A 288358-nucleotide genomic window follows, 5' to 3' on the forward strand; every position below is an offset into this window, starting at 1 on the left:
ACTTACAGGCCACTGAAGAATACAAATGTGTAAGCAAACAATTAAAGTACACTGTGGAAATTGCTGCAAACAAGTGATATGGAAGTACCATATGAGCAGAAGAGAGGAATACCTAAGACTATTTAAGGAAGTAGCAATGGAATCTAATGAAAACAATCATATCAAAATAATATTAGTAAGTAACACGAAGTGCCATGATAGACATTTTAGGTACCATACAATTCCTTCAAATACAATTATTCTCACCACTTTCAGATAAAGGAACTGAGGCTCAGAGAAAAGTTACCAGCCTACATAGCTGGTAATTAGCATATCCAGGATAACACCTAGCTCTGTAGGAGAGAAAAGGGTCAGGAGTCAAAACCACATAGGATGGCTGAGTTGCCCTGGGGTGGAAAACAAAACGAGGGGCAGGATGGTTTACGTCTCAAAGGGACATGGGTGGGACTGCCTGGAATCAGTCCCATACAGACAGTCTTTAATAACAGATTTCTTCTGGGGAATAGCTGAATTTGTGGTTTTGCTTCAGCAAGATGTGAAAAAGAGGCTATGGAAACTCCTGTGATTCCAGACATGCTGATGGAAGAGGGCCCACCAGGAAATCCTCCCAGAAGAACAGGTCAGATTAATTATCTTTGTGGCTCTAGTCCTCCTCCAATGGCTGGTGGATGAGAAGGTCAATGTCTACTCTGAGCAGGAGACAACTGGACATGTACATTCATAGCAGAAGGAAACCATCAAGAAGCAGAGGGCTGACCATGCTGGACAAGTCATTGAATGTGTGCACCTGAACATGGATTGCTCTGTGTCTACACAGACAAATGAGGTCATTCTGGGAATTGCCTCCCCAGGGATCTGGCATGACTAACACGCAGTTCTACAAATGCACATGTTCTTCTCATTGTCTTTTTTGAGTAGTTTATGAAAGTATTAATATAGTTTTAATAAGTAAAATATTTTTAGGTTACAAAACTTGACTTCTTATTTTGTATGATTAAAAACTGCAAATTTGAAGAAAAGTAAGAGGTGTGTATCCAGTGAAACAAACAAACAAGCAAACAAAGCCAGATAAGGTGAAGGAGTGCTGAAGTGGCAGGAGAGATTCTGCCCTCCAGTAGAGAGCAAGTTAGTTGATTTGACATGCCAGGTCTTATCAAGTTTTCCTTCTCATCTGTTGCTTACATAGTTGTAGCCACACACTGAAGAAAAAGTTCTCACTTAGACTGAGCGGACACACAGGGTGGCCTCTGCCAGCGAAACAGAAGCAGCGGCAAACTGTATGGTCTTTATTTCATGTTCACCAGGTATAAACATCAAAGCATGGGAGGAAAACACAAGGAGCCTCCAGACATAGACCAAACACACATCTGATGTTTACATGAAAACATGCAGGGAAGATGTACAGTTTTAAGGACTGCTAGGCAATTACAGTGGGCCTGCCCCTTAACTGGCTCCTGGGAGATCACGGGGCCCTGTTCTCATAGTGCTATCGTGTTCGACAGCCTCAAGACCAGAATATTGCTGATGTTCCAGCCATTACCCCAATCGCTTCCCTAGCGCTTGCAATACATTCTCTGGAAATAACTCCACATACAGTAGTGTCTTTAACTTGTTTATATGAATATTACTGAGTGTAGGCTGCAAGAAAATGTAGACTCTGCCAGGTTAAAGTCATTGGAATTTTAGGCAACTTAGTAAAAAAATCCCCTCTTCCCATGCAGATTTGAAATAAATTGGAGCTACAGAGGAGGTCAAGAGATGGATGTGAAATCATCCTTTTAAAAAATATTTATTCATTTTGAGAGAGAGAGAAAGAGAGAGAGAGAGAGTGATCACCAGCATGAGCAGGGGAGGAGCACAGAGAGAATCCCAAGCAGCCTCTGCACGGTCAGCAAGGAGCCCAACCTCATGAACAGTGAGATCATGGCTTGAGCTGAGACCTGAGCTGAAATCAAGAGTCAGATGCTTAAGCGACTGAACCACCGAGGTACCCCTAGCGGTGAATTTATCTTAGTGTTAAAGGCTTGGTTGGAAGCCAGTGAACCAAATGGCCTGAAAGAAACTTGCCTGTCTTGTTGCAGGCAGGTATAAAACACAGCAGACCTCACTGCAGAGGCCCAGCTGTCCCCACTGGGCATGCCTCACCTGAGCACACACAGGCTCTCAAAGGAGAGGGAAGGGGAAGGGCCAAGACAATGCCAGTCACTCCTGCTCCCAGTTGTACCAATCCTTAGATGCTCATCCTCCTCTGGGAATGAGGACCAAGAAGAAAAAAGCAAGGCATGTTGCCCAAATGGACTCTCCACATGGAAACACATAAAAAGGGCAAAAGATTTTTACCCCCAGAGAAAGTTGCTTGCTATTAGTTATGGTTTTTCTTATGCAAGGCTATCCAATTGGAAATAAAAGTACAGTAAAAGGAGATTAAACTAAAAGTTAGAAAATGTGACTTCCGGGGCGCCTGGGTGGCGCAGTCGGTTAAGCGTCCGACTTCAGCCAGGTCACGATCTCGCGGTCCGTGAGTTCGAGCCCCGCGTCAGGCTCTGGGCTGATGGCTCAGAGCCTGGAGCCTGTTTCCGATTCTGTCTCCCTCTCTCTCTGCCCCTCCCCCATTCATGCTCTGTCTCTCTCTGTCCCAAAAAATAAATAAACGTTGAAAAAAAAATTAAAAAAAAAAAAAAAAAAAGAAAATGTGACTTCCAGTAAAAACTATGTCACCAATTGGTTTTGTGGCCTTGAAAAAAAACCGCCTGGGGTATTTCGTCATCTCCTCATTAGAGCTTTGGACTAGATCATTTCCTTTCCACTCTAAAATTCTAAAATCCAGTCATCTAGGAGACTGCTCTCTTCAACTCTACTGCTCTATGTGTGGAATGAAAAACGTGGACAATCATTCAATGTTTAACTTTCTCTTAAAGCTTTTACTGGCATTTTCTGAGGCCTGTGGTTTGGATTCAAGGCCGAAATGGAACTTAAAGAAGATTTCTAGCTATAAAGTATAGTAGGACACTGCAACAAAGTCACTAAATTCTGAAGCTACCCAGGATCTCTGTGGACTTTGAATCACCAAGAGATTTGTTGTGAAGTTTCAGGATAGAACTTCCTAAATGCACACACTTTGGTTTGGTTTTGTTCAAAAACCTTGCCAAAATATGGTTAGATTTCTTTACATGGTTATTACTTAGACTCAAGTTCTGCTTTATTTTGTATATGCCTGGACTCCAGAATTAAACTCAAAAGGTAGCTTCAAAAATATTCTATACTTCTTGACATATGGTGGATAAAATGGGAAAAACTATTCAAGTGTGTAAATAAATCATGGGACTTTAGGACTATAGTGTATTAGTGAACATATATTGAAATGATTCTGGAAGACCAGATCCCTTGTAGAGAGGTAGCGTAAACACCGCTTTACACATGTGCTGAAATAAGCAAAGTGGTGAATTTGTTGATTATGATACATACATAAAATACCGTTAGTTACTTTATTGTATAGTCAGGGATTTTTCAGTATGTGTTTAGCCCAATTCTCCAATTCTTGGCTTTTCCCAAAATAATGCAAATCTCTGAAATAATGAATAGAAATTGAAGTGAAAGAGAATGACATTATTCAATTAGAATGAATACATTTAAGGACTAAGAAAATGGGAAAAAATAAAGGCAGTGAGGTTATAAAGCTTATGGAGTTTTCTAAGCACAATCAGGTAAGAACTGCTTAATATTCACAAATTTCTCCCTGCTCTTTCCCGTTATTTAAAAAAAAAACTCCAAATTTCAGTACCTCTAATGAAATTGAATTTAAAATTTAAATTTGGGAAGGTGGAAGTGACCTCTAGCCCAAAGCTCTCCTCTTAGAGATGAGGAGACAGATTCTCAGAGTGGTTCATTAAATTGCCAAGGCCATAGAGACCATAAACAGTGGAGCCAAGAGGAGTTTCAGGTTTCTAATTCATTGTTCTTTTTGATAGTTGGTGCTACTTCCCTGTCTTTAATGAATTAACAGAAGAAAGGCCTCCACTTCTCCTTGAATGTGCTGTGGTGTCATAAATTCAATTCTGGTCTCCCAATTAATCATGTCGGAAAGGCCTCCCCGCCCCCTCACCTCTTTTGAAATTCAAAAAAAGAGTAATCCAGTGAATAGAGACCTTTTACTTTGCTTCTTTGTGCTTTCTCACCTTTTGACCTTTCCTCTGACTTCCTGGTATTGCTTGGGCTGGCTGCACAGTGTTTTTCTACCTGGGGAAAGATCATTCTCCCCATCCTGCTGATGCTCAAACAAAACCATGCTATGCTTTCCTTGTCTTCCTCCTTTTATGATTCTTGCCTTTTCTTCCTCCTTTGCTTTCTCCTTCTTAATTAGGTTCAAGGCAAGGTGGATGTCTGCTTCCAGTCCATTGTCCTGGAAATGAAATCTATGGCAAGGCCATCAGAGTTCTTTTTAAAACACAGACCTAGCTGTAGACACTGAATGCATTGAGAAATAACCCCCAAAGTTTTGTGTTTCTCATTAACTTTTAAAACCTTTGCTGACTACACATGCTCATTACATCGAGTTGTAAATGATGTTTGAAGAGAATGATTCCAGCCCACTCAGTGCACAAAGAGAATACAAACAAGCATTTGCAATTGCTTTTTCAAGGTGATACATGCTATAATATTGAGCTGAGTTACTGCTATAAAGTCTGAAGTCCCAGAAGTCTCAAACCACTGGAAAACAAATATGAAATGAAAATATATAATTTGTTTCATGTTAACTCTCTCACCTCCCACTGACTTATTAAATACAGGTGAAAGCTTTCTTCTCTAAGAAAAAGGGCCACATGAGGAACTCTGACTTCATGTTCCCTCTTCCAAATACCTTTGCTTTCTTCTCTGACTTGTTATTAATAATTCTGACAATGCTGGAAGCTATAGCTATAAAGTGACAAATGCTGGCTGTTGAATAAACAGGACAGATGTCACCAAGAGCCACTTGTTTTCCTAAGAACACGGAATTTGTTTTATGTTGCCATTTGTAATAAATATTATTATAGTTTTATCTTTTATCTGAACATTGCAGTGGTCCTTGGGTGACTGCAAAGGTGACAGTCTTGATGGTCATAGTTATGTCTATCCTTACAGTCCTCTGAGCAGCGAATCTGTCCTATCAAAAAGCCCTTAATCCGCGACCAGAAACTCCACTGAAGATCATCTTTTGAAAACCTATTTCCATCATGAGGCAAGTGTTTTAATGAGGGGAAAATGGGTCCAAGTGTCATATGCAGCCTTTATGCTTAACTTGATACAATGGTATGAGCAACGTAGATACTACCCTAAAAATATTAACTCTATAGCATTAAGTACAAAATTATAGGGCATTATAAGGAAACAAATAGCTCCAGGGAAAACACTTTAATATTGAATACCTGGAAATAATAGGCCTTCACACACAAATCATGCTTTTGTTGAGTAAATGATTCATTTTTGCAATAGTAAATCCCACCCAAATTCTTGAACAGATCTCTATAGGCTACCAGACTGAGAAAGAAAAAAGAACCTAAGAGCAACAAAAACAGTGATGTCTAGCCAGGCCTCCCCTAGTGTGAATTCTGGAAGCCAAGTTTGCTCACTAGAGACTTCCCTTGCTGCCTCACATGTCACTGTCTCTCCTGGAATCACTGCCAAGCTCTTCTAGGTTTTCCTTGATCAACAGAATGGGATGAGATGGTGGTATCCGAGTGTGCTATGCCTCACTTGGACTTTTCTTCCATTACTAAGATCACTGTCATTTCTTTGCTGCCATGGCCACTGTGCAGCTGTCTGCCATTTTCACAGTCATAGCTCTGGCTCATGTGCCCTATGCAGAGTGCTCAACACAGGACTGCTGCTCACTGTCCCTGGGACATTGGGACAAACACCCTTTTATTGATACCTCTTCTTCCAACAACCAGCTCTGAACCCTCCAGGTTTCAGGGTGTTCCTGCTTTTCTCCTAACCTCTATTTTCCTAAGATTAAGCAGCACCTGGGAAATGTATCCGATTGAAAAATGCGCTGTGTTCCCCCATGACCAGACAATTGAGGTCTTTATTCTGTGACCTTCTGTGACCTTCTTTTTTTTTTTCTTTCTTTCTTTCTTTCTTTTTTTTTTTTTTTTTTTTTTTTTTTTAGAGCTGGAGATAGAAGCGGAGGTGTATTAATTCTTTTTAAATTTTTTAATTTGTTTACGTATTTATTTATGAGAGAGCGAGAGAGAGAGCACAAGCAGTGGAGAGACAGAGAGAGAGGGAAGGGAGACACAGAATCTGAAGCAGGCTCCAGGCTCTGAGCTGTCATCACAGAGGCCAACATGGGGCTTGAACCCATGAACTGTGAGATTACGACCTGAGCCCTAGTCAGATGCTCAAATGACTGAGCCATCCAGGCGCCCCTGTATTAATTCTTGATTTCTCCTCATGAGAAAACAAACTGATGTTCTATCTGCTTATGTTATCCCCTCTCCTTTGAGGTTAAATTGCTAGATATTGTCAAAATTCTTCCGATAAAACTTGCAGAAGATTTGACCCTTTGCTTTTGGGAGTCTCTTTGAGCTTTGAAATTATATTGGATTTTTGCCATGGATTTTAGATAATTAACTCCTGAACAAATCATTAGTGGGAAGTACAAAGTGTAGTACACTGAAATCTGAATGCCTGCTTTAAAACCATTGTCTTGTCATCTACTATTAGCTGTGTGACTTTGACAAGTACTTCGTATATTAGCTGTGGGGATTAAATAAGATATGGAAAGTACTGATAAAAATGTTCAAAACAATATCCAGTTAGAGGACATTATGGGAGAGAAAACCCCATTTATAATAGTAAAAAAGATTAAATACCTAGAAATAAACTCAACAAGAAATGTACATACGAGTAAAACTTTAAAATTCTTCTGAAAGACCAAAAATTAGACTTGAACAAAAGGAAAGACAATTTGTTCTTGAATATCAAGATCAAGACTCAATGTCCTAAAGCAGACCATTCTCCCTAATTTATAAATTATTCAAAATCACAATAAAAATACCAACAACCTTTATTTAGAGAAGTTTATACTAAAATCCATAATGAAAACAAACATGTAAGAATAACCAGGATAAAACTAAAAATAAAAAAAAAACTCCAGTGGAGACGTGCCTGCGTGGGTCAGTGAATTAAGCATCCAACTCATGATTTTGGCTCAGGTTATAATCTCAGGGTTTGTGGGTTTAAGCTCTGCATGGAGCTCTGTCCTGACAGCGTGAGGATTGCTTGGGATTGGGATGGTCTCTCTCTCTCTCTCTGCCCCTACCCTGTTTGTGCTCTCTCTCTAGGTCTCTCAAAATAAATAAATAAACTTGGGAAAAAAAAGCCTACAACAGAGAGACTAACCCTATCATTCAAATACCCTATAAAGAAAGCCTCTGTAACTGCAACAGTTTGGCATTGTCACATGAATAGACGGACACATCAGTGAAACAGAATGGAAAGCTCAGAAATATACCTAAGTAGATATGCAAATTTTATATATTGTAAATGTAGCTTCTTGAATCACGGGGACAAAAATGGACTTTTTAATAATCAGTATTGGATTGTAACCACTGGGTAGCCATTTGGAAAAAAAACACCACAAAACTAGAACTATACCTCACACCTTTCACAAGACTCAATTCCAAATGAATTAGAGAGCTAAATGTAAGAAAATGAGGCAGATATTAAAAGAAAACATGGGTGAATTCTTCTTTAATGTCAGGGTAAAAAAAAAGACTTTGTGACTAAAACTCAGAAACAGTAAAAGACTGATAAATATAACTACATAAAAATAAAAACTTGTACCATGACAAATACATCATAAATGAAGTCAAGAAAGAACTGATAATCAGGGAGAAACCATTTACAGCGTGTACCATAGACCCAAGGTTAATATCCCCAATACATTTAAAAAAAACACCCTTAAAATTGAGCAAAAGACTAAAAACCTATAATCAGAGGGGCGCCTGGGTGGCTCAGTCAGTTAAGTGCTAGACTTCAGCTCATGTCATCATCATGGTCTCACAATTTGTGGGTTCAAGCCCTATGTCAGGCTCTGTGCTCACAGCTCAGAGCCTGGAGCCTGCTTCGGTTTCTGTGTCTCCCTATCTCTCTCTCTGCCCTTCCCCTGCTCATATTCTGTCTGTCTCTCTCTCTCTCTCTCTCTCTCTCTCAAAAATAAACATTAAAAAAAATTAAAAACGTATAATCAAAAAACTCACAAATACTTATTTTTTAAATGGTCTTTAAACACATGAAAAGATACTCACCCTCAGTGTAATACAAATCAACACAACACTGAGGTACCACTTACCATTTATAAAACTAGCAAGAATTGAAAACAACTCAGTTTATTAGCAAGACTTTAGGAAAATTGGCACACTCATAAATTGCTGCAGAGAATGCAAACTGGTGCAAGTCATCTGCAGAAAAATTTGTCAATAAGAAATCTACACATGCCCTTATTTTTTTTTTTTTCAACGTTTATTTATTTTTGGGACAGAGAGAGACAGAGCATGAACGGGGGAGGGGCAGAGAGAGAGGGAGACATAGAATCGGAAACAGGCTCCAGGCTCTGAACCATCAGCCCAGAGCCCGACGCGGGGCTCGAACTCACTGACCGCGAGATCGTGACCTGGCTGAAGTCGGACGCTTAACCGACTGCGCCACCCAGGTGCCCCTGCCCTTATTTTTTAAAGTATAATTAATATACAATGTTATATCAGTTTCAGGTGTACAACATATTAGTTCAACAATTCTACACTTTACTCAATGCTTCCCATAAGTAAACCTATGCATGCACATTTTGACTTAACAATCCCATTTCTTTTTTTTTTTTTAATTTTTTTTTCAACGTTTTTTATTTATTTTTGGGACAGAGAGAAACACAGAATGAACGGGGGAGGGGCAGAGAGAGAGGGAGACACAGCATCGGAAACAGGCTCCAGGCTCCGAGCCATCAGCCCAGAGCCCGACGCGGGGCTCGAACTCACGGACCGCGAGATCGTGACCTGGCTGAAGTCGGACGCTTAACCGACTGCGCCACCCAGGCACCCCAACAATCCCATTTCTAAGGAATTATTCTAAGATACATTTTAAATGTAATGAAAATACCTATGCATAAGGTGATTCATTGCAGCATTGTTTATAATTCCAAAATATTGTAAGGAATCTAAATATCCAAACACTGAAGAGTGGCTGAATACATTATGGTACATCCAAAGCATGGAGTACAACACATTTGTAAAAAGGAATGAAAAATATCTCTATGAAATTGTAAGGAGTGTTTTCTACCATATTCTGCCCAGTAAAAAAATATAAGTTTCTAAAGCAGTATTTATAACAGGCAGAGTAAGTTTTGAATGAATGAATGAATGAAAGAAAGAAAGAAAGAAAGAAAGAAAGAAAGAAAGAAAGAAAAGCAAAAAAAGCTATATGAAGTATACAAGGATCTGTTCATTTGTGCAGCATGAAATATATGAAATATAAGAATACACTAAAAACTAATGAGATTGGTTTCCTAGAGGGTATGGATAGGAATGTGGTGAAAAGATCGGAGAAGAGATAGGGAGGATGGTCACTTCTCCATGGATTCCTTGTCAACAGTTTTGAGTTTTAGATGTCATCATTTCACATGCTCAAAAATAAAATAAAATTAACCTCAATGTTGGGGGACTCTCAAATCAACTACAAACAGTAAAAAATGAACTAACTGTATCACAAGTAAGATAACCAAATGGAAGCAGGTGAGGAAGAATGAATCTAAGTAGTTCTTAGATTTGAACTAATCTAAGTCAAAATACTATTTTGACTGTATATATTAAGGCTAAGGACAAGAATTTTATACAAATATCATACTCTAGGTAGTGAACTGTTTTTCATGGCAGATGGGTTAGCAAATTTGAAACTACTTCATGTGTATTCTAGAACTGAGAAAATAAGTGAATGTATTCTAGATAATGACAGCCGGATTTGCTACCTCTTGAGGAAAAGGAATTACAAGTGGAGAAGTGGGCAAGCCTAAGATGGATATTGTGGTGGTGGAAGAGTCAGAACTCAGGATTTTCAATGTTTATACATATAAAGAAACACAAAAATAGGTGAAGATGTGAACATATAAATACATGTATTTCCTAGCTCTATTCTCTGCAAAGGCCGAGAAGCAATGACACTGCAGTAGCCATAAGTACACCTCACTTCCACATCTTGGTCTCAAACACGATTCTCCAATACAACCAATCAGTACCCCTTAGAGAAATGGCTGGGTCTAAGACTGGGGCAGGGAAAGTACAAGTCGAATCCAGAATGCCATGTGGTTTCAGAAATTAAAGAAACACTTAAAAATCAACATGCGCAGGATGAAAAGACACAGAAGCCAAGCTGAAGAAGTCCCCATGACCAAATCTAGAATAATATAACCAAAAAATAATTAGAATACTGGATTATAAGTTCATGGGATGGAAAAATGGCTGTAAGTTCATACTGAAGTCAATGAATGAATGAATGAATGAATGAATGAATGAATGAAAAGGGAAAGTTCTTATAGTAGAATTCCAACTTAAAAATGAAGAAGGGGCACCTGAGTGACTCAGTTGGTTAAATGTCTGACTCTAGATTTTGGCTCAGGTCATGATCTCATGGTTGTGATATCAAGCCACATGTTGAGCTCTGCACTGAGGATGGAGCCTGCTTATGATTCACTCCTTCTCTTTCCCTGTACCCCTCCCCCACCTCTAAAATAATAATAATAATAATAATAATAATAATAATAAAACTGAGAAAGAAATGATGGAAATAAAACATCACCTTTTGCGCATTTAATCCATTTACATTCAGTGTTATTATAGAAAGATATGGGTTTAGAGTCATTGTGATGTCTGTAGGTTTTATGCTTGTAGTGATGTCTCTGGTACTTTGTCTCACAGGGTCCCCCTTAGGATCTCTTGTAGGGCTGGTTTAGTGGTGACAAATTCCTTCAGATTTTGTTTGTTTGGGAAGACCTTTATCTCTCCTTCTATTCTAAATGACAGACTTGCTGGATAAAGGATTCTCGGCTGCATATGTTTTCTGTCTAGCACACTGAAAATCTCGTGCCAATTCTTTCTGGCCTGCCAAGTTTCAAAAGAGAGATCAGTCACGAGTCTTATAGGTCTCCCTTTATATGTGAGGGCACGTTTACCCCTTGCTGCTTTCAGAATTTTCTCTTTATCCTTGTATTTTGCCAGTTTCACTATGATATGTCGTGCAGAAGATCGATTCAAGTTACGTCTGAAGGGAGTTCTCTGTACCTCTTGGATTTCAATGCCTTTTTCCTTCCCCAGTTCAGGGAAGTTCTCAGCTATTATTTCTTCAAGTACCCCTTCAGCACCTTTCCCTCTCTCTTCCTCCTCTGGGATACCTATTATGCGTATATTATCTCTTTTTAGTGTATCACTTAGTTCTCTAATTTTCCCCTCATACTCCTGGATTTTTTTATCTCTCTTTTTCTCAGCTTCCTCTTTTTGCATAACTTTATCTTCTAGTTCACCTATTCTCTCCTCTGCCTCTTCAATCCAAGCCGTGGTGGTTTCCATTTTGTTATGCATTTCGTTTAAAGCGTTTTTCAGCTCCTCGTGACTGTTCCTTAGTCCCTTGATCTCTGTAGCAAGAGATTCTCTGCTGTCAGCTATACTGTTTTCAAGCCCAGCGATTAATTTTATGACTATTATTCTAAATTCACTTTCTGTTATATTATTTAAATCCTTTTTGATCAGCTCATTAGCTGTTGTTATTTCCTGGAGATTCTTCTGAGGGGAATTCTTCCGCTTGGTCATTTTGGATAGTCCCTGGCGTGGTGAGGACCTGCAGGGCACTTCCCCTGTGCTGTGGTGTATAACTGGAGTTGGTGGGCGGAGCCGCAGTCAGACCTGATGTCTGCCCCCAGCCCACCGCTGTGTCCACAGTCAGACTGGTGTGTGCCTTCTTTTCCCCTCTCCTAGGGGTGGGATTCACTGTGGGGTGGGGTGGCCTGTCTGGGCTACTTGCACACTGCCAGGCTTGTGATGCTGGGGATCTGGTGTCTTAGCTGGGGTGGGTAGGCAAGGTGCACAGGGGCAGGAGGGGCAGGCTTAGCTTGCTTCTCCTTAGGTGATCCACTTCAGGAGGGGCCCTGTGGCAGCAGGAGGGAGTCAGATCCACTGCCTGAGGTTTGGCTCCGCAGAAGCGCAGAGTTGGGTGTTTGCGCGGAGCGAGCAAGTTCCCTGGCAGGAACTGGTTCTCTTTGGGATTTTGGCTGGGGGATGGGCGGGGGAGATGGCGCTGGCGAGCGCCTTTGTTCCCCACCAAACTGAGCTCTGTCGTCAGGGGGCTCAGCAGCTCTCCTTCCCTTTGTCCTCCAGCCTTCCCGCTTTCTGAGCAGAGCTGTTAACTTACGACCTCCCAGACGCTAAGTCGCGCTTGCTGTCGGAACACAGTCCGTCAGGCCCCTCCGCTTTTTGCAAGCCAGACTCGGGGGCTCTGCTTGGCCGGCGAGCCGCCCCTCCGCCCCGGCTCCCTCCCGCCAGTCCGTGGAGCGCGCACCGCCTCGCCGCCCTTCCTACCCTCTTCCGTGGGCCTCTCGTCTGCGCTTGGCTCCGGCGACTCCGTTCTGCTAATCCTCTGGCGGTTTTCTGGGTTATTTAGGCAGGTGTAAGTGGAATCTAAGTGATCAGCAGGACGCGCGGTGAGCCCAGCGTCCTCCTACGCCGCCATCTTCTCATTGTCTCTAAAACATCACCTTTCGGATAATACCACAGAGGAGAGACCTGGTAGACACTATCTTAACCAAGTAGTCAAACTTGACATCACTGGTAATAGAACATATCAAAATTATGTGCCTCTGGATTCATAAGAAGAGAACATGACTACTGTAGTATTCTTGTCATATATACACAACCTGAATATAATCATTAAGAAATATTAGAAAACTCAGATTGAGGGACATTTTACAAATAACTGGCAGGTATTCTTCAAAAGTATCAAGGTATCAAATAAGGAAGACAGAAGAACAATCAGAGATTGAAAGAGATTAAGGAAAGATAACAACTAAACACAATGTGTGATCCTTCATTGACTTCTAGATCAGAAAAATGACATGAGATAATTATTGATATTTGCATGAGTATATTATTTGAGGATTCTGTGTTGTTAATTTACTATCTTTAATTGTACTATGAGGATTCAATATATTAACATTTGAAGAAATTCAAGAAAGGGTATAAGGGAACTCCCTTTGTAGTACTTGGGCAGTTCTATGGTAAGCCTGAAATTATTTCACAATGAGAAAGTTTAAAACAAAGTCTTAAAAGTATTGGAAAGGGAAAAAGTGCTCAAAGATTAACAAGTATTACTTATTATGAGTTTAGCAGTCTTTCTAATGTATGAAAGCTTAATTCCAAGTTGAAAGGATTCACAAAGATTTTCCTTTAATTAAGCTCTTTTCAATGGGAGCATTTTGAATCACCTATGAACTGTCTGCAGCACAATCACCTATTTTCCAAATGCATATCAGAGCCATTCCAGACCACTTGACTTACAATATGATTCTCTGCAACTTAACAAACTCAACACCCAAAAAGCAAATAGTCCAGTGAAGAAATGGGCAGAAAACATGAATAGACATTTCTCCAAAGAAGACATCCAGATGGTTAACAGACACATGAAAAGATGCTCAACATCACTCATCATCAGGGAAATACCAACCAAAACCACAGTGAGATATCACCTTACACCTGTCAGAATGGCTAACATGAACAACTCAGGCAACAACAGATGTTGGCAAGGATGCAGGGAAAGAAGATCTCTTTTGCACTGCTGGTGGGAATGCAAGCTGGTGCAGCCACTCTGGAAAACAGTATGGAGGTTCCTCAAAAAGTTAAAAACAGAACTACTCTATGACCCAGCAATTGCACTATTAGGTATTTACTCCAAGGGATACAGGTATGCTGTTTCATAGGGACATATGCACCCCAATGTTTATAGCAGCACTACCAACAATAGCCAAAGTATGGAAAGAGGTCAATATCCATTGACTGATGAATGTATAAAGAAGATTTAATATATATATTGGGGCGCCTGGGTGGCGCAGTTGGTTAAGCGTCCGACTTCAGCCAGGTCACGATCTCGCGGTCCGGGAGTTCGAGCCCCGCGTCAGGCTCTGGGCTGATGGCTCAGAGCCTGGAGCCTGTTTCCGATTCTGTGTCTCCCTCTCTCTCTGCCCCTCCCCCGTTCATGCTCTGTCTCTCTCTGTCCCAAAAATAAATAAACGTTGAAAAAAAATTAAAAAAAAAGATTTAATATATATATGTGTGTATATATATATATACACACACACACACACACACAGTGATCAAAAAGAATGAAATTTTGCCATGTGCAACAATGCGGATGGAACTAGAGTGTATTATGCTAAGTGAAATAAATCAGTCAGAAAAAGACAAATATCATATGATTTCATTCATATGTGGAATTTAAGAAAACAGATGAACATAATAGAATAAAAGCAAAAATAATATAAAAACAAAGAGGGGGACAAACCATAAGAGATTCTTAAATAGAAGGAACTGAGGGTTGCGGGTGGGGTGTTGGGTAGATAGATGGGCTAAATGGGCAATGGGCATAAAGGGGGGATGAGCTAAACTGATGAGCACTGGGTATTATATGTATGTGATCAATTACTAAAATATATTCCTGAAATGATTATTACACTGTATATTGGCTAACTTGGATTTAAATTTTAAACAAAGAAAAAAAATGAAAAACAAAAAATGTGGTTCTTTGCACAGTAAGAACTTTTTGATTTGTGTGGCTGAGAAAAAATACTTTTACTTGTCCTTACCTTTAAGCAACAGGTTAAAATTTAATATTTCCCTCTCAAATATGATTCAGTGTTGTTGGAGAGGAGTCTGAGGTCAGTCTAAATTTTTTTTAAATGATCTTTTTTCTCTCCAAAAGTGTATAGGACTTAGTCTTGGTGTTCTTAAATTTCACTAGTGTTTCATGTTATGGGTTTTTCAGTAACTATTTTGTTCTTTACTCTGTCCTTTTATCTGAGAGTTTATATCATTCTGGGTATAAATCTGGAAGATTACATTTTTTCCCAAATATTTCCTCTGTCTTGTTTACTTTTATATCCTGTTCTGAGGAGGCCCTTTTTATATGGGTCTTAACATGTCTCCTTCCTTTATTCTTTCCTGAGGACTTTGGGAATGTTCCTTGACCATTATAATCTAGATCAAAAATTTATTTTTTAGCTTTCTAAATTCTGCTATTCAACCCATCTACTGAATTACTTCAACAATTATTTTTGTTTAATTTTTTTTGTTAGAGAAAGAGAGAGTACATGTGTGTGAGTGGGGGAGAGGGGCAGAGGGAAAGAAAGAGAGAACCTCGAGCAGTCTCCATGTTCAGTACTGAGCCTGACATGGGGCTTGATCCCACGAACCATGAGATCATGGCATGAGCTGAAATCAAGAGTCAGACATTTAACCAACTAAGCCATCCAGGCACCCCAACAATTATGTGTTTTTAATACTGAGTATCTTCAATTGGGTGCCAAAATCTTTATGCCCCTTAGGAAATTATTGTCTATATGTTATATTCTTTTCATATCATTACCTCTACTAACTCTGTATCAGCTATTCTATTTGTTATCTGTCTTTCATCGTACTTTAAGTCCTCAGAAGTCATGCTGATTTTCTCTGTAAGTTCATCTTTCATTGCTTTGGCATTATTAACTGTTCTGTCTGGTAGTATTGAAACCTTTGGTTCTCAAAGTGGTGTCTAAAGACAGGACCAGCAGCACTGGCATCATCTAGGAGCATATTAGAAAGACAGTATTTCAGGGAATTCCCAAGTTATTAAATCAGAATCTGCATACTAATAAGACCAGCCACGTGATTTATTTGCACTCTAAAGTTTGGAGAACACTGATGTATACCTTAGCTCGGGTTCCTTCAAGTGACCTGGGGAGGGGTGCCTCTTTTACAGTCTGCGTTTAATTATCCCTTTTTCTCTCTCTCCTGCAACAGATTTCCCTTGTCCTCAGGTACCACCAAACTTGTCTTTCTCAGGCATTGTTTCTATTCAGGGACAAATACTGTCTGATATAAATTGCTAGCCCAGTAAGTAAGAGAGAGACAGAAGAGAGAATGCTGGGTACTAACCAGATTGCTTGTCCCCACCCTATCGAGGCTCCTACTCTGTTCTGATTTTAGTGGCCAATGCCAGTGGCTGCTTTCCTGTTCCTCAAAGGAACAGCAGTGTGGAGAAGAAAGGTAAAACTAGAACGCTCACTCATTGCCCTTCTGGGGGACGCTTCTCTCTACACGAGGACTAAAACATCCTCTTTCTTCCTATGTACTTTTAGTTTTGTGCAAATTGGCTAAATAGCCTTCTGACATCCATCAAACACCTGATCAACCTGGGGCCAGATTGTGCTAGAGAAAGGGAGCCAGCAATGAAGGCAAATTCAACTACTTTTCTAGAAGCTGACTCAGGTAATTCTGAGGTACACTAAAATTTGAAAACTACCATTCTAGTCTTTTTCCCCCCTCTTTTTATTATACATGGAGAACTTTGCATTTATGTCATTAGGAGACTTTTTCAAAGTATGGTGATATTTCAGTTCATCTTGAGGTTAAAGTTATTCGCATTTGGGCTGAACTGATAGACTCATTCAGGGGGGTTATGTCAATCTAGAAAAGTTGTTTATTATAAGGGTCTAGGATATGTATCTGTAGATTCTATGGCTGAAGTAATTATTTTAGAAAAGATAAATGAAGGCATTTACTAGGATTGAGGGAAGAGTTGATTTTATGTATATTCTAAACCAGTTTACCTCTGTAGCTAAAAGGTATTGTGCAAATACTTACAAGGTTTTTAATTTTGCATATCCTGATTTTTTTTCAAACTAGCTCAATGTAGGAAATTCTCTAGGAATGAGCTAAGGCTACAAAACACTAAGTCCCCATGAACACACAGAGCACCACTTGATAATGAACAATGGGGAATAAAACTCTTAGTCCACTGGTTTGTCATCAATGATGTTTTTTTTGTCTTTCCTTCCTTTTTCCCTCCCTCCCTCCTTTCTTTCTCTTTCCTTTACTTCCCCACTTTTGAGGTTCTGCTAACTAATTTTGATATGTTTTGCCAAAAAATACAGAAAATGTTGGTTAACTGCAGGGTCAATGCTGTGCATGCAACTACAAAGAAGGCACATTTTCAATTTCCACTTGCCCAGATTGAATTTCATCTAAGCCTTGTGCTTCCATAACGAAATTCTCTTTTGTCTTCCACAAAATAGCTAACCACAGTAAGACATCTCACGTTCCAAAATAGTATCCACTTCAATCTTTCCTCAGTGACTTGGATGAGATCTAACTCCACCTTCTCAAAATTCTCATAAGACTTGGATGACTTCCTGGTCTACCTGCCTCCTTTAAGCCCCTGGTCCCCTTCTTTTCTTATAGATTTTTCTCATTAATGAACATTCACCTTCTCCTTATTACAAACTCTAGGTAAAATCATTGTCTTAAGCAGTGTGGTGCATTTTTGGTCCTTTACACCCATTACAATATTGCTTTAAAACTGTGTATTCTTCACCAGGGTGGCTAAAATGAACAAATCAGGAGACTATAGATGCTGGAGAGGATGTGGAGAAACTGGAACCCTCTTGCACTGTTGGTGGGAATGCAAACTGGTGCAGCCGCTCTGGAAAATAGTGTGGAGGATCCTCAAAAATTTAAAAATAGATCTACCCTATGACCCAGGAATAGCACTGCAAGGAATTTACCCAAGGGATACAGGAGTGCTGATGTATAGGGGCACTTGTATCCCAATGTTTATAGCAGCACTCTCAACAATAGCCAAATTATGGAAAGAGTCTAAATGTCATCAACTGATGAATGGATAAAGAAATTGTGGTGTATATACACAATGGAATACTACTTAGCAATGAGAAAGAATGAAATATGGCCTTTTGTAGCAACATGGATGGAACTGGAGAGTGTTATGCTAAGTGAAATAAGTCATACAGAGAAAGACAGATACCATATGTTTTCACCTTATGTGGATCCTGAGAAACTTAACAGAAGACCATGGGGGAGGGGAAGGGGAAAAAAAGGTTAGAGAGGGAGGGAGCCAAAGCATAAGAGACTCTTAAAAACTGAGAACAAACTGAGGGTTGATGGGGGGTGGGAGGGAGGGGAGGGTGAGTGATGGGTATTGATGAGGGCACCTGTTGGGATGAGCACTGGGTGTTGTATGGAAACCAATTTGACAATAAATTTCATATTTTAAAAAAACCTGTATTTTTTAGCATATATTTTCCATCCATAAGGAGTTCTCTATGTGGGATGAGTTCAGCGAGTAGCTATATACACAAATAGTTCAAAGTTTTAATTCACTGACATATTTGACTCTTTCTGTACCAATGTGCTTTTTATTAACAATGAGAAGTATTTTTTTTGTAACGTCACCAATACTGATGTTCATTCTCCATTACATAATTCACTCTGACATCATATAAAGGTTAGAGAACTTAGCAACAGGAGAAGATTCATTTTTCCTGATTGGCTTTCACTCATCAGCTAATGGGATGCTATAACCAATTGTGTTTTCATTTCTGCTTTGACTGACCAGGAGCTCAGAGATAAATGTAATGATAAATTTTAGCTACTATATTTGCCTAGGACTTTTTAAAATTAATTTTTATATGCATGTAGTCAACACACAGTGTTACATTAGTTTCAGGTGTACAATATAGTGATTCCACAATTCTATATGTTATGCTATGGTCACCACAAGTGTAGCTATATCTGTCACCACACTACACTATTACAATACTGTTGACTATATTCCTTGTACTGTGACTTTTATTCCTATGACTTACTCATTCCATAACTGGAAGGCTGTAACAATGAGAAGTATTTTAATGTTCAATTTCTAGTATTCTTTTTTGCTGGTTAGAATTTTAATTTCCTTCAGGCTAAGAGAAATTCTCTGACATGTAGGCCATATATTGCACAAAATTTAAACTTCTGGTGTATAATTTCCTCTAAACCAAAATGAAAATATTTTATATTTTCTTGCAGCCTTTTTTTTAAGGAACAGTGATCTTCAATTGCTCATAGGCTTTAACTAAAGTTGCATCTGTCTTATGTCAAGTCCAGCCTTTTTGTCAAAAACTAACATTTTTCTAACACCAGTGGAAACACAACCCTCTCCTGTTTGAAGAATTAGAGCTCTATAAAGGCTGCCATGTAAAACCAACTAAACAGCCTAATCAGTTCAAGCTCTGGTGTCTGACTAGAATGTGCTTGTAGTGTCAGGCTCTCTTTTTACTTTGAGTGTTGTTCCCTGTCATCACCTCCTACACAGTCTCTGCCCTTCTAGTCTTATCTCTCATAAGAGGTTAAGAAAAATTGGAAGGAGTTGCTGATCAGCCAGCAGGAACTGTCAAAGCATCAGTCATTCTGGCCTTCCTCCCAAGAAACAAAACAAATTATTCTCCCAGCCAGCCTCCTCACTGCCCTCTGGGCTCAGGTCTAAAACTGTTTGAACTCTCCCATATGGCTCTCAACATGTGATTGTGTCATTCCATCAGGAAGCCACTCAAAGGGCATTTTCTCAGTTTGATTTATATTTTCCTTTTATCTTTAATATGCTCCCAGGAACACAAAGTCTTTCTTTGTCCTGCTTTGTCTTCCTTGCTCGCCTAGTTTCCTTTTTTTTTTTATGTTCCATAGTCCATTCATTTATTACATTTAAGGGCAAGAAACACACTAAACATTTTTGCTTGTTCTAGATTTGATATTTTCATATCAAGCATTCTATTTTAATTTGCATTTGTGTAGTGTCTGTGTGTGTGTGTGTGTGTGTAAAGAAATCTCATACAATTTAAAGACTCTCCATTAAACAATCACATCTTTGGACATTAAAAAAGAAGGAACATGGGGCACCTGGGTGGCTCAGTCGGGTGAGTGTCTGACTTCAGCTTAGGTCATGATCTCAGGATTCATGGGTTCGAGCCCCACATTGAGCTCTGTGCTGACAGCTCAGAGCCTGGAGCCTGCTTCCGATTCTGTGTCTCCCTCTCTCTGGCCCTCCCCCGCTCACGTTCTGTCTCACTCTCTCTCTCTAAAAAATAAATAAACATTAAAAATTAAAAAAAAATAAGGAACATTTCCCTACAAATATCTTAAGCAAGAGGTCATATTTCAATATTTGAAAACATCAGGGAGCAATGGCATGTGGAACCATGGTTATGTTTTGTCTCATCTATTCTAATAGTGGTATATCTTATCTTAAAATACAGAATGCCATAAAACAGTTGCTGCTGTTTTGAATCCCACCATGTTGGCAAATGAACAGGACTTAAAGACAGACCTTAGAGAACATAGACCTCAGAATTTTATTCTCAAAATGTCTAGGGATAGATTTCAGCAGTCTTAGAAAATGAAGAAATTTTTATAATTCACAATAAAAAACTATGTGGAGAACTAAAAAAGGATAAGACTTAATCAGAGGAGAAAATGGATTTGTACTCATTCTATGTTTCTGGTTTTCCATATCATGTTCATTTTATTCTACCAATATTCCAACAATTAATGGATTCAGTTTAAGATTGAGTAACTCTTCCACTTGGTATTTGGATTTCCTAAGAAAGATCCCTGATGACCTGTGGGAGACAATTTATTTTCAAAGGAGGGAAGGCTCTCTTACTTCTCACCAGTTATTAATCCCAACTCAGAATATCTCCAACTTTTCTTAATCTAACAAATGTACTTCACAGTAATTAATTCTGCTTAGTTTCACATGGACTCATAGCTCCCATGGGTTAGGTTTCATCTTTGTAAATGATGCTGAAATCCAGAAGGCAATAAAACACATTTGGTCCAGGGAACAGTGTGGGGAGAGATTCACTGAAAACATGTGGAGCATGTCCTGGTCTGTAATGCTACTATATATCATCTACACACACATGCATATATAATAGTATTCAATTGTTACCACCCTTGTCTTATTCAATAGGAGATTTCCAACTGAAATAAGGTAAAAGTCCTTTTACTTTCTTTCAAAGGTACTGAAAGCTTTAAAAGGCACAGAAGTGATGAACATCAGTCTATTAATATCATTAATTATACAAATTAAGTGCTTTAATCCTCTTCAAATTCCTAAGTAAAGCCAATTATTTTACTTGCTACATGTTTCTCATCCTTAGTCAGATTCACTTAACTGCTAGTTAAATTTAAATGCACTACTGAGCATGCCTTGACTCCATGTACTTTAGATTGGTTTACTAGTTCACTCCTGGGTAGTTGAATAGTTACTATGCTCTCACCACATTAAGCTTTGAGGAAATAAGAGTGGAAAAAGTAAATGCAGTTCCTACTTTCATAAACATTATATTTTCATCTGAAATAGCCAGTTAAATCTTGATAAACTAACAGGAATATCTTTTGATTTTCATCAAAGAAGTCAAATTAAAAAAAAAAAAAGTATTTTAAAAGTAATACCTATTGGCGCCCCTGGCTGGCTCTGTCAGAGAAGCATGCAGCTCGATCTCGGGATGGTGAGTTGAGCCTCACGTTGGGTATAGAGATGATAAATAAACAAACTTAAAAAAATACCTACTGTGTGCTGGGTACAAGAGATTTAGGTATCGGTATGTCAGGGAGATAATCCTGTCTTTCACAATCCTTAATGTCTTCATTGATTGTTTAATTGCTTTTTAGTTGAGGGTTTGTTCAGAGTATTGGCACATAAAGCAAAAATAGAAGAAGCCATAATACCTTGAATTTTCCTTAGGAAGGTGCCATATTAGAGATCAACATACCATTGCTGCGTAAATCCAACAGACACAATGCCACTGCCCTCCAGTCCTAGAATTGCAACAGACTGCTGTTTGAGGTTGAAACCAGATGAATTGTTAGGGTCTGTCATACACCCTGTCCTCCAAAAGTATATGGTTAAAAGTTAGTATCCTACTCAGCTTGGATGATCCTTCTGTGGTGACAGAATTGTATGAACCGAGACCCTTTGTGGAAAGAATGGATTCACGTTTGCCAACTCACTCATTCCAGGGCATGAGGTCAATGAGCAGAACATTGAATAGAAACACCTACACTACTGAAGTTCTCAGTCTCTCTCTCTTCACTCTATGCTCATCCAAACTATACAGATAATCTCAGAAAAGGTTAAATTAGACTCAAATAATTCTGTCTCAGCTATCTACACTTCTTGGGTACTGAATCGTTATGGATACTACCAGATCAGTTTGCAAGTAAATATTTCTACAATGTTCCCTGTGCTTCCCCTAACCACTTGATCAGAGCTCACTGAACATAATTTAACCTTTTCTTAGTCAACATAAATTGTGAGTCGATAACTATGCTTGGTTATAACACAGTGATCCTCTAAGTACAAGATGCAAAATAGATTTGGCAAAATGGCCGTATATAAATTTTTTTGCCCTCTTTAATTATTAGTACTTATTTCCAGTTGATCTCAATGTGCCTATCTACTTGTCTGTACTATCCAATCTCTTCCCTTTATAGTCTTCTGGGAAACCAGAGAGCCAAATTCGACGAGATTTGTATAAAATAAGATTAAGTACACTTAAGCAAAGTCCTGATAAGTTTTTGTGACTGAAATGCCTCAAGATATAAACATGGTGAGCTCCCATTTAGGAACTCTGAATATGTCCACCATAACACTGTCAGGCGAAAGTGCTATATAACGAAAGTGGAACTGTAAATGACTGACTCAATTGAAATGTCTAAACCAGTTTTAAGTGGAGACCAGCCCACTGTGAATAAAACAGCTACAGCAAAGGGATCCATGTTTTGATTCTCAGATGTACACAAGCTTCTCTACATTTATGAACATTTACTCAGAGAATAAGTGTAATTGGAATGCAAGGACTGACTTACCCCTCTTTGGCCTTTACTCAATGTGGTTTCAATGTAACTTGTAGCTACATAGCTGCATTAATTAAAACCATTGGTTTCAGGAAAAGGGGAAAATTTATGCATTTATTTATTCAATAAAGTATTTATTTTGTCTTAGGTATTTAGTACTGTTTTAGTTGAAAATATTAAGATGGCAAGATAATGTGTATACTTTCAAGGGACCAGCACAAGGCAGAAAAGCCAGGGTAAATCCCTTTTCAAGAAGACATCATAAGTCTGCACTTGAAGGCATCCCTTCTGTTCTTTTGTTTTTGATGTAATGATTTATATCTTACTCCATATGATCTACACACATAAATACCAATACCCACTGCCATCCCTCCCCTGGAGCATGCCAGGGCTGGGGACACTGCTTTTATTTTAAAAAATATATAATAAAGAAAACATTCTCATTTTCTGTGTTTCTATGTTTTCTCTATTATATTTGTGTCTTATGGACTAGAAATTGGACAGAAATAAATAACCAGAAGAAGGACAGAAGTTATGGTGTCTTTTTTTAAATTTTTTTAATGTTTATTTATTTTTGAGAGAGAAAGAGAGAGAGAGAGAGAGAGAGAGAGAGAGAGAGAGAGAGAGAGAGAGCTTGAGTTGGGAGGGGCAGAGAGAGCCAGAGACACAGAATTGGAAGCAGACTCCAGGCTCAGAGCCGGACACACAGAGCCCAATGAGGGATTTGAACTCATGAACCATGAGACCATAACCTGAGCCAAAGTCAGATGTTCTACTGACTGAGCCACCAGGGTGTCCCAGAAGAAGTTATGGTCTTGATGGACTTCTGGTCCAGAAGCAAGTAGAGGTCACTGGTAGTTTGGCCCCCTGTACAGTAAAAGACTAAAAGTGTTCCATGTGAAGGGAGATTGGACCTGTGTCAATGGAAAGGTAAGTTAACCCTGCACAAGAAAGGAGTATGAAACAAATCTGTTGGAAAGATTGACCTGGATCTATAGCTTAAACAGCATTTCAGCTTAGAGAGGTAGGAGGATGCAGACATAACTTGTAGAGGTAAACTAAACCCAGTATGGGAGTATGGGAGGCATACTAGTATGAGAGGCATACTAGTATGGGAGGCATACTAGCCATGGTATCTAACATATTGCGTGGAGAGAAACCCCATGTATCATTATATCACTGAGCAGAGTTTATGGTCCTCAGGGCTCTGGGTGGAGTCAACCACAGGGTTCAGTAGGGTGAGAAAGAAGATTTCCCATTCACATGAGGTTGCAATCCAAAAGTTCAAAGAACAATACTCTATCAGTATCAAAATAAAGATTTGAGGGGCACCTGGGTGGCTCAGTCAGTTGGGTGACCAACTTCAGCTCAGGTCATGATCTCGCGGTCTGTGAGTTTGAGCCCCGTGTTGGCCTCTGTGCTGGCGGCTCAGAGCCTGGAGCCTGTTTCAGATTCTGTGTCTCTCTCTGACCCTCCCCTATTCATGCTCTGTCTCTCCCTGTCTCAAAAATAAATAAAACGTTAAAAAAATAAAAAAAAAAATAAAGATTTGATTCTAATGACATTAGTTAACATGGGAATCTGAAAAACATATTAAAATAAGTATGTTGAAAAATATCGAGGAGATTAATAAAAGAATAAAAGAAAAATAAAGGAATAATAATATGTTGAGAATATCAAGGAGATAAATAAAAGAATAAGAAATTATGGACAAGGCTCATTTGGCATAGTCTAAGAGCAAATTAGTCAAGTGGTTGAGGACTTCACCAGAATCCACCTAGTTTACTAGTTTGCTAGTCAGATAAAGAGATGAGAGGAAGAGGCATGGAAGATAAAGTGAGACTTGTAAAACTTCCAGAAAGGAATAGAGAAAGTGATGGAGAATCCATACTTGCAGATATAATAGTTGAATGGTTTCCACAATTGAGAATAGATACAGGTCCGCAAGTTGAAAGTACCCTTCAAATGCCAAGAAAAATAACCTTAAGTTCTCACCAAGACTCATAATAACAAAGCTGTAAAATATGAAGAATAAACAAAACACTACTAGAGAGACAGAGAGAAAAATAAGTCAAATACACTCCAGCTAACTGTTTATCAGCAACAATAGCTGCCAGAACATAATGGAACAACAGCTTGAAAATGCTAGGGAAAAATAACTGTCAGCATAAAATTTTCTATCAGCCAAATGACTACACAAGAATGTGAGCAAATTAGGGTATTTCTGACATAAGAAGACAAAGAACTTACCACGCACAGACCCTCACTGAAAGAACCAGCCAAGCATTCATTCGACAAGAAGGAAAAAAACAAAAACAAAACAAAACAAAAAATAATAAGAAAAGTGTCAGATGTAAGAAAAAAGAATAGGCTAAAACCACACTGAGAGACAACCTATTTGTTTTTCAAAGGAAATTGAACTTTCTAACAGAGTAGCCCCTAGTTACTCTATTTTGGCTTAAGTTAAAATTAAATAAAATAAAAAATCATGTGTGCATCTAGCCACATTTTAAGTGCTCAATAGCCATGTGTGGCTAATGGTTACTATATTGGATAATGGGGGTACAGAACATTTCCATCATTTCAGAAAGTTCTATTAGATAGTAATAGTGATAATTTAGGGAACTCTGGAAAGCTATGCAATTTACATTCTTAAAGTACCAGAAAGAGAATAAATGGGTAATATACCTACTGACTTGAAGTCTATCAAGCTTAGGTGTGTGGGTATTTTATATATATACATATATCACATTGTTTAATGAACAGTTTAATCAGTCTATCATTTTTCCAGTTCTTTATTTTGTGTGCCCATCAGTAGATCGAGTAAACCAGCTATTTTCATACAGAAATCACCACACTGGGTACGGTTTTGCTAATCTTAGCAAATCTGCTTCAGTTAAAAAATCTTTAAGGGCACACCTTAGAAACAATCAACTTGTAAAGTCATCTTTTTGCTTGTTCATGTTAAAAGAAGTTATATGTGTTTGAACTACATACAACCAAACAGAGACAGAGAAAGAGAGAGAGACTGTGTGTGCACATGAGCGGGGGAGGAGCAAACAGAGAAGGAGAGAATCTTAAGCAGGCTCCAAGCCTAACACAGAGTCCTCAGCAGGTTCAATCACACCACCATGAGATCATAACCTGAACCGAAATCAAGAGTTGGACACTTAACTGTTTAACTGACTGAGCCACCCCGGAGTTCCTAGGCTTCATTTTTCAATAGGAAAAGTTACACAAAACTGAAGTAGTCTCTGTGTCTCAAAAATGAATAAGTAAACAAATAAAAAAGTAAAACAAATACACAAATGCAGAAATAAAATATATCCGGGTGCAATTGTATATGATGTGTGGAGTTGAAAGTACACTTCTAAATTTTTACTTAAAACTTTGGGTTTTCAAGTTTTAAATCTCAAAAACTACAAATGGGTATGCAGTGAAAGATTTTCCACCTTTCTTCCCTTCATCCACAAAGTCTCACCTCTTTACCTCCTCCCAAAGCAGGTAGCCACTCTTGATGCTTCTTTATCCTTTCATGGATGTTTTAAATAATAAAGTAAATATACAATATGAATATTTTATCTCTATTTTGCTTAAATGGCAGCATGCTGTACACAGAGTCCTACGAATCTTTTTTTAAGTTAATATATACTAGATATCCTTATGTATTGTATATAGAGGCTCTCTCCTCATTCTTGTACACCGGAGTATTTCCAATGTATAGATGTAATAAAATTTAACAGGTTGAACAATATGAAATCGCTGCTAATTGTTTTAACAACAGTTTCGTGTATTTTATCATATATTCAATGCCCTAGTGAAAGACACTTTATGTTTCATGAATTAAGTTTTACCAGAACTCAGCCATATCCATTCATCACATGTCATCCATGCAGTTTTGTGCAGCAGAGCAGTTACAACACAGAACACATGTCCTGGACAGTCCAATTTACTCCCTGGATAAAAACTGAAATCCTTATTATAAATAACTTAATTATTTTCTATTTGAAGAACCTGAAGACCCCATATAAAATTGGACTATGTTACCGTAAAGTTAATTTTCTGTTAATGGAGATCATTCTTAACAGCTCTAGCTTCATTTTTTATATACTCCCGTAAAAACTTGGAATTAAAATAAAAAAATAATTTAGAAAAAGAGTCATTGATGTCAATGAACACTTGTCAATGTTTTGACTTTGGGTATAGTCTTCTTAAGTAACTAGTAACTGAAGAACACAGGTTTTCAGTAGATTTCTGTCTTCCGGTTCTCATATGTTCAGCAATATTATGATTTCTCCCCTGATACATAGTAAATACAAAAAATATTTCCTGCATACTAATTTTTCTGCATCTACTTTGCATAAAACGAAAATTCTGCACTTAGTTTTTTTATTTAACATATACTTTCTCTTTCATAGTTCATTGTTAACAGTTTATTGGAAAAACTTTTAAGTTTTACTCTCAATAACAAATGGTTTGAGATTGACACCATACATGAAGTGACCAAATATACAACAAGTCATTTAGAATATTCTTCTGCTCTCTATGGCATGACTGTTCCGCTTCTATTTCACACACACACACACACACACACACACACACATTTCACTTACACCTGTCCTTTAATTTCCCTGGTTGCCCATCTAACTTGCTATTGGGCAGCCTTGTAACTCATGCATCTCCCAGGTTTCTGCAGAGGACTCAGCACAAATGGTTAGATGCCAAAATGTAGGCAGGGGCAGTGGTTTCCAACACTCCCCTCAAGATTGAGACATGAAGGAGTTAGCTGTCCCTGGCTGCTCCTAAACGTTGTCTTCTAAATGGGCAGCCAGCATGCTGTCCTGGAAAGGAAGGTGTTAGTTACTTTGGGCCTCAAAGAGCTTGAGACACAACAAAGAGAGTCTCGCATATTTTAGCGAGAGTTAAGTTCACTGCATAGCTGTTGATGTCCAGATTCTCCCCCAAACATGCTACAAGGATGGACTTGACGGATTTGCTGTGAGGGTCCTGGCATTTCTTCCGCCGTGTATTGACTGCACTAGTGTTGAGGCAGCTGAGTTCTGTGTGCCTCAGCTAGCACTGCAGGCTCAGAAAGGCAGGGAGCTAGGGGAAGACATGTAACAGCTCGGAGCTCTGCGGCCCCGCTTCACCACCTACACTCTGCGGATCTATACAGCTCTTGGAGAATGTGGCTCAAGTGGAGGAATCCTTTATACCCAGTCACCAAATGTATCTTGACAAATGAAGAGGAGTGAAGAGAGCAGGTTGAAGAAGTTAATGCAATGAGTAGGATGGAGAAGAATTCAGAATAGGATGGAGAAGACTTTGCTTCTCTCCAGGCTGAGAAAGGCAACTGCAATAACAGCAAACTCAAAGTAGGATCAAAACTATCATTCGCATTCACAATTCTTTAAAACACGGAGCTGAACAAATATATCTATATTGGTCAAATTCTACTTAGGGGCCTGAAGTCAGTGACCTGTGAATTCAACCCTTTATTCCATAAATGAGGAAAGAGATGCCAATAAAATTTAAGTGACACATCCATGGGACATGATTAATCAGTGACTATATGAGGATCAGAAGGTATGTATTCTTCCTATAATTGACTGCAAATTTAATACTAACTTCTTTTAACAACCATGCATAGCCCTGACATTCATAAATGCTTCCAACTATGTTTTAATGCATTTATACTTGCTGAATGGAGCCGCTCTTAGAGTAATGTGTTTGATAAATTAATCCCCCTTCTAGTAAAATACTGCATTAATCCCGAGTTGGCAAGAAATCGCAGCCCCTCCTGAGTAGTACATCTCACGGATGTTTAAAAGAAAGGCCATGTGGGTTTTTTTCAAAAGCATCTCAATCCCATTCTTGCAAACGTGGCCCTTCTAAATATACTTCCACAAGGACAGTGCACTGATTATGCAAATGAATTCACTGTTTTTCTAGGTCACAGCAGGCCTACTTCTACATAGAATGTGCCAACAGGAATATCAGGGGGTTCCTGCTGTCAGAATGTAAATGCCTTCTACTGATAAAACTTGACCAGAGAGGAAAGATGTCATGTAATTCTTTAACTTCCCACTCACTTAAGAGCCACAGTCTGAGGCAGTATTCAGCCCTCTTCCCCCACTTCCCCCTCCATGGAAATGTTGGTCACGTAGGCTTCCCAACTAAAGGAGTAAGAGTTATTGGTTAAAATGCATTCCTCCTATTCTGTCATTAATTCTGCACAGTCTTATAAACTAGGTCTCAGATACCTCATCTGAATAATTGTGTTTATTTTGGAATGGGGATAAGGAGCAGGTATTTAACTCTGGTAGCTAACACCTTGTTAACATATCTGGAGAGAACTTGATCAAATAATGCTGGCTGTTTGGTTTCCTCAGATGCAAAACAATCACCAGCATTGCTATTATTTAAGATTGCTGGGAGGGTTCATTATATATCGTAAAATGCTTTAAAAATGTCACTAATGTTCTAATACAAAGCACTTCATTATTCCATAATTTCTCTTCCACAGGGGTCAAAACACAGCCTTTTTATATATAGATTTCCAGGTGTATTGAATTTCTCACCATAATAGGAATTCTCATTGCCATAATTATCTTCAATAATTGGAAATGAATGTGCCCTTTGGGGAGGGCAGCATAAACACTAGGTGCGGACTAGGAAGGAGCTAGTAGGGACCAGCTCTGGTTCTGCTCCTTATACCTGTGGGACCCCCGACTTGCTTCCAACCCCAGTGAGCTTCAGTTATTTCCATAAGAAATAAACCTAATTCCATTAAAAAAGTTTATAAATCAAAAAAGCTTTGGGGGGAAAAAAAGCCAAGCACTGAATGTTGTTATGCTGTTAGTACAACAGTTTAAGAGCACTGAGGTTAACATTAACATATTTTGTTGCTCTTTCCTTCCTTCCTGGCCTTTACCTCTAGTCTTTCCTTGGGAAAATTTTAGGAAAAAAACAAACAATGGTTCCCTTTCTGGAGAAACTTGCATTTAAAAATTTTTTTTTCAACGTTTTTTATTTATTTTTGGGACAGAGAGAAACAGAGCATGAACGGGGGGAGGGGCAGAGAGAGAGGGAGACACAGCATCGGAAACAGGCTCCAGGCTCCGAGCCATCAGCCCAGAGCCTGACGCGGGGCTCGAACTCACGGACGTGAGATCGTGACCTGGCTGAAGTCGGACGCTTAACCGACTGTGCCACCCAGGCGCCCTGAGAAACTTGCATTTAAAGCACAATCAAGATATTTTATTTCCTGGAGGTAACCTCACCTTTCATTTTTTGTGGCACTCTAGAATTTACTCTCTACTTTCAGATATTAGATTTGATATTAAATACTCGACAGTGCTGTTTATTATTTTACTACTTCTCTGTGCATGAGGCTGGACAACAATGACTGTACAACTCTTCCCTATATACTCTCCATGGAGGTTAACATCCAGTCTGTCTGTCAGCTGTGCTCAGCTATACCTGAAATCTTTGTGTGAACGTTACAGAATATTCTCTAGATGTTTAGAGACCTGCCCTTTGACCTTTCAGGTCATACAATTTATGTTTAGCAAAATGAATACAGACTTTGGAGATAGACTGATCTCAAATCTCAGTTCAGCAAAGCTGTGACGCTAGGCACAACAGGTGGCTTCTTGGAACCTCAGATTCCTGACTGTAAGGAAGGATTACTTAGTTTACTGCATCAGGCTGGTATAGGGGTGGAATGAGATCCTAGTGGAAGAGGTCTTGGCATAGAGTAGGAATTGAGAAACTGTTCACTTTCTTTTTTCCTTTCTCTTTACCTCTCTTTTAGCTGACTTCTCATTTTCTTGATCCTCTTACCATTATTGCTTCCAGAAATGACCATCTGTCCTCTGGCAAACTTTTTAGTCTTTAGCCTTTTGACTTCCACATTTACCCAGTGGGAAGATTCAGACTGCAACTATGATGGCAAGTTCAGGGTAAGAGCCCTGGCCTAACAATCAGGAGAACACTGTCCTGTCCTGGATCTGTGGGGGAAGTGTATGGTCTTGGGCAAGTCACTTTGGTGTTACCTCCCTTGTAAAATAAGGATGCTTAATATTTATCCTACTGCTGCAGAGGTAGTTTGTTACCTCAGATAACAAAATTATTTGAAAACATTGTGAAAAGTTTACAATAAAATTAAAAAGGAAAAAGAATATGATCACAATCATAATTTTGTTAATCTGAAACCTGTCCTAGAAAATTAAAGGAGGTTTCTCTTTAAAATAACAATGCAAGAGGGCAGCTGTGTGTTCCCTTTTCCAATCCAAGAATGTGGAGATTTTTCTCCTTCAGTGTCACAAAAGCCTGCAAAGTCCCTTGGCAGTGCAAACTGTTGGTAGCAGTAATGATAAAGTGGTCCAGAATGCTTCAGGATTTCTATGAAAGGGATGTTAATGATTAGATTCAGGAATTCATTCTCAAAGTTTGTTAGAGCTATGGAATAGTGGGTAAAAAAAACTTTTTTTTATCTTCAGAGTTGGCAAATAAATGAAACTCTATCAAGAAAGTTTGATTTCATTTCCTTTTTCTTTTGAGAGAGAGAGAGAGAGAGAGAGAGAGAGAGCGAGGAGGAGTGGGTGAGAGTGGCAGAGGGAGAGAGACAGAGAATCCCAAGCAGGCTCCACGCTCAGCGTGGAACCCAACAAGGGTCCCAATCCACAACCCTGGGATCATGACCTGAGCCAAAATGAAGAGCTGGACACTCAACCCAGGCACCTCAGGAAAGTCTGGTTTCTACCTACAGAAGTGATGTGTTACCTCGGAAACAAATTACTAGAACCAAAATCAAAACCAAAGAATTCACATCTCCAACTCTGATGTGCAGACCTCAGGACCCCCTCACACAGAGTTAATCTCCAGACTCTCCCTAGTTTAGTGGTAATAACAATTTTGACCTCTGCCTGAAATATATGAAGTTTGACATTAGCTGCAAATCAAAGATGTGAGGAAAACAAGAGACTTTTTTTTTTTTTTTTTTTTTTTTTTTTTTTAGCTAGGATGTAACAATTTTCCATTCAAGGTGAATCATTGACATCTCTCTACAGGAGAGAAATTCTGCAAAGTATTGTTTGAGGCTGAGCCCATCACCATTCAACAATGATGGTACTTTGGTTTATTTTTCATTTCAAAGTGTGTGTATGTTATTTCTCCTTCTATCCACTCATTTCCTGTCTATGAACTCCTTTTTACCAGAAGGGGTTTGGGCAGAACAAAGGCATCAAAAGAAATTCAGGCAGGCGTACACAATGTTAGCTGAACACATAATGGGAGTTAGCAGCATGACTCAGGGAGAGAGATTTTATTCTATCACAGAAACTTTCTTCAGTTCAGAAAAATTAGGATAGGATAAAATCAAAGAATGAAAACAGGATTACAAAGTTAATGAATTTTTAAGATTCTCTCAATTAGAGACACTTTTAATTGTCACTTGGGACTTGAGTTCATTGAAGATGCTTATATTCACAAGCAATCTCTAAACCAAGGACATAGAATAAGAGTATAGCCGGTACCTTTGTATCTTGAGGCTTAATGACGCCATTTAAGAAACTATTTTTATTCACTCATTCAATAGATGTTAACTGAGTACTTGTCATGGGTCAAGTACCACTAAAGAAGAGACCATATTAGTGATCATGGTGGAATACATATGTTCACATCTCCACTGGATTTAGTTCTTTTGAGGTGGGGTTGGTTACCTTTGCAGATAGATCTACTCCATTAATCCCTAATAACCTTGGTTTTTGCCATCTATTATAGACAGAGGGGGGAAAAACCCGAATTAGGCTGGAGTGGTGGACAAGAGCTGCTTATCGTTGTACTAAGGGGGGAAAGCTTTAGAATGTGAGCCAGGATATATGTGGGGTGGGGGAAATGGCAAGGGGAATGCACTTTTAGCACAGTCAGGTCAAAGATATGTTAAAAGGAGGAATAGAAATCTCATATAGCCCTGGTTAAGTTTTCTGGGCAAATTATTTAAACTTTACAGTGCTTTTTGTTGTTGTTGTTGTTTGTTTGTTTTTCCTCTATCTTTAGAAAGACCAAGTAATGGCCAAACTTAGGCAATTTCCAACGTGATTTTTTCCTCTACCCATCAGGCCAAAAATCATCCTTCCCTTCAGCCAGTAGCAGAGATTAGGCTACACAATTTACAAGATGTAAAAGAGACATTGGTGCAAGAGAATTTCCAAGGCAAGGGAGTTGTGATTTTATAAAGGAATAGGGTTGTGGAGAACAAAAATATGGGAGTGTTGTGGATACTGTTTTTTTTTTTTTTTTTTTCAAGTGATGGACTTTGGAAGAAAAAATGAGTAGAATTAGGAAAGAAGGCAGTATTCATGTGAGACACTCTAGATGCTACAGAATGTCTGATCAACCCCAAAGATCCTGGTAATGAAGCTCCGTTTTGGTAAGGTACAGAGACACAGAATGGTAAAGAATACTTTTTGAAAAAATAAAATTCCTTTTCTGCAAAGAAAAAATGAATATGCATTGAAGATGTTAAGTAATTTATAAATGAGGAAAGCAATAACTTTCAAAAGAAAATTTATATATATGTGGTATGTGTATATTTTTAAATATATATATACATATATATGTACATACATATATATGTGTGTGTATATATATATATATATACACACACACACACACACACACACACACATATATATATATATATATAGTCAGGAACGCTGAAATGAATTTGTTAATAGTAGCAAAACTGCCTAATATCCTATTGGACAACAAATTGTAAAGTTTACATTATCATTTCAACCAGGAGGAATTCAATTTTATTTCTACTGGATAAAATTCATTTACATAATTATGAATAGGAAGCATTTGCATTGCTATGAAGAGGAATTCACCTGCCACTTAACTTCTACCATGTGATCTCTAGACCTACAGAACATGCAATAGCCTAGTCAAAAGGAAATTAGTTAAAATTACACTTTCCTAGAGAATCGGATTATCCTTGGAGGATCCATTGGACAAAAGCACACTACTGAAAGGTAACTTAGTGACATCTTTTGTCCATTTCTAAGCTTAGACTTTTTCTTAATCTTAGACTGGGGTGAGGGGACAACTGTTTTTTTCAGACCCCTATGTCTACATAGTTTGGACATTCATAAGTTACTTAGGTCATCATGAAGGTTCAGAACCTATGTTCACTTTAAGAAAAGTAGGCAGGGCGCCTGGGTGGCGCAGTCGGTTGAGCGTCCGACTTCAGCCAGGTCACGATCTCACGTCCGTGAGTTCGAGCCCCGCGTCAGGCTCTGGGCTGATGGCTCGGAGCCTGGAGCCTGTTTCCGATTCTGTGTCTCCCTCTCTCTCTGCCCCTCCCCTGTTCATGCTCTGTCTCTGTCTGTCCCATAAATAAATAAAAAAAAAACGTTGAAAAAAAAAATTAAAAAAAAAAAAAAGAAAAGTAGGCAATGAGTTGTCCAGAATAGGAAAGAGAATGACCTCTATTCTCTAGTCACCAGATAACATCTCGAACAAGGTTTATTTCCTTGACTTTCTCCCCTCCCTTATGGGACAAAATAAATTATCTTTTTGCACAGGGAACAAATTTTCTAGATGATCTAATAGAGCATTTCTTAAATGTACTACTCATTGTTATCTGAATACTGTATTCCAAGATGTTTTTTATATTTAAGTATCCTGACTGCTATTATTTTTGTAAAATTTTTATTGAAGTATAATTGACATACAATGTTGTATTACTTACAGGTGTCCTACATAGTGATTTCCTAACTCTATAGTTACTCTCTCACCACAATATATGTTGTTACTACCTGTCACCATGCAATGTTACTACAATATTATTGACTATCTTCCCTGTGCTGAGTATCCTGACTGCTTTTTAAAAAAAAATTTTTTTTTCAACGTTTATTTATTTTTGGGACAGAGAGAGACAGAGCATGAACGGGGGAGGGGCAGAGAGAGAGGGAGACACAGAATCGGAAACAGGCTCCAGGCTCCGAGCCATCAGCCCAGAGCCTGACGCGGGGCTCGAACTCACGGACCGCGAGATCGTGACCTGGCTGAAGTCAGACGCTTAACCGACTGCGCCACCCAGGCGCCTCCTGACTGCTTTTTTAATGAGACACTTGGGTCCTATGGATTTATAATTTTCCATGAATTTTCCATCTGCCCACCTGAAAACAGAGTGTTCTTATGGGTTTAGGTATGGTATAATGTGGATTAGGCCCCTGGCTATAGGTCCACCTGGGGGATATAAAGATCTTGAGCAGTATTATAGGAAGATAAGAATACACCAAGACATATAGCTGGGCCAGACCTAAATGAAAGTTATTCAGTACAGCAGGCATCCACAGAGAATTAGGCAGTTCAAAACCTCGAGGGAAAAAAATAGGTTTAACTATGATGAAATTTAGAAAATAATCCATGGTAGGAGGTGAGTTCAATAACCAGCAACTACTTGAAAAGTTTCCATCCACGAATCATGCCAAGAGTGGTTAGAAATCTGTGGATCAAGGGAACAGAACCCAGCTTACTGATTCTAGGGAGAGCACTAAACAGTAACCAAGGCTAAAATCATAGAAAAATAAATTTGGTGAAGTCTAGACTTTAGATAGTTAGCTTTTTGGGAGTCAGTTTTTCTTTGGCACAGTCTACAGTGTACAGGCTGGCTTAAGACAATTTGGTGAGATGCACACACAGGAGATCAAGAAGATTCATGTGAGAGCCCAATAGACAAGACTGCATTCCTTGAACTAGCTAAGAAAGTCTGCTGGACTTACCAATAGTACCAAGAAGGGCTGAGACTTGGATTAAGAAAGTTTTATAAAAACAGGAGTAGGAATGATCCTGGGATGGAAGTAGGGGTGGACTCATGACTGGGAAACTCTGAAGGCAATGGCACAGACACAAAGCTGGAACTAGGTAACAACTACCTGATGATTCTATCCTCTTTTCACCTTGAGCAAAACTTAATACAGTAGGTCTTGCTGAGCATCCTACCTAATGTCCCAGGCTGCCTGTCTGGGCAATGGCTGTCGGTACATAAAAACTAGTCTATGTAAACTTGCCTTCGTGCTGCAGTGTCTATAACTATTTTTTTGGTATATCAACTTTTAATAAGCGATCATACCACTTTTATAAAACTCTGCCCCTTACAGACTTGTTAACTCAATTGACATATTTCATATATTTCCCCTCCATCTGTTTTCCAGGTTTCAATCTTCCAAGCATTACAATTTTATAGATCTTTTCCACCTATCATTATAAGTATTTACTGCATAGCTTTTGAAGTTAATGATCTTATTTGTGGACTTCCTTGTTGATTTCAACCTGATCTCAATCTGTATTTAAGTTATTATTTCTACTCTGCAACCCTTACTTCCTAAAACTTCCTAAATCTATTCCCCTCTACCACTATATGTTAGATTCAATCCATATTGATTCTACTTACCCTCTACAGTTGATTGTCAAATATTCAAGAATTTTCTAAGTGGGTTGATAAGTTGGCCATAGTGGGAATATTTATATCAGGGAAATGTATAGTTCCTGCAGCTGAAATGCCCACTTTATAGAAGAGGGCATTGTGGTACAGAAAGATTCATTCACTTCTCCAAGCTCAAAACGCTGAGTCTTGGTGGTAAACTAGAATATGTGTCTTTTCTGTTCTAATCCACACCATGGGCATTTTGTGATTCTTAGTTTAAGAGAATGTTGAAATGGAATTGAGTAATTTAGTTCCTCTTGTTTCATCTAATCTAATGTTGGTAGCTAAAAAGAAGGAATGATATGTATTTTAGTAAAAGATGATAATTCTAAGGATTTAGGTCCTTCTATTCACAAAATAAAGTTAAAATTATAAAGTTCACTATGAAGATTGCTTTCTCCTAGGCATTACAAGTGAATTTTGTATAGTTGGTACAAACTGAATTATGCTTATGAAACTTGATGAGTTAGTACCTCCCAATAAGTAAAAATGATAAAGTTAACATTACATTTCTATAGATTTCTATATTTAAAATGGTGGTAGATATGATGGTCACACTAAATGTCCAAAATATAAGCCATGAACTAAAGACTTAAAAATATACAATACAGGGTGCCTGGATGGCCCAGTTGGTTGAGCATCCAACTCGGGCTTCTCACTGGGCACAAAGCCTGCTTAAGATTCTCTCTCTCCTTCTCTCTCTGCCCCTTCCCCACTCACACTCTCACTCTCTCAAAAAACATAAAAATAAAAAATATGTATTATATACATATATATATATACACACAATACAAACTTGGGGTGACTATTAATTGATATCTATCACTGGTAAATTGAACCAATTAATTACTTATCATTAACAAATTCACTATCTTTGCCCCTAAGCTACAGCCCATCCTACCACTACCCCTTGCTTTACAGAGTCATGTGTTTCCTTCATTTAAGTTATTGGTTCTTTTTAGAGAAAGTTGTCACCATCTTTCCTGCAGAGCCAGCTCTTGGCAGCATTTTTTCTGTAAAAGATCTCAACAGGAAGCCCTGTTATCTCCTCTGACTGCATGACTCAAACTGACCAGAAGTCCCTGCAGATAAGAGCTCACATATCAGGTTTCTGTTCCCTGATGACTTTATAACCTTTCTTTTTGTCAGAACCATCTATGTAGCCAATTCCGTCAGCTAACTTTTGCATCACTTAACTACTACCTCTTAGCATTGAAGGCAACAGCTTATTTATCAGTCAGGTTATGAACAGTCTTTTACTATTAAAAGATCCTCTCGCTCCCTCAGTCACCTCACTGAATTGTTGATCAAAACTCATTGATAAAGATTTGAACTTTCCTCTCCTCCTACTGGTACAATCTTAATTCAAACCTTTATTGTATTATTTATCAACAGTAACAAGTGTCCTCTTCACATCAAGTTTTTATCTTCTGCGCTGTATTTTTAAATTGCCTTTAGTGTTACTGTTTCAAAATGTAAATCTTGTCACCTTCAATCTGTGCAGGGTAACTTTTTGTATTCTCAGATTCCAGCACTATCGACATCAAAATTTCTATCTTTATAATCACCCATCAAAGATAATCCATTGTTAAAATTCTTCCCTTATTAATAATGTTTATCTAGCTATAAATGCTATATATTCTTTAGAAATGCAGAAATAAGAAACAATATTAAAATTACCTCAAATGGTCTACTTCAGAAATAGCCAGTATTAACATTGTTATATCTTCCTTCAGTGTACACACAACTTTCTTGGTTATGAAGTTTGGTAATATAAAATAGCTGAGCCCAGCATGAGGCTAGTTTGGATAAGGTTGTTTGCCAGTCAGATGAGGCAAATGCTACTGACTTTATTTAGAATGAAGTAACATTTAGTTTGCTTTCTCTATTTTGGTAAGAACAGTGACATCTTTAAATGGCCAAGTCTAAGTTCACTCAAATTCAAGTAAAACAAATTTTAAAATTAATCTTTATCACTTTATTCATTCATAAATATTTATTCAAACTTTGCATATGTAGCACCTAATAGTTTACATAACAGCTGAATAGGCTGGATTCTTACTCTCAGGAAGTGTACAATGCAACAAGGAGGAGTTGTGACCAAGTCTGTAAACTCTTTTAAAGCAAATTAGGATGGCATCAGGGTAGTTAAAAATACAGGGACCAAGTGTTTCTGAAAAAGAGATTGCCTTCTAGGGTCATGGAAACTTCATGGACGAGAACCAGCTGAGCTGAATTTTGAAGTGTAGGCACATATGTGGAGAAACTTCTAAAACAAACGACTAGAAAAGGAAAGCTTAGACTATGTTTGGAAAGTGCTGTACCCTGGAGTATGGGGGAGATGCAAGATAAAGCTGGAGGATGAATCATGTTGAAGCAAAGGAGAAGCTTGAATTCAAGGAGTAGCTATTCTCTCATTGCTTAGTAGAGTGGAGACATCCTTGAGTATTTCTTATCCGGAAATAACAACATTACAGCTAAGCGATTGGAAGACACATCCCCCGTCAGGCGAGAAGATTCTTGAGGGAAAGAAGAGCTTGGAGTTGAAGAGCAACTGCTCTCCTGGGTGCAGATTAGAAGGAAGTGGGGCCTCAATTAGGGTGGTGGCCATGGAGATGGGAAGAAAAGGGAGAATTGAGTGAATCATGAAGATGAAAGTGACTGTCTTACTGGCTCAATGTGAAGAACGTGAGGAAAAAAAGTAGAGAAGACATTAAAAACATCACCAGCCCTATAATCCAGGGGAAGCAGGAGAATGGCAGGTCATGAAGACTTGGTAGGAAGGAAGGAAAGAAGATGAAAGGGGGAGGGGGAGGGGATTTAGGTAGAAGATGACTTTCATTTTCGTTTTTGATATGAGGATTTTAAATATTAATCAACTCTGAATATGGAGACATTTTTCAGTATCAGGTTCAACTACTTTTACTCTCAGAACTTGTTTTAATTATTATTATTACTTTGGCTCAGCTGTTCCTCCTTGAAAAGGAAATTTGGGCCATTTGTCACTGTCATGCTAATTTCCTTTTTTCCACTTTATGCTCTTACCTCTAAGATATTTGTATCCTGTAATTATGTTCTCCCTCTTAAGGGTGCACATCGTTGTCGCAATCCCTTCCCTTGTGTCCTACCCTGTAATCTCTGTATTGTTTTCACTGCCCTCATAGGTCTGGCTAACCTTGTATCACCCTGTAACCATGATCTTACTGGGACTATACTATCTGTGTCTGTCAGAAGGGCAGGATATTCACCTTGACATCATCAACAATTACTGAAAGAGCCTTGTTGCAGGGAATGATGGAAACTGGCTCTGATGTACCTTGATTTGATCATTAAATCAAAGCTTATTAAAAAAAACATGACTGAGGAGCACGGTGACATTCCAAATTTATAGACTTGCTGTACAGAATTCTGGACTTTCCATTCTAAAGTGCTTCATCCCTCAAACCAGTGATTTCTTAATAAAGTGCTCTTGATTACATTCTCTCTCTTTTTGATAGTAATGCTTAACTATCTGTCTCTTTACTGTGTCATACCCTCTAATCCATGTGCTGTTTTTAATGCTTGGCTAGTAACGCAACCCCACAGAGACAAGGCTGTCTGTACCACACAAGAAGGGCAGGACTCGTGCTGCACAGAGAAGTCTGTGTCAGATCAAAGGGCAGGGAGACTGCATCATGCTTGCGGGAGTTTCTCAGCAAGTAATTCTAAAACACTTGGATGCTGTAATCAAGAGAGCTTTTGCTAGTTTCTGGTGCCAACAAAGTCCCTCTTTATCAGTGGGGAAAAAAGCAAAGAGATAAAGGATTAAGAAACCACTATTGGGTTTCCTTACTTTTTTGCAGTCATTCCTATGGGGCTGGGGGAGGGAACTTTGAGGGGGGATTTTAAAGAAACATAAAACTTCTTTGTGTGTATGACCTGCTTTGACTCCAGCTTTGGACTGTTTACTTTATGTTATTATTCATGATTCATAGATCCTGAGTGCCGAACTCAGTCCAGGATTTCTTGACTGGTCTACTATTCTTTCACTGACTTGGTATTCATAAAATGAAGGAAATTTCCCACTGATGGGTAAAGTAAGGCTTAAAATGGTCTGCAGCCAAACATCAACACATAATTCTAAGTGACACACACTTTTGCAGACTAAAATATTGGAAAAAAATGTTTTCCTTTTTAAGAACTATGGAACCTGCAACACAAGTTGTATGTATTGCTATTCTTCTAAGTACTGTACTATTTACTTGCTAAGGTTTTCCACTTATAAAATATCCATTTTCAGTGGATAGGAAAATAAATGATATATAGAGATTTTACAAATTTAAGATAGAAGTTTTTCTCAATTTGTAAGCCAGATTAGTCGATTTACCAATTGCTTATTCAATATTTAAATCCATTTTCACCATGATTGATAATTCCTATCAGAGGTACAAAATTAGGTATGATGTTCTCTAAAGGAGAATATAAAAATATGCATCAGAAGAAACTATAGCTTCCACAGGGCACCGCACTACATTGTGAAATTTGGTTCTGTTCCATTCTCTGCATCAGCTGCCAGAAATGACGCAGGCAATTTTGTGTTCAGTGCATAAACGTTCAAGATGTATTTCTCCTTATATTTTTTAAAGCTTATTTAAAATGGAGTTTAATTGGCTCAGTCAGTTAAGCGTCCAATTCTTGATTTTGACTCAGGTCATGCCCTCGTGCGTGGTTCGTGGGATTGAGCCCCTGTCGGGCTCTGTGCTGACAGCACAGAGCCTGCTTGCGATTCTCTCTGTCCTCTCTCTCTCCCTCTTCCTGTGTGTGCTCTCTCTCTCTCTCAAAATAAACAAACATTTAAATAAATGAAATTGAGTTTAACTTATATTGCTTGTAATTGTTTAAAACCTAGTTTGGAACTAGATGTGAATTCATAGCTAAAATGTACTTACTTACAAAAACAAATTTTTCATAATGCACCTTTCAGCAATTTTTAAACAATACCTTACAAATAGCTTAAAATCAATATGATATGTGTAAATTTATGAATAGTTCTCAGCTTTTCTGTGAAGTTTCAATAGAAGATTCTAAGTCTGAGTTCCAAGATGGCATCAGGATTTAATTACAGGCCTGACCAAAGACCCAGGAGAATTTTCCTACCTCTCATAACCAGGCATTGGACCTTCCTAGCCAAAAGGAAAATCAGCTAAACCAAGGGAGTCAGCGCAAGAATTATGCTTCATGGAATATTGTAGAACTTGAGGCAATTTATGTTTTTTATAGATGAGTTACTTTTTTCTTCATCTCTTTAGGATTTTCCCAGTCAGTTCAGTAACACTTACTGAGCATCCCAAAACTGTATTGTATGTACAACTGGGTCTTAATATGTGCCTGAAAAAGTCCATTTCTGTCACAGCTTGTGTAAAATAGTTTGGAGCATAGGGTTGAGGTATTTCAGCTAAAAGTGGTAGCTATCTCCAGAAATTTTAGACACTTCTATAACCTTCTGTTATAAAAGCTGTACTTTTCTCTAGGAGGTCGGTGGAGGACATATTATCCTCCTTGAACATACTGTTTGTTGTAGAAACTGCCACAGTTCTTTGCAGTTCTTCTTATCAAGAGATGGAGTCTATTTCTTCACTTTCTTGTATTTAGACCAGTCTTGCAACTTGCTTTTACCAAGAGAATGCAACATAAGCCAAGGTGTGGAGGTATGAACATGACCTTCAGGAAGCTTTGCACATTTCTGTTCATTCTCTTGGTCCTCATTAACCACCATGCCAGCAACCCTCATCCTGCTGAAAGCGAAAAGATCAATAGAGCAGAGAAAAACCATCCCAGCTGAGACTAACGGACAACCAGCTTCTAGGTGATTGTCACCAATCTGCAGGTCATGAACAAACACAGCCAAAATGAGCCTGGTCAGGCCTAGATCAGCAGTAAGGTATCATAAGCAATAATAGACGATTGTTAAGTCATTCATTTAGGAGTGGTTTATACATGGCTATAGGTAACCATTCACATTACTTTCAGATCCTCTCAAAGTGGCCTGTTTTCAGGTCCACTCCTCCCTCTTTGCCATAATGATAATTGTGTCTGAGTGCTTATGACCTTGAGTGCTTATGATTGTTTATATGAAAGTGAAGTCTCTAGGCCTGAGAGGACATCTAGTATAGGCACTGGATCTTGCCTTTCAGTGTCGCTCAAAATTCAACTTAGTGTTTCTGATTTCTCAAAATACATTGGCTATAAATTTTAGCACTGGCAATCAATACACAAATAGGAAGAAACAGGAACTTCATTCCTTGGCTTTTTTAATCTGTTCTTGTTAATGAAATTTGCCTTCAAAAAGTTTGATTTTATGTCTTGGACAAAATATTCTTTTTGGATTTTAGGTTCATGCTCTTAAGTTTTCTTCCAGGAGTGAAACTCCTTGTTTTTAACAGCCTAAAAATCTGCCACTTGCTTTGGATATAAAATCAGCAATAACGAGGGCATGGTTTTAAGTTTCCCTATTGCTTATTAAATTTCTTTTTTGTGCTTCCTTAGGAAAAGAAAAGTAGGAAAAGAAAAGAAAATAAGAAAAGAAAATACTATGATGAGCCTTAAGTTTTTAATACCGTGGCATTTGTCTCCATTGCTAAAATATACTGAAGAATATCAGAGACAACGCATCTCATGAGTCTAAGGGACAGACGTCTACAGCCATCAGTAAATACACTAAGAAAAGCACTCTGGTTTTTAACTGAATATTTGCCTAGATTTCCCACTTCATTTGGAAGGCCACTAGAAATTTGCTTGCCTGTTTCATAGGAAAGAGAAATATCAACTGTTTTTGAGTAAATGAATATAACGTATTTCAAGGTTCATTTCAATATTCTTCTTCAGTCCCCACTCAGGATCAGTCTCAGTTATCCATGTGCTTTTCTTGGTTCAAGGTTTAAATTGTGTACCCTACCTATTACTTGGCAATCAAAAGAATAAAATCTTGCCACTTGCAACTACGTGGGTGGAACTGGAGGGTATTATGCTAAGCGAAATTAGTCAGAGAAAGACAAATATATTATTTCACTCATATGAGAAATTTAAGATAAAAAACAGATGAACATGAAGGAAGGGAAGCAGAAATAATATAAAAACAGGGAGGAGGAAAAACATAAGAGAGTCAAATATGCAGAACAAACAAAGGATTCATGGAGTGGTTGTGGGGGGGGATGGGCTAAATGGGTAAGAGGATTAAGGAATCTACTCTTGAAATCATTGTTGCACCATATGCTAAGTAGCTTGGATATAAATTTAAAAATTAAAAAGAATAACTACACATAAAAATGTAGCATACATTAATAAAGAATGTTAACATGAAATAATAAAATTAACAAAATTATAAAAAACATAAATTGTATACTCTACCTATAGCTACTCTACAGAAGACCTTTACAGATTATTTTACCCCTTTTATTACCTCATGGCCTTTGTTGGAATCTATTCTCTAATAATCTTGTGTATTCATTCATACCAGTTATATTAAATGTGATCACATTTATTTTACTTTCTTTCCAGAAAGACAGTGACCTGAAATCTTCAATCCCTAAATCTGAAGGAAGGGCTAATCAATGTTAACAATATCTGGCACTGTGTATTTGCTCAGGAACTCCAGCCATGCCTGTCATATGTGTCAGCTATCTGCCATCTCCATTTTTAGACAAGACCCCTTTTGGAGAAAGAGCTCCCTTTTTCTCCTGCTATATTCCAACCAGATTAGTGTCTCAGTCCTAATTGTAAGCCATTCAGGTCCTCAACATACTCTTTATATACTTTGTATAGGTCCCTGTTTAGTGAATAAGGAAGAAGAGGTGTGTGTGTGTATGTGTGTGTGTGTGTGTGTGTGCATGTGCACTTCATGTGTGCGTGTGTGTGCATGTGCACTTCATGTGTGCACATGCAGTATTCACCCCCAGGGTGAATTATCAATTATGTTCCACTTGGCTCTTTACCCTAACAAGACATTGATATTTTGTGGTTTGATCCTCTGAAATTTCTGAAGGAGGAGTAATTCTGTTTGCAGCTGCTTGAACCATTCAGATTCAACAAAGCACCATTTTGTAGATGATGACATCTGTTCAGTGTATGATTCTATAATGTAGGCACCTGCCATCTTTTTGGTTGCTATGGCAATTTGGATAGGGGGACTACTTGGCAAACGGATATAGCTTTTGCCCAAATAGTAATCTTGAATTTCCTGTCAACATAGTCCTGCCAATGCCATAGAAGCTAACTAAATAGGGAGTCAAAGAGTAAAATAACACGTGGAATCTTAGGTCAGTAGCACTAAGCCCAAAGCAAGAGCAGGGAAAAGAGAATGGCCCTGAATGTACGTGAAGAATTGCTAACCTTGGTCCTGGTGACTTTGAAAAGTTAATAAAAATGCCAAAATGCTTAAACTGTTGGTTACCTAACAAAAAGTAGGCTACATTCTGGGAAGATGACTCCCAGCATGATATTATATATGCACAATTAATTTAAATAAAAAATTTGAAATGCTGGTGCCAAAGCCAATTCCAGCTGATGTAATTTTCTCAGATTAAGTCTCAATGAATATAACATTTCAAAGAAAATTATATTGTGATATTAAAGGAAAAGCTTTATTGCAAAGGCTGACCATAGCTCCTTTTGTAATAAAAGGAATAAAAAGGAATACTGATTAGTACAAATGAGTAAAGTCCCCCCTGTGCTAAAGCATAAGATACAGAAGGTTAATTTTTACCCACCAGGTTATAAAATTGCTCACATAAATTTTCCCATTTATTCATGTAAACTAGGCTACCTGTTGTGTGAAGAAAAATTAAGGATTCAGCAAGGAAAAAGGCACATTAAATTTATGGTTGTGGTTTTAGAGTTTGAATCAAAGTTGTCTGAACATTTGGCCTTGGGGCTGCTCTCCAGTGATTTTAAACATGAAAAAGCCAGAGAAGAGTCTAAAGTGAACTGTAATATTGACATTCACTTGGTGTGTACCTGACATTCGGCCTGGACAAACCCCCCAATTTCTACATGTTTCTCATTGTTGGGCTTTTTCCATTTGTGAGTTGGAAACTCATAGGATCACTGTAATAGCATCATCTGAGTGCCTCCCCCAAAATGCAGACTGCAGACCTTACCTCAAATACTCTGGGTCAAAATCCCTTGTGATTGGAGCTTGAGAAAATGCACTTCAAATCAGCTGGCAGTGTGATTCTGGTGCTCACTCAAGTTTGAATACCACTCCTTTGTGGAACATTAGTGAAGAAACAGTCTACTGTATGCAGTTTTATAAAATACAGTCTCTTAGAAATAATAAATGCAATAATAATGGTAAGTAAGCAATAGGAATTATATCATTTGGAAGCAAGTTGCCTCAGCTGTTAGAGCTGTCAACATGCATGAGGTCTCCATCTCACACATTCTCCTTCCTTAGCCTTAATAGAACTTTCCATTGGTCCAGCTTCTGCTTGCCATTCCAGGTTTGACAACCAAATCTGTGAAACTCAATGGCACCATCAGAAGGGCCTAAGGATTTCTAAATTGTTAAATTCATCACTACCATGTTTTCCTGCCTTTTTTTGTATTCAATCACTATAAAGTTGGAACTTGTTTCATATTTGATGTCTTTATTTTATGAGTCAAGCCTATTTGCTCATGTACCTCTCTGAAAAGATAATCTAAGGCTTCTTCTTGGGGCTCTTTCTGAGAATTGGATGATTGGGAGATGCTTTATACTTATAAAATGTTATAGTGCATATTGTCCATTCTATATACTAAACAAATTAATTTTTAAAGTATAATAAAAATTAACTCTATATTTATGTCCCACAGAATATTAAACTCCTTAATGACTTACCCTTTGAATTTTCTTTCTAATTCCAGTAAGCCTGTCCACAAAATTTAAGTTCCATAAATGTTAAATGAGAATTTTGAAGCAGACGAGAGTAACTTTAAATCACACGTTTGTACTTTAAAAAAAATGTACTATTTTGAGACTTAACTGATGTGTTTCCTTCAAAGTGCTGCATTGCTTTTTTCAGCTGGTATCATTAGACTGGACTTCCTCCAGGACCAATAAAAGGATTCACCTTAAATATGCTTCCAAGGAGATAAAGTCTTTGAAAGATGGATTGCTGAAGTTACTTTAAAATATAAATGCTATTTAATAAATACTACAGCTGGCTGCAATATTGGCAAAGGGTTCAGTCACAAACTCTCCCCTACTAGCCCTGACGCTTCACAAAGCTTCTGTTTTGCTACTGCTCTTAAAATGGCACCTCCAAAGAACAAACCTAAATAAACAAACATTTGCAAAGCTCCCTTGTTGGTTCAATAAACTTGTCCTTATTCATCCACCTAAGCCATTATGCTGGCAGGATGTTTTGTTCTTTAGGGTGATATTTATTTATTTATTTATTTATTTATTTATTTATTTATTTATTTATTTATTCATTCATTCATTCATTCATTCGTTCATTCGTTCATTCATTTTCTAAAATATTTAGAAAGTATTTAGAAAAATTTAATATTTTTTAGTATTTATTTTTGAGAGAGAGAAAGATAGACAGAGCATGAGCAGGGGAAGGGCAGGGAGAGAGGGAGACACAGAATCCAAAGGAGGCTCGAGGCGCTAGGCTCTGAGCAGTCAGCACAGAGCCCCATGCGGGGCTTGAACTCAGGAACTGCGAGATCATGACCTGAGCTGAAGTCAGACACTAAACCAACTGAGCCACTCAAACACCCCGGAAGTAATTTTTTTTTTTTTTTTTAAGTTTCACAATACTTGATTTTTAAAACTTAGTCATGGTGAATAATGAGTTATTACAAGCATTAAATGCGGGGAAAACCCAACCTATGGTAAGCATCAGGCCATCTATTATCAAACCCAAGATGTACTAACTTAAAGTGTTTAAAATATTGGAGAGGATCAGCCCAGGTTGTTAAGTCCTGAATTAAGTTTGATTTTTTTAGTCCCTGCTGGTATTTCCTTCCCTGAAATTTTACAGTGAACTTGTATCTAAATGATGCAATTTAGTGCCTAATCATTCTTAATTCCTAAAATGTTTTACATAAATACATAGAGACATATCAACTTATAAAGTGTAAATATATAGATGTGTATTTCTAATATGTTTACGCACATATGTGTGCATTAATAAATATACATGTTTTAACTGTTTTGTCCCATTTCTACTAATAAATGTTAGAGTTCCTAAAGGCAGGAACCATACATCATACTTCTTTGCCCTTCTCCACGGTATGAGCACACATGGGGACGGCAAAAGGGAACATGAAAAACACATTGCCCAGTAGAAAGTGCCATTAAATATTTTGATGGTCAATTGCTTTCCCAACTCCACATTACAAATAGAGATTAGTAAATCAATGGAATATAAACCCAATAATCTCTCTCTGCATCCCTATTTTCCTCTACCCATCAATTTCCTGAAAAAAACCTTCTCCAGTTCTTTAATAGTTGTTCATCTTTAAGTGGCTGATTGCCTTGACACTGTTTTTTTTAAAAATGTGCCATTCTTAAGGCAGACCAAATCTTTAGATTGAATAACGTATTTTAAGAAGTTTTAAGTTAAATATGCTCATCATCTTTTTCAAGCAATAAAAATATTGCACTCTTATGTGTATTTAAACAATGACTTAGATGGGGCGCCATGGTGGCTCAGTCGGTTGAGCGTCTGACTTTGGCTCAGGTCATGATCTCATAGCTCGTGAGTTCGAGCCCTGTGTCAGGGTCTGTGCTGACAGCTCAGAGCCTGAAGCCTGCTTCTGCTTCTGTGTCTCCCTCTCTCTCTGCCCCTAACCCACTCGTATTCTGTCTCTGTCTCTGTCAAAAATAAATAAACATTAAAAAAAAAAAAATTAAACAATGACTTAGAGACAATGTGAAGACTTAAATTGAAGAAACAAAAATTTGCTCATGTTTCAATCACTTAACTCCAAATGCACTGTTCAGGCTGACCAATTCTAATCGTATTGCAGAGATGGTACTCTTTTTCTTTTTTTTATGAGAGAACAAAAATATGCAAAGACTGTCTTACAGAAATAGGTTGCTATCAAACGTTAATAATGTAGAAACAGAAGCATGCAGAATTCAGGTATGTTGTACCAAATCACTAACAACTTGAGGACTGTTCTCAAAATCATGGAGAGTAATGGGAAAATCACTAAGAATGCTATTATTTAGGCCTCATCTCAAAGTGATGGGGAGTGCTCAGAAATCTGCATTTTATTTTTTAAAGTTTATTTATTTAAGAGAGAGAGAATGTTGGGGTGCCTGGGTGGCTAAGTCGGTTAAGCGTCTGACTTTGGCTCAGGTCATGATCTCACAGTTTGTGAGTTCGAGCCGCGCGTCAGTCAGTTTCCGTCCTGACAGCTCAGAGCCTGGAGCCTTCTTCGGATTCTGTGTCTCCCTTATCTCTCTGCCTCTCCCTTACCTGTGCTCTCTCTCTCTCTTTTTCTCTCTCTCTCTCTCAAAAATAAATAAAATGTAAAAAAGAAAAAAAAAGAAAGAGAGAGAGAGAATCTGTGATCATGACCTGAGCTGAAATCAAGAGTTAGATGCTTAACTGAGCCAACTAGGCGCCCCAGGAATCTGCATTTTAAACAGCTCCAAAATAATTCTACTTTAGGCCCTAAAAACAGACTGGGAAATGTTACTTTATGCAGCATATCCTCTGTAGAAGAGATTTAAACATAACTGAAATAAATCATAAGAATTCCAAATCCCTTATGTTTCTATCATATAGCTAAGGCTTTGGTGATAAAACTGATAATAATGCAGACATTCCCCTAATTATCTAATGTTTCCCTTACTCCATAATGTTTTTTTTTTCCTGTGGTAGATAATAAAATACAAGTTTTAAACTGGTATGTGTTTACACATCACATCTTAGTGATGTTATCTTGTTTCATGACTGCTCCTTTATCTTCAGAGAGAAGCAAATGCAGAGCTTTTTAGGCAAATGGAAATAAAGATGGCTAGAATTCATTCAACATTCCAAAAATTCGAAGCACTTTACGTGTATTAACTCACAACAACCCTTTGGATTGGTGGCTACTACCACCTTTTTACTTATGGAAAGAAGGGAAGCCAAAAAAAAAAAAAAAATGTACCTTGCCATTATATAAGAGAGTGATGGTACAACGCTTGGAATACGGAATTGGCGTGCACAATTCAGACCTTTTATCATTGTGCTGCTATAAGCCCAGCAAGCTGTTTGTATGTTTGTTTGTTTATTTGTTTTAATGTAGGGAAACTATGACAATTGGAGACAGCACCTCTTTGGTACCCGAAAAAGAAGTCCCTGCTTTAGGTCAGGTTTTCTAAAAGTTGAGCATGAAATGGGTAACTTGCATTAGTTTCCTATTGCCACTGTAACAAATTACCATAAACTTGGTGGCTTAAAATTACACTAATTATCTCACAGCTGTGGAGGTCAAAAGTCTGACACTGGTCTCCCTAAGGTAAAATCAAGATTTTGGACTGGGTGGTGTTCCTTTCTTGAGGGTCTGGACGAGAAGGTTTTGTTTTTGTTTTTTCCATTCCCAGCTCATAGACTGCATTCCTTGGCTCATAGTACATTTATTCCATCTTTAAAGTCAGCAACAAGCCATCTCTCTAAATATTCTTCTGTAATTACAGCTCCCTCTGACTTCTGTTTCTCTCTTCTACTTTTAGGGACTCCTGTGATTACACTGGGTCCACTGAGAGCTGACTAGCATTCTTAATTCCATTTGCAACTTTCCCCCTTTGCCACATATCCTAACGTATTCACAGATTCTGGGGGCTAGAATCTGGATGTCTTTGAGGGCCATCATTCTGCCTATCATAAGATTCTTATGTGATTTATTAAGAGATGCTCTCAGTAGAACAAGGAGGAGACAAGCAGGATAGGGCTGGAAAACAAAGCTAAGTGAGCATGTGATCTCAGCTGGAGACTAGCATCAGTCTGAACCCAATTTGGACAATTGTCCAAAGATAATTACCAGGAGAGGGGCAGTTTGAGTCATCATGAGGCAACACTCATAGCAAATGGAGATTGGGTGCCATTTGAACTAAAGAGGCTCTGTGCAGAGTGACAATGGTATCTACCATAGACCCCATTATGGGTCAAACTGTCTTAAGGACAATGTCACATTGCATTGGGGCCCACACTAACGACCCCATCTTAACTTCATTATTCCTGTTGAATTGTGTCTACCCATACATTCTCTTCCCAAAAATGTTGAAGTCTTAACCCTTAGACTGTGACCTTTCCTAACCAATGTGGGTGGTGTCCTTTTAAGAAGGGAAACACAGACACACATATGGGCATGCACCAGAGGAAGATGACACGAAGACACATAGAGGAGATGCCATGTGAAGATGGAAGACTGGAATGATACATCTGTAAACTGAGGGACACCTGAGGTTACTAGAACTATGCATGAGGCAAGGTACAGCTCCTTCAGAGAGAGCATAGCCCTGCCAACATCTTCATACTTCTAGCCTCCAGAACCATGAGACAATGAATTTCTATCATTTTAAGCCACTCGGTTTGTGGCACATTGCTATAACAGCCCTTGGAAAATAATATAAGCCCTATATCACAAAACCTGGGAAAGAGAAAGGGGTCACTTTCCTCAGAATTTATTCTAAGCAGTTTTCTTCCACATTGTCAAGTAGCAATATTTAGGACTTTGTTTAGCTGAGAAGTCATTAACTTGAGCTCTTCCTTTGGACTTGAGAGAATAAAGTAGTGCCTTTCTTGACCCTATGACTTAGAGGCAAATTCTGTGAATTCTACTTCTGGAATCTCACTCTTCCCTGCAAGTGCTCTGATAATAGCACCATAGAGCTTTATTTAATCAGTTGCAAAGTGTTCTTGCCTTCGAACCAGTAAGTTCTTTGTAGACTGGTATTATCCATATTCATATCTATGAAACCTAGCATGTAGTTTAATGTAACAGAAACTTTGAAGGAATTATTGAATCCCTTTTCTACCCTTGAGAATGCCCAATGGACATTAGTAGTAGTTTTTTTGTGCTCAAAGAGCCTAAGACAACATAGTAAGCCAGGAGATAATGGATTGGGTCAGCAGTAGAATGACATGAGTTCTATAGAGCCAGCTCTTTGCTCTGTGAGCAATCTCTTGGCATTATAATTGAAGAATTATGAAATGGAAGCATGATTAGAAGTAACTTTGGTCCAAAAAATTCAGGACTACTATAAAATTTTAACATAGTTTGAAGGAAAAAATTCAGCCAAATAAACTACTTGGCATTTGTTAGAGAAAACAAATTTCTCCAAAGCTGTGAAATTACATGATTATATGGTGCTAGGAGATACTGAATTCTACCACTCTTGACCCAGGCCTTGCAGGATAAACAAAGTCTATGTTTTATGCTGACCTAATACTACTTTAAAATTATAATTGAATTACTTAAATGTCTTCTACCACTGTGCCAAAAGTAGAACCATGGGACTCGTAAGAAAAAAGCCCTTGTAATGAAAAGACTGAGGTGCCATAATTTCTATTCCAATCCAGGCAGCCAACAAAATGCACCATTGCCAAGGCCAGCTTTTTTCTACTGACCTTTAAATAGATTTCATTTATATAAGAGGAATGTGTAACAATATTAGTGTGGAGAAACTGAAATACATATATTCAGCTCTATAATCCAATGATGTGCTTTCAGGCCCATCAGGTCAATTTCACCTAAGCCTTCCACACTCATTTTATTGCCTTTCATCATAGATCAAAATACAAAGGATACACATTAGAATTATCTTAGAGAACACTTACATATTCAGGGGAAAAAACACGAGCAAGGTTAAAAGGGAACAACATTATTATTGAAATATTACAGTCAGAAAACAAATTTCACTGCCGCTCTTCAAATAAAGAAACATAGCGTTCACCTATTCACTCATCCATTTTTTGCTTCAGAGTCACAGCCCAGATATACAGAAGGGGACCTATCCTCTCCTCCTCCAGGGCAGGACCTTGTTTTCCTTTCAGCCTATACCTTTTTTTAAAAAAAAAATTAATCTTTATTTATTTTTGAGAGAGAGAGAGAATGTGAGCAAGGGAGGAACAGAGAGAAAGAGTGAGACACAGAATCCGAAGCACGCTCCAGGCCCTGAGCTTTCAGCAAAGAGCCCAATGTGGGGCTTGAACTCACGAACCATGAGATCATGACCTGAGCCAAAGTCAGAAGCTTACCCGGCTGGCCCACCCAGACGCCCCTCAGCCTATCCCTTCTGTCTTGCCTCAGGACTCACAGCTGCACCATACCCTTCTGCACCCTGTGTTTTGTTTAAACAAACATTTCTTCAAGTGTCGTATCACCATCAACCTCTCAGAGCTGAAGTTCTTAAGATTTCTTATATAAAGCGGCTAAGCACTACAGATAATTATTTGATGCATGTTTATGTGTGTTTAAAAACACGTAAATATTTTGCATTGTTCTAAAAACTCTTTCAACTCCAATTATCACCTATAAAAATATCTTCAAGTACCTGGCATTTGATGATCAGGGTTTCTTTCCACTAAATTTTTAAGTGTAAGTATAAGCAAGGATTTTTAGTTATTGACATTGGTGCTAACTCCTTCCTTCAGTGACATTTTGATTGAACAAAGGTAGAAAACTTTATAAGCCTATTACCTCTGAGGTTTATAAGGACTGGTAACTCTCAAGTGCATAGTAAAACTATAATAATCTGTCAAATAATTCAGACCTAGACCAGTTTCTAATATTAACTTGACATTGAGCACCCCTTTGGAGTTACAAAATAGCATATCACAACGAACTCTGTGGTTACCTTTCTGAGTAATATGGGTTCAATTGTTATGTTTAATTATAAAGGTGGATAGTGACCTATTTTTTTTTTAATTTAAGAATTGATTTCCTTACTGGTTTCCTAGTCTTGTCAATGTGGGGATCTTGAGGATTTTCTGAAAGCAAATCTGCACTAGATGATGAGGCATAGAATGATTCCAAAGAAACAAGCCCTACAGAGGGCAATCTGGCAATAACATCAGAATTATAAACGTATAACCCTTTGATGCCGTAATCCCTTGATCAAAAAGTTCCGAAAATCTATGTCACAGGAATACTAGCACATGTGACAAATGACACAGACACACCTGCAAACTTATACACTTCCGTAGTGTTTAGTAATTTTAATGATGGGAATTCATATAAACGTACAGCGTTATTGGAGTGACCGCATTATGAGAGATCGGTAAAATGGAGTAAGACACAACTTTTAAAAAGAAAATTATCTATATACTGACATGGGAATATCACCAAAATATATTGTTAAATTAAACAAAGGTACAGAACAGTATGTATAGAAGGCTATCCTCTGGGTTTAAGATAATATATTTGTATTTGCTACAGATACATCAAGAACATCAAGAAAGCAGTAACAGTTGTTACCCACGTGTTGGGAGGAAGGGTTGCTTGAAACTGGATGATGGAGGATGTGAGATAGGGACATTTTAACCATATTTGGTTTTATGTTTTGTCATTTCTGAATCAAACATTATCTATTCATAAATTTAAGAAATCTGAGTGAAAATAGTTTTTAAATCAGCAAATTAAAATAACTTCCATCTAACAGGACCCACTAGGGTGATTGGATGTGTTATTTTACTGCCTAGCACCTGAGCCCTCAGGCTACGTTAGTTCCTACTGTCTAGTGTGCCTGGAAAGCCTCCAGTGAGATTTTCTGGAGAAATCATGCTGCCATGATCCAGAAGATAATTTTCCCCAACATGAATCGTCCTTTGAGGGGACTTTCCTCCACCCTACTAGTGATTTCTCCTTTTCTCTCAATCTACGACAGCTACAATCTGCTAAAGGCAGACATACTCACCTTCCCCCTTTCTTCAAATCACTGTTAAAATCTTGACAGTTGACTTGTTTAAACCTTCATGAATACCAATAAATCTCTTTCTGAAGAAATATCCATATATTGTCTTATTCTCCTACTCCAGTGTCACCAATAGGATACTTACTTTCCTCAGTTATGGGTATTTAAACAACTATTTATGAAGTAAAAACAAGTCCAACACTGCTAGGTGTTATGAGGAACCCAAGACTAAAGTGTGTTCCTGCCATAATAAAGTTACAATCCAGCCACCTTGAGCCCTTTAACTTACTAAGTTTTTTCCTTTCATATTGAATCAGACCCTGTGCCAAGCAGAAACTTTAGTTTTATTTCTTAAACTTTAAATTCCTTCTACCTCTACAAGTTCTCCAACTTGATAATAACCCCAGCTGTCTTTTATAGATCTAATTCTCTGTGCCAGTCATGGGGCTCATTCTTTTTAAATATAGAAAGTACAAATTTCACTGACTGCAAGTTTAGTGAACCCAAAATGTAACTTTTTTTCCCCATGACTGAACTTCTATTTCAAAACCCATTCCACTAGCAGCAGAGATGGAATCCTAATTTCCAAATGAACTAAGTCCATTCACAATTTTTTTTTCGATCACATCTTCAGAGTTATATCGCTGTTGGGGTGGCGGGCAGTCGGAAATAAACTCATGTAGTGTCCAGTCTCTTGTAGGAGGAAGTATTTTGTCCTCAGCCATTTCCCATTCAGGAAGACCCCTCCTGAGCTCTTTATTGTCTCATCTGACCAGTGATCATCACCCTTCTTCACTGATGTGTCTTGGTCCTACTTGATTCCCTGGCACCTGCTGTTTTATCCCCCACCCCCCATGGAGTTCAACAGCCCCCCAGATTCAGTGCTGCCAAAGTACCATCTGCTCCAATTCTGATCACAAAGGAAAACAGCTCCACACTGTGCAGGAGTGGATGTTGACTAGTCCCAGAGTCCTCTATCTAGAAATAGCACATAACCATGTCTATTCTGTCACTCTCCCACCATGTCAATGTCCCCTATAAATCTGGTATCACCAAATGTATCTGAGGGAACCATCTTTCTTTGAAGAGCAAGACTGGTCATGCCCTCCCTCATAAGTAGTCTTAGAATTTCCTTCTCACTTATGTCACTACTCCCCTTTCCAATCCAGGGTTTGCTTGGGACTCTGTAAAAGAAAAATCCGATTCAACAGATATCCCTTCATATCTCTTTGGTGCTTAAATAACAAGAGCTACCTCTTTTGTTTTGACATTGTGCTACATTCTCCCTGAAAAGAAAAACACATCAGCTAATTCATCACAATTTTATCCCTGATGCACAAATAGTAACTCATTTACTGTTCTCAGCAGCTCTATAATGAATGTTTGATGAATTTTATCTTACAGAAAGTGAGGCTTGTTGAGGCACCTGGGTGGTTCAGTCAGGCGACTGACTTCAACTCAGGTCATTATCTCATGGTTCGTGAGTTCAAGCCCCGAGTCTGGCTCTGTGCTGGCAGCTCAGAGCCTGGAGCCTGTTTCAGATTCTGTGTCTCCCTCTCTCTCTGTCCCTCCCCTGTTAGCACTCAGTCTGTCTCTGTCTCTCTCTCTTAAAAATAAATAAACGTTTAAAAAAAATTAAAGAAAGTGAGGCTTGTTTTCCCAAGGTCATGAAGTGAGCAAATGAGCAGAGTAGGAATTGAACCAAGAACTTTTTGTTCCCAAAGTTTATACTTTGATTTTTTTTTTTAAAGGAGGCTTCATGCCCAGTGCAGAGCCCAACACAGAATGCAACATGTGGGGCTTGAACTCATGACCTTAAGATCAAGACGTGAGCTGATATTAAGAGTCAGATGTTTCACCAATTGAGCCACCCAGGTGTGCCCCCCACCCAAGTTTATACTTTTAACCATCATCGTTTCTAGAAAAAAGGTTTTAACTTCTTCTGGAAAGTCATACTTTTCTAGTTTAAATGATTCTACACTTGGGTAGTGGGAACAAAGTAGCTCAACTTGTTGGCATATTTGGCCACCTAACGACCTCTTTTTTTGGTTTCTGTAGTGTATAGATGTTATAGTTTTTCACTTTAGTCAGATCCAATCAGTGCTATTACTTTTCAAATTTTGTTAGTTTTGCTTCTTTTACATTCAGTGTTTTTTAAATTATTTATATTTAAGACATTCAGTGTTTTATTTATAGATTCTGCTTTGCGGAATCTAGTTTTACTCTCTCCTCAAATAGCTTACCTCCTCCTTAGGTTCGCTCTCCCCTGAGGCATTGACATGAGCTTTATTATCTTTTCCCTTTTGTCAATAGTGTCCCTGACTCAAGTTGCTGCCCAATGCTTCAGCACATTTTGGTGATTTTCTACTGCTCATTCTGGTCCTTCCAATTCTAAGGAGTTTCCTTTCTTCAAGGAACTTCCAAGGAAAATGTGCAGGCAGAAATCGTATATGGGCACCATTGCACCTGCACAGTCCAGTGAATATCTCTAGTGCCTTTGATCCCCATGCCCATAGATTAGGCAAATGAATCACCCAAAGGAGTATGGTTTACTTTTACCTACTTTGCACCCCACCATGACTTTGGAAGGGAAAGAAGATTTAAAAAATGAAAAAAAATTCTGGGGGAAAATCTGGCAGGGGATTGAGAAGAGGTAAAGGAAACAGGAAGGAAACAAAGACGCAAACAAAGAGGGGAAAACTGCTTGGAAAGCAGATGACTGGGGTACAGTTTCACAACAAGGGGAATGTAATCAAATCTCTGTGAGAGCATGGATTTTAGAACACTATAGAGTAGTCAAGACAGATGTATTTCTTAGGCCCATCAACAGAAATATTGCACCACACAAATTCCCAATAGGTACATAGGGTAATATCCAGATGATTGATAAATGCTTCTGGAGGTGTTGGGTCAAAGGATATCATGGCTCTAGGTTCAGGGTTGTTCTTCAGGAGCAAAGCACAGTTAATTTCTGGGGACTTGGAAAGTAGACCCAGTCAGCCTGGGTTGAAGAAAACCCTAGGTGGAAGCATTTTAGGTGATTGCCTCAGTCCTCTTTACTATCAAACCAGGCATCATCTAAGTTACACGCTGGGATGGAGTTCAAGGCAACAAATATTTATGTGCACCTACTAGGTATCACTTGCTGTTCTGCATCCTAGGGATAGATTAGTGTATTAGACATGATCTTGGACCTCGTGAAAACTAAGGATTTACTTATGAATTTTAACCTGGATAAAATAGGACTTTAGATGGTGGCACAGACAATAGAAGTCTTAAATTTTGAGGTTAACTAGTGCATTCTGTTTATAGTTGCACAAATGGCAATTTACCACTCACATGACAGATTTTGATCATTCTTCTTTCTTTTAGTCAATAAACAGTAAGTCTTGTGTACTAAACACTGTGTGAAATGTAATTTACCTCAATTTCTTCAACTATTAGAATCATCTTTATGGGAAAAAATATGGATTCTCTTGAAACATTTTTTATAGTGAGGCTAGAGAGTGCCTTTGAAATACAGAATCTCAGCACACACTGGAGATTCTTACAAACAAAGAAATCTGGGAAATCGTTGTGTAAAAATACAAAGATAAATTATATTATAGAGCTTACTCTCAGAGATTTTACATTCTCTCAATGCTCTTTGATTAGATCTTCCTCTAACATTTTAAGGGGTAAAATGTGAAATGTCATTTTTTTTAGGTGACTCTGAAATTGACACTGCAGGAAAATCCATAAGCGTAGTTGCTAAAAATATTCAGAGTAATGGATTTCCAAGAGGACTAACTGCAAAGGCAGTATTTATTTTTTAATGAAAATTCAGTATTCTTATTAGAAAAAAAAATTATTACATTAGAGTCACATGGTTTAGTTATATGCATATAATTTTGAAGCTGGAAGGGACCAGGAAGATAATCCTCTCACTTAAAAATTCATAGGAAAATTGGACCCAGAGAGGCTTAGTGAGCTTCCCAAATTCATAAAAGCAGTAAAAAGAAGAAAACTTGAGTCTGCCATCTAATTATAAAAAAACACGATTTCTACTTTATCATACTCCTCCTTCCTCAACTGCTGAGAGAAAAAACAAAGGGGTGTCCACAAACTTTAAGCCCTACAAATGTGGAGCTAGGCTGGCAACTTTAGCTCATCACCGTATCCCCAAAAAGTAGTATAGTGCCTGGAATGCTGCAGGTGAGGGGGATCATCTCCTTTCACTCCATTAAACTGAGGTTAGGAGTTCAATATAACAGTATTATAAATGGTATCTGGTTACCTTTCCTTCACAGCTTTTCAGCATAATGAAGCCTAGCACCAACTTCTTTCCCCTCTTCCCTGCCCCTTCTTGAAGCCCAAGTACCCAAGTATTTCTACTGGGTTCTGTGGAAGAGGTCTGGGTAACTACTGCCCAAGTGTTCCCCTAGGCAGCACCAACATCAGCTGGGAACTCATTAGAAATGGAGAATATCTGGACACCCCAGACCTACTGAATCAGAATCTACATTTAACAAGATCCCAGGGTGACTGATACGCTCATTAAAGTTTGAGAAGCACTAGCATAGGGTCCATATAAAATGCATATTAGATATACATTTTACTTCCTGTAAAGATGTAATAGCAAGGGAGTAAATTATATCTTAGGAGAGAAATAGAAGATTGCTAACCTCTTTTTGGGGAGACAGATAGAATTTTGTTTCCAAGCTGCAATTACATTTTTCTTAGAAATGGTTTTTGTCCTGTATTTAATTTGTTCAGTAATAATAAGAACTTTAAGTCCTAGAAAGATTTTATTATATTGTTACTTTGAACTGACATGATTTTGGCAGAAACAAAGGCAGTACAGGGCATTTCTTGAGGACTAACGACAAGTTAAAAGAAATGGCTGGTTTGAGAGAAGACTGAAAGCAATTAATCCAACTGGTTATTAATTCTTAAGACATAGTTCATATTGAAGTCACTATTGTTTCATCCACAGAGCACTGGGAAGAGAAAGAAACAAAGGAACAGTTCTATAGATCTTGCCTCTTGCTCTAGGCAGTTTCATTTGTTGTTTGCTAATGTTTTCAGGAGGCCCTCATAAGAGAACCACTGCTTTGTTCATTAACCTTTCAAATTGCTTAATGTTTGCAGCACATTGTGCAGTAAGATCTATTGCTGTTACCTCAACATTTCATTTAGTTCCTCTGTCACCCCTACCACGGGTAGGAAACGTACTGTCAGTTCCAAACTCATTATGTAAATACTACACCTAGGCACTATTACTCTGACTTCCTTTAGCTCTACTCCACCATTATCCTGGCCTCCTGTGAATCAGAAGTGTCAAATTACATATGTAGATTTGTGGGAGTTTGAATTTTGGTGCGAGACTGAGTGGTCTCCCACAGACTCAGCAGAAAATCAATTGGATTTGAATCAAACACTGCATTCTGCATTTTCAAATATTACTGTTCAAATACATTCTCTCAAGAAAAATCTTATAGCATATGAGCCTTAAGAATTAGCTTAGGAAATCTTTTTATGTTTACAAAGCCAGGAAACAGCTCCCCTCAAAACACCTGCAGACCTATTTATCTGTTGAAACTTCTCTCTGAAGATGGTTACTTCCAGGCTAAACAATGGATAAGACACTGGACTAAAGAAAAAATGTTAAGACAAAACCAAGCAATCTCAAGGCTACCTTCTATGCACCAGACTTCATGTGCATACATCAGGTTCTACTTTATACTTCATGCAGCATGCCCTAAAAGCTATCTGCCTCCTTGTGCAATGAAAAATTACTTGAATTTCCTCACAATTTTCATTTTCACATCCTTTTTAAATTGAGAAAATATCCTGTCTGTAAGTTCATGTTAAATCACTCTTTTATTCAAAACACAAGGTCTTAAAATACAAAAGATCATTTTTCATAATGAAAATATAAGTAGGACTTACTTACTGCATTCACCAGTCTTCCCAAATGATTTGGTTTAGTCATAGGAGTACTGCAGAGATGATCTCAGAGTGCTTGGTGAAGTACTTTTCCCGTTCCCCAACTCCTCATGCTGAAACCCACTCATGCCATCTGCAGCTGGTTCTAACACTTTTATTAATGTTGGCTAAAATCTAAACATTGTCCATCAATGAATAACCATGGTCTGAATGGAAGTTAATCTTTTGAGAACTCCCTCCTCATCAACATGACTATTTCAATCATTGCCTGTGCACTGAGTAAATACATCTAGCAAGTAGGTTTATCTTTAAATATATACAGATGTAATTTTGATTAATAGGATGACAATGCACTTAGGTGTTCTGTAATTTTGTCATTACCTTTTAATCTAAGTTAATGGATACTTAGTTCAACTCTTAAGGATAGAAATTGTTCATTTAAAAAAAAATTAAACTGATTTCATGATTTAAACTGTGGGTAAAAATACTCCAGGGAATGAATAAATATTATGTTTAAATGTATGTGTGTCTTCTTTTGCTGCACATTAAACCCTCAAGCACCACTGACTACCCAGGGGTTGGCTGCATCAACCTGTTTATGACTCCCTCTTTGACCTGAAATAGGTCATAGTAAGGCAGATGTGTGAACTAGGGGATGAGTCTTAATTTTTAAAATTTTCACATGATTCGTCAATTTTCAGGCAATAAGGTGAAGGGCAATAAATAAAACAGAACTCATTATAGATTATATTAATACCTTATAGAAAGTATATGTATTGTTCACATAGGAAATTTGTGGGAATTAACTTTACATCCACGTTTAAGAAAGATGATGAATAGTGAAAGGCAATACCTATATATATATAGAGAGAGAGAGACCACAGCAACGTCAGGTACACAACATCTAACACACATTTAAAACACTGTCCCGAACTACCTTAAAAAGCCTTTGATTTGTGGGTACTTTTTACCAGCTCAAGAGATTTCTCTAACATTTATTATATTCTGACATCCAGAGCTATTGATCCAAACATATTTTATCACTAAAACCAGCAGATATATTTAAGCATCTGAAGATTTTTTTTAGTGCATTTTTTACCTATGAGGTCTCTCCCAAGACCCGTGACTGTAAGTGCTATATAAGGCAGCAATTTCTTGACGTTCATTTAAAGCATGGAGTTAGAATATCATATTCTGATTTAATTGACTCTTATTTCACAGTCATAAACTCTTATGGACTCCTACAAATCCTGGTATTGGAACTGACCTAAGGTGATAAGTGTATTAGAGAAAATATTTGAGGTGATGTGTATTTTCACCAAACTGACTTTGGTTTGAATAAATGACCTGGTCAAATTAGGTTAATTGTTTCACTAATGAACTCATCGATTTGTTTGGTTAAATGAACAGTAAATTTACACATGGTCATCAGTTTAAGTCTCATGACACTTTTTATACTTTTCTTCCAAATACTCATTCAGACTCCTATGGTTTAAAATGTAAAGCAGGGGTGGGGAGGGGCCGGGGACCTGGGTGGCTCAGGACCTGGGTGACTCCTGATGTCAGTTCAGGTCATGATCTTGCAGTTCATGGGTTTCAGCCCCACATCAGACTCTGAGTTGACAAAGCAGAGCCTGCTTGGGAGTCTCTCTATCCCTTTCTCTCTCCCCTTCCCCACTCCCCTGCTCACACACACACACACTCCCTCAAATAAACTTTAAAATATAAAAAATAAAATAAAGTAAAATCTAACTGGGATTTGAGAGCCATAAGGACCTGAGGAAAGAATGCCAAGAATGGCATTCTGAAGTTTTGGGTTAACCAACACTTTAACATAGCAATCCTCATAATATGGATGAATTAACAATATCATTTAGGGCATCACTAGTGACTATTGGTCATTTAAGCTGAATATGTTAACTATTAAACAAGAGAGTAAAACAAAGAAACCAAGTCAAAAGCTCAAAAAATTTTTAAAAGGGTAAATCAACCAATTACTTTATTCATGTCAGTTTCCAAATCGCTAATGGGGATATTTTGATGTGTTGTTTATTACCAATATAACTTATCAAATTGCAGTTTGGAGAAAGAGATGGTGGCAACCAAGCAGAAAAGAGGACGGGTGAGAAGGTAAGTGATTTGTGAATTTGTGCATATATCTCTCTTCAGGATGCATCTAGGTAATACTCCTGACTGATTAGGAAGAAAAATCACACGAAAAAATTTTGATTTACCATTATTGATCAAAAGGAGATTCCCTGGTGGAGAAAGACTAAACTGAAAATCTCTTGCCTCCTTTTAATTTGCTCAGCTTTGTAATCAGTAACCAGACATGTCCACAAAACTGTATGGGACATTTGACTACACTAAGAATAAATGGATTGAAATAACTACTCAGTCTTCTTTCTGTGTTATCCTCAACCACTACTGAAAGTACTAAAACAAACTTCTTTGGTGTATGATACAGTAGAAAAATAGAAAACATTCGATTTCAACCTAGTGTTTGGACATTATATATAACACATTGAGTTTCTAGTATATCAGGCACTCCTTTAAGATAGGTCTAGTCTAGGTCTTTGTTCTCAGTTGCCAATTAATGAGGCTTCAGGAACAGAATTATTTCTACAATAAGGACAAAAAATCCAAACCAAAGTGCATTATTTGGAATATGATGTGTCTAGCTGGGAGGCCTTCAGTGATCCATCCATTCAACAGTTATTACTCTTCATCTATTTGCTGATTACTTTGTTAATGCTTGACCCAGTAGAGAATGAGAGCACCTGCTCTTATGTAACTTGTTTCCTAGTGAGGCATAAAGAGAAAATAGAAGTGCCTGGGTGGCTCAGTAGGTTAAGCGTCCAACTTCGGCTCAGGTCATGATCTCATAGTCTGTGAGTTCCAGCCCCACATCGGGCTTTGCACTCTGTCTCTCTCTCTTTCTGCCCCTCCTTTGCTCCTTTCTTTCTGCCCTTCCTTGCTCACACACACACACACACACTTCTCTCTCTCAAAAATAAACATTAAAAAAAATTAAACTGAAAAATTAAAAGAGAAAATACATAACCACAATTATAAAAAAAAAAAAAACTGTTAATTCACGCTATGAGGGGAATAAACCAAGAAAAATATATATATATAAAGTCACCTATATTGGTATCAGGTGGATACTACTAGAAGTCTGTGACCTAGTTTATAGAGGAAACACAGTGCTTATAATGAGTTTGAACTCTGACAAGGAATATGCAAGCCAAGGAGTCACAAAGTTACTTTTGACACATAAGGTAAATCTACAAACAAATGTAGATGGTGAAATTTAATAGCTCTGTAGAGGATGTTGCAGGGGTCACAACTCTCCTTTAATGAACCATTAACACTTACAGATCTGCATTAAAATGATGTTGAGATTAGGGCATAGCAAGAGGAGTAAGAATTTTAATGATCTGGGTGATGTTCTAGTTCTGCTACAGGCTTCACTATTTTATGAACCTCTGATCCATATGTAATGAATAGGTTACAGTGATAGCAGAAGAGAAGAAGAGCCTCTTGGGACACACACACACACAAACTCAAACAGTGGTATGTGGATAGATACTGCATGGTATTTCTCTGACACTTCTGTCATCTTCACTTACTGATTTATAATAAAAAGACAAGGGATACTTTATTCGAAGCATTCATTTGTTCATTTAACCACTTATGGGGCTAACATTTATCAAGCATGTATTTAGTTCTTCCCAAACCTAACTTGGTATGCACTAAGCAGGCTGTCACTTGATTAGTCCAAGGAATTATAACACTTCCAAGCTATCCATGTGTATTCCTCATGACAGGCCTGCTATGGATTCCTACAGGGTGGAGGGGTACATGGTACAAGACTTCAGGTAATTTACTGACAACTTCCTTAGGGGACCACACAGTTATGATGAGTAGTTTGCTGCATTATTATATTTTATAGACATGAGCTAAGACCATTTGCATATTTAGGAAAAATGCCCATCATGAATGTTAATTAGGGATTGTGTACATTCAGCCTAAGATCACTTTATTCATTGTACATGCAATATTGAAAACCAGTATTCGGATAAGACTTAACACAGAGACACCAGAAAGAAGTCGCCTATTATAGTTAGCATTGGTTAGACCCTTATCTTAAGACTATGTCCAGGTTTTATTTATTTATTTTTTTTAACTAAGGAGAATGTAGATTGGGGACAGGATAGCACAAAAATTAAGTTTAAAAATTAGATATAAGAGGAAGTATTATCAAATTAGAGTCACTTATACTAAAGATTAAAAAGGTATAATTCAGTATGTAAATGGGTACAAAGCCACCAGATAAGGGATACTGGACAAATGTGCTCTATATGCCCAGAATGAGTGGTGTAGGGAGGAATGAGGAAGAAAGAAACAAATGAACAAAAACAAATTGAATTTACTTGTACTTAAGCATTGGGTTAGATGTTTCTAAAACAATTTTCTTCCAAATGAACAAATCTAAGAAACTTATAGAATGCTTTTTCCCAAAACATTTACTAATGTTTTAGCATCACAGAAGGAGCTACTTCTAGTAGTCATTCCAAAGTATTTCTACTTGAGGCCCAGAGCTGTAACTTAATGATCTTAAAATAGCAATTGCTGTACCTCTATTGGATTTGAACGATGTGCCATGCATTGTTCTAAAGCTTTACATTCTACATCATATCGCCACTATGAATTAACTATTGTTAAACCTGTTTACTGGTCAAATAATTTGGACATGAACATTCAAGCCTCTTACCCAAGGCCACTCAGATACGGAAGGGCCCAAACTGAAAGCCACTGAACACCACACCTTTCCAATGATTTCTGCAGAACATGAGGCTTGTAGAAGTGCCTTTGCCTGGGAGCTACATCAGGAAGGCAGGCAGTGCATAACACACTTTGTCATGTTATATATACAGCTCATTAGAATGCAGGAATCCCGTTGTTTTTGAAACTTTAACACCTAAAAAATAAAGTTGCACTGACCAGCTAAAGTTTGAGTCACTATTCAAAATCTAGGAATAACTTTATCCAAAGCAAAGCCTTTATTTAGGATGAGTAGGCAGTGAAATATGTATGCTGATAAAGTTACTTGCAAATGCTAAATCACTAGGTGCAGAGAATTTAAATTACTCTGGCCCAAAAGGGGCTAACAATAGTTGAATCATTAAGAAAGGGTTTATGTACCTGCAAGTAATAAAATACTGTTTTCTCTCTGAGATTGAGGTCTCTGAGGCAAATTCCAACTTACTCATATAAAATAAATGTGGTAAATAAGATAGAACTTATTAAAGGTATTGTCTATTGTTCCAAATATTTAAGAACTTGAAATATCTAAAAAAATAAATTTGAAATTAATGGTGCATGAGGATGGGACTTTTAAATGTCAGCCTTGCAACAAAGGTGAGTGGGATGAGATAATCGAAGTTTATTCAACTTTAGGAATGTACTACCTTAAAATGCTTTTGTTCTTGCTAAATCATCTTTTACCTTCACGGAAAATATTAAGTCAATTGTTCATTGATAGAAAACTTTCTGTGTATGGATAAGTGAGGTGGAGGCCTGCGGAAAGTATTAAAAACTAGATTAGCTGCAGCAAATATTCACTATATTGCCTCATTGTCCATTAATGTTGTCTAAAGAAGTGTCCTAAAACCTGACCTCTCCACAAATGCTCCCCTACGCTAATAAAGAAAGAAAGAAAGAAAGAAAGAAAGAAAGAAAGAAAGAAAGAAAGAAAGAAAGAAAGAAAGAAAGAAAGAAAGAAAAAGAAAATAAAGTAAAATTAAATTAAATTAAATTTACATTTATTTATTATTGAGAGAGAGAGATTATGAGCAGGGGAGGGGCAGAGAGAGGGAGAATCCAAAGTAGGTTTCAGGGTTTGAGCTGTCAGCACAGAGCCGGATGAGGGACTTAAACTCACCAGCCATGAGATCATGACCTGAGCCGATGTCTGATACTTAACCGACTGAGCCACCCAGGCACCCTGCTCTCTTACATTTTAATAGACTCACATCTTGCATTTTCTTTCCATGTCTTCATAAATACACTCTCTCATGATGTTCCTTCCCTTCCCAGATATATTTAGGTTGCTTTACTCTCTTTTATCTCTACTATGCCGAGAGGTTCTTTCTGATAACGGGTCAGAATCATTCAAGTGACTCCAATACAAATGTCTCACCTCAGGGGGGAGAATAGTAGCCCTCCACAGTGTGACACCTGAGTCTCACACAGCAACTGTGGGTTAGTGACACTGCGCTTGAAGAAAGTGCCATCCACTGCCACCTCCAGGGGGTCATTGGCATGTGGAATTCTGCAAAGTTCTTGAATAACTGTTTTGTTTTGTTTTGTTTTGTTTTTTCCTTTAGGTCCTTACTCTATTAAGTCACCTTTTGACTTCTGGTGCCTGACCTATGTTATGTAATCGGAGATACTGTCACTGGCATTGATTTAGGGGTGTTACCAGAAGTGCTCTGCCCTCTATTATGTCCATGCTCATGTTTGCATTTGTGTGTTTTTGTATAGGTCATAGAATTAAGGCTTTGATTTATAGGCATAGAATTATGGATTCTATATGTATAGGCATAGAATTAAGGACATTTTTGAACTGGGAAAAAATGTAGAATTCAGAGTATTTCACATGGCAACAAGTAGACTATGTGAATCTATAATTGCTGTATATCCGTGTTGCTACCTTCTCTGCTCCCCACCCCCCAACTATCATGCTAACAATTATGGAGATCCTTTCATACTCTTCTCCCTACACTCTCAAAGTACCTAGGTGTCTAGCAAATACACTGCCTTTAGGAGACCCATAGCTCTCCACTCTGTTTTTCTCCATGCCCTAATCCTCTCCCCAACATTCACCATAATGACCATTACTGCTACCACAGTCACACACATACAGGTATACACAAACACCCACACCATAACTTCCTATTGGAGATAGGCCCCTTTGCTCTGAAATGATGTCTCACACATCTCCACAATGACATTTCACTTCCTTACAGCCTTTCTTAGGTCAGCAACCCAATTAAACGAAATAATTCTTACATACTGAGGAGTTATTTTAAAAGGAATATTGGCATTTTAAAAGCAGCTTTTGTATAGCTATATTATGTTTTAAGGAGTGCATGTTCACTTATAGAATCTCAGGCAAAAGGACACATTATACAGCAGGTATTTGGGAGACAAGGGATCCTCATATCCTAGAATATCTTCCAAGGACACATGTTAAAATAATCCCTTTTATGGACTGGCACTTTATTTTTATTTATTTATTTATTCTTGGTTGCCTGGCCTAAGGAAGATAATACAGTGAGATGGAAAAATCCACTGGACCTAGGGCATTCAAAGGACTGGGATCCAAATTCAGTGTTGCCACTAAGTGATATAGTAGAAATGTCAAATTAAACTCATGAGGAAATAGAGTTGGTTGGCATTAAATAGGATTCTATAATGTTATGTTCTTAGAATGGAGTTCACCCAGTATTTGTAATGTGAAACCAGGGAATGGAGGAAAAAATGCATATTGGAGGGGAGCAATTTCAGTAAGAGAATGGAGAACACAGCTACCTTTACAAATGGAAGACAAATCAAAATCTATGTACTTTCACAGTATCTGTAAATTTCAAATGCGTATGTTTATTATTTGTCAAATGAGTTCTCAAGAAAACAAGCTAGAAGAAGCCATTAATGAATTAATAGAATTAATAGCCATTAATAGAAGCTTTAAGAATCAAGTTCAGAGTAACTCAATCTTTACTGTTTCTCAGTCTAAGTTGATATTGCCCACAAGTGAATCCATTTTCTAAATGGATGGGCCTTAAAAAACTGCCAATTAATCTTCAAAGGCCAATAGCTCTGCAGCTCACAAAAATAAGTGTCTTATTTAAGGACACTTAGTTATGTTTACATGTAGACCACAGATATAATGCTTTACAACAATATGTCAGCATTCCTATGCTGTGTCCTCAGTCAAAATTTTGAAGCAAGGGAATGATTAAATGAACATTTAATGAGAATTCAAGTTCATCAAGATAAAGTCACTGTGAGCATACAAAGCATCCTTCTGCCATTCATCACCTATACACAGTCTCCCAACCTTTAAGATAATAAAAATAAATAAAAGATGTGCTGTAATCTAAGCAAAATTTTTCATTTTTCATTTCAAAAGTAAGATGTTAGATAAGAAATGACTTGGTCCAGATACCACATGGCAAAAAAAGAAAAAATAGAGAGAGAGATTTTAATCTACTGCTATGGAAAAGACATAAAGGGGAAAATACGATGAATAAGTGATTATTTATTTGCTACCTTCAGAGTCTTTCCAGACCAGAGAAAATTTTGATGACAAAATCTTCTATAGGAGGGTGAGGAACAAGTTCTAATCTTCTTTAGTCCAAAGGGACAATGCAGTGAGACTGTACTCAAACTAATGAGAAAATTAAATTTTCAGGATCATCAATATGACAACTTCTAGCAGAGAATTCAATTGCAAAGATGGATTTTTGACTTGAATGAACTAAAAATTTCAGATAAGGAGAAAAAATTGATAATACCTCATTTCCCAGTCCTAACTTTTTTCAAGGTTCCTCCAAGGCCAACTTAGCAATCAATCTCCTCTGACCTTCTTCAACTGTTCCCTTCCATGATTTTTATGTGATTATTTATCTTGTATAGCCTGTTCTTTGTGATGTGTTACTCTAAATACTAGTGTAGTCTTAGCCTATCCAAAAATATACTCATTCTAATAGATAAGACTTCCAGCAAGCCTGAGAAAGAGATGCATGGAAAGGAGGCCAACTATTATTATAGTCAGGGTTCACATATGCTCGATTCCAGGCACCAGCAGCTGGCTTTGCTCAGGTCATGATCTCATAGTTCATGGGTTCAAGCCTTGCATCAGGCTCTGTGCTGACAGCTCAGAGCCTAGAGCCTGCTTCAGATTCTGTGTGTCTCTCTCTTTCTGCCCCTCCCCTGCTCATGCTCTCTCAAAAATAAACATTAAAAAAATTTTTAAGAGTATTAAAAATTATGCAAGACACCCATTATAGTCTAAGAGTTATTTCCAATTTAAAGAGAACTGAGATAAGAAAATTTAGTCTCCCTTTCCCCAGTACACAAGTAGAAAATGTTAAAATCAGAATAGTAACCAATTTCTGTCTTCAACCCTATCTCTTATACTGCACTTCCTCCCCTTCTTGTGCTCTACATCAGAACATGCTACCTCCTCTGCTTACTAGGTTAAATCTATTTTTTTTAATGTTTATTCATTTTTGAGACAGAGAGAGACAAACCATGAATGGGGGAAGGTCAGAGAGGGAGGGAGACACAGAATCTGAAACAGGCTCCAGGCTCTGAGCTGTCAGCACAGAGCCTGACACAGGGCTCGAACTCACAGACCGTGAGATCATGACCTGAGCTGAAGTCGGATGCCCAACCGACTGAGCCACCCAGGCACCCCTAAAGCTGACTATCTTTAACACAAGACTGATTGTCTGCTCCTCCCATCTACTGTTTGGAGTTAGGAGAGATGATAAAAGCCCAAGGAAAAAAGTAGAGGGTGTTATTCTATAGCTCAAGGATCTCCAATAATTTCTACCACTTACAGAGCCAACTCTAAATTCTGGAACCATTCCAAGCCTCAAGACTTCCCACCTTCCTCCACTTTATTCATCCAATCTACCTGGGGACTCTCCAGTTTCTTCATGCTCCTCAAAACTCTTGTGTCATGTTTATTTGTACTCAAAACTCTTCTTTCTCTCTTTAAAATTCTCTTTCCTCTGTTCCCACTTTTCCATTGATTCCAATTCTACTTTACCTTTAAGGCCAACTCCAGCTTTAATCTTTCTTAAATCATTGTCCATTCTTCTAGATTACCCTGACCTGCTTTTTCCTTGTCCTTCTGAAAAAGACTTGGAAACTATGATATTTTTCATCATTCTCTAAATTGCTTTGTGTATTTTATCTTCCCAATGAAATAACAAGAAGTGAATAAAATGGTAGACTAATTGTTCTCAATGAATGCTATTTCAATGGTTTAATGTAAATGGTTGCATTATTTAAAAGTTAGATATATCTGAGACATCATGCTTAAAAAAATCACTCTCCAGCCAACAGTCTTATACTAGGTGTCAGGACCAGGGGTGTTTTTCAGTAAAAGCCTTTCCTGGCCACATTATAGAACCTCCTGTTTGCATGGGGTGAGTTCCATACAAAATTCTGGGATTTATTTTCAAAAAGAGACCAACCTTCTGTATTTTCACAGTATTACCCCCAGCTACTATTAGAAGTTATTGCAAACTTCTTGATTATACATAAAACCTGCATTTCCACTTCTTACCTTTAGAAACCTCAATTTGAGAAAGAAGCAAGAAACTTTTTTTAATGTAACGTATAAATGGAGAGAAACCTTGATCTTTTTATTGTGCTCCTCTATGTACTTGATGAATACACCACTTCAGAAGATACTCCAAAGAGCAACCTCGTTACTATCAGCCTAGACCTTCCACAGATACAAGCAGAGAGTCTAGAGCCAACTAACCTTCTTTAGAAGAGAGCCTAATTGAAGAGCCACAGTGAGTCATTATGTCACATCTAGCCTAGATTCATATAATGAGTACAAACTCATAGACAAAGATACTTCTAACCTGTTGGCAAGACTCTCTTTACATTTTAATTTCACTTCAGTTAACTAACAGAAGCTTCAAGACCAGTACTTCTCTTTCCCTTCTTTTTCTTTCCACCCAGCCAGTAGATCTTGGGCCTGCTCTCCAATGCACTACGTGAGCACTTTGGGCTGGCTCAAATGTTATCTCCTCTTTCACTTCTAACCTTTTCCACTTTGCCACAAAGACACAATAGAAAGCATAAATCAACTTGGGTTTTACAACCAGAGTTCTCTTAACCCTTTACCGACAGAAGCTCTAGTTCCTATAGGCCAACCTCTTAACCATCCCAACAAAGATGCCACTGTGCATGAAGCATCTTGCAAAACGCCTGGCCCCAGCAGAGCGTGTAGGTGCTTTAACAGGGAGCAGTTACGCTCATTTTCAATTATTTTGGATCTGCTTCAGTGATAATAACAAAGCCTGTTACATAATAGATACTTGGCCCAGGCTGGTTAAATTGACATTATGGCTAGTATTCTGGAAGAAAAGTTCTCTTCAAGGTGTCACTTAAGATGAAACATCTTGTGGGGCACCTGTGTTGCTCAGTAGGCTAATCGCCTGACTTCGGCTCAGGTCACAATCTGACAGTTCCTGGGTTCGAGACCCATGTAGGTCTCTGTACTGACAGCTCAGAGCCTGGAACCTGCTTCAGATTCTGGGTCTCCCTCTCTCTCTGCCCCTCCCCTGCTTATGCTCTGTCTCTATCTCTCTCAAAAATAAACATTAAAAAATATTTTTTAAAGGAAACATCATGTATTTACGTAACTTTTGATAGAACTCTGAAATGGCTGCTAAAACGATGTCATAGGTCTATCAACCTGAGTTTCTTTGGGCTGCAATACTTGTTCATACTTAAATGGTGGCGATGATTTAATCAATGTGTCTAAAATATATTAGAGCAGCAATATACCCTCAGGGATCTGGTTAACATTCTTATAGTCATTTAATTCATGCCACAGGAGTTCAGTGGAGAGGTCTTTGGCAGTAAGTTATCCAAATGCCAGGAATCGTTGAGCTAAGACATTAAGATCAAACTTGGAATGCTGTGCTACTTCTCCCAGCCTATATTTTGTTAACCAAGATTTTTTTTCCCCATAAAAATCTAGTATTTGTTATCAAAAGAAAAGAATGCAATATGGCTACTCAGTATTAATGAGATACTAGATTAAATGGTGATATTTAAGTAAATATGGATACCAGTCTTCTTAGAGCTGGCTTTTCCATTCTACCTCCTAAAATAACAGCAATATTGAAGCAGTTCTGATATAGAACAGTTTGTTAGGATGATATGTTCACACACACAGGCTCTAGTGTCCTGCAGTAAGTTATAACCGGGTGAGACCTGGCAGGTATGAAAATTGAGGGCCATCAGAGCCTGCTGGCACTCTCTCAACAGCTCTGTCTTTTTCATTTTCTCTTTGTATCAAAGGTGTTTCACCTCCTGCCCTGTTCCACAAAAAGAAAACTGCCACAAGTCACTTAAAAAGTTGTTACTCTCTCAAAGGCCTTTAGGTCTTTCTGTTTGTACCCACAACAATGACACAACATTACCTCAACCCCAAGCTGAGACATGCTTTCAAACTTGAATTGAACATCACAGTGAGGCTACTGGGGTGGGAAGAAGAGAATTAAATTTTTGACTTGAGTCTTAAACTATGAAAAGCTGATCCATAAATCAGCTTTCAAATGTACAAGTTTTATTTCAAAATTCTTGTATAATTCTCTCCATAACCCTAAGAACCTCATTCAGAAAGAAAATCAAAAGCCAGCTTGCTCTTCCAGCATTTACCTAGTGAATTTCTAACAGCCACCTCCAAATTGGGTATGAATCACCATGTCATCTTGAGACAACATTTATTTGTGTTCTACACATTAAAGATACTGCTTCATGCTGCAAGAAAATATTGGGTAGTTTAAAACTGGAGTATATTATAAACACAGGATTTTTCTTTTAGTGTTCTGAAGAAAAAAGTTGCTTATTTACATCAAAACATAAAATTATTTTCAAAGATTTTTCTCAGACTATTTTAAAATCAAAGTCAGGAGACGTCTGGGGGGCTCAATCGATTAAGCTTCAGACTCTTGGTTTCAGCTCTGGTCATGATCTCAATATTCAGGAGATCTCAAGTTTCCTGAGATAGAGCCCCCTGTTGGACTCTGCACTGGCAGCATGGAGCCTGCTTGGGATTCTCTCTGCCCCTTCCCCACTCGCATTCTCTCTCTCTCTCTCTCTCTCTCTCTCTCTCAAAATAAATGAACATTTAAAAAAAGGAAAGTCAGGCATTTAGTTCTAGTTTGCAAAGATATGTATCACTTTTATCAGTCTGAAGTCATTGATAACATAGGAGATATCACTGAATGGATTCAAATTTTCCTATTTCCTATTGCTAGAAAATGTGCTTCTTATTCTCTCAGCTTGAAGAGGAGAGTAACATATCTTTCACTCTTATCTTCAAGACACAGGTCACAGGAGGATTAGATTAAATTTGAAGCTGTAAGTTTTGTCAAACTTTATTTTCAAATACGCACCAAGCAGAACATCTAAAATTAAATTCTAAGTGGCATTTATGAAGAAGGAGTAAATTTTCTCTCTTCCTTGGCATAATCAAAGTATGGGAATCGTTTTTTATAGTACTTTTCCAAAGCACTAAATGAACATGTCCACTCTTTGGATCTTCCCTTTAGCTAAATATATGACTGTTATTAAAAACAGATTCTAATCCTTATACCTTTATTACTTATATGTCCATATGAGGCGATTGATAGATGAGTCCGTATACAGTCTTCATAAAATCCTTCCTGAGAACATTTTTATTGAATTCCCAAATGTTATAACACTAGAAAAGACTATTAAATCAAAAATTTATTAATATAACAGAATTTTCTGTATCCTAGAAAAAGGGTTCGTTTGATCCAATTTATTCCAAATTAATATAAATGTGTGAAAGTGTCAAGTGAAAGTATTTGGGAGAAGTACCCAAGATTTAGTTAAATATTATATAATCTGTTGTAGTTCATGCAAAATGCTACTTATAGTCTTGTTTATTTTTTAGATTTTTCCACTTAGGCCTTTTGATTTCGTCTTTTTTTCTGTAGTAGTCTAAATATAACGTCTAAATAATTGCTTATTATTAGAGGTTCATATTAAAATTAGATCACATTCCTATCACTGGAGTCTCACTATGTAACTTTTTGATGGTATAAGACACTGGCTAGAAACCAGTGTTAAATTGGATCACACATAAAAGGTTGCTCAGTTACTAAAATATATTGAAGACCTCATTATAAGCCTATTTCCCTTGAAAGCAATCCTCTGTCACCTATCTTTGGTAACACGGCTACATAGCAAGATCCTCTTTTTTATACAATGTCTTCCAGAGCCTAATGACCAAGATTATCAGATTTAATACTTAAAAACTGAATAAAGAGTCAACAGTGAGTGATGAGAAAACCATCTAGTATGGATAAACATCACAATGCTCAGCATGCTTGTGTGGGGCAAAGGAAGCCTCAGAAGGTACTTTAATGAAGTTCAGGTATAAGGGCGATATGGGCTGGTAACCTCTAATAAAATGACTAAAGTTGTATTTTCATGAACGATTGAAATCCTTTTATATATGTATTGACTCTCTAAAGACAGAGCTAATAAGTGCTAACTTCCCCCAGGGTTACTTTTCAGTAACTGAAAGTGTATTTTACCACCGATGTCTAAATTGGTGTGACCTTTTATTGCTATTAAAATGTTATTATTATAGAGCTAGAAGAGAAAAGTCTTCCAAAGTCTCTTCTCCAAGTTCATGACCACATGTCACCTGCACATTATAGGTAGAAGAACCAAATGCATAACATCAGGATTGACTTCAACTGTTGATATCCCCACATCTGTTCATGGCATGTCTTTGCCCATTTGAACTGCTCTAACAAAGTTACCATAGACCAGGTAGCTTATTAGTAACTAACATTTCTCATGATTCTAGGAAATCCAAGATCAAGGCACTAGCAGACTTGGCCTCTGGTAGGGATGAACATCTTGGTTCTTAGAGGACTGTGTCCTCACATGCCAGAAGGGGCAAATCGACTCTCTAGGGTCTGTTTTTTAAGGACACTTACCACATTAATGAGGGTTTTTCCCTTATGACCCAAACACCTTCTAGAGACCCCACCTATTTATACCATCACCCTTGGGAGTTAAAATTTAATGTGAATGGAGAGAGTGCAAAAACATTCAGCCTAGAGCATGGTCTAACTCTAAAACTCAGGAATTTATCCTTTACCTAATCCGTATTTTCTTGCTCTGTTAGCATTATGATCGATTTTTGACTAAATACATAATTCTTTAATTTTGTCAATAAAGCTATGTAAAGCAGATACCTCTGAAAAAGCAAATACATTGATCTATAGCCATACTAAAGTGAAAATGGCTGAAAGTACATTCCTTCTAGAAGGTAGGTTTTGCAATGGACAGAGTTTGAGGGTAGTATATGCTTAAAGTGAAGCTGTGATCCTGTAAATAGGAGGCAGGAGCCACAGAAGAAGGACAATATTTACATGGCACAAATATTTTTAGGCACAACATATTCATAAATGCTATACTCCATGCCTTTAGCCTTTCAGGAACTGGCATACCACTATGTTCTAAGGTGCACATAAGGAGTAAGGAATGTCCTGAATTAGTAAATACCTTTGAAGAACTCTTCAAGTTAGGTACCATTGAGGACACAGAAACAAAAGGATACTTTCTGTTCTGCCCTCTGATCTTGAGGATTTGAAAATCTTGTTAGAGAAGACCTGAATGATTCACATTATTCTAAGTAAGTAACAATAGAAGATAACATTAGGTCACTCTGCTCTATTCGGGGAACAGTGTTACTAGCTTTCTGCCTCCATGAATTCCTAACTGCCTCTGAAACAGCGATCAAACAGTGGCCCCCAAATGCTAACTATATACAATATATTTGAGAGGAACAATTGTTGGTGAAATGGTGAAACTCAAGCGCCCCTCTATTTTCTCTTTTAGTAGCACTGCTGTTTTAGATTTCTCACTCTTCTCGATGACTGCTATTTCAGCTTATGATTTTTCACCACTTTCTTAGGGCTCCTATGATTCATTAATTTGCTTTACTTTATATACCTTGTGTCTTAGGTAGCCCGTCATGCCAGGTCTGTATTTCCAGTTGCCTCTGCAGTATCTCTAATGGCAGCTTTGTCATATGAAACACAATGGGAATATATAGACCACACTAAACCCAGCTAGATCCAGAGTCAGGGATTGTAGATCCTGATTCTGTATTCATTATCAAGTATCTGCACGTAAAAATTTAACTTCAAGTTTCTAGATTTCTTTCTTTATAAGGGGTATTATTTAACTTGACGACTTAAGGTATTTCTAATTTTAGAACTTCACGTTTTTCTGCATCAAATTTAACATCTTTCTTCTAAAACGTACTTGACTTTCTAATTATTCCCTTTCTCCTATGACGATTCCATTCACTTCTCTAGCATCATCTTGGACCTGGATCCATTCCCTTATCCTTTAATTCCTATAGAGAATCATAAGGTTTCCTATTTCTCTGTTCACATGTGTTGATTTTACCTCACAGTATATAACCCCATTTCTAGTTTTACAGCCTACCTGGGGCATTTGGTCAAAAAAATTAACACACAAATAACTGAACCCAAATCCATGACACCATGATGTACTAGGAAATCCAGTTTTCCAGGAATGTGAATTTAACAAAAAGATCAAAATTGAGCAGAACTGGATTGGGATAAATATGCTGTATGTCTATGTATTAGTATAACTGAAGATTAATTTTTAAGATTTAAAGACAGAAACAGATGGGGATTTTCCCCTGTAAATTCACAGACCTTTATACAGTAACAACAGAGAAAGAAAAAACAAAACAAAAAAATCAAATGCTGATGTAGGTCCTCCTGAAGCCCAATGGCAAGAAAAGAGAGGCTCCCTTATCAAGAAAATTAGTTTTCTGAATCTACTGTGTTATGAATCTAACTAGAAGATATATATGTTATGACTCCAAATAGAGTTTGATAGTACGAGGGGGATGAAATATTTCTAATACCTTGTGGGTATCCAGCCTGCATGTTTATGGGGTCCCGCCAGGTAAAATCTTAATTCTTGTTGTGGGTAGCATGTATTCAGCCACCTGGCAACTGAGATACATGTAACTCAATCCTTGTAACAGATACCATGAAAACCTGTTAGACACTTCTATTTCAAATATAGCATTTCCAACAAAATTTTTATTTTTTTCAACTTTCAAGAACAGAATAAGAGTTTTCAGCTACAGTCATCACTTGTATATTAGTCTACCAAAATTTAAATTGCTGTATTATAATCAAGCTGCATCAGTAAACTTTATATCTAGTGACTACAGACTACCAATTCAAGTTAAGTCTGGAGACCAAATAAAGTCTAATTATAAAGGTACATTTACTTAACAAGTTTCTGACACCATTAAGGATATTATTAGAAGCTCTTACCAAATTTTTTTCATTTTAGATTCAGAAACATTTGCCCTCATAATTTCAAACTTATCAAGTCATTTGAGTCACTTGCATAACTGGAATCACTGTTAGGAACAGTTTGAAAAGATTGCCAAAAAGGAAAAAAAGAAAAGAAAAAGAACAGCTATGGCTAAATGTCCCAAATGATCATCTCACTGGTGATACATACACATACCTAAGCCATGTGAACCTTAGGCTCAAATCAATTGAGAGACTTAATTAAAAAAATTCAAAACCATGTGTCCCAAAAGATTTAAATGAAATTAAAAATAAGTGAGTTTTTGCTTAAACAATTACCATATAATCCTTTCCCCACCAGGAAAAAAAAAAGATAAACAAGTCCATTTATTTGTTCACAAAATGGAAATTACTTGGTTCAAAGAATAAAAACTCCCAACTACATTCAGCTATCATTCCAATGAAAGAAAATTAAAACCTAACGTACTATCCCTATTACTTAGTAATCAAGGAACAAACTTCCTTGGCATTAGTGAATTACTACTACACAGCATTAATTTCATGCTTGTCTACTCTTGTAAGCTGTGAATGGTTACACTGAGTTTGGGAGCAGAAAAGAGTTAGAATAGGGTCAGGAAGCTCCTTGAAAAAACTGAGAAAATAATAAATAATTCAGAGCATTTAATGCAATTAAGCAAGACTTTTAATGCCAACAGGGTTTGTAAACATCATGATTATGTCTGGGGTCTCATCTTTATGGGCACAAGACTGTTAAAGTCTACAGCACTTTCATAACCCTTCTTTAAAACATTTTTTAATGTTTATTTTTGAGAGAGAGAGCGAGCACGTGCAAGCAAGAGAGGCACAGGGAGGGAGGGAGACACAGAATCCAAAGCAGGCTCCAGGCTCCAAGGGGTCAGCACAGGGCCCAATGCAGGACTCAAATCCACAAACTGTGAGATCATGACCTGAGCCAAAGTCGGATGCTTAACTGACTGAGTCACCCGGGCACCCTTGCATAACCCTTCTTTAAAAAAAACTATTGAAAAGTGACTGGATGAGATGTCTCAAGTTCAATTTGAAAGGCTTAGGGATTTATCAAAGGCAATTTATTTCTGATCATGTTAACTCCCCCAGCCAAAGCTTTTAAAATTTATTTTACACCCAACTAGTTAAAACTGAGGAACATGGACAAGTGGAGAAAGATACAAACCTGTAAAGAAATCTTGGGTGTTCCTTAAAATTTTTTTTTTTTGTTTCCCTCTGATTTCACTTCATCTATAATGACCTTCCCTAAGTTTTTATTTACATTCATTGGCTTCATCCATAATGTAGCACTGATGATCCAGGAAGGTTTTATGCTCTAATAAACTGCTTGCAGAGGTGCCAGCACTTACTGAAATCATTTTAACTTTGTGTCTGTATGCCCCTGAGGATTTTGCCATTTGTGTTGATGTCCCATATGTGATTGGAAAAACTAGCAGAACCGCATCTCTGTGCAGGGGAGTGTTCAGCAGGTCGTTATCCTGATTTTGCTGTTGACTACTTGTACACCATTCTTAAAATCTGTTCTTCATTCTCTACGAAAATGACCTTGTCCTCAGCTCCTGATGGGACTCCAAAACACACCATCATCTTTACATTTGATGATCTTTATGGGCGCACTTGAAACCACCCGAAAATAGAACACCATGAGATTCTATGTGTTTGTGCGTCCATGCGTCCGTCTCTTCTTAACTTTCCACCTCCCTAAATTCAAGAAGGAAAGGAGAGGGATCTGGACATGAGTTCAATCAAACATGATGACCGATTCTGGTGTGACAAGGATGTGTGTTTACATATAAAGTACAATTCTGTCCGTTGCATACTCCATGCACGTACATACCTCAGACATGTTGTGGGCTTGGTTCTCGACTACAATGAAGTAAAGGGCATAACAAATTTAGTCAAGTGAATTTTTTGGCTTCCCAGTGCATGTCCAAAAGCTACGCTTATGATATACTGTAGTCTGTTAAGTACACAATAACATTAGATCTAAAAAATGTACATACTTCAATTAAATATCTCAATACAAAATACTTTTGCCTAAAAAGTGCTCATCACCTTCGCTTTCAGCAAGCCATAGTCGTCTTGCTGTTGGTGGAGGGTCTTGCCTCCATGTTGATAGCTGCTGACTGATCAAGGTGGTGTTTGCTGACAGCTGGAGTGGCAGTGGCAATTTCTTAAAATGAGGTTTGTCCCATCAATTAGCTCTTCCTTTCACAAAGGGTTTCTTTGTAGCATGTCATGCTGATGGCATTTTACTCACAGGATTTCTTTCAACATTGGAGTCCATCCTCTCCACACTGCTGATGATTTATCCTCTAAGTTCACCAGGAGCAGATTCCATCTCAGGAAATCACTTTCTTTGTCTACAACTAGCAAATCCTCATCCATTAAACTTTTATCATGGGATCACAGCAATTCAATCACATCTTCAGGACCCACTTATTATTCTAGTTCTCTCATTATTTCCACCACATCTGCATTTATTTCCTACACGCAAGTCTGGAACCCCTCAATGTCACCCGTGACAGTTGAAACCAACTTCTTCCAAACTCCTGGTCATGCAGATATTTTGACTTCTTCCCATAAATCAATGAATTATAAATGTTCTTATGGCATCTAGAATGGTGAACCCTTACCAGAATGTTTTTGATTTACTTTGGTCGGATCACAGAGATCATGTTTCACGGCAGCTGTGTCCTTATGAAAAGTATTTCTTTTTTTTTTTTTTTTTAATTTTTTTTTCAACGTTTATTTATTTTTGGGACAGAGAGAGACAGAGCATGAACGGGGGAGGGGCAGAGAGAGAGGGAGACACAGAATCAGAAACAGGCTCCAGGCTCTGAGCCATCAGCCCAGAGCCCGATGCGGGGCTCGAACTCACAGACGGTGAGATCGTGACCTGGCTGAAGTCGGACGCTTAACCGACTGCGCCACCCAGGCGCCCCGAAAAGTATTTCTTAAATAACAAGACATCAAAGTTGAAATTACCCCCTGATCCATAGGCTGCAGAATGACCGTTATGTTAGCAGGCATGAAAACATTCATCTCTTTGTACATCTCCATCAGAGCTCTTGGGTGATGAGGTGCATTGTCAATAAGCAGCAGCAGTATTTTTTCAAGGAATCTTTTTCTGAGCAGGTCTCAAGAGTGGGCTTAAAATAACCAGTGAACTATGTGACAAACAGATGTGTTATCATTCTCATGCTTTGCTGTTCCGTTTGTAAGCACAGGAAGAGTAGATGTAGCATAATTTTTAGGGGCCCTGGGATTTTCAGGATGTTAAGTGAACACTGGCTTCTACTTAAAGCACCAGTTACATGAGCCCCTCAACAGACAGTCACCCTACCCTCTGAAGCTTTGAAACCAGGCATTGACTTCTGCCTAGTTAATAAAGCTCTAGAAGACATCTTCTTCCAATGTACGGCAGTTTCTATTGCTTGGTGTAGCCACCTTCATTATTTATCTGGGATAACTTTCTATTTCACATTTTACCTTTGTTACAAAAACGACATCTTTCTTTAAACGTCATGAACAACTTCTGGTAGCTTCAAACTTGCCTTCTGCAGCTTCCTCACCTCTCTCAGCCTTCATAGAGTTGAATGGAGTTAGGGCCTTGCTCTGGAATTAGGGCCTTGCTTTCCTTTAAGAGAATGTCATGTCTGGTTTGATCTTCCATCCAAATCACTACCATAGCAACATATAAGAAGATTGTTTAGCTTTCTTATTCACATGTTTTCTGGAGTAACAGTTTATTTCAACAACTTCTTTGCACTCACAACTTGGGTATTTGGTCCAAGAGGCCTAGGTTTCAGTCTGTCTTGCCTTTCAACATGCCTTCCTCCCAAAGCTTAATCACTTCTAGCTTTTGATTTAGAGTGAGATATGTGGGACTCTTCCTTTCACTTGAACACCCTTAGATGCCATTTTAGGGTATTAATTGGCCTCATTACAATATTATTTTGTCTCAGGGAATAGGGAGGCCCAGGGAGAGGGAAAGAGATGGGGAAGACAGCTAGTGAGTGGAACCATCAGAACATACACTACAGTTAAGTTCATTATCTTTTTAATTTCTTTAATGTTCATTTATTATTGAGAGACAGAGAGAGACCATGAGCATGGGAGGAGCAGAGAGAGAGGGATACACAGAATCCAAAGCAGGCTCCAGATTGAGAGCTATCAACACAGAGCCCGACACAGAGCTCCAACCCACAAACCACAAGATACTGACCTGAGCCAAAGTCAGACACTTAACAGACTGAGCCACCCAGGTACCCCTTAAGTTCATTATCTTATAGAGACATGTCTCATTGCACCCTAGAGAAATTAAAGTATTAACAAACATCACTAACCACACATCACCTTAACAAATATAATAAAAAAGTTTCAAATACTATAAACATTACCAAAATGTGACAGAGATGAGAAAATACTTTTGGAAAGAGCACACCGTTAAACTATGCTCGATGTTTAACTTGCTCGATGCAGAGGACACTTGCTCGATGCAGAGTCGCCACAAACCGTCGATGTGGAAAAACAAACAAAACCAGTATTTGCAAAGTGTAATAAAATGAAGTATGCTTGTGTATATATTATATTTAGGAAAAAAGTCAATGTAAGCTATTTTGTTTGCTTCTGTAGATCAGGTAGAGACGGCGGGGAGAGAGTTGGGATTACAGAGCTGTCAGCCTTGTTCAAGACCATAGGTTTGCCAAATGCCTGGCATTGAACCGAGCTGCATAGGGGTCAAAACCTGTGTTTGGCAAACAAAGTTTTTAACTATACTTAAAAAAAACATGAAATACATAAAAGTCTGGCAGTCAGTAAAATATATTTTTGTTTATTAATGCTTTCTATAGAATGCTGAAAATTTTACACTAATTCAATAATTTGTTGAAACAATCTGGTAACCCTTTCAGTTCCAAACAAGTGCCTCACATAAAGTTCCTGTGCTTCTGTAAGCTAGAATTTATACAGAACAGAATGGAACACAAGGCCAGGTCAGGATTGCTAGGGAACCTAGCAAAAAGGGAAGCCTGAGAAAGTCTTCTGCCAGGAGCAGAGAAGGGTGATCAATGCAGAGACTGACAGTCAGGTTAGGGCTAAGCAGGGATGCTGGTCAGAGGGCAGGTGATTTACAGTGAATACCAAGACTGTTACTCACAGTTAGATCTCCTATGTCACTTATGAAGGGGTACAGAAGGCCTGGCCAGGTGGAAATGCCCAGGGTAAGGTTGAAAACTGAACTGATTTAGTCATACACAATGGTTCTTAAGCTTGGCAACTTTGCCCTGAAGAAGTTTGTATGAAAATTAACTATTCTCCCTATCTCTCAAGTGAAAAACTGTCATATGTCCATGTATTCATTAAATTTAATTGGCAAATGAGCTTAAATATAGCCTCTTTTGAGCTCTCTAGGAACTCCCAGCTCCTGCTTTTTAGGTATTTCAATCATCACCTTGCATAAAAAGGTGACTTGAAGAAAATTACAAGACCCTAGATACAGAATTCTCTCAGCCTTAAAGCCAGCCTCGGGCAAACAAAGTCCTCCAATGTTCTTGATGTAACACAGAACAATTTAGAGATTTAACCTACGCCTTCAAATCTAAAGCAAAAAATGTATAACTTTCCTGGATTCTTATACCTTACACATGCATGGGTTGGAGAAGATGTCTAAAAATATATTCTTAGCCATATGCTTCAGATGCTTTTAATTTTAAGAAAAAAAAAACCCCACATTTTAATATTTCATGCTAGTTAAAAGGCACTATGTTCTCCAATACAAACCCCATATCTAACAGCATGCTAATTACCAAAGCCTTGATTATTAATTAAAGTTATGAAAACAAAAGCATTTGTAGTATGTACCCCTAGAGTATAAGCTTCCTACTTATAATTCCAACAAACCATTTCATCCTTAGCTTAAGCTTCACTATCACACACATCACAGTGTATATGTGGATGCATTTTATCATTCCCATTTTAGTATATATGCTGTCAAAGTGAGCCCTATACTGATGCATTTTAAAGAATGTTATAGACCTATCAGTTAAGCTGGAAAAAAATCACCTAAAAATCAGCTAACCTTTCCCACATGTATTTTTTAAATGTTTTTTCTGTAATTCTTCTGTAGAAACATGTCATATTATTTAATACTTCTATTTAAAGTAGTAGTTGCTTTTTACAGCACAACACTTCACAATCTCAGATTCCAGAATTTCTACAAAGTTCAGATGTATGCTTTTTTTTATAATCTTAGAACATTAAAAACTTCTCTTTCATTTAACTACCCAAAATAAAGTTCTGCAATCATTTCTCATGTGAAAAGTTCTAAGTTCTGAACTAAGTTCAGAGAAGTTAGTTTATTACACATTTCCATACTCCATCTCCAGAGATTCACCATCAATTGATTTTGGGGTAAGATACAGATATTGTTTTCCAAGTTCCCCAGAAGGATCTATTCTGCAGCCAAGGTTGAGAAACTCAGTGTTGTTTAGAAACCTGGTGGAGGGAATTATATTCTAAGCTTTTAAATTTTAATAGGTAAAAATCGAATTGCCTTCTTGCTAAAAATTCAGGGCAAAGCCACAAAAATTCTTAGTAAATAGCTCTCAGTTATCACCAATGAAGCTGTATTTTTAACCACAACCCCTATTCTGACTCAGGAGGTTGGAACACTCACAACTGAAAAAGCAATATTGCATAATATTTGGCAAAGAATATTGTGAGCCACAGTGGCTCGGTATAGATTTATTAAATTGAATATTGAAGGAGAGAGCCAAATTCTGTTAAGTGATCCCACAAGTAGTAACAATCTCAAGAGTTTGGCTAGGGTACTGACTAAATGCTCTTTAGGGGTGAAGCAAAGTTCTATGAGATTAAGGGCAAAGGCACAAGCTCTTACTGGAGGTGGCAGAGTAAGACAAAACCATAGGAACACATCAACGCGAACAGTGGACAGCTGATGTTTTATACAACTAGTCTCTATTCCTACTCTAGCACTTCTGCAATTATGGTCCATGGACCACATCAAGCCAAACACTCAAGAACTTGTTAAAATACAAATTAATGGAACTTCTTGCAAACCCGTTACACATCAGAAACTATGACAATGGGGCCCAGCAATGTTTTAACAAGCTTTCCTATTCATCCTGACATACACACAGGTTGGAGAATCATTGCCCTATTCTTTTCATAAGAATTCTTTTAATATAAGCTCCCCAGTTTTCTTGTAGGAAACCATCCTTCTTGCAAATTAAGTCTACATCTTCTGAAAGTGGGGATCCCACCTCAATCCTTACCTCAGGACTGTATGGGTAAACCAGCAGCCCCAAAGTTGCTTTATTCTAGGTCTCAACATTGAAACAACAATCAGCAACACCTATCAGTAAGGAGGCTGAAAAGGAAGACCAACTCTTAAAGCAGAAGCAAGGGATGGAGAAGTTCCTGGAACATCATTTGAGCCTCAGGACTAAGTTAGTCTACCCTTCTCAATAGGAGGTAATAAATTCCCTTTTATTAAAAAAGTTTAAACTGGAATCCTGTCACTTGCAGTTAGAGTAATTGTGACTAACACACAGAAGCCAATATAGAAAGCAGATTAATGATTGACCCAGAAAATACAAGTCACAGAAGGGTATCAGTACAGCCTTTATGTGCTAAGGGTTCAGGCCAAACAGATGGAGAGTCAGAAACTGGTTCCAGGTCAGTGCAGGGTTTGGGGCTACAGTTGCAGTCTGAATATATAAGTATTTAGGTATTTGGTGCATGTGTGTGTCAGTCTGGCTTAAATGGTTCCAAGTAGGAAGCAGTAACTATTGTGCCTTCCCATATAGCTTGCCTGTGTTTTCCTGGGATGCTATACCAAGGAAATGGAGTCCTGGCCTGATCAAGAACGTGGTTTCTTTTTTTTCTTTTTTTTTAATGACTAACTCCTTATGTGGTAGGAACATCATTTCTGTGTATCCCTTGCTTGTGAGAACCTTTACACTAAATACAAAATAACTGACATTTTTGGTACACTGCAATTGCATTCAATCCAATCACACACAATCAGGATACCCTTCACATTCACAAGACTATGGCTTTCAATTCTTTGATCAAAACATGATTCAGCCTGTGTCAGGTGGTTACCATAGGACTGCTGAAATCACAGAAGCATTTTTTTTTAGTCCTCAAAATTGCAGTTGTCTGTAAAAAAGTTTCTGAAGAATTATTGGCTTCAGCGATGCTCACCAAGAAGTGCTATTTTGAGTCCTTCAGGAGCATCCACCATTTTCACTGGGCTGTTTTCACCACATCCCAGCAGTGCCACCTTCTGCAATCACTGAGGTCATCGTTACACAGGGTCATTACCAAGCGTTTTTTTTTTTTTTTTTTTTCCGAGAAATGTGCTTTCCACTTAGAGATTGACAAGGGTTTTATGTAGTTATTGTTAATATTTTAGCCCCCTGTTATTGTTATTTGGATAGATTCCAGATACGCTGTATAGCTGACTCTTGAAAAACACTAAGGTTAGAGACACTGAACCCACACTTAGTTGAAAAATCTGTGTGTTGGGACTCCTGGGTGGCTTACTTAGTTAAGTGGCTGACTTTGGCTCAGGTCATGATCTTATGGTTTGGGAGTTTGAGCCCCGTGTTAGTCTCTCTCCTCTCAGCACAGGGCCCATCTCAGATGTTCTGTACCCTTCTCTCTGCCCCTCCCCCACTTGCACACCCACTCGCTTTCTCTCAAAAATAAACTTTAAAAAAAATTAGGGAAAAAAAGAAAAATCTGTGTATAACATTTGACTCCCCCAAAACTCAACTACCAACAGCCTGCTGTTGATTGGAAGACTTACTGATAATAGTTAATATTTTGTATATTATACACTATATTCTTACAGTAAAGCTACAAAAGATGTTAAGATAATCATAAGGAAAATAAAATACATTTATAGTACTGTATTTGAGAAAAATCTGTGCTTAAGTGGGTCTGCATAGTTCAAACTTGTGTTATTCAAGGTCAACTATATTTTTAAGGAAGAATAGGCCAGATTTAGAAATACAGAAGCTTCCCTTTTGGCCCCTTCTGTTTTAACAGCTTACCACTTTTACAGACTCTTAACTACACACAGCACTGAAGAGACTGCTGTGGACGCCATATACTTGTGATTGTTAATATTTGCAGATAATTTATATGTGCCAGATACTCTCACTTTTGTACACATTACCTCATTTCTGTTCATGGTAATCCCATAAGCTAGGTACTATCTTCATTTCACAGACAAAGAAACAGAAATGTAGAGAGGCTAACTAACTTGTTCATGCATATAGTGAGTTAGGATTTGAACTCTGGCTGTCTGACTTGAGAACTCATGCTTTTGACATTATTACTTAATAGAATTACATAGACTACAGAGGCTTTTCTCAATATATAAACTTTTTATGCATAGAAATGTAACTTAACTGTAAACCACATGAGGCAAGAGACCATGACCTGTTTCTCTTTTCTGGAACATGGTAAGTCCAATCAGTATTTATCACATAGAAGGCAATCGGTAATTATTTATGAGCAAATGTTATGAACAGGGTTTACGTTACTACCAAGTACAGAGTTGATGTCGGAGGATAGGCCCAAATGTGATTGGATAATTCTAAGGCATACAACTTTATAATTTCTGAAAGATGATTCAATACATATGGAAGATTCTACAATATTCCATTTTGAAATTTGCTTAATAAGCTACTTTGACAATACATTGAAGGCTTATTGTTTTTTCTGATAATCTAACCTCTTGGGAACATTGAGAAGGTGCTGAATTCTAACTTGGGAGTTCTTTACCCTGAACATCTATTCATTGTAGAAATCTTATCTAATGCACTCCTCTTGACAGGTAATCATTCAGCTTCTATAGAACATTTTGAGTGACAGAGAACCCATTACAACCTAAGGCAATTCACTCCATGTTTGAGCAACCTTAATTGTTTACAAAGTTCTTTCTTGTAGTTGGCTGAAATCTCCTTTCTTGCAACTTCTTCCCATTGTTCTTAGTTTTGTCCTCTAGAGCTACTCTGAGTGACTGTCAAGACAGGTCTATATGACAGTCCTTCAAATATTTAAAGGCAGCAATAATGTCCCCCTAGATCTTTTGTGCTCCAGGCTAAAAATCCCCAATTCCATCAAACATTTCTCATGATGCATGCATAGTTTTAGCATTCTCCTAGCTGGTTTCTAAAAACCATCCTCTGACAGGGGAGGATTTACCACGATGCTCAGGGCTTTAGGCTACACCTGTACAGGCTGCTTCCACAGTCTTGGGGGATCACTGAGCAGTGTGTTTACATAGGATTATGTTTTCTAAAACTAGCTAAGGTAAGATATTTAAATCCTAGTTGGTTAAGACTAACTTCTCCTACTTTAGGTGAAAATGTCCGGTGGCTTTGGAAAATGCCACAGGTGTTTTTGGATTTTGCTAGTTGGAGATATCTTTCAGAGGTTTAGTGGGATATACATGTGTGTTTTTCTATGCCAACTCCTGGCATCCTAACTTGAGAAAACTGAAGACAACCTGGTTCATGAATATCATCAGTTCAGAGGGTATTTAAAATTAGTGAGTGTTTAATAAAACTTGAAATGACCTGGAATCTTGCAGCTCATATATGAATGAGACTTAAGAATAGATTATCTAAAGTTGCCAATAATCCTAAACATTTAGACCACATTACCACTGACTTGTGAAACTGATAACAAAAAAAACAAAACAAAACAAAAAAAACTTCCTAAGTAATCAATAATAACATTTCAATAAACCATGCTAGAAGGCTGAATTAATTCATCTACAAACTGCTTTTTATATAGAGAGGTGAGCTAGGCTGTATGGTCAACACATTGTAGAAATGTGTCAGGTAGTTAATGCAATTTTATTTTTTAAACTTACTTTAGAGAGAGCATGTGAGCAGGGTAGAAGGAGGGGGGCAAGAGAGAGATATAAGGAGGGAGGGAGGGAGGGGAGGGAGAGAGAGAGAGAAGGAGAGAATGAATCTTAACCAAGCTCCACACTCAGCACAGAGCCCAATGTGGGATTCAGTATCATGACTCTGAGATCATGACCTGAACTGAAATCTAATGTCAGATGCTCAACTGGTTGAGCCACCCAGGTGCCCTTGAAATTTTATTTTTAAGTTTTGTTAAATTTGCGGCATGTGTCAGCTTACCATTTGGGATTTCTCCTCTTTATATTTAGTTTGAATTTTTAATCTGTAATTTTTAAAAGGCTCAAAATTGTCAAAATAAAAGTTTTATTCTCTACAGAACCTGGATCCACTCTACTCTCAGAAGTCTGAACAGAAATACTGCAATGGGACTTGTACTGATTCAATCTGGGTTCCATCAGCTTTTCTGGCAGTCTTGCCACACTGATCACAAAATTGCTGAATCAGAATTTTGGAGTTGAGTATAACCTCAAAGATCATCTAAACCCAATGGTCATTCTATGTTCAAATCCCTGTTGATTCCCCTGCCAGGCAGGCCATAGTCTAATGCTTCCTGCGACAGCAAAGTCATTAGGTCCTGTGGAATCCATTATATCTTTGAACACCTCTAAATTTCAGAAACTTTGAACAATGCCTCTTGTTGAACATGGTGTAAAGTTAAATCTCTCTACATTTTATCCAAACCTCATTTTTTCAAATTTTATTTAATTTGAGAGAGAGAGTGCACACGCATTTCCTGCAGGGGCTAAGGAAGAGGGAGAGAGACATTCCAAGCAAGGTCAGCACTGCCAGCATGATGCAGGGCTCACCCACAAACTGTGAAACCGCGACGTGAGCCAAAATCCAGAGCTGGGGACTTAACTGACTGAGTCATTCAGGAGCCTCTCAATCTTATTTTTAAAATAATTTTATTGAGACATAATGCACTCACCAAAGTTAGCACTTCAAGTATACAATTCATTTTTTAAGCAAAGTTACGGGGTTGTGTAACCATGACTACTGTATTATTCTGTAACATGTCTGTACCCCATGAAAGAAACTGTGTTCCCATCAGTAGTGAATCCTATTTCCTCTACCTGCATCCTAACTAAGCCCTAAGCCATCACTGAACTCCTTTCTGTTTGTATTAATTTGCCTATTCCAGAAAATTCATACAAATAGAGTCACAGAATATGTAGTCTTTTCTGACTAGCTCCTTTCAGTTAGCATCATGTTTGCAAGGTTCATCTTCTCATTTTGTATTTTTAACCTTTTTTCTTAAACTTGTATCAAGGACTTTACATTCATCTCCATTTAATTTTATCTTTTTAGTTACGGATAGTGCTCCAACGTATCAAAAATAATTTTAACTTGCCAACATACCCTTCAAATAATTATTCTTTTACTAATGATGGTTTATCCTGTGTCAGCCTTATTACTGGTGGAAGAGAAAATTACAGTAACTGTCACTTATACAGCCCTTACTTTACATCAAACAAGGTACCTACCCTCTTGTTTATATTGTAACCATATTGTAAGGTATTATTATTCCCATCTCATAAATAAAATTAAAAAACAGACTCACCTACCTAAGTCACTTGCCAAAGTTCATGCAGCCAGGAAGGTGCTGATCTGAGGTTCAAACCCAGGTCTGTCTGACCCTGGAGCCCATACTTTAAACCCATAGACTTCATGATCTCCCATGACTCTCTTTAATTCTCAGTAACAATATGCACAAGTATTACTATATACCATTCTCTGTCAATCTATTATTTCATGCTGTGTGGTCCTCTGAAAACCAATAAAATAGGTAATGTGATCTCCGTTATACAGTTAAAGTACCATAAGTTCAAAGGGGTTAGACAATCTAAGTTTACTTAGCTCGTGAGTCATGAAGTTATTGCAGGCATCCAAGTGTACTAATGCCAAAGCCTTTGCCATTTCCCTAAAATTACTCCACCATTTGGGTTTTATAATAGGTCAATTCTCTAGTAATGTCCCAGGAAAGATCATTAGTTGGTCAGTCATCTGGAGCACTCATTCTGGTGCTACATTTGAGTTCTTGAAGCTTACTGTTAAAAATAGCTATCAGCATTGCCATGTGTTTATACCTATGTACATATAAATATGACTCGTGTATGTATGTATACATATATGTATGTACCTATTCCATATTCAGATACATTCAGATACCTTAATACATGTTTGGGTATATAGTATAAATTAACCTAGTTATTTGGTCTATAACTGAGTGAATAAATAAAATCTCACTGCTGACAGATTTCTGTTCCAAAGATGCCAGTACTTGGATGAAAAATTCAGCATATCATATTCAATCTGTTTGTTTGCTTCAGTCTGGGAAATTTTTCATTTTTAAAAGTACATCTCTAGGAAATCCTTTTGATGGTAAGGTGGGACTCGGAGTGGATCATGGTGTTCCATGTTGACATCATGTGTTCATATACCCATTTTATTATAAAGTTTAATATGAACAAAGTCCAATATGAAAAAGGAAAGTTGTATCATATAAAAGCAACATGAAGTCCAAGGCGGGTAGATAGGAGATAGGACTTGGCTCAAGCTATCAGTCAGCCCCATAAAGCCTAGTGTATTTGTGGATTTATTTAGGCCATCTTTTAAGGGTTACAGAACATTACTTTTCAAATGTTACAACCACAAATTATATAGTTACAGTACAGAAAAATGCTCAAAGTCTACAAACTTCTAGCTATTAGGATTAAAAATAGTGATAGCTATACCCACAACGGTTCATTTTAAGAGATTGTTAAATTATGTTAGCATCATTATCAATTATTTCTGGAATGAGTCTTAGAGGAAAAATTCTTCTATGCAAGTTATTTTTTTAAATCTCACACTTCACAAAATTGACACCATTGTTTTGTCAAGTTACTACCCGGCACCTTTGGCTTTTTTGAAATATGGTAATTGTCCCCCACATGGCCATATTGGCTTTAAGCCCTTTGTTTTGTGAGATATCCCGAAGTAAGTGTACAGATACAAATGATACACAATTTTTTTTTGTAGTTTTCCATTATAGATTATAAAACCCTACAAACACTGATGGAATGATACAAATTCAGCAGGAGTGGATAAAATATTTATCTTTGATCACTGTGCCAAAGACAATCAAGTTATCAAAATTTAGAAAGGGCATTAGAGACCAAAGCAATTTAACATGTTCCTTTCATCTTCTATCTGTATCTCTTGTGAAAAATAAAAGCTGTCTTTTTTATCTTCCATTATATAAAACATGCTGTCTATAGTGTTGGCCTCATGTCTTTGAAAGTCTGTTTTCGAAAATTCCAGAATTAAATGTAGAGCTAGGTTTAAATTTTATTAGTCTGTTGAAACTTAATACAGTATGAAGAAGCCAACAAAATACTTATGCAATAGAGTGTTGCCTAGTGACAACTTTATATGTGTGCCTTTTGCCTTCTGGAAGCTATTTTCAAGGTTGTTCTAAATCTGTGGAATGTTTTATGAAATCGCTAATTTCCTAGACCTACAAGGAGTAGTTCAAAATGTCTACCATTATATTTGTTGTTGTTAAAAATGATTAATAAAAGTCATTTTTAAATATCATGTTATATCATCTTTGTAAAAATACTGGTTTCTTCTCAATTCTCTCAGAAGTTCTCCTAAGCCTTACTACAAAACAAAAAACAAGGAGTCTTTTATGTAATACCCTGGCCTTCTTGATACATAGAATACTGTGGAGATAACTGAATGGCTGAAGATACTAAACCAGTAATGAAGGTTGGATAAACTTAATGCCCTCCAGCTTATATTTCTCTCTGCCCCTAGAGCAATAGGATTCTCATAATTTTAGCCTTTACCTTAAATGACTTTGGAGTATGGAAGGATATACGTTTTTATATATTTAATGTATACTGACTTTTATTTGTGTTAATTCAAATGGGCCCACAGGATTTCTTTGCAATGATTTTGGAAGGAAATTTACACAAGCTTCAAAATCACATAATGCCACTAAATCATCTGTCAATCATTTCCTTTACAGGGATATTGGTTTTGGTTCCTGGTTAACTGAAATACACTTGTTCTCATGTGAAAAGAATGCGTGGAAAAGAATTACCACTGTGCATGTGAACAATAAGGTCCTATGATCCCAGAGTTCAACACAGCCCAGGGAAACGCTGTTATCCATTTACTACCATGCACGCCCTCAGAATGAACTGAAGGGGGCAGTATTTACCAAGAAAATTCAGTAGGACAGTATTTTGGCAACAAACATGGGAACCTTTTAACATTATTTAACACACCAACACTTCTTGTATGCCAGCTGCCAGCACCATTATATATATAGGTGCACACAGTGCACAATGCAGAACTACTAATGGGCTCAAATTTTCACATATCATGGGTTATATTATAGATTATGTTCATAGATAATATCAAGGTGGTTTTTTTTGTTTTTGTTTTTGTTTTTTTTTTTTTTGTCCAAACAAGTGTCATCCAACAGGTCTGGCTCAAGTTTAGCAAACTATTTGTTTTTCTAGCAAACACAGTCTGTGGAAATTCCCTCACAGGAAGGATGTTGGTTTTCATACAGTCACAATTATTTCTCCTTTCAATTATGTTAATGTGCAAAGATAGCATAGACATACGTCTCTAGGCTGCCTTTTCATCCAAAAGCCTTCTTCTGTTTCAGGTTTCTTCTAGCCCTTAGTAAGGAAAGAATTTCCCTTAATAGAAAATAAATCCTTAGACTTGTGCTACAAGCAGTCAGCAATTTATGTCTAAGTGTTATCTTATTACAATGTATCAAACACAGTTTATCATTTGGAAATAACTGCATGTGAATTAATGTGATGGTGAGGTTAGTGTATGAGCATCTAACTTCCTCCATGTGATACAGGATCCAATAAAACAGAATGATTAAGAACATCTGCACAACTGGGATTTCTGGTTATCCTGCCAAAAACTAAACAAAGAACAAACCACATTATGTAAGTATGTATCTGCTCCTTCTGTAACAGTAGCCACACCACCCTAATTTGCCTGTTCCAGAAAGTTTGTAATTTTTAAACCACTTCTCTTTACCCAAGATAACCCTATTTGCAGAAAAAAATTCCCTGGTCTCCTACTTCTACTACTAAACTATTTTATTCTTCAATCTAAAAGACAACCCTTGGGCAGAATTTCAGTTAGATGAGGTATTGTTTCAAAGACAGAATTTAAGGAGGTAAAGATTTTGGGTGGGAGATCTCAATAGCTTTGTTTTATATACAGAGAAAATTCAATGAAAATACTTCCCAATCTGGTACAATCATTTGAGAGACCAAGAATTGAAACCTGGAAATGAAGACTTGCTTGTCCAACGTCACTAAGTTGAAGAGCAGAGACTAGGACCCAGGTTTTCAAAAGCCTACTGCAGCCTTCCTCCACCAGAAACGCAGTGCATTGCTCCCAAAATGAATCCTGTCTCATGATGTTTGCGGTCTCTCAGGAAGCTCAACTGCTCAAAGACCACATTCGTGACAAGACACATAGAAAGCAGTTGTCTACTGTGGCAGACTAAGGATGCCCAAGTTTGCATGTACAGTTAGCATGACATTTCTTCTACCAATCAGGGAAGAATGAAGAAAAAGTAAAGATGGTGATGAAGGCAAAAACCAGAGGGGGATAAAGAGCAGGCTCCATGAAAAATGAGTGGAAGACAGAGGTGTAGAGATAGTGGGGTGGGGGACCAGAGATAGGGAACTGGATTTCTATGTTTGCTGATACCTGAGAGGTTTCTGCTAAGTTGCCAGGAACTCACTTTTCTCAACCTCCATTTAGTGGGGCTTTTTTTCCCCTTTCTCCCCTTTCTCTCTCTGTAGGATTGCTCTTAATTCCATTTCAGCCCAATATCTGTCCATTTTTATTGATTTTGCTCACTTTGAAGATGTTAAAAATGTTTATACTTATATCACTTTATATTTTAGTTCAGAAACCACTTAAGAATTACCATAGTCCTGCAATGAGTGTGAAATGAAATATTTAATTGAATTGCAAAAGAATTTACCTTAAAATGAAGAGCCTCCAAAATGGCAAATTTAGAGGTTTGCATAATACTCCTAAGACATTTTTATTCAAGTACTAATGACAATTGTCAGTCATACATATAGTCTCCTTAAACCACCCAAGACATACCCTCTTTCTCCAGCACCTTTTCTCAGTAACTAATTTTTTTTATGATAATCTTGTTTGGCCTCATGGATACTTTAAGACAACTAAGTGCTCTTATGTTACTTTACATAACACTGTAAGGCAAATCAACCAGGTTACATATTAGCAAAGATCGAGGGTACAAGAGGCCTTATAAATATTTCTATACACTTGGTCATCAAGCATGTTGATTTCAAGGACAATGGTGAAGAATCAATCCCATATTCAATTCTAAACTATGGAGAGGTGTTGCTTTGGGATAACGGTTTTTAGGAAAGAAAAAAAAAGAAAAAAAAAAGCACAGAGCAAGAAAGAAAAAGAAAAAGGAGATTCCCTTTTCACCTGTGATCAAAGGTGCTCTTTCCACTGTTCTCCTTGTCCAGTTTTCTGTGTCTTTTTTTTCTCAATTTTCTTTTTTTTTTTTTTTTTTTTTAATTTACATCCAAATTAGTTAGCATATAGTGCAACAATGATTTCAGGAGTAGACTCCTTAGTGCCCCTTACCCATTTAACCCATTGCCTCTCCCACAACCCCTCCTGTAACCCTCAGTTTGTTCTCCATATTTATGAGTCTCTTCTGTTTTGTCCCCCTCCCTGTGTTTATATTATTTTTGCTTCCCTTCTCTTATGTTCATCTGTTTTGTATCTTAAAGCCCTCATATGAGTGAAGTTCTATGATATTTATCTTAATCCTACCAATTTCACTTAGCAGAATACCCTCCAGTTCCATCCACATAGTTGCAAATGGCAAGATTTCATTCTTTTTGATTGTCGAGTAATACTCCATTGTGTGTGTGTGTGTGTGTGTGTGTGTGTGTGTGTGTGTGTATACACACACCACACCTTCTTTATCCATTCATCTATCGATGGATATTTGGGCTCTTTCCATACTTTGGCTATTGTTGATAGCACTGCTGTAAACATTGGGTGCATGTGTCCCTTCGAAACAGCACACCTGTATCCCTTGGATAAATGCCTAGTAGTGCAATTGCTGGGTCATAGGGAAGTTCTATTTTTAGTTTTTTGAGGAACCTCCATACTGTTTTCCAGAGTGGTTGCACCAGCTTGCATTCCCATCTGTGTCTTCTTCAATGAGGTTAATGAATTTAAGAAGCTCTCTGACACAGCGAATCAGGTTATAGTGATCATCTATGAGCCTTTGGATTCTCATCCTCTACAAACTACAACAACCCAACAATGCAGGAGGAAGAGCACTTTGTTCTGACTACAAAGGAGCGTAGAATATTAGCAAATTATTTTAATTATAGCACGTGTATTCATGTGGGTATTTTCATGCCATCACTCCTTCAAAAATGTTTCTAAACAAAATTTAAAAGTTCACCTGGAACCAAAGTACATATTTCTCTTCATAGAATTCTTTGTGGAAGGGAGGGGGGAGAATTCTTTGTATCCTCTGGTGCTTTAGTTCTCTGCTGTGTGAACCATCTTTAAGGTTTAAAGCAACTATGTAAAACTAGAAAGAGGATAATCTCAAAAAATGGACCAATAAATTTTAAATTAAGTTCATATTGGTAAGTCTTCATAATGAAAAATAAAAATTTTATTGACTTGACTCTGACTATGGTGGCAGGCTGCTTGAAACTCAGTTTTGAGTTAATGCTGAAAATATTTTTTTTTTATTTTTAAAAATTTTTTTAACGTTTTATTTATTTTTGAGACAGAGAGAGACAGAGCATGAACGGGGGAGGGGCAGAGAGAGAGGGACACACAGAATCGGAAGCAGGCTCCAGGCTCTGAGCCATCAGCCCAGAGCCTGACGCGGGGCTTGAACTCACGGACCGCGAGATCGTGACCTGAGCCGAAGTCGGACGCTCAACCGACTGAGCCACCCAGGCGCCCCAATGCTGAAAATATTTTTTAAAAATATTCACAACAGGGAAGAGTAGACACAAATGTAGTCTTTAGTCAAAATACACAAGTTTCTCCATTATTTAGAACCTTGATTGTGCTAAGGTTTTTTTAAAAATACTTCTAGGAGTGGGCAAAGAAAAAAACACAAAAGTAGGTAGATTAAAATATTTCTAGTTAATTCTGTGAATTGGTATATGAACATCTACTGTATTAGCGCCATCTCCAAGGTTACATGTTTATATTATATAGAGAATGAAAACATCTGTCATGTTTGTGTATACATATATTTAACATGTTTAGATTATATATTAAAATTATATAATTTATATTATTGAATTAGGTCAGATTTATAGTCATCTAAAGCCATCATGTACCAAACCTAGAAATGCTCCATTTTCACATGGAGTCAAGGTTCTAGGGACCTCTGTAGACTACACTTCTCCATCATCCTCTAGAAGACCACCAGTCCCTGACCTCTTTCCATACACAGCTCTCAATCCCGAGCGTGGCCTGAAACAACCCATCCCCAAGGAATGTGAGGCTTCTTCTCTTTTTTTCTACTCTCATGGTCCTTCCATCTAGCCATAGAGGTTCACCTTAATACCAAGATGATAAGGAGCCATCTATTACGGGATTAAGTCAACTCTTATCTAAGGCTGAAGACTGAGGTACTTACATGAAAACTAGCTTTGTGAGGACTATAGGTCACTGAACAATGACCTATCCTTTTCCATGTAATATAAGTTCGAGCTTTATGTTAAGAACATTTTTTGATCTCAACCACATTAGTAATAAACCATAGTACAAAATGACTCACTTAATCTGCTAACATGTCATTTTTACTTTTTTGGGAGGATATGAGATCTGAATGTCTTTTTTATGTGATGCTGTCTCTTTTCCAGTTATTGAAACAGCATTTGCCTTTGTACAAATTCCATAATGACTTAAACTGTGCTCACAAACATCTGTTCCTTTAGAGGAAAGCGGACTCATTCACACATTTCTGTTGAAATAAAGGTAGTAATCTGATGACCTGTTGATGAGTAAATAGTCCACCCGGAAAAAGTACTAGTAGTTTGACAAAGTGAAGAGTAAGATTCCATTTACACAGCAGGACTCACAGGAAATTAGGGAGTAGAGTATGACTTAGCAAACATTCCTATTTTGACAATAGCCATCATTTTTGTCCTTTGCATCTTACAGTGTTTATAATGGTGAGAAATTTGTCTAATGAGTAGTTCATAGCAAAGATGCAGAAAAACAATGGAAAAAACAAATTCTTTCCTACTACGTAATTTTAGGTTACTATATTATGCTGTAGGCTGGAAATACAAAAATCATCTTATTAAACCACATCATAAATGACCCATGTATAACAGTTTATTTTTCACTAGCAGAGGTGTGGGGCCAAATAAATCAAAATGAACAAGGCAATAGTTGTTCCTCCCACGATAACCATTTTAAATGTGGAAGCAATGAAGGAAACAATTTAAATAAGAAGTACTTTATTGGCCAACTCATGTTTATATTTAGAAAGAAAAACTTCATGCCTCTAGGACATAGTGAGCCTATTATTTTTATATGAAATGTAAATTTTAGAAGAATCCAAAGTTAGATTATGAAGCAGGTAGATTATGCGTACTAATAATTGTACTCAATAGGAGTATAAGGAAAATTTAAACTTTTAAAAATAACTTCTGACATGAACCCCAATGCTTATGAGGATTAACATTAGAAAGCAACATCTTTTAGATTCATAAGGGCATAGATTTCACAGTAATATAATTACCATTATAGTGAATTATTTAGAATACACATTGCTGGAAATGGACAACATATTCCTAGGCAGTGAGGTTCGAAATTCAAATAGCTCTTCTTTAAGTATAAATAGATACTATTGGGTCATTAGTGATTTTCAGGGATACTGATTTTTGTAATGGTACAAACCAAGTAGATTATGAAGCAACATTTGGCCTTTCAATAGAAAAAGAATTTCTAAATCTCATGCTAAATCAGAGGGTTTATAAGCAACTTTTGTTTTTTGTATATTTAGACAAAACTATCAAGTATCAAAACTGTATTATTAACTGCATATTTAACAGCATTAGTTAGTTAATTTAATTAACTATATTACAAACAGCAACCAACTCTACCTCCTATTACTTCTATTTAAATAACACACTCCTATTTAGTTTGGCCAAATACAAATTCTCTCTCCCAGACAGGAGTAAATGTTTAGTAATGAAAAACTGAGCAACCAGGGGCGCCTGGGTGGCTCAGTCAGTAAAGCATCAGACCCTTCATTTCACCTCAGGTCATGATCTCACGGTTTGTGAGTTGAGCCCCTCATCGGGCTCTGTGCTGACAGCATGGAGCTTGCTTGGGAATGTCTGTCTACCCCCTCGCTGCCATTACCCCTACTCACTCATTCATTCATTCATTCTCTCTCTCTCTCCAAATAAATAAATAAATTTAAAATAAAAAAATTAAAAACATTGAGCAGCAGCCATATGGGAATGTGACGCGACAAATGGGAAAGTCTGTGATGCTTAAGGAATTTAGATGCAGGGGTGATGAGAACTTAGAGACTGTATGACACCTTCCACATAAACTTGGAAAGTATCTCTAGATCCTTTCAAGTACTAATTAGAAATAAAAAGTGTTGTCCTAGGTCTTTAAAGAAAAAAATAAGCAAAAGTTAAGTAGTAGTGAATGTTGTCAGAGGATTTTTTTTTTTTTTTTTACTCTTGGATCATGGCCTATACTACCATTTTGATGAGCTACAGGTAAAGGTGAAATACTCTTTAAAATTGAGGAAATTAGGTAATTCCAGAGGCTTATTGACCATTTATAGAGGTCTGTTCATGACATTTTTTTGGTTAAGATTATCAACATTCCCATACCTTCAGGATAAAGTTAACAATTCTTCAGGTGAATATACAGGACTTTCTTCACCTTAGCCCCTAACTTGCAGCATCTCTATCTGCCCCTTACTCTTCTATATCCAGCCCATTACAACATAAGCCACACACACACACACACACACACACACTGCAACCATCTAGACCACACAACTATGGTTCCCAACGTGGGCATGGTTTTAATTTTGTCTCTGGGCCCTTATCTATACAGTTTTTATCTCACATTTTCCTTGTCAAGTCTCATTTTTTCTAGTCTCATCTTGGTTTATACCCATCTAAGAAATCCTTTCCTGAACGACTTTCCCAGCTTAATCTGGATTTGGTAGGAATCCTTTTATGAAGCTCCAAAAGCTTTTTGATTTTAACTTAATTGTTGGGCTCAGCATACACTACTGTAAGTGTCCATCTACTAACTAGAATATCCTTCTCAACTCTTTGAAGGAATAGATTATGTCCTATTAGTCTTTGTCTTTATAGCCTCTTCATCTAGGATGGAGATATGTGCTTAATACATATGGCTGTGGAATTGAACTAAACTTTTAGTGGAAATGTTAAAAGGTCATAGATAAGATAGAAACTGTTAACATTATTTGGAAAATGTGATTTCATAGGTTATATTAGCCTAATTATTGTATGCTGGGACAAGGTATCTTTGTGTATCTGGAAGATCTTTTATAATTTTATAGATATATTTTAAATACAGGGATATTTATTTTTGTAATGGTACAAACCAAGTAGATTATGAAGCAACAATTGCCCCTTCAATAGGAACAGAATTCTAAATCTCATGCTAAATCAGAGGGTTTATAAGCAACTTTTGTTTTCTCTATACTTAGACAAAAAGAGAAGAGAAGATTCTAGAAGCACATGCTCTTTTGACTATTTGAATACAGCTTTTCATACTCTAAACATGTTTCCATGGTTCTGAACTATAAACATGTGGACATATAAATGTCAATACATCTACATCATGAAAAAAAAAGTATATAGCTAAGAATCTGAAGATTGAACCAGGTGAAAAGCATATGTTTGACTTTCAAAAATAGAGGACTAGCTAGGATATCCCTGTGGAATAATATTACAAACAACTCAGATTGTGTACAAATGATGATTTTCTAAAATATCTTGGAAAACAGGCACCAGGGCAAAATCTATTAGTAAAATGTTTCTCTTCTGAAAACATGTAACCTAGAATATTCCTGTCTTAATTTGCTAAGGGGGTGGGTATAGACACCATGTAGACTAGACTTTTCAAACAGGGGTCAGCAAACCAGGCTTTATTCGAAATGAGGTAAATTTCCTAAAAATGCAGCTTTTTAGCCCCACTCCAAACTTACTAAATTAGAATCTCAGAAGCTAGCTTCTGGCTTCATGTATGGTATAGAGGGACCCCATGCTTGGTTTAATGCTCTGCTGCCACCATCTTGAAATTCTTGCTGACTTTTAAGGTAATGGCTTCACATTTTCATTGTACTGTGCCCTGCTAATGATGTAGCTGGTCCTGGGAAAGAACACTCAGAAATCTACATTTTAAACACCCACTGCAGGTGATTTTGATTCAAGCATCTGCATACCACACTGTAATACACACTGTAGACTGAAAATGATTGACTTTGAAGGTAAAAAAGCAAAGAAATGTCACTCTGAACACAATTATCAACTGGGAAGGACCTATGAACATAGAACCAATAGAAAGAAACCATGGGAGATAGCAACCATACCCTCTTAGAGTTCATAAAAGCCCAGAAGGGAGACTCAGAAAAGCCCAACTTTATATTTTTATTGAAGGACATTTCCAAAGTTTTGAGACAGATGGGATTGTACATTTAGTGAAAAGTTCTGAAGGGAAAACAGAGCAATTCGATTCTAAGTAATTACAAGCTTAATGTGAGGCCCTGACCATATTTATTAGTGGAAAACCAAAGAAAATCTTCATGGCTGAACAAGGGAGTGTCCTGAGCTCAGACCTTTAAGGTTGAGAAGGTGAATACGAAAGATGAAGAAGATGGGAAGGAAGTATGTATACCAAGACCTTAAATATTTCAAAGCTCTTAGGACAAAACCAGGGCTTTTAAACAGAATAAGCAGAAAAGAAAGGAATTCAAATGGAATCAAAATCCGACATAGGTAATCTTGCACAAGAATCTGTTAAGATTATCAATAAATCCTAAAGTTTCCCCTCACCAGAACTGAGGCCCATCTTCCCCTCAAGTCCAGCACAAACTGGAGACACTCAACTTAGACCAGTTTCATCCTGCTAGGGTAACAGCACCCCTAGAGACACAGTGACAAATATAGCCGAGGCCCTTCACAGATGTTAACTTAGAACTCTGTTCTTCTTAAAATCTGAAATTGCTACTTTAGACCACCCAGATAGAAAAATCGCATTCAGCTGGAATGTTCAATAGCACCAAAAACATTCCAGGTGCTACTCTATCACTTCTACACTGAATGCTCTCAAACACAGATTAGTCTCATCAAGCTCACCTCTGCAGTTTGTTTGAACACCTGTGGTACACATTTTTAGTTGAAGCTTCACTGGTTATTAAATGGTCTTGATCCTTGCAGAGTAGCCTTTCTTGGCTATGTTGCTGAAATACACATTTGCTCAAAACAATCCACACCCCTCAGGAAAAGTTTGCAATTTATGACAAAAGATATAATGTTAAGCAACAAAACAGAGGGAGTAGATTTATTCATATTCTGTTTTGCTCTTTTCTCCCTCCATTAAGGAAAATAATTTTCAAGCTGGCAAGTCTAGAACAAACATCATTAGGAGAGAATTGAAGTGCAAGATAGGTGCAGAGATAATAAGGGAGTGCTTTACAGCTTTAAATTAATTCAAGCCTTCAGGCCCAGATAAATTATATCCCAGGATATTTAAATGACTTGCAGATGTGATCAAGGAACTTCTGTTGCTAAACTCTAAGAAATCAAAGGAAAAAGAAGTCCCCACAAGTCTAAAGACGGGCAAATATTATTTCAGTTTCTTATAGGTGGGTGTGGGTGTGGGGGAAGGCAAAGGAAATGATTTCTAAAAATTATAATGAAAGCCCTGGTCAAATTCATGAACTAAGCAGTCTATGCATAGCTCCCTTGAACACAGAGAACTTGTCTGCATTGTTCAACATTGGATCCTTAGGATTCTTGAACAGGGTGTGTGCTTAGCAGACACTTAAATATTTACTGAACATTAACTGACCATTTAGAAAGGAAGGTTGTATATGAAATCAACACACAGACCACAGAGAAATAAACAAGTTGCTTAACTCTCAGCCTCATTATTATACTAAGCAAGAAGGTCAAGTTACACTCTATAAACAATCCCAAAATCTTAGAGTCTTAAATCAAGATGACTTACTTTTTGCTCGTATTTCACATCCTTATTGTAGCCTGTGGAGTCCACTCCCGCCATGTTCACTCCTGAACTCAAACCACCTCCTGAAGAACTATCATTTATCAAGGCAGAGAAAGAAACCTGTGTGGGAATGGCAAACCCATTCCACCTGGAGTTTCCACCTGGCGTTGATGCATGCCTCCACACACATTTGATTGACCTAACAAGTTATGTAGCCATGACTATTTTCAGAGTGGAGAAAGTATAAACCTGCTTTGTGCCAGGAGGAGAACCAGAAATATCAGTCAGAGTGGCTAAAATGAACAAATCAGGAGACTATAGATGCTAGTGAGGATGTGGAGAAATGGGAACCCTCTTGCACTGTTGATGGGAATGCAAACTGGTGCAGCCGCTTTGGAAAACAGTGTGTAGGTTCCTCAAAAAATTAAAAAATAGATTTACCCTATGACCCAGCAAAAACACTGCTGGGAATTTACCCAAGGGATACAGGAGTACTGATGCATAGGGGCACTTGTACCCCAATGTTTATAGCAGCACTTTCAACAATAGCCAAATTATGGAAAGACCCTAAATGTCCATCAACTGATGAATGGATAAAAAAATTGTGGTTTATATACACAATGGAATACTACTTGGAAATAAGAAAGAATGAAATATGGCCTTTTGTAGCAACGTTGATGGAGCTGGAGAATGTTATGCTAAGTGAAATAAGTCATACAGAAAAAGATACCGTATGTTTTCACTCATATGTGGATCCTGGGAAAGTTAACAGAAGACCATGCAGGAGGGGAAAAAAGAGTTACAGAGAGGGAAGGAGGCAAACCATAAAAGACTCTTAAAAAACTAAGAATAAACTGAGAGTTGATGGGGGGTGAGAAGGAGGGGAAAGTGGGTGATGGGCATTGAGGAGGGCACCTGTTGGGATGAACACTGGGTGTGGTATGGAAACCAATTTGACAATAAATTTCATATTAAAAAAAGACAAAGTACAAGTGGCCAGTTATCTGTACAATGGAAATTATAATATCTATTATAATAATACTGGAATATAATTATATCTAGTATAATATATCTATTATAATTATATATTTCTATATATCTATATATATTATAATTATGTGTTATATAATGTCTATTGTATTATATATTATTAATATACTAATTAATTAATTTTTATTTATTAAATTAATTTATTAATATAAAATCCATAGCAGGATTATAATAAAGCTATCTGTTATAATGCCTATCTTGTATTTTTTTTTTTTTTTTATTTATTTTTTTTATTTATATATGAAATTTATTGTCAAATTGGTTTCCATACAACACCCAGTGCTCATACCAAAAGGTGCCCTCCTCAGTACCCATCACCCACCCTCTCCTCCCTCCCCCCCCCCCCCATCAATCCTTAGTTTGTTCTCAGTTCTCAACAGTCTCTTATGCTTTGGCTCTCTCCCACTCTAACCTCTTTTTTTTTTTTTTTTTTTTTTTTTTTTTTGTTCCCTTCCCCCATGGGTTTCTCTTAAGTTTCTCAGGATCCACATAAGAGTGAAACCATATGGTATCTGTCTTTCTCTGTATGGCTTATTTCACTTAGCATCACACTTTCCAGTTCCATCCACGTTGCTACAAAAGGCCATATTTCATTTTTTCTCATTGCCACGTAGTACTCCATTGTGTATATAAACCACAATTTCTTTATCCATTCATCAGTTGATGGACATTTAGGCTCTTTCCATAATTTGGCTATTGTTGAGAGTGCTGCTATGAACATTGGGGTACAAGTGCCCCTATGCATCAGTACTCCTGTATCCCTTGGATAAATTCCTAGCAGTGCTATTGCTGGGTCATAGGGTAGGTCTATTTTTAATTTTCTGAGGAACCTCCACACTGCTTTCCAGAGTGGCTGCACCAATTTGCATTCCCACCAACAGTGCAAGAGGGTTCCCGTTTCTCCACATCCTCTCCAGCATCTAGAGTCTCCTGATTTGTTCATTTTGGCCACTCTGACTGGCGTGAGGTGATATCTGAGTGTGGTTTTGATTTGTATTTCCCTGATAAGGAGCGACGCTGAACATCTTTTCATGTGCCTGTTGGCCATCCGGATGTCTTCTTTAGAGAAGTGTCTATTCATGTTTTCTGCCCATTTCTTCACTGGGTTATTTGCTTTTCGGGTGTGGAGTTTGGTGAGCTCTTTATAGATTTTGGATACTAGCCCTTTGTCCGATATGTCATTTGCAAATATCTTTTCCCATTCCGTTGGTTGCCTTTTAGTTTTGTTGGTTGTTTCCTTTGCTGTGCAGAAGCTTTTTATCTTCATAAGGTCCCAGGAATTCACTTTTGCTTTTAATTCCCTTGCCTTTGGGGATGTGTCGAGTAAGAGATTGCTACGGCTGAGGTCAGAGAGGTCTTTTCCTGCTTTCTCCTCTAGGGTTTTGATGGTTTCCGGTCTCACATTCAGGTCCTTTATCCATTTTGAGTTTATTTTTGTGAATGGTGTGAGAAAGTGGTCTAGTTTCAACCTTCTGCATGTTGCTGTCCAGTTCTCCCAGCACCATTTGTTAAAGAGACTGTCTTCTTTCCATTGGATGTTCTTTCCTGCTTTGTCAAAGATGAGTTGGCCGTACGTTTGTGGGTCTAGTTCCGGGGTTTCTATTCTATTCCATTGGTCTATGTGTCTGTTTTGGTGCCAATACCATGCTGTCTTGATGATGACAGCTTTGTAGTAGAGGCTAAAGTCTGGGATTGTGATGCCTCCTGCTTTGGTCTTCTTCTTCAAAATTACTTTGGCTATTCGGGGCCTTTTGTGGTTCCATATGAATTTTAGGATTGCTTGTTCTAGTTTCGAGAAGAATGCTGGTGCAATTTTGATTGGGATTGCATTGAATGTGTAGATAGCTTTGGGTAGTATTGACATTTTGACAATATTTATTCTTCCAATCCATGAGCAGGGAATGTCTTTCCATTTCTTTAAATCTTCTTCAATTACCTTCATAAGCTTTCTATAGTTTTCAGCATACAGATCCTTTACATCTTTGGTTAGATTGATTCCTAGGTATTTTATGCTTCTTGGTGCAATTGTGAATGGGATCAGTTTCTTGATTTGTCTTTCTGTTGCTTCATTGTTAGTGTATAAGAATGCAACTGATTTCTGTACATTGATTTTGTATCCTGCAACTTTGCTGAATTCATGGATCAGTTCTAGCAGACTTTTGGTGGAGTCTATCGGATTTTCCATGTATAATATCATGTCATCTGCAAAGAGCGAAAGCTTGACTTCATCTTTGCCAATTTTGACGCCTTTGATTTCCTTTTGTTGTCTGATTGCTGATGCTAGAACTTCCAGCACTATGTTAAACAACAGCGGTGAGAGTGGGCATCCCTGTCGTGTTCCTGATCTCAGGGAAAAAGCTCTCAGTTTTTCCCCGTTGAGGATGATGTTAGCTGTGGGCTTTTCATAAATGGCTTTTATGATCTTTAAGTATGTTCCTTCTATCCCGACTTTCTCAAGAGTTTTTATTAAGAAAGGGTGCTGGATTTTGTCAAAGGCCTTTTCTGCATCGATTGACAGGATCATATGGTTCTTCTCTTTTTTTTTGTTAATGTGATGTATCACGTTGATTGATTTGCGAATGTTGAACCAGCCCTGCATCCCAGGAATGAATCCCACTTGATCATGGTGAATAATTCTTTTTATATGCCGTTGAATTCGATTTGCTAGTATCTTATTGAGAATTTTTGCATCCATATTCATCAGGGATATTGGCCGGTAGTTCTCTTTTTTTACTGGGTCTCTGTCTGGTTTAGGAATCAAAGTAATACTGGCTTCATAGAATGAGTCTGGAAGTTTTCCTTCCCTTTCTATTTCTTGGAATAGCTTGAGAAGGATAGGTATTATCTCTGCTTTAAACGTCTGGTAGAACTCCCCTGGGAAGCCATCTGGTCCTGGACTCTTATTTGTTGGGAGATTTTTGATAACCGATTCAATTTCTTCGCTGGTGATGGGTCTGTTCAAGCTTTCTATTTCCTCCTGATTGAGTTTTGGAAGAGTGTGGGTGTTCAGGAATTTGTCCATTTCTTCTAGGTTGTCCAATTTGTTGGCATATAATTTTTCATAGTATTCCCTGATAATTGTTTGTATCTCTGAGGGATTGGTTGTAATAATTCCATTTTCATTCATGATTTTATCTATTTGGGTCATCTCCCTTTTCTTTTTGAGAAGCCTGGCTAGAGGTTTGTCAATTTTGTTTATTTTTTCAAAAAACCAACTCTTGGTTTCGTTGATCTGCTCTACAGTTTTTTTAGATTCTATATTGTTTATTTCTGCTCTGATCTTTATTATTTCTCTTCTTCTGCTGGGTTTAGGCTGCCTTTGCTGTTCTGCTTCTAGTTCCTTTAGGTGTGCTGTTAGATTTTGTATTTGGGATTTTTCTTGTTTCTTGAGATAGGCCTGGATTGCAATGTATTTTCCTCTCAGGACTGCCTTTGCTGCATCCCAAAGCGTTTGGATTGTTGTATTTTCATTTTCGTTTGTTTCCATATATTTTTTAATTTCTTCTCTAATTGCCTGGTTGACCCACTCATTCGTTAGTAGGGTGTTCTTTAACCTCCATGCTTTTGGAGGTTTTCCAGACTTTTTTCTGTGGTTGATTTCAAGCTTCATAGCGTTGTGGTCTGAAAGTATGCATGGTATGATTTCAATTCTTGTAAACTTATGAAGGGCTGTTTTGTGACCCAGTATATGATCTATCTTGGAGAATGTTCCATGTGCACTCGAGAAGAAAGTATATTCTGTTGCTTTGGGATGCAGAGTTCTAAATATATCTGTCAAGTCCATCTGATCCAATGTCTCATTCAGGGCCCTTGTTTCTTTATTGATCGTGTGTCTAGATGATCTATCCATTTCTGTAAGTGGGGTGTTAAAGTCCCCTGCAATTACCACATTCTTATCAATAAGGTTGCTTGTGTTTATGAGTAATTGTTTTATATATTTGGGCGCTCCGGTATTCGGCGCATAGACATTTATAATTGTTAGCTCTTCCTGATGGATAGACCCTGTCACTATTATATAATGTCCTTCTTCATCTCTTGTTACAGCCTTTAATTTAAAGTCTAGTTTGTCTGATATAAGGATGGCTACTCCAGCTTTCTTTTGGCTTCCAGTAGCATGATAAATAGTTCTCCATCCCCTCACTCTCAATCTAAAGGTGTCCTCGGGTCTAAAATGAGTCTCTTGTAGACAGCAAATAGATGGGTCTTGTTTTTTTATCCATTCTGATACCCTATGTCTTTTGGTTGGCGCATTTAATCCATTTACATTCAGTGTTATTATAGAAAGATATGGGTTTAGAGTCATTGTGATGTCTGTATGTTTTATGCTTGTAGTGATGTCTCTGGTACTTTGTCTCACAGGGTCCCCCTTAGGATCTCTTGTAGGGCTGGTTTAGTGGTGACAAATTCCTTCAGTTTTTGTTTGTTTGGGAAGACCTTTATCTCTCCTTCTATTCTAAATGAGAGACTTGCTGGATAAAGGATTCTCGGCTGCATATTTTTTCTGTCTAGCACCCTGAAAATCTCGTGCCAATTCTTTCTGGCCTGCCAAGTTTCAAAAGAGAGATCAGTCACGAGTCTTATAGGTCTCCCTTTATATGTGAGGGCACGTTTACCCCTTGCTGCTTTCAGAATTTTCTCTTTATCCTTGTATTTTGCCAGTTTCACTATGATATGTCGTGCAGAAGATCGATTCAAGTTACGTCTGAAGGGAGTTCTCTGTGCCTCTTGGATTTCAATGCCTTTTTCCTTCCCCAGTTCAGGGAAGTTCTCAGCTATTATTTCTTCAAGTACCCCTTCAGCACCTTTCCCTCTCTCTTCCTCCTCTGGGATACCAATGATGCGTATATTATTTCTTTTTAGTGTATCACTTAGTTCTCTAATTTTCCCCTCATATTCCTGGATTTTTTTATCTCTCTTTTTCTCAGCTTCCTCTTTTTCCATAACTTTATCTTCTAGTTCACCTATTCTCTCCTCTGCCTCTTCAATCCGAGCTGTGGTGGTTTCCATTTTGTTATGCATTTCGTTTAAAGCGTTTTTCAGCTCCTCGTGACTGTTCCTTAGTCCCTTGATCTCTGTAGCAAGAGATTCTCTGCTGTCAGCTATACTGTTTTCAAGCCCAGCGATTAGTTTTATGACTATTATTCTAAATTCACTTTCTGTTATATTATTTAAATCCTTTTTGATCAGCTCATTAGCTGTTGTTATTTCCTGGAGATTCTTCTGAGGGGAATTCTTCCGCTTGGTCATTTTGGATAGTCCCTGGCGTGGTGAGGACCTGCAGGGCACTTCCCCTGTGCTGTGGTGTATAACTGGAGTTGGTGGGCGGAGCCGCAGTCAGACCTGATGTCTGCTCGCAGCCCACCGATGTGGCCACAGTCAGACTGGTGCGTGCCTTCTCTTCCCCTCTCCTAGGGGCGGGATTCACTGTGGGGTGGGGTGGTCTGTCTGGGCTACTTGCACACTGCCAGGCTTGTGATGCTGGGGATCTGGCGTCTTAGCTGGGGTGGGTAGGCAAGGTGCACAGGGGCAGGAGGGGCAGGCTTAGCTTGCTTCTCCTTAGGTGATCCACTTCAGGAGGGGCCCTGTGGCAGCAGGAGGGAGTCAGATCCGCTGCCGGAGGTTTGGCTCCGCAGAAGCGCAGAGTTGGGTGTTTGCGCGGAGCGAGCAAGTTCCCTGGCAGGAACTAGTTCTCTTTGGGATTTTGGCTGGGGGATGGGCGGGGAAGATGGCGCTGGCGAGCGCCTTTGTTCCCCACCAAACTGAGCTCTGTCGTCCGGGGGCTCAGCAGCTCTCCTTCCCTTTGTCCTCCAGCCTTCCCGCTTTCTGAGCAGAGCTGTTAACTTATGACCTCCCAGACGCTAAGTCGCGCTTGCTGTGGGAACACAGTCCGTCAGGCCCCTCTGCTTTTTGCAAGCCAGACTCGGGGGCTCTGCTTGGCCGGCGAGCCGCCCCTCCGCCCCGGCTCCCTCCCACCAGTCCGTGGAGCGCGCACCGCCTCGCCGCCCTTCCTACCCTCTTCCGTGGGCCTCTTGTCTGCGCTTGGCTCCGGCGACTCCGTTCTGCTAATCCTCTGGTGGTTTTCTGGGTTATTTAGGCAGGTGTAGGTGGAATCTAAGTGATCAGCAGGACGCGCGGTGAGCCCAGCGTCCTCCTACGCCGCCATCTTCCTCAAGGTCTATCTTGTATTTTTTTTACAAGAAATATCATATTACTTGCTTTTCTAAATCTAATGCTGAGCCACCGGTGGCCAATCTGGTGAGTAATTTAATAGTAATTCTGTTTTGGGTGGGGCTAGGAGAAAAGCAGAATTTTATTCCTTAAGGTTGTACAAATATCCAAATAGCTTTCATCCTGCCTAGAAAGTAAAAGAAGTCACAGCTAAGAAACAATGTCCGATCCCATGTGATCCATTAGAAAATGGGCTTTTCTTGCTCTTTGTTTGCTTAACTTGGGCACAGTTTGTTTGCAGTTAATATGGGATTATTGTCAGGCCCAAAGCTTCGATCAATTGTCTAGCCTCCCTGGTTGCACCTTGCAGCTACCCCTTCTGAAGTCCTGTACCCTTCCTAGCTTAGTACACAGGATCTTAATTCTCATCATTGTGCACATACACATTCTTCTACAGTCTTAAGGAAACTTTTTTTTTTTTTACTGTTTATTTATTTATTTTTGAGAGAGATTGGGGGGAAGCATAGAGAGAGAGGAGCAAGGGAATCCCAAGCAGTCTCCCTGCTGTCAGAGGAGAGCCCCCTGTGGGGCTCAAACTCACAAACCATGAGATCATGACCTGAGCCAAAATCAAAGGTGGAAAGCTTATTGATTGATCCATCCTGGTGCCCCAGGAATCTTTTATTTTGATAGCTCTGTCCATTTCTGTATACTTACTCCATACTTCTTACCACTGTCCAAAGACTGATCTCTCTCCTATTCTACTCTGGCTTAATTTTTTAAATGGACTTCTGTTTTCAGAAACAAGAGATGGAGAGAGAAGGTTGTGATTTAACAACATCTGCTTTAACCCTTGCAAATGAATACTCCTGAGGCAAGACAACAAAAACCTGGCTGAATCCTTGTTAAGAGGAAGAAATACAATGGAAGCAAAATAGAAGTTAGGGACAAACATAATCTTTAATACTATTTCAAGGAAGTATCTTCAATTTGGTGATTAAATGAAAATAAAAGTAGAATCAAATACTGTCTAATGTCTCATTAACTGTATTTCCATGTTTAGAACGGTTACTCAACTGGTTATTTGAAGGAAAATATAGTCAAAGTGTCTCTGCTATATGGATCAGGGGAAATAAGCACTGTGTTTGTAGGACATGGAATGTAGACTCTTATACTTAATTCTGCTCCTTCATTTTACACATGAGGAATACTAATACATGAAAACTTTTCTTTAGCAGAATTTACATTGTTCCCTTTGATGAGTATTACACAATTATATTCCTGGTTTTTTTTGTTTTATACTTTTAATGTTATCAAAAATAAACCAGTGGGTATCTAAATTATTCCTAGTAATCTATAAGTTGACAATTCTTTTTTTTAAAGTTTATTTATTTTTAAGAGAGAAAGAGACAGAACTCAAGCAGTGGAAGGGCTGGGAGAGAGGAAGACACAGAATTTGAAGCAAGCTCCAGGCTCCAAGCTGTCAGCACAGAACCTTAAGTGGGGCTCAAACCCACGAAACATGAGATCATGGCCTGAGCCAGAGTCAGACGCTCAACCGACTGAGCCACCCAGGCACTCCTTATAAGTTGATAATTCTTATGTGCCCCCTTCAGTTTTCTTCAAGTAATTGGAAATCACTTGACCAATAAAAGTGCCAAAATTCTATATTGCCTTTTTTGTTTTTTGGCATTCCACTGGTTTTTTATAACTTATGGTACTGTACAATATCAACAACATTTAGAGTGGATAGTGGGTAATATCTTTATTTGTCAAACTAAAAACTAAACTAAAAAATTAAGAAAGGGGAGATAGGGAAGAACTTGGTGAGAAATAGTACTACCTGAAAAATGGCTCAATCTTAGGCAGGTAAGTCTTAGGAAAGATTATTTTGGGGGTCAGGTAACTGAGTCCCATGCCTGTGAGCCCTTGCAAAGGACTCCAGTTGAAACACCACAGCACTATACCAGTGGAATGTTTCAGGCTTTCTGTAAAGAGAGCAGGGGATTTATATCATCTTGTTGGCTTTGAACTGACACCCTAGAGTTCTTTTGAATTAAATTGAGAGAACCATCCAGCAATATAAAGTCTTGTCAATCACTTAGGAAGCCTTAACTGAATTATTAGAGTGATACCATTGTGTTTTTCAAATTTATTATACTTATTAACTCCGTAGAGAAACTTGAAATCAAGATTGACCTCAATTTATTATCAAACTAAAAGGTGACAAGCAATTTCAGTGTTAATAGTCTAAGGAATAAGGGCCAAGAACCTATAAACCCCAGAGCCTGATCATAGCTTTCAACCTTGTACTTTATGTCCACTTTCTGACACTTATGAAAATGTCACCAACTCACCAAGTATAATCAGAACCAATAAATAGTGAACAAATTTGATTCCTTTTTAAGTGTTATTTTATTATTACCTTTAATAGTTTGAGAGTCACTGGTGTCATTTATATTAAACGTAGACATTAAAAGTAGAAAAAAATGAATTTTTCCCTGATTTTAAGTTGACCTTTTGTGTTTTCCAGACTAAAGCCTCCTTCTGTTTTACTTCATGCTATTAATATAGAATCTCACTATAAACCAAATATTAATATAGAACTGGAATAGCAAGTTATGTTCAGTGACTCTCACTACAGCATTGTTTGAAAAATAAAAAATAAAAAATGAATGCAAATTTTAAATACATTATACTCTATCTATACCATAAAAAATTAAGTAACTTTCTTTAAAGTGATGTAGGAGAAGAGATCTTAATTTGGAAGGATGTTCATAAATGTAAAAATAAAAAGTTACGGTAGGTATGGTATGATCCATTTATGTTACTGAAATACTTGCACTTATTTTTAAATGCATAGATGAATTCTGGAAAGATAAATTAGAAATTGTAAACAGTTGTTATTTCCTGGGAGTGGGATTGGGGACCTTGTTGGGAAAAAGGATTTTTAATCCCATCTTCCATCTTATTCTATGGTTGAAATTTTGGGAACAATATATATTTATTGTACAATAAAATTTATGTTTGTCATTCCTATATTTTCTCATGGTTTCCATCAGGTATTAATACATAGTGTATAAATCCCATAAGCAACATAGCCTTGTTTTTAAACAATTAGGAGATGTTTATCACAATACATTTCAATATTAATCTTTTAAATAATTTGTTCCAACAAGATATCCACAACCTAATATGAAGAAATTGGGGTAAGAAGAAAGGAAGAAGAAAATGGATTCAAACTAGAGGCTCGTACATAAATAATCCTGTTAAAGGGCTTGCTCACATTGTTAGAGATGGGCTGTTGATAAGCTCTGTGCTTTCACAAGTTCAGAGAAAATGGGTAAAAGTTATCAGGTTTAAGAATCATGTTAATTTTATCCTTGTGATAAGGCCTAAGAACAATTTCTACTCCACTTATAAGCCAGGAGAGAGTCTAAGTAAGAGAAGGGAAAATCAAACTGATTGAGTCCCAAATCAATGAGGTTTTTCTCTAGAGTGTATCAATTATGGAAAACTTTTTAAATAACTTTTTTAAAAATAAAAATAAATGATTTTGTTTCCTGACATATTTGATCATGCAGTCAGAGGTGTGTGCAGCTAAAGACTTGTTAATTCTAAAGTCAGGGAAATTAGTTTAAAAAGAACAATCATAGAACCGTGAGCTACAAGAAATGAAGGAACCTATGTTGCCCTGGTGAAATGAACTTTATTTTTATGCAGGCATTTAGGTCTTTTCACCTTTATGGCAGGGTATTTTAGAAAAAGAAGGAAAGCATGCACATGAGAGACATAGAGAAGAAAGAAACATAAAAGGGAGAATTCGACTTACTAAATACCAAACCCTATTATGAAGTTAAAACATTATTTTAGAAATCTAGCAATAAAGCCAAAGAGATAAGAGAGTATGATTATGATATAAGCAGCATTTCATATCATAGAAAAATGGGTTATTCAACATTGGTGTTAGGATAACTAGGTATACTTCTACAGAAAAAAAAAAAAAAAATTATGGCTATCTCCCTAATTCCTTAAAAAAATTTCCAGATGAAGGGCACCTGGGGTGGCTCAGTCAGTTGAACATCCGACTTCAGGTCAGGTCATGATCTCACGGTTTGTGGGTTTAAGCCCCGCATCCAGCTCTTTGCCAACAGCTCATGGCCTGGAGCCTGCTTCAGATTCTGTGTCTCCCTCTCTCTCTGCCCCTCCCCCACTCAGGCTCTGTCTTTCTCCAAAATAAATAAACTCAAAAAAAAAATTTTTTTAATTTCAGATAAAATTTTTAAGTAAAGAACGTAAAAAGAACATAAAACAGCAAAAATAACAAGAGTTAATTGTTAAAATTAATTTGGCACGTGAAGTACTTTCTAAATATAACACAAAAGGGGCACCTGGGTGACTCAGTCAGTTAAGTGGCCGACTTTGGCTCAGGTCATGATCTCATGGTCTGTGAGTTCGAGCCCTGCATCTGGCTCTGTGCTGACAACTCAGAGCCTGGAGCCTGCTTCAGATTCTGTGTCTCCCTCTGTCTCTGCCCCTCCCCCACTCACACTCTGTCTTTCTCTCTCTCTCTCTCAAAAATAAATAAACATTAAAAAAAAATGTTAATATAACACAAAGCTATAACACAAAGTCCTAAAAATTGTTAACGTGGTAGTTGATACAATAAAATTAAAAAAGAATGCTGTTTGGCAAAAATAACATCAAATGATGACACCCCCCCCCAAAAAAAACCCCAGAAAACAAAGACCAAAACCTTAGAAAAAATACTTACATTTAACAGTTAATATAAAGAAGCTCCTATAAATCAACAAGACCAAAAACACATTAAAAAAAAAAAAAAAACAGGCTAATAAATGGACAGTTCACAGAAAAATAATAAAATAGTTTCTAAGCATATAAAAAGATATTTAATCATCCTTATTTTAGGAAGAAGGCAAATGAAACCTACATTAAAATTCTAATGTTCACATACCTAGTCATCAAATATCTAAAAGTTCAATAACAGAAGGAAATAGGAAATCTTAGATGTCATTGGTGGAGTCTGAACTGGCACAATAATTTAGAGAGGGAAATTCAGTAAAATATATATCAAAGTTTAAAGCACGTGTTCTTTTTTTTTCAGCAATTCCACTTCTAGAAATTTATCTAACGCATTCTTGCACTTGATTGAAATTATACCACTACAACGATACTCAATGTTGTAATATAAGACATCCATAGCAACATAAATGGCTATGAATAAGGGCTCAGTTAAATAAATTATGCTATATCCACACAAAGAAACACTGTGCAGCTAATAAAAATAATATGGGAAATTTATATGTAACTCACATAGAAAACAAAAATTGTTATCATACAGAGACATAGAGATAGATAAAGATACAGCAAGGAAGCAAAGTGCAAAAGAAAATCTATAATACACTACTACTTGAAGAATAAGAAATGACATGCAAATAAATGTTTGCATATGAAGACTATGTCTGCAATTGGTGGGATTTAGCCTCTAGAAAAGGAACAGGTGGCTGGGGGTAGGATGACAGATAACTCTTTTTCTTCCCTATACCCTTGTGGGCATTTTGCATTTGCTGTCATGGGGACGCTCTACTTTTCAGAAATTTTTCATTCATTACTTAATGTTTAAAAGAAAGAAAATGAGTTCTAAGGAGATGAATTTGTGTCTTACTGCCAAATGTCAGATGTGAATATGAAGACAAGTACAGAAGGCTTTGTGCAAAATTAATTCTACATTTGGAACTCATTTCTCATTTGACAGAGATTGCATAAGAGTCCAGATAGGTACTTGTTGTTGAAACAAGATTTTTTTTTTTCCTATGATTTCCTTGTATTCCTCTCACAACTCTTTTTCCTTTAGCAGCCTTTATAGATGGTGGCTAGAAATGCCCAGAGGAAGCCAGCCAAGCTGGCTCTTATTTGGGCAAGTGATGGGACATCTGAGAGCCTGCAGCATATTCAGGGCTGGGAATCCCAAAGGTGAAAGTGCTGGTTTGTAATTGAGAAGCTCAGATAAACCCAAAGGGTCATCACAGTTGACCGCCTTTCAGCCAAGGACCTACCAAGCCATCTTTTAAATGCATGACAGAGGAACCCTCTTCCTTTAATGTGGCATTGCGCTCCCTGTAGATATGTGGGGTTTCCAGGGCTCTAACACTCCTAGTGTCTAAGGGCCTTCAACTTGAATGGCAAGAGAGGAGAGAATGAAATTTGATATGTGCCAATGAGCTACAGGGCCAGACAAGTTTGACTTATGACCTTTCCCCATTTTCTGAAGTCTTAATGTCTTTGATGGTCTGTGAAAGCTGGTACCTACAGGTTCTTTTCTGGCAATGTCATAGCCCACTTCATTTTATGGGGAGAGTCTAAAGTGGCAGCTGTATAACAGGAGATTTCTTTTCTCCCCTCAGTATACTAGGGTCTAAATGTAAGACCCTAGAGGATGTAAAGCAGTGGCAAATTCATACACACAGTGGTCTCTTCAACTCAACAGCGATGCTAATTAGTGTTTCACACAGGTTGGTATATCCACACAACCATTCTTTGAGCCAGATAGATATCAATGTGCAATTCACAAGGTTGCAACAGGTTACTCAGCTATGTCTACTACTCCCTTTATGGTTTGCCTCTAGGAAAAGAAAGCAGTATGTCTTTTGACATAGATATTTTCCCCTGGAGGAATCAGGACTCACCTTGGCAATAGCTCAAAGTATGCCTGTTGGCTTTCAGAGCCTTTCAGGTCCACTTTTGGGCCTCAAGCTATGTAACTTTCCTAAAAACTGCCTTCAGATCCATGCATTGAATTTTTCCCAACTCTCTTCTCCCTCCTTTCTTTATGGTTCTGAATGGTAGCAGGAGTATATGCCACCCCAGAATATGCCATAGGAATTACTTTGAACACTGTAAAAAATGTAAGCATGGGGCGCCTGGGTGGCTCAGTCGGTTAAGCATCCGACATCGACTCAGGTCATGATCTCATGGTTTGTGATTTTGAGCCCTGTGTCAGGCTCTGTGCTGACAGCTCAGAGCCTGGAGCCTGCTTCAGATTCTGTCTCCCTCTCTCTCTGCCCCTCTCCTGCTCACACTCTGTCTTCCTATCTCTCAAAAATAAATAAACATTTAAAAAAATGTTTTATTAAAAAAGCCCATAAGTATAAGAAGAGTGTTCAGACCTGCTTTTTTCTTCCTAAGAGCAGGAGATAGAACACCCATGTACAAGATGTCCTCTTTATACTAGGAGGATAGAAACATCCTTTATCACCAAAGATGTGGACTCAAGGCTGACAGAATTCTATATAAGCAAATCTTAAAATACTCATCTTCCATTAGCCTCCCCATATATTTTAGTTCCTTTTCTACAATTGCCTCTCTTTCTTCAAAAGAAGAAAACATTAGATAAAAATATTTAGATTTTGCCAATTCTTCAGTTCTTGATTTCCTTGTGAGGGCTTCTGTGTCATGTAAAATTTATATAAAATTCTGTATGTTTTTCTCCTGTTAATCTATCTTATGTCAATTTAATTCTCAGGCCCAGCCCGGGACCTAAGAGCATAGAAGTGAAGTTTTGCCTCCTGTACAGTTTCTTCCCCTATCCTATCAAAATGTAATGGCTTTACCACCCATTTCTTCATTGTCAAATTTGTGTGAAAAAACCATGTACCCTAATGCGTAGCTAAAATTCTAATATATGTGCTAATGTTATACCTTCTTATACAACATATTTGCATTTAAAGAGAGTTGTCTGGAGATTTAATGATTTAACCCAAAGGGATTAAAATGTCTTTCTTACATTTGTATAGTACTTGGTAGATTATTTCAAAGAGCTTTTCACAAACAAGATTTCTTATGAACCTCTAAGTCACCCTGAGGCTGAGAGGGTAAGCATTTCAATTTGCATGCACACTGTTGATAACTTTAGGCTCTGAGAAGTTGACTAGCTGCTTCAGAGCCACACGTAAATGGCAAGATATTGACTGAGGTCTCACAACTCTGATTTCAGCATGTTTTGCACCACATCCAATACCTCAAGAAAAAAGTGGAAGCTATAAAGACACATATACTAGGCACCAATAACAACAGGTAAGTGCCCAGTGGCTCCAAGGGCCAGTTAGCATTCGAGGGATGAAGGTGTATTTACTGAACCTCTGGCCATAAGGACACACATGGCAAAGAGAAGATGTTAGGACTTTTGGTCAAACAATGGATGAAACCACTTGACTGGATGACACAATGTCACAGTAATTTTATTTTATTTTTTCAGCTTCATGAATAAACCACACCAGGATGAGGTTGAAGGTTCTGTCAAAATTGCTTATTTCTGGGGGTGCCTAGGTGGCTCAGTCAGGTGAGCAGCCAACTCTTGATTTCCATTCAGGTCATGATCTCACGGTTGGTGGGATGGAGCTCTGTACAGGGCTGTGGGCTGACAGCCTGGAGCCTGCTTGGGATTCTCTCTGCCTCTCTCTTTGCCCCGCCCCCCATTTGTTCTCATAATAAATAAACGTTTTTTAAAATGCATATTTCTGGTCCATCACTCCTATTAACTAAACCAGAAGTAGAATTTCAGATGCGCAAGTTATTTTGAGAAACCTTATTCCTTCTTTCTGAGTATGGATGTAGGTCATTTCTATGCTAAAACTCTCCAGTGTTTACCATGGTATCATAGCCAGACTTCTCTAGCATGCCAGTCAAGGCTTCCTACAGTTTTATCCTGGCCAGTCTTCCCCATTTAGTTCCTTATTATCCATTTTCACTTTGATCCCTGGACGTACCTTGCAGCTTCCTTCCCCAGGGCTTTTCCAACCGTAATTTGCCCTCACTGCCATTGCAGGATGCCCCACATAACTTTTGTGATCAGTTGAGATTTCCTCCTTCCTCTGAACTCACAACACCCTTTTCAGTGTTAGTTCTATGAATTTCGACAAATGCATGTAGTCCGTAGCCACCACAATCAAGGTATAGAAGTTTCATCCCTCAGAAATTCCCTTAGTCCCCTCTGCAGGAATCACTTCCTCCCTTGTCCAGACCCTGGCTCATCAGTTCTCTGTCCCTATAGTTTTTCCTGTTCAGAAGGTACATAAATGGAATCATAGAGTATTTAGTCTTGAGTCTGGCTTCATATACTTCACATAATACATTTGATATTTCTTCATGTAATATACATTGTAAATGACCAGTTTATTACTTTTGCTTGCTGAATATTATTCTACTGCCTGAAGATACAATTTCTTAATACATTCATCAATTGAAGGTGGTTGGGATTATTTCCACCTTTTGGATGCTATGAATACAGCCAAATGTAAACATTGATATAAAGATTTTTGTGTAAACTGAAGCTTTTCTTTCTCTTAGATAAATACCTGGCAGTGGGATTTATGGGTTGTATGGTAAGTGTAAGTTCTAACTTTATAAAAAAGCTGCCAAATTATTTTTCAAACTGTTTTGTATTCTTATATCAGTGTTTGAGGGTTCCAGTTGCTCCATATTTTTGCAACCACTTATAATTGTCTGGTTTTATTTTTTCATTTTAGGCATTCTGATAGCTGTATATTGGTATCTCATTGTGATTTTAATTTGCATTTCCTTAATGGCTAATGGTGCTGAATGTCTTTTCTTTTATCTATTTGTCATATATATATATATATATATATATACACATATATATATATATTTTCGGTGGTCTAGTGTCTATTCAAATCTTTATGCATAGTTTTTATCGGTTGTTTATTTTCTTATTAAGTTTTGAGACTACCTTATATATTTTGGATATAAGTCCTTCACTAGATACATGTTTTGCAAATATTTTTTTCAAGTCTGTGGCTTGTGCTTTTCTTTATTTAACAGGTTTTTTCAGAGAGCAAAAGATTTTAAATTTTTATCAAGTTCAGTTTATATATAGTTTTATGTACTATGCTTTTGGTATCATATCTAAAGAATATTTGCTACACGCAAGGCCATAAATCTTTTCTCCTCTGTTTTCCTTTAGTTTTAGAATTTTTGTTTTTACATTCAGGTCATTGATCCATTTTGAGTTAATTCTGTGCATGAGTCAAGGTTGGAAAGACTGACCTTTTTCATTGAATTGTCTTGATGACTTTGTTGAAAGTCAACTGACCATATATGTATGGTTCTATTTCTAGACTATATATTTTATTCCATTGATCTATCTATAGATGATAACTTTTTTTTTTTTTTGGTAACTCTTTATGGCTTTGTAAAAAAAAGTCATTTTCTACCTAGCATCAAATTTACTTAATATTCCAGTCTTTGCTCCTTTACTAAATTATGAACTGAAGGAAAACTCTGAGTCTGATACATCTTTACATCTTCTTGGCTCTTTTACTAAACTGGGAACTAAAAGAAAGTTCTGGGTCTTATACATCTTTGCGTCTTTGAGATTGCTTACCCAAAGGCTTATACAGACAGGATAATCAAGATATGTTGAATATATGATTTCAAATCACATTTTTTACTATATACCCACCATCATAGTTTTGTTTGCTGGAGAACAAACTTAAGTCAGCAACTTTGATAGAAAAATAGATGATAATGCTCTGGATATAGTCAAAGCATAAATTATTGTCCTGAAAAATCAGGTTGAATTTGAAGGCACTAGAAAGGAATAAAGAACAAGAAATTTTCCCTTTTATTCCTAGAAGGATTCTTACCCTTTACATGAAGTAAAGATACTCAAATCATTAGACATCAGACAAAAAGTGTTTTATTCTATATTGTGAGAGCCAAATCTCAGAGCCACCAGATTCACATAGGATCTATGTTGCTGAAGGGAATAAAACAGGGCTTGCTAGAAGAAACAACTCATGGGAATTATTTAGAAATATGAAATATTTTCAAATGAAAGTGAAACCCTTTTGGGAATAGAAAAAAATAGCATACAAATGTTAAATGTGTGAAGGTTCTTGATTCATGTGTGTATGTATAGAGAGCTAATAACAAAAGTTGTTACATTGTAGTAGTAAACATTTGGGGCTTTCACATTCTGAAACAATTTATTTAGAAGATGAGGCAAATGGTACTTTCACTATCAGTATCACCAGAACAGTAGGCCTTGGTTTCTAGCATAGTTATTTGCTGGAAGCTACTTTAATCTTATATAGCAGGCTAAAGAGCAAGTGACCTTTTCAGGAATGAGGGGGGCACTAACAATATCAAATGAGTTGTGTCTTTTTTGTCTGACAGGACAGATGTTAGGCTGTGTTGGCATTTGCACAAATGCACAAATAATGTCAACCGTGGTTGTTAATTTATAGAAGAATTCCTATTACCCAGTGCCTCAGTATGATAAATCTTATTATCACTCTTGTTCTCACATACTTTTGTCAACATTTGCTGAGACATAGGCAGGAAGATTTTGTTCTGGTAAAAAGGTCACCTCATGCTAACTGATAGTGTACTGGCATTGTAAAAATGATTTAGAGTGTCCAGACATCACCAAACCAACTGTCAGTTTCAGACAAGGGAGTTAAATAAGTCTGAAGCTTATAATCAAGGAGAGAAAAGAGGAAAAAGGAGAGGGGAGTGTTTCAGAAATCTTTGGGTATCATGTAATATGGACATGGCTTAGGATATTTTATCTCTGCAATTTCTTTCAAATCCAGTTTATCATGTCCTGCCTCATTTTGAAGTCTTTTTGTCTCCGTTTGTCAGCTGCCAGTAATGAGAATGAAAAGCGCATGCATTCTGAAAGCCCTATTTGACATCATGTTCCTATACCCATGAATAGCACCAATGGGGCTCCATAATATCAACTTAAGAAAACAATTACAAAAGTTAAAATAACATTTTTATTACAAAATACATGTACAACTGTCTTATTATAATGGAAAGATTTAAAAATAACATAAAAGAATGAAGCCCCAATGCTTCACAATTGTAGCCTTTGGACATCTTCATTGATTTCTCATCTGTTATTTTCCTTTTCTTTTGTTGCTCGCATATTGTAAATAAAATTCTAGACACCATATCATTTCTTTCATAAATACTTTAATATGTCTCTCTAACGGAGAAGAATTTTTAAAAATATTATTGGTGTACCATCATCATACCTAACAAAATTAGCAATAATTATTTTGTATCAGCCACTATCCAGTCCATGTCCCAACCTTACCAGTTGTCTCAAGAGCATCTTCTTATAGTTGATTTACTTGAATATGAATACCAACAAGTCCCATATGGTTAGATTCAGAAATTCAGGTTTTATTTTATTTTCTTTGGTAAAAACACACAAATGTTTCTATGTGCTTCTTATTGTATTACATTGGAGACACATAATGTCTGATTTTCCTACTGTTGATGATATTCAGATTGATAAAAACTTCAGCTTCATCCATTATAAAGTTGCCATCAATCATTTACCAAATGGTTTTAGCAGGCATTGATGATTGCTATCTAGATCAATGATCTTATGAAGGTTTTTAAAATGGAGATCTTCTAATTTTATTATCCCTTATCTATTTATTAATTATATTTCTTCTATACATATCTATTAATATGATCAATATATAACACTTATTTTCTCAAATACTTTTATTATATTTTTACATTGTCAGAAAACAAAAGACTACTATTCAAAATAGTGGCAATAATTTTGTGGTAGAAATCAAGAAGGAAACATGCAGGCTTTTAGTTGTCTTTACTGGAAAACAACAACAACAACCACTACATTTCCTGGAGCACATAACTATACTATCAAAAAGATCAATAACCACCTAGGATGTAAGTACAAAAATGTGTAATATTAGAAAATTACAGGGGCGCCTGGGTGGCGCAGTCGGTTAAGCGTCCGACTTCAGCCAGGTCACGATCTCGCGGTCCGTGAGTTCGAGCCCCGCGTCGGGCTCTGGGCTGATGGCTCGGAGCCTGGAGCCTGTTTCCGATTCTGTGTCTCCCTCTCTCTCTGCCCCTCCCCCGTTCATGCTCTGTCTCTCTCTGTCCCAAAAATAAATAAAAAACGTTGAAAAAAAATTAAAAAAAAAAAAAGAAAAAAAAGAAAATTACATGAGAATACAATGATATAATGCAATATTAGATAGTGAAACAAAATTTGCTGGGGCGCCTGGGTGGATCAGTCTGTTGGGCGGCCGACTTCGGCTCAGGTCATGATCTCGCCGTCGGTGAGTTCGAGCCCCGCGTCAGGCTCTGTGCTGAGAGTACAGAGCCTGGAGCCTGTTTTGGATTCTGTGTCTCCCTCTCTCTCTGCCCCTCCCCCGTTCATGCTCTGTCTCTCTCTGTCTCAAAAATAAATAAACGTTAAAAAAAAATTTTTAAAAAAATTGTTTTTTAAAATTATGATTAAATTTTATTAATGTAAACTTCCACTGGAATATAATTACATGAAAACAAAGATATTTGTGTGTTTCATTCAGGGCTGGATTTGCAAGACCTAGAAAGATGTTTGATAATATAGGCTCTTGGTAAATATTTACCGAATCCATACTGAATTAATGAGTGAGATCATTTCAAAAAGTGAGTAGTTAAAAGTAATTACATCAAAGGAGAATAGAATGAAGAGGAAAATCCACTCTGGTTATTTGTGGGCAACAGTTAATAGTTGACCATTGTGAGTTAAGAACTTATATTAGAAATCTGTGTGTGCTAGCATATGTAACGCTTAATGGCTTTAAACTATTTACTTACTTCCCTTGCTAATAAAGCACAAACACATCTGGCTAAAAGAATCAGTAGCATAATTTTTATTTCTCCCATCAATAGCCTCTAGACCTATTTTTCTAGTCAGACACAATTTCAAAATAAGTGTCCTCCATGCTTAACAAATACTTACTGAATGGATGAATACAAAATTCACTTATTTACCGCAGTTGCTGATAAAATATGTACCCAAGTTTCCTCTATAGAAAAGGAGTGACTTAAGATTTCTTGCTATTTTACTTGATTATACCATTACTATGATAAGGGTAAATATATTCAAAAGTCCCTTCTGAAGTTAAAAGGAAATCTAAAGCACAATCTTAAAAAATCTAGTGATGCCACATGTGTTTTATAAAGAAAGAAAAATGCCCTTGATATAGAAATGCTGTTCTACTGATTCTCCTCCAGCTTCTCTGTTACCTCTTTCTTTCTCTTCTTACCTGCCTCTTCTTTTCACCTCCTGTATGTAAGGGATAATATTCACTGTTTATCCTTTAGTGAGTTCATTGAATTTTACAGTGTCAACAAAGAGTTACTTAAAGTTTTCTCTCTCTCTCTCTCTTTCTGATAGACACACACAAACATACATGCACTCACACAAACTCTATCACCAGTTCTAACCATTTTCCTGTGCTTTGGGTCTGCATTTCCAGTTGCACAAGAATTCAAACACATCCAAAGCCAAGTACCAAATAAGAATTCCAAAACAATTCTACTGGTATTCTATAGAAATTACTATTTCTGCCAATGATACCATTTTCTTAGTCTCTCAAGCTTAAAACCTTGTTATCACCCTTATCTCCTTAATACATTTGCCATCCACCTACAATTAATCACTAAATCCCATTGGTTTGACTTCCTTAATCTCTTCAATTGGTCTCCTCTGTTCCATCCCCATGGTCCCTTCTCTCATTACCTCTCAGTTGAATTATCATAATAGCCTCTTAATTGGTCTTCAGTCTTTCTCTACTCTAATTTTGTCTCCTGCTACAGATTAATCTTCCTAATGCACAACTCTAAGTACATCACCTTGCTGCTCACAAAACCCAGCAGCTTTCTGTTACCTAGAGGATTCGATATAAACTATTTTGTTTGGCATATATGACCTTTGTCTGAATCTTCCTTAACATATGCCCTAATGTCCGGCCGGAGTGAGTTATTTCCTACTTCCCAAATGAATTCTAGGATTACCTGACTCTGTTTCTTTCATTATGTTTCTCTCCATCTGGAATATCCCTATTCCACAGTCCTTTTCTTATCCTTGTCCATAAAAATACCCTCAAGACACCGCACAAATGCCCCAGCCCTCCAGGAGACTTTCTTATTCATGGTTTTATCATGTTGCATTCTATTTTCTAAATGTCCACAATACTTTGTAAATTCTTCTCATAGAACAATTACCACCTGTGACTTTACATTGTGATGATTTGTATAGTTATTGGATACCCCCTTTAGGAAAGAAGACAAGTTTTTAAATCTATTCACATTGTTTTCTCCTAATTCACAAAACATGGCATAATATTGTGCACACTGTAAACTTTTATAAATATATGCTCAATGAACTTTAAAAGGTGTTTGCAGTAATTTCGAAAAATTAGCCCTACCACTTCTGTGTTGACAGAAAGGGCCATATTAATATGGCTACCGTGCTGACATCAGCCAAGTGTTACCCAGCAATGGCTCAGAGAAGGGCACCAAAGTTAAAATGTATGGCGATGTAGACTATGAAAAATTAAAAGATAAGAAGCATGCTTTCTGCTTCCTTCATGCACATCACATAGAAGCTAATGTAATGCTAATCATACTGTGACTAACACATTCTTAAAAAGTAATTTATGTAAACTATAGTATTTGTTTCCAAAATTTCTCAAATAACAACAAAAGATTCATTATTTTTAAATAAACTGATCAAAGTCCTCAAATATCCAAATTTGGTTTTCAATCCTCTACAGAGAATCACTGAAGTTATAACAAAACAAGCTAATTTTAGCAATTAAATTGCTGTAAATAACTTCCTGGTAGTAAGTAAACACAAAGCCAAATCTCTGATATTTTTCTGTCTACTATTTCTTTGTCTTCTGTTATCCTGCTACACATGAGGACTGTTGTGCATAATAACTGCCCCTGCAGCACTACCAGACCCCTCTTTATCAAAACCAATCTATGTTCCATCCACTGTACTCACAAATTAAATAAGTACTTTAGAAATTTTATTTTATTAATTTTTAAATAAACTTTACTCCCATTGTGGGGCTTGAACTCATGACCCTAAGATCAAGAGTTCCATGCTCTACCAACTGAGCCAGCCAGGCACCCCTACTTTAGATATTTTAGATTTTCAAAAGGCAGAAGTTCACACTAAACTTGTTTCTGAATAATAGAGTTAAGTAGATACCACACATCATCTCTATGATTTCAAGTTACAATGACTTACTCAATAATTAATAGCAAGCTCTAATTCATAGCTTCCCACCATCCCAATGAGAGTTGGAGTGATAGGAAGCCTTGAAAATTAAAACAAACAAACAAACAACAACAAACCCTATAGTTGTTTGGTGCCACCAAATGAATAAAAGTTATCAGGGAAAGCATCTCAGTTATTTGTGATGGTTCTATAAATACTCTTGATGTGCTCAAGACATACTGCAGGGGCACCTGGGTAGCTCAGTCAGTTAAATGTCCAACTTTTGATCTCAGCTCAGGTCTTGATCTCAGGGTGGTGAGTTCAAGCTCTATGTGGGGCCCCCTACTGGGTGTGCAGCCTACTTTAAAAAAATAATGGGCGCACCTGGGTGGCTCAGTTGGTTGAGTGTCTGACTTTGGCTCAGGTCATGATCTCATAGTTTATGGGTTCCAGCCCCACATAGGGCTTGCTGCTACCAGTGTCCAGCCAGCTTTGGATCCTCTGTCACCCTCCCTTTCCGCCCCTCCTCCACTTGTCTTCTCTCTCTCAAAAATAAATAAAACTTTAAAAGAAAAAAAAAGAATAACATACCTCAATTATAAAGCTGTGGTAGGTAAAACTGCAGGTCTGTGGTGAGAAAGTTGAGCTCTCTCTCCTCCACTGGATATCTTGAGAAAGGAAGGGTAATTAGATTAAACAAACATCAATGAAGTGTGATTTACGGAAATAGAACAGGAAGCATCCTGCTCTATTGTTGTCTTAGGAGAATTAGTTTTCCTATCTGGCTCATCCCAACTAATTGGAAGTACATGGGCAAAACATTTAGCTTCTGTGGGCCTCAGTTTCTTCTTACATGATACAAGGAAGCTGAACTTCATGAGCATTATGGGCTGTCCCTGCTTTCTTTCTATTAGGGAGAAACAGGCAGTGAACTTGTGATTAATAATATAATTTCAGATAATAAGTGCTATGTAGAAAATAAATGGCACCAAAAGAATGACTAGGAGTAAGGAAGGTAACATTTAAGCTGAACTGAGGCATATGAAAATGTGGGGGGAAACGTAGGGAAAACAGGCAGTGGAAAGCCCCAAGGCAGGAAAAAGGCCACAATAAAACCTGGGGTAGTAATAGGAAATGACATTGGGGAGGAGTGTTTATGGTAAAAATTTTGAATTTGAGTTTAATATTACTGATAAAGGAAGCCATGGGAGAATTTGATGCTAGAACATGACCTAATCAAAGCTTTAAAACCTGAGAAGCTATGCGGGGAATAGACTGTAGGGAAGCAAGAGTGGAAATAGGTAAGGCAGAAGGATTAGGAAGGTGCTATGGACCAGGGCTTCCACAGTGAGCCAATGGTGAGAAAAAATTAGAGCTAAAACTATGTTTACGGGAAAGCAAACAAAAGAGTTGTTAATGGATTGGATGTGGGGTATGAGGAAAAAAGACGAGCAAGGATGCCTAGTTATTGATGTGGCCAAATACATGGTTTTATCCACAGTGATAAATTAATATATAGCCATGTTGGTAATTTGCAACACTTCAGCTGTATTTGTGGTTGGATTTCAGGGGAGATGTCAAGGTTGAAAATGGAGATTTGGGACACCTCAGCTTATAGATGACACTTAAAACCATGGGACTGGATAAAATCTTAAATGCTCCCACATTCACCTTTTTATTATCTAGCTGCAGAAAAATTGGATCAGGTACATTGAGTAATTCTTATTAAATTACTTGCTATGGTATTTTGAAGTTCTTTGTGCTGATTTAATGAACTGATACAGATGATGAGAGAAGCTATGAAGTGTGCTTCTGAAAATACATGGTTTTAGTTGTAGCTTAATTTAAGACTTCACTGTTGATATTTTATAACCATGCAGTATTTCCCAGGCATATCTTCACCTAATGTTTTCTTTCTCAGACTGAAAGGGAAGACACAAGTTTTATCATCTAAATTTATTTTGATTGTATCCCATTACCGTTTAGTTTCTGATCTATCCTAAGCCAATTGATTCCAATTAAGAACAAAGTTATCTTTAATTTTAAATCCATTTAATTAATTGTTTTAATTCCAAACCTAACAGAGTTGCAGGAAAAATCTTGGTTTAAAGTTTACCTTTAATGAAGAAAACAGAAGATTGCAGGAACTGGAAACATAAGCTTCTATTGTTAGCAGTAAGTTCTTTCTCTGTTATAATAGAATTTTCAAGTTGCATCCTTATTTCCCCCTTTTTGTTAGGATTCTAAGATAAACATTTAAGTATGTTTTACATAAATGGAACAAAAGACAGAGGCTTAATTCCCTAATATATAAAAGGTCTTTAGATATCAATAAGTAAATAAATAATGATGCATATCCCAACAACAACAAAAATTATGCATAGAATTAAGGCGCCTGTGTGGCTCAGTCGGTAAGTGTCCAACTTTGGCTCAGGTCATGATCTCACGGTTCATGGGTTCATGGGTTCAAGCCCCAAATCGGGCTCTGTGCTGACAGCTCAGAATGTGGAGCCTGCTTTGGATTCTATGTCTCCTTCTCTCTCTGCTCCTCCCATGATCATGCTCTGTCTCACTCTCTCTCAAAAATAAATATTAAAAAAATTAAAAAAAAAAAAAGAATTAGGAAGGTCACGGAAAAAAGATGCTTAACCTCAACTTAGGCCCACCGTACTAGAATTTTTTCCCCAAATGTTTCTTATTTTAGAATGATAAATTCTAATTTTGAGAAATCTGCCACATAATTCTGTAACCACTGATCATATGTTTCACTTTCCTGGGCTCCCTAAACTATTTCTCTGAGTCTATGTTGTCCTCCTAATTCACCTCTGGATTTAATCCTAATCAGCAGAATCACTTTAGACCTAAACTGAAGGAAAGTAAGGCAGTGGAAGCAGGAAGTATTGCTAGTCTTAATTATCAGTCACCAGTTCTGAATTTTGGCTTTTGTTGATACATCTGCTAAATCTTCTCTTTGATAACTGATATTTTTCTACTTTCTAATTAATCTACTTTTTGGAATTTGTTTTCTATAGCTATTCTTAGAGTCCCTTTTGTATCTCTCTATATATTGAAATGCCTAAACTTTTCTTGAAGTTTCCTAAAGGGAAAACCAATTTTAAGATTACCACTGAACATTAATTAATATGTAAAATTTTCCTTGAAAGGTGGAATAGAAATATTTTTGAAAATTCATACCAAGGAAAAAATTCTTGAAATGACATTTTAGAGTTGAAAATTGGCAGTTACATTTAATACAGATATTGCTTCTAATGGGTAACAGGAAAATCTTCCTTAGGTCCTAAAACATTTCTTCAAAGAATTTCTTAAATTGCCCTTAAATATCCAGAAGCTAGGCATCAGAAGCTCAAAACTAAGAACTAATTTATTTTTTCTTCAAAAGGGAAAGAAAAGATGGATCATAGTGAGCCTGGCAGTCAGGCCAAGTCCAGTTGGAAGAAGGAAGTGAGGCAGTATCTTGGTAGAAGGCAAGGAGTTAAATGAAGCAATTCCTTCTCTCTCCTCTTAACAAAGACACTTACTTAATTTTTTTAAATTTTTTAGTTAAATTCTCCTTTGGTACCATTCAACTCTATCACAGTATCAGATCCAGTTTTGGTTATTTGTAACTTTTAAAAAATATATATTTATTTAAATTCAAGTTAGTTAACCTACAGGGTAATATTGGTTTCAGTAGAACCCAGTGAGTCATCACTTACATGTAATACCCAGTGCTCATCCCAACAAGTGCCCTCCTTAATGCCCATCACCCATTTTCCCCACCCACCCCCACCTTCCCTCCAGCAACCCTCAGTTTGTTCTCTGCATTTAAGAGTCTCTTATGGTTTGCCTCCCTCTCTGCTTGTATCTTATTTTTCCTTCCCTTCTCCTATGTTCATCTGTGTTGTTTCTTAAATTTCACATATGAGTGAAATCATATGATATTTGTCTTTCTCTGACTGACTTATTATCCAAAGAATACAAAAATGCTTATTTGAAGGGGCACATACACCCCAATGTTTATAGCAGCACTACCAACAATAGCCAAATTATGGCAAAGCCAAAATATCCATCAACTGATGAATGAAAAAAGAAGATGTGTTATATATACATACAATGGAATATGACTTGGTGATCAAAAAGAATGAAATCTTGCCATTTGCAACAATGTGGATAGAACCAGAGTGCGATTACGCTAAGCTATTTCTAACTTTTTACCTATGTGGTGACTCACATATATCATTATTGGCTTACTAACAGGATTTAACACTCTAGAATAGACAGAGCAACCAATGAGCAAAAACATGTGGTAATAACAAAAGGTTTTAACAACAGCTGCTGCAATGTTAGGTCCAAGGATGGTTCTCATGTGAACAACAACAGTAAAATCTGTCAGACCACATACTGCTCTTCTTTTACACCAGAGTAACCAACCTCTAACACAGCTGCTCAACCATTACCTCGGACCTACTTACTGACGGTGACATAGCCCGGACTGGCATCAGGATTCTGTATTGGCCACCTCACATGCAGTAGAGGCAGCTGGATTCCACAGTCCTTAGGTGGGTGCTACACCTTTAAAGCAGAAGCCACCTTTCCATCAAGCCAACATTTACCTAACTGAGAAATCCAGACACTGGCAGCTAGTCTGCAACTCTTGGAGATGTTGTTTTCCTAAAAGGAGATGGAGACAGTTTGGCTCTAAAAGACCTACCCTATGTCTCTTCCCCTGAAATCCAGAGCCCAGACTAAGTGCCAAATTGGGTTCCCTGCTGGGCAGCAAACATTTTTGCCATTAAACTCTCAATCTCAAATTTCAATCTGTCCCTTAGTCTTTATGTTTCATGTTTGTTTGTTTGTTTGTTTTTCCTTTCAGGGTCATAAATTAGTGACAAAATTAGTTTGGTTAATAATTATAGTTTAAAAAATAGACTTTGCAAACTAGGGGTTGAAAAAACATATCTTGACATAACAAACTTAAAAGCAACAAAAGCAGTTCTTTTAGTTTGAAAAGAAACTATTTTTGGAGTTAAGAAACTGTATTAAATTGAATCTTTCCCAACCCACTCTCAGATAATAATCCATCAGAAACAGCATTAGAAAAAAAATATAAAAGAATGTTGATGGAGTATGTGGGCTAAGAAGACTTGGGTAAAATGCATCCATTTGATGCAAACAGAAATAACTGTTAATTTGAACTATTTTTTTTTTTAAATCAAAAGCCAACTCTTCCATCAAAGTGCACTCTACAGCAAGGATGCAGAAATGGACTTCTTTGAAATACTTGAGAAATTAAAGAGACAACTCTGATTTTAATCAAAGCATGAAACTTTTTCTTATAACTTATAGATATCATGCACTTCTGTACCCCAAATTTATATTCTTAGAAAGATACTCATTGAGGAAGGTGGTCTAAGATAGTGACATTGGAAGACCCTGAACTCACCTCCTCCCACAGACACACTGAATCTATACCTACGTATAGGAGTTCCTCCTGCAGAAGAACTGAAGGTTGACTGAACATTTCCTGTACAACAAATGATAGAGGGAGCACACAGAGAAGGGACATAATGGAGATGGAGACATAATAATGGAAATCTCCTCCCAGACATACAACCTGACACCTTTCAGTAAGAAGGGATATCACTGAGGGACTTGCATAAGACTCATACACTCTGGGGAACAAGGAAAAAACAGCACTGTAAAGGGCAACTAAAATATAAGTGAAGGAAATGCATTTACTAACCATAGATCACCTGCTGAATAGGTGGGGAACTGCTGGAACTCTTTCCAGGGTTGGAGGCACTGGAGAGTGCCATTTTTTAAATTTCCCCTTCCACCTTGGTGGGATACAAAGGAACAGGGTCCAGGGGCTCTAGCCACCCTTTTAAGACTGTTATCAGCGCATGCTAGGCCTCTGACCGACACCAGCTCCAGCCATCCCACCAAGGTGGTCCTGGCTTGGCTAGCTCCAGTCCCCCACTGCCCATACACAAGGCAGCACTGGCATGGCATGCCCCATGAGAACCACCCCCCTAGCCTATGCCCACTCCAGCTCCAGCCATGCTACCAGGGTGACCCTGACACAGAACACCCTGGAATCCCCCAGATCAAGCCCGTGTGAGCTCCAGCCATCTGCTAGGGAGATCCTGGTGCAGAGTACCACAGGAACCCCTGGCCCACACCCACTCCAGTTCCAACAATCCTGCCAAGATGGTCCTGGCACAGCACATCTTAGGACCCCCGGATCATGCCTGCACTGGATCCAACTGATCAGCCAAGGCAACCATAGTGAATGGTACCGGGGGACCCTCTAGCCCATGCCCACTTTAGCTGCAGCCATCCCTCCAGGGCAGGCCCAGTGTGGCACACACTGGGACTCTCCCAGCCTGCACTTGCTCCAGCTACAGCCGGTCCTTCAGGGCAGTTCTAAAGAGGAAAAAAAAAGTTTTTACACCATGGCAACAATACAAAAAAGAAACTTAGCTCATTTCCCCAAGGAAACTTCTTAGAAAGAACATATTAATTTGATTATGTGAATTTAAACATAGTCTAAGTGTTTTAGTGTATAACCTGTAGGGATTGTGTGTGTGTGTGTGTGTGTGTGTGTGTGTGTAAGCATCCCACTAATCCTAGGACATGTTTTTTGAAGATCAAAACAATGTCTAACACATGGCCAGAAGAAGGTATTTATTGCATGAAAAAAAGTTATAATTATATGACAACTTAAATATTTGGCTAATTGTTAAGAATATATTTTTTAAATCTAAGGTCATGGGCATCTTTTCACATTCTGTAGTATAATCTATACAAAACAAGTCTTAAAAATCTCAGTGTTTATAGACACTTAAAAAACCATGCAGTCCCCAAACTCCCATATTTTGATCCATTCCACAAAATGTCTCACTAAGGTTGTCCAGATTCCGTTTCAACAAGTCCAGTGAAAATTCAAAATATGGATGCCTATATCCAGCAATACGGTGCTTACTTCACTTTCAGTCTCTGAAAATATAGTCAATTCTCATTATTTGTGGATTCAGTACTTTGAAATTTGACTATGCACAAAAATTTAGTTGTAACCTCAAAATCAATACTCATAGCTTTTTCACAGCCATGCATGCCACAAAGTGGCAAACATTTCTTAATTACAGGACATGGTCCTTCCCAGCTGAGGAGCAAAATGATGCTCTGCCTTGTTTGAAATCTCATTCTGTAAACAAATGTTCTTTTGGGGATCTATTTAGTGCCATGTTTGAGATTTTTTTTTCTGCATTTTTGTGGGGTTTTTTGTTAGTGATTTTGTTTAAAATAGCCTCCAAACGTAATGCCGTGTGTGTGTGGGGGGGGTGAGTTTCTGTATTTCTGTGGTTTTTTTTTGTTGATGATTTGCTTAAAATAGCCCCCTAGCTTAATGAAGTGCTGTCTGGTATTCATAAGCACAGGAAGACTGTATTGTTCCTTACAGGAGAAAATACAACTGTTAGGTAAGCTTTGTTTAGGCAAGAGTTAGAGTGCTGCTGGCTATGAGTTCAATGTTAATGACTTAACAATATATATTAAATAAGGTAGCTTTAAACAGAAACACACATAAAACAAAGTTATGTATTGATTGTTTGGCTAAAAGTTGTAAGCAAGGGCTTATAGGAACCTAATCCTGTATTTCTCACGGTAGCAAAGATTCAATATTCAATATTCAGATTTTGTGGCAACGTTATAGAACATAACTATTGTGAATCATGAGAATTGGCTGCACAAACAAGCATACCACAAATGCCCAATACAGGAGCGAGTACTGAACTTTCCTTTCCTTTATGTATCTTAGTAGTCTCAAATGACAATTTTGAACTTCACATCTTTCTCACTGTAGAAGGAATGCATTTTATGGTGTCATTTTTAATTTCTAATGACAAAAAGGTAAATAATTACAAATCATATTAACTATGATTATTATGCCTATCAACAAGACTTCCATTGTGTTTTTTTCTGTCAAGAATTCTCTTTTACAGAAATAGCCATAAATTATAGTCCAATGAAGTGAATTTCAAATCACCCCCCCATAGAAGTGACCAAGAAACAGCAAAAACATATTAACCCTGGGTAGAAAATGAATAGTGACATGATAAAGAATTGTGATAGGAAGAAAACTTTTAAATCTTCCAGGAAATTCATAATTCCTAATGTTTTTCTAGCATTAGAATTCCATGGCAGTTCTTCAGAAATAACCTTGGCAACTTTCAGTATTTCAAATGTGTGAGCAGGTCTTGACGGAGAATGAAAAGGTAAGTTAAGGTGTTGGTGGTATAGAAGTCAGAGAGTTGCATCAAGGAGGAGAATTAAAACTTTTGGATTAGCCTTCACTTAGACTAATAGTCTATTTTCTTCTTTGCCATGAGCCTATGGAATAGTCAGAAGAGAAGCAAAGATACAACAGAGATATTTACCATGCATTAAATTTTCACACTTCCTAACATCTCCCAGCCTCTTTGTAGTGAAGCAAGGTTATGTAACTAGTCTGGCCAATGATGTTTGAACAGAAGTGACATTCTCTTCTGGTAGAAGCCTAGAAGTAGGTCTGTTCACCTCCACTTCCTTCATACTCTTTTCCCCTGCTACAGCAGACCCGAGAGGGCAGCATCTCTGTTATTTTGGGTCACTGAAGAAGAAGCAGACCTCTCCCACCCAACTTGATGAGTAATCATCATGAGGAATAAATGTTTTGTTAAACAGTTTTGACTTTGGGATTACTTTATTACATTATTGTTGTTTTCAAAGTTCCTCTTTATTTATTTTATCCTAAATGTACACGTGAAGTATTCTGGGTAAGAGACAAATTTTTTCGTAAATTCCTCACATTAAATGTTAATTCACTGGGCCATACTTGCCCTACTCCTTACCTTTAGAGTAGTACAATGAAAGGCATGCCATTGTCTTACATGAGGGGACAAACATCCATAGGAGAGATGAGAAAAATTTATTTTTATCTGCTTATAAAAAGGAAGAAGGCAACTATCTTCCTCCCCTTTTGTAAATAAATCTCTCCAGGAGCCAGATAGCCCTTGTATGTCTCAACTTGTAAGAACATCTACCTAGAGCAGTCTTTAAGGTTTGGAGCTTCATCCCTTTCTGACATGTGAATCCCTACTGAGAGAGCCCTCCAGTTTACTAGACACTGGGTTTTAAAGTAGGGACCTAGTCAAGGCTCTAATCAGTTGGTCTTCTTGGAAGATAGGAGAAGTTTTATTATCCTTTCAAATTAGAAAAATTAACTAGACAAATGACTACAGAACTAATTTTCATGGTATGTGAAGATGGTTTCTACATTCTAAAAGAAGTGAAAACAAACATTCTCTGATTTTATCATTTTTAAATTTCTGTGGTCCAAGAGCTAAAGGAGGCAGCATATTGAGAACTCCAGGGAAGTTTTATGTCCCCACACTTATCATGGTCTAGCCTCACCTGAATAATAAAAGAGTTAAAAGTTAGACAAATTTAGGGGTACCTGGGTGGCTCAGTCAGTTAAGCATCCAACTCTTGATTTCAGCTTTGGTCATGATCCTGGGGTCATGGGAGGGAGTGCCAAGTCAAGCTCCAAACTGAGCATGGAGCCTGCTTGAGATTCTGTCTCTCTCTCTCTCTCTCTCTCTCTCTCTCTCTCTCTTTTTCTCTCTCTTTCTCTCTCTCCTCCTCCACCACTTCCTCCTCCTCTGCCCCTCTCCCCAGCTCGTGCTCTCTCTCTCTCTCTCAATTAAAAAAAAGCATTAGACTAATTTGGCTAAAGAACAGTTTATATAAATGAAAAGAGAAAAGATGAGCCTGAAAAGGAAGACTGCATATATACTTTTGAGAACTAAGAATGTCAGCCAAGGATTTGGTATTATATTCATCCAAAAGCATTATGATGACTTTCAAGGCCTTGTTATCCAAAGATATCTGTACATCCATCTGGATATTTCTAACAATTATCCAATATATTCAAATGTGAGGGAGACTCAAAGCAGTAGTAAGTCTATAGGAAAAAGAAAAAAAAAGGAACTTCCTTTGAATAAATTCTGAAAAAGCCATAGTCTTTAGAAGAAGCTGGGGACTCTGACTCTTTGAAATCTTACTCGAATTTAGTATAATAACTTAAAGTAACTTAACCAATGGACCTGGCCCAGAATGTGCCTAAAGGGGACAACCATTTCCCCAAGCTTGGCTTCTACTGTCACCTCCACCCTACTTTTTTCTCATGATGATCTCTAGCAGGTGTCTGACTATAAATTGGACTTGGTATCAAAAGGACCAAGAGAAACTTCAAATTTTTCCTTTAAAGGTTGAAATAAAATGTTCAAGCTGAGGTTATGTTATTATTCTATTAAGTGAAGTTAAATGGAGATCTAAATATCAGTTTTAAAATATTTCTCAATGTAAATTCTAATCCAAATTTCAAAAGGGATGTGAGATTTTCTTGAGGGATGGGGGCTTTACAAATATAAATCTTTGGTATATCATGTGTCAAAGATTCCTCCTTCTGTAAATAGAAAGTCTAGTGGAACCCAACATATAATAACACGAACTTTATCCATAGCTTTAATCTTTTCTTCTTGAATTTAGCTCATCAACACAGAGCCACAGGAGTCTGCCTTTGAAAATCTAACATTCTGCCTTGAGATTAGAGTTGCTGATGAAAAAAAGGAAGTTTCTCTCTCATCAAATCCATATCCTCAAAATATTGAGGTAAAAAGGGAAGTGATCCAAGACGGTAGTGGAGAAAGAGCCTGAACTCACCTCCTCCCAGGAACACACCAAATCTACAGCTACATATGGAATAATTCCTGCTGAAAAAGAAGCCAAAACTAGTTGACTAGCTCCTTCCACAACAAGGGATAAAAGAATCACAATGGGATGAATAGGAGAGGCAGAGGCATTTTCTCACCAAAAACTTGACCCCCCAGTGCAGCAAACCACAACAGGGAGGGATCTCACAGTCCTAGCGCTTTTTTCTGTGGAATGAGAGGTTTGTCCCCCACATCAGGCAATCCAATCTTTGGAACCTGCCCTGGAGAGATGAGGCTCTAAAAACATCTGGTTTTAGAAACCAACAGGGCCTATATCCAGGGGACCCAGGGGGCTGTGGGAATCTGAGAGATTCCTTTTGAGTGGCCTACAAGTGGACTCACTCATCCTGGGATCCAGCACAAAGGCAGGAGTTTGGATTATATGTAGAGGAGATTCATTTGCTACCCTTAGGTCATTTGCTAAGGGGCTTTTTTTAGGGACAGAGGTGTGACAAGTGCCATTTTTGCATTCTTCCTTCACCTTACTGGCTCAGGCAAGCACACATGGACACAGCCACAGTAAAGCCATGAGTGGGCCTTGCCGCCAGTGCCCTGTGCCCTTTCTAGGCCTTGCTAAAACCATGGAAGTGACCTAAGTACTCCTCTTTTCAATCATTAAACTGGATGTGATCAGTCCATAGTGCTCTTCCCCTGCCTCTCTACAACTGCCTCACTCTCAACATTCCCCTGCCTCACTCTCAACATTCTCTTGCAGCCTTGCTAGAGCTGACAGATAAGCTGTCCACAAGGGAACACCCTTTGATCTCCTGGCTTTGGTGGACAGAGATGTTTGCATCTGGAACAAGTGGAAAGATAGTTCTGGGCAGGTGACCATACCCAGGGCAGTACACAGACAGCACAGTGAAACACATCCCCAGTCTGTCTGTAATAAAGGCCCATTTGCTTATTCTGTAACTTCAACCTGAGGGGCAGGCTTTAGATATGTCACATATCTATAGGCATAGAGACACTCCAGGAACATAGGCTGGGAGAGATGCCCTCCCTTGGCCTCACCACACCTCACTAATATCTCCCAGAAAGAAACATGTATACTTGTCTGAAGCCCCAAGTTTTGCAACTGTCACCGAGGGGCACCTCAAGATCTCCTGGTCTGGAGGTTAGGAAGTTTACAATTGTTAACCCACAAGACTGTATATATTTGCAGACTTTAAAAGCTGCTGCCTGGGGCGCCTGGGTGGCTCAGTCACTTAAGCGTCCGACTTCAGCTCAGGTCACGATCTCGCGGTCCGTGAGTTCGAGCCCAGCGTCGGGCTCTGGGCTGATGGCTCAGAGCCTGGAGCCTGCTTCCGATTCTGTGTCTCCCTCTCTCTCTGCCCCCCGTTCATGCTCTGTCTCTCTCTGTCTCAAAAATAAATAAACGATAAAAAAAAAAAAAAAATTAAAAAAAAAAAAAAAAAAGCTGCTGCCTGAGAAGCTGGATCCAGTCAGCCAGATGGGATACTTTGAAGGAAATCAAAGATACTTTGAAAGAATTCAAAGGAATGCTTATAAAGAAAGCTCACTGGGGGCGCCTGGGTGGCTCAGTCGGTTAGGCGGCCGACTTCGGCTCAGGTCATGATCTCGCGGTCCGTGAGTTTGAGCCCCGCGTCGGGCTCTGTGCTGACAGCTCAGAGCCTGGAGCCTGTTTCGGATTCTGTGTCTCCCTCTCTCTGACCCTCTCCCGTTCATGCTCTGTCTCTCTCTGTCTCAGAAATGAATAAACGTTAAAAAAAAAAAAGAAAAAAGAAAGCTCACTGAAATTGGGAGAAAAATGGATCAATTCTCACACAGTGAGAATATCAACAAAGAGATAGGAAATGTAAGAGAGTACCAAACAGAAGTCACAGAGATTAAGGATACAATAATTGGACTGAAAAGTACACTACAAGGGTTCAACAGCAGACTGGAAAAGCAGAAGAACAGATCATCATCTAGAAGGTAAAGTAATGGAATTTACCCATTGAAAAGACCATCAAAAAGAATTTTAAAAATGAAGATAAGGTACCTCTAGACAACATTAAGTGGAATAATAGTTGTATTATAGAGGTTGAGAAAGAGAGGAGAGAGAGAAAAAATGGCTGAAAACTTATTCAAAGAAGCAATGGCTGAAAACTTCCCTAATGTAGGGTAGGAAACACAACCAGATCTTAGAAGCCCAGAGAGCTGCAAATAAGATGAATCCAAGGAGTCATGAGAAGACATATTATAATTAAAATGTCACAAGTTAAAAATAAAGAGAGCATCTCAAGAGCAGCAAGAGAAAAACAAATTGTTATGTACAAAGGAAACACCATGAGGCTCTGAGCAGATTTCTCAGCTGAAATTTCTCAAGCCAGAAAGGAATGGCATGACAATTCAAAGTGCCTAAAGGGAAAACCTTTCAACCAAGAATACTCTAGTAAGCAAGTCTATTATTCAGATTTGAAATAGATAAAGAGTTTTCCAGACAAGTAAAAGCTAAATGAGTTCATCACTATTAAACTGGCCTTACAAGAAATATTAAAGGGACTTCTTTAAGCTGAACAAAAAAACGGCACTAATTAATAACAAGAAAGCATAAGAAAGTAAAAATCTCACTGGAAAAGGTACATGTATTGTAAAGGTAATGGATTAATCAATTATAAAGTGAATATGAAGTTTAAAAGACTGAAGTAGTAAAAATAACTATAATTAGAATAAATAGTAAAAGATGTAAAATATGTAACACATAAAACATGTTAAGGGAGATAAAAAAGTGGGGTTTTAGAATCTGTTGAAATTTAACTTGCTACAACTTAAGATGGACGGCTATGCACATATGTTCTTATATGTGAACCACAAAACAAAAACTTACAGTAGATACCCAAAAGATAAGGATAAAGGAATCTAAACACAGCACTAAGAAAATCATCAAACCACAAGAGAGCAGAAGAAGAAAGGAACAAAGGGGAACTACAAAAACAACCAGAAAATAATTAACGAGATGGCAATAAATACATGCCATAATAAAAACAATAAATAATTTAAAAAAATAAAAACAATAAATAATTATTTTAAGTGTAAATAAACTAAACTCTCCAATCAAAAGACATAGAAGGCTGAATGTATTAAAAAAAAAATAAAAAGACCCATCTATATACTGTCTATAATAGACTTAGTTCACATCTAAAAACACATATAGACTGACAGTGAAGGGAGAGAAAAAGATATATTCCATGCAAGTGGAAATAAAAAGAAAAAAGCTGGTGTTATCATATCAGACAAAACAGACTTTAAAACAAAGACTTTAATAAAAGACAAAGAAAGGCATTACATAGTGTTAAAAAGGTTAATCCAACAAGAGGATATATATGACATAATATAATATTTGTAAATGTTTATGCACCCAACATACAAGCACCTAAATACATAAAGCATATTAACATTTCTAAAGGGAGAAATAAAGAGCAATACAATAACAGTAATGGAGTTTAATACTTGATTTACATCAATGGATAGATCATCCAGATAGAAAATCAATAAGGAAACATCAGCCTTAAACAACACATAAGACTAGGTGGACTTAATAGATATATGTAGAATATTCCATCCCAAAGCACTAGATAGAATACACATTCTTTGCAAGTGTATATGGAACATCCTCCAGGATAGATCACATGGTCATTCACAAAACAAGATTCAATAAATTTAAGAACACTGAAATCATATTAAGTATCTTCTCTGACAACAATGGTATATAACTAGAAATCAATTACAAGAAGAAAACTGGAACAATCACAAATATGTGGCAATTACACAATACCTACTGAGCAACCAAGAGTCAATAAAGAAATAATAGGAAATTATGGGAAATAATAAGGATCAGAGCATAAATAAATGAAATAGAAACTAAAAAAAAAAAGACAAGATCAATGAAACTAAAGAGCTGGTGTTTTGAAAAGATAAACAAAATTGAAAAACCTCTTGCTAGGCTATACAAGGGGAAAAAAAGAAGGCTCAAATAAATAAAATCAGAAATGAGGGGTGCCTGGATGGCTGAGTCAGTTAAACATCTGACTCTTGATTTTAGCTTAGGTCATGATCTCACAGTTCGTGAGATCAAGCCCCTCATCCAGCTCTGTGCTGACAGTGTGGAGCCTGCTTGGGATTCTCTCTCTCCCTCTCTCTTTGCTTCTCTCTCCCTCTTTCTCCCTCTCTCTCTGACCTTCAAAAATAAATAAACATTAAAAAATGAAATCAGAAATGAAAATGAATAAGTCACAAATGATATGACAAAAATACAAAGGATCATGAGACTACTGTGAACAATTATATACTAACAGATGAAAAAACATAGAAGAAATTCCTAGAAACATACTATTTTTCCAAGACTGAATCATTAAGAAATAAACAATCTGAACATACAGATTACTACTAAGGACATTGAATCAGTATTCAAAAACCTCCCAAGAATCAAAAGTCTAGGACCAGATAGATTCACTGATGAATTCTATCAAATATTTCAAAGATTTAATACCTATCCTTTTCTAACTCTCCCAAAACACTGAAGAGGAGAGAATTCTAACTTCATTTTATGGGGCCAACATAACCCTGATACTAAAACCAGACAAGGACACTACACACACACACACACACACACAGACACAGGCCTATATTCATACAACATAGATGCAAAAAGTCAACAAAATACAAGCAAACCAAATTCAATAATACATTAAAAGGATTATACACCATGATCAAGCAGAGTTTATTCCAGGGATGCAAAGATACTTCAACATTTGCAGATAACTCATTGTGATATACCACATTAACAAACTGAAAGATAAAAATCATATTATCTTAGTAGATGCAGAAAAGGCATTTAACAAAATTCAACATCCATTTATAATAAAACTCTCAAACAAAATAGTATAGAGGAAACTTGCCTCAGCATAATAAGGCCATACTGAGAAACTCTTGGGTAACATCATACTCAAGAGTGGAATGCTGAAAGCTTTTCCTTTAAGATCAGGAGCAAAAGAAGGATGACCACTTTTACCATTTTGATTCACCATACTGTTAGAAGCCAGAGCAATAAGAAAAGGAAATAAAAGGCATCCAAATTGGAAAGGAAGAAGTAAAAGTGTCACTATTTGCAAATGGCATGATACTATATATAGAAAGCCCTAAAGACTTCAAACAATATATATAATATATATATATAATACATATATATAATATATATATATATATTATACATATATATATAATATATATATATATATGTGTGTGTGTGTATGTATATTAGAACTAATAAATAAATTCAGTAAAGTTGCAGGATTCAAAACCAATATACAGAAATCTGTTGTCTACTGATCCACTAATAGTAAACTATCAGAAAGAAATTATGAAAACAATCCTGTTTACAATTGCATCCAATAAAATGCCTAGGAACAAATTTAACCAAGGAGGTGAAAGACCTAAAATGAACACTCTACCATTGATTAAAAATTGAAGAAGACACAAAATAAATGGAAAGATATTCTATATTTATACACTGGAAGAATTACCATACTTAAAATGTCCATACTACCCAAATCAATCTATGGATTAAATGCAATCCCTGTCAAAATTCCATGGTATTTTTTACAGAACTAGATCAAATAATTCTAAAATTTTTATGGAACTGCAAAAGACATGAAATAGTTAATGCAATCCTGAGAAAGAAGAACAAAGTTGGAGATATCATGCTCCCTGATTTCAAAAGACACACAGATCAGTGGAACAGAATAAAGAACCCAGGGGGAGAAAAAAATATGTATATGGCCAATTAATTTACAACAAAGGAGCCAAAACTATGCAATGGGGAAAGGACAGTCTTTTCAAATGGTTCTGAGAAAACTGGACAACCATATAAAAAAAAATGAAACTAAGCCATGATCTTATACCATACACAAAAATCAACACAAAATGAATTAAAGGCATGACTATAAGAAATGAAACCAGGGGCGCCTGGGTGGCGCAGTCGGTTAAGCGTCCGACTTCAGCCAGGTCATGATCTCGCGGTCCGTGAGTTCGAGCCCCGCGTCAGGCTCTGGGCTGATGGCTCAGAGCCTGGAGCCTGTTTCCGATTCTGTGTCTCCCTCTCTCTCTCTGCCCCTCCCCTGTTCATGCTCTGTCTCTCTCTGTCGCAAAAATAAATAAACGTTGAAAAAAAAAATTTTTAAAAAATAAAAATAAAAAAAAAAAAAAGAAATGAAACCATTATACTCCTAGAAGAAAACTTTGGTAGTAAGCTCCTGGACATAGCCTTTTAATTTTTGGATTTGAGTCTAAGCGGAGGCAACAAAAGCAAAAATAAACAAGTGGGAATACATGAAACTAAAAAGCAGCAGAAAGAGCAAAGGAAACCATCAACAAAATAAAAAGGGAACCTACTGAATAAGAGAAAATATTTCCAAACCATATATCTGATAAAAGGCTAATACCCAAAACACATAAAGAATTCAAACAACTTAATAGCAGCAAGCAAACAAGCAATCTGATTTAAAAATGGGTAGAGGATCTAAACAGACATTTTTTTTTTTTTCCCAAAGACATACAGATGGTCAACAAGCACATGTAGAGAAACGCAAATCAAAACCACAATGAGATATTACCTCACATCAGTTAGAATGGTTATTATCAAAAAAACAAGAAATCACAAGTATTAGAGAGGAAGCGGAGCAAAGGAAATCCTTGTACACTGTTGGTTAATGTAAATTGCTGCAGCTACCATGATAAACAGCATGAAAGTTCTTAAAAAAATTAAAAGTAAAAGTATCATATGATTCAGCTTTGTTACTTTTCAGTATTTACCAGAATGAAACGAGAACACTAACTTGAAAAGATATATGCACCCCTTTGTTAATCGCAGCACTATTTACAATAGCCAAGATTCTGAAAGAACCTAAGTGTCCATCAATGGATGAGTGGATAAAGAAGATATCACACACACCCATACACACACACACAGACACACACACAGACACACACACACACACACACACACACACACACACACACACACAGGAATACTATTTAGCCATGTAAAAAAAGAAAATTTTGCCATTTGTGACAACATGGTTGGACCTTGAGAGTATTATGCTAAGTGAATTAAGTCAGAGAAAGGCAAATTACTGTATGATTTCACTTTTCAATGGAATCTAATAAAAACAGCAAACAAAGAAAACAAAATTTATAGAGACAGAGAACAGATTGGTTTGGTTATCAGAGGGGAAAGAAATTGGGGGGTGAAAGAAAGGGTGAAGAGGTAAATTGTATGGTGATAGATGGTAACTAGACTTACTGTGGTGATCACAAATATCAAATATGTATACAAATATCAAATTATTATATCATATAACTGAAATTAATATGTTATATACCAATTTTACCCCAGTAAAAAATAGAGGTAAATAAATCATGACTGTATTTGTGACATTAGTTGTTCATATGACTATGGCGTTCACATGGTATTTGTTTTTAGTTGTAATTCACCTGTAATTTAGTTTGACATCTGGGAGTCAGTATCTGAAGCATTCCTAGTTATAATTCTCTAGCTCTTAATACCGTATAATTAAAGTGTTTATAGGCATTGTGAATTTAATTGACATGTAAAAATATGTTTATAGATGATAAGCACATAATTTTCATATCAAACATCGAAAGTAAGGGTGAAACTTTTTTCCTTGTAATTCTTTTGACAGAGCCTCTTTCAATGGTTTAACTTATTTTTTTCTCATAATTATGTTATTGAGTAGTTTTGGCTCAAAATTAGAGAATTTATTTTAGTCTTGATAAGGATCCAAATGCTACATGACATGTTGAAACTGAATTAAAGACAAATAATTTAGAAGACAAAAACAGAGAGATGAGTAAGAGTTGGAAGGTATAGGGACACAAAAAATTAATTACAAAAGAAATACTTATTTTGGAGGGGAAAATAAGTGCTTCTACAGCACTCTTCCACTCCTCCCCAACCCTGTTTAGTGACTTAGAGTTTCTGTGGCATGAACTAGACATGAATTTAAATGTCCGTTGGTCTGTCACTTTATAGGTACATGTCCTTGGACAGACTTGCATTCTCTCTTAGCCACAGTTTTTTAATATGTAAAAAAATCTTCTCTGTCTCACTCCTTAACCATTAACTTGCTAGGAAATCTTTGTTAAATTCCACGGGCTCTACCTTCAAATATATCCTTGTTGCTCCAAATCCTCATTATACCTCATCTGATTATTGTAATATGCTTCTCCTTTGCCTCCTGCTTCCAATCTCGCTCTTTCTGTCCTTGATGCAGAAGCCACCGTGAACCTGTGAAAATTTAGGTCAGATTGTATCATTCTGCTCCTCTAAACGTTCCAGCGACTCCCCTTCTCATTCAGAGTAAAAGCCAAGGTTCTTATAAAGGCTTACAAGATCTGACCTGCTCTGCTCCGCAGTGACCTCTAGCTAGGCTCTCTCACGGCTATGCTCCTGCCACTCTGACTTTTTTTGCTACTCTTTGAATCCAACAGGCACCTGCCTTAGGAATACTCTTCCCCCAGATACCTCATGTTTTTGCTTAAATATTAACTCATCAGTGAGGCTTTCTTTGACCATTTTAAAATTACCACTTACCCCTCCCTGCCCTACTCACTATCACTCTTTCTCACTTTAATTTTTCCAATGGCACTCCACCTTCTAACAGACTGTATCATTTGCTTATTATGCTTATTGCTTACCATCTTTCTTCCCCCTTTAGGATGTAAACTTAACAAAGGAGGGATTTTGCTGCTTTGTTCACTGATGTATATCAAGCTCCTAGAACAGGGTGCTGAAGCTGGTAGGTGCTCAATGAGTATTTGTTAAATGAATGAATGAATAAGTGTCTATGCCAATAAGTGTCGTTTTGAAGATTAAATGGTTTGATAGTCCTTCTATATTCTTGCTGAGATATTTCTAAACTTTTCTGTTTATAAAATGCCATCAGTTATCCCCATATTCTCAACTGGATAAGAAGTAAACATTAAAAAAACACCATGTAACAACAGTTTTAAAAAGATTACAATGAGCTATACATTTTTTATTCATTAATATATTTGCTTGCTTTGAGGCCTAGAGCCCTATGCCACTGACACATTCATAGTGTTATTAGATGTAGCTTAGCTAATCCTACGGCTAGGCTAATAGAACATCCTGAAAAGATTAAGCTTCTGTGGAAACAGTAAATACACACACACACACACACACACACAGTCAAAAACAATAATCAGTTTTAAAATCAAGTGAAGGAAGATCAACAATAACACTAAGAGGTGACAAAAATATACTGAGATCTAATTAATGTTTCCACTGCAGTTAACACAATACCAGCTTAGTTAACTGCATGATGAGCAGGAAAAAAAAAAAAAAAAAAGGACTATCAATACCTCATTGCGCTGTGGTGAAACATACATCATATAATGTGTGAAGCACCTATTCCTCAACAAACAGCTGATTTTGAATATCAAAACCAGGGGTACTGCACTTTATAGTGTGGTGTCAAACTCTTCCATGTTTTTAAATTTGATTTTCTCAGATTATAACAAGCAAAGCACACTCTTTACATTAAGTTAATCTCTCCAATAAATTTCCCTCTTGAGAAGGTCTGTGCAGATTATTATGCATAGGCCAATATTTTGTCATTCTCATTTATAACTCAGTCTTCTGTGATTCTCTGATTCACACAAATAAAGAGACAAAATTGAATGTTTAAACCTAATGTCTAGTCTCTGAACCCAGACAGTCATCATGTCGGTGTAGACCCCTCATGAAACACAGTCTGAAACAGCCCCCTAATTATCTCTACCATATACTAAGTGTAATTACAATCTTTCAGTAAGTTTCAGGACATAGTCTCTCTTCTCTAGGAAACTCTCAATATACTGATGAGATAAAAAATTGATTAATTTTCTTACTCACTCTCTTGAAATGATTGTTATATATGTGTGTGTATAGGCTAAAAGTCTGAAGTAACTGCCTAAATTATCCTTGAGGGCAACTCAAAGATACATTTAAATGGATATATATTGAGTTCTATGAACATAGAAATTAAATGAAACCTTGAACAAATGTTGCCAAAAATTGTTTCTAAATCTGCCAACTCTTGCTTCCATCCTTTTAACAGTCATTTTTGTGACTCATAGGCTACATTTTAAGAGCTAAATTTTAGCCTTTTTAAAATCTCTTAACATGTTATTTTGGTTTGCTGCTTGGGAAGTTTTTCACGTTTTCAAATTGATGATTGATTTTGATGGGGTTTTGGGGTAATGAGGGGTTTGGAGCCGATGGCCAAAAAAGAATTCTTGAAGACGTCTTTGGTGCAAAAAGGTGATTTTATTAAAGCATGGGGACAGAACCCATAGGCAGAAAGAAATACACTGGGGTTGTGACAGGTAACTGATTATATGCCCCCAGGTTGGGAGGGGATTAGGGAGAGCATAAGTCCCTAAAGAATTTTGGAAGCAAGGTTTCCAGGACTTTTGAGGGGCTAGCTTTTGTTGGGAAAATGGCATTTATTACTGTTTAGTAAAAACTCAGTCATGAGACCCTTCAGATGTATATAAGGGGGCCATAAACTTGGGGTATGATTACCAGCATATATCCTGGGGGAGTTGAGATAAAGGAAGTTTCCAAAAGGAATTTTTATATGTTAAAGTAGATTTACAGGATTGGGGAGGGGGTGGTCAGGATAATGTTAAGCCAAGGTTCCCTTTTGCCCCTAGCAAAGTGTCAACATCGAGGCAGCTGAGCTCCTAGAGGGAGGTCACTCTGCCTGTTTCAAGGACTTGTCAATGGGCTATAGGCAGTAAGGGAATTTAGTTTTTCATTTGCCTTTGTTTTCCATACCACCATGGCAAGCACTTAAACCCCATTCCTTGGTTTTTGGGTAGTCAGGAGTATCCAAGGAATATCACACATATTCTACCTGGGGGGTGGGGCGGGTGCTATTAGCCTGTACTTTGCCCTCAGCTTGCCTTATGCTTTGTCCTCAATTTGACTCCAGGGTGTTGAGGTCCGAAGTTTTGTCTTAGTGAAGAATATTCTTAACAATGTGATATTTTGGAGTCTATCATGATTACTTACAAACTTTACAAAAGAGGTTGTCATAGCAACCAGAGCTTAGTAGCTCAGTGTTCCAGATTTTCAGATTTGTTTTTCATACTTAAGTAATATCATCCCTCTGCAGTGCTTTAGACCACTTGTAAAATAAATGAAATGTTTACCAGGAGCATTAAAGAGAAATGCTTAAGGAATTTCCTATAAATAAATGTTTCTGTGCAATTTGCAAATGTATGTCTCTATATAAATGTATGTGTGTATATGTGTTTTATCTGTAATATGTATGTAAATATATGCTTTGTGTGACCCATCCTCTTCCCCACATATCTATGACCTCAAATTCTGCTCACCCTTCAAGACTCAAACTCCACAAAATTGTCTCAGATACACCAGGTATTCAGCTTTCCCATTCTCTCATAGCCCTTTTGAACCTCTGGTCCTACACTTATCCTATCCTAATTGTACTCAATTAAACTATGTAAGCATCTATCTTTTTTAATTTTTTTAATCTTTATTTATTTTTGAGTGTGAGAGGGAGACAGAGTGCAAGCAGGCAAAGAGCAGAGAGAAAGGGAGACAGAGAATCCCAGGGGTCTCCAGGTTCTGAGCTGTCAGCACACAGCCCGACGTGGGGCTTAAACTCGTGAACCACAAAATCACAACCTTCGCTGAAGTCAGACATTTAATTGACTGAGCCACCCAGGCACCCCTGTAAGCATCTATCATCTTTATCTCTGGGTTTCTGCACTCCTGAAAGATGGGAAATACCATCTTACTTCTTGCTATGTTTCTCTCAAAGACCACTACATCAACTTAAAATGGAGGAATTAAATAGATATTGAGCAAAATATATGTCTTTGTCAAGCAACTCTTTGGGCAGGGCACATAGAGTTCTGCTTGATGGAGTACCGAGATTCTATGTACATATGCAAATAGCACTGCCTTCAACTTTAGAGTTCACATTCATCTTATTAAATATTAAAATGAGCTCTCTGTAGAGTACTACCTCTTACTGTCACTTGATTAACTGCACTATAAAGTTATTTTATAATGCCAGAGAAAGTGCTAAGTATTCAAGACATCAAAAGACTTTACCACGGGTCTTAGAATGTAGAGGCCTTAAGATCTTAACACCAGAATTAAATTAACTGTAGAGATAGAGAAGCCAAAATACTTTTCACATTGGCTGGCCCCGTGAAGAATTTTCTATTTTCATTCTTTTTCGAGCCACAATGTAAAGATCCAGTTTTTGTATTTTGTACAATATAATAGAATTGCTAAATAATCTAATAAAGTGCATATATAGTACAAATCTATTATGGAAACAAGAAAATTAGGGGGCAACCAGAAACATTATTTTCCTGCATTTCATTTCCAAGTATCTCTTATAGTGAATATTCTGTCCTTCCATTTTTAATGTTCTAACTCTGACTGACTCTCATATTCCTATTCTCACATTACTGCTTCCTGGTTATTCTTCTTTCCCCATTTCTTTTCTTACTAGGCTGTCAGGAAGGTAGTTACAAATTAATATTAGTCTTGTCACCTGCAGGTTCAGAATTGTAAAGTATTGCGGCCCACCATCAATCCTAGACTTTCAGTTGTCACATCAACCCTCCCCACCTATCCTGCCTGACCATGACCTTTCCTCTACCACAAGTATCTGTCTAGTCTCATCTTAGGGTACTCAGTTAGGCGAAGGGCTCTTCACACTTGCAGAAGAAGTCTTACTTATTTTCATATCTTCAACTATGTTCATATTTTTCTGTATACTTGGAACGTTTTTCAGTTTAATTTACTTCCACAAATATTAACTGAGTACCTAATGTTTACCAGAGACTGTGCTATGTCCTAGGGACACAAAAATGTAAATATGGAGCAGTTGCCTTTAAGGATAGTTCATTCTTTTAATCTCTCTTTGTCAATCCTTTGGTCTTTCCTGTACATGCTACTTACAATACTTCTGAGAAAAAAAATTCTGATTTAACTGACCTGATGCTGCTCATTCTTTTACTCCATATATTCTCTTACTCCATATTCCATATTTCTTCTTCAGTTGTGTTATGTCATCTGTAACTTCTTAGGCCAGATTTTTCTCTGGGAAATGCTTTGAAAATTCTAGACCTTGTAATGATATTCATGTGGGATCCAAGGAATTTAACAAAAATCCCCTACCCCTGGACAAGCAGAGCAAGACTAACTCCATTTTGTGCTACACCCACCATCTCATGTATAACCCCCACATGACCTACTTATTACTTAAGACACTCCCCCACCCTAGTCAAGCCGCTAAGCACACCCTTACTGGAAACAGGCTCACATAGGAATGCGGAACCCCTAACCGCCAAAGAATGTAAACCCTGTCTGTTGCCCGCCAAACTTGGGCGCCAATTCTGACCAGAGTGATAGGCTATTTCAAACAGTTACTATAGGGTAAATTGTAATTCAGTTGGCCACCTGCGTGTGGACTGACATGAATGTGCAACTTTCTGTGTGTGTTACAATCTCATTGGCCACTGGCCCCTATAAAACTGCTATGCCTTTTAACCTAGGGGTCCAAGTCCCTGTTCCGCTGTGTCGGGTATACTTGGGCCCAAGCTCGAGCTTGCAAATAAACCCTTGTGCGTTTGCATCTGTATTGGCTCCTTGGTGGGCTCTCGGATTCGAAATTGGGGGCATTACACTCATATTTCCTAAATTATTTAATAGGTCACTTAATAGGTATATTTAAAGCATCTTTATGCTCTGAAACTTTTACATATAAAAATTTTATACCCTGCGGAGTTCTGGAAGAGACTAATCTATAGTGAAAATAATCCGAAGAGTTGTTGCTTCTGAGATAATGGGGACAGTGATTGACAGGGAGGGGGCACAACAAATGGAACTTTCTGTGCTTAAAGTTTGCATTACACAGGAGTATATATTCATCTAAATTCATAAAGTAACCACTAAGATTTTGTCCTTTTTGCTGTATATAAATTTTACTTTTTTACGTCTTTGTTTTTATTTCTTAGCTGTTTTATGCCTTTCCTTCATAGGGTGAAGTCCTGAACAAAGGAGGTTCTGTCCTCTTGGAACCTGGGGGCTAGCACAGTGGTACACAGAAGCATTCTGATGAAGCTCGCTGAAGCCTCTCTTTTTGGGTTCTTATACAGGCTTCATTACACAGGTATGATTGATTAACTCATTAGCTAGAGTGATTGATTCAACCTCTAGCCCTCTCCTCTCTCAGAAAAGCAGGAAAGGGGCGCCTGGGTGGCTCAGTCGGTTAAGCGGCCGACTTCGGCTCAGGTCATGATCTTGCGGTCCGTGAGTTCAAGCCCCGCATCGGGCTCTGTGCTGTCAGCTCCGAGCCTGGAGCCTGCTTCCGATTCTGTGTCTCCCTCTCTCTGACCTTCCCCCGTTCATGCTCTGTCTCTCTCTGTCTCAAAAATAAATAAACGTTAAAAAAAAATTAAAAAAAAAAAAGAAAAGAAAAGCAGGGAATAGGACTGAAAATTCCAACCCTCTCATTTAAGGTTGTTTCTCCTGGCAACCAGATTGCATTCTTAGGTGCTTTCCAAAAGTCACCTTCTTTAACATAAACCCAGTTGTGATGGAAAGGGACTTGTTATGAATAACAACACACCCATTTCACCTATATGGCTCCAGCATTTTCTGGAACTGAGGGCAAGAGACCAAATATTATAACAAAAGATGCTCCATTGCTCTTATCAGGAAAGTCTAAGGGTTTGGGGAGCTGTGAGCCAGGAACTGTGGATGAAGACCAAATATGTAGAAGGAACATACTGTGGCTATCTGAATGACCAATTTACTTTCTCTGATGATCAGAAAGGTTTTTTTGGAGGACATGCGGGGGAGGGGGGGAATTAGATTTAGAAGGTGTCTTAGTCCCTTTTAAGCTACTATAACAGAGTACCATAGACCCGGTGGTTTATAAATAATAGAGACTTATTTCTCACAGTTTCGTTGGCTAGGGAGTCCAAGATCAAGGTGCTGGTAGATAGTGTCTGGGGAAGGCCTGTTTACAGATGGCTGTTTTGCTGTGTCCTCACATGGCAGAAAGGGGCAAGAGAGTTCTTTGGGGCCTCTTTTAAAAGGGCAATAACCTCATTCAGGAATGCTCCAATATCATGATCTAATCACATCCCATAGGTCTCACCTGAAAATACCATCACTGGAGATTAGGTTTCAACACAAATTTTGCGGGGGGGGGGGAGGGGGGACACACACATTCAGTCTATAGCTGGAAGTACCTTTTTTTTTTTTTTTCCTGTGGTAACAGAAATATTTATAATTCCCTTTCTAAAATCCACAGAATTTTTTCAGACAATTCACATTAAATCCCATAAGGGAAAAAATTGCAAGCCAGATTCTTGATATAAACTCATCCTACAGATGAGGAGAACAAAGGCAAAAGAAATGTAGATAAAATTAAATTTTCTTACAACTTGCAGCCCACTGATAAACACCTGAGACAAGCAGAGTGACATTCCTCAGGAACTCACAACTGCCTTAACATTAATGCTTTGCTAGAGGCAAAAAACAACCTTAGCTTGACAACAGCCAAATCTCTAGGATCCTGTAAATCTTCTTTAACATATGAAAAGCCCTTTAGAAACTTCCTTTATCTCGACCTCTCCATTTAAGAGTATATAATCAATCACTCCTCACAATCACAGTACAGTTCTTTCTACCCATGGTTCCTGTCCCTGTGCTTTAATAAAAATTTCCTTTCTTGCACGCAAAATGTCTCAAGAATTCGTTATTGACCATTCCTGGCCCACAACACATCACTACTGTGTGCATGAGAAAGTATTTTTTGTACTGTAAATGAGAGCAATGTCCCCCAAAGCTCAGGCTGTTAGGGTAAAAACATTTGAGAATTCTAGATTATCTTATTTTTTTAATTGGTAATAAAATAATGATACCCAGGTTAAACAGTTTCAGTTCTGCTACACTGCATGCATACAACGCACTTAATTTGTAGTGGTGGGAAAATCTATGGTTTCCATTACACATATGGAGGGAAGAAACTCCATGAGTGTTCCTGTAGCTGAAAAGGGAAACTATGACCATTGAACCATCAAAAATTGCCATCTTCTAGATCAAAATCTGGAAAAATTGGTAATTTTATATGGTTCAACTTAATGTATACTGTCTGGGGAACATGTGATGGGTTTGGGTAGTTAGCATAAGAGTTTGAGCATGGATAGAGATTTCTCACTAAGTTTATGGATAGTGAGAAAAGCTCTTAGAAGGTAAGGTATGGGGAATTTTTTTGATAATATTAATTAGAACAAATCAGGGTTAAGATATTTAACAGATCATCTTCTGTTACTAGGCATCAGGAGACAATTTCCTAGACTGGCTCCTCATATACTTGGAAATGCTATTAAATCCAATTAGTATTCATCCTACCTCCATATATCTAAATATATCTGTTAAAAGCTTAATATTTACCAAGCATAGTATAAGTTTTGAAATCCACCAAAGAAAACACACAAAGCTCATTCTAAAGGATATAGAGCTCTATTAAGATACTGAATAATTACTCAACAGTTATCAGGTATCTGCCTTTTGTCATATCTGATAAATTTGGGATAGGGCAGTAAATTTTAGTAGGAATAATCTGAAAAATTCAAATTTGAGATGACTTTGCAAGGAATACTACGTAGAGTTGTACTGTTTGCCAATGTACAAAGTAGAATGAAGACGACTAGACAAGGGAGCAAAAGTGCTCTGGTATGATGCTGTGTCCACCTAGAAGAGATTCAATTTTCTAATTTTTACATAGGTGTCCAATGGGTAAGTGAGGTCCAACAAAATGAGAGATAAGGTGGAAATGCCTAGTTGGTAGTTACTCAAAACTGCATCTCAAAAAATTATTTTAAAAGCCAAAAGCTATTTACCTCCATCATTCTGGCCCCAGTCCACATTCGGGGATGCAGAAGAGATTTTTACTTATTATTTCAGTTTTTGAGTGGTACCCATATTTGTAATTGTAGACACAATTCATTTTAAATTAGAAGAGTCCTTAGAAAGTCATCGAGTTGACATGGAATTCTACAATGGGACAGAGATATAGGGAAGTAATCTTTTTCAAGATCCTATGGAGTATAAAAGTATTTCATTGAGGGCAGGCCAAGTTTTTCTGTAGTAATAATCCTAATCCCAGAGTTTTAAAATAATGAAAATTTCTTGCTCAATCCATACATTGGACAAGTGGCTGTACTCACTAGTCTCTCAGGGATCCAGGCTGATGGAGGCTGTATTCCTGCAGTACAAGGAAGGGGTACACTGTCTTCTGTAAGCTTCCATGAAGAAGTAACACATCACTTCTGATCATATTTTCATTTGTCAAAGCAAAGGAGACAGAGTTCAATCCTGGCATGCACATAGAAGAACTGGCAGACTTGTGAAAAACCCTAGTGCCTATTATACCAGGTTAGGAAAAGACCCAAACAGCTTGTACCCATATTCAAATATGAATTCAAGAAGTCTGTCCAAAATCAAGTATAAATTATTTGAATTATATGTTCACTAAAAAATCTTCACAGTATCGGGGAGCCTGGGTGGCTCAGTCGGTTAAGCGTCCGACTTCGGCTCAGGTCACGATCTCGCGGTCCGTGAGTTCGAGCCCCACGTCGGGCTCTGGGCTGATGGCTCAGAGCCTGGAGCCTGCTTCGGATTCTGTGTCTCCCTCTCTCTCTGCCCCTCCCCCGTTCATGCTCTGTCTCTGTCTCAAAAATAAATAAAAAACGTTAAAAAAATTAAAAAAAAAAAAATCTTCACAGTATCAATGTTAAATACATAGAAAGTGGCTATCTTCCTTTTGATCTGTAACATGTTAATAGCTGGAAGAACAAAATATTATTTCATAATGGATAAATTTTTAAAAAAATTTTGATACAGAGTATAAATCATGTAAAATATTCCACTATTTACTATAGAAAAATTATTTATTTTCTATTCAAAAGAAGAAAAAAAATAACCCACAACACTATTTCTCCTCTCTTCCATAACAGTTTATTCTGATTATAATCTAAAGACCTTCATTTATTGGATACACTAAAATAAAAGGCTTATTACATTTCGACATTTGGTTTCCTCTTTTCAGTACACAGATCTTCCTTGACTTATGACGTGGTTACATCTTGCTAAACCCAACCTAAGTAGAAAGTATCATTTAGTTGAAAATGCATTTAATAAATCTAACTTGCGGAAATAGCTTAGCCTAGCCTACCTTAAACAAGGTACGCTTGCATTAGCCTACATTGGGCAGAATCATTTAGCACAAAGCCTTTTTTTCTAATAAATAAATAAAATGAATATCTCAGGTAGTTTATTGAAAACTGTATTGAAAGTGAAAAACAGAATATTTGTTAACCCTGTTGTTTACCCTGGTGATCCTGTGGCTGACAGGAAATAGTGGCTCTCTGCTGCTGTGCAGCATCACAGGAGAGGATCCTACTGCTTATTGCTAGCCTGGGAAAAGATCAAAATTCAAAACTCAAGTATTCTAGTTTCTACTGAATTTATATCAGCTTTCACCATTACAGTTTGAACACCTTAAGTCAAACTATCATAAGTTGAGAGCCGTCTGTACTACAGACTAGCTGCAGCAGGCACTGTCTTTCACACACCAAAAGCCACTTTGTTTTCCCTTTCCAGTAGAAAACAGATTTGTTTCAGTGCCCACTCTTCCCATAGAAGACCTGGGAGAAATCTTAATTGCTCAAATCTAATCACTGTGGTACCAGCCATTCCCCTTGCTAGTGTTGTATTTAGAAATGAATATATGACCCTTGTGACCAATGAGGAGTGGATTTCTAGGCAATCTTTCTTCACACTTAAAAATAAGTTCAAACAGGGGTGCCTGAGTGGCTCCATGGGTTAAACAACTGACTCTTGATTTCACCTCAGGTCATGATCTTATGGTTCAGTTCGTGGAATCCAGCCAAATTCTGGGCTCAGCACTGACAGCATGGAGCCTGCTTGGGATTCTCTCTCTCTCTCTGCCCCTGCCCTGCTTGTGCTCGCTCTCTCTCACTTGAAATTAAAAACTTGAAACAGTAATTTTTCTTGCTGGATATTGTCAAATCTGTGTGGGATGCTTGGAACTATGGCAGCCATCATATGACAAACAAAGCAAGACGTTACGAACAACAGGTTGAGTAAGATAGAAGGCCTTTAAGTCCACTGGGCTCTATTCCTTGTTAGGTAAAACTATGCATTCCCTAATTCTTTACATCAGTGTTTCTCAAAATACTAGTCTCAAACAAGATCCACAGCTATTGCCTTTTCATCAAAGTTTGTCTACAAAAAGTATCAGATGGACTAAACAGTGTGGGCAGTGACGTAGCTCAGTTACATTTTGGCACAAACTCCTTTCATTGAGTCTGCAGTAACTGGATTACTTCAATATACATTTGGTTGGAGAAACCAATTCAGTGAGTCTTTGGGGAAAAACTTTTTTATCTAGAAAACATGGAGACATACACTATTTTGGCGTGCAGAGTAAGCCTGGGATTTGCTCTTTTTAAGTAGTTTTATCATTCTTGGTTTCTACTCAATAAATGTTCATTGACCACTCACTAAATTATACATGCAGGATACATGAATAAACGTCTCCCTGGTCTCAGAAATATACCCTGGTATGAGAGACAGGGAAGGAAATCAGTAATTACACTACATGCTGAGCGGATTGGAAAGCTGTTTACAAAGTGTTGGAGACTTATGTGTAACGTGTTTGGGATATTGGGGAGGAATCATCAGGATAAAGCTTTACAGAAAATGTGGCACCTGAGCTAACAAGATTTGGAGGAGGTACATAAAACTGGAGCTATATAGCTAGGATGATAATGAAACTGTAGGGAAATGACTGAATGACATACCAAGGAGCTGGCATTTTACTGATGGTGACAGCTTACTATAAGATCAGACTTAGGGTGCCTGGGTGGCTCAGTCGGTTAAGCGGCCAACTTCAGTTCAGGTCACGATCTCGCGGTCCGTGAGTTCGAGCCCTGCTTTGGGCTCTGGGCTCTGGGCTGACGGCTCAGAGCCTGGAGCCTGCTTCGGATTCTGTGTCTCCCTCTCTCTCTGCCCCTCCCCCGTTCATGCTCTGTCTCTCTCTGTCTCAAAAATAAAGAAAACGTTAAAAAAAAATTAAAAAAAAAAGATCAGACTTACATTTTACTAACATGCTCTCAGGCATTTTTGGACACGGTGAGATTAAACTATCAGCTGGATACTTAGAACTGTAGCTGGAGTAACTGAAAATACCAACCCACAACTGTAGAAAGGCTGTGAGATCAACTAGAACAACTTAAATAATGTGTTTCCTCTACCTCACCTGTTTTTCAGTTAAACAGTCCACATTAGGCACTTAAAGAAATTTGCCTAAATAAGACCTATTTCCATTTCTAATCTTTGAAACTAAATAGATGTAACAGGAAGTGAGGCAGTCTCTTGAAGACAATATACGATCAAGCCTGGTTTTGAATCCAAGCATCTTAAGTCCTAAACCTGTATTAACTGCGTTTGTTCCGCCTCTGTAGCAAAAGTTTTTTTTTTTTTTTTTTTTTTTTCTGCTTTGGGGTGGCCAAAGCTTAATTATGGAAACAATAATAGTTTTCTTAAAAGCAAATGGCTGGGTTTTGGCCCCTTGCAACATCCCTAATCAGGTATTCTGTAGTCAAGGAAGCATCCCTGTGGGGTACTTTACTTTGCCTAGCTTAGTTTCAGACATGCGTGTATGAGTCCTTCCAGTTTAAGTTTTCCAAAAGAAGCTGGATTTTTATGAGAATCTTGTAGTTTTAAGTGTTGGCTTGAATTTTGAAAAGACAGTATAGGGGAAAAAAGAAGAAAAAAACCAAAAACATTCTGTGGTGGTTTTTCAAAAAAAGCCAAGCCAGTACTTTAAAATATGGTAGATGGAAGCATATTCTTATATGAAATGGTCATGGTTATGTGTCAACTTGACTGAGCCATGTGTCCAGGTATTTGGTCAAACATTATTCTGGATATGTGTGCTGTTTTTTGGAGATTAACATTTAAATTAAGTTTCATTACAGCTTGATTATTCTACATAATGTGGGTTAGCCTCATCCAATCAGTAGGAGACCTTAATAAAAAAAAAGACAGGGGTACCTGGGTGGCTCAGTTGATCATCTGACTTTGGCTTAGGTCGTGATCTCACAGTTCTTGAGTGTAAGCCCTGCATCAGGCTTGTTGCTATCAATGCAGAGCCTGCTTCACATCTTGTGGGGCTCCAGTTTACAACCCTAAGATCAAGAGTCTCATGCCCTGAGCTAGCCAGGTACCCCCTGGAAGAGGAAATTCTGCCAAGATACATTTGGACTGGAAAAGCAACTTTTCTCTGGATCTCCAGCCTTCAGCGCTACCCACCAGAGTTTGGACCTGTCAAGCATCACATGACCCAGTTTCTTAAAACAAATCTTTCTACATACAAATCCCATTTGGTGTTTTCTGAGTATACTACTACTCAGTATAGCTGCTGAATGAAGCCTTTTTATGACGGGGCAATCTGTGCTCCTCTCCCAGGATGGGCAAAGTAGGTTTTTCCCTCATTCATGTAAAATCCTCAAATACTGTAACTTAGGAAGACAAATATAATAAATCAGATGTTATCTACCTAGACTCTGCTGTCCAATCAATAGTAAGTAAAGTCTGATTTATATTTTAAATGAGAAAAAAATCATTTAGGACTTGCCAGAAATTAAAATGTTTTTATATAGTTATTGAATCTCAAAATACAAGATATACACTATTCCTAGATCCTCCAAAAAAATGAAGACAGCTAAATTTGTAATTTAATGGCACAGATCTGAACCAAGAATTTGAAATCATTTTATGAACCTTAAACTTCCTACTTTCCCAAAGATAGAAAGCTGTAACGTTACAAAAACGCAGGTAGACATCTGATTCATTAATGGATAATCAAAAAAAAAAAAACAAAAACAAAAAAACAAAAGGACAATGACATGCAAGTACAGGGAATAAGCCAGGCAAAGTCATAAAGATTTAATTGTATCTATATTTAAATGGTTGTTATGTAGCTATTGAAGAGTGTAAAGATAGGCCCTGTCACATAAACTGAGAAGTGTGTTTTTAGAGCTCCAGCAAATTAGTAGTTTAACATTAGGGGTATACAGGAACTCTAATGTTATGGTGAGGCAGCTCTTTTGTTCCATGAAGAAATGTAGAACCACCCACAGCAATTTTTTAGGAATCCACAGAGACTTTCTTGTAATTATTCTAGTTTTTAAACACTGCTTAAAAACTATAGCCCCCCAACCTGGGTGGCATAGTTGGTTAGGCGACTGCCTTCGGCTCAGGTCATGATCTCACAGTTTGTGAATTCGAGCCCTGCATTGGGCTCTGTGCTGACAGCTCCCAGCCTGGAGCCTACATCAGATTCTGTGTCTTGCCCTCTCTCTACCCCTCCCCTGCTCATGCTCTGTGTCTCTCTCTCAATAATAAATAAACGTTAAAAAAAAAAAACCCAAAAAACAAAAAACCAAACATAGCCCCCAATCACCAAAAAGTCTAGAGCTCAAATACACCACTAGTTTACAACCTCTATTTTATGGCATTCTAATACAAGTGGTATTCCAAAAGTGACCAAACTAGGATTAAAACATTCAGCAACTACCTTTTTCCTGCCCCAGTTCAAAGCTCTAGGAACTACGTCATTATATTTTAAGTAGCTAACAGCATTTTACCATCCATAACATAAATTTGATTCACGGATACAATTACTCTTCAGAGGCATCTTTTAGTCCATGTCTACTAAAGTTCAAGAATAAACTTGGGAGTATTTCTATGTTTTATCTTGCATGCTATTACATTTCATTTCAAATATTCTACTTTTATTCAGTCTAAACAAAACTAGTATTGGTCAATAGCAAATTTATCAAGGCAAAAAATTTAGTTTTAGATCACAAGTCTGGAGGGAAAAAAGCTCTTGGACTTCACTCTATACACTCACTAATGGTTTTCCTCACGATTAAGTAATTGTCACTCATGAAGAAAAACAACTTTACTGCTTCAAGTAAAGACTAAATGTAAACTTCTTCCTCTTTTTCAATTAAAAAAAATTATTCTGGGACAACAAAGTCAAGTTTGCATTTTATATAACATAAATTACCAACAAGGTCCTGACCTAGTAATCAAAAATTAAATCTCAAAATTTAAAACCAAGAAATAGGCTAAATTTACACATATTTTGAGCAAACAAATACTAGAATATTTCCTAAATAAAAAGTCAGCACAATTATTACATTCCAGGTTTCAGAGAAGAGGCATTAAGGATTCATGCCATAAGTTTATTTACAAACATATTGAGTATGTTGAATTCAAGAATTTGATCCATTTTTCAAAGAGACTGCACCTCTTAAAATGCTCCTTTTCACACCTGCAAATAAAAAAAATATATATTGGTATTTAAAACGTCTCACCTATTAAAACAGAAACCATATACTTTTCATACACATTTTGTCTGTCCATCAGTTTGGTACATCAGAAAGCGTTTACAGTATCATGACTTTATTCATACTGATTTGCTTCATCATATGCACCAAAATCTTTCCATTATGCATCACTTGGATAAAGAACTTCCCTTGTATATTATGAAGAATAGTCTTTTCTTTCTAAAGGATAGTTTTGGAATTTATTCCAATCATTCCACAGATCTTCCCAAAATGTTGCTTTGAGGCAAATTCTGATTACAATTATGCTAAATAAATATTTTCTTCTCACGCAAACAATCTGTTAATCTTCTAGCAGTAAGACTGAATGGGGTATGCACAAACATGTGTTGCCCTAACGTTAATTAGTCTATCAGAACTCTACCTGGTTAAGTGTGTGAAGTGAAACAAGACTGGCTAAAAATCCTGGTTAACCATCACCAGTTAATGGATATGAGGCAACTTAAACATCTTTGTGTCTTAGGCCAGGTGAAGTCACCCAACCTCACAGGCTTGCTAGGTCTAACTAGATGACATAAATGTAAAGTGTGCCTGACAAACAGTAGTATCCAATATACACTGGCTTTCAGGCAAAGAAACGTTTGTTTATTGGTTCACCAACGTGTCTCCACCAAGGCCACATCTACACTAACTTCAGAAATCAGCCCTACACACTGTGTGGGTGTGATGGGGGGGGGGCAGGGGGGGTATAAGGAAAAACAATGTTTTAAGATTAGAAATCCATTAATTACCTGTTTAATGGATTAATTAAAACATCCTTATTTCTTAAGCAGCTGGTGTCTTACTATAAAAAAAGGTGCAGCAAATCCAGATCCAAAGTACAAAGTCATCATAACAAGTAACCGCCACTTGTTTTCCACTGAAAATGGCAAATTCTGTTGGGGAAAAAAGAGAACAACCAACAAAAATGAAACTGAATCATCTGATTTTATAGATTATAGACGTACACAGGGGATGTTAGGTTTTTTTTTTTTTTTTTTTTTACATAATCAGGTTATGTATGCCATATATAATATCCTATTTCAAACATTATGTTTTACATCCTATGACCTTCATGTAGGACAACACTGTAAGGTTTAAAAAAAAAAAAAAAAAAAAGCACTGGCTTTACTGAGCACAGGCAGTGGTCTTAACTCCGGTGTATCACACTGGTTAAGTTTTCCTTTTTACTTTAGAAAAGCCGAAAAATTTATTCTTCAGGGGACCTGTTTTAGAAAAAGAATGCACTGTTCTGGTTTGCTATTTGTTAGAAACTAGTCACCTTGTAAAGGCACACGGCAAAGTTAACTGAATTACGAAGACTGACTTTTTCATAATCAAGCGGCGCTACCATCGAAAACCCTTCTTCCGCCCTTTCCTACTAGGCCTCGATCACTGGAGGTTGTTACTGCTAACTACTCGACTTAAGCTATTGATTCTTGACGCTAAAGCCAACTTCAACTAAAGAGATTTAATACTTCTAATTTAGTTAACTAGCTTAGACTCGACCCACAACCACAGGCCCTCACATCCTCCTTTGTTTCCGACGACCTTCACTCCGAGTCCGGTGACCTCTAGTTCGGCTTTAAGCCACAAATATCTGCAGCATTGGCCTCAGGGACCCTCCAGATCTCGGAGGGCGCGGCGGGGAGCGCTAGGGCCAAGTGGGGCCTAAGGCTCTTCCTATTGATTCCTTTACCCGCCGACGGCGTGCAACCGGGGTCCTGCGCTTTGCCACTGGCTCCTGGGGGAAGTTGAACGCTACCCGACGCCCCAGCTCACCTCTCCTGCTTACCGTCTCCCTCTCCACGGTCCTTGGGAGGCCTTGGAGTTCAGCAAATCGCAGCTAAGTGCCCCCTCCCCCAACCAAACGGGGCCCCTAACACACTAACCTTCCCTGGGCCCTCCTCATAGTGGCTTCTACGGACCACAGAGGTTGTGAACCTCCGGATGCTCTGTCCCAACATAGCGCTGTTGGAAGTTCTGCGAAAAGCGCAGAGCCCCTAGACGATAGAAAGGACAGTACCAAACCAAGTCCTCTTCTTTTCACGACCTTGTTCTCCGGTGTGTAAGACCCGGAAGGGAAGATGGGAAATGGGGAGAGGCCACAGAAAATGAGACAAGATGGTGGGGTCTGAGGATTGTGGGAATTGTAGTTCAGAACGCGGCATCCCCTTGTCGGCTCTGAAGGACTATGGGAAACGTAGTCCGACGCGAGAGCCGGATTGCTTGTGGGGGTCGGGTAGAGGTACTGGCTGTGTGTGTGTTCGGGAGGCCGGGAGGGTAAGAGCCCAAGGGGTTTCTACGTGCAATTTAGTCAAACCTGATTTCTTGTCGAGTTCTGATGAGGATTTTGGGGGCCGGATTCCAGAACAGTTGTACTGAATTGAGTGACGCAGTCTCACCGAGTTTATGGGACACAAAAATAAACCTTTACCTCTTCTTTTTTGGGGATTTTTTGTTTGTTTTCTTTTAATGCTAGGAGCCTGTGATTTGCAGTACTTTGCCAGCGCTGAGGGAGGTGTATACCGTGATCTTATACGAACAAAGCATAAACTTTGAAGTTTACTTTGAAGAAGTAACCAAACACTATGTAGTACAAAATATGTCGGAGAGAAAATTGAGATGAATTGCTAAGGGAAGGATTCCTGAAAAATATAGGTCATTAAATAGAACAGAATTAGAGACAGGGCAGAGCAAACTCAAGGCCGATGTATGGCATGTTCAGAGAGTGAAAGAGAAAAGCAGCTTCTTATATCTGGAGTTAGCCTGGCCTGAGGATTGGTGTTCTGCTGAACATAAACACTTTCACAGAACATCAGCATCAGACGAAGTTACTCTGTGTCAGTGATGGATCAAGGAAAGAGTAAGATCACTCCATTTTCATATCTGAACATAGACAAAACATAACATTGTCCAAATAACAAAAATGACCAAACATCACCATATCCAGTCTAACATGATGAGTTCTGTCTCTTCACCAATTACCACCTTAACCTTGGATTAGTCTTTCTTTTTGCTAAGTGCGATTTGGTAAGATAGACATAGTCACAGAAAACAAGCCCAAATCTTGTTAAGTCTTGACATCTTTTTACAGAGATGCCCATAGCTCTTCATGGTATTTGGTTTCCCTTGATGCAGTGAGTAATAACCCAGCTTGTTCAATTGTAAGTGTGTTTCTGGTGGTCTTTGACTAGTTGGATTGGGAAGTGATATATAAGGCTGGGAAAGTGGTATTAGGTTAAATTGTGAAGAGCCCTGCTAACCTAAGTTTTATGTTATTCATCTGTAGGAGAGCATATATTGCCCTAGATGGCTCATTAATACAGCAGCAGTAAATAAAGTCTTGCTTTGAAAACTGGGTATAAAATATATACATTAACATATACTTTACTTATCTTCTGTAAGAGAAAAGTGATGCTTCCCCATCTCCAACCGCCCCCTGCCCCCGCAAAAAAAACCTCACTTTAAAAAATTAATAAGTTTATTTCTACAAGTAACTTCTGATTAAGTAGAGACGCATGTAATGCATTATAACTGGTGTTCTCCTCCTAATAGAGGATGTAAGACATTAAAATTTTTTAAATGGCCCATTCAGGGCTTTTATATATTAAACGATTCTTATCTGACTATAATTGGGAAATGTTTTCACATTTAGTATTTCTGAATTGTCCCTTTCAGTCTAATGAATGTAATATCCCCTGTATATTTGGTTCACTGTTAGTTCTAATTCGCACTGTTTGAGTCTCCCCTGCATATCTGGCTTTCGTCTAACTCCAAAGGGAACTCCAGGATAGATTCTAGCAAATGGCCTCAGAACTGTCAGCCTCCTCATGGGCCCTGTGCCAAAATAAAGATAGCTGCAAATCCTTTCATCAAGATATAGAGCCTGCCTTCTCATCCCAAATCTGGGTGGACTCTGACTATTTTGACCAAGAGAATTTGTTATAAGTGACACTGTACCAGTGTCCTGCCCAGGTCTTATGATATTGACAGCGTCCTTTCCTGTCTTTTGGAACACTTGCCCTGGGAACTCTGAACATTCGTGTAAGAAGTTTGACTACTTTTATGGAGAGGCCTCCTGGAGAGTCCCCAGAAGTGGACCAAAAGTAGGTAAAAGGGGTCAGCTCAGGTGTCAGGCATGGGAGTGAGTTATTCTGGATCCTCCAGCTCAGTCCAGCTGCCTGCTGAATATCATCAGTGAGTGTCCCCAGTCAATGCGATTTGAGGAAGAGTTGCCCAGTAGAGCTCTGCCCAAAATGCTGATTTACAAATTTGTGAGATAAAATAAAATGATTGTTCTTCTAAGCCATTAAATTTGTGATAGTTTGGAGGTACCTGGGTGGCTCAGTCAGTTAAACTTCTGACTCTTGATTTTGGCTCAGGTCATGATCTCACCATTTGTGGGATTGAGCCCCATGTCAGGCTCTGTGCTGACAGTGCAGAGTCTGCTTGGGCTTCTCTCTCTCTCCCCATCTCTCTCTGCCTTTCCCCTGCTCATGCGTGTGTGCGTGCTCTCTCTCTCACTCTCAAAATAAATAAATATTAGAAAAATTTAAATTTGTTAAGTTAAATTTAAATAGTTTGTTAAGCAATAGTGAATTACCAGGACAGACACCTAGAAGTAACACAGCCATTTTATTTAAGGAAATCACCTGCCATTGGAAGAACACACTTTCTTATCATCAATCTATATTTAGGAATCAGTTATATTACATAAAACATTTATCTTTGCTTAATACATACCTTTCTGTCAGATGATGCTTCTATGATAATTCTCTAGGGGTAACGAAAATGACTGTGCTGAACATATCAAAACATGGAACGTCTGGGAAGCAGAGTGGCTCCATTTTATGGTGATACAGCAGCTGGCATAATTCAGGGAGTGTAAATACCCTCAGAAAGTCACGGTGCACTTTTTGATGCTCTTGGTAACTAGAAGGTAAATGGAATGGGATTGAAAGTTGGTGAGATCACTTATTCCTTGCATGATTACTCACCTTTTTGTTAATGGCTAGATATTACCCACAGAACACATTCTTGATAGTTATTTAAAAATATTTTCTAAAGAATGTTTTTGTCATAAAGCCAAACTGAACTCTAGGGAAAATTTCTTATTAGTTTCCATATCATTTTTCTTCATTGCTAATTAGTGACCAATTAATAAATTAGTTAAATAGCTAAGATACTCTGAGTTTTGGGGTTTTAAGCTAATCTCAATCTCTTAAAATTCGCTATGGAGGGAAGGAAAAGTTTTAAGAAATTTGTTAATCTTCTTTTTTGAATAGGCATTGTGTGTGATAAATTAAAGATGGCCACAATTTCTTTGTAACTCTTACCTTTGAGAGGTGGGTTCTAACTCCCCCCACTCTTGACCTTAGAGACCTGCTTGACCAATAGAATGCAATAGAGTAATATTCAGATATTTCTGAAGCTGACTTATCAAAAGCTTTGAAGTTTCCATTCAGGCAACTTGGAATGTTTTCTTGAGAGGAGACAGCCACCATGTAAGAAGTCTAGCTACCCTGAGTGTACCAGGACTGTAAGGGAACCCAAGCGAACCCTTTGGAGAAGCCTCATGGGGGGAGGGGGAGGAAATGAGGGGGAAAAATAGGCCAGATCAGCTTCCAGCTCTTCCTGCCATATCCTAGCCTGGGCACCAGATATATGAGTAAAGAAGCCTTCAGGTGACTCCAGCCACAGTTATGATTTGCCTATGATTTTATGAGCTATGTTAAACAAGAACTGCCCAGCTGAGCCCATCAACCTCCAGAACTGTAAGAGAAAAAAATAAAATATTGTTTTAAGCTGCTAAGTTTGGGGTAGTTTGTTATATAGGAGTACAAAACCTGGAACAGGTATCATGCACTATTTATTGGTCTAACAATCTAAATTTAGTCATTATAGTTGGCAAGAAAAATGTGAATTATCTTAGAGAAAACTTTTGATTCAGTATGATACTCTTTTGCTATAAAATGAATTTCAAGAGAAATGAGACATTTCACATATTGGTACAAAATAGAAAACATCTTTAGGGACATGAAATTTACTCCAAAGTTATATTTTAAAAATAAAATCCAATTATTTTAAGTACTGAGTAGGGTGTATATCATAGAGTGAGCAGTGTACTTTCTAGACCCAGAGGAGTCTTTGGAGACTGAAGTTACATTATATAGAACAGTATTTCTAAAAATTAAAGTACAATATTTGTCATTTCTCTCAACAGCTACTATATAAGATTTTTAAGAACTAGGTTAGAGTTTATTTAGAAAGGGATTCTTTAGTAAAGAAATTATGTTTCTATCCTACATTGAAAAACTCAAGTTAACATGTTTCTTTTGGTCTTAAATTTTTAGAATATCTCATACTACAGAATTAAAATCAGAACTCTGTGTTAACTTGTATTTGAAATTTTACATTTGTAGGGGAAAATAACACCTGGTTTAGGAAAAGACAAAATGTAATTCCACTGTAGCAATCAGGGTTGGAAAATATTCTGCCAGCCTTTTGAATGATTTAGTGATGACCAACTGGAAGAAAAAGTTATGCCAAAAAATTCTTACTTGATCAAGCTGTGTATTTTACTCTTCCTCTTGTTTCATTACTTTTGAATACCATTATTTCCTTAAAAGCATTTCATGTTTCTTATTCCAATGTTATTTCTTAATCTCAAGGTAGGTTTAAGGACGATTCACTTTTTTGACAGATCAACTCCTAATATAATTATTTGTCATTCAGTGTTGGCAGGTAGAGGTAGATACATTTGTATAAGATGAATACAGAAACTAACACTTCTCAATTTGAAAGTCATTGATTCTAACTATATTTATGTTCCATCTCCATCTTGACTTAACTTGCAGTGGTATTTATCATTGTTTTGAACAGGTTTCTTTAAATTTACCATGGCGTTTCCCCGTTGTCTCCATAACTGGGATACTAAGTGATTAAATGATTTATTTATTTAGTTTAGAGAAACACATAATTTAAGCGAGGAAGGGAATTTTGAAAATCAATTTGATGCATCATTCTAAAGGAAATGCTTTTTTTTGTTAGAGTAGAAGAAAAACAGGAAATAAATGGGAATAGAATGAACTTTGGTGCATTACATGTGATGATTGTGAAGGATTGTGCCAATAAGGATCCCATCTTTTTTCTTTTTTTTCAGATTTATTTATTTTTGAGAGAGGGAGAAAGCACGAGTGGAGGAGGGGCAGAGAGAGAGGGAGAGAGAGAGAATCCAAAGCAGACACACCACTGACAGCACAGAGCCCTATGTGGGGCTTGAACCCACTAACCGTGAGATCATGACCTGAGCTGAAGTTGGGTACTTAACCAACTGAGCCACCTAGGTGCCCCCCAACCTTTTTTTTTTTTTTTTTAAGATTTATGGAAATCTTGGGGCGCCTGGGTGGCGCAGTCGGTTAAGCGTCCGGCTTCAGCCAGGTCACGATCTCCCGGTCTGTGAGTTCGAGCCCCGCGTCGGGCTCTGGGCTGATGGCTCAGAGCCTGGAGCCTGTTTCCGAGTCTGTGTCTCCCTCTCTCTCTCTGCCCCTCCCCCGTTCATGCTCTGTCTCTCTCTGTCCCAAAAAAAAAAAAAAAAAAAAAAAAAAAACGTTGAAAAAAAAGATTTATGGAAATCTTTATTTATAACCAGGTCCATTACTGCTGGTCAATGCATGTTAAGCTGCTGCTATATTTTGACCAGAAATTAGATCAAAGGCACCCCTTTTTCTCTGGACCATGGATTGGCAACTATATGGTTAATACAGCCCATCAAGATGTGCTTGTTTATGCTATAACAGCTTCTGTATTTGGCTTTTCACTTTGAACTAACAATTAAGAAAAATGGGAATTTCTTGAGAATATTTATGCAGTTTGAGAAAATTATTACTGAACTCACCAAACATTATTTTAATCATTTCAACTAATTATAAAATTATTCCATAGGGTAGGTTAGGTTTAATTTGCAGTTCTCTCCATATCTGTCAATTAAACTAGATCCTCACCGAACAGCATTCTAAAACTGCTTCATCGAATGTGTGTTGTGCTCAGCATCTTCTTACCACTTTGTACTAAGAGATTTTATAAATATCAGACTTATGAATCTTATTGCTGGGTTTACTGTGGAGGTTGTTTCTCTCCCCACCCCCTCCTTGTAGGATGTGTTTCAATACATTTCACATTTGTCATTTTTAAGGCCCCATAGGACAAATTTTTCTCTGGTCTGAAAACTAGAATAAACATGCCTCTCCTGGGTAGCTGATTTGCTTCTGCCTTATGAGCACTGTGAATAACAAACTTGATTGTAATTTCCTCCTTGTACTGGTTCCTAGAATGTTAGAGCCAAAAGTGTGACCTATCTTTAGTGGAGACGATGGATCTATTACGCGTATCTCACTCCCGGCTCCATCTACTTTTCTAAATTTATTTACCTTTGTTTCACATTCCTCCCCAATTTTAAATGTATTTTATCTTGTTATATGGGATGTGTCTTTTTGTTCTGTACCTCAGATGTTTTCTGGAACAATATTAGCATGTAAATAAACTAAAACATCATAAATTTTTTCTCACATAGCAAGTTGTTGCAGTATTACTTACTTTATCAGTTTTCTCTCTTTTGCTTTATGGAGCCTGGGCTAAGTAAGGTAATTAAAGCTAGCTAATATACCAAATGATCCCCCGATTTTAATGGTTTAATACAGCGAAGATTTATTTCTCACTATGTCACAGTCGGAATCAGATGTTCAGCATGCCATCTTCCACATGGTGATTCAAGTGTCATCATCCTCTTGTGCCTCCACTCAGTCCTCTAGCTTGCCACCATGCTAACAAAGAGAAAGTAGTGACTCACACAGGGTTGTGAGGGACCAGCTCAAGCATGCACCACTTGTGCCAAATTCTATTATCTGAATCAGTCATATACTACCATCCAGATGCAGGGAGTCTGAGGAATTGAGACTTTTGTGTGTCCTAGAGGAAATTGGAAACGGTTTGGTTGAACAGATAGCATCTCCTCTACAGAGACCTAGTTTCTTCCTGAAATCTTATACAGTGCCTCTATAAGAATTCAATTTCCACTTGTTATATATACTCTCAGAACTTTGCTAAAGTGGTTCTGAATTGTCATAATTCTTGTATAATTTCTTGGTCTTGCACATTTCCCCAGAGTTGCACACTCCAGGCAATGTATTATAACCTGGAATCAGACTGACGTGGATTCAAATGCACAATCTACCCTAACTATTTAGCTTTGGGCAAGTTGCATACCTTCCCGTATCTTTCAAATGGGGACAATAATGTTTCTTACTTTATAGGGTTACTGGAAGGGTTAATGGACATATTTGCTGCTTCGAAGTGTTATATTATCAAATTCCCCATAACAACTCCCTTTTGGGATCGCCCTCCATATGTCACTTTTTAATTAACTTTCTGTCTTTCTCAGTGGATTGACCATTGAAGTATGTAGTTCTGAAATATAAAGAAGTCTAATGCTCTACTTGCATGTAAGCTCTCAGGGCACCAAGTTTTGTTTTCTTCTGATCACCCATGTGTCTATGTCTCCATAGAGACACTCCTTGAAATATTTGCTGAAACCAATGAACAAATTATGTAGCAGTTTTTGAATTTAAATGCAAATACTATATTTTGAGGGTGAGATTATGATTTAGTTTTTAAAATCCACTTTATTGAGCCACTAATTATGTGCAATAAAACATATCTATTTAGAGTGTACTGTTCAATGAATTTGACAACTGTATACACTTGTTAACCAATGCCGTAATTAAGATATAGAATATTTCAATCACCCATAATTTCCTTTTAGCAATAAAATATTACTTTTAAAAGGATTGATTTGTTAATTGCCTCTGAGCACCTTAAACTTGGATGCCTGGGTATTCTTAATTAAAGCCAAATTGTGTTCTATTGCAAAGTTTTTCAACAGGGGACCATTTACAGTCTGGGATAGATAATTCTTTGTTGAAGTAATGTCCTGAACATTATAGAATGCTTGGCTACATTTCGGGCATCTACCCACTAGATGCTAGTAGCACTTCCCAAGTTATGACAACCAAATTTGTCTCCAGATGTTACCAAATGTCCTCTCTGTTGACAACAGTTGTTCTGGATTGAAAACCACTGCCCTATTCCATCTCTTCACAGCAACTTGAGTCAACATACACCTAGTCTGAGCCAATGCTTCTGCACTTGCTGGGATCCATCTGGATAACTGCAATGACTCACCCTTCTCAACAAGGGAAGGGCCAACTGCCTGAGTGTCCTGCAGTCTGCTGGCAGAGTGCCCGCTCCCTTTTCCATCATCAGTGTTTGCTATCCACTGCTCGTAGTGTTGAACATTTATAAGCTTCCATTGATCCTCCCCTCTGTTCCACAATGCATCAAGGGCAGATGGGAAGTGATATTAAAACTTGCTTCTGTTTTATTCCTATCTTATGAATCTGTGTTCTCTGGTAGCCACTCATTTAGAAGGTAATGAACCTATCCTTAGTTCCACCTTTAAAGTAGACAATTAGTTTTTAATTACGTGAACACGTGTGCTGAGCGCTGTATCTGGCAATAGCAATGCACAATACATAGCAGCTATTATTATAACTTCCACACCGCTGTTTGTGCTGCTGTTATTTTTCCCTCTTGTCTTCATGCTGAGATCAATCCTACCCTCCTCATAGTTACTGCACTTTCTCTGCTTGTATCATCAGCTTTTGTATTAAGGCCACAAAATTTGTGCTCACATGCCCCAAAGATACCTTCTCAAGCTGCCTAGGCCACCACGGCACCCCTACCCTCCTGGCCTCTTGAGTCACTGGTCACACATTTCTCAGCTTTTCATGCAAGATTTTAAAAAATGAGTTCCTTAGGAAATTCCATCACCATTTGACTGGAAAGGAACTTCTTTTCTGATTAATGTCACTAGAAAGACCATCCTATGAAGGAAAAACCCCAGACATTCTATTTCTTACAGTCTCCTAGTTTTCTTACTGAGCTTGTCTGGAAAAGCTATGGAGCTCAGTACTAGTACTGAGCACTTTGTGACTAACAAAGGAAAACACAGCATTGGATTAAAAACATGTTCTACAGGGGCGCCTGGGTGGCTCAATCAGTTAAGCCTCTGACTTTGGCTCAGGTCATGGTCTCCTGGTTCTTGGGTTCCAGCCCCGAGTCGGGCTCTGTGCCGACAGCTCAGAGACTGGAGCCTGCTTCAGATTCTGTGTTTCCCTCTCTCTCTGCCCCTCCCCAGCTCATATTCTCTCTCTCTCTCTCTCAAAAATAAATAAACATTAAAAAAATATACATACAGTTTATTAAAGATAAATAGCTTAATTGTTAAGAAGAGAAAATAAACTTAAAATGTGAGACAAAACACCTCCCTTACCAGATTAGCTCAGAATATTGTTCGTTTTATTGTGAGAACCCGAACCACACAAGAAACCTTGAGTGTGAGGACTATCAAAGAAGTGTAAGTTGTTATTATTATATTCTGTATTATTTGCATATGTATAGGTTATAATAAACTTTTCCAAGTTTATATTTAAATTCATATATTTATATATAAATTTTACATATATCTATTTATATCTATATAAATAAATTATATATACATTTATTATATATATAAATTATATTTAAATTTATATATTCCAAGTCATTGCTGAAAAAGTCTGAATTTGGTATTCTTATAGCACAGCCATCAGCATTAATAAGACTTTTGACGCTTAGTATCCAGGGATGCAAAGTCCCAAATCCTTAATTACTCAACCTGTTGTGTCACCTGTATTTTCCAAAGTCTTTTCAGGAACTCAAAAGCTGAAATTGGAGGTTCCCCCCGCCCCGGCTTTTTCTTTGCATTCCTGCTGTAGAAATTCTATCCTGAAGGGAGGAAATGGTAGGAGAGGGTGGAGCTAAAGGTAATTTATGGTTAATAAAAAACAGGTGATGAATTAAAAGTTCTTTTCCGAGGACACAGGTTTTTACTATCTGAAGTAAAATAACTGATTTGAATTATATCCACCTCTCAGAGCAGTCTTGTGCATATATTGGGAAGTTAGACAAAACCTGACTACAGGGAAATAAAAAAAATCCCAGTACTTTCTGATCATTCTCAAAAGGAAAGCAAAGTCTTTAATTCTAAAATGAGAGACAAAGGCTTAGATACACATTAAGAACAGAAGTAAGAATTTGACTTAAATTCACAATCCAAGACCTTTCCAGAAGACAACATTTCTAGGGAAGGTTGTGTGTGTGGTAGGGATTGATTCCTGGAAGCAGGAAAGAATTAGAGATTGGTTAGAGCAACATGCAAGATGAAAAATGATAATATATACATAACTGCATAATTTTGTTCAGGATAAGATTTCTCTCTCTCTCTCGCTCTCTCTCTCATGTGAGTCATGGAAACTTGGAAAATATACAGATTCGATGTGATTACTTTGCAACTTTAAATAACTTGGAATTCCAGGAAAGGAATGACAGATACAGGAGTTAAAGATTAAGGATACCAAATTAATGTATATCAGGAAAATAATATGCTGGATTCCAAAGTTTAAATCATAAAGATTAAAGAGGTCTGACAAGGTGGTTTAATAATGATAATGGAGGAAATGTTCTCCATTTGGTATCTCTTAGATACCAAACTGGTCATCTTTTTGAAAGCGATGCCCTAAACCTGCCATACTTAACCTGACTTTTCTCAATGCTGCCATCATTGGAGGATTTAATACAGCCCCTTGCCCTGCCCCATGAAGTCATAATAGCGCCACAGACAGTCTGTGTAAAACCAAATGTGTTATGTTGGTGAAACTCCAGCCTGTACCACAAATCTACTCTTCCTCCCAATTTTCTTTTCATGGGTGTCATTTCCACTCCCTGGTCATCCCAATCTAGAATATGAGAATTGTATTTGAACTTTTTTTTTTTTTCTCTCTCTTTTCAAGGTACTCATCATTTAATGGAGAAGGATGGAAAGAAAACAAAAAGCATAGAATGTTTTAAATATCTAGAAAGAGGAGGGGTCTAGACACAAGGCTGAATACTCTTCCTCATACACACAGAGCTGCTCAGTGTTGCAGTGCTGACCATTTTTAGTGGGTATCTCAGGGCAGACAATAGCTGGTTATTTCTGAGTCCAAGTGAAAGGATGAAAGGAAAATATTCCCTCTATATTGCTCTAAGAAAATTAAAAACTTTACATTTGATTTCCTAGCTTCTCATCTCAAGGTCACACCTGGTTGTGTGTGAGCACAGTACCTACATTAAACACGGCCCTTAAGTAGAAAAATGGTGTCCTTAGTATTTCTGTTTTTGATTTCTACTCCAGTTCATGCCACGCTGGGACTCTTCTCTTCTGCACATTCCTTTCCAAGGCTCAAGAAACACACTCTTTCTGGGAAATATAGCCTTTTATGAGATCTAAAATTAGTATCTTTTTAATATATAAGAGTTAGCATTATATTGGAGTGCTAATGTTCTCTGAAGACTTTCCAAAGTAGTAAGAATCAAAGTTTAAGTAAAAGAAATGATGCTTTTACAGATAATTTCACACAACATGAAGGAGGAAGATTCTCTGTGTTTGTTCTGTTTAATTAGGACAGACTGTTCTGGACAAAATTTAAAATATTCAGGTGATTTCTGTACCATGTACATTTTACGAAGTCATGGAAGTTTCTAGACAAAAATTTTCTTTCCTGGGCATATGTGCAACTATAAAGTTTATATATTATATTTTAGATTACATCTTTTTTAGTTATTTGAAATTAGCATATTCAATAATAATTTTTAAGCAACAGTTTCACTTCTTCCATATTGGCTAGAAAGGTATGGTCAAATTGAAAATACAAGAAAACATGATACATTTTTTTACTTTTTCACAAAATTTTATTGTTTCTGGCAATAAATCATTTTTATCCCTTTCAAACATATTACTGTGTAAATATAATTTTACACAGTAATTTAAGGCTTCCATGCTAAAATTTTACAATTTTAGCTTTTTTTTGTACAAGTGATTCTCTTTGTGCATGTACTACACATAATGTTACATATAGTAGTCTAATGGCATGTGACCTTATTAATGAGGCAATTAAAATTATAAATAATGTAAGGAAAATTTGGATAGGCCATGCAAAAAATTCACAATCAATTTTTCAAGAAAATGCTATCTCATGTCTTTAATAATGTGTAGTATATTAAGATTTGCTTATAGTATTCAATATGATTTTAAGGAAATAGTGGAAAATTTTTCAAATATCAAAAAGTAACAGCAATGAAATAAAGTATCTAGGTCAAATATTTTCCTTGTGAAATATATAGATAACTGAGTCGAGGAAACGGACTGTGGCACAAGCCTTAATGCTCCATTTCACTTCACTTTGGTGCCTGCAGCAATGAGCATATTATAAGTTTTCAAAACATAATTTACAAAATAACGAACAAAAATTAAATCTAAAATTTATTTTGAAAGGGGAAGTGATCAAACAATAAGAAACAGTTAATTTTTCTTAAATAGGATACAATAGTTTTAGATAGTTACTAATTACTAGCTAATTGTAAAATGGGGGTATATAGAAGGTTGTTAGCATTACCTAAAATTTTGTAACAGTGTATAGTTTTTCTCTGAATAACAGTTGGTCTGTAGAAGACCAAAACTACAGTTTCTAAGTTCATTGATTTTCAGTTGATAAGAAAAAAAGGATGATGTTGCTTAATCTTGTTTGCTCCTTCTTGGGTTTTATTGGCAAAATCTGTAATGTGTTTTGTGTACTTAAAAATAAGATAGGCTGGGGCGCCTGGGTGGCGCAGTCGGTTAAGCGTCCGACTTCAGCCAGGTCACGATCTCGCGGTCCGTGAGTTCGAGCCCCGCGTCGGGCTCTGGGCTGACGGCTGACGGCTGGGAGCCTGGAGCCTGTTTCCGATTCTGTGTCTCCCTCTCTCTCTGCCCCTCCCCCGTTCATGCTGTGTCTCTCTCTGTCCTAAAAATAAATAAAACGAAAAAAAAAAAAAAAAAAGATAGGCTGACAGGTGCTTCAGTAGTGAAACAAAAAGAACAGAGTACGAAGTTTTATTATCTAATTTAGTCTCCTATTTTGTTTACTTAAAACAAACATTTCATTACTCAAGTATGTGTAACTTTTGTTTTTAAAGGGAAAATGGATTAAGTAATTAAAATATGAATGGACTACAGAAAAAATTACCAAATTGTGTAATTTAAAAAATCAATTCCATTATATTTATAAATGTGTACTGTTTTTAGGCACACAGGAAGAACAGAGAAGTGATTTCACTGCTTCTTTGAAGTTTGTTCTTTTGCAGCCAGAAGATAGAAGAGGATGTTTTGGAACATTTTTACTAATCAATGTCAATACGTTTAGCCATTTGAAATAAAATGCTTATTTTATATGGTATAGTACACAGAACATGTCAGAACTAATAAACGTAAAAGAAAGAAGGGAAATGGCTAACATTACCAATTTTCATGCTTCGCATATGGTTGCCTAAACCATGTCCCTTGCATCCACTGCTTGGTGAAAGTTTCCTTATCCTAAAGAAATACTGTGGTATCCTGAGAGAGCCTTCCTTGGTCCTCTCAGTCTCTATACCAAGTCACTCATTTCATTCCAGATGAGCTTGTTTATTAATATATTCAAAACATTTTAACTCATGTAATGTTGGTACAATGCTACATATTGGGTAGAGCGCTCAATTACCAGGAATACAGACCTCGGCCCTAAGGTAGGTTAGAGTCTAGTAGGGGACACAAAATATAGATGATTATAACAATGTTCAATAAGCGATAAAGTAAACATAACATCCTTCCAGTGTCACTGAAAGAAAGAACACCAAGCTCAGGCAATGGGTGAGATGAAAGGAATGATCCTAGTTGGAAAGATTTTGACACAATCAAGATTAACATTTTCAATACAAAAAACAGTTCTAAATCAATCCCTTAATAAAGTACCTATTTTTGTCTCTATAAATGTTCTTTACTAGTTGGTTAACTATTTTGCTAATTCACTCATTGAATCATTCATTCATTAAATTTGACAGTATTTTCTGGAATGAGGCACAAAGTTTTGTTATATCAGACATAGGCCTGAGCTGTTTTAAAACAAACATTAAGTATACGTAAGGGAATGAAGTATACTTGCTGTCTTTAAAGTTAGTGTAGCAACTTTGTATCCTAAATTGATGATTGAGCTATATTTATATACAATTTGATTAGTTTCCTGTAAAAACATTTGTAATTTGTATATCTCAAAGTAGTTCATAAGTATACCAGAGATAATTTTCCAAACAGACATTTTAGAATGCCTGCCATTAGAGTTACAAGTGACTGTCTGCATTTTCTTGTCTTAATGGCAATAAACTGCTCATTATTTAAAAAAAAAAAAAAAAAGTGTGTCAACCGTTCCTGTTTAGAATACTGCCTTTTCTCTAGAAGTTGATAAAACACTCTACTTTCCACTGACAGTGCAGGAAATGTGAGGGAAGATGCCAACCTTCAAAGACTGACATAAGAAACCACACTGAATTTTGATGGATTTGTTTTAATATTATTATGCTTAAAATTGCAATTTTCACAGGTAAAATGCTTTACTTTTATATTTGTCCATCAAAGGTTTATATCCATTCATATTATTATTGTTATTTTAATATTTTATTTTTAAGTAATCTCTACACCCAACATGGGGCTTGAACTCACAACCCTGAGATCAAGAGTTGCATGCTCTATAAACTAAGTGAACCAGGCGTCCCTGCATTCATATTATTAATACAAATGGAGACATGGTATTTCACCAGTTCATCCAATTTCTTTTATCCATAATATTATAAGATAAAAGAGTAACATTAGTAAATTTATCTTACTATACCCATGCCTTATATTTACAGAATAAAATAGTAAGGATGAAACAGAAATATCAAATTGTTTAACGGGAGTCTTAGCTTTTTCTTTCTGAATCTATTTAGAATAGGGTTTAGTCAATGCTTTTGGTCAAGTATTTTCTATAGCCACATTAAATAAGAGAAACTGATACACATCATTTTTGTCTTTTTAAAAATTATTTTTAATGTTTATTTATTCTTAGAGAGAGAGAGAGAGTGCAGGAGAGGCAGAGAGAGAGGGAGATACAGATTCTGAAGCAGGCTCTGGTCTCTGAGCTGTCAGCACAAAGCCAGACGTGGGGCTCGAACTCACAGACTGCGAAATCATGACCTGAGATGAGGTTGGACACTTAACCAACTGAGCCACCCAGGTGCTCTTTTTCTTTCTTTTTTAAGATAACTTTTAAGAACCTTGAAATGCATGTAGGCGAGAAAATAGAAATGAAAAGATTTTCAGCTAGGCTTTCCTGAATAAGTTATTCTGCTAAACATGGTTTCACTTTTCTGTTAGGCCATTAAACTTTTTTATGACAGTATCAACACTGGCTATTCTTTGGTCATTTCAGACATGTGAGAAGTCAAGGGTAACTGATGCAGAGCTTGTATATTAGTGGTAACTGTTCTTAAAACAAAACAAAACAAAACAAAACAAAACAACAACAACAACAACAACAAAAAAACCAGCAACAGGGGCTCCTGGGTGGCTCACTCAGTTGAGGGTTGGACTTGGGCTCAGGTCATGATCTCATGGTTTTTGATTTCAAGCCCCATGTTGGGTTTTGTGCTGACAGTGTGGAGTCTGCTTCTCTGTTTCCCTCTCTCTCTGCCCCATCCCAGAGCTCGTGCTCTCTTTCTCTCTCTCAGTAATAAATAAACATTAAAAAGTTTTTAAAAAGTAAGCCTGGGTGGTTCAGCCAGTTAAACGGCTGACTTCTGCTCAGATCACAGTCTCATGGTTTGTGAATTTGAGACCTGCCTAGGGCTCTTCACTGACAGTGTGGAGCCTGCTTGGGATTCTGTGTCTCCTTCCCTCTCTGCCTCTCCTTCGCTCATGCTCTGTCTCTCGGTCTCTCTCTCTCTCAAAAATAAATAAACATTAAAAATAATAATTACAAAACAGTTGGTGTTAATAAAAATATCACTGTGAAATTGAGAAAAAAAAAAAAAGTTTCCATTGTTCAAAGAAAACTGACCTTTCCAGATCACTGATTGCTTAAAATTACCCTGCTAGTAAGTGGCAGAGTCTGCAGGAGTTTTGAACCCAGTTTAACTCCAGAGCCTGGGCTTTTACATAAAAACCTATGGAACTTGCAATTCTTTACGGAGAGAAGTGTCAGTACTCCTCTCATTGTTTTATTGTAATAATTTCACTTTATCGCTTTATCCACCCTTTGGTGCCGATTCAAGGACTCCACTGCTTTTCCTTTCACATTCCGGTATAATGTTATGTCAGAAACTTGTGGGTATTAGGAATACAATTCTTTTGCCCAGAAATCTGAGAAAATTTGGTCGCTGGACACTCCATGAGGCTAACACGAATTGCCTCTCACTTTAATATGTTATTTATAAAGATCAATACCCTTGGGTATTATTAGCACTCCACTGATACATGACTGAGAAGTGGCAGGAGGCCACAGTCTGGCAGAGTTCTACAATGACCAGTCTCTAATGCCTGTCACTTAGAGTTCTTGGTGAAGATCCACCTCTTACAGCTAGGCACCTCACATTCATCAGCCTTAGGGTGCAGGGAGGGGTGGGGGGTTGGGTCACCGCTCCGTTACTCAACTGCCTTTTTGATCACAATCTTGTCCATTAGGCCAAAGTTTTTCGATGAAGAAATGTTCCGTGAGCTACAGATTTTATCTAAAAATGTTTTCTCCTCAAAAAACAGAAACCTGCCTTTCTTGTTCTCCCTGGTTTTGTCCTGTTGGGGTACGAGGGATCAATCAGCATTCAAATATTTTCTATTACCTTGCTTCCTAGGGAATTCCTCCTTTGATTCAGTATTTCAGTGTTACAACTGCCCTCTTTCTCTGCTTCAGTCCATAAATTCCTTCAAATCTTTGTCTTCACACAGTTTCTCTACTTCCTCCTGTCACATGTGTTGTATCTCACTCCAGTCTGGCTTCATCTCTACCACTCCACTGAATCTGATCTTTCTTGTCAGCATCACCAGTGTCCTACACTTTGTTTATTCCTCTGTTCATTTCTCTCTGGTCATTTATCATTTTATTTGAAAGTAGTTCAAGATCAATGGCTCAGCTGGTTAAGCAGCCAGCTCCTGGTTTCAGCTTAGGTCATGATCTTGCAGGACATGAGATGGAGCCCCATATTGGGCTCTGTGCTGACAGCATGGATCTTACTTGGGATTGTCTCCTTCCTCTTTCTCTGCCCCTCCCCCCACTCGCATAAGCACACTCTCTCTCAAAATACACTTTTTTTTTTTCAAAAAGAAAATAGTACAAGATACATTTTATCTTTCCCTTTGTCCCAAGATTTTTTTTTTTTTTTTGGTCTTAAAAATAATGTTACTGGCTATTGAGTGAAGAATGACTTGGATAGGGCAAAAATGAATTGTGGAAGACCGGTGGGAAGGCTGTTAGTAATAGCAGAATTTGATGACATATAATAGTAGATTGGACTGGGATACTCTCAATGGAGATAAAGATAAATGAATAAGAGAACAATACTTAGAAGGCAAAAATGGAAACTGACAAATTTTGGTTCAGTTTTGGATATATTGAAATTGAGGCACTCTTGAGACACCCAAATAGAGAAATTGAGTAAACATTGCCCATAGTGGATATGGACCTCAGAGAAGAATTCTGAGGTAAAACTAATTTGGAGCATCATCAATTTAGAGTTGATTTGAGGCCATGGGCTTAGAGGTGATCACTTAAGGTCAGAAGAGTAAATTGAAAGAGAGGTCTTAGAAAGAAGCATGCTATAGCCTGTAATGTATTCTAGCTCTTCATTCACTTAAAAGAAGGGCTATAGAGTAAGTCTAGGTATATAGGAAGTGACAAGATAATAACCCTTGGAGTTGTTCTTTTTATTCTTTATCCCATGTGATACATTTTTCTTTCAGTTTGTGATGAGACTTAATGTAGCTGAAGGCACACAAGCAGTAGATTTTGTCACACCTGTCACTCTACTTTTAATAATACATTTCAGTCCTAGTGAAGTCTTGTATGGTGTATAAAGTCAATATACAGTATAGTAGTGCTATATTTGATTATGATGATGAAGTTTCATATAAATATCTTTTTCCTCTTTTAAGAGAAAAGTTTTGCTACAGCTATGAAATTCATTGAGTGCTTTGCTGTTGCTTGGCAATATCACACTCATTCTTTTTATTTAGCTGCCTTTAATACTTTAGTTATAACAGTTGAGGTTGCAGTAAATAATAGTGTTTCATTGTATCCAAATCAAGCAGATTCAAAAACAATTTTTTAATATTTATTTATTTTTGAGAGAGAGAGAGAAAGTAAGAGAGATCATGAGCAGGAGAGGGCAGAGAAATGGAGACACAAAACTAGAAGCAGGCTCCAGGCTCGGAGCTGTCAGCAGAGTCACACAGGGGGCTTGAACTCATGAACTGTGAAATCATGACCTGAGCAGAAGTTGGAGGCTTAACCAACTAAGTCCCCTGGGTGCCCCAAACAGATTTAAAACAAAAATATCTCAGTTAATATATAAATCTAAAGTGAAAAACTGAATAACAAATGTGTATCACACTTATATATGGAAAAAGTAATATATGCATATAAAAAGCATGCTAGCATTAATACACTTATATTAAGAGAATTAAAACATTGGAAAGTATTGGGGTGCCTGAGTGGCTCAGTCAGTTAAGCTTCCGACTCTTGATTTTGGCTCAGGTCATGATACCAGAGTTCATGAGATCACCCCAAGTTGTGCTTTGTGCTGGTGGCATAGAGCCTGCTTGGGATTCTCTCTCTCTTCCTCTATCTCTGCTCCTTCCCTGATTGCACCCTCTCTCTCTCTCTCAAAATAAATTAAAAAACTTAAAAAAAATGAAAAGTATTCATTTGTCATAAAAGCTGTTATATGCATTGGTATCTTCTGACTAGTCTAGTAATGCTAATTCGTGTGGATTATTAAGCTATATATCTTCCTTTGCAATATTGTGTTTTGATGCGGACAAAAGAAGTGTGTAAAAAAAGCAAATAAACAAGAAGTATCTTAATAACCTTAAATGTAAGAAACTACTTAATTACCCTGAAATTATTCTTCTGCTTGAGTGTCATCTTTCACTAACATACATTAATAACTTTTGTGAACAAAAGAAAAGTAAGCTATTGAATTTAAGTCTTTGATATTTAAGTACAAAAAAGAAAGGGGTCGCTATTGGTCCTTTGAAATCAGTTTATATTTTCAAAGCATTCTCAACAACCAGATTTTCCAACTTAGTTTTTTGAGTAAATGATAAATAAATTACAAGGTAATCAATGATGAAAGATCTTTACTTTGGAGTTCATTGTGGTGAAATTCAAAATACTATACTATATTTGGACAATATTTTATTTATGATAGATATAGTCTGGAATGAAGAATTTCCCTGGAAATCTAAAAATATATTGGGAAATCTAATTTTTACAAATGTGCTAGAAATTCATTTATTTCCTACCGTCAATAAATCTGTATTCAGCTAAAGTTAGTTTATTCAACATGTGTAAATTTCAAAACGTCTATTCCTATTCCTATTTCAAAATGTCCAGCTTTCCTATTATTGATAAAACATTTAAATTTGTATAACCCAAATTTAAATTTTATAAAAACATAAAAGACAAATGCTATTGTTTTCCAAATGATTTATTACATTTTTTCTTCTAATGACTTAATTTTTTCAGATTATCTCTTTAATGAATAATACTTAAACCTGAACTACCACACTGAAAAATTTGTTGTTACTGCAAACTCCATGACTCTAATACCATGTTGAATTGGTCTCCAACCCCACCTCCACCCTTGTTCCTACTCAGGAAATTGCTTAGGGACTGGGCAGTTCAAGAATCACTTTGCTGGGGCACCTGGGTGGCTCAGTTGGTTGACCATCCGACTTCAGCTCAGGTCATGGTATCAGGGTTCAGTTCGTGAGTTCAAGCCCCACTTTGGACTTGCTACTGTCAGCATAGAGTCCGTTTCAGGTCTTCTGTCCCCTTCTCTCTGCCCTTCTCCATTTGCACTCTCTCAAAAATCAACATTAAAAAAATTTTAAAAAAGAATGATTTTGCTGACATAGGTTCCTGAGGATAATTTTCCCCCTGAACACCTCAAATCTTTATTTTCTGAATATGTTCTCTTCCTAGAAATGTATACTCCTACAGCAAATATGTATTTATTTCAGATGTGTTACAAAAATAGACTAAAAATCAAACTTATTTAGTTTATTGTAAGGTATTTTTTTTTCCTTTTGGTTTTATCTGAGATTATTTTCTCATTAATCTTGAGCTCAGAGATATTTGGTTATAGTAGAAACTAACTTTGACACTTTAGTGGAAGGTTTACTTCCTTCAGAATAGAACTAGATGAACATGGTAATTTAGTTGAACTGAGGCAGAAATCATGGCATTATTATTCAAAAATGACTACCTGAAATCAATAAAAAAAAAAAAAAAATCCCTCTCAGTCTGAGTTTCTAAACTCTATATGTCCCGGCTAGATTACAGTTTTGTTTAGCTTTGTAAACTACACTTCTCCCTACCCCCCACAAGCATTCCCATGTCCCTGTTTCTCTTAATTCATACTCCATTGTCTACACAAACAATTTATGCAACAATTAAATAAAGTGGTCTTATTCATTTTGCAGTATTTTTAACTAGTTAGAAATTGGGAGATCTTGACTTCTAAACAAAGAGTTTAGGAATGGTGTTGTACATTAACATTCACTACTTCAAAGAATTTCTGATGGAAGTAGCTTTTATTCTTAAGCCTGAATCTTTTGTAAAATATAAGAAATGAGAAACTCAAAAAGGTAACTGTATGGACAAATCTATGTGTCCAGTTTTCCATTTATAACTAGGGGGAAATTCATGTCTTTATTAATGGAATATTCCAAATATACAGGAGAAAGAGTATAGCAAAATGAACAGGGTGAATTAATGATGTCTGCTAGTGCCTTTTCTTTCTCTAAGAATTTCCTTCCAGCCTTTGCACATTCTTATAATTGCTTATTTACTTTTATTACTGATTTTCAGATTCTTCATAGATTTCATGTAACAATTCTTTGTCACTCAAAGTAATAGCAAATGTATTCTCCTAGTCTGTGATTTTCTTTCATTTTTTTTAAAATTTATTTTCAAATAATTGTAGTTTCACAGGAAGTTGCAAAAATAATATAGAGAGGTCTCATGTACCCTTTACTTAATTTCCTGACATAACTGTAATACAATATCAAAACCTGGGAAGTGACAATGATACAATGTTATGTGTGGTTTGATACCATTTATGAGCCATGTAGATTTGTGTAACCACTGTCACAAACAAGAAGCAGAACTAGTCTGTTCACACAAACATCTCCATCATGCCATCTCTTTATAGTCACACCTCCCTCTTCTTCTCCATCATCCCATAACCCTGACAACTACTAATCTATTAATCATCCATATAATTTTCATATGTTGAGAAAGTTATAAAAATAACAACCTACAATATGAGACTTTTTGAGATTAATTTTTGTCACTCAACATAATCTTGTACATACACCACCATGTTTTCTGCAAATAGAGGCAGTTTCATTTCTTCCTCTCCCATCTATTTGCCTTGTATTTTTTCTTACTTTGTCACCGGCTTGAATTTTTCATACTATGTTTAGTGGCAATGGTGAGAGTAGCTATCATGCCTTTTTTCTGACCTTAGGGAGTAAGTATTAAGTCTTCATTATTATGTATGATTCTAGCAGCGAATTAATTTGTACCTGTTCTTTTTACTTGAAGTTCTCCTCCCATCCCGGGTTTCTGAGACTTCTTCCTTTTTTTTTTTTTTTTTAAGTCACGAATGGATATTTCAATTTGTCAACTGTGTTTTCTGCATCAGTTGATATGATCATGTGAGTTTCTTCTTCAGTTTGTTAATGCAGTGAATTACATTATTTGATTTCCAAATATTGAGCCAGGCTTGTACCTTGTCCATTTGATTATGGTGCATAATTCTTTTTATATACTGTTAAATTCTGTTTTTACATGGGTACGTGCATGTGTGTGTGCATGTGTGTTGTTTTTGTCTGGGTTTGGTGTCAGGATAATACTAACTTCATAAAAGGTAAGGTGAGAGTGTAGATTATTGATTTGAAAATTTACTATTTCTAATGCAAATGTACAGTGATATAAAATTCTCTCTTAGCCTTGCTTTAGCTGGGTGGCACAAATTTTTATTTTTAACACATAGCATTAATTATTAAATATAAATAACATTTATTAACATTTTAATCAATTTCTATGTTCTCCTTAGTTTATTATGTTAATGTCTCTGACTCTGTCTTTTCTTGATTTTCTTTTCTTGTTGGTGAAGTACCTATTTAAAAGTTATCTGAGTGCTTACTATCTTGTAGATACAGGAAAGGAGTAATTTAGGAATGTAAGCAAACCAAAACCATAGAGCAAATAACCCATGAACATCTATTTAAGTTTTTTTAAGTGTAAGTTTGAGAGTCAATAATTTTATTTGAAGGTTTAAATAACAGTCTTGTGCCTTTTTTTTAGATACGTGTGATTACTTTTTAAATATCTTTAATGTCTTCATAATGCATAATTTGGGAAATGTGTCATTTTGCATAATGATAGTTTTGCCACGCTATCACTTCAGATAAAAAAAATGGGGAATGGACTTAATTATAGTCATTGTCTCTGAAAAACTGTGCATCATTGACATTCAAATTGTAAGTAAAAATTCATTAGATTTATTGAGCCTTGTTCCTACTTAACCATATTGTCAAGCCTGCACATAGATGATCTCAGCTTAATGAATTAGAAAAACATCAGGACTGGTGAAAAGAAAAAAAAAGTATAAAAGGAATGATGTTTTTAGAATTGGTCCAACTCCTTTCTGAATCAGATAAGCAATTTTCTTTTATGTTCACAAACAGCAGGGCTTATATTGCTTTTGTCCTTATCCAAAATAATAGGTACCAGATTTTCATCTTTGCTAACTTTTATTGTGCTGTGTTTATGCCAAAACAAGATAGGAAGCAAGTAGTTCATTTAGTCTAAATATATTTATGTTTTTTTTTAACTCAATTTTTGTGTTTAGATGCCACATCAGTTTCTTCAATTAAATTCAACAAGTGTTTACCTTCTTATTATGTATAAAAAAACTGTGAAAGACACTGTCTGGGGTATAAAGACACAACCCTACCCCCCAGCCATTTTTAGTCATCTCGAATATTTCTAGTTGCTCAAGAAAAAAGAAATAAACCTGGCTTCTTGGTTACCATATACAATTGAAGCATTGACAAGAAATTATGTTGATTCTGAAGGAGGGACAATCAGTATTCCATAGTTTTTCCTAAATGGAAATTAGCCTACCTGCCAACAAAATATTTTTCTGCTACTCGGCTACTAGGTGAGAATAATACAATGGTTTCTAGAATGATTGTTCACAGGACAAAGATTCTTACATTCTTTTGATAGGCAATACTGTAAACAGATGGTGCTCTGTGCGGACAGATTGTTTCTTACAAATGTCAATTAAGCCTTCAGGCTCCATGCTTTCCCATGTATGAAGCCAACTCTTATAAAGGAGATGCCTTTCACACTTCAGAATGCTGACTGATCGGTAAATGCATACATTTTAGAATATCTTGCAATGATTACGTGTTTAACCTTGTCTCAAGCAGTGTAAGAGCATTCATATAGATTTGCCATAGGAGCCTAAACAAAAACAATAAAGAATAATGTTTCAGAGTGGTTGTCTTTTATTTTGTTTATGGTTCTTACTTCTTTTGAGGTAAGACAAGACTGCAAAACAAATGTCATTCCCAAAATACATTACCTGCGTTGGTAAGAAAAATCAGACATTTTCAAAAAAATAAGATTGACATTCAATGTTTTGCCCAATATTTTGTGTAGTATACTGTGGTACTGAGCCTGGAATATAACGTGAGGCTTGGCTTTTCAACTGAAACCTGAAAATCATTTCTTTAAAAGAAACTCATCTACAGATCACTTAAAAATCAGAATGCTGTATACCATAGTTCACAGATGAGAGCTTCTATTTTTATGTGACATAATACCTTTACCTTTACCAGGCAGACCTAATTTTATGGTCATGACAACCTTTAAAATGCACATACTTGTGTGTGCTCACACACACACACACACACACACACACACACACTCACACATTCACAAAAAATACAGTACTCCTGACACTTTCATCAGCTTAATGGATATATATGGGGGATTTCACATGGCAGATGTTTGAGAAAAGAAATTCTAACTGGAGAAAAAATGATGGATATAGTCTCAGGTTATTCTGATCATGTAAATTGTTTAACTCCGTTAATTCTGAATCTAATCTTAAGCATGAGGTCTGTGAAAGGGAACAGTTTGTTGGAAGGATGTCTTAGAGAATCATTCTAAAATATCCAGTTTCTATTCTATAGAAACTGGGGACATGTTGGAGATTAAACAGACTAGACTAACCTATTGAATCATATTAGGCTATCTACTCTTAACCAATTACCTCCATAATTTCAGTGGCTTCACAAATAAACATTTTCTTCCTGCTTGTATCATACTCCAGTGTGGGTCAGTGGGAGACTTTACTTCATATCGTCATTCAGAGATCTAGGCTCCTTTCATCAACTCCTAGGACCTCAGTGTCCTCAGTATCATTTTTGGGACAGGACTAAAAGAGCACTTTTCTTCTGCCCACATTGTCTTAGAATGGATCTACATGGTCCCAGCTAATCTCAGAGAATGTAGAATAGGTAGTCTGGAAGAAATTGGGAATGTAGGAAGAGATATGTTGAAGGTGGAGAGGCCATTTAAAAGGTCCAGCATAGCACAGTTTTGCCCTAGTTAGGACTAGGGCAAAAACTCTCAACTCATATTTCTACACACAACATTTAAAAGTGACCACATTTTGGGGCACTTGGTTGGCTAGCTCAGTTGGTGGAGCATGTGACTGTTAATCTCAAGGTTGTAAATTCAAGCTGGGCATAGAGATTACTTAAAAATAAAATCTTAGGGGCGTCTGGGTGGCTCAGTTGGTTAAGCGTCCGACTTCAGCTCAGGTCACGATCTCGCGCTCCGTGAGTTCGAGCCCCGCATCGGGCTCTGTGCTGATGGCTCAGAGCCTGGAGCCTGCTTTGGATTCTGTGTCTCCCTCTCTCTCTGGCCCTCCCCCTCTCATGCTCTGTCTCTCTCTGTCTCAAAAATAAATAACGTTAAAAAAAAATCTTTAAAAAAAATAAAAATAAAATCTTTAAAAAAATAAATAACAGTGACCACATTTCTAATACAGCATTACTGTGAAATATTGTTTAAAATAGGGTTTGTGAAAATTATAAAGTAAGGCACTTTTTGTATTAGTGAAAATATATATATTTGTAGCCTAAGTTTACCTCTATTAACCTCAGAAGATAATGACAGAGAAGAGAAAAGGCTAAAAATAATAAGCAGTCAATAGGGACACAAATGAAATTTTCAATAAGAACCATCTGTCAAGCCAGGGGGCTTTGAGTACAGAAAATAAATAATAGAGCTATGCCATGTACAGGTGTGGAGATGAGAATCCTTGCCCCTGCAGGGCAGTCCAATAGCTGGGATGGATAGTCTATTTTAATTTTATCACAACTACATGCATTTGAAAGAATGAAAACACTGAACAAGAAACAGGTTTACAGACGGCTTTTATCTCCCAGTGGGGTGAGGAGCACTGCAGTGTGGAATTATTTGCCTACCAGCTCAAGAAGTTGTTTGGTTCAGTCCTACCACTGATACCAGTTTCCATCCTTGGAAGAGTCTAAGAAAGCCTTAAACCAGAGTTGAGGTTCTTTACTACCCACACAACTAACTTTGCCTTTGGCTAATGTTGTAGACACAAAGATAATTATGTGAGGTCTTCCACTCTTGCCTTTTATCTAAGAACCTAAGAACTGGAGGTGGTTATTGACAGTAGTATTGTCTGAAATTATTCACTTAGTTATTTATTCACTGTGTGATTTGGACATAAACGTTTACTGTAAGAAATAGAAGCTCATAAAACAGAGTAGCTGAAGGAACAAACGTCAGTAAAATTTTCATTAAATATTTAAGTCTAAAATATCAGAGTAGTCCTTACTTTGCTTGGAAGCTGCCTTAATAGTCTAGAATTTCTGGGAAACTCCCACCAACTCTCTCAATCTGCATTAGTGAAATGGATGGTTTGCAAAAACTTGCCAGTAAGGTTCTGTGAAACTCAGATCTGTGCATGCAGCTGACTGCACTTAAATAAAGGAATCTGGATTCTCCTCTTCTGCTCTCAAAATCTTGTGCCAGAGCCTCCCTTTGGAAAATTCTAACCTAGAACCAAATAGTGATGTGGATTTTGTGAAATGTACACCCTGACTTCTCTCTGAGACACAGAAAAAAAGATCTTAGAAGGGGGCAAGTAGCGATGCCAGATTGACCACAGGTGACCCAGCATTCTGGCTCTTAGATCCACTCATTTCCAACTGGGCTTCTGATATGCTCTGAAGTTTGCCCTTTGCATTGTTGATCTAATCCATGGATCTCTGGGTTACTGAAGAAATCGTACAACAGTTCCCAACTCACAGATAAAGGAAATTCTCTGGACATGAAGAGAAATGTGAAAGCTGAGTTTTGGGAAATTCTAAGTTTGGAATGACAGTCTTCATGAAAGGGAAAAATATAAATATATGGTAGTAACTCAAAGGAGGTAGTAGGTTACTTGGCTAAACTCTGGTTTTATGCACGAGGCAGAATAAGTATCCAGGTTGGTTCTCTTTCTATAGCACCAACATACTTGCTGAGTGCCTACCATGTAATCAATTTAATACATACTTGCTGATTGCTACCATGTAATATTACTTTTCAAGAGTTAGAAATACAGTGGAGAATCTGTAAACATAGCTCCTATATTCAAAGTGCAGAAGACAGGCACTATGGTAATTATGAACGGAAAGACCAATTATTCTTTATAGAGTATTTTGTTTGTTTGTTTTCTCTACTAGATTGTGAACTACTTTAAGGCAATAACTCCATTTACCCATACATGATGGGCCTGGAGAGATTTTCGCATTCCTCCTGATATCCTGGGCACCAACTGCATAATAGATTCCTATGATATGCTGAATTAAGTTATTCTACTTGACCTTCCCCTAACACACATCTCAATCTTTATTGTTGTTGTTGTTGTTGTTGCTGTTGTTTCAGAACAAACTTTCAACCCACAGTTATCTTAGGATTCCTTTCTTTAAAAAAATTTTAACAGCTTCTTAATAAAATATGTCCCATCTGGTTTTATTAACTTCATGTAAAGAGCATAGTGCTTTGCATTTATTAAGTCTAATGGCTCCTGTTTGTTAATTTATTGGAATAATGTTTTATTTCCTTTTCACACAATTCTAAAGCTGTTATGTATTATTTTCCTTCTTCCCCTCTCAACATTGAGAACATTTGTATTTTATGTGATTTTATTCATGGTTCACATTGCTATCTGTGGAGTCTGTTAATGTAACATCAATAATATGAATTTCAATTGACTTTCATTCCCTGACAGCAATGCTAGAGTGACTCTAAGGAAATAAGAAGCAGTATAATAAAAGGAACAAGAGAGTTGAGGGGCCCCTTGCTGGCACAGTTGGTTGAGTGTGCAACTCTTGATCTCAGGGTTGTGAGTTCAAGCCCCACATTGGGTGCAGAGATTACTTAAAATAATAAAATCTTTTTAAAAAGCAAAACAAAAACAAAAACAAAAAAAAACCAAAAAAAAAAAAAACACCACAAGCAAAAGAATAAGAGAGCAGAAAATAAAAATTTCCTCTGAAAAGCATGACAATAATCCATTTTTTTGGCCTTTTTATACAAGTGAAAATAATTTATACATAATTAAACACATTAAAATATATATTTATACTTGGTAAAAATACTTAAGCAGTAATTTTTCTAATGTAGTGTTTTTGTTTGCTTGAACTGTTTTCACTAAGGGGAAATAAATACTCAGCCCTCCTTGTACATGCTCATGTATGGCAGTTATATTTTGTCAATTTCACTGTTGAATATCACAGGTATCAATGCGAAACGGTTTCAGTATATATATTGGTTAAATGATATTGTTATATAAAAGAGCCAAAGATGGTCATCGTGTACCCCTAAGTTATTTATTTCTTTACTACAGGTTGAGATACGTTGGCTCAAAACTGTACTAGTAGGAAACTTACATTTTTACACATCCAATTATTTTTATAATAGTCAAAACAAATAGAGTTTTAGCCATTTAGAGCCTGTCTTCTTTTCATACTTTGATAAATTTAATCTACTTCGGCTGGCCATTGGTAGGATAGGGCCTTGTGGTTATAAGATCTCAAGCTGCTATGGGCCTTTAGAGTCCTCTGACCCAGACACTCTCAACCATGCTGTTGAGTAGCATATATAACTAACATATTAGTTTTCTCCGTCATATCTGTCTCCCACAAGTGTTCCCTTGTCCTCCTTGTCATATGCCTCTGGATAATCTCATGCTGTGAGGGACTTCTCTCTTATGCAACTCTGTCCAAGTACAGCCCAATAAGCCTTGTGTGTGCTACATTGTATCTTTTTTCTTATCAGTCCCCAAATCCTTCCATCCCTTACAGTATTTATAACTACAATACTTACAGTTAAATATAAAGATTGTGCAGCCAACTCAGTCATCCTGGTAACTTTATTTTATATTAATTTTTATTATTTTTTAATTCTATAATTTTTAAATTTGCATCCAAGTTAGTTAGCATATAGTGCAATAATATCCCCTGCATATAATACCCAGTGCTCATCCAAAAAAGTGTCTTCCTTAAAGCCCCTCATCCATTCAGCCAATCCCCCCACCCACAACGCCTCCAGCAACCCTAAGTTTGTTCTCTATATGTAAGAGTCTCTTATGTTTTGTATGCCTCCCTGTTTTTATATCATTTTTGCTTCCCTTCCCTTATGTTCATCTGTTTTGTACCTTAAATTCCACATATGCGTGAAGTCATATGGTATTTGTCTTTCTCTGACTAATTTTGCTTAGCATAATATCCTCCAGTTCCACTCATGTAGTTGCAAATGGCAAGATTTCATTCTTTTTGATTGCTGAGTAATACTCCATTGTGTGTGTGTGTATATATATATATATATATATATATATATATATCACATCTTATTTATCCATTCATCCATAGATGGACATTTGGGCTTTTTCCATACTTGGGCTATTGTCAATAGCACTGCTATAAACATTGGGGTGCATGAGCCCCTTTGAAACAGTACACCTATATCCCTTGGATAAATACCTAATAGTGCAATTGCTGGGTTGTAGGGTATTTCTATTTTTAATTTTTTGAGGAACCTCCATACTGTTTTCCAGAGTGGCTGCACCAGTTTGCATTCCCACCAGCAGTGGAAAAGGATTCCTGTTTCTCCACATCCTCACCAACATCTGTTGTTGCCTGAGTCGTTAATTTTAGCCATTCTGACAGGTGTGAGGTGGTATCTCATTGTGGTTTTGATTTGCATTTCCCTCATGATGAGTGATATTGAGCATTTTTTCATGGATCTGTTCGCCATCTGGATGTCTTCTTTGGAAAAGTATCTATTCTTCCTTTTGCCCATTTCTTCACAGGATTATTTGTTTTTTGGGTGTTGAGTTTGATAAGTTCTTTATACATTTTGGATACTAACTTTTTATCTGATATGTCACTTGCAAATATCTTCTCCCATTCTGTCGGTTGCCTTTTAGTTTTGCTTATTGTTTCCTTCGCTGTGCAGAAGCTTTTTATTTTGATGAGGTCCCAGCAGTTCATTTTTACTTTTGTTTCCCTTGCCTCCAGAGACGTGTTGAGTAAGAAGCTGCTGCGGCCAAGGTCAAAGGTTTTTGCCTATTTTATCCTCTAGGATTTTGATGGCTTCCTGTCTTATGTTTAGGTCTTTCATCCATTTTGAGTTTATTTTTGTGTATAGCATAAGAAAGTGATCCAGGTTCATTTTTCTGCATGTGGTTGTTTGGTTTTCCCAACACCACTTGCTGAACAGACTGTCTTTATTCCATTGGATAGCCTTTCCTGCTTTGTCAAACATTAGTTGGCCATATGTTTGTGGGTCCATTTTTGGGTTCTCAATTCTGTTCCAGTGATATGAATGTCTGTTTTTGTGCCAGTACCATATTGTCTTGATAATTATAGTTTTGCAATACAGCTTGAAGTCCAGGACTGTGATGCCTCCTGCTTTGGTTTTCTTTTTCAAGATTGCTTTGGCTATTCGGGGTCTTTTCTGGTTCCATACAAATTTTAGGATTGTGTGTTCTAGCTCTGTGAAGACTGCTGGTGCTATTTTGGTAGGTATTACATTGAATATGTAGATTTCTTTGGGTAGTATTGACATTTAAAAAATCCTTGTTCTTCCAATCCAGGAGCATGGAATATTTTTCCATTTTTTTTTTGTTTTCTTCAATTTCTTTCATAACCTTTCTATAGTTTTCAGTGTATAGATTTTTCACCTCTTTGGTTAGATTTATTCCTAGGTGTTTTAAGGTTTGTGGTGCAATTGTAGATGGGATCGGTTCCTTGATTTCTCTTCCTGCTGCTTCATTATTAGTGTATAGAAATGCAACCGATTTCTGTGCATTGATTTTATATCCTGTGACTTTGTTGAATTCATGGATCAGTTCTAGCAGTTTTTTGGTGGAATCTTTTGGGTTTCCATAGAATATCATGTTGTCTGTGAAGAATGCAAGTTTGGACACCTTTTATTTCTTTGTGCTGTCTGATTGCTGAGGCTAGGACTTCCAATACTATGTTGAATAACAGTGGCGAGAGTGGACATCCCTGTCGTGTTCCTGACCTTACAGGGAAACCTCTCAGGTTTTCCCCACTGAGGATATTAGCAGTGGGGTTTTCATATATGGCTTTTATGATCTTGAGGTATGATCCTTCTCTCCCTACTTTCTTTAGGGTTTTTATCAAGAAAGAATGCTGTATTTTGTCAAATGCTTTCTCTGCATCCTTTGAGAGGATCATTGTCCTTTCTTTTAGTAATCTGATAATTTTATTTTAATGGAAATTAGAGTTAAAATCCCTGTTATTAAAACAAATACATAGTGTTTTTTCAAATTAAATGATTTATAATCAGCTTTGTACTGAAGAAAAAATACAGAAGAATCCTTTTCATATGACATGATCCATAATTGCTTGAGTAACCAAAAGCTTGACTCTTTTATTAAAATAATACACACATAATTAAACATTTTAGCTTAAAGCATGTAAATGTACTTTATTCACTTATATTTATATATAGAGTTGAGACATCTTCTTGAGTACATTTCTACTGATTGTAGTTCATTTTGTATTTCTTATGCCACAGTATTAAAACATCATCATTAATTTTCAGTTTCTGTTTCATTCTAGTGGAGTGAGAAATGGAACACTTATGAGGAAATCCATGGGTAGAATCCTTCTGGATGTTTATAAGTTTTATTCTCAACCTTCTATAGTTGCCTTAGCTACAACTAATTAATATAAAATCAATTTCATTGTGTGGTGTCCTTTCACTGACTCTTCCCAAATACTATAATTTGTCTTAGATATAATGACTCTGGATTTTCAAACTCCTACTCCATTGGTCTGTACAATATTTAAATAAATTACTCAATAAGTAATTATACCTGGATAAAAAGATTTGGAAATTATCATAGCTGACTCACAGTTTGTTAATTTAAATGGTAGAATTTGGTAATTTAAATGGTCAAAATAAAATTAGAGATAACCTGTTGCCTTAGCAGTAATACTTGTCAATAAGCATTCAGTTAGCAGGTTTGATACAGTGAATTGAGATTAGCCTTTTAGTTATGAACACCATCAAAGACTGAATTATATCTCTTTAAAATTCATAATTTGAAGCTATAACCCTTAACGTATGTTTGGAGATAGTGCCTTTGAAAGAAGTATTTGAATTTAAAGTTAAATGAGATCATAAAGTGGGGGAGAGAAATCCAATAGGGCTGGTGTCACTAAAAGAAAAGGAAGCGATGGAGTGCTTGTCTAGCTCAGTTGGTAGAGCATGTGACTCTAGACCTCAGAGTTGTGAGTTGGAGCCTCACATTGTGTGTAGAGATTATTGTAAAAGAGAGGGAGAGAGAGAGAGAGAGAGAGAGAGAGAGAGAGAGAGAGAGAGAGAGACTAGGAGTTCATGTACATGGGCAGCTGTCTGTAAGTCAGAAAAAGAGGCTCACTAGGAACCAATTCTGCTGGCACCTTGATCTTGGACTTCCAGGCCCCAGAACTGTGACAAAATAACTTTCTGTTTAAGGCATTCAAATGGTGGTATTTTGTTATGGGTGCCTTAGAAGACAAATACAGACACTGAGAATAAATATGAATTACATGGGAATGGAGGTTCTTGTTAATTAGTTGAGTTCAAATAAGAGAGTTTCTATTGCATTAGTAAATATCTTAATATGGTTTACTGATTGTCAGTGCTCACAGCCACCCCTTTTTAGGCATGACATTTTCATTCTTGGATTTTTATTCTTGTCTTTCAGAATGTCTTCAAATCATATGGTCAGGAAATATATCTGGGAAATATTATCTGTTACCTGCTCATTTGCATACCCAATATTTTTCTGCTGCCTTCACACAAGAATTGACAGTCTTCCTGGAAATAGAATTCATGGATAACTTCTTCAAAGTTTGATAAATATTGTCTCACAGTCCCCTGGCATTTAGTGTTGCGGAGCAATCTGGGCCAATTTTATCTTATTTCTCTGTACGTTATTATTTTTTTCCCCAGATGGCTGTAGGATTCTTTCTTTACCTTTTAACTGTGACAATTCCACTAGCTATGTTTTGATATTGGGGTTTTTTTTTATTGATTTCCTAAAATATAGCAGTTACTCTCAGATTTCAGAATGTTTTATTAAATGGAAAAGTATCTCATTCTTTAGATTATTAATTTTCTTCCATCCATTATCATGTGCTTTGATTAAAATTGATGATTTGTTTTCCTTATAGCTTATTTTTTCTCATTTTAATTATTTTATTCATTTTTATGTTTTAGAAGGATTTCTCATATTTTTCAATATCATTAATTTGATTTTCTGTAGTATCTAATATGCTTTCCACTTCCTTATATGTAAAATTCAGAAACCATAATTTAGAAATCAATAAAATGTGTGTAGTTCTTCTTTTTTGTAACTTTCCATTTTATTGGTAATTTATTCTTGACTTAAATGTGCAGTGCCTCTGTGTGAACAAAAGGAAATTGTCTAAAATTTTTTGTTGTTTTTGTGGTTTATTTACTTCAAAAAAAAAAGCAACTCAAAATCTTTACAGAAGTAAAGACTGCATTCTTTGAAACTCAGAATTTCTCCATAGTCTGTGATGTGTCTGTTTTCACTTATTCCTACAGGGAACAATATATCTCAGCTCTGCCACTCACTTGCTGAGTCATCTTTGACAAATTATATGAACTCTTTGTGCCTAAATGCCCTTATCTAGAAAACAGGATTGGTAATGATAGTGTTCATCTTACATAATTAATTTAAAAAGTTATGTTTATCAATATATTTTTTATTAATCTTCCTAGCTAAGGAGAGTGCTGGGCATACAGTAGAGATTCAATGACCACTACACTTGAAATGAAAGAACGAGTTGGTTTCCAGGAGAAAAGCTTATTCTCTCTATCCATTGCTCGTTCTAACTTGCTCTGGAGGGGTAGTTCTTTTCCACCAGGGCAGGTCCAGTGACTGTTCTGGTCACTCCATGATAGTTAAAACAATTCTCTGGAAATTTTAATCACAAAATCTCATTGTCAGATTTAAGATGTTTATAAATGCATTGAGAGTTATAGCTTCTCCCTTCTACCTTTCGAGCCGGCTTCAGACTTGATGTCCACAGTGGGTAAGGTAGTATTGTTAGCCTCTTTTGTATGTTCTGAGCTTTGTGGCCTTCCTCTTCCCTCCTTGCTCAGGGACTCATTTCTGATCCTGCCAGCTTGGGACTATGAAGGGTGAGTGAGGAGAACAAACATGCAGGAAAGAAAAGATCTGAGCCAACTAGTTGATTCTAGCATGACTTGCTTTTGGAGATTTCTCAGCATACAAATATTCAGAGTATTCAGTATTCAGTTGCTGTGGTCATCAAAACAGCAATGATGTGTGAAAAATGCAGGGGTGTCAGAGGGTAGTGATCTCACTAAGGCGGAGAGGCTATAAATGCCCAACAAAAGCAGAGTATTAAACGGACACTATAAGAGTTTTGAGAATAGTTTAGGTACCCTTCGGGACTTCTATGTTTATTTTGGGAGAATGTGAAATAGCTATATATTTACACCCATTCAGCTGACCCAGCTCCCCCAAGTGAGTCGTTAATATTACTATTACTTATTTTGTTCCATGTAGCTAATAAGGCTCTTCAGAAACATGGGTTATATGTGTATTTCAATAACTTCTGAATAATACACAGAGTAGACAAGGGTATGCTAAAAAGTCAAATACCACCACAATTCAGGTTGAATCAGATTCTAGCTAATTTCAGGTTAGATGTTTTAGGAAGTTGTATTAATTTTCAGAATTTCAAGCTACTGCTTAGTAATTTTGGTGTTAATGAAGGAGGTAAGTATTACTATAAATTCCAGGTTTTCCTAATTTTCAAAATATGATCGCCTAAGAAATTGCTTAGTGGTTGCTAAAATTTTAAATTCTAAACACAGACACAAATGTTTCTCTGCAATTCTTTTTTTATTTAAAAAAATTTTTAATGTTTATTTATTTTTGACAGAGGAGAGAGAGAGAGAGACAGACAGAACATGAGTGGGGCAGAGGCAGAGAGAGAGGGAGACAGAGAATCTGAAGCAGACTCCAGGCTCCAAGCTGTCAGCACAGAGCCCCACACGGGGCTCAAATTCCAGACCACGAGATCATGACCTGAGCCAAAGTTGGACACTCAACCAACTGGGCCACCCAGGCACCCCTCTCTGCACTTCTTAAGAAGCATAACATCATTTTTAAAAACTACTAAGGAAGGTATTTGTATTCTTCTAAATTATTTTTTTCAGGATTTGGAAATTATATATCATATTGTTACAATAAGAAATTTTACTAAATTTAAGAAGGTCATAGTACATAGGTCAATTCTTCTGGCATTTAAACTAATTATTTGGTTTTTAAAATCTCTATTATTTCTCCACATGGGTTGCTCTCTTCTGACATAATACTCATCAAAATCATACCAATCAACTAAAGACAGATTTATATTCTCTTGATGATAAATTTCCCTTGACTGTATTAGCCAGAAATACATTTTCCTTCTTAGTTTCAGTAATGTGATTGGAGTTTCCAACTTTGTGAGACATTTTATTTTGAAATGTTTATTACACACTGCTTTGGTAGTATAGATGTTTCCACGTGTATCTTAGCCCTATGTTACCATATGTGAGCATGTTCTAGTTTCCACAGTGTCTCTTAGCATTGGGCATTGTGGACAGCTACAATATCAGCAACACTATTCAAGACTAAACATTAAAAGTCTGCAAGTAAAAGTTTAGATTTTTTTTCATTTATTAGGAGAAAGGCAATGAAATAGGGAAATAAACAAAGGACAGGAATTAGAATTTCGTAGAAGGATAAAAATCCAAATGACCATTAATCATATATAAAAGGATACCAAACCCACTGAGAGCTTTGAGGAATAAGACTGAAAGTCACAATGAGAGATTACTTCCCACTCATCATGCAGGCAAAACTGAAACAGATCAACAGAACCACCTCTGGCAGTGATGGACAAAATGGTACTTTCTGACTGATCATGCTGTGGGAAAGGTGAGCTTGAATGCCTTCTTGACAACATATCAAGAATAAAAAAAAAATACACATACCTTTTGACCCAGCAATTCCACTTCTGGAAATGTATCCTACAGAAAAAAAGAACAAAAATACTTCAAGATTGATTATTACGGTATCTCTGTAGTGGAAAAAACTGGAAATAAAGTAATGCTCATTAATAGGGAAATGACTAAATATATTTTAATATATCACTTGAAATTATCCCGCCATAGTTCTATGACATTGGCTTGGAAAATAATGTCAAAATTACATGAAGGAAATCTCCCTAGGGCCAGACCTGAGGCTATAAAGATTACCCCTACCATTCCGCATTACTGAGCTCTCTCACCTTCCCCTAACCTCTTCTAGCATTTGTCGGTATCATCCAGGGTTTGGTGACTCGTAACTGTTTTTTTTTTTTAATTTTTTTTTCAACGTTTATTTATTTTTGGGACAGAGAGAGACACAGCATGAACGGGGGAGGGGCAGAGAGAGAGGGAGACACAGAATCGGAAACAGGCTCCAGGCTCTGAGCCATCAGCCCAGAGCCCGACGCGGGGCTCGAACTCACGGACCTCGAGATCGTGACCTGGCTGAAGTCGGACGCTTAACCGACTGCGCCACCCAGGCGCCCCGACTCGTAACTGTTTTAATGTATATGTCTTGTCTCCTTCAGCTCTGATGTTTTATGTTTTCACTTTACAATGTTCAGGCTTACTCTGTGCATAGTAGGCAGACAGGACATCTTTTTTGATAGATCAGTTGTTTTCCTGAGTGAAGGCTGTTAATAAATGATGGGCTCCTAGGCCTTAGTGTTTGTTAGTAAAACCATTTCCTGTTCATGTCCATTGTGCACTCAGGGATATAGCTATTCTATTCAATTATTCAATCATTTTGCTAAAAACTTGGAGAGTCTATTTGTTACAGATCATAATAAAAATGTAAAGCCATTGCCATTAATAAATAACATAACATACGTGTCTGTTTTCCAGCAGCAAGCAGTCTTTAACTGAGTATTCATGTTGTTCAAGATTAAGTAAATCACCACAGACAAGGAAAATTACGCCATAGCTTATGTGATCAGATCAAAACAACAGTCATTTTCTCCACCAGTGATTCCTATTAAATGAATTGTATGCTAACAGTTTCCAATAATGAGTTGGGTTTAATAAATTATGTACTCTTCATAACTTTTTAATGTACATTCTTCCAAGACTGGCCTGTCCCCAGAAGGGAATTTATCAAACGGCTTCTGCACATCAGAAATAAAAGCAAAATGAATGAAATTGGAGTGGCTGAAGCATAACTAGTGGTAATGGGATTGGTTTTGCTTCACTTTCTCTGTCACCCACCAGACATGAAAAATCTCCCATGGGTGGTTCAGTGTTATCTTTTCTTCCTGTTTTCCCCATAAGTATCAGATGCTGGTTACAGACAACAACAGGATAGTGTTGGTGATTGATCTGTGTACTGCTCTGTTGCACCAAAAACTATTTCTAAAATATAGTATGTAAAATGAGGCTGCTGAGAACATCCAAACACACACACACACACACACACACACACACACACACACACACACATCTCTAAAGATATACAGAAGAGACCAGAGCTTAGTCAACAATTCTTTTTAATCTTTAATATTCATAGGATAGCAAAGAAACATTAAAGCAGACACAAATCAAAAGTGATATTAAAGATACTTTTTAGATTTTGACAAACCACCCAGAGAAAGTAAATTCCAATAGCTGGGACTCACTTAATAAATAAACATAACATTCACTTTTGCATTCTAAACCAAATGTTGAAAGCCACCTGTTTTTATTACTCATTTTATCAAATGCCCAGTCTGATTGAACAGACTTCTTTCTATTAAAAAATAAACTTGATCTTTGGGAAGATGCCATATATTAATCCCACCTATTTTGTATCATTCCCCAGCATGTAAAGAGAATATCCCTAGTTTTATTGGAGTAGGAAGAAGGATTTTTTATATACTATACATGAGTGGCAAATATATCTTTCAAAGCACTCATACTCTTTTTTTAAGTAAGCTCTACTGCCCAACGTCGGGATTGAACTCATGACGCCAAGATCAAGAGTCGCATGCTCCATTGACTGAGCCAGACAGGAGGGCCTTCAAAGCAAGATACTCTTAGGGTAGAATCTTTTTTGGTGGAATAGGTGGTATAGCAGGTTATTTTGTTGCTTACTACCCCACATGATTAAGCCAACACTGACTTAAAAAAATGTTACCATATCAGAACTGTTAAAGCAAAATTAGAGACAACACTATGTGTATGCCAGACCCATTTCTTCTTCCTCATGAGCACATGGCTTGACTGCATTTCCCAGCTGAATTGGTGGGATTACATGACAGAGGTCCAAGTATTGGAATGTGTCTTTGTTTCCCATTACCTCTTTCTTTCCGTAATATGTTCCTGCATGTAAAAGAGGTAGAACCACATGGGGCTATGGTAGGCTGCACGGAGCACCGGCTTCTGCTGACTGAAATTTGACTATAAGGTGAGCAAGAAATGGATTTCTATTTTGTCTTAAGCCACTGAGATCTTGGATGTTTGTTATTGCAGCTAGCTTTTCTGAGTAATACATTATGTAGCATATATTATGTTTCAGATGTAACCCAAAGCCCAACTTAAAATGACCTAAGCAATAAGGATATTTACAATATCACAAAACAGGAAGTCTAGAGTTGATTACATTTCAGTGTGATAAATTCAGTGACTCAGTCAAATAATGAAGAAGAATCCAGATTTTTCCATTTTTCACTCTGCAGCTTCTTAGCCTGGCTCACCTTTTAGGCCCAAAACAGCTCCTGCAGTTGCAGATATCACAAAGAGATGATAATGGCCAGAAGGGGTAAAAGGATATTTCTCCTGTAGTCTCTTTTTTAAGAACAAAGAAACCTTGCCCACAAGCCACCCAACAGACTTTCTCTCATGTCTCATTTCCCAGAATTGGGTCGCACGTTTTTCTCTAAACCAATCACTTGAAAGGGGAATGGTGTAGACTAATCAAGACACAGCCCTTGGGAACTTAAGTCTTTTCTGAAAGACACGGTCAGTAATACCTGAATGAAATCAGGATTCTTTTAGCAAAGAAGAAAAGAAGGATGGATTTTAGGCATCCAACAGTATATATTCAGATTCAGATCTTTTAAGGTTTATTTGAGTCAAATATTACGGATATTCTCAATCTATTTTGGTTAGATAGGTAATATAACAATGTATTAGTTTAAGGGAAGAGCTTGAATAATAAAAAAACAGAACTGACCATCTATGCAGTTCATATATTCAAAGTGAGGTGGTATTCAGTTTCTATAGTACCAAAGGTACACATTTAATCATATCAGAGGGTGCTATTGTTAGCAACTTTGACATTGTGTAAAGATATGATAGCTAGGCTTTTTTTTTTTTTTTTTTTTTTTTTTTGAGAGAGGGAAGGTGAGCAAGGGGCAGAGAAAGAGAGAATCCCCAGAAGAGCAGAGAGAGGGAGAGAGAGAGAAAGGGAGAGAGAGAAGTGGGGCTCACTCAAAGTGGGGTTCATGTTTACTCGAAGTGGGACTCGAATTCACCCCAAGCAGGGTTCATGCTTACCCGATGTGGGACTCAAACTCATGAACTCTGATATATGACTTGAGCCGAAGTCAGATGCTTAACAACTGAGCCACCCAGGCACCCCAATAGCTAAGCATTTTTAAAAATTGTAGATAGATGTGGGAAACATGAAAACTCTATTTGTTCAAATCATCTTATTTAGAAAGCAGAGGGATGAATACATTTACTCAGTTTCGGTTATGACGGCACAAACAACATAGTGTATATTAATCATAGGAAGTAAATGAACCTGGAGATCAAGAAGGCAATTTAGAGGTGTTGAGTCCAGTTCTACACATCACATACCAGGGAACTGTATTCTGTAGTGATGAAGCGACTTGTACCAGGTCATATAAAAAGTCAGTCCTTGGCAATACAGGTACCACAATAGAAATTTACCTACATTCAGTCTAGGGTTTTTCTAAGGCAGGATCGTACTCTTAATGCACAAGCGTCAGTTAGGAAAGTGGCACTTAAAATAAAAAAGGAATGCATTACATATGTGCAAAGCAGCATACTACACAATTCTTAAAATAATAATGATAGTTAAATGTACTGAGATTTCCCTGAGCTGTGCACTAAATTTTCTACATTGCATTAGTTTATATATTTGCCATAACAACCCTATGATGTAGATATTATTAATGCCCCATTTTTTTTAATATAAGACTATTTTTCAGAGAAGATAAGTGTATTTTATAATCTAAGATTCATCTCTCGTTTTTTGTCAATGTGGACTTTTGAGTTAACAGCTACTGGGGTAATTGGAAACAAGAGAAAGTCTAATCAGGCAGAAGTCCCCTGACTATTTTTATTTTCGTGTAGAAAAGGAGCCAGAGAGACAGGCAGCCCAGCACCTCAATCCAATCTTTTAGTTTTTTAATATATTTTAAAATATATATTATTTATTTTTTAAGTAAGCTCTATGCCCAACATGAGGGTTAAACTCACAACCCTGAGATTAAGAGTCATACACTGTACCAACTGAGCTAGTAAGGCATCCCCCCAAGCCAGTCTTAATAACAGATATTTTTTGATAGTCTCACAAGAAGCACCTTTTACCAATAAAAAATTACAGTCTTTAAATATTACTCCTTTCAACCCTGAACTCACCCATACAAGCCAGTTGGAGGAAACACTTCTAGAGGATTCAGGATTAATTAGTGTGGGCTTGCAATCTTTGATATTTGTTTGGGAAGGTCCTCTTTCATTGTTTCTTTATATACTCTTGGATTTTTTTTAAAAATCAGCATCCATAAAGAATCTAGGATTGAGTTTTATCTCCCATGTTTAGTTTCAATACTGATCAGCAGGACAACACCCAGTATGTGTCCAACAAAGGCCAAGATTATATGCAATTCAAAGCAAAACAATAGGGAAGGAGGGCACCCATTTGGTGGCTCATTCTGAGAAACAAGACCAATGTCTAGCTGTTCTGAAGCTCCACTTAACACATCAATCACTTGATTTAATCATGTCAAGTTTCACTAGTTTTGTTTAATGGATGAGCACTGCTTTCCTCACCTTTCTTATCTTTTGTGACTGATAGAAAAGAACACATCAAACTTTTTGTCCTCCTGGTTCTATCTCTCACCTACCTGTGAAAAGGGTTAGATTGATAGCTTAATGGAATTTTAGAGCTGTTTAATTTTCCCAGGTGGTCCAGAATGTATGCCTCAGTGGAAATGTAAACAATCTTGAATTTCTCCCATGCTGGTACAATATGTTCTAAGGAATGTTTTAATTTCCATTTATAAGGGAAAATCTTTTTTTAATGAAATGGTCTTGAACAAGACTCATTCCAAAAATGTTCAGTTTTGTGCTAGGAGTAGCAATCATTATTTTTCTACAAGAATGACTCTATTCTAGAATCTTTAGGGATATCATTTGGAAAGATGAGTCATAGTATCCCAGCCTGCCCTCACAAGAGGCTGCATGATTGGTAGAATTACAACTTTGGTTATTAAATCTCAACAAATAAAATCCAATTTTTATTTGTCCACCAAATATAGGTATATGTAAGTATGTTTGCAAAAGTGTGTATGTGTGAACAATAGCTACTCAATGGCCTGTTTGGTTTAATCATTTGTATGTGCATGACTACACAAAAGGATCATTACAGATGTAAAAGGAGAAAAAAATTAGGAAAATTTAGAATCACTATTATATATATTAATACTTAATAAGTGGTATATATTGATTCTCTGAAAATCTTAGTGAGAGGACAATGGTGTTTCTGGGAGAAGGATGCAAAATAGAAAATGTCTTTTCCACAGAAGGAACATTTATAGATGCTTATATTTTTGGCTTCCTGAGTGACTGTGGGTATAAAACACTAACAACAAAGTCTTTGGTATTATGTTTCAAATGACAATTATAGTGCTTTAATATCCATTGTTCATAAAATTCTTAGTTGAAAATGAGAAAAATCAGAATTAATATGTTGGCTTCTTCATGGACTAGTTTATATTTTATGTTTATTTTTAGTCAGTTTAGATAAGCAACATTTAATTGGATTTGTGTTGACTTACATGCATCAAATCTCGACTTGTGCCTATTTAAATTTGTGTATATGTGTGTGCGTGTGTGTGTATGTGCATGCGCAGTGTCCAAAATAACTTTTTTCTACAAACGTATAATCATATAGATTCTTGTGTCTTGAAAAATCACTAAACTGTAAGAATTAATCAGATCATAGCATGGAAAATTAATATTGGATTATAGAGTGTGGGTTTTTAAGAGGCTTCAGGAAGCTACGCTGTTGATTTCTTTTGTCTCCAAATCATCTAAGACAGAGATGATTCACCTTTCAAGATTTCCAGAGAAGAGTGGATTCCATAAGCTTCTTAGATAACCTTTTCCTGTATTAACCCTAGAAATGAGAAGTTTTTTTCCTTATTTTATTTAATTTCTATGAGATGTAGATAAAATGTTTGCTTTCTTTTCTGATCTCACTGGAAATGAAGAAGACTGGTCACAAAATACTGTCTTGTTTGTCACTGTGTCATCATCATAATAACTGGCATGTAGTAGGTGCTTGACAAATATTTGTTGAAAATATAAATGGAAAAATAAAGCCCTTATTTAAGTTAATTTTCAGTATTTTCTTCTTGAAGCCAAATAATCCCAATTCTTGTACAAATTCACAATACCGCGTTGGCAATTCAAAGGTTCCACAGTTTTTTATAAGAGATAATTTTAAAGCAAAAACCTCACGTGAACTCATTTTTTTGGTGGCAAATTTCAATCTGAAGTGGCACGAGCATATTTATAGCCTTTCTCTATTTCAGTTGCTGCATATATTCCTATATATTGTTGCAGAAATATTAATGTAATGCTGCCTCCCACCCTACTGGGGTGTTATACATAACAAAAGGTATATGTACTATCCCTCCACACCTCTCTGAAATTCTATACATACTCCTATAGCCTCAAAATATTTGAGTAAGAAACAGTGGAATTGAATTACCATTTTATAGTCTTTTTAATCATTTTAGACATTTGTTCATAAGTTTCCTATAGAATGCTCGGCCAAGATGTCAAACAATCAATACACACAGATCAACATTAATGTCTTTTGTTTTTCTTATAACAAAGCTACATGTCAGACTTTTTCTAAGGTTTCTACATCTCTGCTCTTCAACCCAGAGGAACCACTTATAAGAAGGGGCAATTCAGCTCCTATGAACCTCCAGTTTTGACCTCTCTTTTCAGAGTGCCAACAAGGATGCCAATTAGTGTCAGTTGTGATAGCAAAGTTTTAAGATTTTGACACAGTATTATTTTTAAAGATATGGAGTGTCTCACCTACTCATCTCACATAGAATTGTGATGAGGAATCCGTAATGGTTTTGTATTCACCTCCAATCTATACAAAACGAACTAATGATCTTAAACTCAAAAATCTCTTAAGTTCTGTATTTGATGCCTTGATTTATTTTCTTGGTCACCATATACTTTCTAAATGCTGGTATACTGCCCTAATATGTATTTATTATTGTAATATTTGGAAAAGCACATTCATGCACTTAAAACAAAATTGTTTAAATGTAAACAGGATGGTAAAAACCAAAGGCTATATTAAAAAATGTACTACAAAATTAGAGTAGGAAAAAAGTAATGCAACTATAAGTTCAGTGAAAGTTTCTATGTATTTGAATTAAGCTAGCCTTAAATGTATACAAAACAGTTCTAAGGTAACTTCTGTAAGAAATACACACATTTTCACCCCCTCTGCCAAACACACACATATATGCAGAGAGAAATAATTTAAGAACTACATAAATTTCTTCACTTTTTTAACTGTGTGATCTTGGATAAGTCCCTTGAAATCTTTAGCTTCTTCATTTGTAAAATGAGATGATAACAGTACCTGCCTCTTTGAGTTGCTGTAATAGTCAATGTTTAGTAGGCACATAACAAGCATTAAATGATGGGAAATACGGTAATAATGCTAATATTAGTTACCTGCATTTCCACTGTACTTGTAATTACAATAAAATAAAGATCTTCTCTGAGGATAATTTTTGGATGATTAACTTTTATACTGCTCAGTCTACATCTCTGAATCTTTGGATATATATTTTCAATAGAAGAATTTGAGTTGAAGCACACCTGGTGTCTGAGGAGATTTCGAAGGATAGAATAGTTCAGGTGGGAAAAAGGAGAAAACCAAGCAACAAATGTGTCCACTAAAGAAAAGCTTACCCACTAAATGTTACCTACTCTAACTATGCTGTTATTGCCTCATAATAAGAATGTTATTAATGCTAAAAATTGCTGTTATATTCTTACTCTTATTAATAGATTTTCATGAATGATATTTCCTAACATTTGAATGTTCACAGTTTTAAAGCATAATTGGAATCGTTTTCAAAAATTTCCTTGACCCATAAAACTTGTTTGGTTTATATATTAACATTGATCTGATCAATTGTGTAAAAAAGAATGTAAACATTTGCTTAAGTGGAGTTATTTCCTTGTCAAGAGAAATTCTCATCATAGTCATCTCATCCAAATTCGAAACACAGTACATACCAATTTCTTGTCACTCTGTTGTCCTGTTGCTTTTGTACATGGCCCTTTTTTAGGTTGCCTTTTTAAAAAAGCCAACAACTATACAAACCATATCATGTATGACATGAAATATATTTTAATATATAAAGCATAGCACATTTTAGCAAAACTTTGAAAGTTGAAATTATGGATTGAAATTAATGTTACAAATATTGCAATGGGGATGAAAGTTTTATTATGTTCTATTACTCTTAATAATAGCAATTTAGGTGGAGATGCTGGATCTCCAATTTTAATGCAAACACATACACACACCCCTCTAGGTGCTTTGTTTTTCTGATCATGGAAGATTAGCACATTCTTCCCTTTTGAGCAAAGCTATGAAACATCTGAGTTATATCTTCTCTTGGACATATGAAGCAGATGGGGGCTGTACACATAATGGTTGGACAGGCTTTATTGTAAAATAGGCTCGATTATGACCCTTGGCTCATTTCTTACTAATTTAGGCACATTATTTAACTGTGTAAAGTCTTAGTGCCTTTACATCCAAAATGGGGGCAATAATCTTTCATCAGAGACTTGTTATGAAAATAAAATCAATCAATGCTGTCATATCCAAAGTTCTTGGTGTGGGTCCCAAGGAATTTAACAAAAATCCCCTACCCCTGGACAAGCAGAGCAAGACTAACTCCATTTTGTGCTACACCCACCATCTCATGTATAACCCCCACATGACCTACTTATTGCTTAAGACACTCCCCCACCCTAGTCAAGCCGCTGAGCACACCCTTACTGGAAACAGGCTCATATAGGAATGCGGAACACCTAACTGCCAAAGAATGTAAACCCTGCCTTTTGCCTGCCAAACTTGCGCACCAATTCTGACCACAGTGATAGGCTAGTTCAAACAGTTACTATAGGGTAAATTGTAATTCAGTTGGCCACCTGCATGTGGACCGACATGACTATGCAACTTTCTGTGTGTGTTACACTCTCATTGGCCACTGGCCCCTATAAAACTGCTACGCCTCTTAACCTAGGGGTCCAAGTCCCTGCTCTGCTGTGTCGGGTATACTTGGGCCCTCGAGCTTGCAAATAAACCCTTGTGCGTTTGCATCGGTATCGGCTCCTTGGTGGTCTCTCGGATTTGAAATCGGGGGCATTACACTTGGCAGAAACTAAGGAATACATATATATTTTAGCTTAAATCTTGAATAGTCAGACAGCTGATAGACATAGGAAAAAATAATGAATGTACACTAAGAAACACTTAGAGCCTAGGTTGAGATATAACACAAGGAAGCTAAGAGACAAAACTCCACTGAAGGCTTTTTCGAGAATATCAAAGCCCTAAGCCTGCCAGGTTGGTCAGATTACTTACTGCCCCCTACCGGGCAAAGTGTGCTACATCTGGCCATGTTGAGAAGCACACAAATCCAGGACAGTTTGCCATTAGTCCCTACTGAATAGTCCCAGGACCACAATCTATCTTTTCTGACCCATATCTTCAGACCAAATGATTTCAGTCTCTTGAACTAAAGACATTAGGATAAAGATATCTATATCCCATCTCCCTTTCCTCCACCCTGTGCTTAACTGTTCTTTATATCCTATTATTATCATAATTTGCTCCACCTCTACATAGATTATGTTCTTCTCTCACTACTAAACAAACTTTTATGAAAGTATGATATTTGAATTGATTTCTGAAGAAAAAATAGAAAATAGATATTCAGGAATTTCCAGGGTAAAGGAGTCTTTTTCTTTTGTGAGCCCTGAAATGCGATGCTGAAAATTTTCAGCAAATATATACACATTGTTGCTAATTCTCAGGAGAGGGAACAATGAAGATGGGCTATGGTCCTAATTCTAAATGGCTAGGTGGCCACTTATGGTAATGATAACCATTCTGACCGAGGGTTTTAGTTCCAGCCACCAGCGAGAGGCAATGGATAGCAGTTTTGATCTTTGTCCTTGAACATGGTTTATGGCTCCAGGAGGAGTGCTTCCTTGGATGTCACATTAACAAAAACAACATTGAGTAGAGTCATTTACATGCTATTTTGCTTTGGGAAAGGAATATACTGGACATTTTCATTAGTGCAAAGTACAGCTTTATGTTTAACCCTCTTTCTCTCAATATTTAGGAGGATCATTTGGCACATTTTGCATTTTCCATGCCAATTATCAATTTCTTCTTTTTTTGTGTGTCTCTGGTAAATACATCATCATACATTCATACTGTTAACCTGATACGTGCTCTCTTATAGCCATGGACCCAAAATAAGTATTTTGGACTTGTTTTTTTATAAATTGAAACTTTGCCCCAATAATTAGGAAAAGATGTCAGTGATTTAGGGAGATATTTATAATTATGAATTTAACATTCAAAGATATGACCCTTTCCTTCTGAGTAGAGCTGACAGCCAATAGTAAACAAAATTTCTCTTTAATAAGAATCTCTTTGCAGAAGACTGATAACAATTCCCATTTGAAAAGAATGGGTAGACACTGAAAATAACAATGAGCAACTTGGTGCTTCAAGTCATATAATATCCATTTAACAACATAATATTTCTGCCAAAGTTACTGTCTGCTTAAGTGTGTCAGAACAAGAAACACCTCAATGCAGCTTCCAAAATCAGAACGCCATGACTCCAGGATTACTCTTTAAATGATGCCAGGGTAAATTAAATTAATAATATAGAGAAAATGCATAAGAACTATTAGTGAGTTGGGATTTCTCTGAAGTTTGGAAGGCTTAACTTGTTCAGATTATTTAATACTCTAAACTTTGGCCTAATATAAATTACTCTTATTTCCTTTCCTCATAATAACTATATATAAAATTACCCTATTGGCATGTAGACTTTTAATGAGTTGTTTTTTTTTTGTTTTTTTGTTTTTTGTTTTTTTTTTGTTTTTTGTTTTACTCTAAGAGACCTGGTGAATTGATTCACTTTTAAAATAGTAGTGTTTTCTCTGTGCTGATTTGTAGTATTTTCTCTGTGCTGATTTATATAAATTAAAAAAATCCCCAAATTAAAAATATTTTGTAGATCAGTTTGAATGTAAATTGTGAAAATCCTGATTTAAATACCTTTGACTAACAAACCTTATTCAAGGGGTACCTGTGTGGCTCAGTTGCTTAAGCAACTATAACTTTAAATTTTTGGTGTCTTACAATTTAAAGCTTCTTTTTCATAGTTATAGCTACTATAGTTATAGCTACTTCACACGAAAATAAAAAAAAAAAAAAACATGAAGACAGTGAGGTGGACCCAATTGTGTAACAGACATTAATACATAACAGGCACAGTCAAGGGGAAGGCTGAGAGGTTGAGAGTTAGGCAGCAGATGTGAATCCAGGAGTCACAACCCTTTTGATAATCAGGAGAGGTGTATCAGTCTGAGAATTCATGGTGAGCTTAACTCTAACCTAGAGTAGGCAGGTTTATAAAGGTTTCTTTGTCTTAGAATTAGCTGCCTTTGTTCTTGATCTTAAGATGTAGTTCAGCTTTTTAAGTGAGTTTCATTTCATGATAAAAGCCATTAATCCTTTGGGAAAGTAAGAATTCTTTCTGAGACATGTGGCCACAGCCCTAATAGTCGACTGGATATATTAAACACATCTTTCATTGTCATATGTGACAATCTGGGGTGAGGTATGGGTAGACTGGTCACAGCCTTTGAGCACCAATGATAGTTCTGACCAGGATTTTTTGTTACTCTTCTCATTTTAATAACATGCAACTGACATAGGTGCACTGTCCTATAAGCTTCAGCTTATAGCATGCTTTCTTGGATTTTTACATAAAGAGATTATAGGGGTAAACATATGAATAAAGAAGTGAAAGCTATCCAAAATTTACAGACTGGTGATAAACTTTGACTTTCTTTTGCTGGTCCCACCCAGGTTGAATTGAGTTAAACTGTCAAAATTGAAATGAATATTAATCACAAATTTAGCCTATATTTTATTTATTTCAGAGACTATCACATTAGGACCAGAATAAAGACTTTAAATTTGTCAGTAGTAAATTAGACATTAAACATTTTTTTTAATGTTTATTTATTTTTGAGAGACAGAGAGAGACAGCATGAGTGGGACAGGGCAGAGAGAGAGAGAGGGAGACCTAGAATATGAAGCAGGCTCCAGGTTCTAAGCTGTCAGCACAGAGCTCCACGCAGGGCTCAAACTCACAATACGTGAGATCATGACCTAAGCTGAAGTCGGACGCTCATCTGACTGAGCCACCCAGGCGCCCCTAAATTAGACATTTTAAAGTTATAGTTGATTTCTCTTATCCCTCCCCCAAGTAAATAATGAGGGAAAATATCTACATATGTATTTATTTAAACTTGGGAGACATTAACATTGTAATGTTAATTAATTAATTAGTACTTAAAAAAAATTTAAGTTTATTTGTTTATTTTGAAAGAGAGACAGAGAGAGGGAAAGAGAGCAAGAGGAGGAGGGGAAGAGAGAGAGGGAGAGAGAATCCCAAGTAGACTCTGTGTTGTCAGCACAGATCCTGACACGGGGCTCGATCCCATGAACTGTGAGAGCATGACCTGAGCTGATAGACAGTAGGACACTTAACTGATTGAGCCACCCAGGCAACCCTAATTAATTGGTACTTTTGCTCTCCATTTGTCCTTCAGTATTCTAAGAATTAGCTTGAATATAGCAAAATATTAGCTAATCCTTTGATATTAGATGAGATCTGGCAAGTGCAGGGCTGTATGACTATAGACTAGCTAATCTTGACAGCCAATATTCCATGGTTTTCCTCTGCAGGTGAGATGCTGAGCTAGACTTGTCTAGAAAGTCGTTTCTTATTATGTAAGAAACTTATTGGGTAAACTTGCTATATGAATTCTCTTCGGTCCAGAGAAATTGATCTCTATGTAAAACACGTAAACATTGCTCTGATTAATCTCAAGAGCTAAACCAACCACAGATAGGTGTTTTACTTTGTACCTTTCTTGGAAAGAAAGAGCAATCACAGTAACTCCTTCAAGTTTTATCTTCTTCAGAAGGTGCCTCTATTCATTTGCTTCATTCTTTGAAGCTTCATCCAAGTTTTCCACAAGATCTGGAAAGTCATCATCGCCCTCCTCTCCGGTAGCAAGCGGTACCTTTCCATCCACACACTGTGTGGGCAGAGCTTCAGCCAGTCTTAAACCAGTCAGACCGTCTGCACCAAGTTGGTTCAAGAAACTGGGTAGCATTTCTGTCAGCTGCTTTGTCTCAGCGTGACCTGTAATGGTGAAAGTTTTCGCTGCCAGGGATGCCTGAACTTTAGGGTTCTTAAAGTGGACCCCTGTTCCTTGGTTTGTGAACATATTCACTTCTTCAATACCAGAGATATTGTTTACCCCCAACTTCTTTAAAGAGAACTGAAGTTTCTTTTTTTTTTTTTTAATCATCTGCTGTAGCTGTTCTAAGAGCCATCTTCTTTGCGCCAGCAGCTCTTTCCCACCAATGCGCACTTGTGCTTGCAGTTCCACGAGTTTCTGCCGGCTCATGATAGTTTCTTTCATCTTGTTGGAGAGGAAATGGGACTGCTTGGGGAACTAGGGTTGGTGCTCAGGGGGCTCGGTGGACCAGTTGAGATTAGTAGGTGCACATATGCGGGGAAGCAAGATAGCAGCTATTTTTTTTTTTCTTCCATATAATTGTATGATCTATAAACAACAGCAGATTCTATATATTTTTCTGCTCTTCAAAAAAAGATATTGAACAAAATGAGTCTCAATCTTAATTTCTAAATTAAAAATCCTTGACAAAATTTTAAAATGTGACATCTTCCTTTTCTATCAGTTCTTTTTATCAAATTTTTGTCGATATTAATGTATATATTTATATAACCCTCCATTGATTAATCAATTATCTTTGGTAGAAGGTCTCCTAATTAACCTCTTAATTAGTTTAACAGATGAATTAATTTTTCCATATAACGTGCTGTCTAATGCCCTTGGCATGCTGAAGGTTTACTGCTCATGGGGTGTGTTCTGTTTTGCCAAGGAATGGTTTACTCCTACCAGTTGAAGACTTATTCTCATAGGTTTATACTTGTTACTGCAATCACAAATGTTTAGATAAATATAACATAAAGTGATGACATATGTATGGAAAGAGATAGTTATCTGAATAAAATAAAAACTGAATGCTTTGGCATGGCTTGACTTATGTAAATGGCTAAAAATTGTGATGACTGTAAAGACTGAAAAAACAAAAATTGGAAAGGTTTCACACATTTTGATTTACAAATGTCTTCAATTCTGTTTTTACCTTGAAGATACTGAAACTGAAAATGGGAGATGAAGCATTAGACACAGTACATTACGGGTCAATAATCCAATTCATCTTTGGCCAATATCAAATTAGTGAATGGGTGTTCATGTTTTAAGTAAAAATATTATGTACGATGTTTTTCATCCATTTATTACCTTTATGTATTTGAATCCTACATTTTAGGATTTGTTGTTGAAATTAACTCTTTTAATTAACTGTCATACTATGAATTTTGGACAGTAGGACTTATGATTTATCTATCTATTTGTATTTTTTTTCCATATAGAATTAAGGTCCCTGGTCAAAGCCATCATCAAGGTTTTATGTATAATGATGCTACATATTATAACAATACATTCAGTTCAGTATATAATTCTTTTACTCATAATTATAAGATTAATCAACTTCAAATAACATTCACTTAATTTTTTCTAGAATTTCTATTCTTTATCATGACAGAAGTGGAAATACTCTTTTTTTTAAATTTTTTTTTTCAACGTTTATTTATTTTTGCGACAGAGAGAGACAGAGCATGAACAGGGGAGGGGCAGAGAGAGAGGGAGACACAGAATCGGAAACAGGCTCCAGGCTCCGAGCCATCAGCCCAGAGCCTGACGCGGGGCTCGAACTCACGGACCGCGAGATCGTGACCTGGCTGAAGTCGGACGCTTAACCGACTGCGCCACCCAGGCGCCCCGGAAATACTCTTAATCATATTTAGATAAGTAAAAAGCTTGTCCTTTCTCCTTGTAGTAAAATTCTAGAGATCTGTTTCTTAGGTCTCTTGCTGCATTAGACCATTGAGCTGATTGGATATCATTTTTATATCAACATTACAATAACAGTAAAAGAAACTAAGCTTCATCGTCTGAAATAACTTACAATTTAGATTTTAAATTTGAGTCTAAATCAACAGCATTTTTATTTCATTTTTCTGCTTTCCAAGTTGCCAAAAATATGTGTTCATTATCACATGGCCTTTCTGCGTTTGTCTTTGGGCTATCACTCTTCCTTATCTCTTGACTGGACGGTGTTCTGATCGGAATCTGGGCAAAGCCTGTTGCAGCTGTCTTGTGCTGACTCCTAATCTGCCTGTACATTGTTTGGTCATTTGGTTCTACTGTCCAAGAAGAGTCAGGTGATTTTCATTTCAATCATTTTGTAGGTACAGAATGACTTTCCATTGAAACCTGAGGTATAAAACGATTCTATTAGACAGTCATAGAAAGATATGTTCTGCATTATAGAATTAAACCTGCCTTCTGGCCATGGCATCTTGAAGTTTTACTGTTTAACCTTTCATGTTCACTGTTGTGTAGACCATAAGAACACTCCCACATTTTGCTATTGGTGTCTGGTAAACTTACAGTTGAAAATTTAAATTAAATTTTATCTATCTCATCTTTTGTATTTATATCCATATATTTGTAATTATTATTGTTCTTTTGTACATATTTATGTTCATATATATGTGTATACATGTAGAGTGTATATATATGTGTATATATATGTTTGTGTGTTCATATGTGTATGTATATATATATATATATATATATATATATATATATATATACATATATATTCTCTATATGTAGCATGGCAAGGATATGACTATGTGGCCACTTCCCACAGAAAGCAAAATTAGTAGTGTGATAAACAAAGGATAGTATGTATTTTTCCTGTAAACATGATCTGAATTTGTCATTTTATAGAAACATCAAAATGAGAAACAATTCCTGAATGTACTATGAAATTCTCATTATGATCCTAGAAAAAAAAGTTCTGTGTATGTGCAAATGATGGTTTATCATAACAGAGCAATATTCATGTAGTTCATCAGTCTGTGGTGGCAGTTTTCAGGCTGCCTTCTTTTGCTTCTGGTTTTATTTTTATCTTTTTCTTTCTGGAGATAGATAGAAACAGATACATAAGTCCCCAGAATGAAAAATGCCTTTATTCTATAAAGCTCAAACAAAATCACACAATCATGAATCTCAAAACAATCCCAGATTAAACCTAGGGATTTACTATAAAGAGAATTACATTAAAAAGAATTCTAATGAAATTCTAAGAAAAACCTATCTGAGAAAGATAAAGCTATTTTCCATTGCTTAAAATGTTTTTCTACCTCTTTTAATTTATTTTAAAAGGTCTTATAACTTCTTAATATATGATAAAATTCTGCATTAACTTCTTTATCTGATACAATGCTTGGTATATACTTGCCCTCCTGAAAACTTACATTATGACACAAAATCAGAGGTTCCTGATGTTTACCTTCAGAGTATTTGTTTTTGAAGGAGTAATATGAAGTTTTTGTTAGGAAAGATAAACAATATATTTTTATAATCATTGTTATTAGAGAAATTTATAGTTAGCTATTTCTGAAAGGGAAATGGTGCAGGTTTTAAATCAGCTTCCAGCTGCTTCTTGCTTCTGAAACCATGAACGCTTCTGCCTCATAGTTTCAGAATGATATATTCTGAATGACATATTCATAATGAATAATACTGTTCATTTTAGCCTCACCTTCAGCTCCAAATCCTTATGAAAATCCATGCCCTCCCCCATATAGCTTACAGGCTATCAAGCTGAGCTATTCCCTGGGCTCCGTCTGGTCATTCCAAGGGCAACAGTGCTTTCCTAAACTGATGTGGAAGAGATGACCCTTCTTCAACCATCATTGACCTGGTTGTGCTCTACTTCAGGGTGTACCTCTTGAGACTGACTTTGCTTTCAGTCTTTTACGCTGGCTTCTGTTTTGATTATTAAATGTTCAAATGTTACCCTCTGTCACTGAGCCCTTTTCTCTCTATACACTCTCTCTAGAGGGTCTCACTGAGTTTCATGGGTATAAATAATATCTATGTGTTGATAATTCTTAAGTGTGTAGATATAATGCTGAACTTGCTGGAACTCCATGTTCACCTATTATACTATGTGATATATCCACATAGGTAACCACTAAGCATCTCAAACTTAACGTGATCCAAATAGAACCCTTGATTTTCATTCCAAGTCTGCTTTTCTCTTACTCTTGCTTGTTTCAGTAATAGACACTACCATTCAATTATTTGCTCAAGCCAGATTTCTAGAGCTGGTCTATCTAATTTAGTAGCCACCACTTGCATGTGATTATTTAAACTAAAATTAAGTAAAAGTAAAAATTGCATTTCACACTTATACTAGTCACATTTTAAGTGTTCAGTGGTCATATATGGGTATTGGTTACCATATTAGCACAGACATAAAAAAATTTCTTTTACTGCAGAAAATTTTATTTAACAGTACTGGTCTAAAGATATGATTATATCTGTCTCTCCCTCACCATACATCTCAGGTCCTATCTGCTCAATCAAAATAATGTGCGGGACGCCTGGGTGGCTCATTTGGTTGAGCGTCGGACTTCGGCTCAGGTCATGATCTCGCAGTTCGTGAGTTCGAGCCCTGTGTCAGGCTCCGTGCTGACAGCTCAGAGCCTGGAGCCTGCTTCAGATTCTGTCTCTTGCTCTCTCTCTGCCTCTCCTCTGCTCATGCTCTGTCTCTCTCTGTCTCAAAAATAAATAAAACATCAAAAAAATTTGAAAATAATGTACTTTATTCAAGAAATAAAAGGGTATGCTAAATTTATTCATAATTACCCCAAATTTGTCCACTTAATTTATCTCTGGAATTACATTAATCAGAGTTGTCACTGTCTTTCTGCAGGGGTCTTCCAAGTTGTCCTCTTATCAACTGCTTCGTTGCAGAGCAGCCAATAGGATTTATTTATTTATTTATTTATTTATTTATTTATTTATTTTTAAGAGAAACAGAGAGAGCACATATGTGCAAACGCATGAGCGCAAGCTGGAGATGGGCAGAGAGAGAGGGAGACAGAAAATCTCAAGCGGAACTCTGCCTGGGGCTCTAACCCACCAGCTATGAGATCATGACCTGAGCTGAAATCAAGATCTGGATGCTTAGCCAACTGAGCCACCCAGGTGCCCCAGCCAACAGCATCTATTTAAAACATGAATTAGGTAATCTTCTTGCTTTAAACACAAACCTTCATATCAGATAAAGCGTTAGTATCTACAATCTATAAAGAACTTATCAAACTCAACACCCAAAAAACAAATAATCCAGTGAAGAAATGGGCAAAAGACATGAATAGACACTTTTCCGAAGAAGACATCCAGAGGGCCAACCAAAACATGAAAAAATGTTCAACATCACTCATCATCAGGGGAATACAAATCAAAACCACAATGAGATACCACCTCACGCCTGTCAGAATGGCTAACATTAACAACTCAGGCAACAACAGATGTTGGCAAGGATGCAGAGAAAGAAGATCTCTTTTTCACTGCTGGTGGGAATGCAAGCTGGTGCAGCCACTCTGGAAAACAATATGGAGGGTCCTGAAAAAATTAAAAATAGAACTACCCTATGGCCCAGCAATTGCACTAGTAGGTATTTACCCAAGGAATACAGGTGAGCTGTTTTGAAGGGGCACATGCCCCCCGATGTTTATAGCAGTACTATTGACAATAGCCAAAGTATAGAAAGAGCCCGAATGTCCATCGATGGATGAATGGATAAAGAAGATGTGGCATATATATACAACGGAGTATTACTTGGCAATCAGAATGAATGAAATCTTGCCATATGAAACTGCATGGATGGAACTGGAGGGGATTATGCTAAGTGAAATTAGTCAGAGAAAGACAAATATCATATGTGGACTTCACTCATATGTAGACTTTAAGAGACAAAACAGATGACCATAAGGGAAGGGAAGCAAAAATAATATAAAAACAGGGAGGGGGACAAAACATAAAAGACTTAAATATAGAGAACAGAGAATCACTGGAGGGTTGTGGGGGGGGGGAATGGGGTAATTGCATAAGGGACATTAAGGAATCTACTCCTGAAATCATTGTTGCACCATATATATGCTAAATAACTTGGATGTAAATTAATTAATAAATAAGTTTAAAAAAATCCCAAATCCTTTCATGGCCTATCATTGCTCATAGAACAAAATCCACCCTTCTTACCCTGATATACAAGTTCTTTATGACCCAGCTTCTACCTATTTCCTGGCCTCATTTCACATGTTTCCTTTCATTTGCTATGCTTAATCACACTTATTATTTTTATTTTCCCAACAGGATAGACCAATCTCATTCTATTTTAAGTATTTTTTTCAGGCCATCCTCTCCATTTAAGATGCTTTGCTTTCTGGTCATAATATAGCTAACTCCATCTGGGCATTGATATCTTACCTTGGAACTACCCACGCTCACCAACCAAAATAAGAGTAGTATCTGCACCCTCTTTATTTTTTTTTTTAATATATGAAATTTATTGTCAAATTGGTTTCCATACAACACCCAGTGCTCATCCCAAAAGGTGCCCTCCTCAATACCCATCGCCCACCCTCCCCTCCCTCCCACCCCCCATCAACCCTCAGTTTGTTTTCAGTTTTTAAGAGTCTCTTATGCTTTGGCTCTCTCCCACTCTAACCTCTTTTTTTTTTTTTTTTCCTTCCCCTCCCCTATGGGTTTCTGTTAAGTTTCTCAGGATCCACATAAGAGTGAAAACATATGGTATCTGTCTTTCTCTGTATGGCTTATTTCACTTAGCATCACACTCTCCAGTTCCATCCACGTTGCTACAAAGGGCCATATTTCATTCTTTCTCATTGCCACGTAGTACTCCATTGTGTATATAAACCACAATTTCCTTATCCATTCATCAGTTGATGGACATTTAGGCTATTTCCATAATTTGGCTATTGTTGAGAGTGCTGCTGTAAACATTGGGGTACAAGTGCCCCTATGCATCAGTACTCCTGTATCCCTTGGGTAAATTCCTAGCAGTGCTATTGCTGGGTCATAGGGTAGGTCTATTTTTAATTTTCTGAGGAACCTCCACACTGTTTTCCAGACTGGCTGCACCAATTTGCATTCCCACCAACAGTGCAAGAGGGTTCCCGTTTCTCCACATCCTCTCCAGCATCTATAGTCTCCTGATTTGTTCATTTTGGCCACTCTGACTGGCATGAGGTGATATCTGAGTGTGGTTTTGACTTGTATTTCCCTGATAAGGAGCGACGTTGAGCATCTTTTCATGTGCCTGTTGGCCAACCGGATGTCTTCTTTAGAGAAGTGTCTATTCATGTTTTCTGCCCATTTCTTCACTGGGTTATTTGTTTTTCGGGTGTGGAGTTTGGTGAGCTCTTTATAGATTTTGGATACTAGCCCTTTGTCTGATACGTCATTTGCAAATATCTTTTCCCATTCTGTTGGTTGCCTTTTAGTTTTGTTGGTTGTTTCCTTTGCTGTGCAGAAGCTTTTTATCTTCATAAGGTCCCAGTAATTCATTTTTGCTTTTAATTCCCTAGCCTTTGGGGATGTGTCGAGTAAGAGATTGCTATGACTGAGGTCAGAGAGGTCTTTTCCTGCTTTCTCCTCTAGGGTTTTGAAGGTTTCCTGTCTCACATTCAGGTCCTTTATCCATTTTGAGTTTATTTTTGTGAATGGTGTGAGAAAGTGGTCTAGTTTCAACCTTCTGCATGTTGCTGTCCAGTTCTCCCAGCACCATTTGTTAAAGAGACTGTCTTTTTTCCATTGGATGTTCTTTCCTGCTTTGTCAAAGATGAGTTGGCCATACATTTGTGGGTCTAGTTCTGGGGCTTCTTATCTATTCCATTGGTCTATTTGTCTGTTTTTGTGCCAATACCATGCTGTCTTGATGATGACAGCTTTGTAGTAGAGGCTAAAGTCTGGGATTGTGATGCCTCCTGCTTTGGTCTTCTTCTTCAAAATTACTTTGGCTATTCGGGGCCTTTTGTGGTTCCATATGAATTTTAGGATTGCTTGTTCCAGTTTCGAAAAGAATGCTGGTGCAATTTTGACTGGGATTGCATTGAATGTGTAGATAGCTTTGGGTAGTATTGACATTTTGATAATATTTATTCTTCCAATCCATGAGCAGGGAATGTCTTTCCATTTCTTTATATCTTCTTCAATTACCTTCATAAGCTTTCTATAGTCTTCAGCATACAGATCTTTTACATCTTTGGTTAGATTTATTCCTAGGTATTTTATACTTCTGGGCGCAATTGTGAATGGGATCAATTTCTTTATTTGTCTTTCTGTTGCTTCATTGTTAGTGTATAAGAATACAACTGATTTCTGCGCATTGATTTTGTATCTTGCAACTTTGCTGAATTCATGTATCAGTTCTAGCAGACTTTTGGTGGAGTCTATCGGATTTTCCATGTATAATATCATGTCATCTGCAAAAAGTGAAAGCTTGACTTCATCTTTGCCAATTTGGATGCCTTTGATTTCCTTTTGTTGTCTGATTGCTGATGCTAGAACTTCCAACACTATGTTAAACAACAGCAGTGAGAGTGGATATCCCTGTCGTGTTCCTGATCTCAGGGGGAAAGCTCTCAGTTTTTCCCCATTGAGGATGATGTTAGCTGTGGGCTTTTCATAAATGGCTTTTATGATCTTTAAGTATGTTCCCTCTATCCCGACTTTCTCAAGGATTTTTATTAAGAAAGGGTGCTGAATTTTGTCAAAGGCCTTTTCTGCATCGATTGCCAGGATCATATGGTTCTTATCTTTTATTTTATTAATGTGATGTATCACGTTGATTGATTTGCGAATGTTGAACCAGCCCTGCATCCCAGGAATGAATCCCACTTGATCATGGTGAATAATTCTTTTTATATGCCGTTGAATTCGATTTGCTAGTATCTTATTGAGAATTTTGGCATCCCTATTCATCAGGGATATTGGCCTGTAGTTCTCTTTTTTTACTGGGTCTCTGTCTGGTTTAGGAATCAAAGTAATACTGGCTTCATAGAATGAGTCTGGAAGTTTTCCTTCCCTTTCTATTTCTTGGAATAGCTTGAGAAGGATAGGAATTATCTCTGCTTTAAACGTCTGGTAGAACTCCCCTGGGAAGCCACCTGGTCCTGGACTCTTATTTGTTGGGAGATTTTTGATAACTGATTCAATTTCTTTGCTGGTTATGGGTCTGTTCAAGCTTTCTATTTCCTCCTGATTGAGTTTTGGAAGCGTGTGGGTGTTTAGGAATTTGTCCATTTCTTCCAGGTTGTCCAATTTGTTGGCATATAATTTTTCATAGTATTCCCTGATAATTGTTTGTATCTCTGATGGATTGGTTGTAATAATTCGATTTTCATTCATGATTTTATCTATTTGGGTCATCTCCCTTTTCTTTTTGAGAAGCCTGGCTAGAGGTTTGTCAATTTTGTTTATTTTTTCAAAAAACCAACTCTTGGTTTCATTGATCTGCTCTACAGTTTTTTTTAGATTCTATATTGTTTATTTCTGCTCTGATCTTTATTATTTCTCTTCTTCTGCTGGGTTTAGGCTGCCTTTGCTGTTCTGCTTCTGGTTCCTTTAGGTGTGCTGTTAGATTTTGTATTTGGGATTTTTCTTGTTTCTTGAGATAGGCCTGGATTGCAATGTATTTTCCTCTCAGGACTGCCTTCGCTGCATCCCAAAGCGTTTGGATTGTTGTATTTTCATTTTCGTTTGTTTCCATATATTTTTTAATTTCTTCTCTAATTGCCTGGTTGACCCACTCATTCGTTAGTAGGGTGTTCTTTAACCTCCATGCGTTTGGAGGTTTTCCAGACTTTTTCCTGTGGTTGATTTCAAGCTTCATAGCATTGTGGTCTGAAAGTATGCATGGTATAATTTCAATTCTTGTAAACTTATGAAGGGCTGTTTTGTGACCCAGTATATGATCTATCTTGGAGAATGTTCCATGTGCACTCGAGAAGAAAGTATATTCTGTTGCTTTGGGATGCAGAGTTCTAAATATATCTGTCAAGTCCATCTGATCCAATGTCTCATTCAGGGCCCTTGTTTCTTTATTGACCATGTGTCTAGATGATCTATCCATTTCTGTAAGTGGAGTGTTAAAGTCCCCTGCAATTACCACATTCTTATCAATAAGGTTGCTTATGTTTATGAGTAATTGTTTTATATATTTGGGGCCTCCCGTATTCGGCGCATGGACATTTATAACTGTTAGCTCTTCCTGATGGATAGACCCTGTAATGAGTATATAATGCCCTTCTTCATCTCTTGTTACAGCCTTTAATTTAAAGTCTAGTTTGTCTGATATAAGTATGGCTACTCCAGCTTTCTTTTGGCTTCCAGTAGCATGATAAATACTTCTCCATCCCCTCACTCTCAATCTAAAGGTGTCCTCAGATCTAAAATGAATCTCTTGTAGACAGCAAATAGATGGGTCTTGTTTTTTTATCCATTCTGATACCCTATGTCTTTTGTTGGCGCATTTAGTCCATTTACATTCAGTGTTATTATAGAAAGATACGGGTTTAGAGTCATTGTGATGTCTGTATGTTTTATGCTTGTAGCGATGTCTCTGGTACTTTGTCTCACAGGATTCTCCGTAGGGTCTCTTGTAGGGCTGGTTTAGTGGTGACAAATTCCTTCAGTTTTTGTTTGTTTGGGAAGACCTTTATCTCTCCTTCTATTTTAAATGACAGACTTGCTGGATAAAGGATTCTAGGCTGAATATTTTTTCTGTTCATCACATTGAAGATCTCTTGCCAATTCTTTCTGGCCTGCCAAGTTTCAAAAGAGAGATCAGTCACGAGTCTTATAGGTCTCCCTTTACATGTTAGGGCACATTTATCCCTTGCTGCTTTCAGAATTTTCTCTTTATCCTTGTATTTTGCCAGTTTCACTATGATATATCTTGCAGAAGATTGATTCAAGTTACGTCTAAAGGGAGTTCTCTGTGCCTCTTGGATTTCAATGCCTTTTTCCTTCCCCAGTTCAGGGAAGTTCTCAGCTATTATTTCTTCAAGTACCCCTTCAGCACCTTTCCCTCTCTCTTCCTCCTCTGGGATACCACTTATGCGTATATTATTTCTTTTTAGTGCATCACTTAGTTCTCTAATTTTCCCCTCATACTCCTGGATTTTTTTATCTCTCTTTTTCTCAGCTTCCTCTTTTTCCATAATTTTATCTTCTAGTTCACCTATTCTCTCCTCTGCCTCTTCAATCCGAGCCGTGGTCATTTCCATTTTATTTTGCATGTCGTTTAAAGCATTTTTCAGCTCCTCCTGACTGTTCCTTAGTCCCTTGATCTCTGTAGCAAGAGATTCTCTGTTGTCCTCTATACTGTTTTCAAGCCCAGCGATTAATTTTATGACTATTATTCTAAATTCACTTTCTGTTATATTATTTAAATCCTTTTTGATCAGTTCATTAGCTGTTGTTATTTCTTGGAGATTCTTTTGAGGGGAATTCTTCCATTTGGTCATTTTGGATAGTCCCTGGAGTGGTGCGGACCTGCAGGGCACTTCCCCTGTGCTGTGGTGTATAACTGGATTTGGTGGGCGGGGCCGCAGTCAGACCTGATGTCTGCTGGGGCCACAGTCAGACTGGTGTGTGCCTTCTCTTCCCCTCTCCTAGGGGTGGGATTCACTGTGGGGTGGCATGGCCCGTCTGGGCTACTGGCACACTGCCAGGCTTGTGGTGCTGGGGATCTGGCGTCTTAGCAGGGGTGGGTAGGCAAGGTGCACGGGGGCAGGAGTGGTAGGCTTAGCTCACTTCTCCTTCGGTGATCCATTTCAGGAGGGGCCCTGTTGCAGCGGGAGGGAGTCAGACCTGCTGCTGGAGGGGTGGCTCCGCAGAAGCACAGCGTTGGGTGTTTGCGCTGACCAAGTAAGTTCCCTGGCAGGAACTGGTTCCCTTTGGGATTTTGGCTGGGAGATGGGTGAAGGAGATGGCGCTGGCGAGCGCCTTTGTTCCCCGCCAAACTGAGGTCTGTCGTCCCGGGGCTCAGCAACTCTCCCTCCCTTTGTCCTCCAGCCTTTCCGCTTTCTGAGCAGAGCTGTTAACTTATGACCTCCCAGATGCTAAGTCCCGCTTGCTGTCGGAACACACTCTGTCCGGCCCCTCCGCTTTTGCAAGCCAGACTCGGGGGCTCTGCTTGGCCAGCAGGCTGCCCCTCCATCCCGGTTCCCTCCCACCAGTCCGTGGAGCGCGCACCGCCTCTCCACCCTTCCTACCCTCTTCCGTGGGCCTCTTGTCTGTGCTTGGCTCCAGAGACTCCGTTCTGCTAATCCTCTGTGGTTTACTGGGTTATTTAGGCAGGTGTAGGTGGAATCTAAGTGATCAGCAGGATTCGCGGTGAGCCCAGTGTTCTCCTATGCTGCCATCTTCCCAGAGGTCTCTGCACCCTCTTTAGATCTGAGACATGAACAATGATTTCAGGAGTAGATTCCTTAATGCCCCTTTCCCATTTAGCCCATCCCCCCTCCCACTTCTTAATTATCCGCCTAGCTTTCACTATCAATTCCCTTTTCGCTTATGTATTATTATTCAGTCCTCTCTTCCTCTAATAAGAGCCTAATTTCTTTGAGAAACAGAATATTACTTATCTGATTTACCATTTTATCTCTAGTTTCAAAGTTGTGCCTGGCACACAGAGGAGGATTAAAAGAGGTATTTTCTATATAAATTTATGTAAAATGAAAGAAGAAAAGATAATTTTGACTTTCAAGATATTCCCATCTCTTTTAATTTTATTCACGATCCATGAAATTAGAATAAGATGTGCAAAAGAGTAGGGATTTTTAATCTCCCCGCGTATGATCAGAGGATGTAATAATATTTGATAGAATTGAGATGAGACTTTTGGAAAAAAATTGTATATTAATTCGCTGAAAATTTCCTGAGTCACAGGGCACTGTTCTGGTTTCCCCCTACAAATTTAAAAAAAAAAAAAAAAAAGAAAAAGAAAAAGAAAAAATGTCCCTAAGATTCACCATAACATTAGTGAAAAACATCCTTACTAAGTTTTTTTTTAAATTTTTTTTTAATGTTTATTTCTGAGACAGAGACAGAGCATGAATAGGGGAGGGGCAGAGAGAGTGAGACACAGAATATGAAGCAGGCTTCAGGCTCTGAACTGTTAGCACAGAGCCTGACACAAGGCTGGAACTCACAAATCTGAGACTGTCACCTGAGCCAAAATTGGACCCTTAATCAACTGACCCACTCAGGCACACAGAGTTTTTTTTATTTTTAAATCTAAAATTTGACATCACATAAAAGGAACTTCAAAATTGACAGAAAGTTCTCAGTGATGAGATTCAATATTATCTCATTTTTAATTTTGAAAAACATAATTTATACTTATTGAACATAAAAAGAAGTACATCTAAAATTTATGGGGCACCTGGGTGGCTCAGTTAGTTAAGCATCTGACTTTAGCTCAGGTCATGATCTTACTGTGTGTTCAAGCCCTGTGTCTGCCTCATGCTGAAAGCTCAGAGCTAGAAACCTGCTTCAGATTCTGTGTCTCACTTTCTCTCTGCCCCTCCCCTGCTCACACTTTGTCTCTTTCTCAAAAATAAACATTTAAAAAAATTTTAAAATAAATATAAAATTTAGCTTCATGCCTTTAATGAAATGTATATTCTTAACAGTTTTTTATGCTTTACTCTTAACTAATAAAATTTATATAAATTGTTGGTAAATGCATAATTTTTCTTTTTCAGTATTTCCACTTAAAAAATTTCAGATGCTCTTTGCTATCCTTTTTGCATCAAAATTTTGAAGCACATTATATTCACATTTCATAAAATGGCATGAAATAAAAACACAGTTACTGAAGGATAAAAAATATCTTAATCTCTTGGGAAATAAATTTCAATTCTGGGGGCATCATCTTTAGATCTTTTAGGTTTCTTGTTATGCAGTCCTCTGACTACCCATTAGAATCAGCTGGGTGTTTGTGAAAATGGAGAGTCCTGAAAGTCATACATATAAAATTAAATGGGACATAGATGGGACATAGAAATTCCCACTGAAAACAACAACAACAACAAACAACAACAACAACAACAACAACAACAACAAAACGTACAGGGATTCACTTTAAATATTGTAAAGTTTGAGAATCAATAATCAGTGTTTGTAATGAAATTTAATAGAATTGTCCAAACCAGACTTTAATGGTCATTGTGTAAATAGTCCTCCATTGTTTAAAGTATAGTTTGATTCAGAATGAATAGGAGCAGTTTTATCTGAATGACAGTATGCAATATTATGTGACAGGGTGCCCTCTCTTGAGCTCAAAGGCTCTGCTATTACCTGCTCATCTTTGGACTTGAAAGTCTTTTATCATCAAGCTTTTAGGCTTGCTAAAGTCAAGAATGGGTTAAAATTAAAATGCCTATTTAAGAAAATAATAATTTATATTACTAACTTGCCATGAATTCTTTTATTAGTCTATTTCAGTAACATAGCAGGCCCCGAATGATTTAAACAGAAATAGTTGAGTTTTATTTGTGGAGAAAATTCAGAGCACAAGGAAATTTGGCTAAGCACAGTCTGAGTAATCAATCAATCAATTCAGTTTACAAATGATTCTTGGTAATTGTGTTAGACGTAATGGGAAAGCACAGGGATAAGCTTTATGTCCCACCATGGCACTTAAAATACATGAAAGACATGTGATGTGCCAATATATTCCATCCTATTAAGTAAAAACTGCTACAAGAAATGTATGAAGAGTACAAAGGAGGCAGTTATTTCTAAGGTGAGGATAGACAGCTTATGAGGTTCCTTGGAGGACCTAATATTTAAACTTGACCTTCAAAGTAGAAAGAATTTGAGTATTAGGAAACTCCAGAGGAATCTGATACTACTGGGTCTAGATTTTCAAGTTGCTGAGTGTCTACTAAGGGAGAGAAAAAGCCTAGAATAAAGAATAAAATGAATACCGTTAATACACATTTTTTTCATATCGAATTTTAACAAAAATTCAATGATGACATGAGGCCTTTTCCTATTTATCAGTAAAAAAAATGAGAAATTTATGGTTCTAATCTACTCAAAAGCTCTCCCACAGAGTAACTGAACTCAGGCAGCCACTTCCATAGTAGGGAGGCAGATATTCTGGGGACCTTTAAAGGTTGATAGTACCTCTTCCTTGTTCCATGTCGTAAAATTTTATTATTTTGGCTTCTTTACTAAAAATAATGCCCTTTGTAGAGCCCGGCCATCATAGATATTAGATATTAGAACCTGGCACTTATGTCAGAAAGAATATTCAAATTGTCCATGACAATATACCAACCACAAGGACTTTTCCAAAGATGTTCGTATAGTATTCACCAATGCCAATGACAAAATGGAAAATTACAAACTCCAGCTGTTGTACATCTATACTTCATGAAATGGCAGCATGCAGAGGTTGTTAGAATAAGAACATCATCAAGCATAACTCTGAAAATATTTCTCTAACATTAGAATAACCAATAAAATCTGAGTAGAAAATGAGACTGGAACTTAATCTAATGTTTTTCAAGTTTATTTTTGTTGTTGTTTTATTATCTAAAAATGAACAAAACTGACTTTGATAGAGTTGAGATTGGAAATATACAGGTTTATGGGTAGAATTCAGAAAACAGTTAAAGTAACAAAGCACAGAAAAAGTAACTAATACAGTAATTTGCCTTTCCCCGAGGAAGCATATATTTAGTGATTTTAATTTAAAATGTATTATTTATGCAGGGTTTTTTATAGTAGAAAATTTCACTTGTATAGTTAAGTATATGAAAAATCAGGTAAACAGACATTGTATATGAGCGACCATTAACTGACATTACAAGTACAAACATATTCAAAAGTCTGACTTTGTAGGCAATAACATACAGAAGGAAATGGGAAATCTATTTCATGACTTGGAAAAAATGCACGAAGCAGTAGTTTATGATATCCAAAATGCAAAACGAAAGAAAAGAAAAGAAAATGTAAACAGCGTCAACACTGGAGTAAATGTACTAATTTTGAGGCAGAGGAGAAGATAACAAAATGGCCCCACAATGTGAAACATCTGGTCATTGAATCAAAAATGGACTTTAATTGGAAACAGACAGATGGCATAAACGCTATTAGCACAGAGAAAGCTGTTGCATAGACATGGAGATCTGGGATATTGACTTTGGCAGTACTGTCTTTTCTTCGCATTGCCAATGTTACCCAAATTAAATAGAAAATCAGGAAAGGTTGACCTCCTTGCTTAACAGTTCATCAGGCCTATTCCTGCTCTTTTAAGTAGATTATTACATGCTCTCATGTAATTGAACAAACAGGTAAAATGTCTCTTTTTGTTGATATTATGCACACATACATATACTGTAATAAAGAGTATTGTCATAGTGGCATTTAGCTTTCTTTTGGCAATATTAGCTCAAAATAAGTTTTCTAAGTATTTTTATTATAAGAGGCTAAAAATTTTATCATTCTTAGAGCTGAAAATAAGAATTCAGGAATTATTATCTAGGTCTTTTCTATAGAGCTTATCAAACCAAGATTAGAAATTCAAACACAGCGAGGTAAACAGGTGATATAAATATTCTCATCTCTCTTTGGTTGATCAGATGTGACTTACAGAGTTGTTAGATATTTAATCACTACATTCAAGTCTAATCTACAAATCCATTTTAAATAGGCTTTGTCACAGAGCATTTAGTAAAAAAGTGCCAGTGATAAGTGTTTTTAATAAAACTCATTTTGGGAGTAACTTATTTATGCACTGACTTTATCTTCTAGCTTTCTTGCACATGGAAGAAAGCATTATTCATTTAAATCAGTGATTCAGACTCCAATTCTGATTTATTTGAGAATCTGATGAAAATGAAGTATATTCCTCCTTGAAAAATGCACATGCACACAGAATTTTTCGAATACTTTCAAGAAGCTTATCCTTTGAAATCCCATACTTGGGGTCCATGGAACTTAGGTAGCAAATCTCTGGTTTCCAGAAATTTATAATATAACAAAATAAGTGAAATAGGTGAAGAGGATTAAGAGTACACTTATGGTAAGCACTGACTAATGTATAGAATTGTCCAATTACTATATTGTATACCTGAAACTAATATAACACTGTAGATTATCCTGGAATTAAAATTAAAAAAAACCCAGACATTAAGAAATCTAAAAAGCAGAGTCTTAAATATTACCATGATAGAATTATGATCCAGTGAATGTAAAAAAAACAACTTGATGGATAAAGATATTTTAATCTGTTAGCATCTTGCTTATGATCATACTCTTTCAAATGCTTTAGGAAACATGCTTTTTCTAATGCTTTTACAATATGGGTACAACCTCATAATTCCATTGTTTACATATGATTTCCTTCCTTTTTTTTTTCTTTTTTTTTTAACATTTATTCTCTTTGAGAGACAGGGCACGAGTGGGGGAAGGGCAGAGAGAGAGAGAAGGAGACACAAAACCTGAAGCAGGCTCCAGGCTCTGAGCTGCTCAGGTATAGAGCCTGACACGGGCTCAAACTTACTAACCACAAGATCATGACCTGAGCTGAAGTTGGACACTTAACAGACTGAGCCACCCAGATGCCCCATATGATTTTCTTCCTTTAAGTTGAATCAAATTTTATTTATTCCAAGTACAGAGCCTTTGAACTGTATCTTGATAAAAATAATAATAGGCAAAATTTAATGGGCACTGTGTTAAGCCCCCTACAAAATTTCAACTTAATTTTCACAAAAATCCTAGGAGGTAATGAGGATGATTAAAAACAACAACAAAATAACATAATAAAATTTGCCTTCCATTAATTTCTCCCAATTCTGTTCTTTGGAATTACCTCGAACAATTCTTTCTATTTTACATCACAGATATTTGTTTTTATTTGTTTGTTTGTTTTCAGCTTCTTAGAACAAAAAAGAGAAAACAGGGGAACTTATAATCATTTTAGATTAAATCTTTCAGTTTACAAATGATAAAATTGAGACTAAAAATAACTAAGACAAGACATGTATAACTTCTCTCAACAGTATTTTATTAGGATGCCCTATGTGCCATTAACCTTATTTTAAAGAATGTTCTCTAGATAGTTCCTTACATATCCCTCCTCCCAATTGCTCTTCTCAAGACTCTTCATTAGTGTGGCACAAGAAATCTGTCACAAGGCTCCATTTGGGGCTCGAGCAGCAAGAAGTCATATTTGTGATTGCTCTGAAATGGCCAGTTTTATTAAACAAATTAAAAAAAAATAAGCGGCTATACTTTGAGGATTTTTATTTAGATACCTGTCAAATGATCAGTTTTGTAAATTTAGTTTTCCCTTTAATAGAATTTGTAAAATGTCAGACAGATCTAAAAAGGACTGAGTAAGTAAAATTAGAAAAATAAAACCACTCAATAATAGTTGGTCATATTTAATGAAAACTTACAGTGTGTCAGGAACAGGATTGATTGCATTAATAGGGCTACTGAAATCTTCCCAGACACCTCATGCAATAGACACTATCCTGTACTGTTATTAGTTTACATTTCATAGATAAAGAAACAGATATGAAAGCCACATAGTGTGAAGTGTGAGAACTAAGAATTAATCTCTGAAAAATCTCTGGGGCTCTTAAATTTAGCTACTACGTTGTAGTACCTCATTCAGTTGATGACAATAGCATAGCTATGTCAGTTATTTGATATTTCATTATGAAATTAAAACTTAAAAATTCTAGATAAACATAGAGGGAGGAGCTAAGATGGAAGAACAGCATCGAAGTTTTTTGTGTGTCTTGTGTCCATGAAATACAGCCAGACCAACACCAAACCATTCTGTACACCTAGAAAACTCATCTCCGGATTAACAGAACAATCTGCACAACCTGAACCACAGAATTCAGCAGGTAAGTGGTGTGGAGAGGTGAATGTGGGGAGAGAGAAACTGCAGAGGGCACGGAGCCGCTTTTGCATGTGGAGAGAGGATGGAGATGGGGGGTGGGGGGAGAATACAGGAAAAGCACCCCTCCCCAAAGGCAGCTGGAGAGAAAGTGGAAAGTTGGAAACAGCCACAAGGACTGAGCTAAAAAGGGAGAAAGGAGAAAGGAGAGGGTTTAAATTCCATTAAGACTGTAAACAGGGGGAGCACAGAGTCTGTAACTCCGCAGCTCGATACCTGGCGGTGCTCTGGTGGGAAGGACGGATCCACAGGAGCAGAGTGGGGTCCAGGAGGTCCTTGGGCTACACGAAGAGAAGTGGTTCCACTGCTGGAAGGACATTTGGTAGAGTCTGTGAGGCTACGTGGGGCTAGCAGACCCCAGAGAAAGGCCACATTCACTGGTGTTGGAACAAGGACATTGGGGGTGAAGCCTGGTGTCAGATGTGTGTGTGATTTTCCATAATCCCTGAGGTGCTACTGCTACACTGTCTTGTGAACTTTTTCTGGGGCGGGCTGGCACCTGGCCACAGTCTCTGGGCATCATCAGCAGCACAGTCCCACAAGAGTTCCTGGGTGTGGCTAGCACCTAGCCATTGCTCAGTGAGACACTCCACAGGGGGTGGAGCTGGTCAAAGCCGCAGTCCCTCAGAAGTGGGGGGCCAGGGAAGACAGCCGCATCTGAGACAAAACTCGGGAGGGAGGTGCTGCCTGGGGCTTGGTCACTGACAGTGAGGAAGCGGAGAATGGATAGAAGATGAAGACAAAGGATGGTTGCACGAATGCTGATCATTGAGAACAGAGTTCCAATACTAGAGACTGTGTAGCTGGGTGATGCCATTTTCACTGCTCCCGTGCATGCACATATGCACCTACAATCGCCACAATAATCCACCCCACTAGGCTAGCAGCACCATCTACTGGAGATTGGAGCTGCTACACTAAGCCCTACACAACTGGGCCAACCTCCTTCTTCAAGAACACAGGTCTCACCGCCTGCTTAGTTTATGGACTAGAAAGCACTTCATAGTTTGACTTCTAGGGGGAAACTAAGTAATTTCAGTCATATTTCAGTCTGTTACCTGGACCATCTATTCAATTTTCCTTTTTTTTTTTCTCTTTTTCTTTTTTTTTCTTTTCCTTGAATACAGAAAGAGAAAAAATTCATTTTTATGTTCAATTTTTATTAAAAATATTCTTCAAGTTTTTTCTACTATATTTTTTACTTTTGCGTAACTTTTTTCAAATTCTATTTTACTTCCATTATGTCATTTTAGTCTACTTCAGTGTATTCATTTTTAAAATTTTCAAATGATTTCCTTTTTTTCTTTCCTTTTTTCTCTAATCTATCAAGTCACTTTCAACACCCAGACCAAAACACGCATAGGATCGAGCATCATTTACTCAATTGTGTGTATTAATTTTTTTTTAGTTTTAATTTTCTTTAATTTCATTTTTTTAATTTTAATCTTTTCTACCTCATTAATTTCCTTTCTCCCTTCAAAATGACAAAACAAAGGATTCACCCCAAAAGAAAGAGCAGGAAGAAACAACAGCCAGGGACTTAACCAATACAGATACAAGCAAGCTGTCTGAACCAGAATTTAGAATCACAATAAGAATAATACTAGCTGGAGTCTAAAATAGATTAGAATCCCTCTCTGCGGAGATAAAAGAAGTAAAAGCTAGTCAGGATGAAATAAAAAATGCTATAACTGATTTGCAACCTCAAATGGATGCTGAGGTGGCAAGGATGGATGAGGCAGAAAAGAGAATCAGTGATATAGAGGACAAACTTATGGAGAATAATGAAGCAGAAAAAAAAGAAGGAGATTTAGGCAAAAGAGAAAGATTTAAGAATTACAGAAATCAGTGACTCATTAAAAAGGAACAACATCAGAATCATAGGGGTCCCAGAGGAGGAAGAGAGAGAAATAGGGGTAGAAGAGTTATGTGAGCAACTCATAGTGGGAAACTTTCTTAACCTGGGGAGAGACACAGACATCAAAATCCAGGAAGCACAGAGGACTCCCATTAGATTCAACAAAGACTGACCAATAGCAAGGTGTATCATAGTCAAATTCACAAAATACTTAGGCAAGGAGAGAATCATGAAAGCACCAAGCGAAAAAAAGTCCTTAACCTACAAAGGAAGACAGATCAGGTTTGCAGAAGACATATCCACAGAAACTTGTCAGGTCAGAAAGGAGTGGCAGGGTATATTCAATGTGCTGAATCAGAAAAATATGTTGCCAAGAATTCTTTATCCAGCAAGGTTTTCAATCAACATAGAAGGAGAGATAAAATGTTTCCCAGACAAACAAAAATTAAAGGAGTTTGTGACCACTAAACCACCCCTGCAAGAAATTTTAAGGGGAATTCTCTGAGGGAAGAAAATAATAAATAAATAAATAAATAAATAAATAAATAAATAAATAAAGTCCAAAAGCAACAAAGATTAGAAAGGACCAGAGAACACCACCAGAAACTCCAACTCTATAAGCAACATAATGTCAATAAATTCATATCTTTCAGTACTTATTCTAAACGTCAATGGACTGAATGCTCCAATCAAAAGACATAGGGTAATAGAATGGATAAGAAAACAAGATCCATCTATATGCTGTTTACAAGAGACCCACTTTAGACCTAAAGACACCTTCACATTGAAAGTAAGGGGATGGAGAACCATCTATCATGCTAATGGTCAACAAAAGAAAGCCGGAGTAGCCATACTTATATCAGACAATCTAGACTTTAAAATAAAGACTGTATGATGAGATGAAGAGGGGCATTATATCATAATTAAGGGGTCTGTCCACCAAGAAGCCCTACAATTGTAAACACTTACGTGACAAATGTGGGAACACCCAAATATATAAATCAATTAATCACAAGCATAAAGAAACTCATTGATAGTAATACCATAATAATTCGACACCTCACTCACAGCAATGGGCAGATCATCTAATCAAAAAATCAACAAAGAAACAATGGCTTTGAATGACACACTGGACTAGAAGGACTTGACAGATATATTCAGAACATCTCATCTTAAAGGAGCAGAATATACATTCTTCTCCAGGGCTCATGGAATGTTCTCTGGAATAGAACACATACTGGGACACAAATCAGTCCTCAGCAAGGACAAAAAGACTGAGACCGTACCATACATATTTTCAGACCACAACGTTATGAAACTCAAAAACAACCACAAGAAAAAATTTGGAAAGGTAACAAATACTTGGAGACTAAAGAACATCCTACTAAAGAATGAATGGGCCAACCAAGAAGTTAAAGAGGAAATTAAAAAGTATATGGAAATAAATGAAAATGATAACACCATAACCCAAAACCTCTGGGACGCAGCAAAGGTGGTCCTAAGAAGAAAGTATATAGCAATCCAGGCCTTCCTAAAGAAGGAAGAAAGATCTCAGATACACAACCTAACCTTACGCCTTTAAGAGCTGGAAAAAGAACAGCAAATAAAACCCAAAACCAGCAGAAGACAGGAAATAATAAAGATTAGAGCAGAAATTAATGCTATTGAAACAAACAAACAAACAAACAAAAAACCCCAGTAGAACAGATCAGTGAAACTAGAAGCTGGTTCTTTGAAAGAATTACCAAAAATGATAAGCTACTAGCCAGTTTGGTCAAAAAGAAAAAGGGAAGGACCCAAATAAATAAAATCAAGAATTAAAGAGGAAAGGTCACAACCAACACAGCAGAAATAAAAACAATAATAAGAGAGTATTATAAGCAATTATAAGCCAATAAAATGGGCAATCTGGAAGAAACGGACAAATTCCTAGAAACATATACACTACCAAAACTGAAACAGGAAGAAATAGAAAATTTGAACAGACCCATAACCAGTAAAGAAATAAAATTAATAATCACATATCTCCCAAAAAGCAAGAGTCCAGGGCCAGATGGCTTTACAGGGGAATTCTACCAAACATTTAAGGAAGAGTTGACACCTATCCTCTTGAAGGTGTTTCAATAAATGGAAATGGAAAGAAAATTTCCAAACTCTTTCTATGAAGCCAACATTACCTTGATTCCAAAACCGGACAGAGACCCCACTAAAAAGAAGAACTATAGACTAATTTCCTCGATGAACATGGATACAAAACTCAACAAGATATTAGCCAACCGGATCGAACAATACACTAAAAAAATTATTCACCATGACCATGGGGGTTTATTCCTGGGATGCAGGGCTGGTTCAATATCTGCAAAACAATTAACATGATTCATCACATTAAAAAAAGAAAGTACAAGAGCCATATGACCCTCACAATAGATGCAGAGAAAGCATTTAACAAAATACAGTATCCTTTCTTGATAAAAACCCTCAAGAAAGTAGGGATAGAAGGATCAAACCTCTAAATCATAAAAGCCATATATAAATGACCCAATACTAATATCATCCTCAATGGGGAAAAACAGAGCTTTCCCCCTAAGGTCAGGAACAAGACAGGGATGTCCACTCTCACCACTGTTATTCAACATAGTACTGGAAGACTGAGCCTCTGCAATCAGACAACACAAAGAAATAAAAGGCATCCAAATTGGCCAGGAGGAGGTCAAACTTTCACTCCTCGCAGATGACATGATACTCTATATGGAAAACCCAAAAGATTCTACCAAAAAACTGCTAGAATTGATTCATGAATTCAGCAAAGTTGTAGGATATAAAATCAATGCACAGAAATCTGTTGCATTCCTATTCACCAACAATGAAGTGACAGAAAGAGAAATTAGGGAATCGATCCCATCGGTCCCAAAACCCATAAAATACCTAGGAATAAATCTAACCAAAGAAGTTAAAAATCTATGCACTGAAAACTATAGAAAGCTGATGAAAGAAACTGAAGAAGACACAAAGAAATGGAAAAAGATTCCTTGCTCCTGGATAGGAAGAACAAATATTGTTAAAATGTCGATACTACCCAAAGCAATCTACATGTTCCATGCAATCCCTATGAAAATAACATCAGAATTCTTCACAGGGCTAGAACAAATAATCCTAAAATTTGTATGGAACCAGAAAAGACCCTGAATAGCAAAAGCAATCTTGAAAAAGAAAACCAAAGCAGGAGGTATCACAATCCCAGACTTCAAGCTATACTACCAAGCTGTAATTATCAAGACAGTATGGTACTGGCACAAGAACAGACACTCAGATTCATGGAACAGAATCGAGAACCCAGAAATGGACCCACAAACGTATGGCCAACTAATCTTTGACAAAGCGGGAAAGTACATCCAATGAAATAAAGACAGTCTCTTCAGCAAGTGGTGCTGGGAAAACTGGATAGCGATATGCAGAAGAATGAACCTGGACCACTTTCTTACACCAAACAGAAAAATAAACTCAAAATGGATGAAAGACCTCAATGTAAGACAGGAAGCCATCAAAATCCTCGAGGAGAAAGCAGGCAAAACCTCTGTGATCTTGGCCACAGCAACTTCTTACTTAACATGTCTGCAGAGGCAAGGGAAACAAAAGTAAAAATGAACTACTGGGATCTCATCAAAATAAAAAGCTTCTGCACAGCAAAGGAAACAATCAGAAAAACTAAACGGCAACCGACAGAATGGGAGAAGATATTTGCAAACGACGTATCAGATAAAGGGTTAGTATCTAAAATCTATAAACAACTTATTAAGCTCAACACCCCAAATACAAATAATCCAGTGGAGAAATGGACAAAAGGATGAATAGATAATTTTCCAAAGAAGACACCCAGATGGCGAACAGATCCATGAAAAAAATGCTCAATATCACTCATCATGAGGGAAGTACTAATCAAAACCACAATGAGATACCACATCACACCTGTCATAATGGCTAACATCAACAACTCAGGCAACAACAGATGTTGGCGAGAATGCAGAGAAAGAAGATCTCTTTTGCATTGCTGGTGGCAATGCAAGCTGGTGCAGCCACTCTGGAAAACAGTATGGAGGTTCCTTGAAAAATTAAAAATAGAACTACCCTATGACCCAGTAATTGCACTACTAGGTATTTTTCCAAGGGATACAGGTGTGCTGTTTCGAAGGGACACATGCACCCCCATGTTTATAGCAGCACTATCAACACTAGCCAAAGTATGGAAAGAGCCCAAATGTCCATCGATGGATGAATGGATAAAAAGTGGTATATATTTATACAATGGAGTATTACTTGGCAATCAAAAAGAATGAAATCTTGCCATTTGCACATACGTGGATGCAACTGGAGGGTACTATGCTAAGTGAAACTAGTCAGTCAGAGAAAGATAAATACCATATGACTTCATTCATATGAGGACTTTAAGAGACAAAACAGATGAACGTAAGGGAAGGGAAACAAAAATAATACACAAACAGGGAGGGGGACAAAACATAAGAGACTCTTAAATATGGAGAACAAACGGAGGGTTACTGGAGGGGTGGTGGGAAGGGGGATGGGCTAAATGGGTATGGGGCACTAAGGAATCTACTCGTGAAATCATTGTTGCAGTATATGCTAACTAATTTGGATATAAATTTAAAAATAAACAAAAATTATAAAAAAAATTTAAAAACTTTAAATGCAGAAGCACATATGACAAAAAATATCTACCTTCCAGATATTAGCCAAAGTTAACTTAGTTATATTTTTCTAGGTTATTATCCTAGATAAAATAAATTATAAATTTTGGTTGGTGTCAAAAACTGAAGTTCAAAGGTAATTGCCAGATATCACTTCTGCCACTAAAAAAGGATATTTTCCCCTTCTGAAATATTTCAGCAGAGTAGGTTACATGTATCCAGGTTAACAGCTGCATTTCCACTGTTTATACAAGGTAGTAAAATTGATTAGCTAACACGATATTATAAAACTTCATAATCAACACATCTCCTAATAGTTTTTAACTTTGAGTAGATTATTATGTTACATGAACCACAAAGTATAAAGGCTGAACATACTGCAAACTGCATTTTACTGCTTTGATCCAATAAAATGCACATAAGTTAATCTAGCATCTATTTAATGATATGCATAATTGCCATTGTGCTACATGGTAATTAAAACTGAATGGACAACAGATGATTATAATTTTCCATAGCCAAGCTAAAATTATATAGCTCTTTCATTATTTCTTCAGTATTTTCATGACTGGTAGTACCGATAATTTTATCTGATACCATGTAAAACTTGATCCTCATCAGTCACACATATAAATTCTAACCTCATAGCCCTCCCCACCACCCCACTCACCCCGCCACTGCCCGCAACGCCCAAGATCTTAATATGACTCCTCCACTGTTAAGAGTTCTATTAATACAATTAATCTTTCCTCTCTCCCTGTCTCTGCAGAATACACACCAAGATTAAGACTTTAAGATCTGTTTCCCTTCTCTGCAATCTTCCCCCACCCAAGAAGTAAATAAAGCAGTTTTGGGAAGAATGACTATGGAATAAGGCAGATCTGGCTTTGAGTTTAATCTCTGCTTCCTTTTGGATGAAATTGAACAATACATCTAAGCTCCTGAACCTCAGTTCATCTGTAAAATATGAGATAAAGCTGTTACCTACTTGAAAACGGTATTATGTGAACTGCATAGCCAATGGATATAAAGAATATGACCCAGGTTGTGATGCTTAGTTTTTGCTCAATATTTGTAACTGATGGTATTATTCTTGCCTCAGCCCAGTTCCCTGATCTTCAGCTATCATAGGTCTGGAAAGCTGGAGGCTCTGTGGATCTGATGCTTGAATAGCCAGCTTGCTTGGCTAGGCTGACCCCGGATCGTGGCAATCCCCAGACTCTAAGAATATTGTCTGGGTGCTTAGACCTCTGGATAAGGGAAGTTATAGGGGAGCAAAGATAACTTTTATGTAAGGGGAAGGAAAGCTGGTGAAGGACAGTTTTCAGTTCTAAAGAGAAATGTCACCAAATAACTGGAAATGTTGGTTAAAGTAGATTAAGTTACAGGGAGCAGAAACTGTAGGCATGCATGGGGGTGACTGCATGAACATTCCAGCTCCCAACAACACACAGAAATAATACCATGGTAACTGCAGCTAGCTTATTTCCAGAATCATTACTTTCACTAGAAAAATGCTCTTCTAAAATAAATTAGTTTTAGACTTCAAATAAGCCATAGAAATGGTCATAATATTTCAAGGACAAGAAAAAATTACTACCTACTTGGGTCTCTGAAGGAGAGAAAAATGTTCATTTTGTAATACTTTTATACCAAGGCATGCCATACAAATGACCAGGATTGATGATACAGTGGAACTCATTCACACTTAAGTATATTTAATAAATCAGCAGATATAATGAGTTAACTCAAGCCATTTCTCAGTTTCACCAGTGGTAAAGGATTAGAAAGCAGAGTGGCCCTGTAGATGTCCTGACTTGGATGTGAGGGTAGATATCATCAAAGAGAGAGAGGGAAGCTAGTGCAAAAAACAGATTACTGGCACTCTAAGAAGTAACTTTGGAGGTGTCCAGATTTTTTTCCAGGCTGTGCTTCTTATCTTAAAGGCAAATAAAATTAAGAGTTATGTTTTCCTGTCCATGATGTAGTTTAGGCAAACATTGCTCATATTTATGCTGTAGTGGAGAAATGATATAAAGAGAGTCTGAGATGGTAATGATAGTGATAATATTTGTCTGGATTTTACAATGCTCAGGTACAGGGACATTCTGTCTCATGATTAGTAGAAATAAATAACATACAATGCAAGAAGCTTTTATAACTTTACTTGTTTTCCTACAAGTGAGTAAAAAACAATAAAACAAAGTGCAATTTAATTATCAAGGCATGATAGACTGTAACTTAATTCTGTATTAAAAAGCTACTGTTATAAATCAATATAATTGAAACCATACGTGTGCTAATTCTTAATTGATGATTGAATGCATTTGTTGTCAGAGAGCCCAAGCAGAATAATTACATCCTGTCACTCTAGCTCTCAGGAAATTGAGGACCCATATCAAGGGAGAAAGCTCTAATTCAGGGATTTTGTAAGTTGTACGATCAAATTTCTAAGAGTACAATTGGGAACATATTCTAGGTGTATATGGATTTTCTTATTAATTCTAACTGAAAAGTAACAACCCATATTTAGTCAACTGGAGCCAGTTCGTTTCATCGGAAAAATATCCTTAATTATGAAATAAAACTGTTCTGGCTTAGATGGTCTTGAAATGTTAGATCTCTTTTATTTGGTAGGATAACATTTAATGAACATGAGTAAGTTATTTTAGGAATAAGAGACTTCAAATATATTGACTTATCAAATCTAGAATAATAGATATGTCATCTACTCTCAGTGTACTAAATGCCATTTATTTCAGCTATGGTTTTGGTATGACGGATATGTTTGTCTAGAAAAACACTGGACCAGGAAATGTAATTAAAATTATTATTAAAATCATAAATGGTTGTACACATCCATTAATTCATTGCTTCATTTCAAAAATAGTTCGTGACAATATTCTAGGCCCATTTTTGGTAGTAGTGATCCAAATTTACATAAAATATGGAATCCATTTTTAAGGATCTCATAGTCTACATTGTTAAATGGATGGGCAAATACTCCCTAGGGAAGATGATAAACATATCATGATGTGTGTATATAAGGTATAATAACTGATAAAAAGAGTTGGGCAGGTGAGGGAAACTTCAGCAGACACAGTGGCATAAACATTTCAGACATACAAAGTACCTAATGGAAAACCCAACACCTAGGCATTGAGTGCATCCTTGTGAAACATAGCAACACCAGTAAGTAATAACAATAAAATGCAAGGGTAGAGTGGACAGGAAAATACTAAGAGACATGCATCTAGAGAAGTAAGCAGTGTGTGTACCAGAGCATGCCAAAAAATGCACTGCACACTTGGATGTGGGAGCCTTTGAAATAATTTAAGCAGGCAAGTAACAGAATTATATTTAAGAAATATATGAATTTTTAAATTATTTTTAAGAGACTACTGTGGAAGCAGATGTTGATATTCTCCATTCCTGAGGGATTGAACAGGCTGGCGCCAACTGGTTAGGGGTCAATAGCTAGGAGTTGGGTCCCTATGATCCATAGTTTATATTATCTAAGATAGCACAAGATAGGGTAACCTGGTGAGCTTTTGAATGGTCATGTTTCACAAAGAAAGTGCTTGAGGGGGCATCATTTTGTATTTAAACCTGTACTTTCCAATCCTTCTAGAATATGTGCAAATCTCTCCTTATATTTCTGTCTCAAATTTTGACCCTAATAGTATAGGCCTATTCTCCTTTCACATCTAAAATTCTCAGTTCCAGTTAAAACCCTGACTCCAAGATTTCACCCTCCATTTACTACTTAATGTTTTGCAGTTTGACTTGCATCCTCACAATCCATTAAAATAGTTCTTGCTGAGCAACTTGCTCTGTGTAACTGATAGGCAATTTTTTATTCCTCCTGTCACTGGGGCACTCTATAGCTTTGAAGACCCAAAATTCTACCTTAGTGCTGGTGTCATTAGTCTATCCTGTTTCCACTCCTGTCTCTCTGGGTCTCATTTTTTCCCCTAAATCCTCTTCTTCCATCCACTTCTTAAATACTGGTTCTCTTTCAGATACCTTCTTTAACCTCTCTCTCAAGATCCTTATTCTTATAGTCAATATTTTACTAGATGCCAAACTTTTTTTTCTGAAACCTTCCTATAGAACTGATGACAGATTTTATTGTGTAAACATGCTTTTATTATAGCAGTGGTAACACTTGACTAAACTCATTTGTTTATGCCTACTTCTCCATACCATAACAAGAAAAATTTAAGGGCGAGGATTCTATACAGTTAATCTGTTTATTCCTTTCATTTTACCCACAGTATCTGCGATAGAGCCAATATTTATTATATACCAGGCTTTATGCTAAGTGTTTTTTTATATTATCTCATTTACATTACAGGTACTAAAACATAGATAATATTATTCCCAGTTTACATATAAGGAAGCTGCCATTTGAAGAGTTAGGTAAAATTTTCAAGATCATATAGCTAGTAAGTAGCAAAACAAAGTAGCAAAATAAAGTCAAAGTGATTCTAAAATCCAATGCTAAATGCTTTATACATATGTTAGCATGCTTTTTATGTATGTTATCAGTCATTAAATCAAAGGTAGCAAATTGGTTGCATATCTTGTGCCTACTTTAATTGATTAGTGTGGGCCACTGGTAGTGCTATACAGAGGATTTTGAGGTTGAATCTGTACTCACTGGGACAGAGTACCATAACTGCTCAACATTGTCTATGAAGAATATCCAGTGGGTAATGGCAGGATGTTTGCATTCATTACATAATTTCTATACAGCCTTCCTACTTACGAAGGATTGGTGATTCAATAATAAATACATTTATATTTGTTGAACGAGTAGATCTTAACACATTTGGTAGTAGTTCCCCAAATAGCATAATATGGTTCCTTGTGATTTATGGGCCCCCTAGTTGGCAGAGAAAAATAAAGAAAAGTATCACTTTCCTTGTTGATTCTTTCCTCCTCCTCCATTCACTTCTTCTCTGCTCTCTTGCCTCCTCTCCACTCTCATTTCCCCTCCCTCCCTTCCCCCTCTCTCTTTTTCCTTCTCTCTCTCCACAAATTTATAAAAATTCATTAAATTTCTAGGTTTCAAAGAAATAAAAATATTTCCAAAAAGTTGGCAGCATTCTGCTTTAATTGCCTTAGACGTTTTTTCAGAGATGCACTGATACATTTTTTTCAAATTAATAATCCAGATACTGAATTATGTTACTGACAGTATCAAAGTTTAATTAAGATTTTGGATATTGACAATATTAAAAAAATGACACATTTTCAATTTGGAACAACACTAAAAAAAAACATCAATTTTTGGTCATTATTTTTATTATTTTTAATGTTTATTTTTGAGAGAGAGAGCGAGCATGTGAGCGGGGGAAGGGCAGAGTGAGAGGGGGACAGAGAATATGAAGTAGGCTCTGTGCTGACAGCAGAGAGTCTGACATGGGGCTCAAATTACAAGCTACAAGATCACGACCTGAGCCGAAGTTGGACACCCAACAAACTGAGCCATCCAGGCATCCCTGGTCATTATTTTAAAAATACAGTAGTCTCCCTTACCTGCAGTTATCTACTTTCAACCACCATCCTGAAGCAGATAATCTCCTTCTGATGTATTTGTGTTTCTATCTGGAGGCCTCTTTCCTTCAATTTTTTCCACAACCAAATTCTATCCATGTTTTTAGGACTTTTCATAAGCAACCGTCTCTACAAAGCATTTAATAATTTCCCTCAAAATTCCCAGAGCATGCCAAATTTTGGCACTATTCACCTAAGTAAAAAGTTAAAAATGATATTCATTTTCACATTTTATGTCCTCTGCTGCAATTTTAAGTCTCTTGGGGATAGTTAGTGTGTTTTATCAGTAATTACATTCTTCATAATACCTTGCATATAGTTGGTGTTGAATAAATACTTGTTGAATAATTACTTAAAAGTTGTCATCTTTTAGATGTATAAACTCCTAATAAGCTTTCTTTTTCAGCTCAATTGATTATGTGAAATGAATATGTTGATTGGGTACTTTTATAACCTATAATTATGATTAAAGGAAATTTCAGTTAAACACTTTTTTTTTGTTACCTAACTTATCCCCTCTGACCCTGCTTTAAAATAATGTCTTTATTCTGAAGTCTTAATGAAGTTACTCACACTGAATAACCAATTAGATTATACTTTATGTAATAAATCTTCTGTTTTGTGTTCAGCTTAAGGAAGCAGATTCCTGGGCTGCTAAAAGAATTAAACTTTTACCTGGGAATGTTTCTTAGTGCCAGACATAGGTTCATATATATAGAGGCTTATTGTGTTAATACCAAAACTCTCTACATTATTGTAACTTATTATATATAGGTAAATCTTATAAAGAGCAACACTTTAAAGCAATAACTCTAAAAGACTATAAAAAACAATGCTTATTGAAAAATTCAATTGTTTCCCATGCTAATGGAAAAATATGTAATGTCAAAGTTAAAATAACTTACTTAAAATACTTTACTTTAAAAAATATTTTAAAAGTTAAAATACTTTTACTTATTAAAATATTTTATTTAATCTGTTAAATAAAATTAACAGGTAATTTGAAACAAAATTTGGTTCCAAAATCATACTTGTTTTCAGTTATAATCTTTTTTTATCAGTAATGCTTTCTATACTGGAGAAAGTATTACTATTTAGGGTAGCAAAGAGTTACAAAAATGAAAATAATGTAAATATTATAGAATTCTAAAACTCAATTATAAACTATGAAGTATAAAATATTTTTTTGAGTTTTATTTATTTATTTTGAGAGAGAGAGAGAGCACACGTGCACACACACAAGCGGGGGAAGGGCAGAGAGAGGAGAGAGAGAATCCCAAGCAGGCTCTGCACTGTCAGCACAGAGCCTGAGACGGGGCTCGAACTTACGAACCATGAGATCTAGGCCTAAGCCAAAATCAAGTCAGACGCTAAGCCCAATGAGCCACCCAGGCACCCCTGAAATATAAAAGTTTTGACTCTCTGGATTAGAATAGGGTTTAAAAATAATTTTTAATCAGAATTAATAAATAAAACTCAGAGATCAGAATATCAGAATATCTGATATCTGATATCAGAATCCTGACATCAATTTCTCCCCCATATATATGGCAAACATTACTAATCAATCATGCTATTTTTTTTTGCTCTTAGTGGGACTTCACAACCTCAAAAGAACATTGCTATTACTTATTGCTCTGAATGAGAAGAAGAGAGGATACCGGTTACTCTAGACATAACTCAGTCTCAAAATAATCTTTCATATACCTATGTTTCATCTTTCTTTTCCTTTTACCTAATTCTTTGCTGTGTACCTTTCCCAGGTGTGGTGATATGAGCTGAACTCGTAAACTCAGTTTATAAAAAAGAACTCATGATGCTGACTACACCCACACAAATCATGCCGTCCTCTGCTACTGAGATGGATAAGACGGTGAGGCTCACAGGCTACATCTCTATATATAGATCTCTCTCTCTCTCTCTTCCTACATATATAAATCTTTGAGGTGATTTACCTTAAAAGCTCATTTTGGCAAATGGTAAAAATGGGTGTACAGGTGCCAGCTTTCTGAAATTGCTGTTAAGTGGCAGAGATGAAAATAAGGTGCAAGTTTTTTGGTCTAAGGAATGAAACAGCTTGGATCTGCTTAGGGTTTTATCCCAAAGGACCACCATTTGGTTCATTAGCTTATCTAATCATAGAACTTATTTAGGGGAGTGGAAGAGGTCTTTGTTCTTTTTAGAAAGACTTTTTCTATAATCTGGGCTTGAAATGTCATTTTCTCTCAACAGCTTGATACTATCTTACTTTTCTTAACTTAATTCTTTGTCATCCGAACCATACTGGCACAAAAAGAGATTTTTCTTGACCCTGGCCTTGGTATCTCTAATCCTATTTTAATTTTGTCCAGGTTTTTATACATTCTGCTTTGCACTGTGTTGTGTCTCCTGATTAGTTTCTGCAGCTGGTCTTTGCTTAGTCTTTTCACTCATAAACCTTCATTAGAGTAATTACTTTATTTTATTTATTAAAGTTTATTTATTTGGGGGGGGGGTTGAGGGGCAGAGACAGAGGGAGAGAGAGAGAATCCCAAGCAGCTCCACACTGTCAGTGCAGAGCCTGGCACAGGGCTTGATCTCATGACTCTCATGAACCGTGAGATCATGACCTAAACCAAAATCAAGAGTTGGACGCTTAACTGACTGAGCCACTCAGGCGTGCCTAAACTAATTTTAAACACAAATGTCATTGAAGCCATTTCCCATTATTACTATAAAAAAGTCAAATTTCTCCATTTAAGTTAGGCCTCTATAATTTGACTTTATCATCTTTTTTACTGCTTAACTTAAAATATTTCCTACTCCAGACTAATCTCACTCTTTCCAGAAGGCACCATGCTTATTGTCAAGTTCTTACTGTATACTCCTAGTGTTTTCCTGCATTCCTTCCATCCCACTCTTTGCTGAAGTAGCTGTTTATTTTTTATTTATTATTTATTTATTTGTGTTTAGAGAGACAGAGTGAGTGGGGGAGGGGCAGAGAGCGAGGGAGAGAGAATCCCAAGCAGGCTCCCTGCTCTCAGTGCAGAGCCGGATGTGGGGCTATAGCTCACCAATCATCAGATCATGACCTGAACCAAAATCAAGAATCAGACACTTAATCCACTGAGCCACCCAGATTCTTGAGTGCTCATTTAAATTTCTAATGAGCCCCATCCAAGGACAATATTCCTCATTCTCTGATATCTAGGAAAAGGTGTGTGTGTGTGCGTACGTGTGTGTGCGCACGCGCGTGTGTTGTTTCTTTTATCAATCGTAATTTGTTAATTTTATTTATTATAAAGCACAGTGTTAGAGTGTGGGCTTTGGAAACACACAGATGTGGATTTGAATCCTAGCACCATTGCTTACCATCTGTGTGAGCTTGTACTCTGAGACAATCTTCTCACTTGTGAACTGGGGAGGACGGCACTTAGTTCTAGTCTTTGTTTTCAGAATAAAATGAAGTTGGTGTCAAATATCTACCACAGTGTTGGCCAGAGGAAGCCTGCATAAATGGTAGCTGCAAATTCTCTCCAAATGTATTATTACCCAGTTAAATTACTGCTGTGTGAATATCATGTTTCTCTAACTGGCTTGTTACTACCTCAAGGATGGGGAAGCTATCTTTTGTGTATCTGCTCAGGTCTATGACCTTTGATAATGGAAAGAATATTAAAACTGTTTTCAGATGATCTAGTCGTATCCCTTATGTAAGTGAGTAAATAGCTTAACTTTTCAACCTATTTCTTCATAAGTCAAATGGAAACAATAATATCTGTGGACTATATTAAAAGAATTAAGAAATACTATATTCACAAACAGGGTTTAAAATTATATACTTGCATGTAACTTAAAGGAATGTTGTGACAGTTAATGATTCATATTTTAATAGTTAATAATAATAGAAAATAAATATTTTAAGAATATTGAATAAAAGGAAGGAGCCCATTGTTCAAGATTATATTGCCACTTTAGGGGTCAAATGATACACCAGGAAAATATCAGGACCTGTTTTTAGCTAGCTGAAATCCACTTAACACGGTAGCTGTATGCAAATAATTCAGAATGGTAGTAATCTCAAAGACTGTTAGTAACTGATTTGAAGTCACAAAACAATGGATATGTATATCAGCCTTTATATAGAGAACATAATGGGGCAATTCTCTACAGAACTTTTTCCTTTAAGTCCAGTGTAATGATTGATGCCCTTCTTGTGGATGATCCTTTACTGCTATAAGTGTGTTAAGAAATTTTTCAGAAACGATGAATGCCTCACTTTAAGCATTCTGTACTGTACTTTTCTGATGAATCTTGGACCGAGTGGTGGCTGATAAATAACAGATATAGAAGAACCATAAAGGGTATTAAATATGGCGCAGGCCAATAGTTTGGTTTATGCTATAATTCTGAAGATAGAACAGGCTAAAATTTTAGCACTTTTGAATAGGAAAATAATGCTTAAGACAATCAAAAAGGAAATGGTGTGGAGATTCTACCTTTTCACAAATATTTTTTGATGTCATTAGGTGCTAGGAATTCAGTGAGGGCCACAGAGAGTTCTTAGTCTCACAGTATTATTATTCTAGTTAAGGAAATGCAAAAGAAACAATCGGATCAACAAATATATATTACTATGTTAAAAGGTCTGGAAAAAAAAATAAGGCAAGGGAAGGAGATCAAGAATGTTGACAGCAAGAGTTTGGGCTTTTTTAGCTTGGGTTTTCAGGGAAGGCCTCTCAGAGAAGGTGACATTTGAAAACCACTTGTACTGAAGTGAGGGAACTAGCCGTGTTAGACCTGGGAAAAGAGCATGAAGATGAAGGGGTCAGAAATTTCAAAGTCCTGAAGTGAGATTTTGGCATATCTTTTTTTGTTTTTGTTTTTTAGTGTTTATTTTTTAGAGAGACTCAGAGCTCAAGCAGGGGAGGGGCTGGGAGAGAGGGGGACAGAGAGTCTGAAGCAGGCTCCAGGCTCTAAGCTGTCAGCACAGAGCTGGACACGGGGCTCGAATTCACGAACCATGAGATCATGATGTAAGCCGAAGTGGAATGTTTAATCGTGTGAGCCACTCAGGTGCCCCTTGGCATATTTTTTTTTGAAGAATATGTCGTACTCATTAAATTGTCTCTCCTCGAAAAGCATACTCTATCTGTTTCCTACAATGTACCTGACTGCTTCACCAAGAGTGTGGTGTAAAAGATCTGATTCAGAATATATTTTGAGAGTCAGGCCAAACGTCAGATAGGTTGTATCTGGGGTGTGAAAGAAGCTAGGGATTACTAGTGGGTTGTCAGTCCCAGCAACTGATTGAATGGCAGCATCATTGACTAGATGTTGAAACTAAGAAGGGAGGCTCCTGTTCAGTTTAAGATGTGTCTTGAATCCAAGCAGAGATATGTAGTATGCAGCAAAGCATAGGAGTCTTGGTTCACTAATGATTTTAGGAGCCTTTTAAATCTCTAATCTTTTAAAAATAAGTAAACTTAGTTGAGCAACTTCATTGCTGCAATCTGATTTTCAGTAAGATTTTCTGGATGATGCCTTCTGCCAATTTAGCAACAAAAAGAAAAAGAGTCAGAGAGTGAATTATTGAAGACAATAGCTTTAAAGTATTGTGCCTGAAGAAGCATGCCTGGAAATATATTCAAAGCTTTTAGCAAACACTTTTTTAGAAATAATTTACTCTACTGAAGTGGATCCAATCCTGCGTTTATGTTGTACCTGCCTTTACAAGTAAATTGCAGAATATCTTGTTAGATTTTAAACTGCCTCACCTTCTCTAATTTCTTGAATTTTTGTAATTCAATAACTAGTCCTCAAAAAGAAATAGAATTATCAGTGTATCAGTCAAGGTTCAGCTGAAGACAAAAACCAGTTTATTTAGTTTAAGCAAAAAGAGATTTAATATAAGGAACTGGATGCTCACACAGTTGTTGAAAGGGCTGGAGATACAGGTTTTAAACTAAGCTTACAGGAATTAGTCCCAGAAGAGCATTGCAATAAAAAACAAATGTATAGTATTTCCTATGGTACAGGAATTATTTTACATTTTTACACATATTAACTACATCAGTCCTCACTAAGCATTTTCATCAAGTGACTTGTTCAATATCGCCTAGCTAGTAAATAGCAGATCTGGCATTTGAATCGAGGCGATGTGCTTCCTAACTTCATGCTCGTGTAACCACTGTGCTCTGTTGCCTCTTGTAAGTAGTGACTCAGCATATGTAAGTGTTTATCTCTGCCAAGATCAAGAACTTAAGGAATTAGGAAGTGGCTACCCAAACAGCTGGGTCTAGGGCCATACCCTTTCAATCCCACCGGTGCCAGCAAAACAAATGCCCTGTGACTCGTAAAACCAGGTTCCAAACCCTGGGATTTCTGATACCGCAGCTAGGAGAAACAGAGGTGGGACCTGACGGCATTTCAATTACCCGAGGCGCGAGTCTGCTTGGGGAAAGCTTGATGTCTCGTAGAACCAAAAGTAAAGTGCGATGTAGGCTTCAGCTTTCCAACCTGTAGATTTCCATACGACTGCAAGAGCCACGAGTGAATTTATCTGCACTGCAAGCCACATCCAGGCATGATATTGGGTGGATAAGGTAAGCCGAAAACGGAGGCACTGTTCAGGAGGAAAGAGGAAACTTTTCGTGTACAAATGTGCTACAGTCACAAATGGTTCTACATTTTCGTTGAGGCCAGAACAATTATGACACTCGGACGTGTCACATTTTCAAACTGTCGTGACACAGTATGCACAAACTTGTCATGCTCCAAGTATTTCAGCGGTCTACCAGCCTACTTCTCCCTTTGGCTCCTTCCTCCAGCATCAGGGAAAGAAAGGCAGTGTTAGATGATGGATCGAACTGTAGCAATAGACATAGCTTTTTGATTCTTATTTTCCTGGTTGTGTTATGTATAAAATAAACTGCTACCCTCATATGTTACCCTTTCTTCCCCCGAAATAATTCTGACTTCTTCTGGTTTACAATAAAGGAACACAGATCTGACTATAGGAAAGAGTCTTGATCGAATGAGATCTATTGCAGCTTCTGTATTGCAATTGTAAGAAAATACCAAGAAATTATAATTAAGGAAGACCAAGTAAAGTTGATACAAACTGTTTTAAGGTTGTGATTACAGTCCTTGTGTGATTTTAATATTAAAGGACATGAGCTCTGGGCTTGGAAATTTTCCATCTGGCTCCTCCGCTTACCTGCTGTGCAATTTTAAACGTTACTTTTTTGTAAGGTCTGTTTCCTCAATCACGGAAGGAGAATAACACAAGCCACTCCATAAGATTATAGGAAATCTAGGTGAGGAATAAACATATATTTTTAAAATAGTGAATAGTGAGTCAGAATGGAACTGCTTTGATCAAATTCTTGCTTCAACGCTTGTGTGCTCTATGATCGTGAGCAAGTCATAAAACTTTCTAAACCTATGTTTTCTCATTTGTCTCCCATCCAAGTACTAACCAGGCCCGACCCTGTGTTTTCTCATTTGTCAAATGGGTAAGTTCAAAGTAGAAATTTCACGGGGTTCTTGTAAGAGTAAGTGAAACAATATAAGAGATGTGCTGGATCTGATGATTTCCAGGTATAAAATGCTCATTAAATGTTAATAATTAATTGACTTCAGTGAAGATACACAGACTTGTGTCACTTCTGTGGAGTTCCAATGTTTATAATCATGCATGATCTGAATAAAATACTTGTTGGAATCCCCCAAACTCATGAGCTGCCTCCTCACTGAGCGCTGGGTTCCTGAACCATGGCTGTGTGTAATTTATTTATTTATTTTCCTGGTAGGCTTAAATTGGACCTAATTCCAACTCACTTGTTTGCCTCTATTAAGTTACATTTGGTAATAACTGTTAGTAAAACAAAATTAGGGCAAAGGCATTTGTAGAATCATTTATATTGAAAGAGCTTAACAATGAAGATTGGAAGAAAATGCAATTCTTCAAGCAGAAGAGACAAGAAAAATACAAAAGTGAAGAAATGTTGCTTTAAGAAAAACATATTCTTGGTGTTTGGTTTCTAAAAGCAGAAGCCATAAAGGAAGATGCTTTTTGAAATTATATTGCTAATTAGTCCAGAATAGTCTTAGAAGCTTGACTTCAGCCTGATTGCTGCAGCAACTATTTGGAATGCTGAACAGAATTTTCCTGGCTTACCCACTTCAGAGCAAAGATGTGCCCTCAAGAATATGAGATAATACTCCAGTTTCAATAATTCCTAAATCAAAATCAGGACTAACCATTTCCTATACTTCCACTGTTGGGAAGCTGGGAAGAAGGTAAATCACTATTGATAAGTTTGTCAGGCCTCAATATCTTGAATTTTTAACATTATGCAGACTCTGGAACTATTACTCTAACACACACACACACACACACACACATACACACACACTGACATTTGATAAGTGAGCTTAATATTCACAGAGCCAATTTTTGACTCATTGCTGCAGAAAAGGTATTAGTATTACATAGATGTCAGCTTTCTGCTATTTATATTCATTTAAAAATAAAAATAAAGCATAGCAGATGTGTTAGAGACTGAAATAGATAATGGTGTGCATCAAACTATAGGGAATATTATCAATATAGTATTAATCTTATTCACTTATTTGCACTGGTAGATTCTGCCATTAGTTAGAAAGTTCTGAATCAATCAATTAAATTGCCTTTATGACTTCATTTTCATACAAGTACTTGGAAGCTATGAAAGCCGAGACTAAGAAATCTGAATAATGTCAAAGTACTGTGGCAACTAATTCAATTCCAGAAGTCCTTAAGTTGTTCATTAATGCTGTAGCTGGATACTAGAATATTTAATGTATCACTTTTTATGGAAAAGAAATTTCCCTCTCTGTGGAACCACAGCATAGATAATACTGAATTGTTTTAAAGGACAAAAAAGAGATTCTGGATTAGTTATGGTGAGTGAAATTCTCTCTCTCTCCCTTTAACTTAAAGGAGAGAGGGTGGTAACAGACTCAAAATGAGTGGATTGACACATTCAATCTCCTGGACAAAAGTCAGTAGTTTTATTTCTATTCCCTTGTTCTAGATCAGAACGATGAACCTGCCCTTTACTCATGGATATTGATGAGAAAGAACTTCTTGGTTGGGAAATTCCAGTTGTTTGTGAGATTTTTGAACATTTCTCATGCTAACATGAGAGGGATATATATTCATGTTTAGACATATTTCCTACCTGCACAATGGTAAGACAGGAAACATCCATTGTCTATGGTGTTTCTAATTTAAAGTTAGATCTGCAGAGTGAAGCCTATTAACCCAGGGTAGGCCTTTCCATCTTAAAGGAGATAATAGATCATTGTGAACTCTTTTTGTTTGAAATTAACTTGTGATTTATCTTAATCCCATTTAAAAATTGTAATCAAATAGTCACTAAACCACCTTCTTTTGTTGAGGACAATGACATAATTTTAGGTGTTTATGAATTTAAGCTATTAATTTTTTTTTTTTTAATTAATGGCTTCTTTTTGAGAGAGAGAGTGAGAGACAGAGACAGAGTGTGAGAGAGGGAGGTACAGAGAGAGGGAGAGACACAGAATCTGAAGCAGGCTTTAGGCTCTGAACTGTCAGCACAGAGCCCGACGCGGGGCTCGAACTCATGGACTATGAGATCATGATGTGAGCTGAAGATGGACACTTAACTGACTGAGCCACCCAGGTGCCCCATGAGTTTAAGACTATTAATTGATTTTTTATAAATGAACATACCCTCTACATTCCCTAACACCCCTCCAAGCCCATAACACAAAGAATTAAACTAGATCGAGTGTGTTAAATTGTGGAAAAATTATCTGAAAATGATCTGGACCCCTCCCTTCTTATCCATCTGGAAATAATTTGCCATAGAGAAGCACACATGATCTTATAACAACATAATCACTATCAAATTTTCACTTAAAACCCTTCAAAAGAGTCTCATTGCATTTAGAATAAAATTCAATTTCCTTACCAGGTACTAAAGGTAGGTAGTGCCTTCATGATCTATCTCAGCTTAGTTTTTCAGGTCTTGTCAGCAGTGTCCCATTTGTTCAATATTCGCTAGCAACATGTCTTCCTAGCCTTAAACACGTGACTCTCCATGCCCCAGGACCTTTGCACATGCCATCCAATCAATTTTTTCCCATTCCTCACATGCTTATGTCCTTCTTATCCTTCAGGTCTCAGTTGAAACACCAGCCTTTTTAGTGAGACCCATCTGTCTCAGCCTCTTTTTTTGTTTGTTAACTTTGTGCTACCATCACAATTTATAAGTATTTTACTAAATTGTCTGATGATTTTTAAGTTATCCGTTTCTAGTCTTCCATAAACTAGAAGCATCAAGAATTCGGGAAGAAAGCTGCCAATCTTGGTCACTGAGAACAGTGTTTGGTGCACAAGATCACTAAATAAAACCAGGCTTGTCCTTCCTAGTCCTATGCTTGTTATGTTACTTTCCATCATTATAAGTAATTCTCTCTGCAGGGATCCAGTTTGGAAACTTTGGCGGTGCTATCAGTGGTTGGCGATAGTAAATGGAATGACAAGATGTCTGAATGGTTTCAAGCATGGGTGTCTAACAAGATTCACCGGGATCCACTAATAGCACGTGTTTAACTGCAGAGGGCAGTGCTGTCTAAAGTGCTGTACGGAAGTCCCTTGACTCAAAACCAATGCTGTTTATTTCACATTCAGTGTTCTTTGATGGATGCTCTCAGATTCCTTCATTACTGTTTTAGCGATGTGTTATGCAATTACACTTTAGAAACGACATTTCTCATAAGAAATACCAGAGTTTTCGCCATGGATGCATCAGAGTGTTTCTTAAATTAACTGAATAGCCCTTTGGAAATGATTTTTTGAAAAATAGTAGATACTTTCATTTGGTTCTAACTTCTGACTTCACTTCCTTTAATCTCTTCTTTAAAAAAAAAATGCTTTTGGGATTTAATCAGAACTAGCAGTAAGTAATGCAACTTCCAAGCAGCCTCACTAATTTTTAGAAGGCAAAAATAGATTTCAACTCTAAAAGTGCTTATTCTCATGCTCTTGCCTATAAATTTTCTGCCCTCTCATCTTCCTCATGCCAGCCACATTGCACACTCTGCCAGATTAATCTCCAAAGCATACCTCTGACCCTGTCACTCTTTTCCAAACAACATCTAAAGGTGCCTGATTGCTTAGTTAGTATTGCTTAGTCTTTAAGACTTTCCACATGTTGCCTGAAATCATCTGTCCAATCTTATTCTAAACGCTTCCCTAGCTAGTTTCAAAGTCTCCAGACCTACCCAGCAATGCCCTTCCCCCACGTGTTTGCTGATCTCTTAGCAGCTAGCCAAACCTGCGTCAGGGAGGGGTCCTCTAAAAATCTGGCAGACAACTGGAAGGCCTGGGTTGCTGCCATTTCCTGGGCCTCAGATTTACTCTATGAATATTGAAAAAATCTGCTTTTTTAAATGTTTCCTTATTTTTGGGAGAGAGGGAAAGAGAGAGAGAGAGAGAGCGAGAGCATGTGTGCATGAGTGGGGGAGGGACAGAGAGAGAGAGAGAGAGAGAGAGAGAGAGAGAGAGAGAGAAGGGGACAGAGAGTCCAAAACAGGCTCCTCGCTGACAGCCCAATTTGAGGCTTGAATTCACAAACCAAGAGATCACAACCTGAGCCCAAGTCAGATGCTTAAATGACTGAACCACCCAGGCCGCCCGGGGAAAAATCTGCTTTTATTTTCATGATCTATATTTTTGCATAAATTCCCTGGTATGAGGAGAGAGGTCTGAGATGCTAAATGCGGGAAAGATTGGGATTAGCTATTATGAAAATGACTTGTCTTTGGTACCCTTTTCAATACTTGACCCTCATTATTTTGGTCACTGTTTTCTATTTCTCCCACCCCTTTCAAAAATACATGTGCATGTGTGTATGTATATATCTCTAGCTGTGTATGTCATGAAACTTTGTATGTAACATTTATTCATGTGAGAGATCCAGAAGATATTATGTTACTTTTTTCAGGGTGTATCTGTATTAGAACTCCAGTGAAATTGGGAAAAGCAATAACTTTATTTACAAATAACAGAACACAGAATGTTAATTACAAATCGAAAAGGTTTTTTTTTTTCTTTCCCTCATCCTTTTCTCTTCTCCCTCCTTAATTTAGACAGAAAATATTTTTTCCTTGCTGATGAATCAAAGTGGTCACGTATATGAAAGAAAGCACAGAGTAGCAGAGGAGCACTTTAAATATATTATGTTTGTATTCTATCTATCTATCTATCTATCTATCTATCTATGAATCTACAATCCATATGTATACCAGAAAGACAGTATGTTTGTTTGACTAAAAATTAATTAAATGTAAACAGCAAAATCTTTCTTCTGGCTGTGAACTCTATCTACCTACTTTCCTCTCACTGCAAATAGATAACAATGGTTATAGCTCTCTTCTCTACCCTTCCAAATGATTTTATGCATATACGAGTAAATATAAATATATTTGTAATTTTTTCTCTTTTTATACACATGGTACTGTACTTGTACTTTCCATTTAACAGTATATCTTAGATATCTTTTCATATGAAAAGCTTTCTCATTCTTCATAGCTGAGTAGTACGCCATAAAAATATGGATGTAACGTAATTTATTTAATAAGTTTCTGTTTATGGGCATTTAAGTGTTTTCAGTCTTTTATTAGAAATAGTAACAAGCAATACTGCAATGAAGCACAATTTTCAAACATTATTTAATCTGTTTGCAGCTGTTATCTGTAGACTACATTTTCTCTCCTAAATCCTACACCATTGTATTAGTTTTCTATCACAGCTGTAACAAATTACCATACATTTATCATCTTAAAACCAATTACATCTACAAACTCTTTTACCTTGTACTATAACATATTTATAGATTCTGGAGATTAAGGCATGAACTACTTTGAGCAGCCATTCTACCAACCACATTAGCTTAGCCCTTAGTATGTGTAGGGTTGGATAGATTTTTAAATATATATTAACCAATTGAGCCACCCAGGAGCCCCTAGATTTTTAGATTTGCCTTTCAATGTTTGATGTTTTTTTTTTTGTTATTCATGATCAAATTTATTACTTTTTACTTTTTGAGTAACTGTTGGACTCTGAGTTACTGTTGGACTCAACCCTTAATTATTCTGCCTTGGTTTATTCCAGAATATTAATTACCTCATTTTCATTTTTAAGATTTTATCCACTTAGAAGTTCCGTTACAAGAGATATGATACAGATCTGCATGTTTAAAAATCCAGATGGCTAGTTAATTGTCCCTATGTAACATTTTCTAATTTAGAGATTCTCATGGCATCCATGAGTGTTTAATGAACCCCTAAAATTTCAGCAAACCTTTCCATGTATATGCATTTTTCTCAAAGGGATGGGAGACTTAAAAAATAATTTTCTCATTGAAGAAAGAATACAAGGACCAGATTTAGGAAGCTGGGTTCCTGACTTTTGCACACTGTGAGCTGAATCTGTGAGTCTGAGAATTCTCACCTCTAAAATGGGAGAGGTGTGATTGCATGATTCCTAAAATTCTTTTCAGTTTCAGAAATATTCACTACACCAAACTAATTGATTTTAGTGTAATCATTTAGAGCTTCAGAAGAGATATTTCCTTAAACCAAATAAACCTAATGGAGAAATGGTATAAAAGATCCTGCATATTGGAAAGTTCAGAGGACTGTCTAGTTACACACCAAAATTTTTACTGTGTTAGATTTTAATAATTGAAACCTTCAGTTTCAGTCAGAATTTCTACAAATAGCAAATTGCATTGTTAACAGTTGTTACTGAATTGGCAAAACACACACACACAAAATCCAGCCAAAAACCTGGCAGGCTTTATTATTTTTATTTTTGATTTTCAAACCTTTTTAATATGTTGACCATCTATATTATATTATAAAGTTATCACAGGCAGCACTTTTAATTGTATAAATTGTATCTTGCTATTTCCAAAGGAAAAGAAGTATACTGACAGTGGTCGGCAGCCTGACATGAGCAGGTCCCTTTAATAGTTAACCTATTTCAGATTATCCTCATGGTAGCAAAACAGATTAAAGTTAAGCCATTTGGATAAAAGAGAGATGTGTTCTATATCCTAAGGATTGCAGCTGTTTAATTTTAACAGCTTTGTGGATGTGATTTTTATAGAAAATTTTTACCTTTCTTAGACTTCATATAGTGTTGGATTGAAAGACAAGTTAGAAAAGAATAAAAGTTAGGGGCACCTGGGTGGCTCAGTTGGTTAAGCATCCAGCTCTTGATTTTGGCTCTGGTCATGATCTCATGGTTTTTGAGTTTGAACCCCATGTCAGGCTCTGCACTGACAGTGTGGAGCCTGCTTGGGATTCTCTCTCTGTCTCCCTCTCTGTCTCCCTCTCTGTCCCTTCCCTGCGCATTCTCTCTGTCTCTTTCTGTCTCCCTCTCAAAATAAATAAAACAAGAAAAAAAAGTTATGAAGTTTCTGATTTTCAGTACAATAGTCTACTTAGTGCATTGTTAATACTTATAATGCCTTCAAACTGTGCCAGGTCATACCAGTCATAAACCACATAAACATTTATTTAAGCCATGAATAAAAAAGTTTATCTTATAAACTAAGAGAAGCAGCAACATAGTATAAATCTACACATACTTTTTATAGTAACTCTTTTATTTTCTGTAATTATACATTATTGTAACATGTCATTATCATGGATGAATTGGTTGTGGGTGCTCATAAGTTTGTGGAAGTCTATAATGGAAAAAGAAAATTGTAAACTAAAAAAAAATTTAGGGGCACCTGGTTGGTTCAGTTGATAAGCGTCTGACTCTTGGTTTCTGCTCAGGTTATGATCTCATGGTTCGTGAGATAGAGCCCCTCATTGGGCTCTGTGCTCCCAGCATGGAGCCTGCTTGGGATCCTCCCTCCCCCTCTCCCTCTCCCTGCCTCTCTCCCCAATCATGTGTGTGCTCTGTCTCTCAAATAAATAATAAATAAATATTAAAAAAAATACTGGCACAGTTAATTGGCTATGACTACTACCGAAGAGGTAACAGAATAGGATAATTAAGACATAAAGAATGTATCTGGAGGGGTTTGATTCTTGATAAGACAGAATAAATATACTCTATCGGGTCTTTCCCACTGAACATAGCATAAAATCTGGAGAGATACATGATACTGGTATATGGGGTCTCTGACACAGAGGTCCTCAAAGGATAACATTCAAATGTCCACAATACAACCCAAAATTACTCATCTTATGAGAAAAATCTCAACTCACATAAGAAAAGATAAAATACATGCCTTTGTCTAGAAGATATAGATGTTAGAATTACCTGACAAAGACATTAAGCAGCTATTAAATAAATGCTGCAACAAGTAATTGTGAAAATACTGAAATAAATAGAAAGCTAGAAACTATCAGCAAATCAACAGAAGATATAAATAGAGAAATTTAAGGAACATAATTACCATACAAAATAAAAATTATATTCATTAACATAATGGGAATGACAAAGGAAAAAAATCAGTGTATTTGAAAATTGATTACTGTGTTATTCCATTCAGGATTCTATGAAAAGTATGATAGGCTGGTGGTTTAAACAAGAGATGTTTATTTCTCACAGTGTCAGAGGCTGGAAAGTACAAGATCAAGGTGCTGGCAGATTTTGTTCTTTCTGTGGGCCTTCTTCCTGGCATGCACATGATGGAGAGAGGAACTTTGGTGTCTCCTCACCTTATTAAAGAGGCCACTAATTCTATCACTATATTGCCTCATCTAAACCTAATGATCTCCCAAAGGCTAAGCACAATGATGTGGATAGATTAAATGTAAAACTACAGACCAAGATATACTATGCAAATATTAATCAAAAGAAAATTGGTGTGATCATATTAATATCAGAAAATTAGACTGCAGAGCAAAATAAAGAAATAACAATAGACATTCAATTATGAAAAAAGACCAATTCACCAAGAATAAAAAAAAATAAGCAAAAGGAGAAATAGATAAATATACAGTTATAGTTGGAGACTTCAATACTGCTCTCTTAAGAATAGACAGTACTCACATTCAGAATATTATAAAGGATATTGAAGAACTGAACAATGCCATCAATCAACTGTATCTATTGATTATTTACTGAGCATTCTATCTCCAAACAATAGAATACATATTCTTTTCAAAGGTACATAGAACATTCACCATGATAGAGCACATCCTTGGTCATAAAAGAAACTTTCACAGATTTAAGAGAACTAAAATATGTAAAGTATATACTCTGATTTATAATGAAATTAAACTAGAAATCAGCAAATAAATAAATAATAAATAAATAATTAATAACAGAATAATGCCCCAAACTTGGATTAAAAATTTACTTCTTAATAATTTATGGGTTAAAGGAAAAGTATCAGAGAAATTAGAATATACTTTAAACTGGACAAAAATGAGGATATAAGATACCAAAATTTGTAGGATGTAGCTATAGCGGTGCTTAGAGAGAAATATATAGCATTAAATGCTTGTATTAGAAATATCTGAATCTATAATCTGAGCTTCTATCTTAAGAAACTAGAGAAAGAGCAAAATAAGACTAATGCAAACAGAAGAAAATAATAATTATAAATAAGAATAGAAATCAATGAAATTGAAATCAGAAAAAATAGAAAAATTCAGTGAAACCAAATGCTTGCTTTGAAAAGATAAATAAAATGGATAAACCTCTGGCAAGGTTTATCAAAGTAAAAGTAAAAGAGAATAGTAAAGATACAAATTATCAATATTAGAAATAAAACAGGAGAGATAACTACAGACCCTCCAGATATTAAAAGGATTTATGTGCAGAATATTTATAAAATTATTATAATAACTCTCTGCACATAAATTCAGTAGCTTTGATTAAATGAGTAAATTTTTTGAAAGTTATAAACTACCAGAATTCACCAAAGACAAAGTAGATGACCTAAATAGTCAAATGACTATTAGGTGAATTGAATCTATATTTTAAAATCTCCCTCCAAAAGAACTTTTCAGGCCCACCTGATTTTACTGTTGAATTTTACCAACATCTATAGAGGAAATACCACCAATTTTACAGAAAAAAAGAAGAAAAGAGAACCCTATAAATTCCCAACCAATTTTACGTGTCAAACATAACTCTGATAACAAAACTAGACAAAGAGAATAACGAACACAGCTATTCTTCATGAATATAGATGCAAAAATTCTCCACAAAATATTACCAAATTGAGTCCAACAATAATATATAAAAGAAATAATATCCCAAACCAAATGAATATGTTTCTCAAAAAACAAAACAAAACAAAACAAAACAAAACAAAACAAAACAAAACAACAAGGCTGGTTAAATATTCAATAATCAGTTAATGTAATTTCCCAAATAGTAATCTAAAGGAGAAACTTCACATGATAATTTTGACAAAATTCAACATTCACTCATGACAAAAAACATCTGTAATCTAGGAAAAGAAGATTTCATTCACCCTTTATAGGGTGTCTACAAAAGTCACAGATGACCTCATATGTAATGGTGCAAACTTTGGCTCTTGGCCTAAGGCTAAGGTAAGGATGTATACTGTTGGTATTACTATAATTACTGTTGAATTATAGAAACTCTAGCCAGTACATGAAGGCAATAAAAAGAATAAAAGTTTATATAGATAGGAAGGAAACAAAATTATCCTTATTGGCAGATGATGTGATTGTCTACATACAAAATATCATGGAATCACTAAAACAAAATGAAATCTCCTAGAACTAACATGTAATTTTAGCAAGACCACAGAATACAAGGTCAATACACAAAAATCAATTTTATTTCATTATTCTAGCAACAAACAATTTAAAACCAGTTTTTTTCAAATACCATTTATAATACTCCCCAGATAAAAACTTTGATACAAACTTACCAAAATATATACTGAATTTGTATGCTATAAACTACAAAAGGCTGATAAAAGCAATCAAAGAATGCCTAGATAAATATACATACTGTCTGCATGGGTTGGAAGTTTCAGTATAGTAAAGAGATGAATTTGGCCTAAATTGACCTATAGATCTAACACAATTCAATCTCCAACAGGATGTTTTCATAGAGATAGAAAAGGTGATTTTAAGCTCTATGTGGAAAGGCTAAGGGATTAAAATAGCTAAATCAATTTTAAAAACAAAGAATAAGACCAGAGGAATCATATAATAATGATAACACTGGGCTGCCTGGCTCAGTGGGTTAAGCCTCTGACTTCAGCTCAGGTCATTATCTCACATTTTGTGAGTTCAAACCCAGCAATGGGCTCTGTGCTGACAGCTCAGAGCCTGGAGCCTGCTTTTGATTCTGTGTCTCCCTCTCTCTCTGTCTGTTCCCCGTTCTCTCTCTGTCTCTCAAAAATAAACATTAAAAAAGAAAAAGATAACACTATAATGTTACCTTAAGCAACACAGATCATGGGAAAGAACACAGAAGTCAGAAAGAGACCCACAATTATGGCAAATTGATTTTTGGCAAAAATAAAAAAAGCAAGTCAACGGAGAAAGGAGTCTTTTTAAAAAATGGTGTCAGAACAAATAGACATTCATATGCAAAAAAAGGACCTCAATTTAAATTTCACACCATATACAAAAATTACCTCAAAACTGATCATAGACCAAATGTAAACCAAAACACAATAAAACTTAGGAAAAAAAACACTGGAGTAAAATCTTTGTGGCTTGCATTTGGCGAGGAAATCTTTTTTGTGTATGTGTGCATTGGCAAAGATATATATATATATATATATATATATATATATATGCACACACATATATATAATCAGCAATTAATAAATTAAATATTATTTAATATTCTTTTAATTTATATATTATAATATTATTTATTCATATAATTTAATATATTAATATAGCATTAAATATTAATATGTAACTATTAAATGTTAGCAACATATTAAATGTATTAAATATTAAGATATAATATTTATTAAAAATATTAGCAAAACAAAACTTTTGTCTTGAAAGACAAACTTAGCAAAATAAAATATAAGTCATAGATTAAAATATTTATAATCACATATGTAACAAAGCACTTACATGGACAATGTACAAAGTAAAGAATTCTCAAAATTCAATAATAAAAATGCATCAATTTAATCTAAAAATGAGTAAAAAATTTGAATACAGCGCTTATGAAAAATGTACAACCATATAATATGAAAAATATTGAACATAAGTAGTCATTAAGAACTGCATATAAAACTAGTGAGATGCCACTACACAGGTATTTGAGTTGCTAAAAGAAAAATTACTGGCAATACCAAGGGCTAGGCAGTTCCAGAACAACTGGAACCCTCATATATTACTGGTGAAAATATGGAATAGTGTAGCTTCTCCAGAAAACAGTTTTGCAGGATTTTATAAAGTTAAACTTACCCTATTTTCCAGCAATCTTACCCCTGAGTACTCACTGTGCAGATAGAAGCTTACACTCTCTGAACAATCTTTACATGAATGTTTATAGTAGCTGTAATCATAACTACCAAAAACAACTTAAGTGTCTTTCAACCAGTGAAAGGATAAACCAACTTTGTGAAATAGTTGTCAGCAATTAGAAGGAATGAACTATCGATAGATGCACCAACTTGGATGAATTTCAAAAGCATAAGTGAATAAAAGCTCATTTCAAACAATTACACATGGTAGGATGACATTTATATAACATCCTTAGAAAAATTTTCACAGTAGCCAAGAATAGAGAAACAACTCAAATTGTCCATTGACAGATGAAGAAGATGTGATATATGTATGTGTGTGTGTGTGTGTGTATTATTATATATTATACATTACACACACAACAGAGTATTATTCAGCCTTAAAAAAGAAGGAAATCTTGCCCTTTGTGACATGGATAGCCCCAGAGGACATTATGCTAAGTGAGATAAACCAGTCACAGAAAGACAAATACTGTATAATTTCATTTATATGAGGAATCTGAAATAGACAAGGGCATAGGGGTGCCTGGGTGGCTCAGTCGGTTAGTTGTCTGACTTTGGGTTCAGGTCATGATCTCGTGGTTCATGGGTTTGAGCCCCAAATTGGGCTCTGTGCTGACAGCTCTGAGCCTGGAGCCTGCTTCAGATTTGGTGTCTCCCTCTCTCTCTTCTTCTCCCCTGCTTTCTCTCTGTCTCTTTCTCTCTTTCAAAAATAAATAAAAATACATACATACATGCGTACATACATACATACATACATACATAGACAAGCACATTGAAGCAGAGAATACTGATTACCAGGGGCCAGGCGATGGTAGAAATGGGGAGTTACTGTTCAATGGGTATAAAGTCAGTTATACTAAATGAGTAAGTTGTAGAGATTTTCTGCGAAGTGCAGTCAGTGCCTATAGTAAACAATGTAATATTGTGCACTTCAGAATTTAAGAGGGCAGATTTCATGTTAAGTGTTCTTACCATGACCAGACAAACAAACAAAAAACCACAAACAGACAGAGGATACTTCGGGGGGTGTTAGATATATCTATTACCTTGCTTGTGGTGATGGTATCATGTGTTTGCATATGTCCAAAATAATCAAATTGTACACATTAAATATGTGTAGTTCTTTGTGTCACAATTATGCCTCAGTAAAGCTGCTTAAAAAATATACCCACAATAAGCTAACATTTTAAATAAAAAAAGAAGATAAAGCTATCATGGCAGAGAATGGATCAGTCAAAATTGAAGGAGGGAGTGACCACAGAAGGAGCCTGAGAAATTTGGAAGTTGCATCTTGACTGCGGTGGAGGTTACACAAATCAATGCATGTGTTAAAATTCACTAAATTGTACACCAAATTATACACCAATAATTATACACTAGGATCATGAATAATCCTAGAAATGTCTCTACAATTAAGAGGCATTAAAATTAAGAGCTGATACATTTGCACAGGGTAGAGTGTGAAGTTTCTCCCTTGGCTTGCATAAAACTGCCCAAGTAAGCATTACTACATTTTAAAGAATCACATATTCCTGAAATTAGATTTGATGTGACTCTTTGAAGTGTACATTCTTATAGGACTCCTAGTTTGTGAGGTAGCAGAGGAAGGATGGAAGCTCCTTGTAAAAATGAATTTTTAAGTTAATGTGTATATAGAATAATACATGCAAAAGAATTCCATGGCTCTCTTAAGACTTCTAAATCTACACACTGAATGCTGTTTAAAGTCTCAAGAGTTCATGTGCTGGACCCTGAAATGTAACAGATAAGCATCTGTACCATTGAGATGAATATCTCTCTCTGGATTCCAAGTAAAGGAAAATATTTTTCTTTAGTTTCAGTATGGAAAGAGAGTGAATAGAAACATCCATTTCTTTTCTTCTCATTCACACAATCTTTTTATGTTATGTATTTTGTTTTATGAGTTAGGTATTGCTCCTCCAGAGAAGACTAGAAAATTTTATTTTGCTGTCAACCAAAGAGCTTTTCTGAGACACCTGCTTGCATGTAAGCACATCCTATCCCCTCCAGGTTATGTGTGCAGAATCCTTGTAAAGGCTGAAAGGAAAATATTTCTTTTAATTTTTTTATATTTATTTATTCAGAGCACGAGTGGAGGAGGAGCAGAGTGAGAGGGAGACACAGAATCCAAAGCAGGCTCCAGGCTTTGAGCTGCCAGAGCCTGACACAGAGCTCGAACCCACAAACTGTGAGATCATGACCTGAGCCGAAGTTGGAGGCTTAACCGACTGTCCACCCAGGCACCCAGAAAAACCTTTACTATAAACGTATTTTGTACAAACATTTGTTCACCTTCTTTAGAGTTTTTGTCTGTTGCCGTGTTTAGGTGACATAAACTTTTTTTTTTTTTTTTTTTTTTTTTTAACGCACTGATTATTTTTCAAGGGCTAAGCATTTCAAACAGATGATAGTTCACTTCAGGTACATTCAAGACAGTCTGCAGACAGATCTTTTTTGATAGCCCCAGAATGCACAGTCCAGACACATGAGAGACTTCAATCATGTACTCTTTACCTCGAGTAATATTATTTTGACTTTTGGATAATTCTGCATTGTCAGCTCAATTTTAACTGCTTCTTCATATTGTCAGTATCATAACTGTTTTCCTCTTTCACTGTCTTTCAGACACATTTCCCCGTTATTTTAACCATCTTTTCTTTCTGAGAAGATAGGAGATTTCTCTCTAAATTCAGCAGTACTCTATCTTCGTTGCTGGGTTGTGAGGAACCGACTTCCTATACTACTTAAAAACTGGGAAGACTTTTTTTTAATGTAGTAGCTGAACTCAAAATGAGATGACTTCCTTCTTTTGAAAATGGAAGCTACATTGAATACGAACACAAAAAAGTTTTGGCCTTGAAAACCCTGAGGCAAAACTGAAATCTTCATTTGAAACTTTAGTAGGGATTTGGCAGGCTTTTCCTCCTCTAACACAGAGAGCACTAAACTCTCCAGCAGGCATCTCTAAAAGACCAAAAATTTGCTAGAAATTTATCAGACTCCTTAAAGAATATTGCCTTTGAGGAAAAGGTCTCCATTATTTGAATGTGCTCTGTGAATCCAGTCATCAATTCCATCAATTCAGAGACCGCTAAAGCTTTTCAGATGGAGGCTCTGAATGAAGTTGGTAAGACTTTAATTCAGTTTTGACTTTTTTTCCCTAAAGTTCAATATTTGCTGTCCATTGATCAATGAATGACTTTGAAATTTCTTGGTATTACTCTGACAAGTCCTAAGGCAGACTGTAATTTCCTGTGAAATATAGTTGTCTTGAGGTGGAAGTAAAAATAATAAGCTCAATATGAAAATAGGAATACAGGAGTTGCTACAGGGGTTTTTCCTTTGTATTTTCCCCTTCCCCATGCTCCTTTCCATTCCCAAAACGAATCATTTCTCTGCCTTTTAAGGGACTTTTGTTTTCCAGTTCCTGTTTTGCATTATTTTCATCTTATGGATATAGATCAAAATCCTGCTGTGGGTAGCAAAGAACACAAGTGCTGTTGTGCTTGAACCATTTAAAATGTTCCTGCCAGCACACTGGAGTGGTAAATACGTGAAGAGATGTGAACTCGGTGGACAAACGGGAGTTGAGAAATACATATGAAAAGAATAGTAATATGTGTAAATAAAAAATAGGAAAAAGAGAGAGGGAGGAAGAAAATCTGTTGTTAGCAAATGTTTAGGTATTTGACAATTACAATTGATTTAACAAACATGAAAAAAAGATGAGGCAAGGTGTGCCTAAGATGTCACCTAATACTGAGAACTTAATCACCGCAGTTTCCCCCTCAAGATCAGGGTCTATATGGCACTTCATTACAGTTAGAATGGGGAACACATTACATGGCTGTTTACCCACTTTCCCTAATAAACTCAATCACCACATATCAATCCAGTAGCAAAATTATTCTAATAACAGAAACAGATACTAAAGTAGTCCTTCCTGAAGTCTCATTATTATTAGAAGGAGTGAGAGAGTATGGGCTAGTTTTCGTTTGATAAAATATTTCTTTTGCTTTGTTTGTTTGTTTGCCCCACGTAAAATCTCCTATTATCTATACTATGGAACTTGTCTATATGGTTAGTCTTGGTACACTTTTATTCCAATATCAAAAGCTGAAGAGTCAGACATAACATTCCCTGCCCCTTGGCAGTGAGGGTGTTGGCATGTGATTTAAGTTCCATCAGTCAGATGTGCCAACTCAAGACACAGAAGGTTGAGCTGTTCAAGCAATTATCAGGCAAGGTCAGATTATGCTTGTTGCAGTTGCACAATAATGACCTGCAGCAGCACTGTCCGGAATATCTTTCTGCTAAAGATGATGATCTCATTTACTGCTTCTTCCCTCTTCAGAATTGTCTTGATGCTTCTCTGTTTTCCAAACTTGGCCCTTCACATTCCATCCAATAAATTCATTTTTTTTAAACCTGAGATCCAGAGTCCCATTCTATTGCTTGCTATAAAGAACCTTATCTGAATGTCCATCAACTGATGAATGGATAGAGAAATTGTGGTTTATATACACAATGGAATACTACGTGGCAATGAGAAAGAATGAAATATGGCCTTTTGTAGCAACGTGGATGGAACTGGAGACTGTTATGCTCAGTGAAGTAAGTCATACAGAGGAAGACAGATACCATATGTTTTCACTCTTATGTGGATCCTGAGAAGCTTAACAGAAGACCATGGGGGAGGGGAAGGAAAAAAAAAAAAAGGTTAGAGAGGGAGGGAGCAAAAACATAAGAGACTCTTAAAAACTGAGAACAGCCTGGGGGTTGGCGGGATGGGGGAGAGGGGAAAGTGGGTGATGGGCATTGAGGAGGGCACTGGGATGAGCACTGGGTGTTGTATGGAAACCAACTTGACAATACATTTCATATATAAAAAAAGAACCTTATCTGATTCAGTAGAATAAATCTTTTCTAGGAAGGGTGAGGCTAGCTATTAAAAATCTACTCTATCCAGTTTGTTTGTTTTAAAGGTCTACCTAAATATAGAAAGAACTGACAGGAAATTACCCCTCTGCTGATGATTTCTAGTTGGCTCTTATCTTTTGTTTATTATATAACTGGTCTTTGTCTGTTTAAATAACTATCAGTAGGTAGGTTTATTTTCTTTGGCTTAAAGATGGAGGAGGGGGGCGCCTGGGTGGCGCAGTCGGTTAAGCGTCCGACTTCAGCCAGGTCACGATCTCGCTGTCCGTGGGTTCGAGCCCCGCGTCAGGCTCTGGGCTGATGGCTCAGGGCCTGGAGCCTGTTTCCGATTCTGTGTCTCCCTCTCTCTCTGCCCCTCCCCCGTTCATGCTCTGTCTCTCTCTGTCCCAAAAATAAATAAAAAACGTTGAAAAAAAAATTAAAAAAAAAAGATGGAGGAGGAAAAATGGTCTTTTCTAGGCAGTGCGGAAAGATTTTGTGTCTCAATGCATTTGTTTCTGAGAAATTAAAAAAAAAAAGAATGTAATGTGAACTCACATAGCCATATTTTAAGTTTGTGATACTTATAGAACTTAAAAATATACACATATTATGTTAAATATAATTTATGTTAAATATACTTTTGTTAAAATATTTCTATGCAGTTAATACACATAAATATGCAAAGTAAAAATTAAAATACCATTTTGAGTGACTCACGTTTTAAAATCTCCCTTTCAGGGAACTCAGAGTTTCTATAAGAGATACGATACTTTTGTTCCAGGGATTTTGAAAACTGCAAAGTGTCTAAATTTCAAGCGAGGAATGGATTTGTGTCCTCAGAAGTGGTCTCTCCTTTTCAAGATAGGAAATTGAATTTAATGCTAAAGGGCTAAAGCACTTTCCTTTAGGAGATCAGGATATGCCACTGTAAAAAGGGTAGAGAGCTCCCTTTTAATCCTATTAATCCAAGTAAATTCACTTTATCTACTAGGTCAGTTAAATATAACAATCCATTTTCAGATCCATTACAGAATCATCTAAATGTGGGATATTCAACTTAGGAAATTTGACTTCAGACATAATATTTTTTGTGGGTTTTGTGTGCATGATTTGTACACTCTCAATACTTAGGCTATGTGTCATTCCTGACCTCAGCTTCCAAAAACATACATCTTCAACACATACACCCAATCATTTTAGAGTTCCCCTCTCTAGAGAGAAGTAACTGCTTTTCAACACACTACAACCATGAAAACTGAGGAAATTAAAAAATAACTACAATAATTTTGTTTTACCAAATTAAAAATAATATGTGGGGATCCTTTGTTGGTTAATTTTCTTATGTATAGGGTAATAATAAATTACACATTTGTGTAAAGATATACTGCCAAAAGAATGCCACAGTGCTATATGTATTTTAGGCATCATAAAAAATCTTAATCTCGGGGCGCCTGGGTGGCGCAGTCGGTTAAGCGTCCGACTTCAGCCAGGTCACGATCTCGCGGTCCGTGAGTTCAAGCCCCGCGTCGGGCTCTGGGCTGATGGCTCAGAGCCTGGAACCTGTTTCAGATTCTGTGTCTCCCTCTCTCTCTTCCCCTCCCCTGTTCATGCTCTGTCTCTCTCTGTCCCAAAAATAAATAAACGTTGAAAAAAAAAATTTTTTTTAATAAAAAATCTTAATCTCATTTTAATCCTTGTCAATAGAAAGAATTTATTATTTTTTAAAAGTCTTTTCACTATGATATGAATTTATTTTATTTTATTTTCTAAGTTTTAAAATAATATTTCTCATGTATTAGTTACCAATTGCCACATAACAAAATACCCCTTCCAAATTTAGCAGCTTAAAATAACCAACACAAACTATCAAAAGGAGAAACAATTAAAACAATTCCATTTACAATAGCATCAAAAATAATAAAATACTTGGTAATAAATTTAACCAAAGTGCTTTAAGATCTTTTACTGAAAACATGAAGATATTGATGAAGGAAATTGAATAAGACACAAAAAAATAAAAATATATTCTGTGTTCATAGATCAGAAGAATTAATATTAGTAAAATGTCCATATGGCAAAACCAATCTCCAGATTCAATGGAATCCCTATCAAAATTATAATAGCATTTTTCACAGAAAAAAAAAAAACAATTTTAAAATTTGTGTGGAATCACAAAAGACTCTGAATAGGCAAAGTGATCTTGAGAAGTAACAAAGCTGGAGGCATCACAATTTCTGATTTCAAACTAAATTACAAAAGTAGTAATCAAAACAATATGGTATTGACATAAAACCAGGATTACATAAACAGATGGAACAGAATAGAGATCATAGAAACAAACCCATGCATATACTATCAATAAATTTATGACAAAGGAGACAAGGATATACAATAGGGAAAAGAATGTCTATTCCAAACATAGTACTGGAAAATTGGGCAAATGGGCAAGAATGAAACTGGACCTCCTTCTTATGCCATACAAAAATAAACTCAAAATGCATTAAAGATTTCTATGTCAGGAATGAAACCATTAAACTTCTAGAAGAAAAAATAAGGGTAGTCTCCTTGACTCTGGTCTTGGCATAGGTCTTTTGGATTTGACACCAAAAGCAAAGGCAACAATAGCGAAATAAACAACTAGGGCTATATCAAAAGCTCTGCACAGCAAAGGAAGCCATCAACAAAATGAAAAGAAAACCTATGGAGTGGGAGAAAATATTTGCAAACCACATATCCAATAAGGAGTTAATAACCAGAACATACAAGGAACCCACACAACTCAGCAAAAAACAAAACCAACAAAACATAACAAAACGCAAACAACTCAATTAAAAACTGGGAAAAGGATCTGAATAGATCTTTTTCCAAAGAAGACATACAAATGGCCAAGAAATACATGAAGAGGTGTTCAACATCACTAAAGTGTTATCACCTCACGCCTGTTAGTATGTCTATTATCAAAAAGAGAAGCGATAAGAAATCCTGGTGAAGATGTGAAAAAAGAAAACCCTACTGGAGGAAAACTGGTATGGTCACTAGGGAAAGCATACAAACGTTTCTCAAGAAGTTAAAAATGGAACTACTATATGATCTAGCAATCTTATTTCTGAGTATATATCCAAAGGACGTGAGACCATAAAGTGATATCTGTGCTCCCATGTTACTCACAGCATTATTCAAACTAGCGAACATATGGAAACAATCTTAGTGACCCTCGATGAATGGATAAAGAAAATGTAGTACTTATATTTACACAATAGAATATTATTCAACTTTTGAAATGAAGGAAATCCTTCCATTTTTGACAACGTTGATGAGCCTAGAAAGCCTTATGCTAAGTGAAGCAAGCCAGATAGAAAGAGAAATACTGCATAGTATCAGTTATATGTGGAATCAATAAAAGTCAGACTTACAGAAACAGAGAATAGAAAAGTGATTTTCAGAGGTGCATGGGTGGGGAAAGTAAGGGAAAGTTGGTAAAAAGGTACAGATTAATAGTTATAAGATGAATAAAATCTGAGGACATAATGTATAACTGTAACTATGATGTATAACTATAGTTGATAACATTGTATTGTATAATGAAATTTTTTAAGAGGGTAGAACTTAAATGTTCTCACAATACATACATACATACATACATACATACATACATACATACATACATACACATAAGTGAGATGATGGATTTATCAACTAACTCGATGGGGAGGAATCTTTTCAACATATATACATATATCAAATTATTATGTTGTACATTTTAAACATCATTTTATTTGTCAATTATACCTCAGTGAAAAATAAGTTAAAAATGAAATAAAATCTTAAAAACACAAATAATAAGAAACATATTCATTATCTCACAGGTTCTTTGGGTCAGGAATTGGGGCACTGCTTAAGTGAATCTTCTACTTCAGGTTCTTTTATACTCAAAATTGAAATTATATATCTTATTGATGGAATGATTAATAACAAATGATGCTTATGTTTCATGGTACCATTAATATTATTGTTCTGATTTTGTGGTAGTCTTCTTTGGAAGTAGGATAATGACCATATTGGCTTTTTAGTTCAGATCTTAAGGTGATAAAACAATTTAATTTCAAACATTTAATTGAGGTTTATTTTCTATTCTTCTACTGAGATCACCAAATAAATTATAGTAGAGTGACATACAGGTAAAAGTACATCAGAATATAAAAAAACGCTATGATTTGATACAGATAAGGAAAGAAGCTTGGGGATTAAATGTTAAGTGATAATCATTTTTCTGTCCCTATATTTTATGATCTCTCAGCAGCAATTGTTACAATTGATCTCTTAACTCAAAATCCTGTTAGTAATCCTTTAATGTTAAGGGCTGCACCTTTTTATCCTGTTTTAAGAGTTCTTCCCCTTACGTTATATCTCTGAATTGTAGTGTGCCAGGGTTTGGTCCTGGGCCTCTTTCTATTTCAAATATCTGTGGAACTGAACTTATTATATTCTATCTTATTTCACCCTTTTATTTTAGCACACAATACATAGGAGAAAAATACACGAATGCACAGCTTGAAGAGTTTTCGTATTGAACACATCTGTGTAACTAGCCCTTGGATCAAGAAATAAAATATTACCAACACTTCAGAATCCATCTCTGTACCTTTTTTTGATCACAATACTCTCTTAAAAGTTTGCTTGCTTCTATGTTTCATACAATGGAATGATACAATATATTCTCTTTGGCAGTAGATTCTTTAAACCAATGCTGTTTTAAAGATTCATCCATTTGTTATTATTGCTGTATAGTGTTCCATTGTGTGAAAACACCACAATTTACTTATTAATACATCTATTAATAAATATGGTAGTTTTCCATCTTCATTTATTACTAATATTGTTGCTATTGATGGCCTAGTGCATGTCTTTTAGTAGACATACGTATGTATTCTGATGGGGGTTAAGAGTGGAATTATAGTGTAAGCTTTCTTGTGTTCTACCACTTAGTAGTTGTAAGACTTAATACAAGCTACTTGTATAAAGTACTTGTATCAAGTGCCCTCTGAGTTTCAATTTCTTAATTCCTAAATCAGAATCAAATAATACTTAATTTATAGGGTTGTTATGAAGATTAAAAGAGTGAAATCTTTAAACTGACTAAATGAATAAGTGACTAAATTTTTTAATAGCGAAATCTTTAAAGTCAAGAAAAGAGCTTGACTCTTAGTAGATACTTAATACATATTAGCTATTTTATTTCCTTTTTTTAGTGAATGGCATAAATTTCTATTCAATTGTCTAGCCCCCAACCTACTGTAGCATTCTTGATTTACTCCTTTTTCTCATGAATTCAAGTCCAGTCCATCATCAAGTCCCATGATGGCTGTCTATAAACATATCCTGAATCTACCTTTCCATGTCTTCCCATTCCCACTCTTTCAACTTTAGTTCACCCCACATCATCTCTCACTTGATACTTTCCAAACTGTTCCCATCATTTCAGGGTTTCACTTTTGATTAATCCATTATCAACAGTAATCAGAATAATTATATATATATATATATATATATATATATATATATATATATATACATACACACATATGCTTTTGTATATAATGTAATGTCATTCTCTTTATTCAGAGTGAACAGATATAAATTAACAAAAATTCAAATGGCTTAAATTTATAGTTTATTATATGTTGTAAGACTTTAGGATCTGGCCTTTTTTTCTCTCTGACTTCATTTCCTATCTCTGTCCTTCTACTTTATCACACTCTAGCCATACTGGTTTTTGTGTTCTTAAGTTTGTCATTCAGATTTCTGCTGAAATATCCTCTATTACCTTGGTGTCTGAGTACTTTTCCTGACTTCTCCCTCAGTCTGCCTCCACCAAATACCTTTCCCTTGAATATCATCCCTTTATATTTCATTCATGGCACTCATTTCTTTCTACAATAATATTGGTCCGTTTTTGGTCACTTGTTTATTTTCTTTCTCCTCTCTAGAATAAAAATGTTCCACAAGAGCAGAGACTTTGTCTTGCTTATTAGCCCTTTAACAATGCCTGGTAAATCATCCAGTTTCAATAAATACATGAAATAAATGAGAGAATGAAACGAACTATCCTTCCGACTTCTTTTTGAAGTTTATTGCACGTATTGAAGTAAAGATTTCAGGATGCGCTATATCAATAAATATGTAAAGATACTTCACTTATAAAAATCCTAACTATATGGCTATAATTATTATGAGAGTCAATTTTATTAATAGGTTAAAAAGATCACTTGAATGGTTAAAAGGGACATCTACTGGATTCATTTTTCCTTTCCTTGATGAAGTGAAAATAAATCACTGATAAGTAACAAAAAATGAAATTGCCATTGTTTTCTTTCCTGATGCTGTTATATTTTACCTTTAGAAAGACAAAACATGAGCCAGGATGATGTTTTCCATCAAAGAGAAAATATTAGTGGCTAGGGACAAGATAGTTCCTCATAGGAAGAGTGTGAATATTGATTTGATATGTTATACCTTAATTATGGGACCCTTTTTATTTGTAATAGGTAAACATACATTTGCATCTATTGTTACTTATTTTCTAACTATGACCTGTCAATAAATAACACCAATGTTGTAAGTCTCTAGAAATAGAAGTTAAAAGTTTCCTCTCTATCTTTGGAGGTATTTTCCATTTATGAATCAAAGACTTAGTGTTTATGATAAATACAAGACGTTCCTACATTTTGATGCTGGGAAGTGGAATAGTTGAATAACTTCTCTAAGATAATTGATAAAACTTGAGGAAAACAGAGCTCTAGTCTGAAGCTTTAATTTTTTTAACTAAGAATTCTGTTTTCAGGTGCTGAGGATTAAGGAAGGCACTTGTGATGAACACCGAGTGATCTCTGGAAGTACTGAATTACTATATTTTATATCTGAAACTAATATCACATTATATGTTAACTAGAATTTAAATATAAAACTTAAAAAATTCTATTTTCAATATCTAAAAATTATTTATTTATCTCTATCATTTCCTCAATGGAAATTATTCCTTTAATTAATTCACAAAAATGTACTGACCTTTAAAATACTACATTAAAGATCATTCCATGTTTATGACAATATCCCCCTGATTTAAGCTTAAGTAAAACAAAGAAAAGCAAAACTAACTTAGACAATGTTCTTTCTCTTTCACTGTTTTTGCTTTCACATGCAGTATTCCTACTGACAGCTGGGTGAAAAAAGGTGCATTATAGAAACATTAACATGCCAAGTTTCCTTACAGGCCGTGGCTGCCAAGCAGATAAATGTGTAGTGTGAATTAACAAGCATGCTGCACCTGGGTTTTCTCAGTGGTATTAAAAATAATTCTTCCCACAGCATAGCTATGGTAGCACTGATGCCTTAAGACCTAATATTAATAAGATTTGTATACCCTGAAGCTAAATAAGGAAGATTTGGAAACCAGGGAATGTAATGTTATTCACCCTAACTTATGAAGTAACATATGAGACTTTTTAGATTTTAAGAGAAGTTATGGAAAGAAAGTTCAAAAAGCAGTTACACAGAGGGGTGCCTGGGTGGCTCAGTCGGTTGAGCGTCCGACTTCGGCTCAGGTCATGATATCACTATCACTGAGTTCGAGCCTCACGTAGGGCTCTGTGCTGACAGCTCAGAGCCTGTTTCAGATTCTGTGTCTCCCTCTCTCTCTGCCCCTCCCCCACTCATGATCTCTCTCCCTCTCTCTCTCTCTCTGTCTCTCTCTGTCAAAAATAAATAAACCTTAAAAAATTAAAAAAAAAGCAGTTACACAGAGTCAACAAATCCATTTTGTTAGATCTGGATAATATAAAAATAAAGTGAGTACTTTTACTGAGTGCTTACTATATATCAGAAGCTTTGATAAGTGCTTAGATCATTAATTAGTTGGGCTCCCTATTTAGTCCTTTAACCTACTTCTTTCCTGCTTTTTGCCCCCTCCAGTACTCTACTTTTATTTATTCCTTAGTGCTTATTACACACTACCTCATCAGACGCTTTACTTATTATTTTTTATTTTCATATTGTCTCTTTCCATCACAATGAATGCTCCTCAAAAATAAATTTTAGCAGTCAGGATATGCTAGAGTATACTGCAGTAACAACCCCAAACTTCAATGGCTGAATGCAATAAAATTTATTTTTTACCTATGTAATGTGTATCAGTAATCTACAGAAGGTTTTATACAATGTAGTCACTCGGGAATCCAGAAGACTCTGTCTCCAAATATGCTTTCATGATCACAAAACCTGGGAAAAGCAAGTATAATTGCTCACAGAGGCTTAAAGCTTCCAAAGTGACATACGTCACTTTTACTTACGTTTTATTAGGCAAAGAATGTCAGATGGCTATGTCTGAATTCAACAGTGCTGGGAAGGGGCTTACATTTTAGTGCACAGAATATAAGTTACCATATATCTTCCAATGATTGCTGCATCCCAAGGGGTGAGAAGAACACTTTCTGGTGCATGGAAGATCCTGAATAAATACTATGGCTAGTATTATTATCATTACTTTACAAACAAGGAAAGTGAGGCACATGGAGGTAAAGCAACTCGCCAAATTCTAGGAAGAATAGTGTATGAACTAGACAGTATGACTTCAGAAACGATACTCATTTTTAAAGTATTTTTTAAATGTTTATTTATTTTTGAGAGAAAGAGCGCAAGTGGGGAAGGGGCAGAGAGAGAGGGAGACACAGAATCCGAAGCAGGCTCCAGACTGAGCTATCAGCACAGAGCCTGATGTGGGGCTCAAACTCACAAACTGTGAGATCATGACCTGAGCCGAAGTCGGACGCTTAACTGACTGAGCCACTTTAACTACTATATTGATAAGCTGATAAAAGAGACATTACTATTGACACTTAATACTCTAATTTCATTGAAAAATCGTGGCATAAACTCAGATAAGTTAGACTTCATCTGGCATACTCCCTCCACCTCCAAAAAGGGCTTTTGAGGTTGACAATTTGGAGAAGAGAAGGAAGACACTTTAGTATAAGGTGCTAATGTGGAGGTACATGTTGTTTTGTGGTCAACAGTACTGGATATTTATTTTCCCCAAATTAATTATTCACAAGATATATATTTTTCATCATTAGATACAGAAATGTAAGTTTCTGCTGTGGAATTCTCAGAATGTACTCAATAATTTAGAAACCTGGGAAGTATAAGACTTTTCTGTATATCTTACATCTAAAAAAACAGACATAGGTAAACATGGTGATGTTTTGCATTTTGTTGAGAAAATTCGTTAAAGAAAATATGTGAATTAACTAATCAAAAAGCCTGGCAGTTAGGATGGAAAACAGAATTCCCATATATTTATAAGCCAAAAATATAAAGGAGTCTCAGTGTTGAATAAGAAGCTTCTTGTTTGTGGGCAAAAGTGTTAGTTTCATAGCAGAAATTGCTAGTGTACCTTAGAGAAAGTAGTGTCTAATTTCATGTGTATTTTACCCAGAGGAAAGTAAATTATACCAAACTATTATAGACCGTACTGGCTTCCAAGAATGAATGTATACATATGATAACTAACATGGAACAAGTTTGCTAAAGTCATTTTTGACCCAGAAAATGTCCATTAGGCACATGCCATATAGCAAAGAACTAAATGAAGGTGTCAAGACAAACTACAATATCAGGTGGGTATGTTTTAAGTCATCTTACTCTGTCTAGTGTCTTTAAAACTGCTTTGGGTTTTCCTAATGAATTAGGTTTGGAGAATATATATTTTGGTGAATTTTGCTTGGCAGTATGTCCACATAGAATGTTACCTAATATAAATCATTATTATGAATTTTTGTAACTATATTTAAAGACCATTTGTCTTTGTTTATTTTGTTTGTTAGTTTGTTGCACCATTGCAAAACTTTGGAAGGCATTCCTATTTCTCTTTATCATGTAATTGTATTTTTCCATTTGAGTATAAACTGACCATTTGCTTGCAGAGATGTGTCTATATGTAATTGCCAACATTGTACCCACATTCTCATGTGTCTAATCTAATGTAATATGGTATTTGAAAATTAATATTGTATATACATCATGTATTATATATAAACGTTATATAAATTACATTTTCTAGGGGTGCCTGGGTGGCTCAATCAGGTGTCTGACTCTTGGTTTTGGCTCAGGTCATGATCTCATGGTTTATGGGATGGAGCCCTGCACGGGGCTCTGCGCTAACAGTGTGGAGCCTGCTCGAGATTCTCTCTCTCTCCCCCTCTCTCTCTGTCCCTCCCCATCTCGAGAGAGTGCACTATCTCTCACTCTCTAAAAAAAAAAAAAAAAAAAACTCAAAATAAACAACAACAAAAAAATCAATATTCCACTTTCCTACCTTTATTCGATGGCATTCACTTTAATTAGAATGATCCCAGCATTTTAAAAGTTATTTCAATTGTTTTTACCTATTACCTAAGGCAATAAAATACCCAGGAAACATTCACTAACAAATAAAATGTAGGATTGATTTTTTTTGCCTTTCTTTTTCTTAATACATATATCTTTAAAATATTTTTCCTATCTTAACACTTTTAAAGTTAATTGCCATTTGCAACAATGTGGATGGAACTAGAGTGTATTAAGCTAAGTGAAATAAATCAAGAAAGATAAATATCATATGATTTCACTCATATATGGAATTTAAGAAACACAACAGATGAACACGGGGGAAGGGAAGGAAAAATAAGATAGAAAGACAAAGGGAGGCAAACTATAAGAGACTTAAATACAGAGAACAATCTGAGGGGTGCTGGAGGGTTGTTGGGTGGGGGATGGGCTAAATGGGTGATGGGCATTAAGGAGGGCACTTGGGATGAGCACTGGGTATTATATGTAAGTGATAAATCACTGGGTTCTACTCCTGAACCAATATTAACTGTATGTTAACTAACTTGAATTTAAATAAAATTAAAAAAAAAATAAAAATTAATTTAATTTCACCAAGATACAAAATATAATAAATCTAATATTACAAGGTAAGAATGTGATGATTTTACAGAATTAATGTCTCCAACTATTTTCCTGGTTTAGATTGTGAATGCATAAATAATTGCAGTTTGCTCAATTCCTACCCCTAAAACTTGAAGAGGGAATAGTAACAACTAACATTCATTGAACACTTCTGTGTGCAAGAAATTTTGCTCAGTGCTGTCAAAAGGTAAAGTGAGGCATATTAAAAACTTTAAAAGTCTATTTGAGCCAACATTCATTTTCAATCAGGCAGCACATGCCAGAACTGGTTAGGAGTAAGTACTCCACCCATAGGAGCTGGAGGAAAGACTTCCATGGAGAAAAGGAGGAAGCAAAGCAAGATTATTTGGTTGGCTGTAACTTAAGTGCTTGCATTACTTGGGAAAGTCTAGTTGGCTGTTTGTAATCGAGTACTTATGTTTTGATATTTTAACCTTGAGGCATTTACGGGCGTAGGTTTTGGGATTTATTAACATAGACTGTTACGGCATTAAAACTACCTCAGTCTAATGGCCTCCTTAAAATTAATTTAACAATGCTACACATATATTATTTTGTTTAAACATCAGAATATCCACCAAAATATATGCAGGATTATTATCCTTATTTTAAAGATAATGAAACTCGGGCCTAGGGAGATGAAGTGGCTTGCCCAAGGTCATTTAGTCAGGAGATATAGAAGTCTTCTATAAACCTAGGCAGTGTGATGCCAGATTGGCATTTAACTTCTCTACAATATTGCCTAACACTCACTCTCTGAAGGTGCAAGAGTTCCTGCTAGGAAATGGGTAATATCAAGATCACCTCCTCTCCACATCAACCATGCCTAGGGAGGTATTAAATCCCATGTTACAGGCAAGAACAAGCTGAGAATAGTTACAAGAAATTGCTCAGGGTCTGACCAATAGTAAGTAGCAGGACCAGGACTCCAATCCTGGTTGTCTGGGACCGATCATAGTGAAACTGGTACAGGAGTACACCAAATTGTAAATGTGGTTTTCTTGAATTAGTTTTGAGGGTAGAAACAAACACGCACTTTAAATTTTTTCTTTTTTTTTTTTTTTAATTTTTTTCAACGTTTATTTATTTTTGAGACAGAGAGAGACAGAGCATGAACGGGGGAGGGGCAGAGAGAGAGGGAGACACAGAATCTGAAACAGGCTCCAGGTTCTGAGCCATCAGCCCAGAGCCCGACGTGGGGCTCGAACTCACGGACCGCGAGATCGTGACCTGGCTGAAGTCGGACGCTTAACCGACTGAGCCACCCAGGCGCCCCAAATTGTTTTTTGTTAAATGAATTGCACTTAGTTAATCAAAGAGTACCCCCCCCCCAAAAAAAAGGTACTGGAAGCTCATTTAACATTTTCCCATTACCTACAAATGAGTTGGTAAATTTGGTATTTTGTTGTAAAAGATATTGGAATTGTGGGGAACTTCACCTTGTACATATTTTCTTAAGATGTTAGAGTTATTTTTATTTTCAAATTGCATAGATGCTAAAGAAAAGTTATCATCTTAACAGAAACCTTTATATAACTTCCCATGCTCAAAACACTTAATTCTTGAGTCCTATAGTTTTGACAATTACCGAAAATAAATTGTATACATATATGTAATTTTTAAAAATAATTAGTGTTCAGTACAATAACCTGTTGTACAATTTTAATTAAAATTCATTAAATATCTCTTTTTTGGGGGGTTTATTTTTAAGGGGTACTACTTTAAGTGAGGTAAATATTGAATACCATTAAGGAAAGCAAAATCTCCCCCATAAAATAAACATATTCTCTGTTGAGTGAAATGAGACAAGGATATGAAAACAAACAAACAAATTGAAAGCATCCAGACAGATCCAGGACATATCTGAAAGATGAACTTGTTGAAAACTTTCTACACTGTAATATTTTTTTTCTCAATTGCTAACTTCTTCAATTTGAGTTAGTGTGAACTACTAAAGCATTAATGTAAACAGCTAAAACATCATAAATTTTGTATAACCATAAGTGATAAGTAAATAGTGGTAATTAGGGTAAAAGTCATTGTTTATGTGTATATAATTTAGGTCATTTGTGAAATATTGCTTACAATTTGTGAGCATTTTGCTTTTACTTTGAAAAAGCTGAACTATTATTAATCACTTATTTTCCATCCTTTCTCTTTCCTTTCTCTCACTTTCCTTCTTCCTCTTCCTGACATGTAGGTTTACATTATATTATGCCTACTCTACTGTGTGCCCAGACATGATGTCAATGACAGTGTTCTTTCAAGAGCTGGCTCCACCACCTATGGGCTGTGCAGTCCTAGGACAGTTTTACTTAATGTTTTCCTCTTATTAAAGCAAGGATACTAAAACTATTTACTTCATAATGTTATTGTGAGATGTAAATATGTTATTAAATGTGAAACTCTCGCTTTAGTGCCTGGCATATAATGGGCTGTCAACAAAGGTTTTTATAGTGAATGGTAATTTTATTTTATTTTATTTTATTTTATTTTATTTTATTTTATTTTATTTTATTTTATTCATTTATTTTTAAACTTTTATTTACTATTAAGAGACAGAGTGTGAACAGGGGAGGGGCAGAGAGAGAGGGAGACACAGAAACGGAAGCAGGCTCCAGGCTCCGAGCTGTCAGCACAGAGCCCGATGCGGGGCTTGAACTCACAAACCGCAAGATCATGACCTGAGCTGAAGCCGGACGCTTAACCGACTGAACCACCCAGGCACCCCAGTGAATGGTAATTTTAAATGTGTTTTTAATATCCAACTTCTGAGAAGATATGGAACAGGAAAACTATATTATAAAAAAGATCATTTGTAGGCTTTTGTCTCTCATTAATAAGCCCACAGAATATTTTAACAAAACCAAATCCTAAGCAAAAGCAATCAAATTCTGTAACATATAAAAAGGAAAAAAAAATCATAAACAAGGAGGTTTATTTCAGGGAGATATGGGTTTTTTTCCAGCTTTGCTGAGATCTAATTGACATATACTACTGTGTAAGTTTAAGGTGTACAGTGTGGCAATACATCTATATTAGGAAATGATTACAACAATAATGGTTACCACATTTATCACCTCACATAGAAATCATTTATTTGTGTGTACAATTACAACTATTAAGATCTATTCTCTTAGCAACTTTCACGTGTATAATACAGTATTGATAAATGCAGTCCCCGGCTGTACATTTGGTCATCAGAATTCATTCTTCTTATACCTGGATCCTTCACTCATTTCCCTTACTCCCTTGTTCCTGGAAACCACCAATACACTCACTGTTTTCTTTTCTTTTCTTTTCTTTCTTTTTTTTTTTTTTTAAGCTTATTTGCTTTTGAGGGGGGGTGTGGGGAGGAGCAGAGAGAGAGAGTGAGAGGGAGAGAGACAATACCAAGCAGGCTCCGCACTGTCAGCAAGAAGCCCAATGTAGGACTTCATCTCACGAATTGTAAGATAATGACTTGAGCCTAAATTAAGAGTCGGTTGTTTAACCTACTGAATCACCCGGTGACCCCTACTCACTGTTTCTATGTGTTCAATTTCTTCTAATTCTCATCACATAAGTGAGATTAAATAGTGATCATCTTTCTCCAACTTATTTCCCTTAGTACAATGTTCTAAAGTTTCATCTATGTTCTTTCAAGAGAAAACTTAGTTGTTTTCATGTCTTGGCTATGATAAGTAATGTTACCACAAACAAATATCCTTTGAATATATACCCAGCAGTGGGAGTGCTGAATCATATGGTAGTTCTGTCTTCATTTTGTTTTTGTTTTTGTTTTTGAGGAGCCTCCATACTGTTTTCCACTGTCACAGCTATACATCTTTACATTCCCAGCAATACCGCACAAGAGTTCTCTTTTCTCCACATCCTCTCCAACACCTATTATCTCTTATCTTTTTAATAATAGCCATTCTAACAGGTATGAAGTGATAGAGCATCATGGTTTTGATTTCCTTGACGACTGTGATGTTGAACACCTTTTCATGTATCTACTGGCCATTTGTAGGTCTTTAGAGAAATGTTTATTCAAATTTTTTGTCTATTTTAAAATCAGATTGTTCAGTTTTTTGTGCTATTGAATTGTATGAGTTCTTTATATATTCTGGGTACTAATCCTTTATCAGATAGATGGTTTGCAAATATTTTCTCCTATTTCATACATTGCCTTTTAATTTAGTGGAATCACCTCTGGGCAAGTGGGGTTGCAGGCTGTCTTTCCTGGGAGTGTAGTACCACTGGTTGGATTCTGTATCTGGTCAGTTCTGGGCATTGTGCTCCTCAATTACTCCCGTTTGAGTGGGGCCCCAAGCTGTGCTTCCCAACCAAATGGTGCTATAGGACTCTACAGGCAGGGTTCTGCTGTTGGGTGAGGTTGCAGCATACACTTTCTGGTTGGGCAAGGCCTCCAGCTCTACCCCGTAGTTGGGTAGGCTAGGGATTGTGCTTAACAGTTAGGCAGAGTCACTGTCCCAACTTCCTGGTCAGGTGGGGCCCCACACTAGTCTCTGTGATTGGCTGGGGTCACAGACTACACTCTCTACCTGGGAAAGGCTTCCAGCCATGTTCAACAGTTGAGACAGACTATATGCTGGGTTCCACTGATAAGACGAGTTGTAGGCTGGGCTCCATGGCTGAGTGGTACCATAGGCTGGGCTCCAAGTATCCACTGAGGGTCAATGTTCAGGTTCCTAGATATTTGGGTCCAGAGGCTATGCTCAACAGTTGGGTAGGAAAGTGGCTTGGCTCTTTGCCCAGGCAAGTCATAGGTGTACTCTGTGGCTGTTGGGCATCTGTGGCCTTGCTTCCTAGAGGGGTATGACCAGAGGCTATACTAAGCAATTGGATGGGACTACGAGTTTTCTTCCTGGCTGGGTAGTGCCATCGAGTGAGTTTCAAGGCCTGTATGGTACACTGGTTGGGGTTCCAAATCGGGCTGAACTGCCAACCAAACTCCCTGGTCAAACAAGGCTACTGACTTGGTTCTGTAGAAAGGCAGAACTGTTGGCTGGGATCTCTGCTCAGGGGTGCTGCTGTAAGGATGAAGGCAGTCAACCAAGATCTGAACACTGTTTGCTGTAAGCTGCACCTCCCTTATCTCTGTCTGATCCCCCTGGTTGAGCTCTGCAGGAATTTCCAAGAGGTAAGACGCCACTGAACCTCCCACGAAGTTCCCCAGGACACTGGAGAAGCTGGATGTCCACACTGGGTTTTCTTTTCCACTAGAGAAACAATAATGATGGCACAGTGTGGCACTGGGTTGCCCTGGGGGAGGGGCAGTATAATCAAGATGAAACCACTCCTATTACCTTCTCGTTAAGTCTTTCTTGGTATCTTGGTTGTCCAGGAGAGTTCTGGGTTCTGAGACTTTCACAATGCAGTCTTGTTTATGGATAGCTGCTAGTTGGTCTTGTGAGAGGGACTGAAGCTGGAAATGACCTATATCACCGTTTTGATAACATCCACTCTTGAAGAATGCATGTTGAATTTAGCATTTGACTATCAATTAATGTAAGTGAACAAATTAACAGAATGAAGGAGAAAGCTATGATTATCTCGTAGATACAGTATGAGCTTTTAATATAAATCAATACTCACTTGAAAAAACTCTTATCAAATTATATATACAGTAAAACCTTGGTATGTGAGCATAATTCATTCTGGAAACATGCTTGTAATCCAAAGCACTTGTATATCAAAGTGAATTTCAAGAACCATTGGCTCAGTTGTAGTCATGTGACATTCAGCACTGCGTACCACTCATATTGCAAGACATTGCTCATTTATAAAGTTAAAATTTATAAGAAATGTTTGTTCATCTTGTGGAACATTCACAGAACAAGTTATTCAGAATCCAAAGTTTTGCTGTAATAGGAAACTTCCTTAATTTAATAAAGAATGTCTACAAAAATTCTGTGCCAAATATTACACTGAATAATAAAATATTGACATCTTGCCCATGGAGTCTGGGAGGAGGCAAGAATGTTTGTTATCAACACTTCTTCACAATAGTGTACAGTAGGTCTTACCAAGTATAACATGTCAAAAAACTGAGGTATAAAGAAGAAAAATGGTTATTATTTTCAGATGATATTATTGTGTGCATAGAAAAATCAAATCAGACAAATTAGAGGTATGCATCATGGCTATAGAGTAGTAAATTAAATACTGTAAAGAGGTAAAATTTTCACAAACTGATCCATAGTTCCACACAACGTTAATCAAATTTCCAGCAAGTATTTTTTTGTATGCAAATTGACCAGGTGATATAGAGATGAAGGATTTAGAATGATTAAAAACATCTTGAAAAAAAGCAAATAAATTTGAAGAATTTATATTAACAGATTTTATGAATTATTATAAATAATTAAGATATTGTGGTATTAGTGAAAGGATAGGTGAACAGATGAAACTATAAGAAATTCAGAAATAGGTACGCACATTTAGAATCATATAAATCATAGAACTGACACTGTGGCACAAGGAAAACTAATATTCTTTTCAATAAATTGTTCTGATTCAAATGAATATCTTCATTAAAAATAAAAGAGTTTAATCTGTACTTCACATCATATGCATGAATGTAGTTCAGATAGAGTGTAAATTAAATGTGGTTCACAGGGTCAATATTTCTGTGTTAAGATTGTACACACATACAGATATTTAAAAAATTTTTTTTTTTCAAACGTTTATTTATTTTTGGGACAGAGAGAGACAGAGCATGAACGGGGGAGGGGCAGAGAGAGAGGGAGACACAGAATCGGAAACAGGCTCCAGGCTCTGAGCCATCAGCCCAGAGCCTGACGCGGGGCTCGAACTCACGGACCGCGAGATCGTGACCTGGCTGAAGTCGGACGCTTAACCGACTGCGCCACCCAGGCGCCCCCAGATATTTTTAAATGAATATAAAATAAACAAAAGGAAAGCCTTCCAACTATATGTAGAAGGGTACTAAAGGAATATACATGTGTTTTCTATAATGAGGCTTCCATGTTCATTAAACTGGATACATAGGCTACATTTGAATATTGGCAATTATCGCATTTAGTCATGGACTTGTTCATATTTAAGGCAAATAATTGTTTTTCTTATTAAGGCTTTGATTGAAATAACATATTCAAAGATTAAGAAAATTTGAAGATTCCTTAAGGCTGATCTATGGTTACGGAATTATGTATAAAATTTCTAAATTTCTAGTATTCATCTTCTACTAAACATGAAAAAAATCCATGCAGTGAATCATTTTGACATCATTTCTTTGATATATTTTGACTTTCTTTGGGAAACATGGTTGATTTAAGGAAAAATTTAGATGGAGTTTTCCCCCTATATTGAATCTTTGTAAAAGCAACACAAAATGATAATAATAAAAATATTTATCCCCAATATTTGCTTTCCTATTGATTTTAACTTATTTTTAACATTAATCCTTTTTTTTTAAATTCTGTGCAATTTTTCTTAAAAATGGCTTTCATAGTCTCTTATGTATTTCAATTTAGCAAAAAGTATGATTTATTACTCTTGCATTGAGGCTTTTTAGTGTATTATGTGGCTGTTCTTTCAAAGGAAAATATTCCTTTGTGCATTCCTCTAGCAAACAGGTAGTGTGGCGTCTCCAATGTCAAAGTGACAATCTTCCAATCACAATCATTTCCCAAATAGTATTCAGTGGAACAATAACATCTGTAGATTAACTCAAACCATCATGATAAAATGAAGCAGGTGCTCATATTAGCATTTCTAAAGCTAGAGAAATCCATCTGCAGAAACTTGATTTACAGTAATTTTAACCTGATTTATTCTTCATTATAAGTAAGTGCACTACCCAAGAGATATGTGAATCATAGTACTTAGTGAGATAAACATATTTAGAAGATTATGATCTTGCAGAAAATCTGTTGTTACTCTCCTTGAACAAGAGTCTTTAGAAATCATTTGCTCTTTTGCTTTATTTAACTGTAATGATATATATAACGAAAAGTAATAATTTTTCTTTCCATAGCTAAAAAAAGATAATATAGATCTATAACCAAATAAATTTTTATGATTTAAAATGATACGAAAAAATGCTTTTTACCTAGTGATGTGAAATTTAGGACTACTCTCTTAACAACTTTCAAATATACCATACAGCAGTGTTAACTATTTTTATAATGTTGTATATTACATCACCAGCATGAACATATATATTAAAATAATATAGGAAATAATTTAGAAGGCTGCCAATAAAAGATTAAACAATTACTGTTCCTTGACAGAATAAAGTATTATGCAATTGTTAAAGGGACATTCAACCTATATGTATAATAATAATTATGGATTGATGGCCACAATACATTATTAATTTTTAAAAACAGTAAACATTAGAACAGCATGGATAATTTAAAATCATGCACACATAGACTTGGAAAATTACCCGGAAGTACACATTTCTAAGTATTTATCAGTATTAATTTCTAGAGGGAGGAGTGTCTTTCATCTCTCACTTTATATACTTTTCTATATTTGAATATTTTCTTATTGATTTTGTATTATCTTTACTTTTTGAATATATAAAATATTTTTAATTAAGGAGGGTACTGATTATTACTGCTTAAGGAGCTCTTCCTTAATAGGTTGTATTCTTCCTAGATAGTAATCATGAATTGCATAGGAAAATGATTACTCATGTGCTAGAGACAATCCTCTTAAACATTATAACCTACATATAGAAACAATATTTTTACATGGAATATTTAATTTTTATCATGTATGAAAATCCCTAAAACTGAAAGTATATAAAACTTAAATATATTTTGAATATATATGTTTCTTAGAAAATACAGTTTTACCAATACTTGAAATGAATGCTATCAATTAAACAGAACAACTGATTACAAAATGTTGAGAACCTGATTGTGAATTCTTTGGCATGAGATACATAAAACATCTCTATCATGTCCAACAAGCCAATGGAAATTAATTGATTTCCAAGGCATTTATAGAACAGAGGTGACAAGTTAGAAGAACAGTAGTAGTAATAAAATATTCTGGCCTCTTATGTGCTATCTGTTTAGATGGAACTATATCTATATCAGTGCTTTTCTTAGAACATTCAGAATGTGTATTTCTCCCAAGAATGTCAGAACAATGAGTTGACCTTGCTCTCTCCTGGATAGTTTTTCTCTTTATTTGTTTCAAGCTACTTTTTGTAGGCCTGTAACAAATAAAGAATAGTATCCATACAATAAATACATCTCATCAGAGATAGCCTTAGAAATGTAAGGAGATTCAAATCTGATAAAAATTATATTGTTTATCATACTCTGCCATTTTCATCCTATCCCATACCACCTCTAATATTAGCTGGCCTCCAAAAATGTTAGTGAAATCAAGTTACATAAAGAGAAAATAAGAAGAGGTTTCAAATATGGGATAAAAAGATATGGTGGAAATTAGGAAAAGTGATTCCACTTAATATAGGTATTTTGAAGCATTTCAGTTAAATATATATATGTCCCTTAGCTCTTTTCTAGATACATACATCTAGAAGATAATGTACACATTATCTTTATGAGCTCCTGATAAACCACTAGATGACTGATTTCTGCCATACTGCAAATCATCTGTCCTTGATCCAACTTTTATCACGATCAT

General features: G+C 36.8%; 1 protein-coding gene, 1 non-coding gene and 1 pseudogene across 2 annotated transcripts; all 3 read right to left on the bottom strand.

Moving 5' to 3' along the window:
• Positions 1–160317: 160317 nt before the first annotated feature.
• On the bottom strand, positions 160318–162583 carry COX7C (cytochrome c oxidase subunit 7C). Its single transcript, XM_086697307.1, has 3 exons — positions 162365–162583; positions 161225–161368; positions 160318–160420 (listed from the first exon to the last, which is right to left on the bottom strand). Exons 1-2 carry the CDS (start codon positions 162437–162439, stop codon positions 161252–161254), a joined length of 192 nt encoding a protein of 63 aa, XP_086553433.1. The 5' UTR covers positions 162440–162583; the 3' UTR covers positions 160318–160420; positions 161225–161251.
• LOC112861882 (small nucleolar RNA Z39) lies at positions 160521–160583 on the bottom strand. Its single transcript, XR_003223757.1, has one exon. It is a non-coding gene; the product is annotated as a small nucleolar RNA Z39 (small nucleolar RNA).
• Positions 162584–212037: 49454 nt separating the features above from the next.
• On the bottom strand, positions 212038–212612 carry LOC112860562 (transcription factor BTF3 pseudogene; annotated as a pseudogene).
• Between the last annotated feature and the right edge of the window lie 75746 nt (positions 212613–288358).

The sequence above is a fragment of the Puma concolor genome, chromosome A1 (genome assembly GCF_028749965.1).
Source record: "Puma concolor isolate L17-30 chromosome A1, mPumCon1.1.hap2, whole genome shotgun sequence".
Taxonomy (NCBI): Eukaryota; Metazoa; Chordata; class Mammalia; order Carnivora; family Felidae; genus Puma; species Puma concolor.

Excerpts from the sequence above, each read along its gene's own strand:
- COX7C (XM_086697307.1), bottom strand. The coding sequence starts at position 162,439 with ATGTTGGGACAGAGCATCCGGAGGTTCACAACCTCTGTGGTCCGTAGA. Across the intron at positions 161,369-162,364 it reads ATGAGGAGGGCCCAGGGAAG|AATTTGCCATTTTCAGTGGA; the intron begins GTTAGTGTGTTA and ends TTTCCCCAACAG.